Source organism: Perca flavescens, chromosome 10 (assembly GCF_004354835.1).
Source record: "Perca flavescens isolate YP-PL-M2 chromosome 10, PFLA_1.0, whole genome shotgun sequence".
Classification (NCBI taxonomy): domain Eukaryota; kingdom Metazoa; phylum Chordata; class Actinopteri; order Perciformes; family Percidae; genus Perca; species Perca flavescens.
In genome coordinates, this window is record NC_041340.1 from 17,025,116 (window position 1) to 17,313,473 (window position 288,358).

At 39.8% G+C, this 288,358-nt stretch overlaps 2 protein-coding genes and 3 long non-coding RNA genes across 8 annotated transcripts; 1 reads left to right on the top strand and 4 right to left on the bottom strand.

Annotated features, from left to right (window-relative positions):
- Nucleotides 1–38,986: 38,986 nt before the first annotated feature.
- mid2 (midline 2) lies at nt 38,987–214,391 on the bottom strand. Of its 3 annotated transcripts, XM_028588731.1 has the most exons (12): nt 213,960–214,391; nt 174,465–174,523; nt 130,464–131,344; nt 93,927–93,992; nt 92,122–92,217; nt 77,464–77,571; nt 71,953–72,101; nt 70,674–70,801; nt 70,195–70,338; nt 60,534–60,695; nt 43,280–43,487; nt 38,987–42,943 (listed from the first exon to the last, which is right to left on the bottom strand). In XM_028588731.1, the coding sequence occupies exons 3-12, from the start codon at nt 131,286–131,288 to the stop codon at nt 42,520–42,522; spliced, it is 2,310 nt and encodes a 769-aa protein (XP_028444532.1). In that variant the 5' UTR covers nt 131,289–131,344; nt 174,465–174,523; nt 213,960–214,391; the 3' UTR covers nt 38,987–42,519. The 3 variants fall into 3 exon arrangements, with proteins under 3 accessions (XP_028444532.1, XP_028444531.1, XP_028444533.1); XM_028588730.1 differs by lacking the exons at nt 174,465–174,523; nt 213,960–214,391 and adding an exon at nt 156,612–156,825; XM_028588732.1 differs by lacking the exons at nt 93,927–93,992; nt 174,465–174,523; nt 213,960–214,391 and adding an exon at nt 156,612–156,825.
- On the bottom strand, nt 112,665–113,739 carry LOC114562360 (uncharacterized). The gene is made up of 3 exons (XR_003693495.1): nt 113,688–113,739; nt 113,458–113,541; nt 112,665–112,747 (listed from the first exon to the last, which is right to left on the bottom strand). It is a non-coding gene; the product is annotated as an uncharacterized LOC114562360 (long non-coding RNA).
- LOC114562361 (uncharacterized) lies at nt 116,626–121,221 on the bottom strand. Its single transcript, XR_003693496.1, has 3 exons — nt 121,120–121,221; nt 119,070–119,102; nt 116,626–116,843 (listed from the first exon to the last, which is right to left on the bottom strand). It is a non-coding gene; the product is annotated as an uncharacterized LOC114562361 (long non-coding RNA).
- A 27,015-nt stretch (nt 214,392–241,406) lies between the features above and the next one.
- On the top strand, nt 241,407–275,027 carry tsc22d3 (TSC22 domain family, member 3). Of its 2 annotated transcripts, none has more exons than XM_028588843.1 (3): nt 241,407–242,191; nt 272,701–272,752; nt 273,316–275,027. In XM_028588843.1, exons 1-3 carry the CDS (start codon nt 241,851–241,853, stop codon nt 273,574–273,576), a joined length of 654 nt encoding a protein of 217 aa, XP_028444644.1. In that variant the 5' UTR covers nt 241,407–241,850; the 3' UTR covers nt 273,577–275,027. The 2 variants fall into 2 exon arrangements, with proteins under 2 accessions (XP_028444644.1, XP_028444645.1); XM_028588844.1 differs by lacking the exon at nt 241,407–242,191 and adding an exon at nt 271,830–272,151.
- LOC114562473 (uncharacterized) lies at nt 252,412–258,471 on the bottom strand. The gene is made up of 3 exons (XR_003693500.1): nt 258,370–258,471; nt 252,984–253,195; nt 252,412–252,861 (listed from the first exon to the last, which is right to left on the bottom strand). It is a non-coding gene; the product is annotated as an uncharacterized LOC114562473 (long non-coding RNA).
- Nucleotides 275,028–288,358: the final 13,331 nt, after the last annotated feature.

Consider the following 288,358-nt stretch of genomic DNA (forward strand, 5'->3'; position numbering starts at 1 on the left):
GACCAAATAACTAGAGAGTGACTGTCTGAAGAGGATGGCCTTGGTACGCTTCCAAACAGACTTTGGTGTAGGCCTAGTTTTATTTTAGCCAACACCAAGATGAGACATAAGAATGTATCGTTTCCTTTGGTGTGGACCAGAGGAGGAGTGAAAGGGACCCTATGGAGTTTTTGACCACCGAGTGCTATAAAGAAAAGTTGGTAACACTTTACATGAAGGTATCTACATAAGAGTGACATGACACTGTCATGACACATGAACCCTAACTCTAACCCTAACTTCTCATGACAAAAACCGATTGACACTTATTTTTAAAGGTCAGTTATTTCATGGATCCAGGATACTATGCATCCTGATAAAGTTCCCTTGGCCTTTGGAAAAAAATTGCCCCACATCATCACATACCCTTCACCATACCTAGATATTGGCATGGGGTACATTCCATAAAATCATCTCTCAATGCAAATCAAACCAGCTATTAGGCAACTGAAATAAAACCATGCCAATCTCTAGGTATGGTGAAGGATATGTGATGATGTGGGACTTTTTTAACTACAAAGGCCAAGAGAACTTTATCAAGATGCATAGTATCCGGGATTCATGACATAACTGGCCTTTAAAAATAAAAATCTGCCTGCCTCTATGGGAATTTAACATAGGGGTGTGTAATACTTATGCCCCCTGTATTTTAAGGAAGAACATTTATTTATTTACGATACATTATTAATTCATAAAGAAAATTGGTGTCCTTAAAAGGTTGGATTTTTACTTTAATTAAGGCATTAAGATCAATTTCCAAAAGAGAATTTTTTTATTCCTCTTTTTAGTTAACTTTAGCATAGGTTCATACGCTTATGAGCACCACAGTATGTTGAATTTGCTTTATGTAACCAAATCAACTGAAAATGTAAAAAACTAACTGACTAAGGCTTATTTGGTAAACTCGCTTTATGAAAAGGGCCTTTGTTCACGAGGAAGTACACGTTCATGAGATTTCATTATTAGCAATAATCAACGCCTCGAATATTGCCATTCAAGTTAAACTGTTGATGGAGCTTTTAATTGTTGCATAACACTTTGGTCAAACTCTACAATCAAAAATTAGACTAGCAAGAAAGTGCTTTTGGTGTTAGTATGTAAGCTGTGTGTCTGTCATTTTGTGCATAAGTGTGTGTGGGACTTGTTTGTGTTTGACTTTTTGCACAGTTCCAACATAACCATATCCAAAGGTCATAACCAGATTGCAGTGGTGAAATCAACATGTGGAAGGGGTTTTCTGAGACTTTATGGTATGGATAGTGGCTCAGAAAGTCCCAATACAGTATATTCTCATAAATAATCAAGGCAAGGCAAGGCAAGGCAGCTTTATTTGTATAGCACATTTCAGCAACAGGGCAATTCAAAGTGCTTTACATAAAACATTAAAGAGCAGTTAGAAGACAATTAAAAACAATTTAAAAACATTAATAAACAAATTAAAAACATTAAAAGACAAGAATAAAATTGATAGTGCAGTATAAGAATATACGTTACAGTGCAGTATAAGCTATTAAAATTAATAAAATAGATTATTTAAAGAAAAGCAACATCAAAAAGATAGGTCTTTAGCTTAGATTTAAAAGAACTGAGAGTTGCAGCGGACCTACAAGTTTCTGGGAGTTTGTTCCAAAGATGTGGAGCATAAAAACTGAACGCTGCTGATCAACATCAATTAAAAGTATGTGTTTAAGGTATGTTAATGCAAATACAGATACACATATCCGACCAAAGGCAGGTGTCACCAAGTCATGTATGTAGCCTTTTACAGTAGCTAATACATGCAACTCAAATTAAATTCATTTTGACTGAGGTTCATTTTAACTTTAATAAGTTTGGTGATTATGTGTGTTTATACTTATTGTCCATTTTACTTTGTTTGTGGTGGGTATTTCCTCAGCTATGTTATTGCTGTATGAATCAGAGCCCAATTTGTGAAGAATTGAGACATGCTATTCATGAAATATAGCAGGTTTAAGATCTATTTATTTATGGAAAAAAAATAAGTTAATGAGCCTGAGTGCTATCTGAGAAAGATAATGCACTTTCAGAAGCTATCGGAGACCAATCGCTGGTTTGAACAAACCGAGTTGGAGGAGGTGGGAACAATTTTGGAAGAGCATTTCCAAGAGTCAGAATCTTCTAGTGAAGAGCCTGTAAATCATTAGCTTACTCACAGTGGTAATATTGACACAGTTGTTGCGAAAGATTAATTTCTAAACTTTAATATGTCACCATGTTTTGGAAGCAAAATATAAAGCAAAAATAACACTCAAGAGCGATCGTTTGTCAGATTTGTACTCCTGGTGTGTGTTTGTAGCTGTTCGGGTATGACCTTGGCCTGGCCTGGAAGTTTAAGTGTGCAGGAAGAGTGGCTCGTGAAAGCTAGAGCAGATATTTTGACGATTGTCACTGGTGTGGGATAAACCTTTAGACTAGGACTTTGTCAACATTAATCCTGCTCAGTACATTACAGCAATAATTGAAAAATTGAACAGTAAAATGTACACAAATCAAAATGATTAAGAAAAGAGAAGCCAAGTTTGTTTTGGAATCCCAAAGAGAATTTAAATAGGAAATTTGGGATTTCAATTTGGTAAAATGAATGACAAAATTAGAGAATTGAATTGAATCTGAAAATATTTAAAAAAGTGAATCAATAGAAAGTCTTTTCATGTATTTATAAATGTAATTTGTAAACGAGCATTTAGGTCTGTAACAATTATTACATAATTGTCTAATTGTCAATTTTTTACATAATCACGGTTTCTTTGTTTAACCTCAATTCATTGTTAACATTAGCGTAGGACTGGTAATTGTTGATTTTGTTTAGATATGCCAAATTGTAATTACAGTATATAAGTGATTATTGGTCGGACTATATATTTTTATTATTATTTCAATTATTTGTTGTCAAAAATGACGAGGGGGGATACAGTTAGAAAAAATGTTTTAGGATAATAAAGAGGCGTGGTTTACTTCATAGTGATTTATCGTGGGATTCATTCAAAACTTGAATTTGTTTAAAAAAGTAATACATAAATAAATTTTTAAATTTGATTGAAAAAGACAATTATATTGTTAATCTCAATTATTACTGAGACAATTAATTGTACAGCAAAATTTGGAATTGTTACAGCTCTATGAACATATTCACAGAGGACACTGCAAATGTTGGTAAAAATTATTAATCAGACCTTCCCCCTCGTTAATGAAATAGTTTCTTACATTATTGAAACATTACAAAATATGAATCCTATCTTTAAGACTTAAGCGCATATTTTATATACGTTTATGTATAATTAAACTTTTTTTTCTATGGTTACAACTAGGGCCGGGACTCGATTAAAAAATCAATCTAATTAATTACAGGCTTTGTAATTAATTAATCGCAATTAATCGCATTTTAATTCCATAAATATTTGACCTGAGAACAGTGAGAAGTAATTTTTTTCACATGGATTTTTAGTATACCATTGAATAATGACTGAATACATAAGTTTAAGCAACACAATATTGTTTATTTTTGTTCAACCAAGTCCAGCAGACCAGTACAATTTTTGCCATTAAGTGTAGCAATAGCATAGAAATATCGTACATTTCAGAAATTCAGGTAGCCTATAGGTAGGTAGACCTTCTGTAAACTATGTTTTTTTAAGTAAAACACAATACTTTCAAGTACATTTAGACTTAGTTACCCTGGTCCTTAAACCAGTCATCTGGTGGAGTGTAGGTTGGGTGTGGGTCCTTGTACTCGGAGTCGGGCTAACGTCCACGCTAGCTGCTAAATGTTTTGCATTGAGGTGATACTTGAGGCTCGAGGTGCTGCGGTGATATACGAATTCCTTGTTGCATAGCTTGCACACAACCATGCTCTAATCGACGCTTCCATCCGTTCGTTTTTTATAACAAAATTTCCCATCCATGGAGCCAACCAAAGCGGTCTCGTCAGCTTCTTTGTTCATGTTCACTAAGTTTTGTTGTTGTCTGAAGCATTGACATATATAAAAGGTCTGAAGTCATGAACGCTAGTTGATGCTCCAGTATAATCGGTCCGCCGAAACTCATCCAGTGAGAAACGTCCCGCGGTGCAAAAATAAGTGTGATTAAAATGCGTAAAACATTTTTAACGTGTTATTTTTTGTGTAATTAATTAACGCATTAAAGTCTGTAATTAATTAATCTTAATTAACGCGTTAAAGTCCCGGCTCTAGTTACAACACATTCTGAGGGTGGCAAGATTTAAGAGCTGAAATAAATTGTGTTACTTTTGACAAGCGACACTAACATAGCCAGATTTGAGCAAGATATGACTGTTTCGGACATTCTGTACAAATGGGCATCAGAAAAGTGGATTATGGTGCTGGTACAGGAGTAGTTATGCATTTAAATGCACATGAATACTTTTTAACTGTCATGAATTCACATTCAAAAGTACATTCACTTTTTAAGCCTCGGGTGACTTTTAATACTCAAAAGTTTCCCTCTGACAAGTCTGTGCTTTCAGCAGTAAATCATATTTATTGCAAGACAAAAATTTTGTTGAAAGTTTCCACTTGAAAATATCAAAGTAAAAAAAAAGTACACTTTCACCCTTGTCCACTAGATGTCAGGAAAGGCCCACAAAAATACCTACATTACAAGTTGTCGGTTAAGGGTGTATGGAAAGTTCATGTACTGTCAAACTTTAGCAGCAAAGTTAATGAAGGAGCAAATTTATACACATATCGTCTTTTAGAGAACATCACAATTTCATAACAAAAGAGAGCAGAACTGGCAGCCAAGACAGATTTTAAACATCCAAAGTTTGGCAAGCAGCAGGGCGCTCATATCATACGTTCATATTAGCAGAAAAAAAAGCTTCATCAAAGCTTACATAATACCAAAGAAACCATCTCTGTATCTGCAAATTTATAGTGCTCAATTTAGGTCTGTAGCATAGGGAATAGGCCTAATGGAATTACACTATGTTCCTTTTTTTCAACAATGACATACTATTTAAAAGTTTGAAATATTTCGTAGCCCACATCACATTCAACTCTCTGCTTTCAGGACATTTCTCAAAATTCTCATTTTGAAGTTGCAAAACGAGGATCAATTATGCTGCAAAACAGTCGGATTCTTCTTATTTATGGAGTATAAAAAAATAAAATCATATTTACCTAAAATAAATGAAATCAAGGATGAGGTTTAATAAATCTTTTGTTTGGAGCTCTGCATATGTGCAAGCTTTACAATTCTTGCATGAAAATGAGGTGTAATGATAATAATAGTCCACTGTGATCACCACTTATAAATATTCATTAGGTCTTTCATGTGGGAGATGGTTTTGCTTTGTTTTTTGTTCTACTCTCTAAAATTAGCAACCTCCCCTGGGACAGAAGATTATCTTTGTCCAACAGGTTCTCCTAACAAAAGGAAGACCAGGAGAATATATTTACTGTTTAAGTGCTGTTGCTGTTATATAGTTAACCCTCTGAGGATGAAAGATGCTACGGCGCCTCCAAACGATGTTTGACAAAACTCCTACTCAAAAAGCAATATTACAAAATTTCTTTTCAGACATTCATTTACTATTTTAATCATATACGTATAACCTAAGACTTTGGTGAAATCATTTCAAGCATCGAAACAATTTGTACAACACATCATAAGTTAACGCTTGTTTTCAAAAAGAGATTTGAGGAATTTCAAATAGCCAACGTCAACATTTCAGCTTTAGCGCCAAATTATCTCTTTAATTTAACATTGCTCTAGAAACATTTGGGCGTCACTATACGGAAAGCTGAGTTTGTTCTGAACATTTTGATATGAAACACATGTGGATCAGTTATATGCAAAACCTTAAAAAGGTAAATTTAAGAAGATATGTGAAAATGCTCTTAGACCTCAGGGGGTTAAGTGGAGACAAAAAAAAGTGTTTATGCCAATCTGAAATTAACGAAGACGTATTATATGCGTGCTTGGTCCCAGGGAGAAAAAAAAGTAAGTGCACTTCACTTGAACTTGAGTGCAGATGAGTTGTCACTGCAGGGGAAAAAAAAAACATCTTTGCACATGAAAGATTCATTGGAAATCTCCCAAACCGCATTTCAGTTATTCCAGGTTTTCTTACTCCCATGAGATAAGGTGAAAGGTGGAAGGAAACATCAGCGGAGGGAGCAATCATGATGTATGTAAAATGTATTTATTTATTGATTTTACTACTGGGGATGCATTTGTGAATTATAGAATACCACAGACACAACAATGCTCTTAAAAATAGCATTCTTCTCTGTTCTGTATGCTACTGTGCTAGTCTGTCTTCATCCATCCACACACCCGTGTATCCCCTGCTCGCCACTTTTATATGAACCCCACTCAGGCCTAAGTTCACTGTGATATCGATTGGTCTCTGTGGGGACGCTCGGTGCTGTCCATCCTTCTTTAAACGCCCCGTTTCTCTCATCTGTCAAGGACAAATGGAGGCACAAAAACGTGGTCCTTATGTGCTTCCACAATGCCCTCTCAGTAAAAAAAATCCACACAGTTCACTTCAAGATATTGTCCACATTTTCTTGAAAGTAAAAATGAAGAACTGATCTTTAGTCTTGTTTATTTTTTAAAACTTTTCTCTAGTTTATCATGGAGACTAAGTAGACTATGGCTCCATCCCGCCAATCCACATGGGATTTGATTTCTCATTGACATTGATATGAAATCGACAACAGCAGGCAGAACATTAGGGCTGTGCTCAATTGAAGAAATTCTTAGTCGACTAACACTCATTCAGTTGTATCGACTAATCGATTAGTTGATTTAATCGACAGATCTGTAAATCTGAGTTTCTCCGCAAAGAGTCATGAAAAGCACCACTTTAATTCTTGTGTTTACCAGAGATGCGCTCGTACGTTTCTTGGAAATAAGTCATTCAGCATGAAAAAAACATAGAACATGACTAACAGGGCTCCCTTGTAAAAGAGATTTGACTATCTCAATGGGACATCACCTGGTAAAATAAAGGATAAATAAAAAAATAAAAAATAAAATTGACTAAAGAAATCTAAGTTGACTAAGACCAAAACGACCGATTAGTCAACTAATTGACTAAGAGGGAGCAGCCCTACAGAACATGGCAAAGACTCCTGGCTCAAGGCAAACGCATTAGAAGTGCAGTGGTGTCATTGGACTCAACTTTGAACCATGGTTTGTTATCGTAGGATCAAGAGGTTTCCATGGTACATCTGCTGCTGTTGGCCAAAGGGGCTACAGATGGAGAGATGCCATGATCAGTGGGTTATCCACCGACTTTTCACGGGAGCTACTTATATTTACAAAACAGTTATCATGTAATACAAAGTCAGGTGGCAGAGGCAGGCGCGTCAAATTATAAACTCAAACTGTGACCCATAAAGTCATGCACACTGTCACTTTATGACGTGTCAGTGCCTAAGAGGGTAAAATGTTTACAGGCAAACAGCACTGGTACTGTAAACACAAAAGGTGAAAAACCCACCAATCAAAGGGCACCAGCAGCACCTCCTAGCATCCACACAAACCAAGGTCAAGGTACAAATATGGTACTAAGCTCTTCCAAGTGTAAGCAAGAATAATACATTTACAAATGTGAAAACATAGACTATATATCCTATTTTACAAGGCTGAAGTACCATAGAAAATACAGTTTCAAATACAGGCGTAGATTTCCAGATACTTTAATTACTATCCCTCCACTGCAGCTCAGCTAAGGAAAAACATGTCTAAAGACAAAGAGAATTCTGTACGTAAAAGAACCGCAACTTGGGAAGATTCTCACTTAATTGGCTGTCTCAGACTGCTGAAGCCTTGTATTAGCTTCTTTGACTGAACTTGAGAATGCCAGTTTGCAGAGAACAAAGAGTGAGGATTTTGTCCCCCCATCTCTGACATCAGAGAGAAGGGATCACCTCACCACTAGTAGGAACAATAAATAACTCTTTCAAGTATACATGTACAAGTATTGCAATAATATAGACTCAAAATATAAACCTATCTGCAAATGTTTCATCACAATTTTTGTCTTGGTGTTTTGTGCTGGTGACATCTGAAATATGAATGATGTGAGGGCAGCAGAGAGGTTTTATCAGTGTGTGATGTCTGAAGGGAGTAACAGTGACACGAGGTGTGAGTTTCCCAGCCGAATAAACTGGCAGGACTGTGTAACATCTCTCAGAATGTCGGCATGCTTTGTGAACATGATTTGATGCATGGAGTAAGTCTACCTGTCAAATCCTCACCTGGCAAATCCTCACCTGACTAATCCTCCGCTGAGGGACTTAAACCAGAGACAGTGCCGGGCTGTGACTGGAGCATTGATGAGGAACAGTGGAATGAACAGCAAATAGGTAATGCTTATTCATCCCTCAACAACAACAAATGGCAAGGTCCCCTTGAAAAAGCGAGTTTACCACAAAAAAAGTCTTGACATTTAATATATACAGTACCCGGTAGCTCCCAGGTGTAAAACCATAGCTTGCAAATGGAGACTGTTCTCCTTTGGAAAACGCTCCAATAAATTGTTTGTTCAAGCAGCAATTAACAACTCATATTATTACATTTATAGTGGCAGTGCCCTCTAGCTGTGTGTCCTATTTGAACATAAAAGTAAACGGCGAGTTTGTTTTTAGCTTTACGGAACAAACAGAACGTTATGCGTCACGTAAGTAACTGGAAGTCAAGTAACGCAACAGATAAATTTGAACCCAAATGTGGTCTTTCTCTAAACATAACCAAGTAGTTTTGGGACTAAACGTAACCAAACCGCATACTGGAACATGATTGACTTCTAAAATATTTGTGATGTCACAATATCCTGTTTGTACTTCCACATCTAAAACTCAGATTTAAAAAGGTGAACATATAGAAACATTCATCCTTCAACAGATGTGAAAACAGTCTGACAGTGTCAAACTCTGCACAGTGAAGCTCAAACATCTAAGTTAAAGGTCCAATATGTAATATTTGTACTGTAATAAATCCAAAAATGACACCAGTGCCTCATCAGATATTAAGGAAACATGTTAAACTGAAATACTATCTTTTCTGACAACAATGCTAATGTCAGTATTTTTTCTTTTTGAAATTTACATTCCGTGACGGAATTTATGTTGATGAATTTATGTTTTGATCTGTGTGTTGTTATCAACGGCCGCGTTTGACAGGCAGGCCGGGTTGCCAGATATACCTGTAAAAACGTAAACCCAGCACGCTACAGCTGTAACGGTAGTACAGCCATGAAAGCAGCACACAAACGAACAGGATCAACGGAGATAGATTCTACATGACATAAAAAAAGAAAACAGCATGTTTCTAACAGTTGCGTGACCAGAGACGTAACAACCCCCTGGTAAATATTGGAGATGTATTTGAAAGATGGAGACAGCTTAGAGCCCAAAAGGACGCAGAGTTGGCTTATTTTCTCCTGAACAGGTAAGCATTAGCTTCAGGCTAATTTATCACAGCTACTTGGGACGGGCATTTTTTGTCATTTCAACATTTGTGTACTCACATTGAATTATATAGCTAGAGTAACCAAGTTGGTTACTCGCAAAAACAATTGAGACATAGCCAGTAAAGTGATCCCGACTGGTCCTGGCTAACGGCACCATGCTAACCCTGCTAACGTTACCGGAGGAAGCAGCCCATGGCTGTTTACAACGTGTAGTTCAGCGACTGCAGCCGACAACGGTGAGTTATTTTAAACCATGAGAGGGGGGCTGTAAATCGGAAAGAGGGGACTATGAGTTTGCAGTGTGTTTAGCGATTGTTGCCGTAATTCTAAGCCAATGAAGTGTGTTCCGTCGGCAAGTTAGTGGTATTTTTAGCGTTTCGTATTGTAATTCTAAGCCGAGGAAGTGTGCCTGACTGGCGTGTGGAGAGGACAGTGAGGTTGTTGTGTTTTTAGCGGTTCATACTGTAATTTTAAGCCGAAAAAGTGTGTCTGTCAGTTGGTTACAGAGCTCTGCGTGAGCACGGGCTTTTATGACTGTCAATATAGCCAGCATCTACCGTTAGCTACTCTGCTGTGCTGTGGAGTAATGTCTGGCTATGTGAGACTAGCATCTACCGTTAGCTACTCCGCTGTGCTGTGGAGTAATGTCTGGCTATGTGAGAAAAACGTCTAGCAACATTGTTGTGAATGCTGCGGTCTCAGCCTGGCAACCCCCGTGAAGGTTATTTATCAAAAATCTCATTGGGTAAATAGTTTGTGAAGGCACCAACAGTCAACACTACAATACCGTTGCGGTATCGATATCGAGGTATTTGGTCAAAAATATCTTGATATTTGATTTTCTTCATATCACCCAGCCCTACTGACAATAATCATTAACTCATGTCTTTGGGGAAAACTTCAGTGTATCAAACTGCAGAGGCTAATTCCGATTTTAGATTTACCATCATACATGTTTTAACTTGTCTCTTGCAGACAGGCTAGGATTTTTACAGAATGAGAATGGTACCAACGTTACCAAAATGAGTCAGTACAATTGTTCTTACACTGATGTGTATTTCCATTTTGTGATTATAATTTGACATATTCAACATATAAGCTCATGAAATATTTCATTGCATTAGTGTGGTTTACCAACACAACTGTATAAACAAAACGTCAAAAACACAGGTACCAGTTACAACATTAAAATACTACCTACATGTCAATTTTTTTTTTAAACATTCTTTCTACAGTAATACTGCTGTACTTTTACTAAAATACAATTTGAATGGAGGACTTATACCTTAAATGGACTTATTATTGAATATTATTTGAATACTTTAAAGTTTAACATGATAAACATGATGTACAGTAGGCGGCAGTATGCACCTGAATGTTGCAACTGTAGGCAAACAGAGGAAAACAGTCTGCTGCTTTCTTACACCGATTGACTAACCGGTGATCAATTTGCCCTGTTTAGTATGAACCGGTTTGTCTCTCTCCCTTTCTCATTTCTCTCCTCAGGTGTGAGTGTGCCACCAATACCATCTGCTTACTCTGAGGATACCACAGCACCGATCTTTTATTTAAACCTCTGAAAGAAGGTTCATCTTTGCTTCAATGGGGGAGTTTCACACTTAAATTAAATTCCTGTTGTTGAAAAGATACTTCAGATTATTATTATTGTTGACTCTGAGCCAAATTTATTTTGTACAAGTGAGTCATTGTCATCACTATGAGGGCCAGTACGAAGTCTGAACTCACATTTAAAGGTGCGAGTTGATGAATATAGGCAATATAGGCATAAATATATATAAATATAGACTGAGGCATGATGAAACATTATAAATTATAAATATGATACAGAGGATACGCTTAGCCCACAGTTCACCACTTGTGGTGTCATTACTCCGACTCAGCTCACCTGGAGTCCTGATTGTCCAGTCAGTAGCAGTGAAATGATTAACTGTGTATGCCAGAGGAGTCATTGTTCATCTTCTCTGTAACTACAGTTGAACACTAATTAAAAAGGAGCCTGCCTGTTGTGTAAAAAGCCTAATGTCCACAGTTAAATACAAAAAGACAACATCATGAGCCATTTTTTTTACCTGGTCTGTCCTTTACTGCTTTCCTTTCCCTTCTCTTCTATTCAGCAGGCGAGTACAAAACACGGTACTCTTGTCCCGAGGTGCCTGAAGGAACAATAAATGAGCAAATTTATTTAAACATGTCGAGATGAATAAAGACCACCAGCCACCATAGTGTCCAATACCTCCCTGATGGTCCGTTTACAGGCCGAGTTCACCACCTTGACAGTGCTCTGCAGTTTACATTTAGCAGGGCATGCTGTTTAACATGAAGTCCAGCGAGAAAACAAAGATGACCTTTGCCTGCCGGCTTTCGGTGAAACACTGGTCACAATGAGAGTACAGACTACGCTCGCTTCTCCAATGTCAACTACAATCTTTAACCATGTCAGGGCCCCCCTTTCCTCTGGACTCGTCTTTTGTTGTCGTGGAAGCTGAACTTGAACTTGCATGTACATGGCACCACATCATAAATGCCAGCTGCATCCAAACACTAAAATTCTGGATTGGCAATAACCTGCTTTAGGACTTGGAAATCTCTGTTGCAGGCCAGGGCCACCAGGGCAAAAGTAATTACACAATCTGTTTAGGTATCATCAGCACATCATTTCTGTGGTCGCTCAAACATGAAGGAGACCTTGAGGTGCTTATTTGTGGGAGTGTGGGAGCGTGTGAGTGTGTGTGTGCACGCGCCTCTCATCAGGCCTGGCCGAGTTCTGTCAAGGTGTGGAAATGTGATAAGTAATAAGAGAGGCTGTTCTAACGGTTATTGATTTCAGATGCCCTTGCAAACAATCTGAGTCAATAACATTTTTTATTGGTAGAAAATGATGGTGGAGGGTGAAAGGTGACACTTTACTAAAGCTTTTCTTAAGGACTAAAGAAGTCTCTACATATGGTAAAAAGGTTGGGGAATTATAAGAAATGCACCCTTTTGTCTCATTTGCTGGAGGGACGTATGTGCTCATGTTTGATTGACACTCCAGAAGGGGAACGAGACAAAGTAAACAAACTCAAGCTTACAAGCCATGGGCTGACTGTGTTGTAAAATGTGTATTAAAGAGTAAGCACCACACAGGTATCAAAGACACTAAAGTGACAATCGCAGGTAAATTAACTACGTTTAATGTTCTGCAGCTGCGCAGCTAATTAGCTTTCTAGCCTGCAAACTGATTTTAGCGGTGCACTTTGCCCTCAGTGAATGTTTGTTTGGTGTCTCGTTCAACAAGCTAAGGTGCACACATGTTTACGGAGACTTAAGATAATGTAGGTTGTTTGAAGTCTGTAGCTCTTGTGTTGTGTAGCTGCTGTCTGGCTGTTCAGAAAAAAAGAAAGCAGAAAGTAGCAGAAAAAACACGAAATTTCATTTGGAGTTAAAAAAGAAAAAGAAAACTGGGAAAGGTTGGTCCCAAGTTGACAGCTTGACAAAAATAAGAAATAACAAAGATACATTGACCATATATATTAGTTTCCATTGCATAGGATTCTGTCAATTGCGTTTATTATTAATGGGAATACTTTATTTCGATAGATTTATATTTTGAAAGTTGTGTAGGTTAAGACTTTGTTTAATTAGTTTGGTGTATGCTGGTTAGATAACTCACATTTCAGAAAGAGCAGAGCAGAAGATATGATAAATTAGTGAAAAGAAATTTGGTTAAATAAGTTAATAATGGAACAAAAAGGTTTTCACTGGACAGCAAGGAAATGGTCAGAGGAGTTTACCTCCTAGATGGAAACTGAAAAAGGGCTATAACCAACTCAGTATTTGCCTAAACGACTCATCAAGATTAATCTATCTGCATACAGATAATAAAAATGTACAGGTTTTCTTTAATGATATGACTGGTTAGTGTCCTACCAGTTTAAGCCTTTTGAAGGACGAACCTACTATGAAGTATGTGATTTCATGTCAGGAACGACGAATGTCACAAAGATTTGCAAATTTAAATTACAAATTACAAATGTAAAAAGCATGACGTAAATTTTATCAAGTACAAGCAGAAAAAAGTTACAAAATGTGGTGGTGAATGATTTGATTGATTTCCCACCTTTGGATCAGCAGCGGACCACAAGCAATCACCTCTTTTATGTGGAAATCAATTTTTAGAGTGAGTGTATGAAATCGTTGGTGATTTATTAGACTGCAATTTTTTAATCACATTTCCTCCCATCTGCTCATGAATTACTGGATTTTATGACAATATATCGCTGAGAAACTTCTGTCCCAACAAACAGTAGCTGCTGCAGACTCACTCGGTGGTGTCGACTTGTCATTGATGCAGAACTTTACAATCATTACAAACAGCAAATAGTGGATTGAAAAATGAAATGCTGGCTCTCTCTTCTGCTCCCTGACACGTATACTTACACAATTTAATAGCTGCTATCATAATTTAAATGGAAGTAGACAGTATTGTGGTCAGTATTTTTTATGTAACATAAAGGGATCATTGGACTTAGGACTGAAACAGAAACCACAAACATCTCGATACTACAAACCAAAGACAGTTTCAATGCTGAGCCACTGGACTGCGACGCCTCATTAAACTCAGACTAAAGAGGCAGGCTTGGGTCAAACTGAGGCCGTTTACACGAATACGCTCGCGGGTGAAAACGACAAAATATTTTATCAGATGTGCCTTTCATTTAGACGGCGACGGCGTTTATGGGGCTTAAAAACGCAAAAAAGTGAAACCACCCTCCAGAGTGGAAATCTTAAAACCGCTCCACCGTCGCATTCCCGTCGAAAGGGTAAAAACACACTGTGTGTGTGTGTGTGTGCCGCGCGTGTGTGTGTGCCACGTGTGTGCATTGTTAGGAGCAATAACTCCACCTCCTCGTCTGTCCAGACAAAATTGTCAGCATTTGTTGTTCGCTTCGCCATGTTTTGGTTTTGCGCTACTAGGGAGAGAAGTAGAAGGAATGTTCTACGCAGGCGCGCAGACTTGGTGGTGCTTCACACTACCACCTAGCCGCTTGTTGTGCATACTACATTGATTTTCACACACTTTTGCGTCACCATATGCATGTAGATTTTCCCCCCAAAACGCTCGTCTAAACACAGAATAAAAAGTGAGAACGCAACGCCACTTTTGCGTTTTCTCTTCAGATCGTTTCCGTCTAAACATAGCCTGAATTTCCATGTATCTTACCATTAAAACAAAAGGGGAGGATTGCAGTTATGCTACTAAAGTAACCTTATGTTGGCCAACACACTGGTTCAGCAGTTCGGAACTCTGATATTTCTACGTAACCTTTTTATGATTCATTTTGGATTGAAACGGAAAGCCTGAGGATGAAGGTCTGACATTTAAAAGCCGTTTCCGATTTCCAGTGCCTGGAGGGCAGCTGCCTCTCATGGGCATGGGTCTACTCCATGGGTCTCTCTCTTAACCACACAAGGTAGAGCTTTTCCTCATACTTAAACTGACACCTGCAGACTCAGGCTGAGGGAAGTAATTACTTTCATTTCTCCATCAGCTCAGGGATCAGTACCCTTGAGGTGGTTTGCTGTCCGCCACCCCTCACATCCAGCCTCCTAACCCTGACAGTTCACGCATCTAATCCCATCGGAGGTTGGTGGAGATGGCTGCTTTCTGTAAATCTGAAAAAAAGATATGACAGCAGGAGAGAGACAGACAGAAAGAAAAGATGGTAAATGAGTGAGAAAGAGAGAAAAGAAGGGAAACAAAATCATGTCAACATCAGTGGGAAAGCCTTCACTAGGATGAAACTCCTGTTGACTCGACACTAAGTTCAATAAATTGGCTTAGGAGGGATTTGAGCGCTGGGTGATCTTAGAGCATCTTAGAAAGTTTAGGAGAACAGCTGCACAGTACTCTTGTGTGTATGTAAGGTTGAGTATCTGTGGGTGCCCTTGTGAGTAGGGTTTGTATACTTGTGTGTGGCAGGTTTCCTGAAACCATGCACACTACTCTTTGTGTATTTGACTAAACAAAAAGAAATGGGATAAAGAAATGAAGCAACATAAAGTCTGTTTAATCTTTTGAGGGATGTTCCCATTGGCTTACGGTAGCAGTTCAACAAGAAACAGCATTCAAGTAAACAGGATGGATAGAAAAGGCATTCTGTGGTCTACCATAAGGTTGTTTCACAAGCCTTCGTGGCTGCTGCCCAGGTGCTAAATTTACTGTTCCTTCTATCTTAAGCCCAACTTGAGCTTTTTGCGCAGTGTCGCAACATTACTTTCTTATGGGAAACATCAGAGTTTACCTGGCAATGTAAGTTCACGTTACTAAACACTAGACATATTGAATAACCATGTGTTCATAAGATATACTTTATTGTACCTGTTTCACATACCGTTACTCTAAGGTACCGTCTATGTGCTGGATTTTTCCTAAGGTTAGCTAGCAAATAAGCCCACTGACGGGACGTTATTGTTGATATTTTGGCACAATGTTTAGTAATGACAGTAGTAGTGGTCATAGTGAGTGAACATGTGATGTGAGATGCACATTGTGTTATGTCTGTGGAACTGTTCATTAGCTGTGTAACGTTATGTGTGATATCTGTAAAGCTGAACCGACTCACAGTAGTAAAACAGATTTTATTCTAATCCAAAGACTCTTTCTGTGAGATAAAGGACACTAAGAGATTATAATATATTGATTTCAATATTGACCAAAATAATCGTGATTATTATTTTTTCCATAATCGAGCAGCCCTAGCCAGGCTGAAGTAATTCGGATAGATTCACGTTCGGCTTTCCTTAACAGACTGCGAGGTCGATAACAGATTTACTGATGCTGAAATGGAGAATATGCATTGTTCATACTTTATACAGAGTGAGCAGCAGCTTCTTGTGGAAGTATGATAACGTGAAACACATTATTTGTAAAAAAAGAAAAAGAAACATGGCTGCTGTAACGAAACAGCGAGAGAAAGCGTGGCAGACGACCGACTGAATGTGTAAGTAGCCTAAAAATATACATTAACTGACCACTGCTCTGAATTGAAACCGTCATAATCCTACCATTCAAGGATTAGGCTCCTAATCATTTGCACAAATTAACCGTTGTACTCTTTGCCTTAAAAGTAAGCAGAAGATAATGTTACTCAGGAAATTTACCATGAAGATCCATTTTCTACAATGCTAGAATATGATCTCTCTCTCTCTCTCTCTCTCTCTCTCTCTCTCTCTAAATATGAATTTCCTAAGTCATATTAACTTCCACTGCTTGCTTTTAATGCAAAGCGGACAACTGTTTGTTTTTGCAAATGACAAATGACTCATTGAATGGTTTCAGTTAAGAGCAGTAGTTCGTAAATGTATATTTTTAGACTAGCATTCAGTCGGTCCGCTGTTTTTTTTTTTTTTTTTTTTAGAGGACGAGTTTCCTTCTTTACATATTATATGCCTTTCTCCCTGGTATATATGGACATAGAAAATAAAGACACTGAAGAAATTGGACTCTAAAATTTAGAAACTATAAAGATAATTAAGTGATAAATATGTGAATAAGTGTTGATTGATTGATTTTTATTTAAAAGTTACTGTCTCCAGACAAGTACAAATCAGAAAACAGAGTGACTGAAAGAGGATGGGATAATGGACAACAACTTAGAGTTTAGGCAAGAGTGCAGAAAAAGAGAAGGTGACTTTCACAAACATGTTTAATGCTTACGCATGGAATGACTACAAAATAAAAACCTCAGTAGACAAAACATTTCATTAAAACTTGTGTGTGACAAATATGTCAAAATCTAAGCTTTGTCTATGAAGTGATTAGGAAACTGAGTAGCAAACTCAGATTTATATGTATATTTTTTTGTGCTGTCAAACGATTAAAATATTAATCGCGATAAATCGCATTAATGTCATAGTTAATCGCACATTTATATATTCTAAATGTCCCTTGATTTCTTTTTGTCCCATTATTTTTTTCTCATTTTAATGCTCTTATCAACATGGAAAAGTGGATCGGCTTGCTTTGTGCATTTGTCGCCTGGCTTTGACGAGGGGGCGGAGAATTCCCATCAGCTGTGTGCTTGGCCATCAAGTGGTATTTCAGACTGGTCTTGCTGCGATGATAGCTCAGTTCACAACGACAAAACACACAGATCACTTTGGTATGTCAATGGCACCATTTGGCAACTTTTTAAAAGCAAACTTTCCATTCAGAATCTTATTGGCATCCATTTCGGCGTCTCATGCTCGCCATCCACTCAAAACAAGTGTGTGTGGCGTGCCTGTTGTTTTTTCCAATACTAGCTAGATCCGGTGTGGTGTTATAGTTTTTCTAACATTACTATCTGTTGCAACAGCATGTGAAAAAAACTACAAAGTTTGCTAATACATTTTTTTTTACACTGTTAAAATGGGTTTGCAGTAACGCCGTTAATAACGCGTTTAACTGAAAGAACTAATATTTTTTAAAATCAGGTGCCAATCGATTCCCACCCCTAGTGATTAAGGAGGATTGTACAATTATTATAGATTTTTTTAGAACTGTACAATCCTCCCAAATTATAGTCCCACAATTCCGAGTCCAACAAGGCAGAACCCAGACGAGTGCAAGACTTACAAAAAGTGGACTTAAGACCGGATTCAAGAATGGGTCTGGTAATTTTAATCTAGTAATCTTTGCTTCATGAAGCACAACATACTATATATATATATATATAGATAGATAGAAAGTAGAGATGACAACACAGAGCCATATTCAAACCCTAAATGTTGCCTTGGCAGACTGAGCTACAGTATGTGTCACTTTATCATTATTTTTCTGCCTCTCCCCGTCTCTAAGCCCTGGAAACAGTTTGCATCTCTCTCTTACTCAGTATTTCCCAACCGACACATGCTGGTCAGAAGCAACTAGAACAACACCATACCACGTACACACACTAACTGTTTGTGGAGGAAATACTTTAGAAATGGTCTCATAAAATATACAAATAACATTGGTAAATGCTCAGAACAATGAATAATTGTAGCTTATTACAAGGTATGATAACCGCCTGACTGCATGACAAAGAATCCCCATTAAAATAAGAAACATATTTCTTTCTAAATCAGTGTTATCCCCGATCTTCAGCCATGCTTGCAGACATCTACAGAGCATTTCAATAAATCATTATTTGAAGCTTTTGGAGCAAAGTAAACAGTTATGCTCCATGCTAATGTTGCGTGGTATCTCTGTTTGCCAGACTCATTTATCAGTCACAGAATTTTTTTCATTTTGCATACAGGTAGGACAAGAAAGAAGTTTTGGGACAGAGTTTGTCCCATTTTGGTGAAGTTACTGACCATCCACATGTCAATGTAGGTGAAAGTAATTTGATTGCAGTTTCACACAGGTGTTCTCATCAACCAGGTATGGGGGTTTGATATACTAGTGGGCAGGTAAACAGGTCATTTCTTCTTCATTTTTCTCTTTAAATTTTGTTTCGAGTCTTTTCCTGCAGAGCTTGTTTACTGCCCTCAACAGTGTCCTCCGACAGCCGAAAACACTACAACTTCTCGAAGTGTGGAAAGCGTGGGGTTATCTAGAGTACTATCAGCCTAAACTGATCTAAAGAAAATGATGAAAATCACTGGGAGTTAAAGCACCTTAATTACCTCCATGAGCTGTGTGTTGCAGCCACTGCTGCAGCTGCAAATGTTGACCGTGTTGGCGAGCGGGACAAATCAGCGAGACAAAGTACAATAACCAAGTTGTTTTTAGAACACTGGCATGCACCTGTCCTTTTCACCTCACACAGTATCTTTGCCTTATGTCTTTCACGTCGCAGGGTTCAGTTGTTGCCAACTGAGTTTTGTCTCTGTCAGGTCACAACTGAAGGAATAGATTTAAAAATGGATGACTTTATCATCCTTTAAGAAAGTTCAAGTGGTAAAGGATGATTGATTGCTAAATAAAAACGTAATAGTGTTAACTTATTGACCCTTTTCTCCACCCGTAAAAAGCACCAAGTAGGAAATTAAGCTTCAGAAAATAAATCTACTAAATAATAAAATCAATCTGGACAATTATAAATTGTTATTATTACAAATATTCTTATTTAATGCTACTTGGCTTTTACATTTTTGCATTCATATATTTGATCATATACTTATTTTTGTGATATAGTTTTTATTGGTACAACAACATTGGTACAAGTTTAAAATTTGTACAAATCACAGTTTTTCATTTTTTTTTCTCCCCATTTTCCAATCGATACACCCACCCAGCCCAAATGCCCAACAACTCCCCCCATGAGTATTGTATACTTATTTAATCCATTTATATACTGTATATGCACCCAAATGTTTTTCTATTCTTTAATGTATGCTTTGCATTTCTCTATTTTGTACATTAAGGTTATTTTACTGAACCTTTGCATCAAAAGATGTTTTTTTTTACTTTTTTCTTTGTGCTTTTTTATCTTTCATTCCACATGACATGTTGATGATGGAGGCCTTTCTTGGCTCTTGATTGACCTCTCTATGGATGCTATTTCTACGTCCATGTCGATTGTCCTGTGAGCTCACTGATTTGAATCACATGGCTTCTTTCTACACTATATTTGTCACTCAGATGATTACGAGCCTCTACCCCATGCTTATCGTGAAGCAGACAAGATGTGCTGGAATCTTGACTCATTCTTTCACTAAGGTCTGCCTGACAAATGTTACCTCATTTGCGGTTAGGCTTGCAACTAAACAATAATTTTCATTGTCAGTTAATCTGTCGATCATTTTCTTGATTATTGGATTAGTTTTTTGGTCTATAAAATGTCAGAAAATGGTGAAAAATGTCAATCAGTGTTTCCCAAAGCCCAAGATGATGTCCTCAAATGTCTTGTTTTGTCCACAACTCAAAGATATTCAGTTTACGGTAATAGAAAAGTGAAGAAACTAGAATATATTTGCATTTAAGAAGCTGTAATAGAGAATTTCTACTTTTCATAATAAATGACTCAAACCGATTAATCAATATGCAAAACAGTTCGATTGATTTCATAGTTGACAACTTATCGATTGATAGATAATTCACAGATAGATAGATAGATAGATAGATAGATAGATAGATAGATATTTATAAAATAAGAGCGTGGTAAAAGAAAAGAATTTTCACGATATGTGATATACTAAGGAAAGTAAGGTAGAGGAGATGGGAGATCATTTGGATTCAGACAGAATTCAGTATAAGGAGCTCTCCTCACAGTGGAGGTGAAAGTCATTCCACCTTCGATTGACTTGCCACAGAGAACTAAACCCAAAGGAGCAGCTGAGTGCAGGGCATGAGCTAGACATGTAGGACTGGACCATAAGTTCGAGACATCCGGTTGTGAATCCTTTTACAGCCTTGTATTGCATTTTGAATGTGATGCATGCAGGAGCAGGAGGAGGGAATATGTATTCATCTAACCTACAGTGCGTTTACCAGCACAGCAGTAACCGGTGTATGGTCTTACCCCGGCTAAGTTAATAACAGGGTTATACCAGTTCTCCCCGTATACATAAGCCGGGAAGAATGGGAAGAATTACGGGAGTAACTCTACATCCGGTACAGTAGGTGGCGCTCTGCCAACGTACAACTGGTCAGAATCAGAATTTTTCTGGCCACTAAATTAGTCAAATTTAACCACTTAATGTTTCATTCCCACACTCTTATAACAGCGTAGAATGCACAGTGCCCTCACCAGATGACTGACAACGTTGTTTGGCTTATTGTCTGTAACTTCAACCAGTGTCCTGATAGAATGAGCAAGCGAACATTAGCTAACTAACATAACGTTAGACAGCAGACTGCTTGTTCCCTGCACTTCTTTGCCGAGACACCGCGTTGAAGCCCTGGAGATGGACAATCTGTTTAGCCATCAGCCAGTGTCCGCTGCTCGGCGGGGATTGGAGCAGGTGGACCGTAGGCTGACGCTGTTGTATCATAGCAATTGTCACAGTGCTGACGGACTCGGGGTAAAAAAAACAAAAAACAAACAAACAATCCAGGCGGAGTTGGGAGGGGCAGGTATAACCTACGAAGCATGTGCAGACGCTTACCCTCTAGGTCTGTTAACCGGGTAAAATGGGTAAGGTGTATACATGGCTTTTGAGAAACCGGGGTGTTGCCTTAACCCAAATATAAAAAGTCTTTTTAAACTGCATGTAAATGCACTGAATAACTTTAAAATGGGGCTTCATCCTCAGGCTGCTACAGGCTAACATCTTGTTAGATTATTAGATTGTTACATGAAAAGGTACATGCACACATGACTACATGAGTATACACAATAACAGCACTAAACAAACCTGACCTATATTAGTATGGCCTGGGAGTAAGTGCATCAAAAATGACCTCACCCCGAGCTGTTTTCTCTGCAGCACTAACAGCACACGTTGCCCTCATAAATGCAATAATAGAGCTAATGTTCTTCGACTGGTCTGGAATTGCATTACATTCATGTAAATTATAGTCTGCAAAAAGGATTCATTTTTTCAGCTATGTTCCTGAATTTTACATTTGTTACAAGCTAGAATACTGTGCTATTAGCATCACTTCTCTCTATTCCTTTTGAGAAATTTAAATTTGATATGGTTCCAATGGTTGGCTGAAACTGAGGTTGAAAAATACAACAAGGATCGTCTTTTCTCCACCACGTGTACAGGAAGCATCACTTTCTCATGCAAAGTTTATTTCACCCTCTCTTCGGCTTTCATGTATGCGTGATCTTCCCATATCCCTACATGAAATTTGTGGCCTTGGGGACTCGCCTTTAACCTGACTTCTCTCTCAAAATAGCCTCCGCATCCTGTGGGAATTGTTTGATGCACACGCCATCCAGCAAGCGGCATAAAAAAACTGTTATGCTCTGCTGTGTAGAAGCCGTATGGAAAAAAAAAAAATTCAGTTTGCATTATGTCTTGTGCAAATCGGCATAGTGAAAGCTGTGAAAAATGTATTAATGTCACTTTTCCTTAAGTAGTGCATAAGTAAAAGTGGCACAGAGAGTCCTATTCATGCACACATGAATGCACTTACAGGACATGAACATGGAAACAGGCATACTGACAAGCTTAGTCACTCACTCATCATCCACGGACTCACTAAAGCCAATTTGCACAATGCTGAAGTAAAGGGACTGAAATCAAAGTTGTATAGGTTACAATGTACTTCTGTCCCAAAACAAGTCCCAATCATTTACTTTTTACTCCAGATGATATATAATATTTATAATTACTAAATATCCTTTTAGATAACTTTTACTAAATGCAAAGGAATGATGTTGAGTTTTCGGCCCTTTTACAGATTTCGCTCCGATTTGCCAACTGACACACTATAATAGTCATCTCATCCAACGATAATCCCACAGGATTAGCAATCAATGTCAGCCTCTATTATGCCACATACAAACATCTGTATCAAAACTAATACCATACCAAACCCATCCAAACACAATACAAGTTTCCTTGTGCTGCTCTTACAACTTGTTATTGGTCCACTTGTAAATCAAACCAGTTCTGATGCACATAGGTTGATAACTGAGGTAAAACACATATTACATGATTTCTAAAAACTAAGATGAAGATAAAATTATATGTATAAAGTACAGTTGGTGTTTAATGTGATCTCTTTGATCAAGTATCTGATGTACTGCACTGGGGTTCTTTGGTTTTCACAGTGCATCTACAGTGTGCGAACATGTGGATGCCTGCAGTTTAAAAAAGGAAGCAAGTCTTTGTTTTGCTGCATGCTGTGTTCTACTATATTTCTTTCTGCAGCTGTCTAGCACCTCTTCTGCCAGCTGCTGTGGACAATCAGACTAAACCGGCTATAGAATTTTCAATCACCCGTCTGCAGTTCAGTTGGAGAAGGAGAATGTAAGAGCTCCAGAGTGCTGAGCAAAAGAGGGAGAAGCGCAGCAAACTGATGGTAGGCAGCTGGGGATTAACAACCCAGAGTTGGTAGAACAAACTGCTAAACCTTGGGGCCACTCGAGGAAAGTGAGAATCAGACGGAGCATTATCTAAAAAGTACAGAGGCAAGTGCCCATTTTAAAGTGGTTTGACTAGCGACATGAGGTAGTGCTGTGAGATGACTAGTTTTCTTCATGTAGAAAAAAGGACAGAAACAGAGTGTACGTGGTCAAAGTTACCTTAATTTAAAAAAATTAAAAGATTGATGAATGATTAGAAAATGAATCATTCAAGAACAAAAGACCAAAACTACTTTGCTACTCCAAATGTATTCACTTTGAGACCTTCAACTCAACAAAGAGACAAAGAACCTTCAATGTCCTTGGTTTCTAGTTTAGTTTAGCATCCAGATTTCTTTATTTTTTAATAATTGGACCTACAGTATACTGACACACTGAGTCCTTTCTTGAACTCTCTCAAACACTCTGATGTTGAACATATTCAGTCCCTCTGAACATTGTAACATTAGACCCTGAAAATATAATTCACACATAACAGTGGTTTGATCAAAGATCTGGCTGTCACTAATTAGAATAAAGAAACAAAATGCAACCCTCTCTTCCCTTTGTCCATTTAATATCTAATAGACCCTGTTCGCCCTTGGTTTTAACATGTTTCGGTGATCACACGTGGACAGCGGAGACACATCGCAGTTGACATCTGTGTGTCATACGTCTCCAGCTAACCAATTGTGTTCAGATTTTGTTACTGCCTACGTCATTTCTGCTAGACGATAAAAGGGCCCTGCACACAGTTATTATGTCCACACTCTTGGAAGTCACCTTAGCGGTTGAGTTGGTACAGCTGGAGATATCGCTGTGAGCAGAACCCAACACATCCCCATACAGAGGGCAAAACGATGGACAGTCATGCAACACTTTGTCCAACTCAAGTTATAGAGTGTTGGCATGCTGTCACCAAAACAACCACCACATCCTGCATTGATGATGTATTTTCCTGCAAAATCCTTGTTGGTGACGCATCAAGCATATTAGCATTTACTGCACACTACAAAATATATGATCAAATGTGTCCCAGACCACCTCAACAAGTGGTTGGAGTGATTGGATCACAATGCCCCTTGGTGGTTGTTTACACTTTTATTTTGCACTGTCCACATGTGATCCGATCGCCCAACTGCATTTTTAAACTAAGCGTAAACAGGGTCAGAGAAATCTTATAGTGTATAGGTTTTGCCAGACCAACAGCGTTAGGAGATACATGACATTTTAATGTTGGCTGTGGTGAAATGTCATCTTACAGATGAAAGTGGCCAGTTCTCCACCCTGTGGATGTCTTTGCAAGTGGAACGGGCAGAAGATTTAGAACTGGTTCAAAGCCAACTGGCCTTTTTCTCAACACCCAGTGTACATTAGGCTGTGATATTATATCATCATAGTGGTATTATGTGTGGAACTGGAGAGGTGATAGTAGCTGTCCACAAGTTACTGTATGCTGCTGTGAGAAATCTCTATTCAGCCCTACTTAGAATCAATAGAGTCAAAATGCAGCAGGCAGAAATAATCTTCAAGACCAGGTTCATTATGATCAAAATCAGAAGCTTTGCAATTTATAGGACATCAGGTAGATGTGAGTGGTAGTGGTGGGGTATTAATGTGAAGCTGTGTGGGGCCTGAGGATAACATCATTATCTCCTCCTCTCCAAGAAATCCTGCTGTTCATGTCTTAGAAAAGAGGAAAACAGTGAAAGCATCCTATTAATACAAAGAAAATGATTAATGTTTGTCCATTTATTTTATGACTGATTCATATTCGACTATAACTTTGCCTGCACTAGCAGACTATGTATGTATGAAAGTTAATGCCATATGTTTGCATTTGTTCAAGTCCATAAATGAACCTTCAATGGAAATCCACATTGTGTATAAGCAGCTGGTCAAACATAACTTCTGCTGAAATGCCTATCCTCTGTAAACATGAAAAAGATGTACATTGTACACAAAGATGGCACTTTAACCATTAGTGGTGTAACAGACCGTGATCCGTGGTCTGTATGGATCAGTGGCAGACGGTTGTACGTCCTGGTGTTTGAATCCTCTACAGTGAAATACAGTCACACTTTTACACTGTTTAGCTGTCAGCATTTTAACCCTGTTTAATCCAGTTTCTACTGTAGTTAATGGTAGGCTAACGTTACCTGCTGCCAAGTGTAACCTGTTATTAGTGTTTACTAGCGTAACATGCAGTGATGCTTCTGTTGCCTTTAACATCTATTTTGGAGCATCAGAAAGCAGCACAGACATTTAAGTGGTACCGTAATGAGGCTCCGAAATCCACATAGCTATTTCGTCCGGTAGATACCGGCACCGGTGCCATATTAGCACCGGATTTTAACATGCACTGTTAACATGAACAGAAACTGCGTTGCCTGTATGTTTTCACGGCAAATGCGTGTGTGGAAAGCGCTCGCACAACAGCTGAAATGTTGTGTTGCGCACACACGTAGTGTTTAAACTTTACGGAGACAACCAAATAACATATTGACTTCTTTTGCTTTTGATTTGTTTTTATATATACATTTTTTTTTTAACAATGTACTTAATCTACTACTAATAATTTAATCTTAATGCATCAATGGGTAAGTAACGGTTGAATCTCCCATTTTGAGCACACAATACCCAATTCTATATTCCTAAATACATTTTCATCTCTGTATCACACAATTTTTGTATTTAAATTTTGAGTGCATGTGCTGATTATCACATGTGCATGAAGAATGGTACTGGGACATAGCAGAAAATAGTTTTTGGCCATAAAACAAGCTGAAAATAACATTGACATATCAGTTGATATGATGAATGTGTTTGCAAACCATTGCCTTCACACATTGAGGAGACACGGAGAAATATCACTATCAGCTTTAACATAACAGTGTTTTGATACATTGTTTTGCAAAATATTGATTACATGTAGAGCAATTTTAGAAGAGGTGTGTCAGAAGAGTGATTTAGTTGCATGGTGAGTTGTTATCAAAGGTTTCAAAATCTGGATACTAGATGTAAGTAAAGGAAAAACATTTCAAAAGGCAAATGCCATATGATGAAATTATGAGGATCTGAGGTCTGTTAATATTGTATTCTGGTGGCATCACTCTAGGTCTGTAGTGGTTTATCATTATATCTCTGCCGTCACAGCAAATCCCTAGTTAGTAAACATCTCTGACCAAGAAAAGGTACGCACGTGGGTCAAGGTCAGTTATTTATATCATGAGCTGTATCCAATGTTCCATGTTAACTACATGTCAACCTTAAACCATCTGCAGCTAATGGGCTTACATCAGCATGAAAGATAGCTTGATAAATATCAAAGGTGAGGACAGACAAGAGAGGAGACAGCTTGATATTAATGATAATACATGGAATCATTTAGATGGAGATGGCGGTTTTGGTGCACGGATCAGATATGCATAGATCAAAGTGTCAACATGGTTCACTTGACAAAATCATCAAGCTGTGTTTACTTTTGATTATGATCTTTCCCCAGAGAATGGATTAGGTTGAGAGTTTAGATAATCAATCATAGTGGAGTCACTTACATTGTGTTTATGAGCTTGTAAGCCTCATAGGCCCAACAAAAAGGGGCCTGCTTCTCATTGCTTATAATTAAACTACTGTAAAAAACTAGGGGTGCAACGGATCACAAAACACACGGTTTGGATAAACTTTTGGATCAGCACAAAAAAGGAGGGGATTTAAAAAGGTCCCATGGCATGAAAATGTTACTTTATGAGGTTTTTTAACATTAATATGAGTTCCCCCAGCCTGCCTATGGTCCCCCAGTGCCTAGAAATGGCAATAGGTGTAAACTGAGCCCTGGGTATCCTGCTCTACCTTTGAGAAAATGAAAGCTCAGATGGACCGATCTGGAATCTTGCTCCTTATGAGGTCATAAGGAGGAAGGTTACCTCCCCTTTCTCTTCTTTGCCCGCCCAGAGAATTTGGCCTGCCCATTAGAAAGAGAGACATCATGGCTTTCAAACGAGCAAAGTGGCAGTTGGTCAAGGCCACACCCCCACACTCCACCTTGCCCCCCCCTCTCCCCTCCTCAATAGCTACAGACACAGATATGGCACATTCTAAGGAAAGCTCATTGTGGGACTGGCCCTAGTGGCTGTAATTCTGCACCAAGACTGAATTTCGGGAAAGAGACTTCAGATACAGTATTAGGGGACCACTAAGGCCTATATAAAAACATCCAAAGAGCACAATGTCATGGGACCTTTAAATGATTTATTAAAAAAAATTAATAACAATTACTTATAAAAATAACTTATTTCACAAGTAAATTGCTGTTGAAAACGACAAAAAGACAAGAAAAAGGTATTTTACAATAACTTTGAATGCACCACAAGGTTTACCAGTTTCAAGTAAATGCACCATTTATTCCCGTCTGTGTTGTTTTTCCGACAACAGCAGTGACCAAGTGCTAGTTTTTATCTTTAGCTGCAGACTGTTGTATGTCCCGGTGTTGGAATCCATACAGTGAAATACAGACACTTTTCACTGTTAAACTGTCGGCATTTTAACATTGTTTAATCCAGCTACTAGCTAAACTTTGCAATTAATAGGCGGTTCACATGCATTCTGAACCGTGTTGATCATACGGATCACGGATCAACTATGGTCCGTTACACAACTAGTAAAAACAAAGTGGGTTACAAAGCCCACTTTCCTGCACTAAACCTCTGATGTCAGTCCACATTTACTCTCTGCACCATGGTGGCTCAAGGTGGGGAATTTATTCTTTATAAAAAAAGGGATTGTTCACCACCGTCTGTGAAGTAGGGCTGCTCCCTCTTAGTCGATTAGTCGACTAATTGGTCGTTTTAGTCTTAGTCAACTTAGATTTCTTTAGTCGATTAGTCATGTTCTATGCTTTTTTCATGCTGAATGACTTATTTCCAAGAAACATACGAGCACATCTCTGGTAAACACAAGAATTAAAGTGATGCTTTTCATGACTCTTTGCGGAGAAACTCAGGTTTACAGATCTGTCGATTAAATCAACTAATCAATTAGTCGATACAACTGAATGAGTGTTAGTCGACCAAGAATTTCATCATTTTGCGTTTTTTTGTATCAGCTATTTCAATAAGGTTATTCCATTTTCTGTCCGTCTGCAATGATGTACAGAAATATATGCCAAAAATACTGGCCTCACCAATCTCTATCTAGAACCATCAATTGCACATCAACAGAGTGCGCTGTAAATCACAACCTCCAACTCCTCAGTGAGAAAGTGTATTTACTTAATCCATTAACCTGTGAAAGTGGCTGTAGGGGATGATAAAGAGCTCCTCCAAGACACTCTCCCCTCTGGCTAAACCAAAACCGTTTCATCTAAATAGAAGCACTCAATCTTACGGACAGCTTGGTCAAAAGTGATGCAGCACACCTACTGTAAGTGCGGGTCATCCATTAGTGCTTTAGACACAGTTTTACAGAACAGAGTTGTCAAAATGGTGTGGAACTGATACCTCAATCATTTTTACCTTCTACAGACATCTCATATAAACCTAAAGAGCCCCCAAAAAAATATCAGTAAGGTGTACGATAGCTCCAGAATTTTATGTCAATTCTTGCACATCTCTTAATGCAATTTACAATCATAAGTGCCAGATTTACTGTCAAAATAGGTAAAAAAAAATGTAACGCAATGGGTCCTTATTACAGACCATTTTAGACAAAAGTAGGCTTCTTGGTTAGCCAGCGTCCACTGATTTTGTCACAGATTTTGTCACTTAATTAGCTAGCTAATTAAGCTAGCTCCATGAGTTGGATGAAAATGCTGTCTCCCGCAAACTTTTAATGTTTCCAGGAAGCTAAGTCTTTGAATCTTGTAAAAGGTGTCTTGATATCAACTTAAGTTGCATACACAATATCATGCTAAAACACTGAGTTTAAATCTACATGTCACAGGTAAAAAAAAAAAAAAAAAAAAAAAATCACTATCCTCACCAGTTTATGATCCACAGTAATTGGACATGCTAACACTTCCTCGCACTTTTTCTCTTGTGTATTTGGTTTTGGAAAGACTATGAGAAGAAGATGCACAGACACCACTCTCAAAACTGTGAAGTTTGGAGCTATGATGTTTAGCTCACGGTCAAGAGGATAGAGAATGACCCTGCTAACACCCAATCCTGCCCACATTAGTCCTCCGGTTTTCTCCCAAAACTGTTCATCAATATGTCAGTGACAGCAACAATATCTCAATGAAACCAACCCCCTGTCACATCCATAGGGAAAGATGGAAAGGTAGAGATTTTCTGCTGAGATCTCTCTAAAAGCACCTGGACATATCACTCTCTTTCAGCAGCACTGTCAAGCCTCCAGGGATGTCTGAGACACCACCGTTCTGGTTGATTGATTCCACCCTCAGAGATTAATCTAGATATTGAATGTGTGGTGTGAGTGTTAGTGTGTGTCTGGTTGTTTGAGTTGGAGAAGGAGAGACAGTGTCTGATAGAGCCAGAGGGCTTGGTAATCTACAGCCTGTTTAGATCCTCATTTCCCAGAGTTCATAGCTCTCTTCCATCAACCCGCAGGCAGGGAGCCAAGCTTTTGCGCTCTCCGCCACGGTGGTCTAATTCATCCTCACTTAGGAAAGGTAAAGGCTACCTCTGTCTGCCTCAACAGGTCCAAAGGGAACTCATTTTTATCACTTCACTTTGATCTGCATTTGCTGTATTTATCTTTGAATCATTGTGTGGATTGTGTGATGTTGCTCTTTTTGTTTTTATGCTGCATGCACTTAGTGGAAATGGAAAAAGGAGCCTCAGTCTTTGAATAATTTACCTAAAGTAAAAGGTTAAATAGATGAAAATGTAGTCAGGGGAAGAAAACAACCTTACAAGACATGTACCCACTCACACAAAATGCACAATGCAAGCAGGCATAAATACACACAGAAAACACATGCAGGTTTGTGCACACTTGCACTACACATTGTCAAACTCCTATTTGAAAGCAAACTACCCTCTAATTAAGCCAGATTTAAATAACATCCTCCAAAGCAGATGGTAATAAAATTAGGCTTTTCTTGTATATTACTCCTGGGCAGGTATAGTGCAGCTGGAGCAGGTGTATGTTAGTGAAAACAAGGCCAGGGGCTTGATGCAGATTTGCAGTTCATTATATCCAGCGGTGCATTGTGTAGCTCTGACAGACCTTCACTGTAGACACCTCACTGGCACACACAGATGGCCATCCACAGCTGATGACAAATCTGGCTAGATTTAGTGAAGAGGGCAGAATTACTGTGATGGGAATAGTAATGACATTTAAATGTTGGCAACAATGATTAACCTGGTTGAGGCTGGGTGGACTGGTTATAACCAGTCCACCCAGCCCCTCAGTCCCAGTATAACCAGTCCACCCCTCTATCTGTCGCTCCATCTGCGCTTGTCAAAGTTGTCAAAAATGTCGAGCTGAATGAGGCTCTGCACTCACATCAGGGGTTCCTGTCACAAACAGCAGAAAGGCCTCACCCACCTAATTACTGAAGGTAAAAAGCCACAGCTGGAGGATCCACCAATTTAGAATTTAGCATGTTAGCTAGACACAGCCTGTGCACTTGTCGGTGGTTAGCTTGTAGGCTAACTTTACCATCTGGGTGTGTTCATTTGGGCTCGCCAGGTGGTGCATTAAATCATTGATTAATTAAGTTGGATGCAACTTTAGAATGCCATTTTTTTCAAACCATAACCACATCCCATAATGATGTGATCCGTAATTGTATTGCATTGTGCATTTTTGTACTGTTCACTAACTGAAAGCCCCAGCCCAGGTGCAACGTCCATCCGCTCCATCCTACACTTTCTTTAACTGTCTATGATCCTACACATAGACAGTATATAAGAAGATCCTACATCTATGGATCACATCAAAGAATTTCTAATGATCACGCCGTTAGGCCATTACCAATTATTCTGCTTCTTTGTGGTTTATTGGCGGATGGCAAACAATGATTTGGTGCAATACCGCCACCAACTGGTATGGAGTGTGGAGGATATCTAATGCGTATAATACTCAAAAACTAAAATAAAATAATGACAAAAAAAAAATGATGAGAGAAAATACATAACTAAACTCATACCTTCTCAATCATATTAATTTGTCTAAGATACTGAAATAATACTTGATAACCACTTGCATTACGGCCACTGACTGGACTGGAGTGTGGAGCAGTAGCGGCAGAAAATATAAATAAATTCACATTCACAAAAAGACCCTAGGTTGCATTTTGGCAAGAGTTACGCTTTAAGTCCCAGTATTCCTACCACGTTTTGTGTGAGTAGTCCTTAATGATTGGATTAATGAAGTATTAAAGGGGTGATAGAATGATTATATAGGGTATTTCACACTGTTCCTTAAGGTCTCCTAATAGGGTATGTAACATTGGTTGGGCTGAAAATTGCCCAAATGCTATTTTATGGGCCCATAACTACCCTGTGAATATGGCCCTATTTGTAACAAGAGCTTTTCTTCCAAATATGGTAATATTTAGATGAGCTGCGCGCTGATTGGTTTGAGTGAACCACATAGAAACACAATGGAGACTAGACAGCAGGTCTCATATTTCAGACACTGCAATGTTTCGTTACCAAATTCACTTCTGAGACTTTTTTATGCGAGAAATCAACTATATAAAGCTCAAATATGGGCCGTTTTATGTATGTATGACTAATTGCAAATTTGGTAAGACGTGTGTCGGATTTCAGGAGGTCCACACAGTCTGAGACAGCGGCAGCCCCGCTGCGCTCCATACCCAGGAGAAAGTCACCGTTTCTGGGTTAGCTACTGGACAACTACCCTAAGGTCATATAAAGCTAACGCTTGTGTCAGATTTCAATGTAATGCATTTTTGTGAATAGGAGGGGTTTCGTCAGCTGCTAGTGTCCATTCGATCCTATGGGTAGCTAAAGATCGAGGCTAGCTAGCTAGCTAGCTACACTGTTCGGTATAACAATATTATATTTACAGTTTGAATTTTGTCACGTCACTTATATAACAGCTACCATAAGGTCTTACAAAGCTAACGCTTGTGTCAGATTTAAATTTAATGCATTTTTGTGAATAGGATGGTTTTCGTTAGCTGCTACTGTCCATTCAATCCTATGGGTAGCTAAAGATCGAGGCTAGCTAGCTAGCTACACTTTCAGCATAACTATAATATATTTACAATTTGAATTTCGTCACGCCACTTATAGAACAGCTACCCTAAGGTCTTACAAAGCTAAAGCTTGTGTCCAATTTCAATGTAATGCATTTTTGTGAATAGGACGGGTTTCGTTAGCTGCTAGTGTCCATTCAATCCTATTGGTAGCTAAAGATCGAGGCTAGCTAGCTAGCTACACTTCCGGCATAACTATAATATATTTACAGTTTGAATTTTGTCAAGCCACTTATATAACATCTACCCTAAGGTCTTACAAAGCTAACGCTTGTGTCCAATTTCAATGTAATGCATTTTTGTGAATAGGAGGGCTTTCGTTAGCTGCTAGTGTCCATTCAATCCTATTGGTAGCTAAAGATTGAGGCTAGCTAGCTAGCTAGCTACACTTTCTGGAGCTCCGTCAGGGCCTCTGCATTTAGTAGTCCAGTAACCCAGAAACGGTGACTTTGCGCGGGTATGGAGCGCCGTGGGCTTCTGGTCGTGACGGAGATCCATTTAGCTCACAGCGAGCTGGGGTCTATGAATGAGGACACGCCTGGTGGCGAGGTAGCACCGGCCGCTGTCACATTAGCCTGCTGAGCTCCTGCTGAACTGCGACAAAATTTGCAATTAGCCATCAATTTTCGTAAAATGGCCCATATTTGACCTCTACATAGTTGATTTCTCGCATAAAAAAGTCTCAGAAGTGAATTTAGTAATTAAATAGCAGACCTGTGGAGATCTGTGTGACATAGCTAGATTCAGAAGACTAAGCTGACCTCAGGTCAGTGGTGTAGCCTATGCAAATGTTGGGGCGTGACAAAGACTAGGAGTTGAGAAGTTTACGTCAACTTTTAGCTTTGTTGAGATTTGCACATTTTCAGCAGCAGTTTAAAATTGTGAGATTTGCAGAGGAAAGGGGTGTAAATGCTATTTTGAGGTTCTATGTATGTCCTATTTACCATTCTATCACCCCTTTAACCCCTGCTTTACCACCCGACACTCTGCCAGCTGAATCTGACTATCACCTTCTTCTTCTTTCCTGCACCAGCTGCTGATTGGCTCCTTTCTTTCTTCTCAAATCGGAACAGGAAGTCATGTGCCAAACCATAAAACAGAAAACATGCAACATGCAACGAAGCAAATAGTTACTTGGTTTTTATTTATTAATTTTAACTAAAGTCTCTGGGTGGTAAAAAGAGTCATCAGAGGACCTGATCACTAATGTGTCTATGAAGCATTTTCTGAACATGTTCATATAGTGAGGAGATTTAAAAAAATGTTTTGCTAAAACAGCATTCTGAGTTGTAGAGTTTTTGCTTTGTCTTTTTTTTTGGGAGACCAGAGGGGAGTACATTACAGTAATCTATGGCCTGCTGGTGATGAAAGCGTACATTATAGTCTTTCACTGTTTTTTTAAAAATTACCTGACCTTGCTATATTTCATAGGTGAGAGAAAGCAGTTCGTCCACATCTTTAATGCTATTATGCCGAGACCACACACACACACACACACACACACACACACACACACACACACAGTATTTTGTGATTAGAAAATTTAAACTTAGGTGCTAGACAAAGTAATGGCCCATTTAGTAAGGAACAAATATCAATAATAACAAACAAAAACTCAAGGAATGGAAGAAATATGCTTTTTCAGGCAAAACTAAAGCCACAGGTAGTGATGAAATGCTCCCCCCCATGTAGACTTTTCATTCGATGTAATTAGAGAGTTGTTGTACGCCACATTAGAGGCTTCGGTGACAAATGACTTAACGAGCTACGCAGGGAGTCCTAATTATTCTGCAATTAGAAATGTAATTATGGGTTGCTCCAACGGCTTGCTTGCTAGTTGGCTAGCAGTGTGAGGGAGCAGAGACAGAGTGAGCACCACATTTAAATGCCAGCTAATCTGTCACACATGGAAAGGTGCATAGGCCTCAAATCACAGCCCTTTTTGGACTGTATGGGACACGAGTTTAGGCACTAAGGTTTGTAATTTATCACTGCGAACCCACACTGGGTTAAAATACTGCTTCAAATGTACCTAAAACAAGTAACAACCAGTTACCAGTTACAATTTCTGTTCTAACGTACCAGATAGAGTTGTCAAGTGTTGATCCAGAGGCAGGCAGGTAATGGGTTGTAATTTGATTTCCCTCAGCCTCTCAGGGTTATGTTAGTAGTTATTAGGTTGCTAAGCAAATTTACAGCTCTATGTGATCATCTCATGGAGGTCAGAAAGTTAAGAACAAGACGATACTATAGGCTTTTGTTAAAGCTCAAACCAATATTACCATATCAGAGACCTAATGGTCAGAGTCTGATGTTGTGTGTGTTCTGCAGCAACAATCTATCCATTTAAGCTAAATGTTTTGGCTTGATTGAAATAAAGTAAGATGTCTGCCAACAGAGCAAACAAGTCTGAAGTCATTTATCAATATGCTGTTTGTACCCGGACAGGAAGCTGAACAGGGAAGATATTTATGTAGCAGTTTCAGCCAATCAAATGATTTATAATGGATTTTATTTTACAGGTCTGTTATTTGCTAATCATTTCATGGTTTCTTAGAAAGAGCTGTAATTTGGTGCAAATGACAGAAAAAAAGAGACACAAAGTTCTGAGGATTGCATTAGGTTGTTGTGTTGAGTTTAAAAGCAGTTGTTGATTTCCAAACGAATTTCTGCTACATTTGTACCTCAAGTACATATTAATTCCTCATTAATTAGGTCTAATTCTATGTTTATCTGTAGACAATTTTCATATTTTGCATGTTCAGCTGACCTGTGCACTGACTCTTTTCTAAAAAAGACTAGGATATTTTAATTTATTGGAATTGATGAGTTGGAAAAGTACCTGAACTATCCATCTCTTGAGTTTCAAGTTTTTAATGGATTTTAAGTCTACACAAAAATCTACACAAGGGCATTGGAGCTGAACTACACACTTTGACCTTTCCTCCAAAAAAACTCTGGAAACTTCGACTTTGCCTCCAGCAGTAACAACACTACTGAGGAGCAGTGTTGGGAGCAATGCGTTACAAAGGTAACGCAATTACGGTAATGTATTCCTTTTTGCTGTAACACAGTAATATAACGCATTACTAATTAAATTTCGGTAATATTATTACCCGTTACAATCTCAGTAACGCGAGTTACAACGCATTTTAACGCAAATTTTTTTAAGAATTTCCCAACACCGCTAAGCATTTATTCACAGGAAAAAAAAGCCTTGAGTATTTGCCTATTTCATAACATCTGTGTCCCAACAGGTGACAGTACGTCAGCTCGGACAGCAGTGTGTCCGAGCCGCTGACAGATTTAAAGGAACACGCCAATTTATTGGGAATTTAGCTTATTCACCGTAACCCCCAGAGTTAGACAAGTCGATACATATCCTTCTCATCTCCGTGCGTGCTGTAATGCTGTCTGACGGCTCCAGCGGCATCAGGCCAGCACAGAACAGGCAGGTGAATGGTTCCAGTAATCCTACTGCTCCGAATAAGTGACAAAATAACGCCAACATGTTCCTATTTACATGTTGTGATTTATAGAGTCACAGCATGTACAAAAAACAATGTAACATGAGACACAGCCATCTTTTAACCCTAAACAAACCGGGAACTATATTCTCAGGCAGAAGAATATAGTACTTGGGCGGAGTGATATGCTCACAGCAAGCCTGTCTGAGAGTATAGTTCCCGGTTTGTTTACTGTTAGAAGATGGCTGTGTCTCATGTTACATTGTTTTTTGTACACGCTGTGACTCTACAAATCACAACATGTAAATAGGAACATGTTGGCGTTATTTTGTCACTTTTGTCACAATTGGGAGCAGTAGGCTAGTTGGAACCAGTTACCTGCAGGATCTGTGCTGGGCTAAGCTAATGCTGGAACCGTCAGACAGCTTTACAGCACGCACGGAGATGAGAAGGGTATGTATTGACTTGTCTTACTCTGGGGGTTACAGTGAAAAAGCTAAATTCCCGATAAGTCGGCGTGTTCCTTTAAACATGTCGGGAATTAATGTTTAGGCTTGCTTACACGTAAATCATTGCAGTTTATCAGCCATGGAGAGTAACTCTGTAGTGGAATGGCTTGGCGACCAAAAACGCTTGTCTTTTACTGTGACCATTTACTGTTCAATATGTTTCCGTCATGAACGGTAATAATTATTACAGTTGCAGTTTTACAAACAAGAAAGTGAGCAACTTAGCTTGACGGACATGTTGCATCCATAGGTTGCATCCATAGACAGTATTTGTTGCATCAACAACATGCATAACAGTTACATCTCAGTAAGCTTGCAAGAGTACAAAAGGTACACAACAGACAACTTCCGTGTAGGCTACTTCAAAATAAAAGCACTTCCTGTGACGGTTCGAAGTAAAACTAAATTACTGTGAAACAAATAAGGTTGTGTACCTTTTCACATATCAGCTGTATATAAAGTACTGTAAATAATGTAACTAGTGAGTTTTAATCACACTATAATTGACAATTTCCTTTAGACTGTTTTAAACTAAACAACATGAATTTCTTATTCAAGTGCTTTAAACAAACATTTTACAACAATGCCGTACTTCAATACAACTGTATGGTACTTTTAATTGAGTATTTTCATTTTCTCCTACTTGCCTATTGTACATTTTACTTATCTATTTTCTATAGCTTTAGTTACTTTTCATATTCATATTAATTATACAAAATATTATGAATAATCTGTGATGTATTAAAGTGGATAAAGATGAGACTTTATTGATCCAGTGGTGAAATTCACAAGCTAGCTGCCAAGTCAAACTTCCGCTTTTATTTTGGTGAAAGTAACTCAAAAGTAATGCAAAAGTAGTGTAACGCATTACAATTCAGAGACAGTGATATTGTAATATAACTAATTACTCTCAAATGACAGTAACTAGTAATCTATAATGTATTACATTGTGGAAGTAACTTGCCCAACACTGCTGAGGAGTTGGGTGTCTTCAAAATAGGTATAATAGAATAATTTTGTAAATAATTTGTAAAGGTTACAAAATTCAAGAACAAAAACACATTACTATATTGTATGTTATGTCTGTGTCTTCTGAATGGACCTTGAGTCTGGCAATAAAGTTTATGATTGATGATGATTACAGTTACAACACTGCTGGGCTAAATAATATCATTCAGTGTCACAGTGCACAGTGGACGTCAGGGTAACAATGGCAATGCTTTCACTTACAGGTGTTAATTCCAAATAATTTCCAAGTAGTTTCTTGGAAAGAACTATGTTATTATGATCTAATGATGGCTATTCCAGGGTCCTGGACTGTTTTTGGACTAACAATTTGTTATAGCACATTTTCTAGCTTTAGGTTAGACATTTGCACAGATTTGGTCCAAACCATCCAAGGTCATGGATATAATGTATGTGTGATGCCATATTGATCCCCGAGGGAGATAATTCATTTTTTTCAGCAGGGGTAGCAGTGTAGAGTCAGATGCACAACAGTAACCTTGCACCTGATGTTATTTCAGTGCCTTGCTCCAGGGCAGACAAAGGATGACATGGCCAAATAATTTGCATGATATTATTTGTATGTTTCTATATTAACATACTTTTTTTAAATAATTGAATATGGTGATCAATATATGCTTTCAATGGTTTTAGTGACTGATATTCCTTTGGCTCCTTCATGACATTGTCTCCTCACAGGAAAACAAGCTACAAAATATATGAGCATATTGTTCATCGTTTCAGGGTCAGTGTGAGTGTGTGTGCGTGCCATGCTTGCAGGCAGTGTTGGGACCCATGCCTTACAGTACTATCTTGTAGTAATGAGGCATTTGTGCAAGAGGGTATAGTCCTACTAACCCTATCCTGAGCTCTGGATGACCTGCCAGCCTGGCAGCCTCACTCTGCCTTTAACCATTCCAAGGCCCAGCTCTTTTGGAAGCTTTGGGCTACATTTTAAATTGGTGTCCAAACTACACACAATAGTTCAGAAGCACTATTTATGTATGGCATGCCTCTCAAAAGTATATGTATTACAATTCTTTATATATTCATGAGCCACGTTGCAGGTTTAGATGCATTAAACATCAATAACTTGAAAGAGCTTTTTGCTTTTGAACGATGATGCATTCGCTTACCGTTGTTGTACGTATTTAAGTGAGTATAGGTCTAAGTGTGTCTGTTTATGTGAATATATAATCACATCCTTTGGTTAGTTGTATTTTTTTATGTGCTAACAAACAAAATAAAAATATGAGTATCAAGGCAACTGCTGTGAAAAAGAATTGTGACACCAACACATTTGGGATCAGACTTTTAATTGGACTTAAATTCACATAAATAACATTGGTTCATATATATTTTGTATATTATACAACTTTATATAATATATATTTCCCCCTATGATATACATTCCTCTCTGGCTAAAATTATCTCTCATATCTACGGAAACAGAAAGCCTTGCATGAATGCAAGGCAGCTCTTTTGTGCTGTTTATCAAGGTACAAATGCCAAAATGAGAGGAGCATTTCTCATGAGTTGTAAAAAATAATTTCCCAAGTTACACAAACAGAAAAGCAAAAAAGGAGAGTCTATTGCATTGTCTCTAGGGTATTACACTGCACTACAAGGAGTGGGTAGCTATTGAAAATCATTCACTGTATATATTCTACTGTATTGACTTGTGACACAAAGAAAGAAAGAGCACTGCAAACTGTTTGATATGCATGGCAATATCTACGTGTTCATGGTTCCTTTTTGTTGCAAAAAAAAGAGGATATGCTTGACTCAAGATAAGAAACTGCATCATAAAGATAAGGAAATAATTATGAACCTGTAGCAAGGTCACGTAATCATGCAGTGACCCAGCCAAGCACGCTTGCACAGATGAGTTGAGCTTGTCAGTCTGGATCACAAATCAACACATGGCCGTTTCGAGCCTGTGACCGACATTATTCAACAAGATGGGTGGATATCTGGAAGTCAGGAAACATTCATTAATCTCCCTGACAGAAAAAACATAACCCTCCCCTCTTATACTGGAGCGCCTCCTGTGTTGCCTTTGACCAGTGGATTATCTTTTGTTGTCTGTAGCGCTCATGCAATCAATACCTCCATCCTCCTCCTTAGTTGCATTAAGTAAACACTGCAGGTTGAAAGGTGCACTGGGAGGTCATCACATATCATATTTTCACTACCTTTCCATAGCTGAGAGTTTAACATCACTAAAACTTTGCTTTAATTCATGATTAAGTAACCAAGTTACTAGCAAATTATTGAAATCAGTTTGTCTGTATTTTTTATGTCAAGGAAATCATATCTTGTCAATACAAATGTTACATGACATTCAACATTATAAGTACATACCTGGTGATGTGTTAAAAGATTGAAAATGGCCATGAGGTGACAAATCTAACAAGACGGTATGTAAAACATCAGCTTTTTTATCACAATCCCTCCCTACTGCTTCCTGCCACACACACTCTCTTAAATCTGCATAAACTATGATACACATTTGATTGTCTGAATCAGAGCCGCTACCTGAATATCAAACCAGAGAGAAACTGTCACTGTCACCCACACCAGGCCTTCAAATCCAAATAAAAAGCAAATAATGGATCCGGCTACAGCTGCTATGTGAATAGTGATGGGTGACAAACAGAGGTCAGGTCTGTTGTAAGCAAAGGTGAGTCAGTATCTGATGAAAAACAAGATTTAGTGAACTTGAAAAAGCTACTTAAAATACCCAGTAAACTGGTGTGGGATCCTACAATGTTGCATTGCAACATGCATTTATCATGTCAAGGCCAACTTAAACGAAACATGACGTGTGTTGGTTTGTGTGTATATGTGCCTGTGTGTGTGTGTGTGTGTGTGTGTGTTAACAAATCACAGAGAAAAACACAATCATGCCATGACATTGCGACAGACAGCAAGTTAAAGTGTTAACCCCCTCCTTCTCTGAATAGTCGACAACAGAGCAAAGTTTTTTTTTAAAACTGCTATTAGTTTATCATAATTTCATCATGATAAAAATCGCATAAACATCATCATAATCATATCCCTTTTCTAAACAAGATAAAGTTACTAGGTGCTGTTGAAAAGAGCCATGGGGAGGGAAAGTCACTTGTGTTCAAAGCACAGTGCAAAAACCTTTTAACTTTACAGCAGGGGCTTCTGTTTCATTACACTAGATTAGGTGTTAGCACATTTGTTTTTAAATGACAGTGTTTTATTGCAATACTTTATTATGGTTAATATCCTGTAACCATTATTAATTTTAGACTATAAATCAATTTTGAAATATAAGTAGGAAAATAAGGTGATTATATATATATATATTTCAAAGGAGTCTTTTACAGCCAGCAGTAGTGCTAGTTGTCACTTTGCCTGCCCATTACATCCCTGCCTCTCAGCTCCATCTACTTTAATACTCATAGAGGGGAAATAGTGTTAATCAAAAAGTGCATCATGAATATGTTGAGATTAATAATAAAAGTAAACGATCTTTTTTGTCATAAATAACACTTTTTTCCTATAATATTCATTAAACCTCTTATTATACATGTCCAGTAGTCACATGAACATCTTGTTCATATCTGGGAGCAAAGTTAACACTTCCTGATACTCGGAAGCTACAACAAGCCAACACAAACAGGACCGCTGTGTCAAAACTAGCAGGAAGATCAAGGAAAAGACTTTAGCAACGACCACTTACAGCTACTGAGGCTACAACACATGAACAGTGATGTGAAGCAACACAAAATGTCCACAGCTAGCATGTATTTGCGTTAGCAAGATGGTAGCATGTAGTTCACACATTAAAGTGGATTCAAAGAAGGCACATCCTCATTTAAAGGAAGATATGTTTTGGGACACATGCTTATTCCCTTTCTTGTCAAGAGTTAGATTAGAAGAATGTTTGCACGCTAATAAAGCTAGCAGTTAGCTTAGTTTATAAGAAAGGCGGGAAACACAGGGAAACCGCTAGTCTGGCTCAGTCCAAAAGGTAAAAAAGCATCTCAAAAGCTCACCATTGTACACATAATATCTCATTTGTTTACTGAGAAATGTAAAATTGACACTTTTTTACAAGTTACGTGCTGGAACTAGACTGGAGGCCGCCCAGTCTTTATGCTATGCTAAACTAACCTGGCTGCTGGCTCTAGCTTCATGTACAAATATGAGAGTGGTATTGATCTTCTCATATAACTCTTGCCAAGAAAACAGATAATGTTAGTGTATTTTTCATAAAGGCAAACTATTATTTTAGCTGCTAATTAAAAATATAGTTTTTGTCAAATTGAGTTCACTTGACATATCAGTTAAAATGTCTGTAGTCTTCATTGGATTTTTTTTTACTGCCTCTGCATTGTTTTGTTTTTTTAATCTACCACAGCTGAGAAGTAATCTCACTGTTCAAATGTTGTAACTTCAAACTCTAAATGGCAGATGAGAACATTCCTTCCTTGGTCTTCAGCCTAGGGTCAATTCAGGAGGAAGATAAATCAAAAAGGAAGACCTTAAATGGTCATTAAAACCAGATGCCCAGCCCTGCCCTGAGTGACGCTAGGACATCAGATGATTTTAGGTCTACTGATGTTTGTGGTCAAGAGACCTTGTTCCCAGTGATGGATTAGCAAAGCATTGGATTGCTACAAACTAACAGGACTGACATTATTCCAGACTGGTGTGCATATCTTCAACACTTTCTAAATCCATAAGAAAGTAACTGGTCCTCGCTAAATGCAGAGAATAGAACTCAGTTGCACTGTCAACGTCTTTCAGCTCCCAATCAACCAGTCACTGGGCACGAGTGGACTCTGCTAGGCCCTTGGTGGGCCTTTTCTCAGTGGCAGGTCTTCATCCCGGTCAAGTATGGAGACTCTTGTCGGCACAGGCCCATCTGCTGCTGTTGCTGCTCTTGAAGATCTGAGGCCAAACCATCGACAAAGTCGGGGACGGGTAGCCCTGAGAGTATCATGACCGACTTGTTCCAGATCATGAAAGTGGGTACAACGGGCAGGAGGAAGGAGATTTCAAAGGTGTGAATGTGCTGGGAGTTCATGGCATCATAGAAGGACAGTGAATTGTTGTCGTAGTCCAGCAGGACACCCAGCCGCCTCAGCTGCAGGCTTGCCTCCACCAGCATCTCCTTGCCGTCATGGCGCACCATAAAGTTGTTGTTGCAGCGCGAGAACACCCATGAGGACGAGTTCTTGCCGCTCCATTCGTTTTTCGGGGCTGATTTGTAAGCAACGCCAATGGCATACCTGCAGGGAAGGAACATTTTAGAATGCATTAGTGATTTGAAATGAGTGTCCTCCTTAATGACTTTACTTGCACAGTCAAGCAACCTCATGCTGAGGACACACAAGATAGGCTCAGGCCCTTTGGGTCTTTCCTGCATGAAAAGGTCTACTTCAGAGCCAATTAGTGAAAAGAATATAAAAAGGATAAGAGTATACACTGTGTGTGGTGAGAGTGTCTGTTGTGTATGTGGGTTTGCATAACAGCCTAGATTTAAATTCCCTAAAGAAAGACATTACAGTTTATCGGGCCTCCTTGCAGGCTTATATAATGCACTCTTCTGCATGTGTGTTTCTTACCATGTGGATGCTCCCAGCAGAACCTCCCAGTAGTGACACCCGCTGTCAATGAAGACGTTACCGGCTGCGCCATAAGAGCCCGTGCCGCTGAAGCGCTCCGGGGTGTGGCTCTTCTTCAGCGAGCTCTCGTCTTTCTCCATGGTCAGACAGTCGTTGGACAGACGCAGCTTCTTGTGGGCCGTCTTTGGGTCTAACTTAAAGGGTTGACCTGTGAAGAGATAGCATTTTGTGCTTTAAAGGGTCTTTTACTGTGTTGGCAGCTAATGATGATAATGATGACATAATCATCATTATCACCAACATCATCATCATAATCATCATCATCATCATGTTTTCTTTGGCAAAATGGCACCTGTATCTAAAATCAGAGTTCACAAAGTGTCTTTCTGAAAGGTATAAAACTGTAACATGATGCATACATGGAGACAAAAATAACTACATTAAGAATAATATATCAAATTAAAATGAGTTACATAAAAGCAAGGCTAATAAAATCCTTGCATTCCCTTAATGTAATCACTGTAGATCCCAGATCCCAGTCTTTTTATCATGTTATAAGATATTTTCCTATTTATGTACATGAGATGGCAGCAACTGGAAGCCAAGTCATCATGTGTATGTTTTAGCTTTAACTTTGCCTTGTGTAGATGTTCTTGTTGAACATAACTAAGCTCTGGCTACAGAGTTTCTTTCTTTATCATAAACTCAATGCAAAAAACAATTTCCAATTTAAATGTTTTGTTTGTGATCCCTCGATATTGTCAAGTGGAAAAAGGCAGAAGATACCACAAGATCAGAAGGCGAAAGAGCTGAGAGTAAGAATAAAACTTAGAGCAAGATTTTAAGTCAGAGCGGCAGCAAAAGATGAAAATAAATAGAAAGTGGGGTGAGAAGTGCTCGCAGAGAACTCAGAGAGAGACAGAAGAGGAGAATGTTTGAAATATAAGGGCAAGAGTCTAAACTTCAAAGCCTCTTGCAGCCTTTAGTGAAAACATTTCATAACAGTGGAGGAAGCCGCCCGGCATTCTCCTCTGTGCCTACCATCACACAGACTTGGAAAGTAGCTGAAGGAAATAGCCTTCACTTCCACTGCAGTAGGTAGCTGTCGAGGCTATCCAGTGGAAATGCTGCTATCCGGTTGCAACAATTCAATTTGCAATGACACCAGTAATTTGGGTGTAATGGGTGGAAAATTGAGAGGGTGAAAGTAAGTGAGTGGCAGAGAGAGAGAGAGAGAGAGAGAGAGAGAGAGAGAGAGAGAGGTTAGGGAGTGAGGAGGAGAGGAGAAGTTAAGGGGATAATATGAGGCTGAAGATTCAGCAGAGGATCCCCTCTCTATGTCTGTAATGTGTGTGTGTGTGTGTAGGCTTCATGGAGGTCAGCCACGTCCCTTCCAGACCTGACATTTAACTCTGACACCTCTCATTTCATCTCTCAGCCTCCCTGAGCCTCCCACGGCTTAATGAGCGACACAATGAGGACCCCGACTCCTCTTCCCCTCCCACTATCTGTCCTTCCCTTCATCTTTCTTCCCCCTTTCTCTCATTCTCATCCTCTCTCCTCTCTCACACACTCCCCTCCAATAATCCGCGTGGTGAGTGTGTGTTACCACGTGTGGATATGAGACGACAAGGCCAATGTGCTGCTGGCAGCCAATTACATTAATGCGCTCTCTTCTTTGAACTGCTTATCGCTGCCAGCGCAGCCATTTCCAAACACTGGGGCTCTGTCATGCCTTTCCAGGGGATGACTCCTGAGAGCCCGGGCTGGGCCCGAGGTTGGGGAAGGGGAGACACACGTGACGGTAGAGGACAAGCAGACACACACAAAGCATCAACTCCAGCCTACACACAAGCAGACATACAGTAAGTGGCCAAGTGGAAATGTTTTGAACCAACGCCAGCAGGATTCTTGTAAATGGAAAAAGTCATGGATAATAAGCTTGGGTTTAAATGGTGAATTCTTTGTATGTGAGAATAAATGTGTATATCCTATATACATAGGGCTGGAAGAATTCTCCAAATTAAACTGAACTCGGGGGTTTGCAAAGACAAAATGGCAGGTGCACCACTAAAAGGACTCTTGTGCTCGGTTTTAATTGCCATAGTATTGCCAGGCTGGCAAAGCGAACTGTTCCCAATTTTCACACAACTTCAATGAATCATTGTCTGCAACTACTCAACGCTGTCGTGTGATGTTGGGGACCCTTTGGGCTTACATTGCCACACCTATTGCTACAGCATTGTCAAGTATAAATTTTACTTGTGTACTGTTTTGTGCATACCATGTCCACAACCAAAATGAGTCACAAGCTCATCAGTAGTGGAAAGTACATTTACTTACGTAATGTCCTTCAATAATATTTTTAGGTACTTGCACTTTACCTCTGTATTTTCATTTTATGCTTCTTTATACTTCTACTTCACTACACTTCAGAGGGAAATATTGTACTTTTTATTCCATTACATTTAAGCTGCACCGACTAATTACTTTGCTGATTAAGATTTTACAAAAACTAACATATAACATTTTTGAAAAGTTACACATTGTACTAAATCAGCTGTGACACGAGGCTTTAAGCTAAATCGCAATATGATTTACGTAAACATATAAAAGTTCAAAAGAAGTCATTCTGCATTACTTTTGATACTTCAGTACTTTTTGCTGCAAATTATTCTAAACATTTACATTCTACAATGATTACGTCTTTCACCACTGAAGACCATTTGTGTTGCAGAGTCGCCATGCAACGAATAGACCTGAAGCCACAGTGAGTATAGTGGTATTTGCTCGCAGTCCTCAGAGAATATGCCCAATTTAATTTCTTCTGGAGTGCTGCACTGCCGGCATTAATGCGTAAAGAACCAGTGTACGGTGCAATATATCAGCAAGAAGACCAATTTAAAAGAAAGTAGAAGTACAGTGTATGTCTAAGAAAGTTGTGAATGGTTTTACGTCAGCACCATGAAGAGACAACAAACTTACATATTAAATCTACAAAGATGACACTGATTCTTATCATCTTGTCACGCACACGCGCACACACGCACACGCACACACACACACACACACACACACACACACACACACACACTCCCATGCTGTAAGATTGTATATTATAGAAAATAAAGACATGACAAGATAATGGCACATTATATCCCAAAGACTGGATTTCTTAGCAGTGTCTGTAATACAGTAACAATTAGAGATGTTTTCAACTGTCTGCAGACGTGATAAGTGTTTTCTGTTTGAGTGCCTGGAAGCTGTGCTTTGTTACAAACTGGGAAGTCTTTAATGGAAACTTGTAAAACACAAAAAAGAATGGAAAAAAGGGGAGCGAAATAAAAGGGACTACTGTTGGGGGAGCATTTATAAAAAGCAATTTAATTCTGACTTCATTTCACCGGGTCCTTGTTGGAATACTTGCAGTGGGATAGCATCTGGGTAATCGACTTTATTTCAATTCAGTCAATTTCACTCACTTCTTTTTTTCCTGGCTCACATTTTTGCTGAGGGATAGATTGAGCTGCCTCTGTAATGAGGTAGATAGAAAAAAAGATCCATTTTACTGCATAACTAAACAATTACTGCAGTAGAAACAGCATTATGAGGGACATAGAGAGCTCTCTAGAGTTCCAACCTTATATCTTTTCACATTTGCACATCTCTGTTGAACTTGCAAATCATTCCATGTCATTAAAATGCATGGCTGTGTGCCACTTGGCTTCTAATGACTGATCCAAATGTAATGTCGTATGTAATCCAACAGTGCTGACTACTAAAACACAGATTTACACTGGCAAGATTAAAAATGCATAAATCATGTAACATGGTTATAGCACAGCAGGCGTATGAGGTGCATAGCAGGGATTCCTGGCAATGTGTATTACATCTTGTTTTCTCGCCCCTCACTGGGCAATTCTTGGCTCTTTCTCCTCAACTTCTCCAAAAACTGCAAATGTCTTTGTTTAGCAAAGAGCAAAGACAAACAGTAATCCCTGATCTTCTCCAACTTCACCCTTTAATGAACTCGAAAATCTTCAGAGACCAGTGCTAGAAAAATCTTTTTCAGTAAGGCAAGTAAGAATTTCACTGTGATTAAGGAGCCGTTTTTGGAAGGAAAGTTTCTGTGATTCCCCCCAAGTTTCTGTGATTCCCCCCAACAAGTCACTGTCAGTACTATTGGTTGTGTGTGTAAAAATGTAATCATTCATTAAAACTCAGGCCCTTTCTTAATGATACTGATAATGATTAACTGTTCTTTAGTCCTGTATCAATGCACGTAGGCCTATTGCAGAATAAAGGACTTGAAAGCATTATCAATTATTATCAAGAGTGTGGTGAGGTGCTATGCTCAGAGCTCAAATTCAGTCTGTCTATCTTTGAGAAAAGAAATTAGCAAATAAGCAAACAAAAAATAAAAACAACTTCCCAGCCAACTGCCATTTTAACACACTCCCAATCTCCCTTCCACCTGATGGCATTTTCACCTGCTCAGTGAATGAAGGAAGGTGCTTTGAGCTGGCAAACACATCACACAACTCTTTGTTGTTAAGCCCCAAAAGCCAAATGACAAAACATTGTGATTTAATGCTGTTTAATGTTAATCTCAGTTCTAATAAGCTTGCTCTCGGCAGTCCACAGTGAAAAGGTGACTTGTATCAATGACAGCCAAGCTGAAATATGTAATTTTTTAAAGGAGGAGGGTGACGACATGTGGAAAAAGTTAAAGATTAAAGATTCAATCTGTTCTCTGCACTCAGCCCCAAGCCCATTGGTTCTTAAGTCAATCTATGAAAATGAGTCACAAATATGTAGTTTCATTTTTAAACACTCATAACAACTTTCTAAAACAGCTGAGCGCTGTAGTTTTTTTTAACAATGTTACTCAAACAGGAGTAAATAGTGCATTTGTTGGGGACTATTTTCAGCCGCAGTGCAGTGAGTAGTAAGTAAATTGATTGTAGTTTTTAGTAGATCCAGACCGATATATCGGCGGGCCGATATTATTGGCCGATATTAGGCATTTTCCAAACTATCGGTATCGGCATTTATAATGACTGATAAATGAATATTTAAAAAATAAAATAAAAACGCATGAAACACCCTTCAACCACGTTATGCGTTGGCGTGTCATAGTTTGTCCACCAGAGGGCACTCTACAACGTCCCTGTTGACGACACTCTTTGATTTTTGTTGTTGTTATTGTGTTTTTGTTCAAAGGACTTTAAGTTTCATATCTTTATTTTTATTTTAAGTTTATTTTTAAACTGCATTATCGTATTATTTTAGTGAGGATTCATCAATAATAACTACAAATAACTAACTGGATTTGTTTTTTAAATATATATCGGCCAATATATCAGATTTTTAAATCACCAAATATATGGATCACTATCGGCCTTAAAAATCCTTTATCGGTCTGGCTCTAGTTTTTACTGTACGTACACACGTTTCTCAGGAATCAGCCAGCGCGAAGGATGTCTATATTCCAATTGGTTGCTGGCGTTTGCCGCTGAACCGCGTCATAGCTCATTACCATAAAGTTGACATACTTTCAACTTTCTAATTGCCGCTCTGGTAGCTCAAAACGCTCAAAACGCCCAAAATGCGACGCCGACAGATTTGCCGCTCATTGCAGCTAAGAGAAGCAGCTTCCATTGAAAATGAATGACTTCCAGTATCTTTAGAAGCTCAAGTCAGCGGCGGTGTGTACGTACAGTTAGTCGTTTCATGGGATTTGTTGAAAAAAAGGAAAAACATACAAATATCACCAGCCTTATCCTTTAAGCAGGGCTAGGAACATGATTTCCATTTTACTGCAGTTCCTACTGCTTGCTGAGTGAGCTGGAGAGAAGTTCCTACATTATTAAGATTCTGATACCAAAAGGGTGCTGCTCTACCCCTTTTTATGTTAATCTATTTTAAAGTGGGACCTTTCTATCCTCGACAAGAAAATATGTCAGAACCAGTTTGTCTTCGCTTCTCCTCTCCTGTTCTTTTTTTGTAGATACTTTGTCAGCATTTTTTGCCTTTGTTTGACATTTCACAGTAGAGATAGACAGGAAACATGGGGAGAAAGCCCAAACAGGTTACTAATAATCCTAAACGGAGTTGAAGTAAAGAGAGCAGGACGTCGCCCATTAGTTTGTGGTCTTCCATTTTGAAGCCAGCAGTCATGTAACAAAGGTCTCCCACCAGAATCAAACCAGGGACATTGTAATCACAGAATACATGTATGCATAACATACCACTATTCCATGGGGACACCTCTGTCCTCTCATTTTCTATCCTCCTTTTCAGATCTTTCTCTTCTTCTTCTCCCAACACCCCTCTCTCCTCTTCCCTCGCTATCACTTCACCTCCTACTGTTTACTTTAGGGGCTGTGTGGTGGCTTGAGGCCTGTCATCAGAGATGCATGCAGGTCCTTTAACAGGAAGTTTACAGGTACCCTGGGGCACCTTGACATGTGATATTTTCAGACTGGATTTTAGCTACTTATACTCAACACAGGGACTGGGATCTGAGAAATACACACATAATGTACATGCACTCACACGTACACACACACACACACACACACACACACACACACACACACACACACACACACACACACACACACACACACACACACACACACACACACACACACACACACACATATACACACACACTCTGGGGTGTTTGCTGAATCCCTGCTTCATAACATGGATGCCAAGAATAGTTTACCAACAGGATGGCTGCCATTATAAAGTCAACAGTCCAGTGTTTGACTGTCAGCACTGTAATGCATTCAGATTAGCTTTTGTTTTGACACAAACAATATGCTCACTCAAAATAGAGCTCAGTCTTCACTTGTAAACAATAGAGCTGCTAAATAAAGACATATTTGAGAGTGAATTTATGCTGTTGGTACTCCTACAGTACTCCACACCATCCTGCAGCTTTGGACTACAAAATGACAAAAGTGAATGTTGATGTTTGTTGGCTTTCCACTGTGGGACAGGTGCTACCAGGATGCCGGGATCTCAACTCGATTGTGTGCTTACAATAAAAGCACACAACCGTACGCTGAGCAGGATTTAACCAGAGTTGGCCCCTTTTCAAATGCACCATTCACATTTACAAAATCAGGTAAATAAATCATGGTTTTACCTTCCTGTAAAATGACATTTAAAAACCTGTGAGGAAAGCAAATATCAGTGCGCACGGAAATGCAAAAAAATATTCCACATCAACAGCCTTCACAGAACCTTCAAAACATCTTTAAAAACAGATGTTCTGGCCTGGGTACATGTGCTGGATTTATAGCTGAGAAAATCATATCTTGTTGTTGACTTCCACCTGCACACAAAATAAACACTATGAACGTTACAGATGTTTCTGACCGGACCTGATAGTCACTGCCCACAGTATGGAATAGTAAGCTCAGAGAAGAGACAACACAGATACAGACACATCCTGCATAATAATACTGTAAGACCACCTAAAAATCTATAAGCTGCTGATACTACTCAGTCTAAATTTGAACACATTCCTCCATCGTTAATTAATAAACTGCTTTCCTCTCCTACTGCAACTTTGTTTCTTGTTGGTATGAATTCATCACTGAGAGAGACAGCCAATTAAAAAGCATAAACAGAGCACAGTCTAATAAAAGCTGTCCTGATTAACATGGCTTCTTGTTCTGTCAGATGCCACTCTAATAAGTTGTGACCAAACTCGGATGCAACCTTAATTCAATTTCATGCTTATGAATGCCTGATTGGAATACAGTGCTATGAACACAAATATAATGATTATTATGTAGCCAACCAGAAGATGCGGCTTTGCCTTTTTAATGTTAAAATGGCAGGTCACATGCTTGGATTTTTAATTAATTGGATAGGCTTGATTATTTATTTTTTTTGATACAAAATGAATGTATATATATATATATATATATATATATATATATATATATATATATATATATATATATATATATATATATATATATATATTTAAAAAAAACTGTGCAAAACCTGAGCCTTATGAACAGAAAACAAGTGCTTTTATTTTGTGTTTTAATAATATTACAGTTTGATTGTTGACTTCAGATTTAGAAATTGTTGCTAGACTGGCACAGTGTAATCTTGCTATATGCATTGCTCAGGCATGGACTGTATTAAGGGGTAAAAAGCAGTGGATTGAGGGCACTCATGTCCGCGGACACTCATCCCTGCAAAGTGCTATTTGGTGTCTTCTATTCGTTCAACGCTCTCCTTCTCTCACTCTCAATCTGTCACTTTTCATCCACTTTCATACTCTCTCTGTCTCTTTGTAGGTTCCTCCCTTCACTTTAGAGGACAGTTGTGTAGAAACCTGGTCACAGTTCGCTCTGAGGTAATAGCAGAAGTATGGTCATAGCAATAAAAGGTCACACACACACACACACACACATGGATGAACACACTCTCTTCTTAACTGCCTTCTTCATCATACTATATTCATACGCATTTCAAGAAGCCGTGGGTTTCTTCACGTTAGCTATGAGAATGTAACAGCACAGTGACACTTCTACGGCATATACTAACTACAGCTGTGAGCCACTCAGGGTTCGATGAGTGGTTTCATTGGAGTGACAGTGGAGTGACCTAAAAAGCCTTCGAAAGCTTTAAGACTTCACAACAGGATTTTAAATGTTGTCTCCATCAAGCTGACTGAATTGCACGAGACAGGACTGCAGCAGAGGCGTGAAGCCAGTAAAGAAGTACTTCACCGATTTCACATTGCAGTCCTATAACATTGTTGGACTCATGGTGGAATTAAAACAAAAAGGGATCAACATGCGGCAAAGCCAGAGATATAATCTTTTTACAAAGTCTTCTTCCTTGTCGCCTACATTATCCACAATGCAACACGACCAGTGACAGTTCAGTCAGAGATTTGTGTGTTATGCTAGTAGCATCTAATGTCGCCTTCAAGCCGCTAGCCTTAAGCAGAGATGGAGGAGCGTGCTACAGAGGTCTCACTTCTTTCTAGTTCCACATCCGCAGATTTTATTCATTTGTCAAACAGTAGCTTGTAGTTTTCAGTTCCCAATGACACTGACTCAAGTGACATCACTTGAGGAAATTTATCAGACTTTGGCCATCATTTATGAAACGTGCGTACAACCTAAAACAGGTGTAGGATGGGCGTACGCCGATTCCTACGCAAAGCTCGGCATTTATCAATTTGAATGTGAGCGTAGGCTGCGATAAAATCTCACGTCTGGTCTGAACTCGTGTACGCAAGTTTTGGAGTCAGCGTGGACTTGCGGTGCAGCATATAATCAGTTTAACAGGAGAATGAGAAGTCATCAGTTGATCACTTATCAGCAATGGCAGATCTGGCTCTTTTAGAAGACCTTTATGCGCCAGTACAACATTGCACACGTATGCACACGTGCCACGGTGGGGGGGTCCAGCACAGCCCCAACTGGCTATACAAAGGAGACAAGATATTATTCCTTGCTTTTAAAAGGTATAGTGTTATGTTTGGCAATGATACTCAATACAGGAAACATGACGATGCACAACATTTTTATTTATTTTTCAGGTTTTTGTTTCTCTTTTAAAGTGTTGTTAATGGCCACAAGTGAACGATTTATTTCTGCCATTGACCGAGTTATTTCGGCTTGTTTTTCCAGCCCCTCTGCTGTCAGGAGACAGGGTTGAGGTGGTGGTCCAGCACGGGGCATGGAGGACACGCGCTCTTCCTCTCAGCTGTTGGCTTGTTCTGACTCATGAAAAAAACACAAGTAAAATAAAAGACACTACATAAACTCCGCTACTGTGTGTTTATTTAAATATAGGTACACTATGTAGGCCTAAGATATTGCAATATAAGCCTGTATATTACTATTAGGACTATAGCATACACATGTCAAGGGTGTATAAATTAAATAAAGGAGTCCGATTTACTACGGCAACAGTGTTGATTGCATCAGTGATCTCTTTCCATTCTGCATTCTTTCTACAGCCTTTAATAATAGTTTTCAGGCTGCCAAAAAGTACACACGTTGGTGCAAATGAACCTGAGATATCAGGGTTTCAATCTCCACCTCTGAAAAGTGCCGCTTCTCAGCCGGATTACGTCTCGCCATGTCGTAAATTTCAGGGGCGAGGCCTCAAAATCTAGAATATATTGGGGCGTGATATTTAAATTACGATCGTTTCCAGCCGCTGCATTTATCAATGTACGACCATTCTTACGCTGTGATTGGTGTGATACGAACGTTTCATGAATCACACGTGAAGCCTGTCGTAAGAGGATTTCTGCGCTCATATCTGCGCTGGTTTCTACGCTAGGTTGATAAATGAGGGCCATTGTGTAGCTCCCTCTGAAGCCACCAAAGGCCTTTCATATGCAGTAGTGCTCACCAGGTCTTGGTAAGTAAACTTGTAACATTGGTGCAGTTCCCCTTTCTGTTCCTGGGTACAATGATGATGATATTATACCTTCATCATATACCTTCATTTTTTCATAATTTTCTTAAATAGACAGTATGTTGTTTGGACACTATTTGACAAGCAGAACATTTTTAAACCAATGCTTAAGGTCTTTGGGGCTAATTTGGCTGTCTCTGCTGCTGTAACATTTAATCAACTCCACATAAGTTGCTGCATTTGACCTTTCTCGTACAACTGCACAAATAGCTACAAGCAAAAGTTATTCCAGGTGTCTTCATAGCGATGCTGAGTAGGGTCCTTGAAGGCAGACGCAGTAGTAGCAAAATATTGTCTTGTTTCTCCTTTCCCTCTACCAGACAAACACACACATTTACATAGCCACAAAGGTGTATACAAACTGAGTTTGTGTTTACATCTGTGTGGGATTACAGTACACATCTGGGCTGTCCTTGCAATGAGACCAAAAGTTGTGGCATCTTGAGGTGAAAAGATTTACCTCTCAGGTGAATTGTCAGATAGAGATTGAAGAAAGGGAACCAGAAGAGGAGATCATATGCCATAGCCAGGGGTAACAGAGGACAGCAGGCCAAGAGAGGGGTTAGAGAGGGACATAATGTAGGAACATGCAAAGATTGAGGCCAAGACATTGCATAAGAGAACAGACTTTAACAATGCCTCTTGAAGTCCAGGACAAAAAAAAAAAAAAAAAAAGGCCTGTATCAAATTCTTTCATTTCTTGCCAACATGAGCAGTTCCCATGAACTGTGTTTCAGTTGTTAACAATCAGTTGGTTGTTAAGAGAGATGAGGACACGTGTTGTGATGCAAAACTTCAGGTGTGTGAATGAGCTTTTCCTTAACATCGTATGTCCTTGTTGTTATGCCCTCTGAGGTACTGTTAAACTAGAGCAATTTATTCTCTTGCAACATCTGTGATTGCAGAGAAAACTGTTCAGATGTACTGTATACTGTAATATACTGTAATTGACATTATACAGTTGAAATATTGACACCGTTTCATTCAAATTTGTGTTACACATATACATACATACAGTGCAGCATTTATGGGTGTACTTGAACAGACGTGGCTGTGATGCACTACTTTCCAGTATCTGCACTACTGCCTTCTTTGCTTTGCAAGCATCTGCCTGAAATATATGATGAGCTTAGGCTAAAAGCCTCCAGAGCCTCTCATCTTAAAAAATGTGACAGCAGTAAACCCTCCAATCTAGCCACAGACAGAAAGAGAGACTTCAAGTGCAAGGAAAAGAACTTGTGGTTCTCAGCTCAAAAGCTTGCTACTAGAGCTCGAACACGAGCGGAGTCTCGAGAGAAACCCTAATAAGCCTGTCCAAGTGAGATATTTGTGATCAGTTTTGTTGCGACCCATTTTAATCCAAAAACACTGCATGGCTTCACCAGAGCAGATGAGCGAGGCACTTTAATCTGAATACCGATCCCTCTGAGAAGAAGAGGGACGAGGGAAGAGAGGGAGTGGGAGATAAGAGAACAAATGAGAGACAAGGACGTATGAACAGACTGACACATGCACAAACACACATGATGTGGTGACATGATGCCAAACCACAATACCTCAATCATGGATAGAAATATTGAATATTTTATGTTTTTGATGGCTTGTCTAAACCAGCACAGCAGAGAGAAATGCCGGTGTTAGAAAAATTGTGATTTACATTATTCTGTCTCGTTAATATTAAGAATAAGAATACAATATCATACTGATTACTCTTTTCTCTCTCTGTTAAATTAAACTGTTTGCATAGTAAGAAACCAAAACACTGCTTGCTCTCGCAAGATACCATGGAACCATTGGCTATCTTGTCTGAGCACGGTATGATACTGAGGAGAGAACATGCACTCCCTGACCAGATAAGGGAGACGTCATCAACTCTGACCAGATAACAACTGACGACATCAACTCTGTATTATGATTGTATTTCACTCTTCCATTTCGGCTTCCAGTTAGACATTTTTTGTACTAGTCTGTAGTGTGTTAACTGGCTCCTTGTTGTTCGCAAGTAAAAATGAACTTTGAGAGACTCTTCAGTGTTTCTGTCTATTCTTGATAATGTAATTATTCTAACAGCCAGTTGCCAATCACAGGCTCAAAATCTCAACCCAACTTAGCCGTGGGTGAACAAGCTTTCCCCCCTGATAGCACCAGCTGCCAGAGAAGAAGATGACAGACAGTGGGAGTGGAAAAGGAGAGAGGAGGAAATTCTCTTTTAGCATTGTACTGTACACTGACACTGGGCATTATATACTGCACTATATTGTACTGACTAACACGGATGGTAATGGGAACAGAGAGGACAGAGATTTGTTTTTTAATTTCAGGTTGCTGTGGATTTAAATAGATTCTGCTTTTCTAGAAATTACATTTATATAATGTTAATTTTTGTCATTGCATGCATACATTGCTTCCTAGATTATGTTAACAGACAGTGTTTTTCTGACATTTTTTGCACTGCGGCACGTCATAGAGAGGATCGTGGATCGTGGGCTTACAGAGTGCCGTGGTCTACATCCAGAGAACCAAACCTGAGAACTAAACAAAGATCGTTTTCTATCCTCTACCTAGTGCTTTCAGTGCCTAAACATAACCATAAAAAGTTCAATACCGCTTTAGTTGCTTTGAGCAGATATTGTAGGGAAAACAAATTAACATTTTGTGTGACTTGCCAGAAACTTTAATTAAAAACATTTCCTCATTACCTTGATAAAAAAAAAAACCTGGTGGCATTACACTTCCTTCAAATGTGTTAGCTGTTGCAAATTAGTACATGCATGTCATTTCTAGAGTTGCTGTGAGTACAGGAACAGTATAAGCTTTGGAAAGATGATATCTATATGTCATTTCCAAAATAAGACCTTATTGTGATCCTCTCTGGTGAAACCGTAATGTGGCAAAACTGTCAGAAGAATAATATACCTGCTTTTCATTAAGTAAGCTTTTGTGTTGATTAGTGTTATTACTAATTAGTTGTTTAATTTCATATAGTTCACAAAACAATATTTATGTATTCATTGTATGTAGTATTATTGAAAGGATTGAAAGGGATCGGAAGTATCTTGGCATGTTGCTCGACGACATTTACATTTAAATAACCACATCAGGAACCTTGTTTGCAAATTACGACAAAAGATTGGCTTTTATTCAGAAATAAACCAACTTTCCCTTAAACTGTAGGAAGAGGGTAGTTGAATCAACTGACCTACCAATTTTGGATTATATGGATGTAATGTACAGACACGCTGCTGTGGCCCTGAGATTGTGTTTAACACTCAATCCTGAGATGTATTACCGGTGATGGTGAGAGCTACAGTACTCGTATGTTTGGTCCTCTCTGACTAAGAGAGGTAATAATCACTGGTATCTGTTTATCTTTAAAGCCCTAGTCAGAAACTCACCATCATATATTACATCTATATTGCGTTGGAACCCTGGTCCCCTTTTAACTCGATCCAGTGACTGGCTGGTTCTTCAGGTACCTCGTGCCAGGACTGAACATGGAGAGAGTATTAGTGCACTTGCATCTCTTGCAACATGACCTAAAACTACATACTTTTATATTGCTTGGACGCTACTTATGTAGTCCACTATCAGCCTCTAACTCTTATTGTTACTGAACTGATATGGTTTGTATGATTGTATTTCTTTTAAGATTATTTTTGGGGCATTTTTCCACCTTTAATGATAGGAAAGCAATGAAAGGGGGAGAGAGAGGGGGAAGACATGCAGGAAATCGTCCCAGGTTGGACTCAAACCCTGGACCTTCTGCGTCGAGGCATGAACCTCTGTATATGTGCACCTACTCTACCGACTGAGCTATACAGGCCACCGTATGATTGTATTTCTATTTTTAATTGGTCTGTTATTGATTGTTTGCTGTCTTTGTTCACGCTCAATCAAAAATGAAGATCTCCCTCAACTGATTCCCTGAGTCTTAAACAAAGGTTTTAAATGAAACGATTCACTTTAATCTGTTTATGTATATTGGCAACATATTTTTTTTAAATGTAAATGCAAGGCAATAAATCTTCATTAACTGAACTGAGAGACAGAGACATAACGGATGTGAGATTAACGATGAAAAATAACCTAAACACGCTCATTCCATTTATCTGTGTTAAGGGAGTATATTATAAATCAAACTGCTACTTAGTGTTATTTATATTGTGCCCGGTAAGAGTCATGAGCATCAGTGACAGCGAGCTGACTGCCAACTCCAGATACCCTGCACCTCACCTCGAAATGCTCCCCGGCTACATGCCGTGCCCACATCACACGGAGGCAGTAATCCACTGTAATGCCATAAGAAAAGAGTTTAAGTACTGACATGCTCCATGTTCCACAGGCAGGGTGGGTCTAGAAGATTTTGACTTGGGGGGGGGGCAGAGATTCAGATGGGAGGGCCCGCTGATATTGGATGGATAAAGGGTTCACTTAAAAGTGCCAGATGGCAGTATCAAATACAGGACAGGTGAAGTGGTGGAAACAGGGTAGAACTCTCTTTAGAGGCCACTCACTCTTAACTATAAAGTATATTTAATGGGTAATATGAACATAAAAAGGGAACAAGATGTCAAGCATGCCCATTTGCCCTATAAGCTTGGCACCAACATTCTGCTACCAAAGGTATTTAAAGAGAGAACATTCCCACCAGTAATGGCACTTTTAAGAACAACTTATATACAATATGCTACATCTTGCTGTTAACTCAATGCAAAAATCAGATTGATTGCACACACATTAGAACATGAAAAATACAAGTTGTGATTATAGTAGTCTTGCTTTGCCAGACCTTCCTCCACAGCACTGCACAGGAGGGTCTGGCTAGCCCACACAGCATTCCGGGATGGGAGAAAAACGTGCTCTGGTTTATTAGCATTTCTTTAAACCAATCACAATCGTCATGGGTGGCACTAAGCTCCGCATGGAGCTGCTGCAAAATAGCCTCGGAAAGGATCTTATTTTGGTGCAACGTGTACGTTCAAAAGTTGTTTTAGTCATGCAACAGAAAACTCAGATTGGACAGATAATCTAGCTAGTTGTCTTGATTTACCCTGCAGAGATCTGAGGAGCAGTTAACCATAGTGCTCATAAATTCACCGGAGTTTAAAATTCCAACACAAAGAAAACGGAAGGAAATGGAAATCTGCGAAAAGACATACACACGGCGAAATATCCTGTGGAACCGGAATAATCCTGGAAGTGGAATGTCAAGGATATAGACTATGATTGCAGTAACAGCACTTCAATAGAGTGCAGGCTACACTGTAGAGTCCCTATATAGAAGTCCAGCATATAAACTCTTGGTGTTTATAGTTGTATTTCTTTATGCCTGTGCTTGGTCATTAGTCTTATAGATGGAGCTGACAGGTTTAGATTAAGTGTCACCCCTGGATCTTTCCCTGCTCAGATCCATTTAGAGGTCAAGCGAGAGTAACAGTAAAGTGAGAGAGAGGGTGTGTGCTTGTGTCAGTGACTGCGATCCCCTGACTACTGTGGTTTCCCACACACCTATTTAAATTTAACAGAGTGTATCCAGATTACAGTTAATCCTAAATGTCACAGCCAGACTCCAGACAGCAGCTAAGAGGAGGAGTTGGCATATCAACTCCATTTTAGCTTCACTGCACTACTGCTGTAAATTTTTAAATGTTATTGAGCACCCTTGAGGCAAATCCTAATTAGCTTTATAGCAGAGGTTTTAACCCTTTATATGCTACAGTTGAGCCTGAAACATTGCTGAGGAATATTTACATACAGACAGACATATATTGTCCCTCTTTACTGTTTTAAAAAGGTACATTAAAAATGCCCACCTTTTACTTGAACTAGGATTTATTTGTTATGCTGTATAGTGTGTAGTATGTTTTCCTTGTTAATATGTATATTGGGTTAACTATAACCTAACATGCCCCAACTTAAATACTTATGATACTTTACACATTTTCTACGTTTACTTAATCACAAGTTTATGGGTACTGTTACAGGGACAGAGACATTTCAGGTCCGGGACAAGATTCTGCAGCAGAGAATAAAAACAAAAAACAAAAATAGGTAGATGTGTCAATGAAACACATTATTTTCAAAGTGAAAAATATTGCTTCCTCCCAGTTAGAGAAACGGAATTGGTTAAAAAAACGTTTCTGATAGCTTGAACAACCTTTTGAACCTCTGTTAAAAAAAGTCACAGAAAGTGCGTTCATATCCAGATTCTCTGTTCTCATAGTGGATACTACAACTGTAAAACCGGCAACTTCCTGATTTAACACATCATGTGATAGACAACGACACTTAACTTTCACATCTCAAAAGAAGTGTTTCAATATGATACATTTCTAAAAGAAACACTTATTTGACACCTTGCATTTACACAATCCATTTTGTATCCAGAGATTGCCAGCAGATTTTGCATTCTGCATTGTATTTACTTATAAACGAAAATCATTCATGGAAGCGCTCGTGGAACATGAAAGGAAATGGTTGTGACATAAATCTGTCAAGCACTAAAGGCGCTGTTCCAGGGTCCTCCTATCATACATACCTTGTTGCCTTTTGGACAGAAAATATTTTTCTACTAATCAAATTAGTTCTAATTCTACTACTTATCCTTCACTTATTTATAAATCAAAAATACCTTTGAGAGGTTTGATAAGTTATGTTGCACACATGATACAGACAGAAGAAAACTTTGTATTAAATATCAAAAAACTAAATTAGCAAGGCTTGTAAATATTCATAAAAAAGCAGGCAGAGGTGTCACATGACATGAGCCTTCACTTACTGTTGGTTTTGAGGCGGGCTGGCTCGCTGTTGCGGCTTCCTGCCTGGTTGATAGCCTTGACAAAGAAGATATAACGGGTGCCACTCTGCAAGCCGTGCACTGTGTAGTGGTTCTGCTTGATGTTGGGTACGATCATCCAGCTGTCTGCCGAGTTGTACAAACCTGGCCGATACACAGAAACACACGTACACACACGTACACACACACACACACACACACACACACACACACACACACACACACACAGACATCCACACACACGCACACACATACACATACAGCATGAGTAACTGTTACTGTTTTCAGGGTAAGCACAGTGAGTCCTGCTAAGAATCTTTTTGGATATGTTCGAAAGAGCAAGAAAACAGTTCTCCACAAAAATCTGACCCCAGCAGTATGTTATTTTTTCTCCAAACATCACACATCAATAAGAAGCTCAGAGACCATACAGCCCGCGATGTCATGCAGTGTGTACATACTGATCCACCTCATTACCTTAGCGAGCTCCCCTGAGGCGATATTGTTGTTCACTAAGCTGAATCTATAACCCATTAAGAACAAGGTACTTCAACAATATGACAGAATGTCTATAGTAAGCCCCGGAGGGCAAAAGAGTGTGATACCTTTAACGTTCAAATGTATGGCAATGTGAGAAATACCAACATGAGCACAGTTGTTGGCACTTTGATTCAAAGTGGCTTGTAGTAGAGGGTTAGTAATGGCTGGGTTAGCTCTGCAGTCACCTGCTTCTAAACACAGTCTTTTCAGCGTCTCAGCTTCAGCCGACTGTGAAGGATAAGGAAATAGGAGCTCAGGGCTGAGGCTCGTTTACAATGGTTGCTCTTTTTGGCCTCTAGTCTTGTGTGTAATAATGTGGATGAATTTAAACACTAACATTACTGCTACCTTCCCCTTAACTAACCCACCGCATATCATTTTATGAAGTTGTGTTTGTCTGATTTTAAAGGTCCCATATGATGCCCATTTTCAGGTTCACACTTGTATTTTGTGTTTCTACTACAAAATGTTTACATGCTTTAATATTAAAAAAAAAAAGCACAGTCTGCTCTGATTGGTCAGCATTTCCGGGTCTTTCACATCGTCGCTCTGCACCGTCACTGCAACCAGGGAATGACTGTAACAGCACTGTAGCGGCACTTTCTAGTATAGTTGTGACATGACTACTGTACGGAAGTCCTGACGTTTAAAGGCACCGTTTCTAAATACAGGCTGTGTGCATTTTTCCTTGGATTGGACGTTGTGATGCTTTTACAGTTTATGTACACCTCGAATAAAAAATGACAAGGTCTCACTTTTTACAATATGGGACCTTTAAAGCTTTAAAACGTTCAACACAAGGTGAGAGCTGTGTATTTAAGATAGCAGATTGTAGTTGTTGTTGTTGACTATTTATTTGAATCAGATATTGCAAAACTTTGAAAATGTGACAAAATCTGACAGACTGCGGCACTTGTGCTTCTAGTGGATGTGTGAAAAAACAAACATGGTGTGAAATGTGCCAGTCAGTGCACTGGCTGTGTCTGGCATAGATTTTACTGACATTGACTGTGGGGAATCTCTTACCACGTTCAATGTGCTATGTTCAATGTTTGTGTAACAACACATGAATATTGATGAGTAATTAAATACACTGCTAACTTCTCCACCCGTCTGAGTATTACTGCCATGATCAGTCCCTCCAGAAAAACGCAATTATGCGATCGCATAATTCAATGAATAATCAGCCAAAGTCTGCATATTTGTTTTCGCATAAATTGCCGATTTCCGTGCAAAATATGCGGGGCTTGCATGATTTCATAATCCCCGCATTTTTGTTGCAAAAAAGTCACATATATCTTAGCAGAAAGTTGAAAAATGTTGCGTTTACTTCACACAAGAGCAGCCATTTTCCCCTGTTGCCTTCATCGACTTCATCGAAAAGCAGGGTGTTGGAAGTTGAATTTGACATGTACTTTAAGTCTCTTAAGTTGCTATCCAATAAGAAAGCTATCTTAATATCTGACATTATCTGAAATTTCTTTGTTTAAGTGCTCCTGCTGTCTATATTATTAACGATTTTTGAAAGTCTGTCTCTTTTGTATCTTTTATTTCCCTCCATTTAGACTATTACTTTTATTTTTACTTTCATATTATATTATTTGTATATATTTTTGTATGTTATTTGTTTACGTATTGCGATGACTGACTATCTGTAAACTATTTTTTTAAATAAAGTAAAAAAAAAAGCAGGGTGTTGGGGGAATCACTTTTTTTATCTTTTTTATCAAACCGCAATTTTTGCAAGTTCCCGCAATTTCATCGCATTCTTTAAGAAAACGTGCCGCATAATCAAGGATTTTTGCCCGCAACAATCACAAAGAAATCATGTTTTATGAGCAAACACTGACTGCCAGCCTTAACATCTCTTTCACCCACCGAAAGAATTCTGAACACATTCAAATATACCCTTGCCAAAACAAACAAAGCATCTTATTTAGTAGCACTACAACTGAAGTTAATGTTTGTAGATGATGGTAGAATAACAATCATTTTCATTGTCCCATCATTCCTCCACCCTGCAGATTTGCAGGAAAATAAAAATCCTTAAAGGGAGAGAGCTTTCAGGACCATGCCTTGTCCCTTCTGGTGAGTAGGCCTTGTGAATTATTAAACAAGATGGCAACAGCATGCATAAGTAATAGTGGAGAGTCTGCTTGTAAATATAAATACTTCACAGGACGCAAATAAGGCCTTTAAAATTGAGGCGGCTTTAAGAATGAATGAAGGGAGGTGACTGTTAAAGTAAAAGTGAAGGCTGCGTCTTTACATATCTGCCAACTTCTACGAGCTTTACTCAGACAAAGAATACACCGCAGAGGGCTTTCATCTTCCTTTAAGATGAGAGAGAAAGAAAACGTGAGGGAGTGTAAGAGAGGCTTCTTTACACTTTGCATGTACATGATTCATTTGGCCAGCAAATTCATGTGCATTTTATCTCAGCTTGCTCTTACAAATACACACCTACTATCAACAATGTAATCCTTACAAAAAACAAGTATGTTGTTTCGCTGGGACAGCTGTCCCTTGTTTTGGAAATTATGCCTCCCACCTGTCTTTTTCGATGCTTCTTGTAGAAGTTTAGGGAGGCTACAATGTTATGTGAGCTTTCAAAAAGAGATACAGGGTAAAGACGAGGGAGAAGGACTTCACGCTGCTTTCCATTTTTAAAGCTTTTGATCTCCATAGCACCTCTCCCTTTTTTGCTAAATCAAATTAGGTCAGTACACAGCAATACTGCTATTGCTACTTTTACCACTGAAAAGGAGCTTTCTGCTGCTGCTATTGGGAGCATTGTGACTTCAAAGTGTAGGGGAGCAACAACTGAACATGCCATTGTAAAAAGGGGAAAAAAAAAGGGGGAGAAATAGATTTTAGGTCTTACATCCAGACATCAAGCGAGTGTGTGTGTGTATGTGTGTGTGGGTGTGTGTGTCTGTCTGTTTGTGTCTGTGGACAGATGAGGAGGGAACAGAAACACAAAGTATCCTGGGACGACAGGAGGGATTGTCGTTTATGATGCAATATCAAGTTAATGTTGACTGTGTGTATGTGGGAGCCTGCATGTTTCTGAGTTGCATGTGTGTATAAGTGCTACTCATTTTTTTCTGGAGGAACAGACTGTGCATCTGTGTGTGTGTGTGTGTGTGTGTGTGTGTGTGAGCGCAGGTGTGCATCATTAAAAACAATACTATGTATCACCTGCATCTACCTCTTGGTGCCTCCACATAACTTTGATAAACGTACTCTAGTCTGGTTTTCCAGCAAAGACTGAACCCTTATCAACATTTCATCAAACTCTGCTACGAACATTGATCCTGCTGATACTCCTGATATACCTGCTGAAAGATGCCCTGTTGAGACACAGAGTTTTACTAAACTCTGGGCTTTCCTAATGCCCACTGGAATAATGCTTTTCACTTTTGATAATTATATTAATTCTTCACCACAGACCAGTGCTTATGAATACACATATTGCTTGTGTGGCTAACATGCAGGCCGCCCAGAAAACAAAAAGTGTCATGCAGAGGTTGGAGCAGGAGTATGGACCTTTATCAGTCCAGACAGATACAGTACAAATCAGATGAGCAGTCCAGGAAAACTGATGAGTATGGAACTAGTGAGGCTATTTGGCTGCTAAACCTTGTTCGTTAATACTGTAGGGCAATAGTTATTAATATGACAGCCATGAGGAGAGGCATTAAAAGAAACAAAGTGGCTGTAGAGCCTACAATGGTGCTACAGATATAAAGTGGGAAGACTTATTACTGGAGGCCATCATGATGATGCTGTTACATTAGTCTCTTGTTTTTACAAAACAGTTTCAGAACAGATTTCCTCTTAAGGTGGTCAAAATATCTAATATTCATTAACAACAGTTTGACATTTTGAGAAATGTGCTTATTTGCTTTCTCACAGAGTTAGATGAGAATAATGATACAACTCTCATGTGTGTATGCTAAATAAGAAGCTAGAACATAGAGGTGGTTAGCTTAGGTCACATGTGTCAAACTCAAGGCCCACGGGCCAATCCGGCCCCTCGTAGATTATGATCCGGCCCGCATATCAATTTAGGTTCACAATACATTTTGACCCACCTAGTTTTTGTCGCTTTTTCTGATGTTGTTGTAATTTTTTTTGATGATTTGTAACTTTTTCCATAATTTTTTTTCACTTTTTCCGACGCATTTGTCACTTTTTCCAACGGTTTTGGCCGATTTCTTTCTATGATGGCTGAGGAACTTTTTCCTGACTACTTTAGGACTTTATTTCGACCAAACTGTAAGTGAGAAGACTATATGACACACACAATAATACAGTCAAAGATATTTGACTTTTTTGATTGAATTAAAGCATATCAATAAACTAAACATGGCTGGCCCTTGATGTGATTCTTATTTTCCAGTGTGGCCCTTAGTGAAGTTGAGTTTGACACACCTGTCTTAGGTGTAGCCTTGAGTGTTTAGATCAGCGTCACTGTCTAACATAAAATAACAACATCAAGAGAGTGTGAATCAACACTGAAGGCCCAAAAGGAAATCATATATTCTATTTCTAGATCAATTAATCAGTAATTACACCGTCTTGATGCCTGCCATCTTTCTTGATCTTCATCGCAGCAATCAACATCATAAAATATAAGTCAACTGACTATAATGATGAGTTTTTAAGCATGAGAATGAGATTACAAAGTAAAAAGAAAAACAAATATTTTCAGTGGCGTGGATGTACAGTATAAGTAGATACTTGGGGATGTCAGCTGGCAGATAAACAAATAGGTCAACAACACTTGACATTGCAACTTGCAAAAGGCCACAGGTAGCAGCTACACTATTACAGACATCTTTACTTGGAGTCATATTTGGCTTTTTCACACTGCTTACTTTTCTCCATGGTTTTTGGTTTCCCTTGCTGATTCTATTTTCTGCTGTCGTGCTTGGATGATCCTGCAGAGGCAGGGTTCACAAGACCTCAGTCCTCATGGGAGGGCCAAGGCTGAGGATGAGGCCAGGGAAATAGAGAGAGAGAAACGATGGCGCTCAAGTGGGAGCATTTAGCCACTTGGAAAGTTGGAGAAAAATGCTATGGTAAAAACTCAAGTGGCATGGCAGGCTAAATGGGTTTCTCTCTTTCTCAGTTTCTCCTGTGAATCTCTGAGGACTCTGTGGCAGCACACTGCTGAATATCTGAGTCACTCAGCCTATCACAGCTGAAATGTATCCTGATGTTTCAAATGGCTGGGGCACTTGAGTTGCATGGTTAGATGGAGAAATGTCAGGCTGCACAGACAGGAGGAGAGGAGAAGAGATGATATGATGAGGGGATTCAAGAGTGGAGGGAAAGTGGAGAGGCACAGGTGTGTGTGCACGTGCACAGTTATGTACATCAATCATATCCTCCTCATTTATGTAAGTGGTAAGTCTCACCTCCCCTATGTAACCATTATCCACTCTGATTCTCACCCGTTTCTCCAGTTCCTCTCCTCCTCCGCCGTGGTCTTTCTTTCCCTTCAATTATGTAGTGATAGACAATCAGCTGTAATGCTGATTAGCTAACAGGGGCCAGGCTTTTGGTAAATATCTAAATCTTGTCCAGGAATATTACAACTTGTACAAATGTACAGTGTCATAACGCCATTGCCTCAACCTTTGGCAAAATGTCATCACATTTTGCAGGTTTGTTCAGATATATTATGTGCATGTGTCATATAATGCTACACAAAAATAACTGCACACAAATACGGCTCATTCTGACATAGCATGCAACATATGGGGAGGATTGGATAATATATATAAGGAGTGATCCAAATCAAAAACCATTTTGTGACCATGGTGGTGGGTTTCACTTTAAAGAAGGAACTTAGAACATGTTCTGAGCATCGCGCTCTGGAGTTATGAGCCACAACATGAAGGGCTGCATAGACAGCCACATGGTGGTGATAACCTTGTATCTCCATATTTTGTCTTTTTTTTTATAAATCAATGCTATTGCTCACCCTTTATGTATGTCTGTGGGTTTTACAAATATTTAAACAGTGACGAGGCAATTTCTTCTGACTATGTAAATAGGTAAATAGCTCAATCAAATATTTTCAAATTAGCGTGTCTTTTTTAATTTCCTGAAAACAGCGGTTTTGTACATGCAAGGTTTTCACCCAACAGAGACGATATGTAACAAAACAAGCACCGATAGAAAGACCTGTAGCATGACAGGGTTAGAGATGGATTTATGAGGCAAATCAGAAAACGTAAGATTTGAGAGACTTTAACTCTGCTGCCAGATCCAAAATGCTTGCAAAATATCCCAAATATAAATTCTGATATCCTGACAAGGCTGAAACAAAGGTAAACTTTGGTATAGGGAGAAACAGAAGAGATCAAAAGAGGGCAGCAGTGATTTTACATTCTCATCTCGTTTTTCTGCAATCGTTTCACACAGCTTAAATGAAAACCAGATACTAAATAGTGAATCTCTTCAAAGCATCCCCTTGTGATGTACTGTATGTCCTATTTTTATAACAAGAAGTCTTGATAACTCAGCTCCATCTCTCTATAAATGTAAGCACGGAGGACAACAAAGACTAAAGCTGGACAAAAAATCTAGGTTATGGAACACAGTTGGTATTAAATATTGAACATATGAAAATAAGACTGAGCAATGTTGAAAGTATTGTGGTGCCCCAGATTTAGTCTCTTTGTGACTGCAGAGAGGTCAGATTTCTTTTGAGCTTGTGCATGGGTGTGTGTGTGTAGGTGCAGATAGGTATTTGTGCATAGTGTTGGGAGTAACGCGTTACAAAAGTAACGCAATTACAGTAATGTATTCCTTTTTGCTGTAACGCAGTAATATAACGCATTACTAATTAAATTTCGGTAATATTACCCATTACAATCTCAGTAACGCGAGTTACAACGCATTTTAATGCAACATTTTTTAAGAATTTCCCAACACCGCGAAGCATTTGTTCACAGGAGAAAAAAAAGCCGTGCGTATTATTTCATAACATCTGTGTCCCAACAGGTGACGGTACGTCAGCTCGGACAGCTGTGTGTCCGAGCCGCTGACAGATTTAAACATGTCGGGAATTAATGTTTAGGTTGTTACACGTAAATCATTGCAGTTTATCAGCCGTGGAGAGTAACTATGCCTGTAGTGGAACTGCTTCGAATGACGATCAAAAACGTTTTTCTTTTACTGTGACCATTTACTGTTCAATATGTTGCTGTCATGAACGGTAATAATTATTACAGTTGCAGTTTTACAAACAAGAAAGTCAGCAACTTAGCTTGACGGACATGTTGCATCTCAGTAAGCTAGCAAGAGTACACAACAGACAACTTCCGTGTAGGCTACTTCAAAATAAAAGCACTTCCTGTGACGGTTCGCAGTAAAACTAAATTATTGTTAAACAAATAAGGTTGTGGACCTTTTCACATATCAGCTGTAAATCAAGTACTGTAAATAATGTAACTAGTGAGTTTTAATCACACTATAATTGACCATTTCCTTTAGACTGTTTTAAACTAAACAACATGAATTTCTTATTCAAGTGCTTTAAACAAACATTTTACAACAATGCTGTACTTCAATACAACCATAAGATACTTTTAATTGAGTATTTTCATTTTCTCCTACTTGTATATTGTACGTTTTACTTATCTATTTTTTATAGCTTTAGTTACTTTGCATATCCATATTAATTATACAAAATATTATGAATAATCTATAATGTATCAAAGTGGATAAAGAGGAGACTTTATTGATCCGGTGGTGAAATTCACAAGCTAGCTGCCAAGTCAAACTTCCGCTATTATTTTGGTGAAAGTAACTCAAAAGTAATGCAAAAGTAGTGTAACGCATTACAATTCAGAGACAGTAATATTGTAATATAACTAATTACTCTCAAATGACAGTAACTATATCTATAATGTATTACATTTTGAAAGTAACTTGCCCAACACTGTTTGTGAATTATGATGGCTGGGGACTCTTATTATGGTGAATGCTACTAATAAATCTGCCGTCTCTCATATTTGTGCTCATGTGTGTATATTGTGTTTGTGTGCATGAGTCAAAAGAACCCACTTTCAACAGACTTAAAGTGAGATTATGTCACTTTTGCTAAACAGCAGCACAATTACAGGATACTGGTGAATAAAATGTAGTATAACAGTTAGCACAAGCTGGGAAGTTGGGTAGTTACCAAAAGCTACTGGCCTTACCAGACCATGTGAAGCTTTAGCAGCAAAACCCCTGAGTAAGATAGTGTTTTATGCTTATGAATTCAACTTTTCATTTGTAAGAGTAAGATGTTATCTCTTCTTTAAAAAGTTACATAATCTCACTTTAAAAGCTCTTTGAATTGGCAGCGTTTGATAAAAACCCTCTTGATGATTAAAACACTATTAATGCCAGAGAGATGCACCGATCTTGAGTCTTTGAAGTTACCATGCAGGTATTTTGATCTAATAATATAGCAGGAGGGTTCATGTTATATCAAGAGTGTAGTTAGAATCATGTATTACGGGCGCGTAGATATCTCAGTTGGTAGAGCGGGCGCCCACATAGAGAGGTTTACTCCTCGATGCAGCGGCCACTGGTTCGACTCCGACCTGCGGCCCTTTGCTGCATGTCATTCCCCCTCTCATGTCTTCTGCTGTCCTATATAAATAAAGGCTGAAAATGCCCAAAAAATAAAATAAAAATGCATTACCAGTGTTACTCAGTTGTTTCTATTGGGTACTGGATGGGAATGCTTCTTTGAAAGCTCTATATAGCCAGTTTGATATTTAAAGGAATTACTTCCTCAGTGAATCATATCAGAAACAAATCAAATATGTCTGTCAGTTTCCCAATTCTATATTACATTGAACTTTTACGGCATTTAAACAAAGGTCAACAAAGTATTTGGTCCCTCTTGGCCAAACCTTGATTAAAAAAAATCATATGAAAATCCCCTAGCTATTGCTGAAGTGCAACTGAATATGAACTTCCTTCTAGGCTCAGATATTGAGTGCATGTGATCTACAGTACGGATGTAATTACTAAACTTGTGTGTGTGTGTGTGTGTGTGTGTGTGTGTGTGTGTATACACAAGACTCACTGATGAAATTTGTTTGGCCGGTGTAGATGGTGTACTGCAGCTCGTAGGAGGTGACGCTGAACTCGTCCTCTGACGTCCAGTGAACAGTGATGGTGTCATGGGAGGCGGTGCACAGCTCGTCTCTTATGGATGGCGGGCTGGGAGCTACAGGTGTAGGAATCAACATCAACATGATTGATAGTAAAAACAAAAGTTATAAATGGTCATAATTAACTTGTTTGAACTAATATATAAGTAATTCTAAGAGAGATAATGTGTCACCTCAAGATTAACATGAGGTAAAGTACATCTTTAAATGCAGCGGAGCAGAAACCACTGTCAAATATAGTAGTTTTGCACACATGTAAATGCTATATATATGTGTATATATATATATATATATATATATATATATATATATATATATATATATAGATAGATAGATAGATAGATAGATAGATAGATAAATACTGTAGGTGTTCATCGTGGACCAGACAGACCTGTTAGGTAATCTAGTCCTTCCAGAATCTTCTTCTCCCGGGAAAAGTCCAAGGCAAAGTTGTCAAACGCCTCATTCAGGTTGACGTCAGGGATGAGTACCTGGGAGGAGGCCGTCGCCATGGCAACCCTTTAGAGCGGTCAGGACATGGGAGCGAGGAAAGGAAATGTCAGAGGAATGGCGGAGAGGTGAGGGAGCAGAGAAGGGCCGAGACATCAGATGAAGCAATGAGAGGAAGAGAGGGGAGGAAAAGACGAAAGGTGATGAAGAGGTAGACAAATGTGAGGAGAGAGAGGAAGGAAGTGAGGTGACAAGAGGGGAGAGGTGGCAGAAAAGTAGTTTGTGAGAAAAAGATGAGAGAGAGAAGGAAGGGTGGAGGGAAAGAAAATATAGGGTAAAATATAAAATAAAATAAAAATACAATATAAAAATATTTACAGCATCAAATAGAACAGTGTCTGCAGCCTGCTCCAACATAAACTACCACTAACTCACAGTTGTATGTTAACCCAGAGAGCCATCAAAACACAGACAAACCAGACACACACTGACACACTGACTCCATAGTCTGTGCAGCTTTGTGGAAACTTGTGCCTACTTCTGCTTTGAGCATCAGTGATCCGTCTGTGGCAGGAGCCGAGCAGTGCAGAGCTAGTCCTTGAGACTTGTGTTCCTCAGTGAAGAGAAACGAGTCGGCCAATAAAACGCCTGGCCAGGTGCTAGAAAAAATTAGAGTCCGTGCCAAATAAAAAGATGCTACGTTAGCTGCAGATTTTGCACAGACCTCTGTGTGAGAGAAAGAGAGAGACAGTTGTCGGCTGCCTGTGGTGGGAGGAAGGGATGAAGGTATTAAAGAAGGAAGGTGGAAAGAGAAACGGCAGAGCTGGCCTTAACAGATAGATGATTTTCACCAGAGGCCTGGCATTGATCACAAGAGCTAAAAAGGTTTTGATATAATGCTGATTTCACCAGCAGCCTTACAAGAACAAAATCATTCTCATTGTAACGTAGGGCAGGGGTTTTAAGATTTTTGTGTCTTACCAGTGATAGTCAAAGGACATTTATTTCTGTGTGTCTCTTTTTAGGACCATTTCTAAGCAGCCTGTTGATGTGCATATGTTCAGGTCGCTTACTGGGGATGTAGTGTAAACAACTGAAAACTACTATTACCTTCTAAACATCCACGGATGTAAGCAAAGTTTACCGTCCACTACGTCACTTTTTCTCCCTCACTGTGTGTGTGCATGTGTGTGTGCGTGTCTCTGCATTACATCACCCACCTTTCTGCTACATTTCGAGCGGTCTGGAGGAAGCGGGCGTGGTCGTTCTCCTTCAGGCTCTGTTCGGCTTGTGTGATGAGGGCACTAGAGCGCTCCAGACACTGGCGACAGTTTGCGATCTGCTGAGCCAACTTACGCAGTTTCATCACCTGGAACAAACACAAATACAGTACACGTCGCTATGTTGCAACACATCAATTTATATTCATCGCTCAATCTGAGCCTTGAAGGAATACATTGCTGTTTGGGTGACTGGACTGTTCAATTTTTCTCTTGGTCTCTCGTTATGAGGCATTTATCATTGTGACAGTCACTAATCCGCAAATATGTTCAACCCTTCCTGAAAATATTATTCCATTTTCCTGCCAAATTGCTCTAAAAGACTAACAGAAGTCAGCACTGGTAGCACTCCCTGAGATGATTCCTGCTAGGTGAATCCAACAAGTTGCCATATTGCACACTATCGACAAAGCTGAAGTTGTATTACAACACTAAAAATAACACAAACCCTCTGCGGGAGTCTTGGATAGATATTGAATGTGTTGGACACTGAGTAAATATTATCTTGTCAAAGGAATCTTTGAATTATGTGCAATTAATTTAGCTTTATTTAACTGATGGAAGGAGTAAAAACCTGAAAATCTGTTTTACACTCAGCCGAGCCAGTGATGTAACCCATGTTTCAGATAAACTTCTCACAAATCCGCCTTTTTTATAACCTTGTGACAGTAGGCTGTCATACATTCAATAATAAACCTTCCATGTATAAGCACGCTCATAGACACAGTGATGCAGATACATGCACAGACATAAGACAGGAAAACACAGAGACAGAAAGACACCAAGAATGCAGCAGAGAGGACAGAGGTGAGAGTTGAAGCGAGGCCATTGGCTCTTTTCTTTCACATTGACCTTTAATGAACATGTAGCATAATAAAAGGGCAGAGATGAATAGCATAATGCATTGTTATACGATATAATAACCGTCAGAGCAGGGGTTACAGCATGCTAATCCTAATGTGTCCTTGTTTATTAATTAATGAGCGTAGCATAATGTACTTAGAAAAATATTTGCAAAATGGGCTAGAAACCACTATGGATGTACTTGTCTTGCCCCTAACCAACCAAACCACAGTTACATTGCTTCTGCCTTCTAAACACTTATTTATCTCCATGCACTTGGTGTGCATGTTTCCAATGTACCAGGCAGCTGGAGGAATTTCATGCCCTGAAAAATAAGCAAGAAATGGATGATTTTGGCCTACAAATGCCCTTATTGACTTGCTTCATCTTCATCACAAAAAAAACATGTTGTGCACGTCAAGAGGCAGGTCAATCAGTCAGGTCAGATTATACACAAACACACATAGGGTTTGTTTGGTCTGTTTTGACTGTAATTAGTCAATGGCTGTACTGTAATATTATTTCCGACTGAGCATAAGGAAGCCATTCTATGCTCATTTGAAATTAAAGTAATCAATTTATCTTCGTTACGGCTCATATCCTGATTCCCCAAATAAACTTAGTTTGATGAAACTCACCACAGGAAATAACACAGGCTGCTTGTGAGCCTCGAGACTGTCAACGAAAGGTGAGCTGTAGAATTAAATAGCAGCTTTAGTATGGAACGCCTCTCGGCAATGATGATTAAATGAAACCTTGGTGAACCTTTAAATGGCAAATGGTTGCTTCGTTGTCTGAAAAAGCATACTTTCAGTGACAGCTAATAACTTGAATATCTAAACACTAAAATAAAACAAAAAAGAGAGCAGATTTAACATTTAAAATCACGAGTGCCATTAAAGGCAACATAAGTTTTGCTTGCAGGGCTTTGATTATGCAAATAAGAATTCAGAAAAAAAACACACTGGGTGACGATCGGTTAAGAGCTCGTCATCAAAAGCTCTCAAACAAACAAAACAGTATCTAATGTGTACTCCCTTTCAACTGCTGGGGAAGCTGGTGCTGCTTAGAAGCCTCTCTTAGCTGACTTCTTAATAGAGTTTTCAATTGAGTTCTTGACTACTGACCATAATCTTTTGTCACTAAAAATAACATTCAAGCAGGTTGTTGACTGCACTGAGAGGAAAGACACGATGGGTTTAATGGATGGGTTATTATTCGGCAACATGTTCACCAAACAACAATTTTAAAGATGATTACTCCCTCTCTTTCTGAATAATGGACAATATGGCAGGGCCTGTGTTTGTGTGTGAGCATCTCACCTCGTGTAAAGACACCCTCATCTAATGCTAAATATAACTTTTGAGCAAAGAAAAACATACTTTGCACATTAATTATATATTTTGTAGGATGTAATCATTATCACGCAAAGGAATAATTTTATCTGGGCAAATCATTGTGCTCACTACATTTATTTGTGTGTTTGCTATCATCCACATAAGCGCACAATAATACATATCTTACTAAATTTTACTCATTTGCTCTCTCTTAAAGGAGAACTCCAGGCAATTTTTACATTAATCTTGATCCATCTGGCATTGGTGAGCAGGAGTAGAGCTAGTTAGCTAATTGGTTAGCCATTTCTGCAGTTTCTAACAAGGGGGTAAGCGAGCCTCTGCGTTACCTCCTAGGAGCCATTTTGGTGCTAATAAGCCATCACCTGCCGCATTCCATTGACTTCCATTCATTTTGGCATCAATTTGACAGCGAATAACTTTACATCTGAAGCATTTAAAGACTTTATTTGTCCATTGTTTATTTCTAAAGAAACACGACAATGTATAAAAGGCTCCATTACCTTGTATCTCACGTTATGGCTCCTAACCACGCAACTTTTTTTTAACCATATAGTCAGGAGAAGCTTGCAGGCAGTTTCGACTTACATTAGCTGTTTAAGTTTAATTACAACGGTTAACTAGCAATTTAGTTAGCAATAACTAGCCTGTGCCTATGTTATCTCCTTATATATACCTACGCTCTCCGTCTCTGCAAGATTCGGAATGATTGAGATTTCTCTTGGCACAGCTACCAGAAGACTTAAAACTTTCAGACAGGTTGCACACGTCACATCTATGTCGTCAAGCTCAGTTTGAGGCTGCGAAGTAACGCGCAGCCATCACCGGAAAAGTGCTTCAAATATCCTTCACTGGTCTCCATGGGAAGTCCATTAATTTTTTTTTATTTCAAACTATTCCTTAAAGTCATTTTCAGGAGATATTTTGGTCATGTATAATCGAAACCAACTTTGACACTAAGCAGGAAAGTGGATGTGAACAGAGCTGTCAAATTCCCATGCTTTGTACCAACCATCTACCCCGATCCCTACCCTAAGCATAACAATAACAATGTCATGCTACTTCTGCCCTTCCTTTTAATACACAGCAGTCATAATTGGCATAGCCCAAAGAGGTCATTGTCAGGTAAACGTACACAGACTGTTTTACATATTTAACAAATACTGTTGTTTTTCTACTCTACCAGCCATTGTACACTGAAGGTAAAAGTGGTGTCTGTTTAAAGAAATCAAGTGATTTTAAAAAAAACATTTGAGTTGTTAATCCTTAAGGCTCTAAAGGAGTTGAAATGGTTTTCCGCAGGAGAAAGAGATGCAGAGAATGGTGGAGGACAAGCAGACACACACCAGAACATGGGAATAGTGTGTGTTTTGTTTGGGCAGGGAGAGATTAGACATGACTGCCGAGTCTCCTTAGAGAGAGAATGGGAGCACCTTGCAAGGCTCTGCTCACCATGATCACGCCTGCATAATCCGGTTATTCTGTTGCAGAGTCACCTCTGAACACCTCCCTTGCTGACACTGTCCTTAACAGAATTCTTTTTTTTTTGTTTGCTGAAATGCCTTAAACGACCTACGTTATTTCTGGTGGTCTTCTCTTTTCTCATCTCAGACAAACATCCATTTTAACACATCCCTGATTATTTGAATTACTCAAGGTGCATTTCATTCATATTTCTTGACCGTTAAACAGTCAAATATTAACAAATCACCTGCAGGTTGACATCAATCAAGCGGTTCTCTGGTGTTTTATGTGTACTTCCCTCTATTCTCCATCTCCTGCATTTCACTCCTCTACCCTCTGCTAGACAGCCTTTTACAGACCCAGACTCTCAGGAGAACAAGCATTGCTCTTTGTCTACAATCGCTTCTGGACACACTCTGACACGCTTGCACTCTCACACTCACACCCACACACTTCAGTCCTTGTGTACGGTGTTTGGAAATCTTTCATCTCTCGACAAAGCTCTTTTTGCTCCCTCAGAGGATCTTCCACAAGCACTTAAAACTTCACCTCTGGGAGGGTGAGATTTAGAGTTTGCCTCTGTCCAAAATCCTTGGCACTCATAGGGCAACAAACCACCCACACACACACACACACTTCTGTACAGTAAGTCCTGCAACAAGTTTACAACCGTCTTTCTGCCATTTCAAATTCTTTCCACACACATTCAGGTTGGCTGCCTACATGTGGAAGAGGCAGTTGCTGCTCTCTTTATCCTCACATTTTCCATTTCTCCTAAAGCGTCCATGTGATGTATGTTTGGGTAAACAAGCGAGCAACTACAGAGGCAGCATTAAAAAACAACAACAGTGAAAGACCTGGATGAATATATTCTGTCTACAGTGCTCCTGCTCTCATATTCATTCTTAAACCCTGTTTCTCCACCAATGGACTTTGCTGAGCTGAGCTGAGTTTCTTAAATATGTATTTGGCTGTTTCAAATGGCAGTTAGGCGTACCAGTTTAAATTGATGTAGTGAATGAAACAATGTGAAATCAATAAACATAAAACTGCAATACAGAGAATTATCCTTAAACTCTGTATCTCTATGGAGCTGGCTACTTTTAGCTCTCTGTTTTAGTTTCAAGGCACAGCTAAACAAAGATGTACTATATGGTTTAGTCTCACCACTCCCATCAACACCATTTCCAGCAGCAAACTGAATGTACGCTACCTGACCGCCACCAAATGACACACAATGTTAGTGACGAGCTGGTGAAGAAAGTCAAACATCTACGTATCTTTATCAGGGGTTAGTGGAGACCAAACCAGAACTAAAACGGTAAACGGACTGCATTTAAATAGTGCTTTTTTAGGCTATCGAGCACTCACAGCGCTTTACAACACAACATTTACCCATTCACACACATTAATACACTGATGGTAGAGGCTACCATGCAAGGTGCCAACCTACTCATCAGGAGCGGTTAGCGGTTCAGTGTCTTGCTTAAGGACACTTCAGGTACTCTCTCTGGAGGAGCCGGAAATCAAACCAGCATCATTCCGCCCCTATGGCTCAGAGGGCGGCATGTACACTTTAGCTTTAGTAATTCACCAAACGGTCAGCGAAATGATTTGATTTATTTGTTTACATTTAGTTTTTATGCCCTTTAATGGCCAAAAATCAGTCAATGTAGCTTTAACTTGCTGAAACCAGCCATCTTCATATTTCCAGCTGCATTTGAATAATCTTGTAGTAAAATCTCTCTCTAGCCGAAAACTGAAAAAAGTCATCCTGGGAATACTTTACCTTGGATTCTTTGATCTTCACAGCGATGACCTGTTTTCTCTGGCGGATTATCTCGACTAGTTCATCACACTCCTCCACCAGCTTGGCTTCATGCATGGCTGTGTTCACCTGGAGACAGAAGCAGGTACACACGAGAATATGAGGCTTGCTTACACACAGACACACTCACAAATCACACCAACCTGGCCATATGTTACATTTTGAAACAAAAACAATATATGCCACTTTTTCATCCTTTTTGTTTGCAGGGAGCTTTGTAAGATGTCTGGATTGGCAGCCATGACGATTCATATCATCACTTACATGCAGAGCACGTCATTTTTTTCTTCTTCATTTCAAGATGCATTCAACATACAAGGAAAAGATGTCTCTAACAAGATGTGCTCCTGGATAAGAATTTATTTTAAGATTAACTGAGATTAGTGATTTCCAACACTTTAACTTTAACTGAAAGACAATAAATCATTTTACATTACAGATAATGTATTGCTCCTTGGAATGCATACAGTAGATATGTCACAACTTTTAATAATGGGTACATTGCTGCTGGATTCAAACCACCTCTTGTTCTTCTATGTAACAAGAATATCTTATATTACAGTGAAACCCACAATATGCAGAGAAAATACTGCATGAAATGCATAGAGTTGCAAATTTTTTCTAACAACACGTTTATTTCACTCATTATATACAAGAAATATGGTCTTCATTAAAAAAGCTCCCAAAAAGTGCCTGTGTAGACACTCATTAATTCACTGACAGAAGTTTGCTTTCACAACGTTGATTTAATAGATTCTGTGATTATTTTAGGACCAAAGTTGCCAAGGCAACCCATCATCAGTTTACCATCTCAGGCTAACACTAAATGAAGAGCCAGCAACTTTAAACTTGTGTGGGTGTGTGGATGTTACTCAGACACTAAGGGTGTCTGTTGAATTGAAATTCTACCAACAGTTTGCCAATTGTAAAATGCAATTATAACTTTACCAAAATGGGGCGGGGGGTTCAAATGAAAAAAGTTCAGATGTACTGCTCCAGCTTCTCTGCTGAGGGACATTTGACCCCTCAATATGCAGGGACTGACGGTTTGCTGTTTCATCTAAAGGACTGCAAACGTGTGAGTTAGAAACCGCAGTGCTCCTCTCAACGAGTCAAAAACTTCACTGTGTGTTATGCCACCGCATAGCCTACAAATCTAGACGCAGCCTAGCGGCAGCAAATTTAATTTGCAGCCAGGGGATTCTAGGCACTCTCCGTTGGCTTGCGAGCTGGAAAAAACAAATTCTGGTCAGGCCAATCACATCGTGTATAGAGTCAGTGGGCGGGCTTATGGCTGCTGCTGCTGGGAACAGCGGTCTTCTGGAAGACTTGAAATTAAGCTTTTCTTTGAGAAAAGGACAAAGAACACTACAGAAATCATTCTTAAAAAAGGAAGATGTGTTCGGAGTTTTGCCAACCGGATACGGCAAAAGTTTAATCTATCAACTAGCTTCGCTACCTTCTTTGTTGCTCTGCCTGGTTGTAGCGCTATCCTATTACGTGCAGAGGGAATTTGAAAGACAAGCGTTTATCATGCCCCTCAAATTGAGCTCCATCAATGGTGAGTTCCCAGACCCAACATCTTGATGTGGGTCTGGCTGGTCATGCTAGCCACCGCACATCACACAGAGGGAAACCATATCGCTGCGTTGTTGGCTCCAAGCGCTGTACTTTATCATCCACATACTAACTGTACACTAAAGTTGCCACAAAGCTGTACTCACAAAGAGTTGTACTGTGAGTGGAGTAAGGCTGTTCATTTTGGATTTGGAAAAGCTTCTTAATAACTAATTGTGAGAATGAAAAACAAGAGATCAGGTCTACATGAAAGAAAAAGGTTTTCTTTAAACTTACAAATAAAATAGTTTATTTCAGTTTTGTGACTCTTCATCTGTTACAGTTTCTCCCTGATTGTCTCTAATGACTTCTTTTCATATCAATATAAATAGATTTACCACCTGTGATTTTTATCTCTATATTTTTTACCAATTAATAATTTATTTTAGTGCATTCTCATACTGAGCACAGTATGAAACTATACGTCCACATACAGTAGAGATTAATCTCTTTGTCCCTAAATCTAACAAAGTTGTGACTTTCTGTCATGCTGCAGACTATCAAACTACTTACCGCAACAACCAATTTCTACTCATCACTCTACAAAGCTCATTACAAGGCACTGATCCACTTAAGCCTCATTATTCACACACACACACACACACTTAATTCTGCAAAAAGCAATCTTATGACTGCAGGTTAGTAATTAAGCAGGATAAATGCAGCCGTCTAGGATCACTGTGAATTACAACTGAGCTACTTGGCAGCTTAGAGTTACGGAAACAATCTTCATCTCCGTCCTCCTCCTCTTTCACCTCACTCAAAACCTCCACCTTCCTGTGCCAGCTCCTGACATTATTATCTACTCCTTGCTACACAAACACTGTCACCTACTGTGCATCTCCCTATTCATCAGGCTCCTCTGCAGGTGCACTGAAATCACAGTGCAAACTCCACGCTTAAGGTCTTATTGGAAAATGTGAAGAACAACATTGAAAACACTTTTAGTGCCAAAGACTTTCCAGATGCTCCTGCTTTCAAGAAGGTTGTGCAAATCAGTGAAACAGGGTCTGAGATGGACTGAAAAAAAAAAAAACTACAGTCTGTGCTAATTTAATATGCCAGAAAGTATAATAAAGGGATCTTAGTTAGATATAGATATTTATGATTATGATATTTCATTATTGTACACACATTTAGCACACAATGTGTCATATCTTATTCATTCATCCTGTTAATGCATATCTATTCTCACTTGACTACGCATTCATCTTTACGGTAATGCAGCTGACATTTGAGTGCACCGCATTCAGTATCATCCAGCCAAAACAAATTATAAAAAATAAATCACAGCTACATGTTAGCATAAGCAGCCATAATTTCATTCTATTAGGTAAGGAGATGCAGACTTAATTAGCAACTGAATAGTATTAAATAAGCCCATCTAGACCAGTATAATCACAATGTAGCCCACAGAGTGCGATCTGACAGCAGAATCAATAATGAAAAGAGTTGTCCATTATAAACCTTATAACTTCACCACATCCTCCACCTCTGGTTCTCTTACAGGAGGGTTACACTGAGTGCATATGCTCCCATACATCATTAGGTTGAGTTCAGCTCCCGCATTATGTCAAGATTACATTTATCACCCTTATTTTCATACCATGGAAACTGTATTACAAGCTTACAAGCTAAAATGAAATAAAATGAGCTCTGCAGCTACATTTTTGACTGACAGTCACCATTCACCACCCACTCTGTGCTGTTTCAGCAAATAAAGACATGACTGATGTGTGTGGCCAAGCAGAGTCATTCAGATGCTGTCGATCACACAGAGGTGGGCTGGGGTCCAAATAGGGAGGCAAGCCCTAAATTCCTCTTTTGTGATTCAACATTGTAATCTCTCTCTATTGTGTGATTTTGAGGAAATCTGTTGACTCCAGATAGATGAACTGACTTGTGTGTGAGAGTTTTAATGATGTTGCAATTCTCATTAGTCTTGATAAAGCTATGTGAATTTGTCACAAGACCTTGTCACAGCTGCAACACCACAATAACATCACAAACCCCGGTAAACAATGCTAAATTATCCGCCCAATCTGACATAACAAATCCTAATTTATTTTCTTAAACTCATGTTGTCTTATCAAGCATTGTTCAAACTCACAACTTTATTGTGTGGAGATCCCAAATGTACCATAGTGTACATACCAACTATGGCAGGTGCATACAATGTTTAACAAGTTGTCTACACTGTGTATGATGTATGCATTATGTAGAGCCAAGGAAGTGTTGGAATGAGAAGATACAGAATAAAACAGTATTAAATATTTAGATTTTCTAAAGTTTAAATTTTAGGGGAAAAGAAAGAGTTTGAGCCTCAAGTTCTAAGTCAGTTTTAAAACGTCTGTGAAAGTCTGAATATCATCTAGGACGATGGCAACTCTGAGACGAGCACACATGAAGTGACATCATTTCAGTTGTGGTTTCAACAAAATCAGACGAGTCAGTTTCCCCCAAATTTTGGACATTTGCATTAGTACAAATAAGACCAGTGATATATAACCAAAGATAATATACTGTATTATCATAATTATATAATTATTTTGGGGCATTTAATGCTTTTATAGAGAGAAAACGAAACGAAAATGAGTGAATGTCACACAACAAAGGTCCCAGTTGGACTTGAATCAGGGATGTTAGGGTTCATGGTTGGCACCTTAACCCTAAGGCCACTTGTGCGCCCCCAACATAGATAATTTTAATTAACTGGCACAGTCTATAGTCCCGCTGGGGCTGGAAGATAATTTAAGTTTAGCTGCTACTGACTTTCAGTGGAATCGTGTCATAATAACCAATCATATAGTGATTTACACAGTTACACTGTAAGTTAATGATTCTAAGCAAACTGTAATTAAAAACTACAGTTAAAACACATTATAACACATTTGAATGCACTCAACATGATTTATTCAGATGTTATTTTGCATGCATTTGCCATATTGTGGTATATCAATATTGCAAACAAGTTGCCCTGCCCTACAGCACACCAACTGACTTTAGCATGTGGACACCCGGGGTTCCAAATGCAGACAACAAGCACGACAATTGAACAATGTATGGCTCCCAAAACAATCTACTCTAGCCAAAGTGGCCTCCATTCAAACTGAGTGGGGACTGGTCCAGGTTTGGAACAGCTGTTAACCTCTTGCTGACACCAAGACCTTCACATCTTAAATCAATTCTGTGCTCATTCCACTCCTATCAATCCTGTACTGTGCTCCTCACTGACCACTTCAATACCCCCCTGCCCCGACATACTGGTCTTGATCTTGTTCTTCTCAAACAGATGGAACAGCTGATTACAGACTCTCTTCCCAGCTTATGACACCAAGACCTTCTAAAACAAAGTCTTTAAATCAATCTTGGATGTTATGTCAGAAAGCTCATTCCACTGGCAATGAATTTGAAGTATGGCTTTTTAAGCCCACAAATGTTCATGTAAACTTTTATATGCTAACTAGATTTACTAAAATAACATTAATCCATTACCATGATATTATATAACATTTTCCACCAGTTCTTTTAAATTCTAAATTATTTTTTAGCCACCTGTGGTCTTGTTCCCCTATTAGATGGATTGCTGTCCCCTGACATTCTAGCGTCATCTTTGACCACTTTTTCATAACCCTAACCCCCTGCCCATCTACTACATTCAGACATTCATACGTAGCTCCCAGACAATGTAATCAAAGACTTAGATGATCCTTTGACTTTTCATCTAGTGTTCCAAATTTCAACCTGTCCATTACTTTGGTTTTGCCAAATACCTGCAAAACGAATAACATCAGCCGTACTTCATGTTTAGTGCTAAATATAAGATGTTAGAATGCCAAAATGCTAAATTAAGATGGTGAACATGGTAAACAGTATAGACACTAAACTTGAGCATGTTAGCATTTGGCTTAAAGTATTGGTGCCCTTTCACTAAAATTAATGGACTAGACAGATAAAAGGAGGAGCATTGACATAAAAACTTTACATAAAAACTGAGAAATATATAGATTTACACACATAAACATGGTGTGGCCCTCTGTTAAAAGCACAGGCAAGAATTTAATTTCATTATATGCCATTATCCCACTGCATTGATGTCCTCATCTTTGGCTAAAAATGGAGCCGCAAATGGATTTAGAAATATAGCAAAGACAAACAACAGCAGTGGACTCTTCAATCTCACTGATGCTCTGGTATAAAAAGGTAAAGAGAGGCGGGAGAGACCTGGTACAAAGGATTAGGCAGCATTACAGCCATCTCAGGATCAGCTTCAGTGTACATAAACCTAGACAAGTCTGGCTAACGACTTCCAGCTCAATGTTTATACATGTCTGAGCATTAAACCCACTGGACTTCTATTTGATGCAATACTTTCCTTTTTCCATCAGTCCTATTACGCATACTCTTACAACCCTATCACTGAGCTAATTTACTTTCCTCCAAGCTGGCAACACAATTCTTGGGGTTGTAAAATCTGGCTGCTGCTTTGACTACTTCCTCAAACAATTCTTATGAGTTCCCTACCCTGAGACACAGAGGGCCCTATCTTGCACCCGGCGCAGCCCATGTCGTTTAAATAGCAAATGCACCTGCGCCCATCTTTGCGCCCATGGACGTGCTGGTCTTACAGGGAATGTCCAGGTGAATTCTTGGCGTATTGCTATCTGGAGGAAGCAGGAAGTGATCGCGCCATTAACCAACAAAAACCTTGTCTAAAGTCAATGCGCAGCATTTCATTGTTATTTTAACAGCGACTTAGTAGCACAGCACAGCGCGCGCACACTATGCTTGTTACACACACAGGGATGCACAGCAGCACACAAACATGCAAAAGATTACATATAAAAATATTACGGTGCAAATCCGCCATCATAATAGCAATGCTCCAAGATACAAACATGCCTGGCTTTTAAAGGGAATGGGAGATGACACTCTGATTGGTTTATTGCCTGTTATGCCCAAAACACACCTATGAATTAATGACGACACTAAGTACAACCCTTTTGAACCATGCGCATGGCGCACGGACCCTTTTTTCCGCCGTTAAACTAAAGTGGATTTAGACTAGAGTGCGGATCGGGCCGCATTTTTCTGTCCGAGCCCGGCCCGCGTCCGACAGAGCAGTAACCGAACCCGGCCAGAGCCCGACAGGCATTAAGATATTTATGTCCGGGCCCGATTTTTTTCTCATACTAATGACACATGTATGTTTGTTTGTGTGGAAAGCCCGTTTTTATTAAGCAACTGAAGGAAGGCATTCGGAAATGTCAACAGATGAGTGCATCAGCGCACACAGGGCAACAAGCGCATGTTAACACAGGCACGCACCTACATAATAAGCTTTTTTAAATTTAAAATGTTCAATGCCTTATCGTGCTGATGTGACCGAGCCCAACCCCAACCCGAACATCATTTCTAAATACTGTATCTGTTCGAACCCGGTATCCATCCTCTAATTTGGACACGCCCCGAAAGCACCTGCCCCAGGCGCTTCACGCCGTGCGCTTAGATCGTTAAAATAGGGCCCAGTATATGAGTTAGGCATTGTACGCTTATTAGAGAGAAAGCTACCAAAGAACACCTCATCACAACAAAACACAATCTGTGTTTCAGGACATAGAGAGTAAGAGTTAGAGAAAGTGGGACAGAGCCAGATGTAAAGACAGAAAATCGGATCAACTGTAAAGTTGCAAGAAAAATTCAAAGGAAAGAGATGTTAAATGCAAAATCCTGAACTTCACAACACTTACAAATTTCCAAGTCTCAAGTGCACAAGCCTTTAAGGAGGAATTAAATGAAAATCTGCTCAAACCTGTGCAATTACAAAAACAAACAAACTTTGTGCATGCTTTGAGATGTCCATTTGAACAAGAGGAAAAAACCCAAGCTGCTACAAAAAATTTGGCTGGCATGAAATTGGACAAAATATAAAACTTTGCAAAACATAGCTGGGTTTTTGCTCATAAGGTGGTAACACATACTTTGGAAAATATAAGCAATAAGGCAGTGAATACGAAACAACACATGCACACAAATGAAGGCTAACTTATGCAAAGGTTACATCAAGTTAGCACAAACAATTTTAACATAGTATTGGTATAATACAAATTGTAATTGATACAAACAACATGCAGGTAACATGGATCATAATTGCATGACCGTGAGTATTATCTCATATTTTACTTTGGCTCTACATTAGTTTCAGTTGCCATTGTATCAACATCTATTCAAAATCAAAGTGCTTTTGCAGGGAAATGCTCTTTACCGAACAGCCTCATTGATTGTCTCTTCTCTGCTGCCTATTAATATCCAGCCAGCTACCTGGCAGATAACAGTGAGTGTTAGCTCAACAATAATCATTTCAAATGCTCAAGAGTCATGGCATTCGCTTAATGTTTTCAAGAATGCAGAACATTATTCTGAATGGTATATAGCGCAGCGCCAGATTTAACAATCCTACCCCAAATATTTTAATAAGAAGAGAGGCCTCCCATCAAAAACACTTTCTACACATCATCAAGTCATCTCAACTTTCCTATAACTGAAGAGAAGATAACTCCCCAGACAGAAGCCCAGGAGAACAGGGCTGCATCGGTGCTGTGCACTGACACACTGAAAGCTGACTCACACTGTGTTTGATCATATCTTCAGCATAAATACAATATGATGCAAACAAGGAGGAGAGGAAACCAGGTCATGCTCAAAGCCCTTCAGAGATTTCTTACTTTGTGCACACACTTCACTCACTCCACCAAACCGCTCTTTTCTTTAAATTCCCTGTCTGTGTTGTATTGCATTATTGCTGAGCGTATTGTTCCACACAGTGCCTATACTGTAACTGTTTCAGTCAGAGAGATCTATGGTTGTCACGTTAACACTCACAGCCTCTTTTCCTCTTCCTCTTGCCTGCCCTCTTAACCCTGCTCTTCATCTTCTCCTTTCATTTTCCGGTCTTCCTCTACTTTCCTAACATTTCCATCTTCCTCAATCTTTTTCTCATTTGTCCTCCTTTCCCCTCTCCTCTCCTTTACTCTAAAGACCCACATTCATGTGAACTCACCTGTAAAACATTGTACTCCCTCATTGCTCATGTCAATAATTAAAAAAACCTCTTGTCATTGACATCACACAGGAGAATAGTTCTGAATGGGTACAAGCATGGCTGGAAAACATAGTTTCTTTTCCTGATTTGCTTAAGAGTCAATGGAGCATGTTTCCCTCCATGCTATCGCTCCTCATTTATTTTTGATGAATAAGTGATGAGATTCTGCGGTTGTTGTTGGCGGCGGCACAACTTGGTATGCAGGCCAAGACAATATGCAGACAGACTTTTCTTTCTCTCTCCATGCGTTGTTGATGAACAGTTTGTCTGTACTTAATGAATCACTCAGCGATCATTTAATTTTGATTGGGTGAGCGGCTGCATGAGTTGTTGTTCATGGACCTCAGAGTGACTAGGAGAAAATGGAGTCAGGCCCGTCTAATAAGAAATGAACCGCACACAGAGTGATGGCGGCACCAAAGTGCATTTGTCCTCTATGGTCATTACTGTCAACTCTCACAGAGAAATTAAGGCGTTTATTAAGAGCGAATGCGTTAAGACAGAAAGTATGCGCTTGCGGCTGTTTGTGTATGCACACGTTAGCATTAGTATTCTCTGGCTGGATTCACACAGTGCCTCCATTTAATCACAGCACAAGCCCAAATGGAAGAGGTCAACAGTGACAAGACTGTCTGAGGTATAATGTTCTGCAGACAGGTATGGGTTCATGCTAACTATATATAACTAAATCCAAACCGGGTGAGCTGTGAAACATTGCCGCCTTGTGACAAGTCAAATATAGTTTCTACTTGGAAGATACATGCCATTTGACACATAATCTTTTCTGCTTTGACTTGGGAGTATACATTTCTTGTATGAGTGACTCCAGCGGGACTTAAACTGTTGAGTGTTGAAACAGTAATTCATCCTAAAAATCATATTCAACAGAGTAAGATGCATGAGAACCAAAGCTCATAGTATAACAAGACACAGATGAGACAATGACCTTAAAGAGGCACACAGTAAAGGTCTCACATTAAGCTGTTAGCACCTTGGAAGTAGGGAATATTGCACAAGTGTTTTGGTAGTAGCTTTGCTTTTCATTAAAGTGGTCATTCCAAAGTTTGAAGTTGTCTGAATTACATAACTGCCCCCTTTAGAGAGTGGATGGTTGCTATAACAGAGCTACTCCAGCTCATCCTTTGTTCTTGAGTCATGGTTTGAGTCAGATCGTCTGGAGAGCCACCATCGGCAAAGTACAAGAGGTCATTGAGAGCCTAACTGGTATCTGGTGTTTTCATTTTCATGGCAGTGCATTGCATCAGTCACTGGATCAAACAAAAGATAACAAGATCATTCTGCACAAATACATTTCGGTGCATGTCTGCATTTGTCTGTGTTATGCGCTTTATGTCTGTGTATGTATTGTTATGTGGCAGCCTTTATGTCCAAGACAAATTTCCTGAGGGACATATAAAGTATTGTAATCCTGAATCTTGATTGTAAAGATAAAGAGATGAAAGATATAATAGAATTTAAAGACACATTTAAGTCATTGTTAATGTATCTCATCTTTTTATTTGGTATGGTTTCCTCTCGTTTTTGGCTTCCAAGTAATAATACTTCAATATAAATTGTCTGAAAACAGTGCTGCAATGCTGACCTGTGATGAACCCACAATTGGTCTTTTTGGTCTGAAATTCACTTTTAGTTTTGAGACGAATCAATATTTGATCAGTAGCAAGTGAAGGGAACTGAAAGAATGGAGTGCAGATTTTATTGCTGGCACAACCGTGATCCAGGAGGAGTGAGAGAAAAAAAAAGGAAAGCGAGAAATAAAGAAATTAAAGTTCCATTTCTACCACTGTGCTTTTTCTATCAGAAATGTTCCAGAGTCAGAGACAAAGTGTAAGGAGCGTGGCATCAGAGCAGTCACCAATAGCAGAGGCAATAAACTGTACACAATCAATAACAGGCTTTGGGGTGATTACGGTTTATCTATTCGTGAAAGAGAGAAATTTCATGCAGGTTGAGGCCTCAATCCTCAAAACTTTCTCTCTAATGCCTCACATTGGTCAGCGACAAAAAAACTTAAAACTTTCTCATAGTTTTTTAAGCTTGACACCAGGGGCCCGTTTCAGAAAGCAGGTTTAGTGAAAACTCTAGAGTTTGTTAACCCTGAGATGAGGGAAACTCTGGGTTTTCCGTTTCATAAAGGGAGGTTATTTAAACCTGAGAAAGAAGGGTTACTCCAGGCGGTTTCAGAAAGAGAGTTAACCTCATAGTCCGTTACTATGGTAATTGATGCTTTTACATGCTAGCAGATTCTTTGTGTCGCATTAGGTTTTTTGCAAATGCAGAGCCATCAGAAAAGTGTGCCTTTTTTAACGTTTTTGTAGTGTTCCCTGGACACACCCAGTGAGAGCCATTAAAAAGAATTAAATGATTATACATTTTAATTCTGTTAATGACGTGGTGCTGCAACCTCCGAATGGGATTAGTAGTAGCTTACTTTTTCGCCCGCAGGATTGCACCTAAATGAAATTATAGGTGTACTACCATTCCAGTTTTCACCAGTAATATTATAGGTTACCTGTGATTAAATATGAAATGAATACACAATATTAGAGCTTATGCATTGACTGGAGCAGCAATTTTCTCCCACACCAATACCGCTGTTTTGCAGCAGCGGCCGCGTTGCTTTTTTAAAACAAAATATATATTCAAATTCACTGTATGTGCGCATGAGTAGTTCCAGTTCCAGTGGGATAAACTATGCCGACCGATTTGTTTGTGCTTGTTGCCATGGTGAATTGTAGTATCATTGCTCCATTCATGCTTCCTTTTTATTGTGGTGGTGCACGCGCTTAACTCTGAGTCAACCTACTCTGAGTCAACCTACTCTGAGTTGATTGAACCAACTCAAATCAGCTGTTCTGGACCCAAAAACTCAGAGTTTCCCATCTCAGGGTAAATCAACTCAGAGTTCAGGGTTAGACTCAGAGTTTGTTAAACCTCCTTCCTGAAACGGGCCCCAGGGGTGATGCATAGGCTGTGTAAGTGAAGCCAAAACATGTCAATTGCCCCATGGTGGCTGGCTGCAATATAGGTCATAAATCCTGCCCTGTTCATGTTAGCGGATGGGACGTTGACCAAACTAAATATACACGTCAAATAATTTCCCCCCAAAGATGGTTTCTGTTTTTAGGTAGTTCTGATTACACTGATGTTCAAGTGTTAATTTTTCTGATAAGTTTGGTTTTTATTAGTTATTTGATGTGAGCGCTGAGCAGGTACGAGTAGTGAGCTGTCATCTATGGAAAAAGATGGATAAAGTCGGGAGCTAAAAATAGAAAAAGAAAGAGGGAAAAGGAGATGGCATGTCAAGGAATGTGACAGCAGTTAAATAAGTGGATGGTGAAAGGTAACAGGTAGGATTTAAAGTGTGACGTCTGTGCTTGTGCTTGGAGGCTTACAAATATTCATGTTAACAGACTAGCTAGCGTTTGCTAACACTGGGAATGTAGCAGCCAAATGGGGGTTTATGGCTATCTTAGGATATGCAAAACTGAGGTTGCTGAGGTTAAAACTGGAAAATATAAGGTAGCATGTACAATAAATGACAAGAATCTGGAAAACATAACTAATGCAATAACTCTGGTTTACCATGGAATCATGCATAGACTGTTCTCAGACTAGCTAGTGTTTGCTAACACTAGCAGCTACAGTGGAGTTTACAGCTATCTTAATGCAAACCAATGTTGCTGATAGCTACATTTACATTTTGGTTAAACCCTATGGTACCAATCCCATGCATGACATATCTCAATTTTATTCATGTAAAATAACAACTGGTAAATATAAGGTAGCATGCACAATAAATTACAAGAAACTGGAAAACATAACTTATGCAATAACTCTGGTTTACCATGGAATCATTAAAATATTTTGTTTTACCATTAGCTGTTCATGTTAGCTGTGCCGTCAGACATACAGGCTATATCTGTTGGGTGACATGGAAGCTGTAATTACAGGGTCACATCTCTCTCTCTTTAAAGGTCTGTGTCTTTTTAAAATCCAAAATGTGAATGTAATTTCAACAGCAGCACAACCTTACTGCATAATAGTTGTCTTATCTGATGCCATCACTAGGCTGATTTAAGAATTGAATTTAGGCTGCTATATTTAACAGTGAGTTCATTTCATTCAGGTGTGAGGATAGTGGACCAGGAAAGATAGGGGAAGGCAACAGGTAGGTCTAACATAAGGTGGAAGTATACTAGGACTACGGTGGAAAATTAGCTGACTGGCTAACACTGGCGCATTTACAGAAATGTTGATTAATGTGCATTGTCCTAATATAAATAAATACATCTTAAGTGTAGGGGGAGCCACTTGATACCAACAGATGAATTTCTTAATATTATTAATATGGAAAAACTAATATGGAAAATCTATTACATAATGTTTGTTTGACAATATGTCTTAGTGGAGAAGAACACAGGCAAGGAAAGAATGAGACAGACATGAGGTCGGCGATGGCATCAAGTAGAGACCATGAGACCAGTGATGACAGGTAGGAGTTCTATTAGTTAGACCACACACACATATATACATACATACATACATACATACATACATACATACATACATATATATATATATATATATATATATATATATACATATACAAACATATATATATATACACACTCACTTAAAGGATTATTAAGAACACCTAATTTCACGTTAATGAAATTATCTAATCAACCAATCACATGGCAACCGCTTCAATGCAGTTAGGGGTGTGGTACAGGTCTAGACAATCTCCTGAACTCCAAACTGAATGTCAGAATGGGAAAGAAAGGTGATCTAAGCAACTTTGAGCATGGTGGTTGGTGCCAGACGGGCTGGTCTGAGTATTTCCCAATCTGCTCAGTTACTGGGATTTTCACACACAACCATTTCTAGGGTTTACAAAGAATGGTCTGAAAAAGGAAAAACATCAAGTATGCTGCAGTCCTGGGGGGCAAAAATGCCTTGTTGATGCTAGAGGTCAGAGAAGAATGGGCCGAGTGATTCAAGCTGATAGAAGATCAACTTTGACTCAAATAACCACTCGTTACAACCAAGGTATGCAGTAAAGCATTTGTGAAGCCACAACACGAACAACCTTGAGGCGGATGGGCTACACCAGCAGAAGACCTCACCGGGTACCACTCATCTCCACTAAAAATAGGAAAATGAGGCTACAATTTGCACGAGAGCACCAACATTGGACAGTTGAAGACTGGAAAAATGTTGCCTGGTCCGATTTCTGTTGAGACATTCAGATGGTAGAGTCAGAATTTGGTGTAGTTGCGCCTCTGGTTACGTACATACAGTATGTTAAGTACGTTACATAGGTTAAATACGTTACATAAACAAGTTAACATTTACTTTTGTTTTCACACGGAACAGGAACAGCAGTCTCCCGTGTGAAAGTCCTGTTTGTTTGACCGATCCATCCACCCCAACCTCCTCCCTACGCTGACTTTCGCAGACTTTAATTAGGAAAGTTTTTGTGAATGTAAACCTGGGACAACATTTTTTTCCCTTGGACATAATTGAGAATGCAGTTTTGTTGGTCTATGGGAACATATTTTTTAAGAGACAGGGCTGGTCTTTGAACACATACTCCTAATCCAGGGAAGCTCTTGTGGAGTTGCAGGGCGGTAATTGATTTTAACTGATCCACTTTCATTTGATCAACTAGGGTTCTAGTCTTGCACCAACATGGAATATGGAAGCTTCATGGCTGCCATCATCATCCCGACCAAAACCTGCCCTGAAAACTATGGGGATCAATTGAGAATCTCACTGTGGTTTTAATTACTGTCACAGTGACAATTAAGCATGACTACTTGAACCTTTTCTTCTGCGAACAACTAAAGACACGAATATATAGACATGTTGCATACCTCAACCTGTTGACAGATCTGGATGAGCTTTGCCATTTGGTTCTCCAGTTCGCTGTTTCTCTTCACCAGGTTGGTCAGGTTGTTCTCCAGGGTTTGCTGTTAGGGAGGAGGAGGAGGAAGGAGCAGGGAGACAAGGCTGAACATTAGCACATATCGAGTGTGCAAAATGTGCATTCACAGGACAAGGTTATGGATGCAATTGTGTATTTTAATTTCAAACATTAAGTTTAAGACACTGGCCAAAAACCTGATAGATTAATTATTATAATTTCTAACATGCAAAAAACATGTTAAATGATAAATCGTTCTCTATTACATGAATCTGGCGGCAGCATGCCATAGTATATGATGTTTTTGGTGAAGTCTGTAATATCAGTAGCCTATAATGAACCTCATACATACTAAGTACTAATTCACATGTTCAAATTCATACATTTTACAGTTATACTGAAAAGCTGAAGTAAATGTTAAAGTCCTACACTGTAAGCTTGTGTTGTAACCTATAGTGCGATTCTAATACTGCATTGAAAATCAAAGGACATTAAAAGGAACTGACAGATATAGATTGTTATTACAGATTATCAATTTATGTAGTGTGATACTAAATAAATGGCCATTATTAAGATATGATTTCTGTGATTTCAACGGGACATATTTACAACACTGTACACTTTTGCCATCTGCTGTTCCATATTATGTCCTGAGGGTTACTTTTTAACATATGAGATCCATGCATAAATGTTTCTTTACAAATGTTTTACTGCTGTTGTTTGGCAACCAGTCATGGGTACAAATGCTATGAAAGCCTATGAGACATAATACAGGTTGCTATGCATTGATAAAATGTTAAAATGATCCCTATGGCTGAGTAAATATTGGGGACTGACAAGTCAATACCTTGAAACCAGCATTTGAAGTAAAACATACTATTCAATGCTGCAGGTAAGAAAACAAAATTAATCCCAATTCCATCCCAATTAATTGCTTTTTAACTGCTACAAATGCTCATATAGCATATATATTTTAATATATTGTCTGTAATATGGAAACTGTCTGACCTTGTCATACTTTAAAGTCACAAAAATTCACAAATTGGCCCCTGAACAATTACACCAATCAACCTCCACTGGCAATTTTAATGATCAAACTCAATTACTATCCCTTAACTGTTTGTCAAATGCAACAAAAATAACACACACACACACACACACACACACACACACACACACACACACACACACACACACACACACACACACACACACACACACACACACACACACACACACACACACACACACACACACACACACACACACACACACACACACAGTACAAAAGATGAAAATGGAAACAACAAGCAAATAGCCAGAAATGGAAATGCCGATCAAAAGGAAGCAAATCAGTGATGGCGGCGACGGCGATGGGCATCAAAACAACAACAACAAGCACAGCTGCAAAGAGAACAGTAGAACAAAGCAGCAGACAAGCGGAGGTGTTTGAAGTATCTCTACTCATGCAAGTGAAAGGGAGGTGGGCTGGGCAAGCACCTGGCCACCACTGTGACTGTCTGACTGTACCTCTCTGCTTTCCAATATCTCCTCTGCGTGTCGCTCAGACTGATTTACTCTTTCTGCCTGTTGTCTGTTTGACTTTGCACCCACTTAATTGTTTATCTGCCTGCTTAACTCCCTCATTGCATCCCTTCCTTATCCATCCAGGTGTCTACCTGTGTGTGCTTGTCTACCTATATACAGGGATAGGGGAAGAGGGTGGGGTTGGAAAAAGGCAGCCAGGGAACTCACCGCAGCGCTTGTTTTTGAAGCCTCCATTACCGCATCTGACACTCTGCCCGGGCTCACCTGATAAGCCTACGAACACACACACATACACCTACATGAGTGCACGTAAACACACACGCAGACGAGCCTGAGCCCACGGCGTCTGCCACCTAAACGCAACTGAAGAGGAGAACTCCTCCCAGAACAAGTTTTCACAAGCACTCTTCTTATGGCCTTCTACATGAATGCAGACAAGAGTGTGGCTCACAGTGTCTGCTAATATTTCCCTGAAACTGGAGTTACATCACTGGCTCTTGCATTTGGTTGTTGTGTCGCAGCCCTGTGCGGAAGTGTTTGTGTAAGAGGGAGTTTGAAGTGGAACATCAGTGAGCGGGGACAGATGGGTCATTAATTAGCAAGCTGGAGACGAAGATGATTAATACATCAGAACACAGCTGCCTCCCATGGGACTGCAGTGAAACAAACTCCTCTGTCCTCTACATACATAGTCCTACATGCATGTGTGTGTGTGTGTATTTTTGTGTGACTCAGTAGGTGTATCTGCATTTATACATTTAAGACACACGCCGTGTGTACGTCTCTGTGTATAATGATGACATCTGCCTGTACTTGTATATGTACTGTTGGTGAATAGAGGCACTAAACTTTAAATTGTGTGTATCTTCTCTATGAGTGACCACAAAACGTCTGTTGTGTGTGTGTGTGTGTGTGTGTGTGTGTGTGTGTGTGTGTGTGTGTGTGTGTGTGTGTAAATAGGTTTCTGCCTGACTTGTGTTGGCACTCCTGTGGCTTCCGCCCAGAAGGCAGGACAAGTGGCAGGGGAGGGAGGGAGAGAGAGAGAGACAGAGAGAGGCACACGGGGGAGGCCGAGCAACCATCAACAACAAACTCATTAAAACACACAACAGACATCAAAGACGGCAAAAACCACTCAGAGATAGAGAGGGGGAGCAGAGAAGAACATGGATAAAGGGAGAAATGGAGGCAGAAAAAGGGTGAGATGGGTGGGAGAAAGTGCCAGCAAGTGTTGAATGGATGGTGACTTGCAGGAGGTGGCAAAAATGATATGTCAAGGCAAACAAGGATAACATTTTTATAATATAACGTGATGTCTTGCTATTCTGTCAAAACCATTATTAGAGCAGCCTCCTTAGTTCTACTACTAGCTAGTTCCAAAACAAGTTGCACCATTAAAACTTAATGTCTTAACTAGTAAAGACTAGTATTGGTGCTATTAATGTGTAAATAGGTTGCTAGGAAATACCTGGTTTGGATTGGATTCCTGATCCAATCAAAAACTACAGTATATAAACAGAAAGTCATTGTAGCATCATGACCTGTAACATAACTTCCAAAAATAAAATTTCTATCATGACAAACAATAAATTAAATCTTCACTTAGTAAACACGTAGTTTATAACCAGGCTTGGTTTAAACTTTAGCACTATATTTTCTTAGTCTATCAACTATACCTACATGTTTACTAGCATTGAAAGTAAAAAGGTGATAAATACAATAACGCACACAATTACAGAAAGAGAGAGAGATAAACGAGATGGAGGGAGGAGTGACAGAAGAGTGGAATGAGAGAAGGGAAAACAGAGAAAGACATGAATGTAGGGAGGAGGAAAATAAACGGCACGCAGAAAAGACAAATTGCATTTCAGTTGTTTGACACACATGATGGGGCTTGCTGGGGTAGGCAGGGCTCTTAACATAGGGTTATATCATTCATTCACTGATTCAGCTTTGGACACGGCATGTCATGAGAGTGAACAGAGAGAGAGAGATGGAGGGGGTTGATGGGATGGAAATAAGCATGAGTCCCGTGCTGAGAGGGGCAGCTTGGCAGAGTAGTTTCAGTCTGGCCTGCCCTCTAATTCAGTCGTTGGTCTCTTCTGCTGCTGTCTTTTCTCTCGTTATCTGTCTTCCTGTCACTCTCTAGCTTTGTCTCTTTTCTATAGTACGTCTCCTCTCCCTCTAACCTGGCTTTCTCTGTGTCTCGCTACTTCAGTCCTTATTCTGTCCGTCTCGGCACAGTTACAACTACAGCTGCTGACAGCCCATCATCTTGGGTTAGATCACCACCCCCTCATATGACTGCATTGTGTTGAGGGGCTCCAGGGTTTCATTGCTTTACAGATGATCCCATTTCTCTTTGAAACAAAAAAGGACAGCTCCCTATTTATATTACAGTAGCTACAGAGACTTGAGTAAGGGATTGTGGGAGAAATAAAACGATACCTCTGTCTTACAGGAGACTTGCGAATGATGGAAGGTTTACTGAACACACATTTGTCTCAAAGTTGAGACTGCTGTGACAGTTTAATCTTCACTGTTTAAACAGTCTGTAGATCAAATCACATTACTGCTAAACCATGAAATTACACAGAATTACATCACAAAGTACCAAAAAACAAATACAGTTACAATAATTGTGTTTTTAAAGTGGCAAACCAAATACTCACGTTTCTGGGAAATCCAACAAGCCAATGACTGATTTCTGAAAACATGTCTGTGCTTCAGTAGTAACTGTGACAAATAAGCAGTTGGCAATTTCTGAAATCATATTACGGTAATCCAATTGCACTGCAGCGTAATGTGTTACTCCCCAACCTGAGGTGTGGGCTGAGCTCATTGTTAATCTGCTACAGGAACATTAAAAGACAGTCAAGTGGAGGTCAAGAATGTAATCACAAAGAAAATTAGGCAGTAAGAGAAATGGACACAAGTGTTATGAGAAGTCTTCCAGAAATTAGTGCTTGGCCATAGGAAAAAAAAAAATGCTGTGTTTTTATGTTGCCTGCATCACATGCCTAATTAAGATGTCATTGTCCAGTGGCTGAATCTCCGGGTAGTTACCACAATATTACAACAAAAATGAAACCACCGCCACAACAAAAATGGAACTAAATGCCCTGAGGCCAAGTATCCAACTTCAAAGTCTTTTTTTCTTTTAATTAATTCAGGATCCTCCCAATGAGACAGTAAGAGAAACAGAAATGAAAGTGAGAGAAAGAGGGAGAGATTAAACTGGAGAAAGAGCAATAGAATAGAACAAGCTCACTTTACAGCTGTTGTTAACAAGAGGCTTTTCAGAGTCTGGATGTGTCAGTAACACAAGCCTTCTGGGAAACAGGGTTTTTGTCTGAGGATAATATTCCATAGGGCAGAGCTTTTGAGACCAACCAATTGTAACAGGGTATAACAAACAGGGAGTCACGCTTGTCTCGTAACCCGCTGGCTGAAGACCAATTAATGAGAGATGCTTAAAACTAAAATGTTCACACTTTTTTTGTTTGTATCTTACAACCGAAAACAGTCCATTTGTGCATTTTTGCTTAGCCTGTTGTGCAAGGTAGAAGAGTTACGTTTAACAATGACTTTAAGGTATTCCCTTTCATACGAATAAAATGCTTCACATGTTTGAACTCCGAATGAACTCCTGTGACCTTCAAGCTATCAGCGAAAAATGGGAGCAGACAGCGAGAAGATGCTTGCTTTCATTTACACGTCTGGTTAGGGAATTTAAATAAAGTTGCTGGGAAGGGTACAGAAGGACAAGTCCACTGTCATAGTCAATTTCTCTTCTTTACAAATCCCAATTGTTTCTTCCCCCCAAAACCATTAATATGAGAAAAATACATATTAAATGAAAACAAATCCAATAGTAATTCAATGTTTTAGACATGTGAGGGGATTAGGATCAAGAAATGTCTCTCTGTAGGTTTGAAAGGGAATAATAGATCGTCATGACTACTGAACAGCAACGAGGAGGCCAGACACAAGCTGGCATTTGATTTTGTTTATAAGACTCTGGGATATCTCATGGGTGCGTGTGTGCTTTTAGCTTCCCAATTATTTGTTTGGGTCAGGGGCAGACTGACCCAGGACTGCTAAAAACAAGAAGAAAGGATGGAAAGAATAAGGGTGAAAAAGAAAAAGACAGAAATAGATGCCGCATGAGGCAAAGCCATATCCCTGACCATTTCCCAATGGCCTTTATTAGACAATTTCATATCATTTTACAGGCTGAGGATGCTGTGATATTCGAATGTAAAGAGATGGGAACTTAATGCTGTGGATTAGCGGGGGTCTGGACTGAGATGAAGTGGGGTTAGTAGAAAACAGTGATATGGTTGGATGAGCTTAAAGGATCTTTCTGTTTCATTTCAATCGGCCTACATTGGATTCTTGTTGGACAGTGCAATTCTTTGTCATGGATTATAACTGAGAAAGGAAAATACCATATATATATGGCTTGGCTTTAGTTCAATATGATCAATATCTCTGCTTAAGAGAGAGAGAACATGTTTTTTCACGTGTTTTTTTGAGCCAACAGTGATACTACCTAACTGTGTTGTGTGTACACCACAAGGTAGTGTCTTGTCACCACTGCTATATATATTGTACACTGACTGTTGTCGCAGTAGTCATCCTGGACGTCATATAATTCAATTTGCAGATGATACTGCTGTGACTAGTTTACTGGAGCGAGATGAAACTGAACATGGTCCAGTGTTGCATGAATTTGCTGACTGGTGTGAAACCTCCAAGTTGCATTTGAATACGTCCAAGACCAAAGAGTTGGTCTTGGATTTTAGACGTTGGGTTCCCTCACCCACTCAGACTCTGATAAAAGGAGAGGAGCAGAGTTGTCAAGTAACAAAGTACAAATACTTTGTCACCTTGGTTGGATGAGAAGTATAAACATATACCATTCCGACACCCTATTGATTTGTATGCGATCCATCGCACCTGCACGCAAAATTACGAATCCCACGCCAAGACCCGCCCTACTAAGCAGCTCGATTGGTTGGGTTTAGGCATTTGACCTCTAGTGGTTGAGGTTAGGTTTGGGTTAAAACGTGGAGAGGAGATAGAGCTGGTGACGGAGTACAAATATCTCGCTCTCATCATTGACCATAAATTATCCTGGGATCAGTGTGCTGATGCCATTTTTAAAAAGGGCCAACAACGTTTGTATTTTCTTAGGAAACTTAATTATTTTAATGTTGATAACAACAGTTTGACTCTTTTTTACAAGTCCTTTATCGAGAGTATTCTCTCCTATTGTATTGTATGCTGGTATGGACATTCAAAAATTAAAACCTGTGGAAAAATCATTGGTAGGCAACAGGTAGACCTGTACTAGCTATATCTGACCAGATTGGCACAGAAGGCAGACAAGGTTTGTATGGATACAATCCATCCACTTTCAAAGGAGTTCAAGCCGTTCCCTTCTGGTCATAGATATAGATATCCTAACGTTAGAACCAACCGAGCAAAAAACTCATTCATTCCCATGGCAATAACTCAAATAAATAAGATGTAGGGAGGGGTATGACTGAAGGAATAGATGTGAAGTAGGCTAATGTGCAGTAGTTTTATTTTATTTATTTATGATATTGTGCAATATACTCCTTTTACTGTTTTTATTTATTGATGTGTGTATGTTATGTGTTAGATAAATAGTGCTGTAGATGTCTGGTTCAATGCTTGTGTCAATATGCCTGTACAACAAATTGCCTTTCGAAAGAAACAAAATTGGGCTGATTAAATTCCTTAAAACATAAAATAATTAGTACTTCTCTAAGAAACACCAGTTCTGCAAATGTCACTTCTGTTAACATCAATATACAGCACTTATAGCATATAGAGTAGATACTACTCATATTTGTATCGATACTCAAAGGCAACACCTCGGTACTCTTGATAATATCTGGACTGTGACAGATGTAAACAAAACACAAGAAGAAGGATCTAATCTTCTAACTCTAGGGTAAAACGGCAAATGATTAAGTTTCAAATGTTGGATAATTCCTTTAAGGGCCTAAAAGGGCTACAGTATGTTTCACATCTTAAAATGTAGGCTTCAATAGGCAACAGAGTGTCCTCATCAGCAGAGAGGCTTGATTCTCCAATCAGAAAATCCAAGTTAAATGTCCTTCAGCAACACACTGAATTCCTGCTGCCTCTGAAAACACGGTCCGGTAGCTGACCTAAACCTCTAACCTCTCTGTAAAACAGGAAACGCGAATGTCCTATGGAGTTTTTTGCTTTTTCTTTCTTTCTTTCTTTCTTTCTTTCTTTCTTTCTTTAAAAAACTAAATAAAAATCGACAGTCTTGGCATCATTTGCACACAGCATTATCTACATAAAGCTGGCTTGTTATTTTTGCAATGTCAGGCAAATTGGTTCTACAATATACAACAGGACTTTGTTATGCTTTCTCATATAATCTCATATAACCCACATAATTCAGATATTTCCTCAGCAGTCTTTTCCTTTGGGTTTTTTTATTAGGTATGGAAAAAACCTTTTGGCAAACTTTTGCAAATTTTAAACATTTTTTATTAATGTGCATAGTCACAATATAATAAACAAATAAATATATGAGCCATCCACTGTAGATATTTTGGTATTTGGAGTTGGGATATATGCCGTGTGTGACAGTAAGGGCAAGGACCAGCTCGTTAGGTAGAATTTCCATGGCTTGTTAACAGCCGCCTGTCCTCTACGTTCACCTCCCACGGCACCAGCTCTAAGTGGCAGCCTGCAGCATGATGGGCTCCACTGTCTTCGCCTCCTGATTGATTGCCATTGCAAATGGATTGTATATTCACCAATTCTTTTAGCCAAAATGCCTGCTTAACTTGGCATGAAAAACCTGACTAGGTAGAGAAATTGACAACGAGACTGAGAAATAAAAAAAGAGAGAGAGAAAGAGCACCTAACAGCAAGAGAGAGTCACACTGACAGACAGGCAGCACACAACATTTTATTGGCTGTAATGCAATTATCCAGCTGCCGGCTCTTTGGTATATTCATATGACACGGTTATTCATTTTGCCTTATTTTCTAAAATTCAATAACAGAGAAAGCAGTGTTTTGGGTCTGAGTCATTCTAACTGATAGGAACCCAGAGGATGTTGCTTAGCTCTGTGTCTCTAAACCCTCTCATTGCTTCAATGAAAAATTATCAACAAAATACCTACTTTTTTGCAAAGCACTGCTATGAATTTCCACCAATTTTGCCCTCAGAAGCCAAAACAATGAGTCATACTTTCATTTAGTTCAGTCCAAGGTTCTTGTAGACAATATTTATGGAGTGTTTCTCAGACACATGTTGAACTGTGCCCACACAGTAACAAAATCAACAATGACAGTAACTAAAATCAAATGAGATGTGTGATGGACAAAAATTACCAACTAGCAAAACATGGTGTGGAATTAAGTAGAGAGGAGGAATGTATTTAATTTGACTGTGAAATGAATCGCGATTAACTGTGTGACTGGTCAAAAAGTAAAAAAAGATTATATTTCAATGAAAGCGCAGATCTGCAAAGCCAGTACCCACAGGAGATCACAGAGACGTGCCGTGTACACCCTCAAATATATAACAGCGTAATGAGAACCGCAGCTGACACAAAAACAAGCGGCTGCTGCAGAAGATGTTTGCCAAGAGAAAAAAACAAACAGGCAACCTGATTGGTTATCTGGGTGCAGAGAGTGCAGAAAATCCTAAAATGAGGCAGGAAAGATTTGTATATTTTGTATTAGTAAATATTACGGATGCGTGCACAAGCATAAAACAACCTCATGTTGGTTTTTGCTCAGTGGAGCCAGAGATTTCAGAGGCAATTTTATAGCAGCTTTGCAATTTTACATTGGCTCCATGAATCTCATACCGACATCTTTTACTTGAATAACTAAATCAGGATGGGCTTCTGATGAAGCACTATAATCCTACGTGATTTAAATTAATTAAACGCAGCGTTGTTCAAAAAGTTACCACAGAAGTGAGATAAGCACGGCAGTCAGTTGCACCCAGTTTGTTAGTTAGTTCACAAAACCTCCCCTTAAGCCTTTAAGCACCGAGACATCATGCAGAGTGAGGAGGAGAGACAGAGATGTGGTGATATCAAAGAAGACACATTTATGTGGAGGTGACAAATGTCTTGTTTGTCTAGTTACAAAGCGGATACAAATCTATGGCACATGTTAAAAAGTGTAACCTGGGTATAGTGACGATCTTTACACTCTCAGACTCAGATTAATTGGCCCTCTCTGGTTTGTCACCTCCACATTACGTTTGCTCTCTCTCATTATATTTTATTACTAAAGAAAACATTATTGAAAGCCGTTAGGAAAGACAGATAGAGAACAGCTGGCGCTGTATTCCCATAAGATACTGAGATTCAGAGCTGTTTGCCTGTGAAAACACAATGAATAACTGAAATGACAGTGGTGAAGTTTTCATCACGGTCCCACAGTTTTGAGAGTCCTTGACAGGGTTTTACTATATCACTAAATAACACACAAAGTGACATTGACCCAAAGCACATTTGCGCTTGTGGAAAATTCATGTGCACTTCACAAACACTGGATATGCACAGCTTTCTGGTCGAGAGGGTACATGCACCTCAAATCCATTTTCCCCTTCTGAGACGAGGGTGCATGGTAGAGGAAAAAAATTCAGGCAGAAGATGAGATTTTCTCAGAATGGTATCACCATCACCATCATAATCATCTTTTTCTATTGCATCATTGTAATCTCTCTTTCTGTGCACAACATGTACACTGGGAATGTCAGCTCCTCTCTCTGTGAACACAGAAATACCATAGAAGAGCTGATTGAATTTCTACAGACTTGTTGACTTATTTACGTTCTCACAGAGAGTTATTTAAGAAGGTCTATACCACTCTCATGTCTGTACAATAAATATGTAGCTGGAGCCAGGAGCCTTTTAGCTTAGCTCAGCATAAAGAATGGAAGCAGGAGGAAACAGCTAGCCTGGCTCTTTCCAAACATAACATAATTTGCCAAACAGCATCTCTTAAACTCATTAATTAGCACATTAATTAACACATGACAGATTGTTTGTTTAATACCTACAAAAGCTGTAGTGTAAAAACGACAATTCACCACTTTATGGGAGGTTTAGTGCCAGACTATTTCTTGGCCGTCACTTTTACCTTTCAGTTTTTGTATGGATAAACAAGCAAAATATAACATGGTAATTAGTGAGCTTTAGAGGAGCAGATTTTGTTACTTTTGGACAGAGCTAGACTTGATGCTTCCAATATTTATGCTGAGCTAAGCTAACTGGCTCCAGCTAAATATTTATTGTTCAGATGTGAGAGTAGTATTGATCTTCTCATCTAACTCTTAGTGAGAAAGCCAATAAGCACATTTCCCTAAATTGTCAAACTACTGCTTTAAACAGCATTTCTGCACTATCTTAAAGGAGAAATCTGGTGCAAAATGAACCTAGGGGTTAATAACACATGGGTTCCGAGACGATCGTTCTCTGGGATATGTTTTCATGCTAATCGAATGTGACCAGTTTTAGCGCAAACCGCTAATTAGCTTATAACACTAGTCATCGGGGCACGCAAAAGTAAAAAAGAAATCGCTATTTCTATACCACTACCTGCCTGTATAGTGAACGATAGTCTTTATAAACTATCTTTTTAATAAACTTACAAAGTTCTCAATGCTTCGGTTTACATGTAGAGACCCTCATTATGCTACCATGGAAGTGTGGTGCTATTTTGAGCCTTGTTAGTGCTATAGAAATAGCGATTTCTTTTTACTTTCGCGTGCCCCGACGACTAGTGTTATAAGCTAATTAGCGGTTTGCGCTAAAACTGGTCACATATCCCAGAGAACGGTCGACTCGGTACCCATTGTGTTATTAACCCCTAGGTTCATTTTGCGCTGGATTTCTCCTTTAAGTTAATCTATTTCCTATTTTCCTTGTTGACAGCTGAAGCCTCACCTGTGGGTCAGCTGGAGGCAAGTTGGCTAGACGCGAGGTCTTGTCATTTAAATCTAAAGTGATGATTAAACATTGAACATCATGGAATCCCTATAGCTTCTCTTTCCCTTCGCTTCTTGTTTCCCTGCCACTTCTGATCTCTCATCCCCGCTCTTCTATAATGTCAGCTGTCGCCCTCTCCTAATTTCTTCCTCAACCCCCATCTTCTTCTTCACTTCTTCATTCGGCTTTTTTAATAACCTGTAAAAACTAAATAACTGTGACAATAAGAATCCTGTCTCTAAGGCGTTGTGCTATCTCTACTTCTCAGTTTAAATTTTAACATGTTTTATTAGGCCGGTTACCTAAAGATAGCAGGCGTCACAACTTTGGCTGCCATAGCAAATAGCAGTCCAACTTGAAAGGACACGTTTATTATCGATCTTGAAGTTCTACTAAATCAATCTACTCTCTCTTTGGACTTCTTTTCGCTGTACATGTCATCTTTTTAAACGTTCAGTAACAGGGATAATAATCTGGTGTGACTAACACTTTCCAAGCTAGACACTTGTCAGCTTCTACTAAAACCTCCAGAGGAGTTCATCTGAGCTCATAGACTACAGAAATGGGGGTTGGTTCTGCAAGTGTGTGATAACGTTATGAGCAACACAGTTAGTCAATTTCTTTTGAGGTGAGAAGGTTCAGAGGCAGCGAACGCCTCGTTTCTGAAAGCATATGACATTAATGCAACCAGTAGGAGGGTTAACACACCCATATATGCAACATGCACTTAAAACACACAGAGGAGCACATGTCGAAATTAAACCTGAGGTGCTGCCGCATGCTCAATGACATCTTAATGCAAAATGTGTATCATTACTGACATTATTTTTGGGGAAAAGGAGACACAGAAGGCTCTGACTTAAAGCAACTGGGATTCTAAGCTACTTTTAGTGCAGTCTCAAATATAGCTTCCAAAAAAAAAACGTCCTCTCTAAGACTTTTGCTTATCTTGACAGATCTCAGTGCGGTTTTAACTCAATCTGCCACAAATATACTTCCCCGCCTCTCGGATTAAAAACGTGCTTTTGCACCAACCACATTTTTCAGCAGTTAATAACCAAGTGACTTATTGAATGGATTCCCTGAGCTCTGTATTTCAGGGAATACATGTTTGAAATTGACTTGCAGTACATAAAGGGCAAGTGGAAAAAAGCACAATTGGAGTTATTAAGGGAAACAGCAGCTTTATGTTTACTGCTGTTTCAGCGGTATTGAATGTGACAGTAGATAATGCCAAACAGAGACCTGTTTGAGAGAAACGGTGAGATTTCCACCCTGAAGCGTTTTATCTTGCCCACCACAGTGTGACCCCCTACTGAGCCCGGCAGGTATTCAAATGTAGAACAGATAAAGACCCTGACTCTCATCTTCTCAGTCTGCAGCAGGCAATGTGCAACAATATAAGAAGTCAGAGCCTGCACACACTCCTCTCCTCCATTTCACACAGTGGCAGTGGTCAGTGACAAGACAGAGCAACTCTATTAGTATCAAAGTGGATCTGTCCACCCTAACAGATGGGTTTGCTTCCTCCAAGGTGGGCAAAGTGATTTACTCTCTATCTCTTCTATACTTTACCTTATCTAATTGGACTGACCGTGCCCAGGAAGCAGGCCAGTAAATCATGTCACTATCATGTATTTATAGATGAGGTCATGTAACTCTAGTGCTGATGGCAGCTACATAACATCTATATGTGACACCTGTTACCGTGTGACCGGCTGCTGGCAGGGTGCCAGGGTGCTCCCCGCGGAGCTGAACTTCCTTTGCGTAACCCGAGCTAAATAGAAACTTCCAGGGATGTTCTTGCAGATCAGTGACATCAGACTTAAAAGGATGAAGTTCAGTATTTGTTTGTTTTTACATTAAAAACTAACATCACATCTACACCTATCAATATAATACCTAATCAAAAACAAGCAGCCACCTGCAGAATTGAATGAATAAAACCAAACAGATATTTCTCTTCTATCTTCTCACTGAGGTTGGGTTATAGGACAATGCAGCCAGTGCTATCAGACACAAAGAAGGCATGTTCGCAATCTCTCTGTCACATGACAAGCTCCAGGTGACTCAAGTTTTCCAAAAGTTAATTCACAAGTCATATTGTCCTGCTGCTCCTCCTCTCTTTTGTTGCTCCTGTGGCAGAATATTGTCCAAAATCTTGTAAACTTAAATAACCTGTAAATCTTGGCCTAACACTGCCAGATGTCTGGTGTCCCTCACAGACGCGGGTTAACTTGCGGTCAAGAGTTCATGCTGTGGAGAAATGCAGCCTTGAACGGCTGAATACAAGCAAGCAGATACTATATTTTAAATGTTTAATCTAAACACACATTTTGTATTTTGTGCCAAAAAAAATTGTTGCATTTTCTGGACAGATTGACTTTTATTTTCTGGTTCAGCTCTGATATGGACGGTTTTGGAACATAATATTTACAGTGGATGAGTAATTAGAATTGGAAAGATGTTCATGTTTTTCTCCTTTTTCTTAAATGAATGCTTAGTGATACAAGCAATACATATGTAACTGCTTAAAATACAAATCAATTCAGAATATATTAAAAATTTTAACTTACAATGCCACATACATCCCATCATAAAAAAATGTATCTGCAGTAACAGTATGTTACACGGCTTACAAGCGGCGACTTTTAGATCTTATATGCTGCACTTTCTAGCTTCCCACACTATGTGTGTCACTGTGTTAGATAATGGTGCTCACCGTTTTTTGGGCGTGTTTGTGTGTGTGTGTGTGTGTGTGCGTGTGCGCGCGCAAGTGTGTGTTTTGAAAGTAAATGTGCATGTTTCAGGAAGCAAAAGATTCATGGGAATGGAATGAAGAACATTTGTGTCCAAGACAGCTGTGTCTAGGAAAAAACAAGATGCTTGAGAACAGTGTGGGAGACTGAAATTCTCCTCAGCCAGCCAAAACAACACACACATGCTTAGAAATCCATTTCAAGAACTTTGCGCCAAAGAAAAAGTATGGATGGGAATAACTTTATGTAAGAGAGATATGTAACAATACAAAGATGGGACAAGGCAACTTTAAAGACGTGTATCCCCAAAATTTCAACAAATTCAAACATCTTAAACATTCTTGCATATTGCTCAAACTATGCAACCACTTGGGTTTCCCCATGTATCTTTCCATTTTACAATCCTACAGACACTTATACAAAACAACAAAAGGATTTTAATCCAATCTGAATAACCCATGTTGAATTTGGAAACTGTAGAAAAACTGTCAACATCAGTCTTTTCTCCCATATTTCACTTTTCTCTCTCTTAACTCTTGATTTTCTGTGATTTTGAACTAAGCCAACTGATTCCTGACTGACCAGGCCTTTACAGGGATGCAATTATTCACTGTTACTGTAATATGATTGCCTAAGCTGTCTTGTTGCAGCTTAAATGACATGAAAGCCTAAAACATAACTCAATTTGTGAGATGATGATGATGATATTCAACATGGTGTAACTGTAAGCAGATAGGCAATATTGGTTTCTCAGCTTACTCAAGTGCATACTATGGCCTTCATCCAGTTTTGGTCATTTGCTGCTCTTAACACCCTGGGCCAGATGAACTAACGCTTTTGCACCCACTTCAGGCGTATTTAATTCACAACGTGTGCATAAAAGTATGGCGAGGTATGTACAAACAGGCCGCACTGAGGTAAAAGTGCAGACTGCCTGTCGCGGGAACTGAAAATGGCAAATTGCGCTTTTCCGTGTCATACATATGCATTCATGGGAGGGTCAAGGGGAAAGTTGGAGTTTCCCATAAAGAGATGGGAGGGGAAGCGTAAAGTGCGCCTAAAACCGCCCGTGAAAGCGAACCTCTATTTTGTGGTGAAAATGATCTGCCTCTTAAAAGCAGGTGTAAACCAGCCGCAAGCGGGTTTCCTCACATATGCCCCTAGTCTTGCAGTAATCCGAGCAAGACGGAGACATAGGCCAAGGAGACGAGCTGAAAAGATTTTTGCCACAAGGATCACACTTTTTTGGGTTGAGTGAACACAAAATCATTAAGCGTTACAGATTAAGCAGCCATGCAATATTACAGTTACTGGAAGAAATCAAAGATGACATAGAATCTCAGACTCAGCGTTCACATTCCATTCCAGCAGTTGTTAAACTCCTCGCTACATTACAAATATACTGGCATCAGGATCATTTCAAACAGTCATAGCATCAGCAGTGGGAATATCGCAGTCTGCACTCAGTCGTATCATAGCACCAGTACTTAACGCTTTGCTACAGCGCAATTTACGGTATAGTGGGCGGAGAATGGCGCTGATTACCCAATGAACAGCAGGTTTGGTAAATACAACGTGAGCTGAAGTATCACAGTGTGCGCTTTCTGCGGGTTGGCCATAGCTGATAACACTACATTCACAAATGTACGTACATCTGGCCCCCAGTGTCATTGAGTTCTTTAGCTCCCTGCTGAATGGAAAATTATGTGTTTTACATTACAAGCAGTTGCAACAGTAAAGCTGCTAAAAAGGAAACCAGCTGTCTTAGAGACAAAACTGAAGTGGACAAAGCCACTGCCTTCAAAAAGGAAAAGCACTCCATAATGAGAATGTACGATGAGAAGCAACTATCACTAAGTAGTTTCCGAGGTTCAGAGGGAACGGAGCAAATGAGGCTCGTTTGGCTTCCAGTTATCAGTCTAGTTGAGTCAGTACTGTACAGTACATTGAATTCAAAACACCACGAAAATCAAAAAATATTTGATAATATAATTTGACACCACAATGTAGAGTTCCCATCAAGAGATGATCAAGGCAAAATACCTAATGGGTGCTTTAATTTTCAATCCTTCAGCTGCCAGTTCCATCAATGAAGATTTTTTTACAGGTTTAGCTAGTAATGTAGAGTCAGCTACAGTCACTTCTAGTGCTACCATTTTCTGGTGTGACCAAATCTTTGAACCTGCATTTATTAATGCTAAAAACTATAACCACCTTATAACGTTATGGTGGACATGTGGCATATACTGTGGTTGCCTATTTATGCATCGAGGAGACACGGAGCAACATTAGCAATTTGAAATGCTTTTAGCTCTGTTTTGGTATCCACCAACTCCACTATGTTCACCAGGTAGGTGCTAGCTTTGCATGTCTGCTGTCTTGTGCTGGGCATGTAGGCAGGTACTATGGCTGAAAGCGACACTGATGAGAGCGGTGAGAGTGAACCAGAACAGTATATCCATAGAGCTGAAGGGAACTGCAGAGTCAGGTGTGCCATGGTGCCATTATTAATATAACATATTTATAAAGCAACTTTAAAGGCACACTTTAAAGATCAAGAAGTGCATATTTAATTTCAGAAAAAAAGCAGGAAAGCAGGAAATGACATGATAAGAATACATTATTATTTTATTAAACTGAGTTGTTATAGGCTGAATATGCATTGTAAATGCTTGAAATTCACCCTTCAACATTAAGATAATAGATAATACCCAGGTGCAGCTCAGAGAACCAACAGGCCATTTTAAGTACGGGATGAATCCCTGTTGTCCTAAGGCCAGTGAAGACGTGCTGTTCATCTCACACTGGTGTCGTTGGTTTAAAGTCTCTTCCCAGCCACAACACACTGTTCCTGCCTGGCAGCCTCACAACAGGACGCAGAACTCATCACGTACACATCAGCACACATACATATACTGTGTATGTGTGTGTGTGTGTGTGTATGGGATAAAGAAATTCAGAAGTTGGATGCTGACTGACGTTCCAGACCCAGTATAAATATTCCTGTTATGCTTCATTGTCTTGTCCACTGTCCCCCAAGCCACAAACCAAAACAGCTTCTGCGAGACTCAGGCTGTAATTTATCCGTTTGACTGGAAAATCTCTAGTATGATTAAAATTAGTTGAATTTTATCAAGCCTTTACAAATTCCCCATAGCCACTAAAAAAATTTAATTTCTAAATCAAGTAATGTTCATAGACTGCATCTGTCATCAGTTTCCTCAAACAGAGCCCCTCCCTTCCCCTCATATAAATGTGATCTGAGGCAGGGATTGTTGCAGATTAATACTAGGGACTGCTTACTCATCAGATATTACAGGCAAATAATTTGGCAATATATGAAGGGTTGGAACCAAAATGCTTAGAAGCCAGTGGAAAATAACATCAGCATAGCAAGATGAGTTTCCACTGTTAATTAATGTGTAAATCCTCTTATGTTGTGGTGTGTAGCTGCCAGCCATCTAACGAAAAGACATATACAGAGTTTATGATCTGCAGTGCATTATGACAAACCATGTACATGAATACAGCTACTGTAAAAAAAAAAAAAAAAAAAAAAAAGAGGTATTCTACACATTTTAAGACCAGAAACAACATAAACATGAACTAATTCTGGCACACTTGAAAGCATTGTAAATAAACATATAAATGTTTGTATGGTAGACATCACAGGAATACAAAAGTTGTATTTATCAGCTGCTTAGACAAAATTATTTTCCTTGTCTGTCAACAGTCAGAGGCTCAGCTAAGCTTTGCTATGTTGTCAACTTATTACAGCTTTACACTAAAATACACACAGCACAAGCCTTCGAGTGCCTGAATTTCAGTTTTAAGCCTTGTAAAAAAAAAAAAAAAAAAAAAAAAAAAAAATTGGTGACAAAATAGGAAATAAAAAAGAAAGACAGGAAGGAAGGAAAATCTAGCAGGGTTCAACCAGCATGGATTCAGAGGGCAGACACTGGTATACAGTATGAGGCTGATGGTCTTAAATATTTTGTACAGATTTTCAGTATTTTTGAAGTTGGCTACTTTCATGCTAAAACAAAATCCAGTTTACTCAGGAATTTTATCCTTGGGAGTGTGAAAAATCCCTTAAAACAAGATTTAGTACATGGGACACTAAAACGATAAGGATATTATTTAAGACTAAGCACACATAGTAGGAAAGACTGTGGGATAAAATGGACTTTTAAATAACCAAGTTGTTTAAAATGAATGCTATTGAGTGAGTAGATTATTAAGTATAAGATGCAGAGTTTCTAAATCATGAGAACATCACTGATTTACAGATACAACTCTTGGGAGTAACCCTTTGAGTGTAGCTAATCAGTTCCAATATAGATCACATAGCAGTGAATCAGTATCACAGTGTTTACGGTAGCTGCCTAACCTGAACATAACAAGGATCCAGCTACACAAGGAAACGCTGCTCACATTTTATGGAAAAAAAGTGATTGGATGTATAATGGATAAATGGGAATGGAAAAATTTGTACATCGCTCCCAAGCATACAGTACACACAAAACTCAAAGATAAGTAATGTCGGTTATATCCCTATTCTTGCATTGTATCACTGCTGACACCAAAGCTCTTAAAAGCTTTCCACTTTCTTTCTGCATAAATTGTGCATATGCATGATGCAAAGCCTGGGAGTGATTTGATACGTTTTTTTTTTCATGACCCACTAAATGTGATGGGCTGGTGTGTCATATTTTCACAGCACATGCATGATGCATTGACAGTAGTGAAGTATAGCCAGTTGCACGCACGCACACACACACATTCTTGTATGGGCTTAAGAGTGAGGACCGGGTATATTTGCTATTGAAGTGAGGACCACCCTTTCTGCTACACTTACAGACAAACTAATGCTATATTTAAACACTAGATGTCTCCCTGACCCAGTTTTCCACCTCAGATTATTTTTAAAACCAAGTATAAGAACAGTCATTGTACCATTGAAGTGAGGACCATTTCTAGGGGGCGCTATTGGGTTCAGTTCTGGCTAGACTATTTTAACTACCTTTTTTCTTTTGCTTGCAGTTATTCTTTGCTACCATTTTAGGTTTTATAACTGACATATAATGTAATAATATATTAATTGGAGAGTCTCTGAAGAGTTGCAGTTTGAGGTTCATATACAGAAGCAGAATATACACTATATATACACACACAATATACAATTAATGATGTGACCATTGATTAGACTACTGCACAAAAGCACAGATGTATTTGTGAACTAAATTAAAGCAATAAAAAAACTTAAGTGTTAACTTTTAGTTATCAGAACATTTATTTCAGTTACAGTAACATCAAATTTGAGAATGTGCTGCTTTATTTTTCCCTTGTGATAAACTTGTCACAACTTTCATTTGAAAAAAATAAACCTGAAGACATTACGCTTTGTTTTAGTTTTTTTTCAAAATGTTCTGACATTTTATAAAAACTATTAAGAAAATATTAGTGCAATTAAGAGATTATTAAAATAAATGTTACTTGCAAATGTGCCTTATTTCTAGGGTTGGGCATCGAGAACAGATTCCTACTTGGAATCGTTTCAAAAATACGATTCCATCGTTTATTGGAATTGTTTGGAGGATTTGGTTTCAAATCTGATCATGGGTTCCAAATTTAACACATGCAAGTTCTGGTTTCCGTGGCGGCCAGGCGCTTGTGTTGCAACCATGGAGCACAGTAAGTAGTGCTCTAGTGTGGCTTTATTTTACATTGAAAAAGCCCTGTTAAAAAAAACAACTTTCCTCTGCCTCTGCATTTGTGAAATAAGCATGTGACCCGTTTCAACTCCACCCCTCAAAGAATTGGAATCGAGAATCGATGAGAACCGAATCAGAAGAAAGAATCGAATTGGAATCAGAATCATTAATATCCAAACGATGCCCAACCCTTATTTCTAGGTTTTGAAACACCACTTGAACACTACTGCACAAAGCATCAAAAGAACTGCAGCAGACATCAACTAGAACATAACATTACATTGCACAATAAAGATTGTCAAAAGTGAAGCTGACTTGTAGCACTCCTCCGGTTTAATGTGACATTTGTGTTGTACACAAAGTTCTTTACATCCTTCCATGATCAGGCTTCCTCCTCTTTTATGCATCACATGCAGTGTTCTTTACCTGGAACGCAGCGCCAGCAATAAACTTTGCCATGTGTTTGTTTACCGCACTCCTCTCTGCTTCACTCCATGGTCTCTTCACCTTTACTATGGGTGGCACTAAAAATGACAGAAAAGACAATGTAGATTGTGTAACCTTAAATACATACTGTACATCTCAGTGTAGATTCATTGACTCTGCTCATGCACAGCTTGCAAACTGTCACAGAAAGCATCTAATCGGACTTTGAAGTTAAGTCTAGACTGTAAGTATTTGGACATATATACAATTTTGTTCAATTTTAAATAGAAAAATGGATAGTACAATAAAATGCTTATTTCAGGTTTATTTAGAGTAGGGTTACAAGCTGGTACACCGGGGCAAACATCTTTTATTGACTGGAAAATCATTCATATGGTTATGAAAACCCCCTTTATGACTACAGCAAGTTCAGAATGCTCCCCAGGATGAAAGCGTACACGTTTCATTGTCAATGATCAAGATACGACTTCATGACCATAACCTGTAGTCTGCTGATGTCTATGGGTTGAAGACTTCAGACAGTCATTGACTACAAATATTAAATATGATGAATTTGTTAGACTTGATGTTCATCGGTCCAATTACTTTTGGACCTCGAACCTTGGTCATTATGTGTTACAAGGGCTACGTCTAGCACACAGTTCTTTATATTGATGCAAACCTATTTAAATAAAAACTGAGACTTAGCACTTTATTTGTGTCGAAGAACACAAAAAGTCCAACTGTCCAAATACTTGTTGTCTGGACTGTATATACACCTTTTTTTGTCCAGTTTTAAAGCACTTACCCATTGCTTCCACTGTTTTGGACTTTTTACATCTTTTCTTCTTCTGTGAGGGCCTCAGCACCAGGCTTTTTCCTGGACTCTGATCTACAACAGTAACAGACAAACATTGGCACCCGTTAGTTAGTGAAATCTCAGGTATAATGGATATTCAGGGTTCATTACTATCATACTATAATTTGTCAAAACGCAGGAGTTTTTGTAAATTTCATAATTAACACCATTTAACTCACCATCTACACCTGTACTCCCATCCTCACTGAGGGGCTCCAGTCTCCTTTTGGGGAGAAGAGGTCAGAATCTCCATCTGAAAAACAAGAGCAAGCTAAAAGTGACACCTTATCCTATGCAGTGTATGAAAGAAGGACCCAGTAAAAGCATTTTAAAGCACTTACCCATTGCTTCCACTGTCTTGGACTTTTTACATCTTTTCTTCTTCTGTGAGGGCCTCAGCACCAGGCTTTTTCCTGGACTCTGATCTACAACAGTAACAGACAAACATTGGCACCCGTTAGTTAGTGAAATCTCAGGTATAATGGATATTCAGGGTTCATTACTATCATACTATAATTTGTCAAAACGCAGGAGTTTTTATAAATTTCATAATTAACACCATTTAACTCACCATCTACACCTGAACTCCCATCTTTACTGAGGGGCTCCAGTCTCCTTTTGGGGGAGAAGAAGTCAGAACCTCCATCTGAAAAACAAGAGCAAGCTAAAAGTGACACCTTATCCTATGCAGTGTATGAAAGAAAGACCCAGTAAAAGCATTTAGCTGTATCTGTGTTTATACACACACACACACATATAATCAAATTCAACCGTTCTTTCCTGTAAAGTCTATTATGATGCCTGTAATATTCGGTTTTTGTTGACACTGTCATGGAGGTGTTAATTCAATCCTGTGTAGCACTGCGGTCATAGTTAGAGATAATGTACTGAACTGAGTTACATTTAGAGGTATTCCTAACATTCTGACCACCTCATGTATGTAAATATGGAGGACAAAAAATAGAAACACCTTTTTGATATAATGGAGTCCACTACAACACCACCTTTGATTATAATTTCAATAATAAGCATGTGAATTGACATATTTATGACTGTCAAAAATAAATTAGGGCAGGGCTGTTGTGTTGGACTGCTGTAGATTGTACAGGTGCAAGTAATAAAGGTGGATACTGAGTGTAGACTACGGCTGCAACCAACAATTATTTTCAATATTGATTCATCTGTCCCTTATTGTCAGAAAATAGTCAAAGACTTGAATTATAACACAAAGATATTCATTTTAAAATTATATAAAAGAGTAATTCTCACATTTGAGAATGTAGAACTAAGATAGGTAGAACTAACAAATCCATTGTTGGTTAGAAATTAAAGATTAATTAGTTTAATTGAAATAATAGTACAAATAAACAATTATTGCAGCTCTAATATAAACCGGTTTAAAATGCACTGCGCTTTTTACTTTTAAAAACATACCTTCATCCACCTCGTTAACTTGTTTCCTTTCTCTCTGTGGGACACTCTCAGAAGTCGACGTGGGACATTTACCTATGAAAGATAACCACGGTCAGATATTAGTGCTCAGTATTCAACAATCTTAGTACGACTTATGTTAATTAAAAGAGTTTGTACAAATACTACTCTAGATCTACTCATGTGTCTGAACTGATAACCTTACACTTTTTTCACTATACCATGCAATCCCACAACCAGAGAAGTTACAAACCAAAGCTTTCAAAACATTTAAAAAAAAAAAAAAAAAAAATCCATTTAGTAATATATAACACAGTGACACTTTGCTAATTTTGTTTGGTCTTTTTAAACACTGACTGCATATATAAACATCACTGAAAAATTTAGTTCTAACGGACAATTAGTCAGAAAGTTACACACTAATGGTAGCAGTGAACGTAACCTGCACATAAGGTATAGCTATGAGTCTGTGGTTTTCCTGAAAATGTTTCTATTAATTATGATATCTGTAACCGTGCATACATACCACAGACAGAAGGATCAATTGTATCAAGGTTCTTTCCCTTGAAGGTGGAGGCGCCTTGTTCCATTGCAAATAGAAGCTTGCTTATCTTGGCAATTTGAAATGTTTTGTCTGTCTGTCTGTAAAAGTCACGGTGGACTCTGAGGTCATGCCCCATGAACCTTGCAACTTGTTCTAGCTCTTGTTCACTCAGATCCAGCAGTTGGCAGAGTGTGGCAACCTGTTTTCTTAATTTAGTTGACCTCAGGAGATCAGGGTTTTCTGCTCCGCTTTTCTCTGCATATTTTTGCAGACAGTCACACCCTCGTATAAAAGGCCATCACACCGGTCTTGCAAAGAGATAGGGATTTTCAGCAAGAACACCAGCTTCATCTCTCCTTTTAATCAACAAGTCTATGGACTCCCTCATTTTGTCGGTCAAGAAAACAGGTACCTTTCTCCCTCTTTTTCCGCGTACTTCTATGAGAGTTAAACGCTTGCTCAGCTCTTTCTCCAGTGGTGACAGGGTTACATAAATGGCCTCGTTTATGGGATTTGTGCTTCCTTTCTTGTAGGCTTCAAGTGTCAAGCGTGATGCTTCCCCTTCACGTCGCTTGTTGAAGACGATGACCTGTGCTAGTACGGTCTCATTTAGTGTCTTGTATGCTGTTAAACTCAGCTGTTGCCTCAATTCCCCTCTTGCTTTGTCTTCTACCATCCTGAGATGATCCCTCAGCACAATCACATTTTTGGTGAGGGGGATGTCCTCTTTTTTATTCCATCTCTTTTCTTGGATAGTTTGGTGAGCACTGATAGAAACATTGTTTCTCCAGTTTTGTTCCAAAGGTTCCAAGAACTTTTTTGCCTTCTTCTCTGCCTGATCATCATCATGCATAAGAGCCTGGCCAATCTGTACCTCTGCAGCTCCTTTAAGACAGAATCCAATTTTAACAGCTGTTGAAAGTTTCCCATACTCATTTTTGCATGGACTAAACTCGGTAAGCCGGTTTACTGCACTGACAACAAGCTGAAATTTTGATGGTGCACGTTTGTTGTCTTCTCTTTTTGTACAAGTTTTTACAGTCCCGGTTACAGTCACTTTATCTTTTTTGGTCCTCTTTTGTTCTTTATTTTGTATTTTCGCATACGTTTTTGTGTTCTTTTTTTTTTTTTTTTTGATTTTGCCTACTTGCGGATCTCCATCTTCACTTGAACTTGTGTCTGTACCTTTGAACTCTTCTTTACGGGACAATTTCTTAGCTTTGCCTGGGCTTTTCAAATCTTCATCATCACTGGATGATGATGCATTCAGAGGTAGCTTGTAATCTGGGTCCAATCCGGTGTGGCTGCATAATTCAGACCCAGAGGAATCACTTCCTGACTCCTCAAAGACACAGTCCAACTGTAAGTAAAAAGCATAATCATGAGAAAGACATCACATTCACTTTCAAGTCCAACTTTACAGAGCCATGCTACCATTATCTTGAAAATGGACTGTACCACTGAAATCATATTTAACACTTGAGAAAAAAAAATTCTGCCTTTTCCAAGTATTTGTTTGGAAAAGGCAGATGTCAAGCATACTGTTTTTGTTTAAAATCAGGATTTTTACTCGTGTTGAAAAAAAGGCTTGTCACAGTTAGGGCTGGGGCGGTATGTATTTTTTTCTACCGCGGTTGAAAAGCAAGAAATTCCCGCGTTAGCGCGGTATACCCCATTACAAGAGTAGCGCAAGTTAGAGCGAGAATGGCAGGGTGCCTTAAGTCAGTGCCTGTGTGGTCGCACAAGGAGAGCAAGCGGTAACAGAGAGTAGAGTACCGCTGTGAGGAAAAGAGAGGAAAGATGATATAAAGTGAGTTAAAAGTGAACAATAAAACAACAAGCTAGTGCTTCACAAGACACGGTGGCTTTATCTGTTGTCAATACTGCCGGTAAAGTGAATGGAGTTACCCCCAAAAAAAACATTGGCTTTTAACTTACATGTTGCAGCCCAAGTGCAGCCCGTCTAGCAGCTGAGCAGACAGAGAGCCCAGAGGGCGACTCGGTCACTCGGCAGTTTGCTCTCTCTACCGATATAAGCCGCTCTGTTTTAGGCTACGAAACGTGCATGCAGGCTGAAATTCAACGTCTCTACCTCAGCTCAGAATGGAGAAATGGCTTTACCTTTCATACCATAATACATGGTATGGAACATTGTGCTCCGCAACTCGTGAAAGGTCGGATTTTCTCCATCTTTTGATGATAACTTTTGTTTAGAAAACCTTGAATCCATGTAACACACAATGTTATCAGATACAATCCATGTCATTAGACACAATGTGCAGTAGGGGTCGGGGAAAAAAAAAACATCGATACAGTATAGTATCGCAATATTTTCCATGGCAATACTGTATCAATACAGAGACGCCAAGTATCGATCTTTTATGATAAATGTGTTGGTCGGTTTGTCAGCTTGACTTTCTCATTTTGCAGCAATAAAATTGAAGTGAGATGAACAAACAGAGAAATTTATCTTTTTAGATAAAACGTTGACAAAGTTTCCTTTTGGGGACATAATTTAAAATTGGGAAAAATCTGAAGTTGGAAAAAAGGTCATAAATTGCAATATATCACAGAATATTGCAGTATGTTTAATAATATCGTATCGTGACACAAGTATCGTGAGGATATCGTATCGTGAGGCCTCTGGGGATTCCCACCCCTAACGTGCAGGCCAATGTTTGTTTTTGCGGTGATGACGGTGACGAGCTCAGACCCGCGGTAGGCGTCACGCAACCGCGGTAATGCGGTAACCGTCCCAGCCCTAGACACAGTCAGAAGACGTAAGAAAATATCATGCCAAAACATCAGCTACGAGTGTACGACTAACTTCCTTCAACCACAGTCAGAAGACAAACCTCACTAAACACCATCAACACTTAAACAATGGGTTTTCAGAACTGTAAATAAGCTACATAAAAATATAATAAGCCTGCTATTTTTATTTAGTATTAATTCATCTAGCACAGTGAAACTGCTCTATAATTGAATTCATTTGGCTGTACGAATAAGTGCCATAAAACTATCCCCTCAAATATTACCATGAAATTGACTTATGACCTCTATTGTTTAAAACTTGAGCTGACATTTTCACAAATCCCCACCATAATGTATCTGAAAATCTCCAGAGAAGACATGACATTGATCCTTTCACCTTGCAGTTTTGTGATCCAGTGTTAGGGTTACTTGGACATTACAGTCATTTATGATGTTGTATATAAATGGTGATGGGTGCTGAGGGTTTTCCAGAAAATAGTAATACTAGCGTAAATAATAATAGGGCTAAGAAACTTAAGTATATTGCAATTCAATGTGCTACAATTAGATAAGAAAACCATTCTCAGTGCATATTTGTGCATATTAATCTTTTATTTCTATACTTTTACTTTATGTACCACATTTATAATATCACAAATACCCACAAATTAAAATATTAACTGCCTTCATTCATACGTCTGTGAGTACAGAATGAGCAGCCTAACCCTAATCTACGATTCCAGAGTCTTTTAACATTGAATTAAACTATTACCAACTGTTCTATTGAAAAGTCTACATCAGGATAGAATAAAGATTTTATAAATGCACATACCTGTGTTTTTCTCACAGCCATCAACTTCTGGACCTAAAACCAAAAAGAAGATTGAAAACTTTACAAACAAGCCATGAGAGCACAGCTACAGCTACTTTGGATTCAAAATAAAAACAGACTGTTAAGCATTAACTGCAGTGTAGTTTCTAAAGTGTACCTCTCTGCTGTAGTGTCTTACAACTACATTTGAACTCAAGTATTTTACAATTGAGACTAAACTTTGCTGCCACAATAGTTGCATTACACTCCCCCCCCCCACAAATATCAGTGACATCCCCAAAATCTCATTAAGATATTAAAGTTTGGAGGAAAGTCAGAGGTATGGAACGGTTTTGAACAAGTTGTGGACAGTGACAACATATGTGTCGGCTTTGTCGAGTGCATTAAGGCCGGTTACACACTGGATGTGTTGCGTGAGCTTGACAGCTGCGTGGCGTGTCCATTTATATTTCGGCTCCCACGTTAACAAGTTAGAGCTTACACACTGCCTGCGTGAGACGCACATCTCGGGTGCGGCTTGAGCTCGCGGCTCAAGCAGCATGCTAGAAATAGAACCAACGCCTATTTTTCACGCAAGCGTGTTGGAAGCATTTCCAGCAACATAGAATAGGAAAATATGTTTTATGTAATTTAGACACAAATACATATTAATAAATGACATGATGATTGAAAGCCTCTAGGTTTTGATATAAATGCAAATATATAAATGTAATTTAAAAAAAATATATATTTTCTAATATTGCATCTGTTAATACAGAACGAAGAATTCTGTAGCCTTTTTGCCGTCAATACTGCAGACGTTGTCTTTGCTGTAATCGGATCAGAATATATTTATGTTTATGGAAAACACCCATGTGTCCGGCGTGAGCGTGGCGTCTGCGTGGCGTTTTCTACGTCTTTTCACAACAGAAACGTGTCTGACGCGGCGCTGCTGCTGCTGCTGGCCTTGTCTGGACACATGGATGTTTCCCATTGATAGGATGAAATACCATGTTAAACACAAATATATACTGATGTGATTATTGACGGCAAAATAAACTACAGAATATTTTGTTCTGTATTAACAGGTTCAATATTAGAAAATCGATTTTTTTATTACATTTATATATATATATATATATATATATATATTTAAATCAAAACCTAGAGGCTTTCAAACATCAACATGTCATTTATTAATATGCATTAGTGTCTAAATGACATACAAACATCTTTCCTATTCTATTTGGCCTGGAAACGCTTCCAACACCCTGGCGTCTCACGTGAAAAATAGGCGTCGGTTCTATTTCTAGCATGCACGGCTCGAGCCGCATCTGAGCAGTGTCACTTCGGCAGTGTGTAAGCTCTAACCTGTTAACATGGGAGCTGAAATATAAACGGACACGCCACGCAGCTGACACGCTCACGCCACGCAGACAGTGTGTAACCGGCCTAAGTGCAGCGCGCTGCTCGCATATGGCAGCAAATAAAATGGGGAATTGGACAATGAACAGACACATGAAGCAGGCTGCAGAAAAGACGATAGTCAGCCTTCAATGCTCACTTTTGTTACTTCTCCAAGCCTGAGGGAGAAGCCCTCACAGAGAAATGAGTTTTTTTTTTTTTCATTTCTTCATTCGGATCCATTTGCGATCCATTCAAACAAACAACGCAGTTTACATGCTTCACTCTTGTTGCATTATTCATTAAGATCATTCTAAACAGATTTCTGTAGTTCAAACAACTCTGAATTGTAGTAGACAACGTCAGTTATAACGACCCACGTATTAAAAAAAAAAAGTCGGCTTTAAATCGGCTCGGCGGTGCTCGTACACAACGTGCACGGGCTCACTGCAATGTTGTTAAAAAAAAAACTAATAAAACTCAAAACTAATATATGTTCACATAGTTATACAAAAAGTCACTGCCTGACGATTAAGTTAGTAGTTACAATTTACTACAACTGGCAACTCCATTCTGCAATAAAAAGTCTAAATGTGCCGAAATAATTTTGCACAAACCACATTAACTGACGTGTGGAAGCTAAAAATAAGAGTTCATAAAATCTTACCTGCACAGAAACAGTTTAAAAGTAGTCTTTTCTTTAGTTGAGTCGCTCCAATCTTTTAAAAGGTAGCTTCTGCTGTATCTTCTCGTTCAGCTCTGAGATTCAACTGCACGCTGCAGGGTGGGGAAGGGCAGCTGCCTGTGAGAGCAGGTCACCTGCAGGTCACCTGCTCTCTGCAGTGTGTATGGCAGAGAGCGGGGGGCGGCCCCTCCCTCTGATGGGCCATTAATTAAGTGAGCAGCAGCAGTCAAGAGAACCTCACAATATTCACCTCTGACTCTCAGGCCTGTTTTATAGTCTGCAGGGTTGGAAATCACACAAGATTCACAACTATCACTGCAAAATAAGAACTTTAACATTAAAGTTTTGCTCTTAAAAGTAAATTTTAACCATATCATTGTATGTATATCAGTGGTTGAAGAAGTACTCAGACATTTTACTTAAGTAATAAAGTAATATCTCATTATACAATGAGATATTACTTTATAATATCTTACTTTTAAATATAATCATATTATAATGACTTCCCGTCTAATGCTCCTCCTGTCTCATGCCTGAGCTCTGAGCTTCAGCTCTAGTCTGCAGGTGGGGGGAAGGGCAGATTTCTGCAGAGAGCTCTCTGCAGTGTGTGGCAAAGAGCAATATTCTGCTGTTCACCTCTGACTCAGGCCTGTTTTACAGGTTGCAGGGTTGGAAATCACACAAGATTCACAACTATCACTACAGTTCTACTGTAGTACTACTGCAAAATAAGAAATGTAACATTAAAATTTCGCTCTTAAAAGTAAAGTTTAACCATATATATTATTGTATGTACCAAATATCAGTGGTTGAAGAAGTACTCAGACCTTTTACTTAAGTAAAAGAGTAATATCTCATTGTATAAATAGTTACAAGTAAATATATATTCAGAATTTTACCTCAGTAAAAAAAAAAGTATTAGCACTGAATATGCTTACAGTCTGAAAAGTATTCACAATGCAACATGGCAAATTTTTGAATAATTATGTTATTGTATTATAATTATTGAAGGATCAATTTGTTCATCTCTATAATGTTGCAACTGGTAAAGGTGGACTTAATTTTATATACTTTACATGGGGTTGAGCTTAATTGTCCCTTGGCCTAATCTATACTAGTATATCATCATTTATTCACTGATTATAGTAAATAAAGGTTGATCCCTTATAATTGTTGTAGAGTTTAAGCACAAAGTACCGGAATGGTAATTACCTCAAAACTGTACTTAAGTAGAATACATGAGTAAATGTATGGTTATTTTCCATCGCTGAACACACAGGGGCCGAACCTTAGAAGTTTAGTTAAAATGAAATAAGAATGAATGAACAGCTTGTAGTTTGTATGTCTAACCCATTTTTCATCCTTTTAATTTAAATTTCTCTCCGTTCAATGTCTATTTATCAATTTATTCATTTTTATAGTATACAATCCCAAGAACAAGCTGCAGGTGCCATCAGGGTATAATGAGATGCAATGAGGCCAGAGCCTCTACACTTATGTTAACACTTTACCCTTAAAGTGTCCAACATTAAGGCCGGTTACACACTGGCTGCGTGGCGTGAGCGTGTCTGTTCCGAGGTGTGTCAGTTTATATTTCGGCTCCCATGGTAACAGGTTAGAGTGTGTACACTGCCTGCATGACACGCGAGGCTCGAGCTGCGCCGAAAACGCGTGCCTGCTAGAAATAAAACCGACGCCTATTTTTCACGCAAGCGTGTTGGAAGAGTTTCCAGACAAAATAGAATAGGAAAAGATGTTTATATTTCGTTTAGACACGAATGCATATTAATAAATGACATATTCATGGTTGAAAGTCTCGAGGTTTGGACATAAATGCACATATATAAATGTCATTTAAAAAAAAAATCAATTTTGTAATATTGCACTTGTCAATACAGAACAAAATATTCTGGAGCCTATTTTGCCGAAAATACTGCCGACGTTGTCTTTGCTGTAATCAGATCAGTATATATTTATATTTATGGGAAACATCCACGTGTCCAGACAAGGCTAGCAGCAGCAGCGCTGCGTCAGACACCTTTCTGGTGTGGAAAGACATAGAAAACGCCACGCAACTAACACACAACTGAAACGCCATGCTCACGCCAAGCAGTCAGTGTGTAACCGGCCTATTGTACCAGGCAGAAAGTGGCCAAGCTCTCTGAGTGCAGGTCACCTGCTCTCTGCAGTGTGTATGGCAGAGAGCGGGGGGCAGCCCCTCCTCCTGATGGGCCATTAATTAAGTGGGAGCTGCAGCAGAGGAGAGAACCTCACAATATTTTGCTGTTCACCTCCGACTCTCAGGCCTGTTTTACAAGTTGCAGGGTTGGAAATCACACAAGATTCACAACTATGGCTACAGTTCTACTGTAGTACTACTGCAAAATAAACAGCAACACTGAATGATAAAGCTGTGGAGGAGGCTCAGTGTCTGCACAGGATGTGAGAGGGAGGCCTGCTAGTCTGTCCCACTCAGTTAACTCACCAGGAACACCATATAGGACACTGATAATTCTCTGTGGAGGCAAACATGTCAGCCACTGGCTGTCCAAAGTGATGCCACAATTAACTGTCCAAATACTGGAGCTGCCACTTGCTTCAGTAGCCCCTAACCATCAGACCTATTGCCTGTGCGACAGTGCTGTCTCCATGCATTCATTTAATGTGAGCAGGGACAGCAAACAGTTTGGGGACAACTGAGGCGAAGGTAGTCATTTTCTGTAAGGATAAATAATATGTCTATTCTTATACTTTTGTCGCTGTATCCTACAGGAGGGTGCATCATTCATATCTCAAATTATATTAACTTAAGTTGTGCAAGTGTAGAAGAACAATAGCTAATTGAACTATGGAAGAAAATGAGATGCACTTCAAATCTGTACTCTGCAGATATAAGGCCGTATACTTTTGATTAAAGCATTTAGTACCAGATAAACCAGACTAAGAGTCTACAGCAGCTCTAAGAGGCTGTACTATGAGAGGTAGAGCAAGGTAACATCTGTACCTGTACAGATGAAAATCAGCCTCTTGGCTAACTCTTGTGCATTTATACCAGTGTTTATTAATCACCACTGTTCCTGTTAAATAAACCAATAAATACACATACATTCTAACATCAGCATGCTAAAATGCTCACAATGACAAGGATAACATGCTGATGTTTACCAGGTTTAATGTTTACGGTTTTAGCTCTCTTAGTTTAGCATGTTAGCATGCTAATTAGCACTACCAGCAGCAAATACAACTGAGGCTGATGGGAATGTAATTTTGAAAATACTTTGTCATAAACCAACAAAAGTATTGGACAAATCAAAACCATGAAACGTATGTCATTAGATGAAGAGTCTGATAATTACAATAGTTACTACAGTTCATCCTCTATAATCTCTAAACTAGCTCACATTAAGTGGTGTTGTGATGAAATATAATTTTCTAGTTTTTTAGTTGTAGTTTGATTCCCAGTAAGTCAAAGGCCTAAAGAAATGTTTAGGCCTTCATTTGAAACTAAGTCTCTAGGATTTAATATATTCATGTCAATAGATATTACTATTATTTAAATATGATGGAAATAGTTTAACACAGTTTGCATTATTTATGTCTCACAGCATGCATATACCCCAGAATAGTTAAATCAGCAATAAAAAAATATGTCTGTATTAATATTTAGAAAATCATACGCTTCCTCTTGAAATAAATATTCTCTTATTAGATATTACACATGTGGATATAGTTTAACAGATATAAATAAAATGTTTTTGATAACCTTGGCAAATAGCCACTACATTCAAATTCAGCCAATCAAATGCTTCTATATGCGCACAGTTTGTTTTTGTTTGTTACTTACTTACTAATTTAATCTGTGGATATATCTACATTGTAACTTGTACTTTGAGTCCCACTTGCTTATTACCTGGTTTACTGTTACATGCAGACAAATCAACAGCAGTGTCATGTGTTTTTGTTTCACTTTGGTCATCCTTGGGCTCCCTGTGGTCCTAAATTCTTCTAATCCTGGTCCAATCCTTACAGTTACCTTTAATATTAATTTCTTACACTGTATTTAGTATAATAAACACTTCTGTTGGTCATTGGCCAAATGTAGATTAGTAAAACAAGGCCTGAAACCAGAGTAGTTTAGGTGCAATAAATGTGTGTTTGGCAGAGTAGCTTGGGTGCAGTAACTGTGTGAAGCTGTGGGGGGCGCCTGTGCCAGAGTAGCTTGGGTGCAGTAACTGTGTGAAGCTGTGGGGGCGCCTGTGCCAGAGTAGCTCGGGTGCAGTAACTGTGTGAAGCTGAAGGGGGCGCCTGACTGAAAAAAATGCTCAGATGCAGTACACGTGTGTGTAACATAGGGGGTGACAGAGCAAAAGTGTGTGTATGAAGAAAATGTACACACACCAATTTCTACTTGAAATTTCTCATTTTACTATTTTTCTGAGGACCTCTCTGAAACTTTGAGAAAAGCATAAAAACAGCCTCTGGAGGCCATTACAGTGAAAATAAAGTGAGGACCGGCCTAAATGTCCTCACTTTGTAAAAAGGTCCTCACTCCAAAGGTCTAAAACTCATGCTTGGCCTCACAAAGATAGCAATGCAAACACACACACACACACACACACACACACACACACACACACACACACACACACACACACACACTACCTGAAAGGCATGTTAATACACATACTGTAGGCACAGAAGTGGCGCACACAGTCTCTAAAAGCTTTCTACTACATCCTTGGTGGTTCCGTCAGCATGACTAAGTGTGCTCCATCTCACCCTGGTCTCCAGATACAGCCATAATTTCCCCTGGCATCCAACACTCAGCTCCCAATCACTCCACACATGTCAGAGCTAATAGCATCTGCCTCGACACACATGCACACCCACATGTGCTTGCAGGCACACCTGTAGATACTGCACACAGGTTCACACATTTAAAGGCAATCATATACCCTCCTACACACAAACACACTGGAGGGCTGTGAGCCTCCCTCTCACCAGCAATCTGCTGCTGCAGCAGCAGCGTATGTGGGTTTGTGGGCGACTGCAGGCGGAGGAGTGGTGTTACCTAAAACAAGATAGACTGGCCAGGGGCAAAATGAGGGAGAGGGAGGAGAGAGAGAAACAGAGAGCAGGTGGGAAGGATGATGTTTATGTGGCTGCATTCAAAAGTGAGAGAAATATAGTGAGCAGCAGGAGAGGCTGTGCATGACAGGAAAAGAATGAAAGAATTGTAGGAGACAGAAAGAGTTGGGTGTGCATGAAGAATTCTGCTTGGTTAAATACTTGGCATTGCTGTCTTTTCATTTCTGTCTGTGTTTAGCGTAGATCAGATAGCTGAGCTGAATTCTATTTTTGCACATGTGCTTGCAACTGTGTGTGTAAACAGTCAGGAAGTACAAGTAAGTTTGTGTGTGTGGATGGGATTGAATGCAAATTAATGTGTGTGTCTGTGCGTGCTCATGCACAAGCTCGCCTCTGGATTTAGCAAAGCAAATAGGTGTAAATACAGAGGGACTGGAGTCAGCAGCAGGAGCTGGGGTGATGCACACATGGCAAAGAAAAATAGTTAGACAGTGCCTTAAGGAGCTTAGATGGGGGAAAAGTACAAGATATGAGGGGGGGGGGGGGGGGGAAGGATAAAAACGGCGGGGATAAAGGGAAAGAAGCAGGGCTGGAGGGACTGAAGGAAATGTAGAGAGGGGAGAGTTAGAGAGCAAAAGGGTGGAGAGGAGAGGGGAGTGGGGGTGGTGTCAGTATGCTATGACTTGCCTCTTCCGAAACAGGAATTAATCCAATAATCGCTTGGAAATGTTTTGCATATTTTTTCATTCTCCTCATGTACATAACAGACTAGTATCTGCTACAAGTATGCGTGAGACCTGTCAAGACCTTGGAGACACACACACATGCGACAACAAATTCCATTCCATCCATTCAGTGCTCATGTGACGCCACAGAGAGTTGACGATCCAGAGTCTAAGTTTATCTGCCGCTTATTTCAAGTGTTGCTCACAAATGTCAGCAGCCCTGCTAAAGGCTTTGTTGCCATGTCTCATGTCTCTTGTCTGTGCCGCTCAGCACACTTGATGCCCACATACTTCAAACCCCCAAAAGCCTGATAGTCAGTAAATTAACTGCCAGTAATGGAGAAGAGAAAGACTTCTTAGGCTTGCGATGTGATCCATTTATCGCCGTTTCTCCATTTCCTTCAGTCTTTGTCCAGTTTATTCCTCATCTTGCTGTCTCTCTCCTTGTCTTTCGGCTTCTCCCTTTATTCAGGTGTCTCTCCATTAATCAAACAATGACTACTGCTCTTTAGGTGCTGAGAGAAAGTGAGTGAAACATGTAGACAGAAAAACGTACGTGGCTTAAAGAACACTGTCACACACATTTAACACATACAACAAAATTAAGTAAAATTACACCAATTACATGGAAATAAATGAATGAGTCAGTGAACAAATCACTGAAAGCCTGGGATAGCATCCCACAGGACTAAAATCCTGTGCTGAGGACACACAACACACTGTGTGTGTTGTGTGCTGAGGACACACACACACACTTCAGCTTCTTCATTTTTTTCTAACCAGCCTCTGAGAGGGGATGTTAGGTTGCCACAAAATGACACTCTAATGAACCACATACACTTCCAAAGCAGCAGGTGATGAGACATTCACTGCTACAGCAGAATGTATCTTAGCTGGAAGTGGTTTCAGAAGATCCGATTTTGTGAAAACAAATACAAATCTAAAGTATACCGCCTTTAAGCTGGAGTCTTTTAAGAATATCAAAGTGAAACACTATTACCAAGGTCTGCTAATTATAAGACACAAATGTCTTTGCTTCTCAGCAAAGAGCTCTGCTTAGCAGCTGCCTGGGGAATTGACTTACTTCCATGCAGTTTCAGCTGTGTCTTTTACAGCACTGGCACTTGTTGTGATTTTCTCTACTGAAATAGCCACCCTCCTTGCCTGAGGGAAGCTTACCTTTCCCTTAATGTGTGAGAAATCATTTCATGACAGAGTAGCCCCTAGCGTGCACAGCAGACAGAAGAAATAAAGTGAAGGGTAATCCAGAGGTCAAAGATCAAATTGAGTGAGGCAGGGGTCAAACCAAGGCTACGGAGTGTAATTATTTAGCAGAATTGACAAGTGGCCAATAACAAGACTTGATTGGGGCAGTGCAGAACACCAATCAATAGTTACATATGACTGAAGAGACAACCAGCAGTGTTTCAATGAATAGTGTCAAAAAGACACAGATGAAAAGGAGAATGCAGTAGAAGAACATACACCTTTTTGAGCTACATCTTCCATGATTAGCTTTGCAGAAATAGGACTTCCTTTCCTCTGCCTTGCCACGAGTGAGAAGAAGATTATAAGTTAGCTGCCAATGCCACTAGTGAGCTGAGTTGGGACTGGGGCTGGTCTCCTCCCAGATTTGGGGTAGATTGGGGATTTCAAAGTCAAGCAAGTTCAAAGCCTGGGCTGGGGAACGTTCAAAAGAACCACAGCCAGCCATGAAGTGGAGAGGAAAGGAGGGGGAGAGCAAGCTACTTACAGTAAACTCTCCCACAGTCTGTAGAGAGTGTGGTGACAGAAGGGAGGTTGGGGTTGTAGTAAAAAAGGGTGAATGCTAGTGAAAATAAACTCCACGCTCTGGTGGGTTGAGTCGATGTGAGGTGCTGAGCAGGTGGAATTTTGCCGACATGTTGGTGCAAAACTGAAAGTGTGAGCCAAAGTTTTGGTAGCGGAAATCATCAATAATACAGAATGTGGGATTGCATTTTTACTGAATCCCACAATGAGATGGCTTTTTGTTGTACATGGAATGTTAACAATGTCTCTGGAAACATTGTTAACATATTCTCACACCCACACTTTTTTAAGGTAGAGTGACATAAAAGCCCAAATGTGAGACCATTAAAATGTACTTTTGTTGTGAAAAAGAACATCAACCTACAAACATGCACTGTTCTACAGATAAGGCCCTAACACTGCCATGTAGTGCTTTCTCCAGCCTCGCACCCTGGTACAAAAGACCATGTCTTCAATTAGGAGATTTACTTTTTATAAAGTAGATCATCTTCATAATGATACACTACATCAACTAGCCTATAGTGCTTTTATTTAATTTTTTTACAAAATGTAGTGTCAGAGAAAACTCAAAAAACTTTCAGCTATTATACCGTTTTTTAAGTTGTCTCTACACTACAGGATACAAATTCCAGAGCCTGGGTCTCTACATCTAAAAATCATCTCTGGGCAATATCTGAATTTCACTATCTACATTCACACGTTCAGATTTTACAGCTTTTATTGTTGCTGTCTGTGCATACATACACTTCTATAGAAAACAAAGATACTCAAGAGGCATTTGCAATTAACATGGACCCTTATTCTGTTAACTGGTTTATTGTAACAATAGGGATGTGCATTAGCAGGGTCATTACCGTCATAAGACCTTAACTGAGTTCTTCTTTGCCAGTGTACAATGAGTAAGGGGTAACACACTGAACACATTCCCTTCCTTAGCAGTATGATGCTATGGGAGTTGAAGATTACTTACACTGCAAGTGTCGGTGATAATGTTTCATTTTGGAAAAAGGGTGCATAAAGAGGTATGTAAACACACCAAAGACGACTTGTGGTAAAGGTTTTTAGGCCAGCTGATGCGACCGGCTGCTTTAGGTCTTTAGTGGTGGAATTAGCTCCAGCTAGTGCCTCTCTCTGTTGTTTTTCACCCTGATTCAGCAGTCCTGGACTTTACGCAGAGCCTCTGAAAGCTCAGTGGCCACAGGGAATGCCAGCTCATCGACTATTATAATGACGGCCTCCCTATTGCTCTCCGTCTCTCTCTGCCCTTCTCACCAGCACACCAGCCCAATTGTCTCTCTCATTCTTTCTGTTTGCCATCTGTCTTTCTGCCCTTCTTGCTGAACAAAGGCTGGTGTGAGTGTGTATGATGCAATTGTGGCACTGCTGAAAGTTCACAGTCAACAGAAATGCACAGAATGAACATCCCCAAGGTAGGAATGGATGGATTAAAGATTTTGCTGTTTGGCAAACTGCAAACAAAGATATTATAATGAATGTTGCAGGCTATAAATTAGAACCTCTTTGTGAGGATGGGAATAAGCTTCAAAGATCAACTGTAAATCATCCGTCTTTTTCAATCAAATCTGGATCCAGATGGTGACTTACCTTGCTTTAGTAACACGGAAGTCAAACAACAGAAAATAGGAGCAGTACACAGAAATAGTTGCTGATATGACATTATCGCATGCTTTGTAAACTGAAAAGAACACGCTAAGGACTAACCTTGAGCTTATCAAAGCGTTCAGTGAGTGAGGACACCTGGTGATCCCGGTGACGCCCCACCAGCTTGCAGAGGGCACAGATGAGCTGGTCATCCACCAAGCAGTACATGTTGACCTTCTCATTCTCGTGCTCCAAGCAGGTCAGACCGCGGATGTGAGTGTCTGGCACCGGCTCCACAAGGCGGTGGCTTGTGAACGGCTTCTTGTTAGGGTGTGTTGCGCGGAGGCAGCGGTCGCAGTACGATACCTCACACGTGACACACGTTTTGACAGCCTCACGCGGCGGATCCTGCTCACAGAACTGGCAGCTGATGCGTGGATCCATTTTAGCAACAACAGCTGGGCTGTGGTTTGCGTTGGTGTGGTTGGTGTGATTGGTGTGGTTGGCGTGCGGGTGGGAGTGGCTGGAAGTGGCCGGGCTGCCGCGGGCGCTGCTTCCACTTGTGCCACCACCACCGCCGCCGATTGTCCCAGCTATTGTACCGCTAATGGTGGCGGTGTAGGGCCGCTGCGGCTGCAGGCGCCGGCTCTCGGTGGGGGAATTAGGGCCGCTAAGGGAGGCCTTTTGAAAGCGGTCAATGATGTTCTGCAGCGTCACATTGCGCTTAAGGCCCTCCAGGCCGCGGTGATTCAGCGTGATGACGTAACGACAGGTGGGGCACTGAAAGGCCGATATGGACTCAAGGGGCTTGCTGGTGGAGCAGTGAGACACCAGGATGCGGTGAGCACAGTTAAAACACAGGCTGTGGGCGCAGGGCAAAAGCAGAGGATCTTCAAACAACTCCAGGCAGATCGGGCAGGTCAGCTCAGACTCCAGTGTTTCCATCTTCAGTTGAACCAATCTAGAGGTGACATCAAATCCCACAAAAGCTGGCCAATTACCTGCATGAAGAAGAAAAAGAAATGTATCAGTATTTACAGTACAGTTACACATTAAATGGGAACTTCAGCTTTACTGTACATTTTTCCTGGGCTATGTTTTACTGAATTGAACAGCTGAAACTCTGCACGAGCCATCAATTTGCCCATTCACCCATTTTTGATTTTAACTCAATCAGTCATGAGATACTAGCTTCAGGTAAGACAGACTGGCTTGTGCAGATTCAGCAGAAACATCACTAACACACACATCTTCTTGTACTATTCTATATCAGCCGCTCAGCTTGCACAACTCCACAGACTGGGCTTCCATGTTGCAGCCTTTAACACACGAAAAAAGATAAAGGTAAGTTGAATGGTAGGAAAGAAGTAAAAATCAATGGAGTGAAGAGAATAGTGAGGAAGGGAGAGACAGATGTATACAAACTTGTAAAACAGTAGTACCATTTCTGTTAAACTGACAGACTCTTAAAGTTGCTGTAGGTAGGATTGTGAAGATCCAGGATTTAGCCAAAGAATTTGAACATCGATAACTTCTCAGTTCCTCCCCCCCTTTCTGCTAGAGCCCAAACGGTCTCCTAAGCCCCTCCCCCCACAAGGGAGAATGAATGTGTGTGCATGAGCAGTGATTGACACGCAATTAGACACCCCCCCCCGGCCCTGATTGGTGTAAATGAACAGGGAGCTGTGGATTTTTGGAAATCGCACTACAGGCTGGAGGTGGTGCCAGAGGAGCTGGATTTTTTTTTTTTTTTTTAAATGAACTGCTTTATGTAGTTCTACTGGAACATAGGGTCAGTTTCAGCAAATATGACAGAAAGTTAGTTTTATAAGTCCTACCTACAGCATCTTTAACCTTACATTTTTCAACTCTTCATTCTTCCTCATATATTTTACTTCCATATTTCTCCAGCTCACCACTGACTGTCTATTTTTCATGGCTTTGGTGGTAAGATCAGCTTGAGTTATCTAGCAATAAACACTAAACTCCAAGGACATTTCATCTTTTAAAACATGATCCCAAACAACCATTTCAAGTGGGGCAGTGAAAACAGGGTCTGAGCTAAACAAGAAGATTGATTTCAGATCCTCCGCCTATTTCTCCAAGCCCTCCGAATCTCAGCACCTTGTGGCCTGCATATCAAGCTGTCTCCCCTGGGTGGCCTTAAAACCACTGATATGAGAAATCACCAATAAGCCCCCCACCCCCACACTCGCTGATTCAGTGGCATAGCAGCGCAGCTTGCAGTGGCTCTTTATTCTTTTAAAGAAACAAAGCAGGCACTGTGAAACTACAGTATTAAACTAAACGACCCCAGATAGCTGACAGTGACAATTTCCTTAGTTGAGGTTGTTCTGAAAGACTGCCCTCGTCTCCCTCTGCGCCAGTCATACAGCATTTACTGATGACTGGGTTTTACCGGTTATGACTAATCAAAAAGTAGGCTACTTAAGTTTAGTACAGGGTTTAAAATCCTGTGAGTGACCTCTCCATAGCTTAGGTCATTGTGTACATAAAGATGACTATGTTCAGACACTTAAAATAACTTTTAACTCGGGTGCAAACATGTTATTAAGAAAAAGGCTGCAGATACAAAGGACACTAACGTTATTGAGATAGTTTTTATTGAGTTTAAAGACACTTGAGCCAAGATTTAAAAGTACAATTTCAAAGTGAGCTGTATAGTAACGAAGTAGAACTACTTCACTACTGTACTTAAAGGAACACGCCGACTTATTGGGAATTTAGCTTATTCACCGTAACCCCCAGAGTTAGACAAGTCGATACATACCCTTCTCATCTCCGTGCGTGCTGTAATGCTGTCTGACGGCTCCAGCGGCATCAGGCCAGCACAGAACAGGCAGGTGAATGGTTCCAGTAATCCTACTGCTCCGAATAAGTGACAAAATAACGCCAACATGTTCCTATTTACATGTTGTGATTTATAGAGTCACAGCGTGTACAAAAAACAACGTAACATGAGACATAGCCATCTTCTAACAGTAAACAAACCGGGAACTATATTCTCAGGTGGAAGAATATAGTACTTGGGCGGAGTGATATGCTCGCAGCAAGCCTGTCTGAGAATATAGTTCCCGGTTTGTTTACTGTTAGAAGATGGCTGTGTCTCATGTTACGTTGTTTTTGGTACACGCTGTGACTATACAAATCACAACATGTAAATAGGAACATGTTGGCGTTATTTTGTCACTTTTGTCACAATTCTGAGCAGTAGGCTAGTTGGAACCAGTTACCTGCAGGATCTGTGCTAGGCTAAGCTAATGCTGGAACCGTCAGACAGCATTACAGCACGCACGGAGATGAGAAGGGTATGTATCGACTTGTCTTACTCTGGGGGTTACGGTGAATAAGCTAAATTCCCAATAAGTCGGCGTGTTCCTTTAAGTACTAAAAGGCTGTATCTGTACTCTACTGGAGTATTATTTTTTTCCCCTATTTCCACTTTTACTTCAGTACATATTTTCGATGAGTTTAATACTTTTACTCCGATACATTGTTTATGTGCTACATCGTTACTCGTTACAATTATAAAAATGTTATGAATCATTCCAAACCCACATTATCGCTGCCAGAGCGGTAGATGGCTCTGTCACCAGGTTTGATGAAGCTGGCTCATCATTGAGCAAATCAAGCGATAAAGCTGTCTTATAAGAAGTTCTTATAGTTCTGTCTTTCGCTCTGCTGCCTGCCTGCATTGAGAACACTTGAGCTTTGTTAGTTCATTTTGAGATGGAAGAACCAGAAACACCACCTTCAACTTCGAGTGATTGTGGCGGTGAGGGTGAGGAAAGAGACCAGCCCTAAGTAAGTTACAAATATAATACACAAATGGCACACCAGCTTGAGCTATCAGTAAGCGCTAGCTAACTAGCTAACTAGCTACCCGTGGTTCATGACATGCTGTGGTGTTGTACATTCCTGTCCTTGTACTGCTGCTACAGCCAAAGGAATTGTGATTGTTAGGCTAAACATTTTAAATAATATAAATAATTTGATATTCAAACTTTTGACTGCTTTCCTTAATAACTACATAACACAATACTTGTACTTTTACTTTCAGTAATTGAGTAGTACATTTTAAAATAAACTACTTGCAATACTTAAGTACAAAAAATGTTGAATACTTTAGTACTTCCACATAAGTGTGGTGCTGAAAGAGCACTTCAACTCCTACTCAAGTCACTTTTTTGACTTTTTTGAGCACTTGTACTTTATACATGTCTGGAAATGAGTAAGCTTGAGTGTCCACACAACGTGTTGATCCACAATTCCTGCTTATCAGTAGGTCTATCCAGCCTCCTGGGTTTCCAACTGGATTTTAGTCTTAACACCTATTACTCAAAATAAAGCAACTTTATAAACAATCACAGTCTGGCATTTCATTTTTGTCCCAGTATTTTGGCTCTTTTTCCATACAGACACTGATATGTCCAATAGAGGGAAAGATCTTTTGAAAACCCCAAAGATTGTGTTTAGTCTATCCTAATCTGCTGATTATTTTCTTAATTAAGTTTAGTCAATAAAATGTTGAAAAAAATTGCAAAAACATTTTATTCATGATTCTCAGAGCCCACAGTGATGTCTTCAATTTGCTTGTATTGTCTGACCAACAGTCCAAAAGCCTAAGATTTTAGATTTACTGTCTCATTTGACAAAGAAAAGTTGCAAATCTTCACATTTTCAAAGGCTAAAACAAATGAAACGATTAGTCGATTATTAAAATACTTGCCAATCAGTTTTCTGTCGATCTACTAATCACATATTTTACCAATCGCTGCAGCTCTACTAACAACATGTATTGTGCATTTTGCAGCGAAAAGGTGTTGGAGTTATGACATTAATCAGTTAAACCTGACTCCAGATGGATAATTAAATTCACCACTTGTTGTCAAAAACATCATGCTGAAGTGTGGCATTGTTTTGAATCAATGCAATTTCTCACATTACGATATATTGAGTTAGCTCTGCCATCCATAGCCCATTTGTAATAACTACATTGTGTAGTGACACTATCCTCACTCGGTAGTGTGAATTCACTTACATTGAGAACTACACAACTTCCCATAATCTCTGGGAGCAACAAAGTACAAGCTGAAGACAGCACTATATAAAGACAGAAGCAGAGCTCAAAGGCTCAAACTCATTTGCACTCACAAAAGTCTCCTCCCTTTTGCTGCACCAGAAACCAAGCTTCGACACTGAGCTGTGTTCAAAGCAAACATGATTTGAGCAGCAGCTAAGTGCTTGGGAAAGCCACTCAACTAAAGAAAGTAGTTATATGCATGCAGCGAGTTCTTTACAAAGTTCATTATCTGGAAAGAAAACAAATAACTTCTCACAGCCAATCCTGCTGATTTTAGGCTGTTTAAAGGCAATGGGCATTGTGTGTGTGTGTGTGTGTGTGTGTGTGTGTGTGTGTGTGTGTGTGTGTGTGCGTGTGTGTGAGGCTGTATATGAGTATTACATGCAGAGGTATTTGTTTCTGAGAAAGCTGTGTGTATGTGTGCACATAATGTCCTCCAATATTCACCTTGGCTGCTATTTATCAGATGCTTTATATGGTTGTTATCGCACAGCCTGGCTGTGTAAGGGATACAAGAGAGAGAGAGAGAGAGAGAGAGAGAGAGAGAGAGAGAGAGAGAGAGAGAGAGAGAGAGAGAGAGAGAGAGAGTTCAGAGGCAAGATACCACAGAGCGAGCAAGCATGAGGTTCTGCTTCATCACGCCAACAATAGGTCTAATTTATCTCCACTGTATCAGCTAGTTGATAACCATGGGCAGACGAATGGAGAAAAAAACCCAGAGAAACAGGAAGTGGGGGGGGAGGTGACGAGGCCATGCAAGGACAATCTTTGAGACCATTTGATGACAAGCAAGGCCACTGGCCCTTCAGATTGTCGACTCAAGGTACAAATATGGCGTCATTCTGCACATAAACCTCAAGCCTTTACACCTTTTGAACATTAGCCTGTAATGTTCAAATCTGCAGCCCATTATTTAGTGGATTCTTTTTTAATCAGCAAGACAGACTACTTACTACTACACAATTAAACAAGGAAATTATGTTAAAATATTCAAAGTCAGTGAGATTAAATATTTTCACAAGGAATTAAGTTATCTGTCACTGAGAGCAGCTTAAGGATGAACAACTGGTCGGCCCCATATGACTGCTGTGAAATATGTCAACAACAGGAAACATGGCACACATTCATTAAGCCTCTCAGGATACACATTGGTTCAAGATTGTCAGGTCATTGTACGACCATGTGAACTTTACTTGAGTAAAACTGAAAAGGAGAACAATTTCTTTTCATCACAGTACTGTCAAAGATCCCCAAGAAGACACTTCAAGTCAATCAATACTTTTTGTTTTTGCACTTCAGAAAAGGATTTTCTTCAAATTCCTGCCTCTCTGTTCCTCAGTGTTTGACAAATAAAGCAAAGGACGTCACACAAATCCCTCAGTTCTCATCTTACTCACAGAAAATAAAAAAGTCATCACAGCAAATATGCTGTGGGATTGTGCATCTGTCAAGACAGCAGAATCATAACAGGAAAACAATCAACAATATATATACACAGAGAACGAAACAGAATCAAAACCCTCAATTGTTAAGCCGATCATATGAATAGAGATGAGTGTATGACCCTTATCCTGAATTTGTACAAATGTTGATTGAATCAGCAGTCTTACTTTATTCCCGAGGACAGAATTAAACAGTGCTGCCAATGCTGATGTTAATGTGACTGTGTTTAACGGAGCATGGTGTTATAATTAACACCAAACTTTAACACACCATCACCAGGCCCATTAAGCTTTAGCTATGTCACTCTGGGGAGACAATGCCAGCTTCAATAGGAGCCACTTGGGGATTGAAACACTAGCTTCATGGTAAAGGCGTTTCTTCTGCACGCACACACACACACACACACACACACACACACACACACACACACACACACACACACACACACACACACACACACACACACACACACACACACACACACACACACACACACACACACACACACACACACACACACACACGCACATGCACAGCTGCACATTTACAAGCACAAACTCTTTCTGTCTCATTGTCTCTCTTCATCTGCCATTCTTGTTCAGGTGAATTGTCCCATCTGGAAGGAGAACAGCTTGAGCCGGTGTTTGAGGAATGCGACTATAGGTTGTTATTTAACCTGTCTGGTCAGAGTGCATCCACCGTCACTCTCTCTCTCTGTCGCTTGGCCACACTCTCGCTACGCACACACTACATTACTCTTGTGCATCTACCTGTGTTAACAACCTAAAAACATAGTATTGAAACACCATGTTTGAAACACGTATACTGTCAAATATGAAAAAAGTAGCACCACAAATTGCAATGTTTCAGAGCTCCCCCTAAATTTGTTAAATAAGGGCTTTCTGGGTCATTTAAGGATGTATTGAGGAAGTGGATCAGATGATTGATCGCGTGCAGAAACATTGTTGCGCCTATTCATTTCACTCATCTTTCATGTTCATAGTGCTAGCTCCTGCTTTGCTGTGGTCCAGCCAAACACACACAAACACACACAAACACACACACAAAGCTGTGTGGCACTCACTCTGATCTATTGTTATGCTGATTAATGTAGCATTAATGTGATTTTTAGGTCTCACTCAGAGCTTATTTGAAAAACAGATAAAAAAATAAAAAACACCATTGATGATACATTAGTCTGTCTGGAGAAGCGGGTCTAGATAAACACTTTTCTTTAGTACACACAGACTGTGAATTCTAATCAGATATCCTTTGTACCTATGCTTCTGACATTCTTTTAACAGGTTCACATCCATAAACAGAAAGCCATTTCAGTCAATGGATTTGATGATTTAGACATTCAAATCTGACACCCCAAAAGTAGCACACTGATGTTGTGGTTTGTCATACACAATATGCTCCTTAATTTGAATAGTCAAAATCCCTTTTTGTGTTTGCTTTGCCAACAGGGACCTGTATGAGCTTTTCTTAAACACAATGGCAATCAAACAGCTACCTTGCTACTGTGGAGCGCTAAAGTTTAATGGCCATAAAGGATGGTGACAAATTGCTGTCATTGCTGAATTCGTATCTATTGATATACGTTTTTGATGCTTCAATTAGATTCAATAAGTCTGGCGGCAGTAATTAATTCCTCTACAATTTTAAGAGACATGACCTTGGGTAATGCCTCAAAATAGAAAAGACTGATGTCACGGTTTCTGTCATTTCATAATCTTGCAAACCTGAAAGAAGAAACGTTTGTTTATTTAAAAGCACAGCAACCTGGTCCCCTGGGTTTATACTTGCATGTGTATGAATTAACTTTGTTGGCGCATGCATCATTATAAAGAAAAGGCATTTGTGAAACAAAGATGATTATCCTTGAATAAACAATCCCCTTGTAAAAACTGAACTGCTCCCCACTGAATTGTAATCGCACAGCTGCAGAGCCAAAACAGCAGTTTAATGGACACTTGATAATGCTGGGATGAAGGGGCAAGAGTCAAAACAAATCAAACTGCCAGTTTGGGATTGTGGTTCACAGGTTCTTAGTGAGCTTATGTGAGTTTATATGCTAAAGTAGGCCAAATTTCAGCCATAGCTACATTGTTAGTTTCTAGCAAAAAGTCAGGCACTGCTAGGCCCTGTAGGCAAGGACACTAGTGGTGCATCTCAGCATAGCCATCTAGCAGTAGGGGGTTTAAACACAACATAAACGCGAACCACTGTCTTACATAAAAAATTTTGAACGTAAAAAAAATATATATTTGTTTTTTTTACTTAAAAAAAAAAAATCGATATTTCCTTTTTGAAAATCAATACAGTATTGCAAAATAAAATATTGCGATATTCAAGTGTATCGATTTATCGACACACACACACAAACTCACTCACACACACACAGCTGTACTTTGAGCCCTTGGTCACTACTCTAGTACCAGTATCTATCAGCTTCATCTCAACATTGAGAATCTGTTTGGTGAATCACCAGTTTTCATTTTCAGATTAACAGTGTATCTGCTACAACTCATCCCCCCCAGATCCCCACTCAATCCTTCCATCTGCACTCCTACTACTCTATCTTCCCTAAGGGTAACTGGAATCTATCCATCTCACTGGAGGCTGTCAATCACAGGCTTATAAAGGAATAGGAGCAGAAAATCACATAGTTGAGGTTTAAAGGCTTCAGAGAGAGCAAGATGACAGTAAACAACAGCAGCAGGGGGAGGGGGGGGCAGCAGTCTTCCTTTTGCAGGGGCTTTGGAAAACACACCCTGTGACATTGTCTTATTTATACCTGTGGTACAAAGCTGGAGAAAAAAACAACTAAACAGTGCTTTTTGTAGTGGGTGAAAAAAAAAAATTGACATTACTTGTGAAATAAATACAGTAGCTTAAACAAACAGTTTAAAGAGGAGTTAACTGAAGCCATAGGCAGTGAGGTAATTTACCATTCTCAGTGTCTCTAACGTAGGCTACTACAGGTAATGGAAAAAATAAAAATGAGTGCAAAACTTCCCTTAAGATTAAAGGACAAGTTGAACAACAATTTGTCAAACCAGTGTTGCCAGGGTTAGGGTTAGGGTTAACCCTCTCAGCGACTTTATTTCTAAAAAGCGACTAGCGACAAATTTAGGGAAATCAGGGGAAAAGCGAGATATATTATATTTGAATAGATTTCCATGCATGCTGCTCAGAGTAATCACAATCCACAGCTCTCCTCCCAATGGCACAGGTTCTCTCTCTCCCTCTACTCTTGCGCCGTGCAGCAGGCAGTCAGCCTAGCTATTTCATTGGAAAAGAGTTGGCATCACTTTATCAAACACTTATATTGTTCTGAAGAAAGCTGAGAAAGGGGAGTTTTAGCTTTGTGCATGTTACGGCACACAAACTGCATTGATGTTTCAGCTTACGCACATAGATGGATGGATAGATGGAGGATTACTTTATTGAAAGAATGGTTGGACATTTTGGGAACTACAGTACGTTTTATCTATACCACTCTATTGAAAGTAAAATAAAGAACCCGCTAATCAGCAGAGGTGCTCTATAATTAACACGTTATATGATGTGGTTTCATTTTGTTCAAAAATGAAAACCGAAGTTGTGGTTTTATGTGCTGGAGTAGTTTTTGGCTGTGCACATTTCCTGAAGTTTACCTAGTTGTCTGGCAACTTCACAGTTATGACAAGACTCCACAACTTGTTTGTTTTTTTACGGATAAAACAAAAGAGATACAACATGCTAAGAAGTGAGCTCTAGAGGTGCTGGTAGGTGAATTTTGTTACGTTTTGACAGAGCCAGGCTAGCTGTTTTCCCGTTTCAAGTTTTTTATGCTAAGTGACTGCTGGCTGTAGATGCTTGGCTTCACATTTACAGTACAGACATGAGAGTGGTATCAATCTTCTCATCCAACTCTCGGCAGGAAAGCAAAGAAGTGTATTTCCCAAAAAAGTCAAACCATTCCTTTAAACGAATACTGTAAAGAATGCTGAAATTAAGCAGTGATAGTTTAACTTCATCTGTGTTTCAATAGACAGTAGGGCGACAACATAAAATGTGTTGGTTAAATGTTTTAGCCCCAGTGTGCAATAGCACATTAGTTCTTTTCTAGGGGTCTGCCAGAGGCCAGTTGCATTCATGGTAGCCATCAGGTTGATTCTCCACAGTAGTTCGGGGCTGAACAAAGACAGATGCTATTCAACTGACAAGCCCAGCCTGTAGTCTATGACCTCAATCTGCTGTGGACCTGTTGTTATGCAGTGAGCATTACACAAACATCTCTAAACAAGCAAAAGGTTAAAGATGCTTATAACAAATTAAAGGCTGTGTCTGCCAGCTTGCTCCAGTGAAACAACAACACATTACTAATTCAAAAGCTGCCTGGAAGAAAACAAAAAAATTAAGCTTGAAATTTAAATGGAGCAGGAAAAATGTTCAAACATAGCATGACAAGATGGCGGCTTGATTTCTCCCTCTGTGCCTTGCACTCTGTTTCTAAAACAAGGAGCTTTCATTCATTACTTTATGAGGTTTCAAAATACCATACCTGGAGCCAACACAAGTCTCTCCACAGAGAATGGCTGGCCTGTTTGTGCAATGTTGGTAAATCAAAGACCCTTTCACATTATGGCGAGGTACATATTAAAATGACTAACAAAAACACCCTAATGCAGCGCTGCTATATGTATACTTCCGTTAGTTAGTTAGCAAGCATAGCTTTCAAGCTCTGGCCCTAAACATGGCATTTACCCTAATCACGTCAGCTGAGCATTTAAACCAGAAAGAAACGGGACATTGTTTAAGTGGATTTAGTGGCATTCAGTCACACTAGTGGCCTGAAATGCTGGCATTTCATTGGAGGGCAATTCATTTTAGCATTTTAGCAATTAGAATTAAAAATACCAACAAGCATAAGACACGTCAGGACTAGGCACTGCTGACTTTTGCTAGACACCAAGAGACTACATTTATTTCACTGAAATGGTTTAGGAAAAAGGAAATGGGGCAACCCCAAAAATGAAACAACCTCTAGTTGACCAGAACACACAAACTGTGCATACAGTATGATTATATAATTGGGATCAAGCTGCACATTAAACTTGTTGAGTTACATTTCCGTGCAGTCTTTGACAGGAGCCATGTGTCTCAATGCAGCCGCTTGATGGGATAAAAAGGAAGGCTCTCATATATGATTAACTGTCCAGGTTTCCTTTGGCCACCCCCTTTCATTCTCACTGTCTCTCTTCATCTTTTACTCTCTTCTTCCCGCCTACATTTGCCCAACCTTTTCTCTCTCTATCAAATTTAGTTTTCCTCATTGGCAAGAAAAAAACAAAAAAACATGTTCCCAATGGAGTTTACAGAAAATGCATGTACATATGACTATTGCTGTCAGTTAAACGTGTTATTAATGGCGTTAACGCAAACCCATTATAACGGCGTAAATTTTCTTATCGTGAGATTAATGTTCTTTTTGGCCTAGCAAACTTTGTAGTTTTTTTCACATGCTGTTGCAACAACTAGTAAAGTTAGAAAAACCACAACACCACACCAGATCTAGCTAGACCGGAAACAAAACAACAGGCACGCCGCACACACTTGTTTGGGCTTGTGAGCCGGGCAAAGAGTAGTAGACTAACGCTACGTTTTGAGTGGATGGCAATCGCGAGACATCCAAAATGGATGCCAATAAGATTCTGAATGTAAAGTTTACTTTTAAAAAGTTGCTAAATGGTTCCATTGACAAGACCAAAGTGATCTGTGTGTTTTGTCGTTGTGAACTGAGCTATCATCGCAGCAAGACCAGTCTGAAATACCACTTGATGGCCAAGCACACAGCTGATGGGAATTCTCCGCCCCCTCGTCAAAGCCAGGCGACAAATGCACAAAGCAAGCCGATCCACTTTTCCATGTTGATAGGAGCATTAAAATGAGAAAAAAATAATGGGACAAAAGGAAATCAAGGGACATTTAGAATATATAAAAATGTGCGATTAATTGCGAATTAGCTATGACATTAATGCGATTAAATATTTTAATCATTTGACAGCACTACATATGACATATTAGATACTGTACTGATCGCTATACAATACACTACTATACAAGACAATTACATTACACAATATGATACATTACAATTTTGTATAATTTATATAATTACCATACAATAATATGCAATATACAAATCTGTAATTTTAGCATCCGTGGCAGGCGGATCCATATTTAGCTGCCAAAGAAGCTGCTGTCCCTTCTCCTAGGAGAACTGCCAGCTTAGCTCTCTTCTGGGGTTAACATTGGGAAGTTTGGTATTTTTCCGAAGCGTAAATCTTTACCTAACCACCACCCCCCCCTCTCTCCCTCCCTCTCTCTCTCTTTCTGCAGCAGCCCTCAGAGCGGGGCTGGGTTCATCAACATGTGATTCCTATTCATAGAATGTAAACAGTAATACAGCCAAGCCGGTGTTTCCATTTCACATTCAGTCCAGTTGAGCAGGCTGGCTTAAGCTTAACCCTCTCACAGCTACACAGAGAGGGCTCCTATTACAAAACCAATTTCAAAATAAATCTTGAATGATATATTGCATTTTGACACATCTTGAGTTGCTATGTTGCTTACATATTATCCATTTAGGATTGGTGTTTAAAGGAAACAACAACACATCTGCAAACACTGCACTGCAAATTGATTACACAATTTAGTCTCAAGCTGCCTGCAAGAGTCCTTATAAGGGGAACATCTCACTTTTTTTAAAGATTTTCAACAAAAGCCACTTTTTCAATTGCCTAGCACGCATCAGACAGGCTTTAAGGTCAGCCTGCTCTCTTCCACCCCATAGTATGAAAACAAGGCAGCAGGCAGAGCTGTGACTCACTGTACCAGTTAACTTTCCCAGTGTTAGCTCTTGATGGGGAAAATATGGGGTGGGACTCCGGGAACAAGTTACTGTATCTCAGTTCACCTCACTGGTCCTCAATGGATCTCATGGAAACTCCCGTTATTATGTGACAAATAACGTCACAAGAAAATTCTGCATGAACGATATTTGCATAGGAAGGGAATTGATCGGTTGGTCCAGTTAATGACGTATTGGATGTCATCCGAAGTCAAATTTAGCATTGACATGATTTATTGTTTGTAAATATAATCATTTAGCGATGACATACTGATATTTAATTTTTTACTTTATAAACCATGAACACAGTACATGTCTTATATATGTCGTATAAATGAAGGAATGTTTTCCAAATGTGTCTTACAGTTTATGTCATTATACACTAGGGCTGGGACGATTCATCGATGTCATCGATTACAAAAATACGTCAATTTGCATACCGTGTGTCGATGCGTCGGAATAGAGGAAGGTGGCAGTCTGAAGAATCTGCAGCTTAAAAAACATCGCCAATGGTCAGCATGATTTATGGTCCTGCAGAGGCTCCACGCAGAGCTTTCGCCGTAGCCTACGTAAGTGGTCTGAAGTTTATACTTGTGCGTTTGTGCGTCAATGTCGTTAGGAGAATAGTAGGACCGATGTGTGTGTGTGGGGGGGTGTGCCAGTTTGCCAGTTTCATTGATTATAGTGGAAGCGTAGTGTTGGACCATCCGCGCCGCATACGTTACGTGTGCAATGTAGCCGGAACGGTTAGTGTCAATATGTGAACAGTGCTATGTGCTTCTGTGTGTGTGTTTTTTGTTTTGTTTCTTACACATGACTAGTGTTTGTTTTGTTTACAATTCATGTTCACATGCAGGTGTTTCTCACAGTATTACAGACCCACGTGACTCTGCAGTCTTGTCATTAGGTGTGGCTGAGTGTGCGGTTGCATTACACCCACACTCATTTTCACAGCTGTATTTGTTCCCTATGTTCTTTTCCTTGCCTGTCAGCAGTGCTGATGAGGGATGTGTGAAGGACATTTACTGATGCAAGACACTGAAAATGAAATAAACAATCAATTTTTGTCAAGGCCCAGCCAGACTTGCTTGGTTTAAAACATTTATACATGAAAGTGGAATAAAATAAGATTTTCACAGAGTTGTGACAGTGAGTACAACACACCTCCTCTCTTTCACCCTCCGCTTAATGCTTCTGTCTGTTACAGCTTGGCAGCCTGTGGGTAATGAAGTTAATACTGTCAGAAGCCATCTCATCAGCTCTCCGAGGCTCTTTTGCTGCGGTGGGGAGCCTTATCAGGTCTCAACACAACACTGAGTGGCAACCATGCCCCTGCCTCACTTCATGCCGCTTCCATTATTTATGTGCATTTGCCCAGGTGAGAACAAACCCGGGATCAGAATATGGCAGAACAGCTTATTAGATATTAAGACTCGGCTGAGCATGCTGGAGGGAGGAACGGATGAAGAGTGAGGGTGAACAGAGTTCCCGCTAACTGTCAACAAAGGCAAAAAATGTAATCGGTACGCAGGCTTCAAGCCCAATGGCTAATATTTTTCTTATAGGACCTTGATACACTGTCCATATGTTTGTTCCTAAATACAATATAAATGTCTTCATTTGTATTACTCTGCCTCTCTGTCTCTCTTGCTTTGATACCTGCAGTTTAAAACTTTTAAATATACTTTCGTATTAAGCCTCAATTTGGCTGCTGGAGCCTATTAAAACTATGTTTGCTCATATACACAAAACATATTGACTAACATTTTCAAAGCTAGTTCACCTTGAATATTGTCCAAGAGCTACAACATTGATTCTGTTTTCTATGACTAAGCACCACAGAACTCCTCAATAACTAATATTTTGGAAGAAAATGATTCCCCTACGTGTATTGACGAAAAACAACATCAAATCGGATGATAGAGAGAAAAAGCACAAGCTGCAGAACTTGAGAAATCTATTGTCTTGCCTTGCAGAAAACAAACTTGCTTGTGTTTACAGTTGACTCCAATTCAGCTTCAATGTTTCTATATTTATATCTGTGTGTATGTACGTGTACAAGAGCATGGAAACAAGTTAATGGCTTACCTTTAACTGGTATTTTCTATATACTGTATATGCAAATTTACTCCACATAGTGTGAAAAAGCAATCTACGCACCACATAAACGGCACTTTCAGCTTCCGAAAAGAGGTTCTTTTCATTGGGAAATTGCATCCTGTACACCTATATTAGACTGAAATGACTGTCAAGAAAACAATAGCCTTCTGTATGAAGATTGACGATATATTCCTGAAAAGTTTTCCCATTGTGAAAAACCGCTGACGTCATTCAATGCATCGTATTTTTGCTCTAAAAGAGCTAACTGATCCATAAGACGCCAGCCACTTTACCAGTATCGTGCCAAACTGTATTAGCAAATGATGTTGTCCAAGCTGGCGTTATTGATTCTAGACGACAGAGGCAGACACACAGGTCAATACTAACGTCTCAAAGGTATCAACTATCCCGACAGCTCATATGACAAATGTCGTTATTAAGAAACATCTCTGAGCAAAAATAGCTTGCTGTGCTACTACAATGGATTTTGGACATTTTTCTTCTTCACTGTAAGATAAAAACCAAAATGTTTCAGGGGGAGGAAAACCTATACTCTTGCAGCTACAGATTCAACTAGTGTTTGCGGTGATAAGATTGAGATAAAGGGAGACAAAGAGTCAAAGGCAGAATGCCTTGGTGGCGAATGTGTGCGTCCTTGTTTATATGTGTGTGTGCTACCCTAGTGTGCATGCTGTTTCCTAAATCTGCCTGCACCGGCAGCAGGGGCTCAATCTTCCAAGCCGTCTGCACAGCCTGCCAGCCGGGAAATACATTTATGCGCCTGATACAAAAGATAGCACAGATGAAAGACTTGTTGGAGTTGAATCATCCGTAACCTCATTACACACAGTCGGAGTAACGAACCTCGTTTTGGGGACAACTCTGTCTCCCTCCCTCCTTTTCTCAAAAGAGGTGCAAGGGGAGGAAAAAAAACAGTGTGAAATGACGAAATGAAATCAACATTTCAATATTTTAAACCCTAGATGGATTTTCCATTTCAGCTCTGGTGGCCTCAGTGGGAAAGGCCTTACTGCTACACCTCAAGCTGCATATACATACAGACCATGTATGTCTGCATTGGCTGCATTTATCGAAATGCTAAAGGAAAATTTCTCATAACCGTTAGATTAAACGGAACTGTATTGGGCCGTCAGCAGCGAGAAAAGGCTGCTTGAGCAAAACCATTAAACACAAGCTTTTCTGGGCCCCCGGATAGCTCGGTTGGTAGGGCAGGCGCCCATGTGTGGAGGTTTGCTCCTCGGCGCAGCGGTCGCAGGTTTGATTCCGACCTGCGGCCCTTTGCTGCATGTCATTCCCCCTCTCTCTCCCCTTTCATGTCTTCATCTCTCCTGTCAAATAAAGGTCTAAAAATGCCCTAAAAATTATAAAAAAAAAAAAAAAAAAAAAAAAGCTTTTCTGCTCTAAGTACAGCATTCACCTTGGATCGAAGTCTGTTCACTCGGCCCCAAAAATAATACATCCAGGAAAGCCATTTGCCACTTTAACTGTAGATGTAGATGGTGCCATTAATAAAGCAGGACGTGTTTGTGATGTGTTACTAGGCTTTTTTAGTTATTCATTATGACCGGGTGTCAGGGAAAGAGAGAGAGAGAGAGAGAGAGAGAGAGAGAGAGAGAGAGAGAGAGAGAGAGAGAGAAATACAGTAAACAAAAGTAGATGGAAAAAACACAAGAAGGTCAAAAGAAATCAGCTCAAAAATAGATCACCCACCCAGAGAGAGAAAAACAATAAGAGCAATAAAGTTACGAGAGAGTGGCGAGGTGGGAGACCTTGCCATCCGTGTGACCCCAGGGAGGGGGTTCCTGTCCTCTATCTCGCCCTCTCACTCTACAAAGTCAGAGCCTTCTATTTATACAGCACTGTAATGTTTGGCATTTCCTTCAAGGGGGGAAGAGTATGAGCCATTGTTTTCCTTGGCTGCTGTTCGATTGGCTCAGCAGGCTCCATGCGTCGAAATGTCAGAGGCTTGTAGCTCTATATGTTTGATTAGTTTTATTTATCACAGATAAACAATCATTTGTCCCTTCTCGAGATGGGAAATCTTGTTGATCTGCAACTCAGACAGCCCTTTCATGGATTGAGGTTGTATTTTTCTCTCTCTCTTCCCTTTGTGAAATATTGATATGAGACATGTTGTAGGTTGCTGATGTGTACATGCTGGGAGAGGTAACACAATCACAACACAACTGTCCAAAGGCAGATCAGAGCTTGCAGCTGTTGCCGCAACAATGATGTTGCAATGATATGCAACACATAGTCATTGGAAACTCATCTGCAGTGGTGAGCAGTCATTCTAAACTTAAGGAGCAGACAACTCCACTGACAAAGAGGCAGGTAGTTTAATATCACAGAAATATGTAAAAATATGCAGCCAGAATTCTAATGTGAAAGCTTTTTGAAAAAGAAAAAATGCTTCTTCTTTTTTTTTTTTTACTTGGGGCAAGATGGCGTTAGCTCTTACATACTCTCTAAAACATTTTGAAAAATGTGTTTGTGAATTGAGAAAACAAAAACCAATCCCCCCTCCAAATAGCCCTGCAACTGAAGCTGACACAAATCAATAGGTTGTTAGTTAAACAATAGCTGCCCAACACTGCCGGCATTTTAAAAATAGCCATTCCCCACGGCACTGCAAAACCAAAGAGAATAATTGTGAAGGTTAACAATGCCTGCTGCTATATCAAAATTGAACTAAACCGATGGCCTGGAAAGAGCTCAGTCCAAGGTTTTTTTGCTGGAGGCAGGTTTACAAGAACTCCCACTAATAGTAATGACGGGTCTGGATAAAATGGTCAACTTCAGTGAAGCAAGTTTATATTTTATGGAACTGACAGTGTTTATAACCTCCTGTGGGTACTGACAGATGATCTAGGTTTAGCAGAGACTCTTAGGAGGATATCAGAGATTCCTAGAGATCGCTGTAACTGTAATCAACCAGCAAGAGAGGAACAGAGCTGCTTTTAGAGAGAAGGTGTTCCTTAAAAATGCCTGCTGGGTGGATGAGTGTGTATGATGAAAGTATGTATGTGCGAGCATGAGAAAGTCGAAGAAAGAGCCAGGTTTTTTTCCCCTCCTCTACCCGCATGACTTCTTGTCTTTGCACTCTGCTCTATGTAGCTATTAACCCTCCCCAGAATCCTCCAAACATCCTTGAAGCTCAAAAATCTTTTTTCACACCTCCTCCTGTTTACACCTACACTCTCTCAAACTAGTTATTTTATCTCTCTCAGCCACCGTTCTCCATGCCCAATCCCACTACTTTTTAACACAACTGTGCTGGCATTATAGAGTTGTTCATTATAGCTCTGTTAAATGGCCCAGAAATAAAGAGAGTGAAAGTTAGTAACAGGTTTTTCACTATAATCTTAATAAAAACTATCTTCTAATGCAGTGACGTGCGAAGCAAGTTGAGAATATTCTTAGATACTTTTTGTATGTTAGGCATTTTGTAGAATCTTCCATAATTCCATCCTCAGATGAAAAAAACACCTCAACACTATGCTCACATGTCAAGTACACATGTACAGTATTTACCCCTGGGTCACACCACCATTCCCTGGGCAGAGCTCCCCACCCGCCAACACCTCAATGGCTCCTGCATCCCAGAAAGAGGAGGTGTGGTACACTCTACCCAACAGAGAGGCTTCTGGGATGGGCAGCCTAACCCCAAGCTCCCGGTGCCAGCAGGTGAGATCATGGGAAACACGTGTGTCTCTGTGGGAATATACACAGGCAGCTGGCTGTTAACTAGCATGGTGGGAGGTTGGATGCCTCCTCAGCTCAGCTGCTGCTGTTAGGCTGGGGTGGAAAGAAAAGCCCCCTCTCTTCTCCTGTCCTATTAGACCCTAGAGTTTTGAGTTTTTTTGGGGGGTTTGCACACATCAGAGCAAGCTAAGGCTGCGATTCACACCTACAGTTATTTTGGATCAAACCACAACCCAAATATTACTTTGACTACATTTTTGTATTTGGTTGTTTGGGTTCAAGCTGTCAAGTTGCTTGATCATTAGACACAGTATTGGCAGTCAGGATGTCAAAATAAATCTCTACATTTAGATAACATTTTTACTTCAGCTTAACAAGAAAGATTTATTTCTTCATGTTCACAGTTTGTAATATTCTACAGAAAAAAAGTAATTTGTTCCCCCATCTGTCAAGCTTTCAACAGTTGCTTCCCCACACTCTTAAAGCTACTCTCATTCACACATTTCTATTTACATCACCAAACAGTATCAATCCAACACCAACAACTGAACAGAGCTATCAGCTGTTAATGGAGTCTAACTCATTGTAGATATCAATATACACTTCAAATTCACTCTCTTTATTAAACTGAGCACCTGCCCTCTTTTCCAAAATCTAGCCTCCTGCTAATTAACTGAGACTCTCTTTCTGAGGCATCTGCGTACATCTGTTCAAAGTCATCCGAGTTCAAATTACATTTTTCACACCTCCCAAATCAAACTAAATGACATGTAAACTGAAAGTGGAAGAAAGACCTCAGAATCCTCAAATGATCTTGGAGTGAATGCCGCTCAAAAATAAGAGATTGTTAATGTGGCCAATGTAACTGTCCGAGGTGCAATCTAGCGAGCTCCCTTGCTGATTACGTTTGCAAAGGCACCACTCGCAAGGAGCAATGGCAGACAATTCGATTTCAGCCTCGTGGGATTCCAATCCACACTGAGGCTGTGTAATGTTATCAAACTCTCTGGACATCCAGCCTTTACCCCGGGTGAACACAGCCAATAAACATTTTGTCTAATGTAGTAAACGTGTAAACAATTCACCTGTTACTGTGACAGATCTTTGAAGTAAAGCTTATAATCTGTCGCACACATGCTCCACGAGATAATTTATTTATGACACTAGAACTGTGTACGTAATCCATTATCCATGTGCACCACACTTGTGTACAATACAGTGTAGAGCTGGGCAATATATCAATATTATATCGATATCATGACATGACTAGATTTCGTCTTAGATTTTGGATATCGTGATATGACATAAGTGTTGTCTTTTCCTGGTTTTAAAGGCTGCATTACAGTAAAGTGATGTCATTTTCTGAACTTACCAGACTGTAACTGTTGTATTATTGCCTTTATCCACTTAGTTATTATATCCACATTACAGATGATTATTTATCTAAAATCTAAGTGTGAAGATATTTTGATAAAGCACCAATTGTCAACCCTAGGATATTGCCGCAATATCGATATCGAGGTATTTGGTCAAGAATATCATGATATCTGATTTTATATATCGCCCAGCCCTAGTACAGTGTATATCACACTGCCATTAATGTCAACTGAAAAGGCTTGCACTTGTCTCAGATGACACTGGGACACAGAGATGGAAGAAGAAATGCAAAGACAGGAGTAAAATAAGTTATAGCGGTATTCGCCTCGTTCATTCTTTAAGTGTATTTTGGTCTTCATGTGTTTCAGATTATTGGTTTCCAAACTTCTATTTTCTAGGTCAGTGGGTTGTTGAAGCTGGAATCGGTTCAGCCTGTAGCCCCGAGCTAAAGCCTGGGCCTCTGTCTAAAGCTTAATGGCTTTCACTGGTTTACCTTCAGAGAGCATGACATGCTGCCAGTTTGTCGTCTGAGCTACCCCCGGCTCCACACATGTAAAGTTATTACCTAATGAGCAATGTTTATTAGGAAATAACAGTGCAGTTTTTGTATTAAAAGCAACCTGAGGTCTTTATCCTCTACGTAGTCAAGAGTGGTACTGCAGTGAGTCTGTTAACATCCCAAATGTCCTTCCTAAATAATCCAGTTTTGTTCCGGACATATACTGTAGTTTAGATGCCCTTCAGAAGACAAAATCTCGCAAAATCTGGGCAACATCCACTAAGGATTGATTGAGAGAAACAGCTGGAGGCCGGATCAATCAGCAAACTATGGGATGTGGATTAGATGATGATGATCACCACATTTGGCTTGTGGCTCTGATTGGTTAAATACTGACCAAATTAAATGCAAAGTAATTTAGATCTTGCCAAAGTAAATGTCTGTTGATCCTTGCTAGACCTCAGTAAGCAAAGTGAACCTCATAGGCTAGCTTTAGGAGGCTAATAATTTAGTATACAAGCCTTTAAATTTAGGGACAACTATAAAAGTGTCGAGAAATCCCAAAACATTCAACTAGTCTTTGGTTTTGGAGCAGAAAACATCTTTTCTTCAGCATTTTCCCCAAATATTCCTTATTATACGTATGTGTGTTCTGCTCAGATAGTGTCGCATGCCAGCTGAACAACTGAATGCAACTGCTCATTCAAAAGTCTGAACTTTTCAGTTAAAAAAGCAGTGAGGTAGATGTTTAACGCCAAACCAGAATCACCATAAAATCACATTAATGCTGTTTTTGTCCCGAAGGAGAAAGTTAAGCAATGTGGCGCTATGCTCTTTGCTAAACTACATGCAGTATGAAATGTATCCGGGAGAGAGGCTATGCCTTCACTCAGTGCAATGAAGAGATCAAAGGAGTCTGGAAACAAAAACAGGAGGCAATCTGTCACACCATACATCCATCCATGCTATGTCTGCCTCGACTCCCACATTCATTCCCTTGATCCATTCTATATCACTTAGAAACCATTCCCACTGCTAATGAATACTCCCCAGTAAAGACTTAGCAATCTGTTAGTTGCAATCAGTTTTTGTACATTCCACAACTAATCACTACAGCTTTCACATACGCATTTCACGCATAATTTCACCTACATCATGCTACTCATAACTGTGGCTATAAAAGTGAGTATTTTTTTCACTGAAAACAAGACTTATATTGTCTTTGTTAATATGAATAATATGAAGGCATTTACTTATCTCAACTGCTGTCTGCTACTCAGGCGAAACTGGGTTGCCAGTTATTGCAAAACTATTTGTGTTGCACCTCAGTCTACTGCAAGAAGTAAGTTTAATCTTAGAGTAGAAGAAGGGAGGATTTTTTTTTTTATAATATAATGTATGATTTTCGATAGGATGAGGGATATGATGAGTCTCTTCTAAAACAGTGCCTGGTTAAGGCCCAAGGAACGAAACTGCTCTTCCATCTGTTTTGACACTTCCCATTTAAAGTGCTCATATTATGCTTTTTGGCATGCTTTTTTCCTTTATTGTGTTATATATCTTTTTGTGCACGTTATAGGTTTACAAAGTGAAAAAGCCCAAAATCCAGCCCAAAAGGACTTACCATCTTCCAGAGAAAACACAGTTCACAAACTGCTCCAAACAGCTCTATTGTAGTCCAGCCTTTACTTCCGTGACGAACGTGCGTCACTTTGTAACACGTTATAATGCTCACCTAGCTGCTAGCATGGCACTCCCTCGTGCTCTGCAACTGACTAGCTAGCAGTACTTACTGTGCATGTGCGACTCCCAACAAAGATGGAACAGAAGTGAGATGTCTCACTCTGTAGCTAAAAGAGAGAGCTCAACACACAGGGTGAAAAGAGGAGCTGCAGCAATGTGCAGTACAACAAATATATGTTGTTTTCTGAAAATGAAACTACATAAAACTATTCTGGTACAACCTCTAAATACAATAATGAACCAGAAAATGATCATAATATGAGCACTTCAACACAGGTAGAGCCACGCTTCCTTCTTTCTGTTCCAACTACTGTGGTTAATATGAAGCCTGTTACATATCCCTGTTGCACGTATTATGGAGCTATATTTTGAAAAAGAGCTTTCTGTCACAACACACGTATTGGCATATACAGTACAACTAACAACATCGTGAAGATCATTCAATACTATGATTATGCTTACTTCAATGCTCCCAACACAATACTTTTATACCTAGCATAAAAGTATGTCCTCCTGGGTATTGCTGCTATTGTATAAAAGTTATTTCTTTACCACAATAACACAAACACTGAAAACTAACAGCATATTTAAACCAAAGCCAGACAATGAGTCAGATGATGTTATTTATCAATAGTAATATATTTCTATATAAAATAGAAATATAACTGGCAGCAGTACCAACTTTAGACTGTTTCAAAGTTTCATCAAGGTAAATGGAAGACTTTCAAGACCTTTTAATGCCACTTAGAACTTAGATGTACGACTTATGTCACCTCTGAAATGAAGATGAAAAAATGTTCTGCCTAACTGGACTTATTTCTAAGCTGCTGAACACTAGACTTTATTTAAAAGTTGTCAAGGACTTTTGAGGACCTTGAGTAAAGGTGAGAAACACCATATAATTTATGATCTAATAAGTACCTGCAGACCCCTAGATAAATCAGATAAATGTCACAAGTCACTAAATGTAAAAAATGGCCAAAGGGCAATCAGAGGTATTATTTAGATATTTTTTTTCTAGTGTTCAGTGACCTGCTGTGCTGTGTTTTTAACACCCTATTATGGTCTGATTGTTGCAGTCACTGCACACAAAGTCAAAGGATTGAAAGCATTAATTATCATCAGTATTATATTCCAGTTCATTTGTACAATTCTGCATTAAAGGGAAACATGCCTTTTACAATCCAAACCATGACTGTTACAAGCCATTGGGCATTAAAGCTTTATGTTAATGACCAATAAACAAATAAATGTATCTCCCTTGATCCATTAAATTCAGTTTGACACCATATAGGACAACAATGGTTCTTTAAAGCTACAACTTAACCTTAATCTCCTTGCTGTCTTTGGTTAATAGTGAATTTAGGCCCAAAAGACCAAATAAAATAGGTTAACAGCAGGTGAAGCAGACACAGAATAGTGAGTTTTGCAATATGCCTTGGAGCACTGACAGGGAACAGCACCCACCTTTCCTCAGAGCAGGAGAGGAGAGAGACTCAGGGAGTTGGATGGAAGGAGACAGACGATTGATCACTTACTAGAATGAGAGGGGGGAAGGGAGGATAAGAGAGACCACAGGAAAACAACACTAAAGATAGACAGTCAGTCAGGAAAGGGAATGTATGGCTTTTGAAGGTATAAGTGGCAGCCTAGAGCATTGACTCTTGTTTATTGAGATGGAAGCAGACATGAGTGTGCCGATGTGTAATCGGCCTTACGAGCTACATTGTGTAATGGTAAGAGACAGGGCAGCTCTGAGGCTCTATGGCAAAAAAAAACAGAACCGGGTAAACTACTACTACAGTGCACGACATGCACAGGGTTGATTGGGTTTGTGCTCTAAGTCCAACTTATCATGCTTTCGCTTTGCACAGAGAGAGAAAGAGAGGGGCAGAGTATCAATCTGTGAAAAAGGATTTAAGATTTAGCAATGAGCCACTGATTTAAGTTAATGTTACAGCCCAATAAAAAGAAGCTCACTACTCAAGATGTACTCTGTTCATCTTCTAACAACAATGACCTTCCCTGTTAAAGCTACCCTAACACCTTAGCACACAGAGGCATTCAAAGCAGCCCAACAACAGCCACATTCCCTCATACTGTCAGCTGAGCTCAGCGGGATCATCAGCACATAGTTCAGCACTGCATGAGCTGAATTATGTGCAGTGACACTTCAACACTCTCCTGACAACTTTGTGCATTTCAACACAATTTGACAGGGTATTAATTCTGGGGCACCGGCTTACTTCGTTACTCTGTGACAGATTTGTTTTTGATTCTAAAGTCATTGCTCCAGATCAGCTAAAATCAGAAAGGAAAGATTTGGGCTTCATCTGTGTACAAACTATATGTGCATTTCTGTCAAACTATTATTATTCAGTGAGACTGACGCATCTTCGGGAATCTTAAAATGTGAAAAAAGATTCAATTTACATTAGATATTGCACAACAATCACATCTAAACTCTTAAGACCAGTATTACAGGGGTATTACAGTGATACTTAAGAAAACAATAAAGGTAATTTCACTATTGATTATTGAAGACACGCCTCGAATTCTACAGTACAAAAATATAGAAGAACAGTTCAGGTCACTGCTTTTCTGTTGGAAGAATGAGAATGCCAAGAGGACCCATACATCCCTAACAAAAACTACAGATCAAATGTAAATAACCCAAAGTGTCTGTTTCATGGCACAGAAAGCGTGCAGCTCCCCAACTGAGGCTGGAAACTAACATAAGAGCCCTAACATACGCAGAGGGACACATGTGCTTGTTAAAACTGTTTCACATTTTGCAGACAGCAACACATGAATCTCACTGCTGAATCATTCTAATAAGAGTATGCATCCTCTGTGCAGCAGGGGTACCCAAAGTATGGTACGGGCCACTTTATGGTCCGATGGGAGTTACAGGCGACTTCCAAGCAAAATGTAGAAATCATGTCATTTTACCATTCCCAGAAAAACCTGTTAATCTTATATTTAGTCTCAGCACACATATCTACACAGAATACTGTCCAATTTGGTAGCTTGTTAAACCAACTGTCCATATCATATGGCAAAACCTCACCGCGTCTTTAGACATGAAAACACACAATAAACCCTGTCCATACAGCACCAATGTGTCTAAGTTTGAGCATTATACCAGCAGTCTATTTCTGACAAGTTTGTTTGAATCTGGTCCATTCAACAGAAAGCTAACGGAGAACACAACAACACAATGTCAGTGGATGGTGGAAAAAATAACCACCGGTTCCCGTCACTATCCCCGGGCGCCTTTCTCACCCCGGCGTGTGCCACAAAGCTGAAGCCCACACAGCGCCAGAGCCGGCCAGACACCTCTCTGCGCGGAGGGGAGGGGTTACAGACACCTACCAGCTTTACATGCCGAACTCTCTTTTCTTCTGTCATCTTGAACGTAGCCCGAAATGAAGTTAGAAGAAACAGAGGAGAAATGGACAGATCCGAGCCGGGATACTGTAGAGGACTCCTTCTCCCAAAGTCTGTTCCACACGGCGCAGCGCAAAATACCAGCCCGGTGCGTTCAGTCAGTGGTGCTGCACCGCTCCGCTGGCGACAGCACACGGGCAAGCGGAATATTCAACTTTGGCAAAATGAGAGAGGGAAGGAGACACACCGAGAGCGAGAGCGAGAGAGAGAGAGAGAGAGAGAGAGAGAGAGAGAGAGAGAGAGAGAGCAGCCACAATCACAGGAAAGCGGCTCCTCCTACCCATACAATACAAAAAGCAAAAGCCAGCAGATAGAGAAGCATTTGGGCATGTTACTGCAAACTGTAACGCGCTGTCACTGTAGCCTAATAACTCATTTATTGTGTAGCAGCAGACTACACGTCACACTTATTCATACAGTTTATTTGATAATCCAATTTAAATCTAAGTGCAAAGTGGATGATGAAAACTATCGACTTAATGGAATGAAGTTGAACTATAGCGTTCTGCTCAGTAACAGGGTCACACAATGAGGTCACCAACGGTAACAGAGGCAGTTAGAGGAGATGACAGCAGTTTTCCAGCCTGCATGACGAATAAATTAATAACCACAATTGCCCTTCGTTTTCTTTTCTGGAAAATGATGCAACCCCGGGTAATAAAGCAGGCTTCAGATATTAAACGTCCTGCGTTCTTCTTTACTATCAATAAGTAAAACAGGGAGGTAATTCCATGTTCAACTGCGCACTAAAAAAGGCCCAAAGGTGGTAATTAGAATATTCATAGATTTCAACATGGGCAAAAGTGGTTTATAATAATTTCCTGGATTAATTACATGATTGTGTGTGTGTGTGTGTGTGTCTCAAGTAATGCCTATGTTTTAGTGTGCGTGTAATACTCCTACACAGTCTGTCTGTTACTTGATGGTATGTCCCACGTTTACTGTATTGCAGTGTGTGTGTGTGTGTGTGTGTGTGTGTGTGTGTGTGTGTGTGTGTGCTTGGAAACAAAGGTTTTGCAGAGCCTTTCAGTAGACTGCTGTAGCATTCTGTTGCTGCTCTCTGCCAGCCTGTCCTGCACCTGTCGGACCCAACACTGCTTGTAATGCAATTTATTCCCTAAGCATTGCTCTTTGCATTAGGGGCACATGTACACTGGTTAAACTGTGGGTGCCTCATAATCAGGGCTCGACATTAAGGCTTGTCCGCTTGTCCGGGACAAGTGGATTTTTTGTAGGACAAGTGGAAGAGAAATTTACTTGCCCCACTGGACAAGTTAAAACTCAAACAAATCAAAATGCCACTCATTTCGTCAGTGTTACAGAATTGAAACAAATACATATTTTACCCCACAATCCCGGGCAGCGGGTCGGCGGGCCGCTAATGTTAGACCCAGCCCGCTGTTCAGCGCATTCTCCGAAAGCGAAGCAGCATGAAAGCACGGCGAGCTAGCCGGTGTTAGCTTGCTAACTCCACCTTATCGTTACCTCCTCGCCACATCGTTCACAGAAAACAAGCTGAAAACAGAAGTCACTCGTGGCGATAGCAATGTGCTTTGTGTGGATGAAGCATTATATACGTTATTATGTGCCACTCATTCCGTTTATGTTACAGATTTTACTTTACCGATTTGAAACAAATACATTAACTAACGTTAGACCCAGCAGCAGCGGGAGAGCGGACCGCTGACGTTAGACCCAGCCCACTGTTCAGCTCCTTCTCTGTAAGAGATACAGCATGAAAGCACCGCGGAACCAGCAAGCCAGGCAGCCGGTGTTAGTTAGCTAACGTTAGCATGCTAACTACGCTTTAACGTTACCCCGTCCCCACATCGTTCACAGAAAACGAGCCGAATAAAGCGGTCACTCGTGGCGATAGAAGTGTGCTTTGTGCGGATGAAGCATGAAGTTAATTTGACTCTTGACGGCTGGCTCTCTGCCTCGTAACGTTACTAGCTGCTCCGCTACTCGTTTGAAGCGGATTATATATCAGGTAGTAATCAACTGTAAAGTAGCTACACCTTTTTAAAGGATCCCTTGGTAAGTGAAATTGTAGAAAGAAAAAACAACACCAACATTTAGTGGCAAAATCCATTGTTATGTCTACAAAATTATTTTAGATATAGTATAAGTTCAAGTCACCACTACCTCTGGTCAAAATATTGAATTAGTATCTCAATATATTGACTCAGTATCTCAGAATATAAACAAAGAATATCAAAGTAATGAGAAACTATAAAATATTGACTTAATCTCAATATATTGGCTTAGTTAGTAACTCAACATATTGGTTCAGTATCTCAATATATTGACTTAGTAACTCAGAATATTGACTAAGAATCTCAAAGCAATGAGAACATTCAAAATATTGACTTACAATATCAATATATTGACTCAATATCTCAAAATATCTCAATATATTGACATAGTAACTTAGAATATTGACTAGGAATCTGAAAGTAATGAGAAACTTTAAAATATTCACTTAGAATCTCAATATATTAACTTGTGCACACTAGCATTAGCAAAACACAAAAAAAATTATAAAATGATTAATCTTTACCCAGACAAGTGACTTTTGTTCATGGACAAGTGAAACGTAAATGTACTTGTCCGAAGGACAAGTGCCTCAAAAAGTTAATGTCAAGCCCTGCTCATAATAACAGATGCAAAAAATAGCCAGATTCATGTAATATTGATGTAAATGCTACTCAAAACTGATCACATACTGCTTTAGGCTCCTACAGAGTTTAAAAAGGTGTATTTGACATTTTGACAAACTGTATAAAAAGTATTTAAAAGCCAAGTTCAAAGGGTGCTTTGAAGACTTATTTCTGACTCCAAAAATTTCTCATCACTGGTCATGTCAAATACCAAAACCTTTTTCCTCTTTTATCAAAGGCAGTAGCCTATATACAAAGCTCCAATAAAACTTTACTGAAGTCACTTTTAAGGCATCACTGCTAGCTATAAGAGATCAAAAGTAGTATTATCTGTTACTGAAGACATACATTTAGATTTCTGAAATGTGAAGAACTTACTACAGTAAGTAGGCTGGTGTAGGTAGCCAGACAAGGTGTGGCCGGACAAGCAGGTGTGCTCTATGACTGTCAACAATAGCCACCGCAAATGTTCTGAGAGCCTGTCTGTTTCTTTGAGCTTTCTGTTTACTATATTTCCCGTCTGTTAATAGATTCAATATATCTACAAACACAGATGTCATGCCTTTTCTTGTCTTGATAACGGTTTGTGGACCCGCCTCTTTGCTCTTCCTGTCTGTAATGTCGGCCTCCCAGTGTGCAAATCTGTTCTGCACTGTACACGGTACAGTATATCTGCTGTGATTGTTTTTCCACCAAGATACTGGAAAATCTTGTTACTGTTAAAACCAAGGTGGTGTTTCCAGACAAACTGGTAGAATATTTGTTTTTTTTGTCTCATTTACACGCTCCATGCTAAATTCTCACACAGTTTCTGTATGTGATAAGAATTTCTTAAAGGAACACCTTTTCTTGAGTACATGGTTTGAGCAAGCCACATGTAAATATTAAACTTTAATTCTCACAGGCGAGAATCTGACAAAATAGTTGGTTGATTGACTGCACAGATTTTAGCCTGGATCCAGCCCCAGGCATCCATCAGTGCATCTTCACTCAGATATTCTCACTGACCACGTGGACATCTGATTTTTGGGACTGGGAGTCGTCTCATCTGAAGGCAGCTCCAGCGGCACTCTAAATGAACTCAGCAATTTGCGGTGCTGGACAGTGCTGTTGTGTGTTTACTCGTTTGTGCAGAGCAACCGCTTGCTGCAGGGCTGATTGGTCAGATGATTGCTACTGAACATTTGTTTCAAGACTGGCTTGAGCTACTAGGACTAACTTGCTTCTGCACTAACTGTTGTTACACCATACGCCCATGTGCTTACACCAAATATACCAATAAAAATGTATTATAGTAGTAGCATTTCATTTAAAGAATCTAGTTCAGGTAGTCAACTCAAGTCTGCCGTTAAACTCACATGAGATACTCTCTTTACTGCAAACATGTATCTAATGTTTCAGTGCTTTGTTAGCTCTTTTGCTGCCATACTGCTCTTTGAAATGCTGTCACTTGTGGCTGCTACTGCCGCTGCCTTTGCTGCTCCTCGTCATATAGCATTTTAAAAGGCCCACATCCATCCCAGCAACCTGATAAGTCCATGTTTCCCCTGGGGGTAAAGGTATTATCCTCACTCCCTACTCCCTGCGGTGATGAGTTTGGTGCTTCTTTGGGAGGAGTGACGAGGTCATAGCCTAGATGACAAATATCAATGCTATATGTAGTCTACATTTACATAAAAAAATCAATTCCTTGTGAGTTGGCTGACTAATATATTATTTTACTGTTTTAATGAACTCTTGATTCAAGTTGGGAAATGATTCTTAAATAAAAAGTTACTTGGGAAAAGATTAATTTACTTTGCCAGATGTTGCTGGGACTCTGATATTACTGCATTACTGTATGGTAAAATTGTATTGAAGCAGCATTTATTTGACTGTATTTAAATGGAAAGTTTACATCAGAAAACAAAAGACATGATAAAAAGTGTGATAATTACTTATCAAAGATGGCAGAATGAGGACAGGCTGGAGGACTGAGGCTGCTGTCCACAGTAAACACACTGGCCACTGGAGACTTGGCCTCACTATTGTACTGCTGTGGCCCAGGCATGGGGCATATTACATATCAAATTACCATCAGTGCCAGTAACAGTGTATATGTGTGTGTGTGTGTGTGTGTGTATGCGCACGCACATTTAGAAGTGCATGATAAATCACCAACACCACCACATAGTGTGTCCAGAGGAAATGCATCAGCTCCTCTCTTCCTCTTTCCTCTCCCAGCCCACAGATCATCAGGGACTTATTGTACAGCACCAGGCTGTCGGTGTACTGCAGCAACATGAAGTGATGGGGAAAAACGCTCACAACAGGGACATAAAAAAACCTTTGTTCCCTTCGGAACATAGGAATTCTTTGGCCTAGTGCAGAAACCTCAAGAGAGTGATCTGGTATTCTGTGCCTGCCTGTGTTTCTTACTATTGTGGTGCACTAATATGTACACTGCTGGGGAGTGCTGATCATTTCATTTCACTCCAATTTTACTGAATTGTGATTCTTTAATTACAATCTCACTCATCCTTAACCTGGTGAGATAGCTGGGAGACGTTAGATAGTACTGTGAAAACCTTTAGCCGCCTCACTTTCATTTTCAACAAATGTTTCCAGTAATCTAACTGCACTTCACAAAGCAGAACAATGACAGCCTTGTAACTCAAACAACCAACTAATATTTATTTCTCCATTATTTTAGTGTGATAAAATGCCCCAGGATGGTAGTAACACTTTCATTGTAGATAAAGTTCACATCCTCTAGGCCATGCTTCTTCATTTCAAATGAATGCCCTCATAAACAGATCAATGAAATAATCAGACAAGTTGCTGGGTGTGTCATCACTCAATCAGCTTTCCATTAGTCTCGCAACCTCAAATCTGATATTTTTCACCAATAAAGTCAGACTGCAGACATTATGTTTTCACTTTCACCTACAGAGGCAAAAACTCAATTTGTATGTGACACAGCAACAAGCTGTGCTTCTCCAAGTGAAGAATTGAAGGCACTGTGTTTTTTAAATGTTGGCATTTTGAATTTTATAGAACGGAGATGGACTCCCTCTGGAGTCCTTAAAGTTACTGTTAAACATTGTGTGCAATTCTAACTTCTCACTTAGACTGATGTAAATGTGCCCAAAGTGCCAGCTCTGCTACTGCACACATACCACCTTAAGTAGAATCTATAATCTATCCATCTGCTTCCTCCAGGATGTAATTTGACATATTGAAGGGATTCCTAACTGTGAAGTGGTGCATACATTTAGAAGGCAACAGGTCAGATCTGTGTCACCATAGTGACAGGATCAGATCTAAAGATGGTATGAGAAAACTAGATTGGTGCTGGCAGTGTAAACCAAACTGAATACAGTATTTAAATAGCCAAGTTCAAAGGATGCTTTGAAGACTTATTTCTGACTGTTGCCTCCAAAAATGTCTCATCACTGGTCATGTCAAACACCAAAACCGTTTTCCATGGGACATAGTGTTGAAATAACACCATGTCCTTTAAACAGCAACTTGTGTGTGTGTGTGCGTGTGTGTGTGTGTGTGTGTGTGTGTGTGTGTGTGTGTGTGTGTGGGTGGGTGTGTGTGTGCGCGGGCTCAGCAGAGGGAATGCCCAGACTTTCTTATCATAGTCACATTGCCTTCTTCACCCTCTGGCTCCACACCAAGACAGGCTGGAGCCAAACTCAGACTGTCCACAAACACAGAGCCAAATCCAAGGAGTGACTACTACTGTGTTTGTACAAAAAAAACATACAAAAAAATGATGAAAACAAAATGTCCACTTTCCACCATTCCATTATTTATAAGGGCATTTGGATAGACGTAGCACTGATCTATGTGCTGCCATATTTGTGAAATAAGAGAGACAGGACATCAGATTATCCTTCTAACTGTATTTGACCTTTGCAGCTGAACTGCGAGCCTGGACTTTATACTACACATTGGCAAGTATAAACAGAGATTTTAATAGTTTGTATAGCCCCTTAACACTTTTTGTGTTTGCTTATCTAGCCAGTAATGTTCCTAGATCATAATTTATATTAGATAATATTGGGACATTATAGAAGTCAGATGCATTAAGGGGCTTTGCGCTACCTCATTAGGATTAGCAGACAAAAAAACATGCACAACCAATTTGTCAAAAATAGGTGGATGTCTGATGGAGACTAGAGCTTGAAACAGTCATTCGTACATTTTGAGAGGACCGTAATGTACAGCACATGTATTTTATGGTTAACTATTGAAGTATGCTGCACAACCTAGAAACATGCAATTATCTTTCCTTTCAGAAAATGTACTAAATGCATCAAAATATAATTACGACCACATTGCATATAAAAAAAGAAAAAAGGTCACCAGACCAGAGAAGAGAAAATCTAAAATGGAAATGGAAAAGATCATAGACCTTATTAGTAAAAATAACCGAAAACACTCAACACATTTAGAAAACAGAAAGCAGAAAACATTACAGCAACACTACCCAACACCAAGCGTTCCATGACAACACTGTAATACTCGTGTAACTTCATCTGATAGGCTTTCATTATAGCAGGGCTGTCTGTAACCTTTAAAGACAATCTGGAGTCAAATTCAGCTTTAAAAACTTGTTTTCATAATGTCACGTTCGTGTTTTCTGCTTGAGAAGCTGCCCAGCTTGGGAACACGCAGCTTGCTGTCAGCTGTCAGAATCTTTAGAATCACGGGAGCTGCTTTTTCTTTTCTTTTTTTCTAAAGCTGCAACACGTTGGTGCTTGGTAGCACCAGACTGTATCACAGTTAGCAGAGTGGTTTGTTTCCAGAGGCCAGAGGATGACTTGTTTTTGTGTGTGTGTTGCAGTTAGTTTCAAATACAGCCCAACTGGGACACATTGAGCTGCTCTCATTAACAGTTAGTGGGTCCCCCCACACTGCTGCTTCATTACTGGTGTCTGTCACAAAGCCATTTTTATGTATTTTACTTTATGATGACCTAATGAACTGCAGGGGCGGATTTTAAACGGCTCATAAAAACAGTAGTGTGAAGAAAACAATGTACAGAAAACATCCCGTTTACCGTTAACCAGATTTCACAGACGAGGCAGAGGGCAAGACATGGGAGTTTACGAGTACAGCGCCAGATTATTTGATGGCAGCCCTAAAACTTCACTATATTGTTGTTACTTCAAATTCATTCTTTTGTCTAAAATCCAAAACTCCAAACCCAATTACAGAATTGATTTGTTGAACAAGTACTGACCTGTCACTCAAGGAAATTGAACCGACAAAGAAAACATAAGACTGAAATACAAATGATTGATACTAAACTGTATAATGACTACTTCTCTCTAACAGACTTTCTTCATAGGACAGCCTTTATTGTCTACATTGCAGATATATTTACGATTGAAGAATTACATTTCTAAATAAATGGAAAATCTCATTTTTTGTTATTCCACTGATCACAGTTTTAGCTGACAAATGTTACTGATAAAAAACAAGATTGCATGAGAAAACTGAAAAATGTATTAAAAGTCCAGTCAATATGAGAGCAATAGCAGGTTATTCGATGTGCCACACTTTTGATTAAATTTGGATCACAGATCCAGCCTTTAAAATACATTCCAAATTAGAGTGCTGCTTAGTATTGGTCAATTATGCAGATATGGTCAATTATGTAAAATGCATATCTCACATCCCCTGGGTACCATGGAAGTCGTTTAGAATTACAGACATTTAGAATTGGCTCACTCACCTTATCTCTGTCACAGTGGACCAATAGGGACCCCCCTGCTAAGCACTTATAATTTCATTTCCCTTTTTGCAAAGACCTTTTGCTTCCTCCCAAGGGTAGCCTGCTAAAACCTGGGACTCTGCACACTGCATTAGTTGTAGCCTCAATAACTTTCCCCCCTCTGTTTGGATAGCTTTACTGTGTAATGATTGAGAGTGAGGAGAGTTTCGCTAGTCTCGCTTTGCCAGACCTTCCTCCACGGCGCTGTGGAGGAGGGTCTGGCTAGTCCACATAGCATTCTGGGATGAGAGAAAAACGTGCTCTGATTTATTGGCATTTCTTTAAACCAATCACAATCGTCATGGGCGGCGCTAAGCTTCGCACAGAGCCGCTGCAAAATAACCTCGGGAAGGAACTTGTTTTGGTGGAACATGTGTACGTTCAAAATTAGTTTTAGTCGTGCAACAGAAAACTCAGATTGGACAGATAGTCTAGCTGTCTGGATTTACCCTGCAGAGATCTGAGGAGCAGTTAACCATAGTCCTCATAAATCCACCAGAGTTTAAAATTCCAACAGAAAGAAAGCTGACAGTAACGGACATCAGCAAAAAATACATGCTTCTGGCGGAATTTCCTGCGGCACCGGAGCAATCCCAGAAGTGGAAGGTTGTGGATATAGACTACAGTTTTGCTGACAAATGATTGGAAAAGTGCTCAACATGATCAGTCACTGTATGTGTGTGTGTGCGCGCGTGTGTGTACTATACAGTATATACTAGGGCTGTGCAATTAATCAAAATTTAATCGTGATTATGATTTTGGCTCCCAACGATCACAAAAACAGAATAATTGAGAAAAACAATTATTTAGCTCATTACATTAGCAAGTAAACTCTTATTTTCTCTTTGTTCTGAATGAAAAAATAAAGTTTAAATAGGAAAAGTATTAAGGCAAATTTCACATTTGTGTTTTTTTTTACTGTTGATTTATTTAACTTTTTCCCACTGTTTTTTAAGTTCAATAATTGCAACATCTTTCCAGAAGTTAACGAGTAATCATGTCAAATTATCATGATTTCAATATTGACCGAAATAATCGTGCTTATGTTTTTTTCCATAATCGAGCAGCCCTAGTATATACTATTCAAGCACAACAGTGAAAGTGACTTACTACATATAGATCATGTATGAGACCGTCAACTGAACCAAAATAATCAGATCTGACACTGCATTGTTGGAATTAAATCGTCACTGGTGTACAATAAATAACTGAACTGGTTATTGGCGAACAAAGCAAGAGTGTACTGTACACGCTGCTACTGAAGCAGAAGTAAAAAAGACAGCGAGCCTGTGAGGGAGACTGGAGACATAAAAAGCAAAAACACGGAGGAGGCAGATAGAGAAAATATGGGTCAGACAGAGAAAGACAGGAAAAGCTAATGTAAATCAGAATGTGTAAACATGTACAGGCCTAATCTCATTATCCCTCATCCTCCTGGGTATGTGATGCTTGATTAAAGTAGGAGATGAAAGAAAAGAGGTAGAGGACATAGACGGAGGTAGGAGGGAGGAAGGTGATTAAGTAACCGAAAAAGAAAGAAATAGAGATTGAGGGATTGTATGGAGCAGGCCATGGTAAAGACTCTGCCGCATATTGTATGCTAGGAGCTGTGCAGCACTCATGAACATATGAGGGATGTATTTGCAGCATATTAAAACAAATGGAGAGCTTATGTCAAATTGCATGAAATATGAAGATAATCTCATCTGAAAACATGTTCTTTTGTGAAACCATTCAAAGTACATGGGGACTATATGGATGTGAGTATTTATGTGACGATGTGCAAGATTGTAGGTTTTGTAATTATGATTTTTTCTCTAACAAATGGCCCTTCCAAATATCTCTGTTAACATTGTGAACATGATTTCTCTAAAATGGCACTGTGACCATTAGGAACAACAGTTAGAAGTCAATTTAAGCAAACTCTAACCAACTGTAAGTGTAAGTCTCTTATTTGCTACAGAGCATATGCCAAGAATACAGTGGTTGCATTCAAATCAGAGTGGGTTAATATTTGCACTTCATACTCTAATTAAGTGTGAAAACTGCTTAGTATAATTTCTGTAACCAAGGTCAAGATGAGTTTAGCCTTCATTAAAATAAGGCCATATTTTCCATTACACTTGTCTGTTTTTGTCACAAAGGATATGTTACTGTTTGAGCTCTATTTTCATATGAATGTAGCAGGCAAAGAGGCATTTTCCTGAGATGGAGTAATTTCCTTACGTACACCGTACACAGTATTTGGGTGACTTGCCATGCAAAACAGCTGTAGAAGAGGGACAGTAGGGGGAACGTCACTTCATCCATGTGTGTTTCATCCATCCCCTCTCATTTCTGCCTTTCCTGTCCTTTCAACTAGGGAGTAGTCTTGCATTGCCAGACCTATCTCCACAGTGCTGTGTCAGCGCCGGAGTATGACCTGGCTAAACCGCTCATCTAGTCTGGGATAGGGGAAAAAAACACTCTGGCTTGTTGGTATTTTTTTTAACCAATCACAACTGTCCTGGGCGGTGCTAAGCCCCAGATGCAATGACGGTGCCCTTGAAAAATAGATAGGGGAAGGGGAGGGATATCTGGCGCTGTCAGGCTTTATCCAAGCACTGTACATTTGGTGAGCCAGACTAACGTGGGAGGGACTATCCAGTAAATTATAATCAATATTACACATTAAGGTCAAAATGAGGCTAATCAGCACATTTATTTATGTAAGAAGATAACTGTCAAGTATCAACTGTAAAATACAGTAGCAGTAGTAGCAGTAGTAGCAGTCATAGTGGCAAAGGGATGATTTATGTATACTTCAGACCAAAGGGATGAGCAACTGAAAACCCCTACAATGTTTTCGTTGATTAATTATTCATATTCAGTACTGATTGCATGTACTACTCGCATCCTTTACATTGCTTAATTCTTGGTTCAGCAGCAAATGACCTCTTAACTGTTTAAAAGGCAACTCTGGGTTTGAGGCATATCTGTGCGGTGTGTTCATGCGTATTGTGTGAGAACACTTATTCTGCTTGACCTGATATTCTCCCCTTTGGCTGCACCTGCCAGGTTGGGGTGTGGTCCCACCTATTCACTTTTGCTTAAGGATCTTTGAAAGGAGGGCATGCTGAGGTGACTGGAGGCTCATTGGAAGATAGTATGTGTTAACAAAGACTGTTGTCATGACAGCTTTTTTGAGTAGTGAGCATAGGGAAATACTGACAAGTGACATGAGGGGGGGCGTGTTTGTGAAAACCGATTCAACCTCGTCTACGTGACGAGATTTAGATGGAGATTGTTTGAGGAAGCGAGAGGGAGACAGCCTCGAGTGAACGGACACGCTGCAGAAGCATATTGAGAAAAAGACTGTTTTCTGAGGGAAAATACTGTTTTTCCCTCCATGAGTTGGGGCTGCCCACGCCTAGAGAGAGACAACGCTAAAACAGGTCAAGTGCGGGCTGTTCGCGACCGACAGTGGACACCGGAGCAAGCGGGCTGTCTTCAGAGGCGAAACCATGCAGTGTTCTGGGTGAGTCAGTTTGACACAGCACAAAACCCCTCCAGAAGTAGGAAGGATATGCATTCATTCAGACCAGTTTAGTCTCATTCCCACGTTGAACGCAACAACTGTCTTCTTGCGAGAGAAGACGGGGATTCATGTTACCGGCTAGGCTAACTTTTGTTACTGTGTGTCTAACGAGCAAGGTTAGCTTAGCTGCCCGTAACACTGTCAAAATCAATAATTCTGCACATTAACTGATTATCAGAGAGCCTGGGCAGGCATGGAGACAGCTTTGAAGAATGCAGGAAAAGAAGCTGTAATGGTTTTTCAGCTGTGCAGGAGTAGCAAGGCTTGTCATTTTGTGTTCGACCTCGACAGCTTAAACACTAATCTAAAGCTTGTTTGTTCATATGTTGTCTGATGGCCTTGCTGTGGAAGACTTAGGCTGACACTGATGCGCTGGATAAGTACTCTCTTAGTGCTCTGTAAACATGTTTACCCATTTGCCATAGGATTGTCGCTTGCCACAACAATTTATTCCCCTCCATTTGCTGCAGTCTCATAACCTGATGCGCCAGATGGTTTGTTACACAGAACCATCTGAGACGCAGTCATTGGAAACTGATGGAAAAGTGCAGGCACTTAAAAAAAAAATTAAAAAAACTGGCAGGTCATTGGATAAACCATCTGTATCAGGTCCGCCATTGTTGTTTTGAAACGTCACACACCTAAACCACGCCCACAGCTGCCAGTAGCGCCTTACCAAACGTGAGCTGGTAGTTCAGACACAAACGCATCACCTGAAGCCTGACAAGATGGAGTGTCGTGTGATATGCGATCTTGCGATTCTCGCGAAAAAGAAGGGGTCCCACACAGATACAAGCACAACAATGCATGTGCCCTACCAATTGTTGGCCTTTTATTTCAAGCATAAGCCATGTTGCGCAGACTAAGCTGCATGTATGACATAAATGAAATGAAATAAATGTCTTTTGATTCAAGTTATTTCGCTAAAACTGAAATGAATCTGATTGGACTTTTAAAAGTGCATGTACAACCCTGACGTTATCTTGGAGTAGAAAATTCCACCTTGATATACACATTTGTCAAATGAGAAGAAAATTGACAAAAAAAAAAATGTTATTAAAGTGCTCCCAGTTATTGAGTCTGGGAAAATAACGCAGTGGCATTTCCGACCTGAGATATTTTCTCATACAGTTGGGCAGACACCATGAAATAGCCTATAAAGGTGTTGTCAAAACATGCACGTCGACCTGTTCTAAAACCTGCACGCAGTGCTGTTAAAGTGCTGGTAACCGTAGACACATCAAATGACAGCTTGACTTGAGGTGTTGGCAAAAATGTCTTGAGCCTTGTTCTCCTGCTCTACCCTTCCTTATCCTTTCTTCCTCTTTTGTCTTGATTTCCTTTTCCCCTTTACTCTATGAAATGCTGACCTCTTCCTCTTTCCTTAACTTTCCCCCCAGATCTACTCATTAACATATACAGTACCTCAACCCTTTTGCTACTTTCCTGCTGATTCCCTGATTCAGTGGTTCGTTATTGTCTTCACACATCCTCCTCCATGGCTCTTGCTTATCCTCCAGCTCATCCTAATTCCCTCCTTATTCTTTCCCATTTCATTGCCCTCTTCTCCTCCTCATCACTCAGAGGAACAGCAGAGCTCTTCATCAAGCAGACGTCAGGCATCTGTCAGAGTCCAGGCCAGTCTCAGTGTGATTGATTTTTGGCCCACCTGCGTCTTTCGTAATGACCAACTGTCAGTTGTTTTACTGCCCGCATTGCATCCCCTCAGTATCACCTGTCACTGCAGCATCCAGAAGTCAAATCTTTCAGCTTAGACCTGCAGTGCATTATCCAGCTTGTCTTCGGTTAAGATATATGTAGGTATACCACAGAACCCGCTTGTCTTTCCTCCAATCACTGAAGAGAAAGCCATCACTGATGGTTATTTTAAAGAAACTGTGTATACCATCATCTGTACCACTACCCTTTCATGAATTATGGGCCCCCACCTATAAGCTTTCCTAACTTCTTTGGGGGACCCATTCACACTACCCAATTGATATTGTACCCCAACTGTATTATTGTAATGTTTTAAGTGGTATTGTAAATAAAAATGAACTCAAACTCAAACAAATCAATTACATTCTGACGGCAAACACAATATCTCTTTTATGCTCACATTTTTTTCAATTATTCCCAGGCAATGACTTTTCTGAATGAAGCTAATAAATGTGGGTTTGGACTTGAAAGCACACCGCTGTGTTTTGATTTGGTCTAGTAGCGGTTTGTGAAATAGTTTGAAAGCTGAGGCAGCAGACTATTTTTACTATAATTAAATGGTAACCCTAGAGAACTGCCACATACTGGAGCACAAGCAGGACATATTTTCTGTGTGGCAAGCCAATATCATTTCAAGTGGGGACATCCTATTGATTGGTTTGAATAGAATGAATTTAAAAGTTATCCCAAAACAAGATCTTATAACAAATGAATGTCATCTTCTTGTGTTATTTTCTTGAAAGAACGTGTTTTTCATAGAGACAAACATGTTACTTGTTCTGCTTTTTGATCAATATATTTAAATATAAGAGAGAGCAGCTTGCTTCCATTGTAGCAAACTGATAAAACAAATCCAAAATATGTGAGGACATCAGTCCTGAGTTGATTTGGCGCTGAAGATGAACAAGACATTTCAATTTCACCTTTAGGGATAAAGTTCATTGGATTATGTTGAAGGCAAAATATGTAACATCTTCAACTGAACCCAGACCTCAGTGTGACTCCAAGACATCAGATGATGAAAACATATCAGGAACACTTTCAAAAACTCCTTCATGTCCCGTGGCGACCTCCAGACGGGGGTATGAGATGAGTTTCAAACTGGAAGTGGAGTGAAAGCAGGAGCATATCACTTCCCCTAGCTGCACTCACCTGGAAGCCAAGATTCTTTGATCACCTACAGAGGCCAGGTGCAACTTCCGTATCTGGAGCAAGGCAAACTTTCAAGATCTCATTCTCTCTTTCTCTACTTTCTGTCGCCGTTTCTCGTAATCTTTCCTTCACTCTTTTTCCCTTACTTCCTTACTCCCTCTCCTTTCCTGCCCTCTTTCTCTCCATCTGCCTGGCAGGGACAACTGAGTGCCCATGGAGAGCAGGAATGCAGCAGAAGGCATCTTTGAAAGGGAACTCTGGCTGCAAACCTTTCATCTAGTGCTATACCTGGCCAATGCCGGCTGCAGGGTACCTTGGCTGTCAGAAGGCTTACACCAGAGGAGGGAGGAGGGATGAGACAAGTGGAGAGGAAGGGAAATGAAATGCAATCAACGGGAAAGACAAAAGGGCAAACAAAACAAATAAAACTAGCCTCTCTGGTATTAATAATCTATTCTTGCTTTTTCCAGGCTAAAAAAAAGGGAGTAAATGAAGATGAGTAAGAAACAGACATCAGAGGAAAACGATGGAGAGTAGAGAAGGGGGAAGCAGAAGTGGAGCAGAAAGATGAGAGACAGAGAGACCCTTGTGGCTCATAGAGGAGAGCCAATTTACAAAGCCCCTGCTAATGGGTCTTCCTCCTGCTTTCGCCTAAAATATGTCCAAGACAGAATCAGTCAATCTTTGAAAGTGCTTAAGTTTCCTTTAAAGTGGCATTCCTACTTTACTGACCAATACGCATAAAGGAACATTAGGTAAAAGAGAGGGGGCTTGACATGCTACAGTCATCCTAGACTGGATCATAAGACATGCTCAAACTGAACAATTTTTAAAAAATTTGAAAGGGCTGTAAACACTATTTCAAAGTATGGAAGTGCTGTGAAATGACTGCTGTTCATTGAAAGTGTACACTCAGTGCTGCATGCAACATCACAACTTTGGCAGCGTGCCTGCGTGCATTATCTCAGCATGCCACTGCTTGGCCAATTGCATCTGCTGCAGAGTGTGCCTCCTTGACAGGCAAAAACTGAGTAATTGGAGAGTGTGTGATGTGCCACGACAGGAGGCAGCCAGAAAGTTAATGTGAGTGTGTGTATTGTTGAGTGCATGTGTGTGTAAAATCCTTCAGAAACCTCTCTAAAACAGGGTACATGCTTCTTTTGGTAAGGCAAATAATAACTCAAAAGCCTCCCATTGACAGCGGCTGTCTATAGCCGTGAAGGGCTGTGAGTTTGACGAATGGATTCTCTCATAGCCGTCAACCTGTGTAGGTTCTGCATGGGAAAATCTGTGAGGAATGCTGCAAGGCAGCTCTGTCCTTGTAGTCATTAATGGCACGTCTAGGAACACAGACGAGAATCATTACCGAGTCAGACTGTGTTGTTATGGCTAACAAAATGTTGCTTACCTCAGACGTGGCCAGCCCCTTCAATTGTCTGTATCAAACAACAGGAAATTTGTCTTTTAAGTCAGCAGGTATTTAAACAGTAATCTGTTTTTGAGAGGCCACCATTAAACCAAACAATGCCAGCCAATAGGCAAAAGCCTGGCTTCAATTACTTTTAAATGAGCCTCAATCTAGCCATTTTATACTCCTTTTCTCCCTCTGTCCCTCCTCCCTTTTGTATTAAAGACAACCTTGATCAAGTTCATATTAAATATAAATGCTTCACATCAAAGACAGTGTTACCATAGTAACCAAACCACAAGTTCACAAGAAAAATAGATTGTTGTTATTAGGGGACCCCCTCCGATGGGATAAGTCAAAACATCAGTGCCACCTGGAAAGCTATAGAGCTGCATCTGAAAGCTGCATCATCTTAATAAAGTGATCATCTATAATAAAGATGTTTAACTAATTTTTGCAAAAAAAAAATTGTTTTTACATTAATTGTGTAAAAAGGTCTCTACAATAGGATAATAAACATCACTGAGGAAAAGTCTAGCTACCAGGGCTATGCTAATGGTTCAATCCATTTCAACCTACTTTTTACCATCACAGGAGTGTAAATAACTTCAATTGTTTACATGCGAGAACTGCACAGCCACTCAACCTGTATATAATAAAGTCAACAAGCTTTTTCCACACAAACACAGAGAGCTTCGATAGCGTGGTACTCTTCCCCTGGAGGGGGTTATATGCTCTAAGGTCTTGTAAGGAGCACATGCACCGGGAAAAGCCAGTCGAGCGGTCTTAAAAGACAAGGGGCTGAGGAGGGGGAGCTGACGAGGCCCCAGACTCCAGCTACAGTATACAGTCCAACAAGTGCATTATGTTTCCACTCAATGCCAGGCTCCAAGCAAGGCAAGGTGGTAGCTTTACAAAGCACACCATTTTAGACATGAATGAACGAATCCACTGCTAATCCAGTCATTTAAGTCAGTGTGGCTCTCAGCAGGTTTTGGTGAATTACATGTGTGGGTTTGAATCCTAATCATGACCTTGGTTATATCCTCTTTCCACTTTTCTTTCCTCTACCTCAACTCACCCCACTAATTTCTCAACATTTTACACATGCTTCCTAACTAAAACACCTAATTTAAACCTATAATATGATGTAAAAAAAGAGGATAAGTCACCATCTGAAAAGCGCATCTAATGTTGTTATGGAAACATAACAAAGTCTAAAGACTAAAAAAGTCTGCACATTTATAGATGGTCAAAATGAAGTTGAGGCAGCGCTTCTTCAACCAAAAAATAGAAGAGCAAGCATTTGCATAAATAGGTATTGGTCCACAGGCTTCTACCACTTGGTTGGAATGGTAGATAGGTAGGTGTTGACAGAGATGTGAGTTGGGGTTGGAGAGGGAGAATCATGGGGAAGGATCCTGCAGAGTGGAGTTAAAAATAGAGCATGGAGTGGAGGAGGGAGAGGAAGAGGAGTGGGGAGGGGACGTACCTGTGGGCTTGGAGGCAGCCTAGTTAGCAATAAGCAGCACCACTGTGGACGACGCTGGGCTGGAGAGGGAGACAGAGAGAGATGGTGTGAGAAAAAGACACACAGAGAGGGAAGATAGAGACAAATGAGAGAAAAAGAATGAGGAAAAAGTGAGGTGAACACAAGACAACACATAATGAGCAGAAAGGGAGAGAAGGGGAGAGGTTGGTGGGAGGATAATGAGAAAACAAGTCAGATTAGCATGAAGCCCCATGTTTAAGTCAAATACAGACAATTATTTCACAGTAGGCTGTGGATGGCAGCAATGACTAGCAATAGTCCGCGACATACGGCATGCTGAATTTACAAATGTTTTACAAACATACAAACATACACACACTGGGTGCTCTATTCCATAAATAATCCTTCAAGTTGAGCCTATATAAAAAAAACAGCCATACTGTATATAGTAACATATTATGTCATGTCATGTTGCCTAATATCTAAAATAGTCATTCATAAATAAGATACCCCTACTACTTTCTAGTTTTGCTCCAATTTAATTTAAGATGAAAGAGTGATCCTGAACAATGCAATGTCACAGCCCATCTTCCTTGTCTGTACATTTTTTTTCTCTTGTAGTCTTTCGTATTAAGTATTTTTTTTAACGCCTTTTTTGTGTTCACTTGAGAGTCTACTTTGACTGTTAATCCAGGCTCTGGAAACACCTTTCATTTTCAAAAATAAAAGGAAATCATACACACACATTCAAACGCAGTAAACAAAAATCTTTTTATACAGCCCTACAAAGATTTGTTTACCACTTCTGGCGTGTTACACTTCATAGAATGCCTCAGATTTAATATAAGGAATTACAGAAATTAGAGCAGGATCTGTCCTCAGAGTGGCTACAGGTAAATATCAATACCAGCAGGCAGCCAAACAGAGGCAACAGGAGGCAGTCAACAGAAGAAGTCCCACCATGGACAATCAGTGCATTGTTTACTCCAGGGCCAGCAGGTGCGGTGTTACTTTTTTGTAAGAGTGAAATAATCTGAGAAAACAGAACACATGGCCCATCATTTGGGTCCTAATAAGCTATTGTTCCCAACCAGCTCAGGAGGGATTCCAGTGAGTCATCCACGACTGACAAGAGAGGAAGAGTTGGCAAGAGAGACCGTGCCGAGAAGCTGTGTTGAAAATACCTCTAGATTGTAAAGTATCATACCTGAATACTTGGGATTTTGTAGTATTTAGTATAGACTAAGAACATGTTGCTATGCTTGATCTTTTTGATGCTCCTGCACGTCAAATGTTTGGTTGCTTTGACATCACTTTGATCATGTGGAATTACACATGAAGATGTTAAACGCACAAAGAAATAGTCACCCCGTCAGGTTTATTGAAATGTGTCCGCAAATACTATTTACTCTTATTTATGACTCCCCATAATATGAATTCTATGCTGAGTTTTGAATTGATTTCATGGTCTCTTGTGGCACTAAAATAATGATAATCAGAGTTACAAGCTATTCTTACAATAAACTAAATACTTTTGTGTGATCACTCAATTCGTTTTATTTATTCTTTCCACTTTATTTTTCTACTTTTCAATTAGGTTTATTTGCTGCAATCTGGATAATTAATTATGCTTCAAATCACTCTGAAAGCATTAATTAATTTTCAATACAGCTCATTATTTAGCATATAAACTAATTCACATGAGGTGTGCTAACAAAACCATGGTTAATTGTGGGCGACGTGGCTGCATGCTGCTCCTCCTGTCGTCCACCATTACTGTCTCTTAATCATTGGTGTGCATCAATGTGCCACAATTCACCATAATGATTGATTAATAAGAGGGAATAAGCGGAGAACAGGCCTGTCAATTGATGACAAAGTGGTTCAACGTGTTTTAATCTCATCTGAATGCCAAATAAGTAGGTTGTCTCTTTATCACATACAAAAGAGATGACTAGAAAGAGAGAAAATACCTTTAAATGCATTCAAATATGCAGTTTGTACCAATTGGAAAAATGAGTTGATAGTAATAGGAATATGGGGGTCTGTATGTATGTACAGTTAATGACTTTTCTTCATTTTTTTTATTTTGTTTCCAGAATTCTAAGCTTTAGATAAACATAATTCTGATAAATAGTTATCGGTGGCACTGTACTAATTCTTACTCGCTCTGGATGTTAGTGTCAGTTAATGTCTAATATCTAAATGTAAATGTGAGATTAGTGTCTATATTAGACATATTACCCATCTGCTACTGCTACATTATGACAACTGAGAATGGTCTATTTAAGCTGTCATATCAATTAGCAGTTATAAACAGAATGCACAACAAATCTTACAGCTTTGCACAGATGACATGAATTAGAAAAATACAATATGTGTTTCTACCTTGCAAACACTTTTAGTATACAGGAGACAGCATTTAGAGTAGTTTTAGTTTTGTCTTTGAGAATTATGATAATGACTAGGTTCCAAGTTTTACTTTAACGTTCAACCTCTTATAAGAAACCCATAAAATGGTTTGTCAAATAATGCCCTGAAGTCAAGTGACATTCACCATTCACGTTCAAAATCATTTGGACCAGACATTAAACAGACTTTACCTGCCTGCTCCCTTGTGCAAAGTCTGTGTAATGTCCAATTGAGCCTGTGTGAATATAGCAGGTCACTGTCCAGAGAATTCACAATGAGCAAGTGGGCATGTTGATGACATTTCTATCATGATGCTGGAGCAAAACCAGAAGAAAACAAATATCCGAAGGTGGAGAAAAACACAAAGAGATTTGGGCCGATCGTCAGACAAATTCAAAGAGAGGCAAGAGACTCGGTTGTTATGACCAAATTACAAACCGGCTATATGACCGCTGTGTAATCCGCGTCATATCCTGCCTCCTACATGCTCTACTCAGGAGCCACCCTTCGCCCAAACCAAAAGTATAAAACTATGAGTTTTTCCAGTAAGTGACAACGCGTTTTACACGGACAATATTTCCTGTTGTGTTTTACATGTGTGAAAAGGAAATTTCAGACAATGTCTGGACCTGATTCTCCCGACACTGTCCTGAGTTCATATGAAAAAAACGGTTAAATATATGTGGCGAGCCCACATGTACCAATTTGATCAAAGATTGCCATCACTGCAATGTCAGAACTGGACCCAGGTTAAATGGGTTGATTCTGTGACATGTTCAAAATATTTATGAGAAACCCTTTCTACTTTACAATCTATATGGTAATTTAAAGCATTACAAAGTAACTCCTGGAATGCATTGCTGATTGATGTCTTCCATCCATCTGCTGTTTATCTGGGCCCACATGTCCCTCTCCCTAACAACGGCTTCAGGCTCCTCAAGGCAGATGAGATAAATAATTCCTCCATCGTTTTCTGGGTCTACCCTAGGATCCTCAACCAGTTGGACATGCCAGGAAAACCTCCAAAGCGCACCCAGGAGGCATCCTGATCAGAAGGCTGAACCACTTCAACTGGAAGCTGGCTGCAAACTGCCCCAGTGTGTGCTGGAGGTCACATCTGATAAAGCAGAACCACATCATCTGCAAAGAGCAGAGAAGTGATTCTGAGGTCCCCAAACCAGACACTCTCCTGCTCCTGGGTGCGCCTTGAGATCTTGTCCATGAAGATCTCAAAGCAAATTGGTGACAAAAGACAACCCTGGCTGAATGCAACACCCAATAACTTCTTGCTGAGGATACAGACACAGCTCTCACTCCGGTTATATAAGGACCCAATGGATCATATACCCCGGAGCCTCATACTCCCACAGCACCCCCCATAAGAAACCCCCAAAACACAACACAGACTGATGGATTTAGGGACATCTAACTAACAATGTAAAAAATAAATGCATCCTTTATTCTTAACACTATTTTTACAAAAGGAAACTCTTTACTCTGAGTGGAACATTTGGATCCTCGGAATAGAAACAGGTGTGGCAGTGAAAACCTGGGGTCAGCACATTCATACATCATTAGGGCTGGTGATGCCAAAGAGGTCCCTGTGACTTCATAGGAAAATACTGCGTGTAACTTGGAAACATGTTGTCATCAACTTGTGAACAACATAACAACAAGGCTTTCTCACACGTTTATCTCTCCCTACTTCCACTTTCTTTTCTCGCCCTCTTTTACTTTAGTTTGAAACTGCTACAAAAACGGTTTCCAACCCACAATTCTCTTCTTGTAGGAGTCAGAAAAGGAAGATATTCAGGAGGACACCCAGAGAAAAATATCCAACCTGTGAATATAAATAACTATGATATTATTTCCCTAACTCACAGGTCCTAAATATACTCTGTTTTTTACCAGACAGACTGTGATTTCACTTTGATGAGAGTACCCTGTACCATCAGACATCACAGTTCGGCTTTTTGATACATTTGCTTCTTTCCCTGCTGAGAAAAACCTTAGAGACAGAAGTGGATAAATGAGATAATTGGGAGCGTAGCCTTAGACACAAAGTGAAGAGATTGGTTAAAAGCTCAGATGTTAATAATTGAGGCGATAAAAATAATGCACATTTTCTTCTACATCTTGTCAAGGTAGTCTGGCAGATTCACTGCTTCAAAAATAAAACTCTAAATTGGTGTCAGAAAATTGTTTTTTTTTTTCACTTTAGCCGGTGATGATTGTGAGAAAAATAAAGTTAAAATGTGTTGAGCAGCAACAAGCCTTTGATGTGGACAAAAGGCCGTTCCGACCACAATCTGGTATGGCAAACAGATAAGACGTTACCATAAAATTTCAAGAGCGTGTTTGAGAATGAGATCTCTCTGATCCTGATACTGTGTGTATGTCAAAACTTTTTACCAAGTTAAAGGAACACGCCGACTTATTGGGAATTTAGCTTATTCACCGTAACCCCCAGAGTTAGACAAGTCGATACATACCCTTCTCATCTCCATGCATGCTGTAATGCTGTCTGACGGCTCCAGCAGCATCAGGCCAGCACAGAACATGCAGGTGAATGGTTCCAGCAATCCTACTTCTCCGAATAAGCTAAATTCCCAATAAGTCGGCGTGTTCCTTTAAGTCAGGTGTATTTATAGAGTCCATGGTGAAAGTATATAGCTTTAAGGACTAAGTACAGACAAGAATAACTCCATTTAGACTAGTCAACAGACACTTTATAGCACTGATTGTGTAATGTATATATATATATATATATATATATATATATATATATATATATATATATATATATAAAACTGTATATATTTTAATCATAACTTAATGAAAAGTCAGCTAAGCATTCTTTTTCTTCTCCAGTACTCACAACCACAATTTCCTGTTGTTGGCCACTGGGATCTGCCCAGTACAACAACAGTCCTCTACTGTTGGCTACTCTGCAGCAGCACAAATTGCATTAATGCACCGTGACATTAGCTGTCTGACGTTTTCCAAACCACGATCTTCTAGCTGCTGTAGGGGCTTGAGGTGACCACTCTCTGGTCTACTTAATACTTGACAAATACCATCCAATATTCCACTAACACCCAATCTGTCTTGATGAAATTAAAATGACTCTGTTCTCGAGGCCGTTACAAATCAACTATTAAAATGCCAAAAGGGAGTATCACGCACAGATAAATGTCAGTGGTGCAATGCACACAGGCTAATGAGTTTTGAACAGCGCTGACACAGTTTGGCTCAAATAAAAACACGAAAGACAAGAGTGATGACTAGTTCACTATATTCAATTATCCGGCCTGAACAAAGGCTGTCGCTGTGCTCAGTCAGCTCAACCTCCGGTGGGGCATCTTGCATTTTTGAGAGAGTAAATTAACTGTCAAAGCTTTGATGAAACAGAACTGACAAAAAGCTACAAACAGTATCAATATTCCTCAAAATAGGCACTTATGTGACTTTCTTGCTTCACCAGCCACCATGCTGGTCGCATCTTTGTTTTTAATGACACAATGTCAAAAGTTAGAAATAGTTTTGGTAAACAGAACTTTTCTGTCTTGGGGCGAGTGCTTTATGAGGAAGGGCGTTGGTTGCCTCTTCCAGAATTACAGTAGCTCAGCACACACTCTCTCACACGCACGCATGCACACGCACACACACGCACACGCACACACACACGCACACGCACACACACACACACACACATTTGTGCTCATTATCAGCTACACCAAAACACACAGGAGTCACTTTGTATTGCCAGGGAAACTCACACATCCTCGCCGCGTTTCCTGATATGACCTCACTTGCAGCAGAATACAAACATTGTACGTCAACCATCAGCATTTTTTCCCAGCGTGAGAAAAGTTTAAAAGCGTGAAAACCACTACAGTGTATTTTTTGTTTAATCGGGCCTGTAACACAAGGGCGGTGTACATTGTTCACTAAAGTAATGACCAACACTATAATGGACTATTATGTATTTATTCATTCATAGAGGACACCAGCGTTTTGCTGATTTACTGCATTCCGTTACAGTTTTATGGAATTACAAACTACATGTTCTATCTACAAATAACAGGTGGAATTCTCCTTCATTTCCCGCTGGCATAAATAGATTATTAGTGACATTAGGTTGGTCTCAATTTATCACAGAACTTAATGTTTATTTTGTAGAGAAAATGCTTAAATGCAATTACAAGACATCTCCTCCTGTCTTGTCTTGACACAAACAACGCTCTCATACATATTATCATGAACAATGGTGACGGAATTTATAGGCCTATATTAACGCAATGCAATGTTGTGAAGTGATTGTTGGGTGCTCATTCACACTGATGAATTACCTTAGAGAGTGATTCACAAGCCTCTAGAGCCTAATTTTCTTTGGAACCGAAGATTACAAAAAATTTAGCAAAAGTTATTTATATGTGTCTGGGCATGCATGAAAAAATATCTGTCTTATAGCTGTAGTAACACGCATTGCTGATGGTCAGCATCTCATCCTGTGCAATTTTGAAAATGTGGCACCGCACGTGAGTGAGCACATGGCAATTCAGTTTGACATTTGCACTAAATTACATAACAAGTTTAGCATTATGAAATTAATGAGATGGACTCAGTGATTTAATGAACTTGGACTGTGGTGTGCACTTGTGGCTCCTAACCAAGCTCTCTGTAACGGGGCGCCAGCTACGGCCGGGTCTCAGTCCCTATGTAGACTGTTCAATAAGGCTGAACCTCTCACCTTAATGACTGTCGACTTTTTTCCTCAGTTGGATGCACTTTTAATTATCAGCTCCAAAGCTCTCTGTAGCATCTGTACTCAGAGGAGAGGGCTTGCCTTTTAACTAAGAACCTCCAACTTTACAGAGTTGGCTCAAAGTCAGGCTCAAAATCTGTTAGCATTGCTGTATTCAGCCACACAGCAGCAGAACTGTAGTAACCCTTTCGTAGTGTTGTCATTTGCCTGGCTTTTATTTTATTAGCAGCAAGGTGCCCTGACAAAGTCAACAACTATGACATATGACAAGTAATGACAGCCTTGATCTAAATTTGTAGAGAATAATTCCCATTTTAGGTTTCTGTACACACACTATTAGTACTGATGAGAAAATCCTCTGCCGTATTTGTTATTCACTCTTAGAGCAGTACAGAATGACTTTGAGGAATCAGTTGGGAGAGCAGCTTCAACGCTAAATTGGATCTAAAAATGCTTCACAAACACACTACCTACACCACAGATTATCTTACTGCATAGGCACACTTCTGTACTGTACCTTTTTCAACAATCAGATAATAATACATGTGACAGATCCTATCAGGATCTGATGCTTCAGTCATGTGCAGAGGACCTCCTTGGAACAAACAGAAGCGTAATCAGGCAGCACAAACAAAGTGTTGTTTTTCACCCAACGCATTATATGCATATTCCGCCTATTTCTGTGGTTCATCCAAAAAGACAGCAACAGTGGCTTACTACCAAGCAGCTGTTCCTCTCTCCCTGCTGGATCTCTCACTGGGGCATCATTATTGCAGAGCACATTTTCTTCCATCAGCTTTTGAATCAAGCATCAGTGCTTTTCCAATGAGTCTAATTTCAACAGGCATATTACTCAATGCACAAAAAATACTTCTGTAAACAATTATAGTAATAACTTTATTTATAAAGCACCTTTGGAAACATATTTAACAAACTGCTTTGAAAGACAAAGCAAGGCAAAAGCAGGATATCCAGAGGTCAATATAACAACAGAGAGCTAAACAGTGGGGCCCAACAATAGCAAGATAACATTTTGGTAAATGGAAACAAGAAGACAAAGGACACAAAACATAGTAGAGTGAAGACAAATAAAAAAATAAAAACATTAAAAAACATAACAAATAAAAATATGCAAACAAAAAGTGTAAAAGCTATACAATTAATTTGAATAAATAAAATAAAAAGCCATAAAAAATGAAAAGATAAAAAGAGACAATCACATAAAAGCAGGTCTATAAAAATCTCCCCAGGCAGGTCGTTCCAAAGTCGAGGGGCCCTGATGGCAAAATCACGGTCACGTTTAGCTTTAAATCTTGACTCAACCGAAGATCTGAAGACCCATCTAAAGATCTACCTGAAGATCTAAGGCTGCCAACTGGCTCATACGGGGTCAATGTCTTATCTTAATATAGCTACTATAGCTTGGAGCCAGACACAGACCTGCTTTAAAAGTGATCAGTAAAATCTTAAAATCATTTCTAAATCAAACAGGGACCCAATGGAGAGAAGCCAGGAGTGGGGTGATGTGATGTTGTCGGTTAAAACCACTGAGAAGCCTACCAGCTGCGTTCTTAGCTAGTTTGAGGTGAGAGAGTGGTTCGGTTAATGCAAGTAAAGGAGGGAGTTACAGTAATTGAGTCTGAAGTAGATAAAAACATGACTTTACCAAGTCACAGTGTGAATTATAAATCCATATTCTTTAAGAAGATCATATAAAGATACATTGTGATACTTATTTTTCTGGCAATAACTGTTCAATGTATTCATGTTCTGTAAATGCTGGTGGCATGTTTTTTTTTTTTTTTCATTGTTTGTGGTGGGTTCCACCATTTCTGTGCAACATTGAAGTAGATGTCACAGAAATTTAAAGAAATGCTTATAAAAAGCAAGTTCCAGTGCAAATAGCTGCACACTAGCTGCTAGCAATTAGTTATGGTTGTACCAGTTGGTAATGTTTGATTATCTTAAGTATTTGTTTGTGATTGTATGTTATAAGGCTATTATTACTTCCCTGACTTTTGATTTGATTAAACAATTTCAGCATCTCATCTCAACTGTCTTCCTCTGTGCTTTGATCTTTCAAGCCTGTAAAATGCCATTTTAAACGACTTAAATACATCCATCCTTATAACAATCTGGTAGCTAAGTCACTTTTTGTCAGCAGCCTGTAAATTCTATTAAACCATCAGTCAGTAACATCAACTTCTTATACTTATATTACATTTTATATTTATATTACATACTTATTATACAATTTATCTTTACTCTCATATACCAAACTAAACCTAAATAAACAGACTGATCTCATGAAGTGGCGTATGTATGACACGCCAATTTGTATGCTGTCATACAAATGCACAGTCACTTTTCAGCATGTTTATCAATGCCGTTTGGCTTCCATTGACTTACATTACCTTGCGTTTGCGTGTGAGTTGACGCCTTAGCGAGTAGCATGAAAATCCGCGTAGAGGCGTAGAGAGGTTGGTCGGGGTGGTGGATGGGTAAAACACAGGACTTTCACCCAGGAGATCGCGTGTGTGGTTTACCACGTTTTTCGTTTCCTAAACCCAACCCAGTTGTTCTTTTCCTAAATCCAACCCAGTTCTTGTTTTCCTAATCCCAACCTTTTTTACTTTTCCCCCGCGTGTGATGTTAAAACCAACCGTAGCCTCGCGATAACACATAGCCTCGCGATAACACACCACGTGGCTTTAGAAAGTGGCGTGTATGTTTACGCTGTATACAGCATAGATATACACACGGATAGCTCAAAATGCGTACAGATAACACGCCACTTGGCTTTAGGAAAGTGGCGTGTATGTTTACGCGAAGTCACGATGTCACATTGAAAGAAATGATTCAGTGTCATTCTGAACCACTCATTCTGAACCTGCATGGTTAAACTGGCAGCACCACAAGTGTTAAGCAGATAATGTTGCTGGATCAGCCAATGTTTTATTTAGCAGGTAACCCAGCTGGATCTGCATCTTTGAGCCACTGGCTGTTCTTCCTCTACTGCTGTGTCGGATAATAATTGAGACGGAGCTGACATAGTCAGATACCACTCAGAGCTGAGCATTAAGCAACGGCCTTGATAACTGCTGGGCCGCAGAACTATAGCATGTTTTCATATAGTATCTCTCAGAAGAAAGGCCATTGGCTGATCTTCCACACATGTGACATGTCACCATATCAAAAACACTTTTGTATCACAATGTAATAATTATGACATGTAAATGTAGTGTGAAATGATTCATTGTTTATATTCCGCAGTAAGGGAGCAAACAGCTCTAGGGAACAGTATCTCATCACAGATGAAAGCATAGCCTGAATGCAACATGCTACCATTGGCTGGGTTCTATTACATTATTAATAAGCTTCATATTTGAAAAGGACAAATTTTGTGCAGCAAAATAAATCACCTCTTTCTGATCTTATGAAAAACTCCAATGTGTGCATGCGCTATTTATAAAAATAGCATAGGACACATTAGTGAGCCATCATCACACTGAGCATGAGAGTCATATTTGGGCAAGGATGACTTCTGGGATGGACAGTTGTCTAACATTAGTAAATGAGATGAAGAGTAACCCAGATTTTCCACCAGGCGCGTCTGTGCTGCATTTCGGCTGTGTTCTGGTTTTGTTCCGCCACGCGCCATACCACACCAGGAGCGTCTCAGAGTGTCTTGCTGCCCGACGCGCAGATTATATTGTCTCTTCAAGTACTTAGCAGAACAATCACGTGTTTATTAAACTAGAATCTACCTTTCACTTCAAGCACTCCTGTAATTAAACTATGCCTTCTCTTTTCTGGCGTTGTCCTTATTTTTTTTCTGTGTACGATATTTGGGGGTGTCTTTTGGTAAACTGACTTCATACTCTCGCTGTTTTACTTCCTGCCCTATTCGAACGGCCCGCAGCTTGTGTGAAAATAGACCTGGCACGTATCTTTAGCAGAGCGGAGAGCTGCTTCACGCACGCTTCTGGGACGCACCGTGGCTTGATTTAAATGGCTGCGGAATGCAGCCCAGACGCGCAGGGTGGAAAATAGGGGTTAGTATAGGAGGATGGAAATATTCTTAAAGGGAAACAGTAAAGGAAAAAGTGGAACGTAACAGACAGCAAATATCCCTATATATATATATATATATATATATATATATATATATATATATATATATATATATATATATATATATATATTATAACCCATGTATGAGCTGACGTCAAACACCCCACCAGAAGGAGAAGGTTGCTGAGTGGGAGTCATCTCATTCCTTCTGCAGTGCTTCCTGCAGCTTCTGTTTTGCTCTGTTCTTGCTCTACTGTCTTCCTCTGTGCCATCTAAATATTTAATATGTAGCCTGATGTTGTGTTAGGGATGTGTCCCACTCTTTGATCAGGCAGACGGTTATTGATTTGTTGCTGCAGCAGAGTAAAGCATTGACTGTGTCATCACAGAGGAAGAGGCGATGAAGACTCACTGAACAAAGACAAATCCATAAGTAAAGCCTCATTAGCTTGTCTTTAGCTGTTTTATCAATGATTAAAGACCCAATACAGTGCAGTCCCACTATTATATACTATTGCCACCAGTTAAATGAATGTTGCTTCGATTTGTGTGTACATGCCAATGTAATTGGTTTTCCAGTCTCAAACCAACGGTTATGGTAAATAGCTTCTTGTAGGTTTCTTGTGAGATGCACTGTTTATTTTACAGGTTATTTCAACATCATGTATTGTGCATCTTGAAAGTGCTCTTTGGAAATGTATAAATCTAATACCAAATACAGCAGTAATAACAGAAGGCCAGTTTTCTGAGTCAGGGAAGATGAGCTGTAAACTACAAAATTGTATCAGCTCTTGTTGCTAATACATTTTACTGAGCCAAAACTCAGTGTCGCTCTGGCTTTGATGTTCAAACTGTGGTCCTGCACAGCCAGGAAAAAAGTGTTCTAAATTGGGCCCTAAAATCTGGGAGTGAGAGGAAATGTTGCCGCTGCCATAATCCTATGGGTAATCATTTACATTTGATCACCAAGCATGAATATGAATGCTGTTCTGCGTGTCCTTGAAAAATTTACAGTCACTCGCTGGTGTAGGGGGGACTGAACATTTTCTGCACTTCTTTTGAAACACGACAGCTATTCAAGCAACTTACTCCAACCTCCAGCAAAACGGCACACAGCCACAAGTGGCACACATTTAAATGTACGGTGTGTTGTTGCGAAAAAAAAGCACAAGGGAGACAAAAAAAGAGAGATGAAAAAGAGAGGGCGCTACGGTGCCGAACAATACCAAGTAGAAGATTACAAATATCTGACTTTGTGGAGCGGCGCTTGAACATGTTTTCAGGCTCATTTCAATGTAATTTTCCCCCTTTATCCATGGGCACGCAGCCCGTGAAGGGTCAAGATGAAGCATGGAGTCTTGTGATGGATGAAAAGAAGAAGGCCAAGCAGTGTGGACATGTAGGCAGAAAGAAAACGTGACAGGGTTGTGAAAATGCTACTGTTAATCCCTGGCACAAGGAAAGAGAGAGACAGCGTGTTCGCACCCATGCATGTAGACAATGATGCACATCACAATGCTTTGGATAATTTGATCTAAATTGTAAAACACAACCTGAACTTCTGCAGTAGATTGAAAAGTATTGTTCTTTATTTTATTTTTAAAGATTTTTTTAGGGGGGGGCTTTTCCGCCTTTAATTGACAGGACAGCTAGGTGAGAAAGGGGAGAGAGAGAGGGAAGACATGCAGGAAATCGTCTCAGGTTGGACTCGAACCCTGGATCTCTGCGTCGAGGCATAAGCTTCTCAGTATATGTGCACCTGCTCTACCCACTGAACCAACCCAGCCACACAAAAAGTATTGTTCTTTCAATTAGTTTTTAAATTAGCTGTAATCGTGAGTCACGGTTTTGGGATATATGACATGAATTCAGAACAAGCTTAAATTTCAATTCTGCCATGACACTGATGAAGAGGGTTCTGGAGTGCCAAATACCAAAGAGCGTACCAAAATTTAATTTTTTAAAAAGAGGGGGATCCAGTAAATGGAACAGAAATGGAAAAGTGGTACTGAAATATTGCTTTCAGGATAGGCATAAATTGTGTGGAAAAGCTATTTTTAACTAGTGTCCCATTTCTTTAAATGCGTACAGAAGTTCAGTTGAAATTGGCCCAGTAGAGTTGGGATCCCAGCATGGTGGTATTAGGTTAGATAAAAGTTACAGATAATATTGTCCCTTTAAACAGATTTAATATTTACGGTATTTATATTTTAAATTTCAGGTTGTCTAGATTTTAGAACGTTTCTCAAGAGGCCACAAGTAGAGTTTAAGTTATTTCTTTTGTGAATATTGTGAATACTCCTATTGCTACTGTATTGAGAGTTTAGTGTTATTAGAAATGCTTCAATACTTACGTAGTGGTTTCAACAAAGGCATCAAAGTGGCCTGGGAGTAAGTGAGAGTATCGACTGAGTTGGAAGAGATTGACAGTTTCAGCTGAAGTGTCAGGACCAAGGTGCAAAATAAAAACCCCTTTGGGACATGAGACATTTAGAGACTGACGCTATAATGACCTGCAATGACTTAAAAGACATAAACGGTCTGTTCATAATGTGGGATTTAACACAATGACATGACTGACACCAGAAACATGAGACTCACAAGTCACAACAACGTGTACCTGGTTCCCATGAGTCAAACCAAGGACAAAAAGCCCCTAGCGAATCTATCACAATTCAACCCGTTACCCACCCAGTTGCATTTTTGATGAATAAGCTTCTAAAGGGCCAAGCATGAAATGGGTTCTTTGTGCAGAAAGTTTTACAGAAATCAATGGCATAATATCTGGTGGGTATTCCCTTTGAGTCAGGGGATGCCACATATGCACATGACAGACACAGGAACACATACACAAATGGACAAAAAGACGCTGACACACAAGGCCCATTCAAGTGGATGCATGCATGAGTGTCTCTACACTTCCAAGTTTAATGTCCTCTCACTCCCACACACTCCCCTCCGCTCTCTTGTGACAGAATATGCCCTTTGTTCATGTTCTTTGAGGGTGCGTTGGGAAGCTGGGCTGCCAGGGCTCTAGGAATGGACATGAAAAAATGGACTGTCCATTCCAGCATGAGGGGAGCAGCCAAACACCCCAAGCAGGAGATCTTACATCCATTATCAAAGGGCCTTTTATAAAAGGCTTCAGCTACAAGTACGACACATTTGAAGTGGTAGTTACTCACACGCATGTCCAAGCCCAATGTATTTGCACAAGCATCTGGTGAATGCATGCATGGAAAATGCACAGTCCGGTACTACACAAACACAAACACACACACACTCCTTTGTATATCAGCTTCAACAAAAAGTCTCTTCTGCCCATCCAAATTACCCTATGGACAGACCAAGAGAGTACCTAGAGATATTGAAGAGGTCTTTCAGAATAGGAAATGAATATTTCATTCAAACTCTGCTGCTTTTTAGAAAGTGCTGTCTTGTATGCCTAGAAATAAATATATCACTCGAACCGTCTGCCCACTTTGAGTTAAATGCTGAAAGTGAACGACTAAATTGTGTATAGGCTACAAAGTGGATAAAAGAATATTAGAACATGTTTTCATTCATTTCCTCAGAAGGCCTGTTCTTTTTTCACAGCAGTGGCTCAGAGTGGGCTGTTCATCTTAACATGCCAATGTGGCTGACTAGCATGTTGGAAATGTTACTTCCCATTAGTACAGATGTGTCTTTGCTTCTTAGAGCCTGACCAGGCGTCCACATCACGCAATGGGTCAGTTAATCTCCTCTGCAGGTACAATGGTTTTAGCTTACTTCAGATTTTAGCCATTTTTAGAAGATCTTCTATGAAACCATGATTACGTTACTGTAAATGAATTGTAACAACACTGAGTCCTACAGGCACCAACTAGGCTCAAAAACATCAACCCCTTTACTTAAAATCAATTTAAAACTATATGACGGTTAAAAAAAACGTCTTTCTCCTATAACTATGAATATGGAAACTACTAGCTAGGGTTACCTGATGGAATTTAATTCAAATACCTGTCTTCTAAAATAATCTAATTATTACTTGTGTGTGAATAGTGCTATCTCAAAGACAGAATGATGGGATCACAGGGTGTAATCTTGGTTCTCTAGGGTCTGGATTTGGGAGAGATTTGTTCATAATCAGAACTATTGATTGGACTAAAAGCTGAGTCAGGTAACGCAACACTTTGCAATTGATGCAGTAAACATTAAAAATCTATGAAATTTGAAATTTTGAAGGACTTCAGCCTGCACAATCCTACATTTATTCACCTTGCTTTCTGGAAAGGGTGAATATGAGAAAAGGGTTTAGCTGTTGCTGCTGTTTCAAATTCATGTTTAAGTTTCCATTAATCTAATCTATGGCTTTTCTATTAGGCGGGATTTAATTCAGTGTTTGCATTAAAAATCACACCTAGTGAAGCCTTACATTAGATGCTATTTCCAATCCTTGTTAGAAGGGGAGAAGTTGCAGTGTCATAGTTTTTCTCCAAGGCCTTTTTCCCAATATTCTCATCTTTAAAATATCGCTGGGCTGGCAACTTTACTCCAAGACACCTTGAAGAGTGCAGCTGCCTCAAGCACACTTCTAATAGCCATCTGTATGAGACTTTATAAATCACTTAACCAATAAGCCTCTCTGTTGCTAATCTAAGTATAAAGTTGTGAGTCATCGACTAAAATAAAAATCCATAACAGATTTTCCTTCTTTCTGTGGAGAGTGGATAAGCTGCCCCTCTGTTGTTCTAGTGGCCTTGTTGTGGGCTTAACGAGCATCATCGCCTACACACACATGCCGACACGGACACGCACACTGCCAGACAACTCTCTTGACTATGAAGTGCTCTAATTAGTGTGGATAAACATTGGAGTTGATAACAGTGTGCTTGTTTAAAGCTAATAGAGCTTCTTCTGTGATTGATCTGTTAGCTCTGTTTGAGAAAAAGTCACGAAAGGCCAAACCTGACAGTTCAGGCAAGTGGAGGATGGATGCCCAGTTTGTTGTACTATGGTGCTAAAACAGTCTCATAAGTATTTGCAACTTGTAAAACACAATGCACAAATGAATGCAGAGTGATTCGTATCTGTAAATCTGTGCCTCTAATTTGTGACTTGTGAAACAATGCAGAAATGAATGCAGAGTGATTTATATTCAGAAACTACTTGATGTTCCTCCGGATAAATTGATATTATTAGGACTTTGTCATCAAATAAATTACATTTATGTTTTCATCAAAATTGATGCAGTGCATTTACAATTTGCTTTATGTTGTTATAGCGGCAGTGAGTTTGCTACATTTTGGAGCGTGCTAACGTTCACCTTCTTGTACAGCTTGAACAGCGATGCTAGCGAGCTAGTGAATATATTCGGTATCATATGAAACTAGAAGATCTAAGGAATCCATTGATACCAACCATATCATGCTTGTCCATAACAGGGATATATAAAATAAGGTTCCAAAGTTAAGCCATTTCCAAAGAGTCCTTTGAATAAGTCCTTTATTCAAAACTAAATGTATGTGCAGTTGTACACCGTGAAAAAATTATAGTTTAATCACTGAATCTGCCATGTTTTACAGATGTGACCGATGCTTGATGAGGTTTACCTGGACCCACAAGACTCCTCAAGAAGGTATTGTGGGACAGGAGCCATACTTCTGCCAAGCGATGGTCTGAAGACAACAAAGCAGCATCAGAAAAGATTCAGTATCCACAGGATTACTTCTGTGACCTGAGAGCCTACATTACCAGCTGACACATCTTCAGTAGAAAATAAACCCTTTAGACTGGTGGAGGACATGATCTGGACAGTTAACATCTGCTCTGCCCTACTAAGGCAAAAGACCTTAACTCACCAGAGTGTGAAACTGAGAAAAATGACTTTAAAGTTATCTTAATGTCCTGACAATTGAGTCATATGTATAATATTGTAATTTTCACATGTTGTACTGTATACCTGTATTAATCTATCTACAAAAAAAATGTTAAACTCAAATTTGACCTTTGACCCTTTTTCGAAAGTTACTGTATTCTGCCTTAGCATTGCCCACAAAATGACAATCGGTCATACCAAGGCAAAATACCTTCTATTTTATAGCACAAAGTTATGATAACAATGATAACTTTTACTTAAAATGTAAGCAATATTAACTCTATTGGACTCACTATGATAAAAAGGACTTCACATTTATCAACATCATATGAAAATGATATGTCAATATGTTTTTTTCTGTATTTTATACTCATACTAGTACCACAGAGGCAGTCACATGATTGATTCACACTCTCTCTAACAGATGTCAGAATTAAGAATGAGAGTGTTTTGATGTTTTAATGCATATAAAGCATGTTCTTCTGTTTGGATATGAGGGACTAATTTAGACTCATTGCAACAATGAAGACGTGAACATAAAGATGCCGTCATTCACGTGCATATTAAGTAGCCATGTCGGTTTGTTTTGGTCTTATAATACATCCATAGATGCTCCGCAGAGAGGATGGTTAGGCTACTTTAGCCAGCAGTTTAGGGGCCATCCACACATCCATCCATCCATCCATCCATCTTCGTCCGCTTATCCGGTGTCGGGTCGCGGGGGGAGCAGCTCCAGCAGGGGACCCCAAACTTCCCTTTACCGAGCAACATTAACCAGCTCCGACTGGGGGATCCCGAGGCGTTCCCAGGCCAGGTTGGAGATATAATCCCTCCACCTAGTCCTGGGTCTTCCCCGAGGCCTCCTCCCAGCTGGACGTGCCTGGAACACCTCCCTAGGGAGGCGCCCAGGGGGCATCCTTACCAGATGCCCGGACCACCTCAAACTGGCTCCTTTCGACGCAAAGGAGCAGCGGCTCTACTCCGAGCTCCTCACGGATGACTGAGCTTCTCACCCTATCTCTAAGGGAGACGCCAGCCACCCTCCTGAGGAAACCCATTTCGGCCGCTTGTACCCTGGACCTCGTTCTTTCGGTCATGACCCAGCCTTCATGAACATAGGTGAGGGTAGGAACGAAAACTGACTGGTAGATCAAGAGCTTTGCCTTCTGGCTCAGCTCTCTTTTCGTCACAACGGTGCGATAGATTGAATGTAATACCGCACCCGCTGCGCCGATTCTCCGACCAATCTCCCGCTTACCTCGTCAGTTGAGGTCAACAGTGTCCCATCCTTACTGTACACAGCTTGGATGGTTCCCCGCTTCCCCCTCCTGAGGTGGCGAACAGTTTTCCAGAAGCACTTTGGTGCCGACCGAAAGTCCTTCTCCATGTCTTCTCCAAACTTCTCCCACACCCGCTGCTTTGCCTCTTTCACGGCAGAGGCTGCAGCCCTTCGGGCCCTTCGTGCCCTGCAACTGCCTCCGAGTCCTCCGGGATAACATATCCCGGAAAGACTCCTTCTTCAGTCGGACGGCTTCCCTGACCACCGGTGTCCACCACGGTGTTCGTGGGTTACCGCCCCTTGAGGCACCTAAGACCCTAAGACCACAGCTCCTCGCCGCAGCTTCAGCAATGGAAACTTTGAACATTGTCCACTCGTGTTCAATGCCCCCAGCCTCCACAGGGATGCACGAAAAGCTCCGCCAGAGGTGCGAGTTGAAAGTCTGTCGGACAGGGGCCTCCTCCAGATGTTCCCAATTTACCCGCACTACACGTTTGGGCTTACCAGGTCTGTCCAGAGTCTTCCCCCACCCCCTGACCCAACTCACCACCAGATGGTGATCGGTTGACAGGTCCGCCCCTCTCTTCACCCGAGAGTCCAAAACATACGGCCTCAGATCAGATGAAACAATTATGAAATCGATCATTGACCTTTGGCCTAGGGTGCTCTGGTACCAGGTACACTTATGAGCATCCCTATGTTCGAACATGGTGTTCGTTATAGACAATCCATGACTAGCACAGAAGTCCAACAACAAACAACCACTCTGGTTTAGATCAGGGAGGCCGTTCCTCCCAATCACGCCTCTCCAGGTGTCTCCATCATTGCCCACGTGTGTGTTGAAGTCCCCCAGCAGAACAATGGAGTCCCCCACTGGCGCCCCATGCAGGACTTCACTCAAGGTCTCCAAGAAGGCCGAATACTCCGAACTCCTGTTTGGTGCATATGCACAAACAACAGTCAGAGTTTTCCCCACAACCCGCAGGCGTGGGGAGGCGACCCTCTCGTCCACCGGGTAAACTCCAACGTGGCGGCGCTTAGCCGGGGCTTGTGAGTATCCCCACACCCGCCCGGGCGCCACACCCCTGGGCAACTCCGGAGAAGAAAAGAGTCCAACCCCTATCCAGGAGTACGGTTCCAGAACCGAGACTGTGCGTGAAGAGGTAAGCCCCACCAGATCTAACCGGTAGCGCTCCACCTCCCGCACCAGTTCCGGCTCCTTCCCCCACAGAGAGGTGACGTTCCACGTCCCCAGAGCCAGCGTCTGCTGCCCGGGTCTGGTCCGTCGAGGCCCCTGACCTTCACTGCCACCCATTTGGCAGCGCACCCAACCCCAGCGGTTCCTCCCACAGGTGGTGGGCCCATGGGCTGGAGAGATGGGAGCCACGTAGCTTGTTCGGGCTGTGCCCGGCCGGGCTTCGTGGCAAACCCGGCCACCAGGCGCTCGCAGACGAGCCCGCCGTCTGGGCCTGGCTCCAGACGGGGGCCCCGGGCTTCCTCCGGGCAGGGTCACTCCATCTCTACCTCGATCACTCATAGGGTTTTTGAACCATTCTTTGTCTGGCCCCTCACCTGAGACCACTTTGCCTTGGGAGACCCTACCAGGAGCACAAAGCTCCAGACAACACAGCCCTCAGGTTCACAGAGACACACAAACCTCTCCACCACGATAAGGTGATGGAACTATCTAAACTCTGCCATCCACACAGAGTTTTATTTAGTTTACAAGAATGTGTCATAATTTCAAGATTTGTGGCAAACTAAGAAACAGTTAAACTACAAACCAACAGCTTTTGTTTTAGCTGTATGTCAAAAGTCGCTATTTAGAGTAGATGCTGCGTTTGTGTAAACAGCGCGGTGGACGAGAGTGGACTGCGCCCAGACAGATTAGATTGAAATATATCGCTTCCTACATGTTTATGCCTGTAGACAGGTGAGTGGGTATTGATACGCATTTACTTTTAGCTTTTATTGTAGCCTACTTACAGTAACGAGCGTAGTGCTATCTTTCCCAGTAAGGTACATGTGCTGCATGTCAGCGTCGTGCTCTGCTGTGGCTGTGTGTGTGTCTGTGTGTGTGTGTGTGCAGCACGAGCATTGCATTTACAGAGTACCTTAACTCAATTTGAACATTCTGAAGCGCCATGAAACAAAGACAAAGAATGGTAACTGATGTTACGGTATTCTGCCTTGGCTTCTCTACGGCTTTTGAAGTTACGGCAAAGACAACACACAATTTTCTCCCAAAAACAATAAAATTGACTCAAGATATTTTTCCACATGATAAAGCAGATCTTTAATGTTCCAAAAATGACAATAACAAATTTTCGACCAAAATTGAGTTACGGTCTTTTTGCTTAGCACAGCAGTGCTACTCTGTGCATTATGTATACACACTTCTAATTTCCATTTCATTGAATATGAATAAAGTGCTTTATTTCTAAGCAGGGTTTGGTCATTTTTAAGTTTAGTAGCAAGGCTCCTTAAGTGTTATATAACATATTTTTCACAAAGACTGTAATTGCACTGTTTATGCAGGTGATATGTCTGATTTAATGCATGTAGAAGGGTCAAACACTAAGTCCATTTAACATCATGACTATACAAATGTAATCCTTAACGACAGGTAATAGTGACAGTAAGCAACACAAAACATTTGTTTAACAGTTAAACTTTATTGTTTTGACAGATGACAATATAAATAAAACTAAAGTATTTTTGAAAGGGTATTGCATCTAATCTGCAGCTTGAAAAACATTTCACAGCATAAATATGACAATAATGAACGAACTTAAAGTGAAAATCTCAGTTACTTTGTGAAACAAAAATCCCTTTCATACAGCCTGATCAATGTCTATGGACACAGTACAGTCCTCACAGTAGCTGTTGATACTTTAGTTTCTGAGCAGTTGAGAAGTATGACACCTATCAAGCAATAACTTCCTCCTGATGGTTTCTCATACTGTGAGAGGAGTTTGGTGGGTCCAAGTACAACTCATCAATGGTCAGTCAGATCTGTAAAACACGGCAGATTCAGTGTTAGATTTAAACTAGGCTATCATTTTTTATCACGGTGTACAACTGCACATACATTTAATCTTGAATAAAAGGAGCAGCATGTATTTAACCCGGTACAGGGCAATTACTGTACTAATAAACATGGTTACAATATGTCGAGCAAATGTCACATTTGTTTTCTTTATAGTTTAACTTGCAACATCATCTGAAATCTGTAGTTATGGCAACAGCTACAGTGTAAAACATAATAAATCCATTTTTATTCTGATATCTTGAGATAAGAGAGACTCCTTTGAAAATGGCTTAACTTTGGAACCTTATTTTATATATCCCTGTTATGGACAACCATGACATGGTTGGTATCAATGGATTCCTTAGATCTAGTCTAGTCTAGTTTCATATGATACCAAATATATTCACTAGCTCGCTAGCATCGCTGTTCAAGCTGTACAAGAAGGTGAACGTTAGCACGCTCCAAAATGTAGCAAACTCACGGCCACTATAACATAAAGCAAATTGCAAATGCACTGCAACAATGATGATGAAAACATAAATGTAATTTATTTGATGAAGTCCTAATAATATCAACTTACCCGGAGGAACGTCAAGTAGTTTCTGCCAACTGTCTCTGAAACAGCGGTTGGCATCCATAAGTGTTGCATTAGCGCCATCTACTGAAGAGTGCTGGGATCGTAACTTGAGACACGAATTGTGTTGACAACAACAGCGCGGAAAACCAGTCTCAGAAGTACCCACACATATAGAAGGAGATTTACAAATATATTCACATTGAAAAATACTAAGTTAATTTACAAATGATGAAATATGAGACGCACGGATACAGATACGCATTTGCGGATACAAATCACTCTGCATTCATTTCTGCATTGTGTTTCACAAGTCACAAATTAGAGGCACAGATACAACACAGATTTACAGATACGAATCACTCTGCATTCATTTGTGCATTGTGTTCTACAAGTTGCAAATACTTATGAGACTGTTTTAGCACACGATTACACAGTCAGTTCCCAGTTTTACTACACAGGTAAAACACACAGGTGTTATCCAACTTAGCACATGGTTAGTAATCACTGCTTATACTATATTGCATTGTGGAACACAACCCTGGTATATTTAAAGCTGGAATGAAATACATACATGGCAGTCCATGCAATAGTTGACAAAACACAAACTAAAAAGGTTAACCTCCATGTGGCCGAAGATACAAAGTCAGTATAGGCCCCCATCTTTTGCCAGCTGTTAAATTCAGCAACATTTTACATACAAGTGTTTCAAAAGGAATCCACTGACTAAATTGAACAGATGTGGCCCAGCCGTTGCCTGTTGGTTTGGCAGCGCGTAGCGAGGCTTGAGATGTCCAATTAAGAGTTCAAACACAACATTTTCAACCACGGAAAAGGGTTGGTCATCCATAATAAATTTCCCATTTCTCTCTGTAATCAGGTAGGTGTTATTGCTGTCTGGAGGACATTTCTCATCATACTTGTTGCTTAAACAAGTGTATCATATTCATTTGCATGATATTTATATTTTATCAAGTTTGTAGTGTTGAAGCTTCCAACACTCCCAAAAAGCAACTTTGCTTTATTACTTTTTTAACCGAAAATACACATGCACAGCTGGCAGATGTTGTGGTTATTGTTGTTATCACGTGTTGCCACTTATTTCAACAGGTCTCAAGTTTACACAACATTTCAATGTATATTTGTGAATAGTTCATATTTAATTTTAAACAAAGTGTCAGACATCTGATCCATATGTTTAGCTAGATTGATGTAGATACGAAGTATCAGACTGGAATATCCCTAGTTATCTGTATCGTAATGATCTCTTGGGGTGAAAAAACAAATAAGATCCTGCCAAAATAAGGTTATTGAAGGTTGTTGCAGACTATACCACACTACCCCTACTACATCGACCCTACTAAGCCATGGGTCTTCCTCTGTGAATGCAGTCCCCGCACATATCACAAGAGGATAAGCAATAGAATAGCAATTGGATATTTGGCAAAAGGATACCATGGTTTTTCCCAATCAATGTTTCCTTTAGTGTGCCTGCTTCACTTTTACTTTGTGAAGAAAAACGAATTGCTCTACATTTGCTCGAAATTTGAAAGAAACACTGTAGGTGGGTTTTAGATGCAATTTTAGTGCAATTTTCATGCAATCAAATCCTGTTAACTATCAAAATTTAAGCTTGCTGAGAAAATGCTTCTGACCACGAGTCAGTGTTTAGCACAAAAGATGCACATTTTCCATCATATAAGCCAGTGCAATTGTTCATCTGATAGATTCTTCAATGCAGTTAACATTTTGGCCAGGCACCGGGTTTTTTTTTCAAGCTCAAAATGCTTACAGCTTCATCACGGCAGGGCCTGCTAGATTGCATTGATTATTGCTGAGGGGAATCATATGGGGGAGAGAAGGGGGAAAAAAGAGAAGGGGGCAATGATTGAGGATAGCACTGGGAAAGAAAGTAAGATTTATATGTAAAAGAATGAGAAGAAAACACAGGAGAGATGGAAAAGAGATACATGGAGAGTAAAACAGAGATGAGATGTGGAGGTGAGAGCATCCTCTCTGTGGAAGGGAAGGCTAATTCCAAACATGGAGCAGATTAAGTGCATGACACAAAATGCATGTTTATAAGGCACAGCCCTGAGCTGAGGAACAATCTGCTTAAAAGGAATCACACACACACACACACACACACACACACACACACACACACACACACACACACACACACACACACACACACACACACACACACACACACACACACACACACACACACACACACACACACACACACACACACACACACACACACACACAATAATATCATACCCAGTTAAAACATAAAATTCCAAAAGGGCTTATTAGTACTGCTGAATTAAAACATTTAATACAAGTGTAGCTGTTTCTAGAGCACATTACAATGAAGGTATTACGTGATGACAGAACTAAACCAGAAACACTGTGATGTGGTTATGTTCATGACATTAGAGAAGAAATCAAATATAGACATCAGGTGTTAGATTGGAAACAAAAAAACAAAAAAACATACACCTGACCACACACTACACACACAAACACAGATAGATGGTTACAGATTCTAATTTCCCTCTATAAAACAAACAAACGTCTTTACATAATCCCAACAAAATCATGTTTGTCATTTTGTGTGTATGAGTGAGAGGCAGAGAGGGTGAGCGAGGCACTAAGATTTCCCAGGGATTCTATATCCATAGTGCCATCTAGTGTCTGGAAAAACACACACAAATACACAGGAGATACTGATTATGCCACAGAGTGTTTCTAATGTAAAGCCTTTACATGCAACACATTACAGAATCTGACATTAAATGAAGTCATTTTAAAAGTAACTATTCTCTTAATTTACCGTCGTAATTTACCTACACACTTTTTTTGTCAATTTACTGGACAACAAACTCTTGAGTATGGAGCAAGCGTACACAATATATGCTAAACTACAGGTACAAAAAATAAAAAATAAATAAATAGAAAGAATAGAGGTTCAAATCAAGGAGCAGAAAAACTGACTGTAGAACTGATATGGAGAGCAGCTGTAATGACTTCAAAGAGGGAGAGCCATCTGCAAGAAGTTAAGTACATAATGCAAATAATTAACATATTAGTGAAATGATTCATAACATAACTTATGAATCAATCACAAATGTACTCATTACAGTATGTCAGTAATTACATCTTATTTGATCTATGTGTGGTAATGATAATTTAACTGATCATTTATTCTGATTAGTTATGGCCGTTGTTTAAATATTTTAGAGCCGTCTGCCTTAAATGGAAAAGTAGAAAAATGTGTAATGAGTCTGACATCATTTAGTTGATAAATTTGTACTGCATCTCATAAAATACAGAAGCAAACGTAAAAACATTCATAAACGAGATGTATGTTGGATGATGGAATCAAAGTTGACTTCACTATTTTGTCTGGTGTTATAAAAATCATAAAATAAAATAATATAATAAAAACTCACTGTTTAAACACCTTCATAGGAACAGAAGAAGTACAGGTGAATAAAACACCGACAGAGGAACTATTTCTAGCTACACTTGGGACCATGGAAAATGTATTTCCAATTACATTTGGACACTTCCTCTGATGCCACACACACACACACACACACACACACACACACACACACACACACACACACACACACACACACACACACACACACACACACACACACACACACACACACACACACACACACACACTTTGTTGCAAACTACAGTGTGAATTAGACAAAAGATAAACATGTCACCTACAGCAGTACAAAGAAAATACATGGTCCTGATCACGCAGAGAGACCGACAACATGGACGACGTTCTGCTCTATTGTACTGCAGTACTGAACAGCAGTGACATAGGAGCTGTTGTTGCTGGTGCTAGTGAAATTCAATATACTCCGACTGGCAGGGGCCATGTCCTGCGAAATCCATTATGAAACAGGCCTCTACTTAGAGTACAAAGGCCCCAGCTTTGCATGTTTGTGAGTGTGTGTACAGTGTAATTGCTGAGAATATTGAGCTCATGGGATCACACACTGTGTACCAAACTGTCCCTTACTACCCCTCTGTCTTCCTATCAGTGTCGTCCCTGTTCGTCTGCTTCTCCCTCCATCTGTTTCATCTCTCTGCTGTCCTCCAGGCTGCATCACTCTCAAGTGTCTGATCCACTCTACTTCATCAGTCCCTCCAGGAATCAAATGACTTTAATGGCAAAACTGTTTTCAGCTAAATTAATTTGCACCTACTGTTTAAAGCGTAACTCTCGGCAAAATGCAACCTAGGGTTTAAAAGCATAATTAGGACGGAAACGCCACTTTTAAGATTTAACGTATTGAAAATGAGAATACAGTAAATCTTAAAAGTGGTGTTTCCATCCTAATTATGCTTTTAAATGAAAGTTTGACTCGGGTATATTCACAAAAAGACCCTAGGTTGCATTTTGGCGAGAGTTACGCTTTAAGTCCCGCATGAGATTATAGTTATCTCAAATTTTCCTGGTATAAAAACTCTCACTTCTTTATAGACTTGATTTTCATCACATTAATTACTATATTCACCCATGAATATATACTTAAAGATAAGGAAATATATGTCATGGAAAGGTAATTGACAAGTGGCTATTAATGGGCATCTTTACAGTAGGTTAGCCATAGGGCCAGAGTGGGACTCATTTTCAGCCCCGGAGATTCATGCCTTAGACCGGCCCACTCTACTTCACGCTTTGACTATATTAAAATAATGCAATAGTGCACTGTTCTCTATAGCTTTGTAATTCAGTGTATTTTTGTATACTATCACCATTTCCAATTACAGTAAGTGCAAATAAGTATTGCTTCACAATAGATTTATTAAAAAAAAGTTAACATCTTTACAACAAAACAATGTTTAAAAATATCAGAATCTAGTTTTTTTGCGCAAATATGTGTTCATACCCAAACCTTGAAATAAAATAAAATAAAAAGACAAAAAGAATTAAATAAATGTATTTCACTTTCTAATGACACCATCATCTATATTTTCCTTTGTATAATATTTTATATAACTTTCTTTTCCCTTTCAGTCATGGGCTTTGTATATTTACTAACTTACTTTTGATGATAAAAAGCATAATGGGTCACTATGGGCACAGAAAGTGGTTATATTGTAACTAATCTGATCATGTTTGCTTGTTCACATACTGTGGTACAACAGCTTAGATGTACCTTCCACACTGACAGCAGCTATGCCTTGCACACAACTGGCTCTGCTTCTGACACTAAATCACATTTAAAAAATTCTCAGCACAAATTTCCCTTTTTTACAAAGCTTTCTCAAGTCTCAAAGTGAAGTCAACTTTAACCAGACTCCACTCTGTAGTGGGCTGCAAGAAAAAAAATAGACCTAAATAAATAAAAAAAGAGTGCAGGCAGCCTATGGACAGCATCCATGATATACTGTATTTCAACTATGATTTTTTTTTCAACCCAGTACCATGGCTGATTCTCCCAGTGCTCCCGATTAACCAATCCGGGCCTGGTTAGCCATGTTAGGTAGACATTACCATTACTGATATTAGCCTCATAACCCTGCTAAAGCAAGGCTTCTTTAGATACAAAGCCCTTCTTTATGGTGTCTCTTCAATCATAAGCTGGAACCCAAAATGGGTCACAGAGATGTTTATTGGTGAATCTTATTTTTTTTTTAAACAACTTGATTATCTAGCTAAAAATTGGCTGAATTTTAGTTTTTGCTGTAAGCTCCATTTTCCATAAACCATTTTCATCCCCCCACCCCCGTGCAGTTTCCTAGAGCATCTTGAAAGAGATTTCAAAAAAAGTCATTAATTATTAGCATCTCCCTTGTCAGGACAGTTCTGTGTGAGATATAGATAATAGATCTACAGCTCTTGTGCTTTGGCAGTGATTGGTAAACACAAAAGAGCTACCCTAATTCAAGAATAAAAGTCATCATCAGGGATATTTCAAACCGTCACTGCAAGAAACTGAGGCAAAAACATGCTTCTGAAATATTACATCAACATTTCATATGCCCAGGGAGGCTGCGAACAACTGCCATCTATCAGAAAAAGGAGCAAATACTGGGAGGCAAATCTGTTTTGATCCAATCAGGTTGATTCCACTTGATAAGAATTGAAACTTCAAACTCTGTTAAGTCTTTTGTAACAAGCAACTCATATGATCAATATGTTCCTAAGAAAGACGTGTATTTTTAAAACACAGATAAACATTCAGCCTCTTGTAGAGTATACCATATAGGTTTTTTACACATTCTGTAAATTACCCTGATGAAGGCCCTGTGCTGAAATGTGTTAGGGAAAAAAAAGATTCTTCTTGCTGAGCAGTTTTTTTCATATTCTGTCTTTTGATACTTGAACACCTATAGTAGTGGCCTGGTGTAGTGGCAACACACTCCCCCTACAAGGTTATACACACAAAATAAGGAGCAAAATTAATTGAGCAATTTAAGTGTGGTTATATATTAGACTTGTGGAATGAGCTCCTCAACTTCTGGAGTAGAACAGCCATATATTCTCTCCAGCTGTTTTTTTCGGCAGCAGTGTTATTCCCATTGTTACCTAAGGTTAGCAAGCTAAGGCCGTTGGATCGTTGCCTAGCAAATGGAATTAACACTCCATGTGCTCTTTCAGGTTCTGTTCTCTTTGATGTGAGCAGTTTAAGTTAATTATCTTATCACAATTAATTCATTTAGGCAAATGTCAGGGCTAGACATGGTCACTGTGAAAAATCCTCCTCAGTCACTGATTAGTTTAAGCTTAATTCAAAATCCAAGTGTCTTCTCTACCCAGACAAAGCTTGATTTACTATAGATGGCCAATCCTCTTAATGGAATAACTTGACATTTTTGGTATATTTAACACTAAATATGATGCTGCAGCCAGGAGACTGCTCGCTTAGGTTAGCATAAAGAATGGAAACAGGGGGACAAAGCTAGCCTGACTCTGCCCAGACATAACAAAATCTACCTACCAGCACCTCTAAAGCTTGTAAAAAATGACTGCTCCAAGCCAAGAAACAGATAACCCCCCATAAAACTGCAACTCGTTGGTTTTACAAGTACATTTTTGTACAAATGAAACTGTGATGTAACATAATTGAGCTTTAGAAGCGCTGGCACGCAAAATTAGTTACCATTTGACAGAGCTAGCCTAGCTGTTTCCATTCTTTATGCTTAGCTAAGCTAACCAGCTGCTGACAATAGCTTCATAATTACCATAGAGATAAGAGTGGTATCGATCTTCTCATCTAACTCTCGGCATGAAAGAGATATATGACCAGTGGCGAAAGACTGGGAACATGTCTTTGAAGACAAAAGCTCAGTGAAGACTCATCATTCTGCGAGAAATGTACCACCAGTACTCTGTGAGGGGACAGAGAGACCACGCTGCCTCTGGGCCGCAGTTTAATGCAAAGCAGTGAGGATCTAATTACAAGGCAGAGCGGGGCCAGATACTGTATGCCTGGCTCTATTCGAAGATCCCTTGGGAAAGACAAGAGAAACTCAGGCTGGATATGCTGTCCACTTCTCTTTCAATTGCTGTCATTCTAAAGAGACTCCCTGTCCAGCAGAATTGATGGCTTGATACAGGGAAAGAAGAACCACCCGCAATAAACTGCAATTAAAATTCAAAATTCAGATGGGGTTCTTCACAAACTGAACCAAATATACGGGGAAGAATCCCACTGTGCACTACAGTTGTCCCTTTGTCAATTCTACAAAGGTGCAATGCACAGTTGAATAGGCTCCGTGGTTCCTGTATTTAAACACTTAGTAGATTAAGTGATTAGTCGATTGAGGAAACAAATTTGTTAACTGATTTATCATTAAAGTAAAAATGCCAAAATGCCCTGGTTCCAGCTACCCATATATAAGGATTTGCTGCTTTTTGGTATAATTGTAAATTGAATATTTTGGACAATTTTTCATCACTGTCAATTTATGTGAATCAAAAAAGTAATGAAATGATTCAATTAATTTGGCAATTAATCAACAGATTTATCAATAATGAAAACGATCACTTGTTGCGGCTATATTCCTAAAACAAAATTGTTAATGCAAATTACAAAGAACGGCTCCAGGCATACAGCATGTGACTACTGGCTTATAAGAGCAGTCAGTATAAAATCAATACCAGGAGGGAGAGAATAATTGACAGTCAATCAGTTCTGACTGACCGATCCAATATTCTGTGACTGTTTTTAGGATTTATATGGATTCACTACCATTTTATTTTATCTAATCTGAAATATACATATGGATACAGCCAACATTACCACCAACGATACCAAGATTAATATTAAGTACCAGAATAATGCGGCAATCAAAGAAGAACTAATGTGTCGGATGCTGATGCAATATTTTGTCTAAAATGTCCACAGAGTAAAACCCTGGATCCAGTCAGAACATTCACTACCATCCTTTATAAGCACATAAAAGGACCTTTTTTATCTCACTGCCTGCAGGAGAGGAGATGAACAGGAATGCGTAAAATCTATATGAATATCAAAGACTACTGTATCACAAGGAAAATAGCCTTTAACCAATCCACTCGGGTATCTCAACTCAAATGTGAATCTGTAAAGGGCGAGATTATGTAGTCACACAGGCCGCGGTGCTGTGATAAAACTTTAACATAAAGGCTCTGTTTCATTATCTCATCCCGTTCAATCACAATTGTCATCACCATAGTTTTATATTTCAGCACATATGAAAGACCCAGAAACATTTAGAGCGGTGTATGGCTTTTTTCTGATAACCAAACACACAAACATTGCAAGAATGAAAGTAGTTTTTATCTTAGATCACATCCTCAACTCAGCTGCAGAATGCCGGAGGGTGGTAGTGATGAGGTGGTGGGGTGTGGGCAGCATGCATTTTCCCAGGATACTTAGGTTGCGCGGGTTATGTGAGTTTGCTTTTGGTAGGGTTTTCTGAAGATAGGTTTCCTCTCTCATTGGTTGAAGAATTTAACCATGGGATCTGAAAATGATGCAACAGTATATTTATTTAGTAGTCATTATGTGTGTAAGAAACAAACCCCAGTAGAGGAGGAGGAGCAGCTGACCTGACCTGATCTTTGAGGATGGGCAGTGAGTCCACTCGATCCTCCAGAGCCTCTCTATATAAACTTTGGTTTTGGTTTGGTTTGTAACATTCAATCAAAGTTTTAAACACAGATCAAAAGGTTTATACCAAATATTGTATTTTTTTCCATCTACCCTTTTCACCTGTCTTACTGTAACTTATTTTTGATCTACCGGTCAACTCTTTAATTCCAGGTTCAGGGGATTCTTAAAATAGAAGTGTTATTCTCACAAGTGCAGCCCCTGGGTCCCATTGAGTTTAATGAAGTTACTGTATCTGACTTGATCATATGATCCTACAGCTTTCAGCACTCTCTGTGAAAAGATGTTGCATCAGGTTTGGGGAGGGAGACTCTCTTGTCCTCTATTTTTAAAGTAAAAGTTATACCTTTGTCAGTAAGTCACGCCATGCCAAATTGCTCCCCATACAAAGTCTACATGTGGTAATAATCCATTGAAACCCAATAATTAGATAATCACTTTTTTGTCCTGCAAATCATTTCTTGCCTTAAAATTCATGAAATGTGTAACAGTTTTTGAGCAACAATTTATGATGTTAATGACACAACTTCAGTACCCAAGCATTTTCACATCTAAAAATGAGGAAGGAAAGTACAAAGCGGTGAACATGGAATGGGAAATTAGAGTCCCTTCAAATACATGTATGCAACTATAATCGTGCAAGTATAATCATTTGAATATGTTAAATTCAGACGATACAGACAATAATGATATGGCACATAACAGCCCAGTATATCACCTTACCTATGGCTCCATATTCTGTGAAACCATAGGACACAAGCCATTATTCATTTGTGTAAATTAACAAGACATGCTGATTACCGCCTCCTCAGGGGATTCAGAAGAGTGTCAGTTAAACGGGCATGATTGGTCGCTCAGCTGTTCTGGCAGCTGAATTGGCTGACTATGAGGTTAAGCAATTAGCACGGGGTTGCTCAAAAATACGCATGTGACCTTCTTATTTAGCACCGTATGCTTGTGAAAAATTGTTTCTTCTCTCTATAAACCGAATATTTAACATTCCTATCAACACAGCAGTGGACACGTAACAGATCATCTGGCTGGAAACTGCCAGCAGTGCGTGGAGAACAGATAGGGCCTGCTAGGGAGATGATTAAAGGAAAGATTTAGATCATGTTTGTAGGCGGGGTGTGTTTTGAGTCGAATTAATCTGAATAAGAAAAGAGAAGTACACAATAAGTGGAAAAGGCGGAGGGGAGGAGGAGAGGAGAAAGAGAGAGAAGCGGGAAGGGGAATTGAGTATGCTCATGCATGTGTGTGGAAGTCTTTACATTGCAGTTTGACTGTGATTATGAGTAGAACAATTGTGACAGAAGACAACCAGAGGTTGCGGTCGTCTTCCATTTAGCTCTCACTCAAACTACTATGTTGCTAACACTCTCTACAGAAAGCCACAAGCTCAACAGTGACCACTCCATTGACGTTTCAGAAAATGCTTATACCAAGAGTTTTAAGCCAACTAGCTACGAGATGAATCCTGACCATAAAACATTTGATTTGGCGCAAAAATACATTTTGAAAATAGAAAATAAGGCAAAGACACAATACAGTGTACATAAATGATGATAGACCATGGTAACAGTGAGCTCCAGCAATCAGAGACGTCGCTGTAACGCTTAGGATTGTTGGTAGTGTAGTACTCTACTTTAACATTGCAAATAAAACATGTTTTTCTTAAAACAAAGTTGATTTCATAAAGACTTCTGGCTTCTACACGAGCATAAACCATAGTTTCACAATCTCGTAGCTCGTGGTTAGCATAGATATTTTTTATATGTTTCATATCTATGGTGGTAAGTCTACCATGGATGGTTTAGACATTATGGCAAAATCCTTATGGAGAAAATGAATGGGATTTTCACTTACGTAACCACACGGTTGAGCTCTATACAGTATGTGATAATTAGGTGCTTATATATCATTGCATAGCAGAGAAGAGAGGACTACTCTTATCATACATGGCTTAAAATATAATTATAATCATTTCTCCATGAATGCAGGACAAAATAAAAAAAAAAAACAGTCCAAGCCTTTTCCCTCCTTTAAATACATCATGTCATACAGAGGTGATGATTTAACAAACAAATGTAACTCAAGAAGAAGACAGGTTTAAGGAAAAGCAGGGTGTAAAAATTGGATTAAGCTTATTCCAATATTGGAGGTTTGTTCCAAATCTGTGTGCTGTCAGAAGAAAAATACAGAAACTCACTATGGAACATTTAAATCTAAAGCAATGAAAGGACATTTGCCCACAAAACCCTGCCTTTTCATAGGAGAGGATAAGCTGCGTTATTGTAGAATTAAGTAAAGCAATCATGAGGTACAGTAGCAGTTGGGAATGAAACCTTTTCATTTCTTAACATACAGTTGAAGGCCACAGGGTATTTATGGTAGCCGTTTTCCTCTCGTAAACACAACTGAGATAGTTTGGGAATATTTCAAGCAGCGCTGCGGTGAGCATCATAGCATTTGTCAACATCTCTGCCCCCTGTGTTTCAACGTCCCTGCTCTAAATGCAGGACGCCACCTCGGTCATGGAATCTGCCTCTAATAAAATTAGCCCGGGGGAGTCGGGCGATAACATCATGGGGCGTGACTTCGTGTCATTCAGCTGGTTCTGTGAATGCAGGAGACAATAGAAACCAAGATAATAAGGAAGGTACCCTTGTGAAATTACACATACTGACATATATTGTATACTAATACTAAAAATATATGTATGGAATTTTGTTTACACTTAAAGGCATATATGGCAAATATATGGAACGTGGTGATATTTTTGACAGTATATGAAAAGATGCAATACTAAGTTAATATTTTCGAAATAAGATATTTCATCTAAAATATTCCACTATGGACACAATCACAATGTTTGTTAACAACATCTTCCGGGTAGAAAACTCCTACGTACCGTACATACAATTTAACGGTACTGAGCAAACACGGTTGAGGAACAATTGGCTATACTATCAATTCCATCTCAAATTGATTTGTTGATTAATTAGTTGTGCCACAGACTAGCAGTCAGTCCGACCGGCGGTGAGATTTTGCCGTACGTAATACTAGATTTGCTTTATCAAAGATGCTAGCAAAGCAACACATTACAGAAAATGAGAACAGCAAGAACATCAGATAGTTCGGACCACCGTGTTTAAATATATAGCTTTAAACGGTACGGCTGAAAACGACAACAGAAATAACCAAGTTTGCCTACAAGACAGATTGTCCATCTGGAAGGGATTTTTGCACAACGTCGCAGTGATTTGGTCTATAAATTGGAGATCAATTTCTTTTTTTTCTTTACTTTATTTGATCAGGGACAATGCGCAAAAAACATTAGTCTATAAAAGAAGAGATGTCATGTGCCAGGTTATAGCAGAAAATGCTAATTTCCACCCGCAGTCCCTGGACAGGTTGATGTTATACTTACAAAAATTCATAAAATATATACACAATAATACATGAAAGCATTATTTCACTCACATCATAAAAACACTCTCCACTTCAGGAATCTATCACTCACTCACTCACAGTTTACATCATTTATATCACAGTCATTCAGTGCGTACAAATTTGCTTTGATAATAACCACTGTTTATAAAATGCATGTCAATACATCTGCAAAAATATGGAAATATATTTTATTGCATGGGGGTAGGAGAACACAAAAATATGTATTTTAATGATGAGTTAATTAACTGATTGGTCGATTGACTGAAAATAATTCTGATTAATAATTAGATTATTTAATTGAAGAAATTTGATATCACCTTGGGCTCTGGGAAATCATCAAGAAAGAAATCGACACATATATAGATTATAAAGAACACAGCAACACACTGGCTATACTCACCAACTGCAGTTAGAATCAGTGACCCATAAACATTGGATAGCCAACCGTTTGTCAGTGTTTTTGCTGTCCGTCTTTAGAAGAGGGGACAGGATGTGTGTGTGTGTGTGTGTGTGTGTGTGTGTGTGTGTGTGTGTGTGTGTGTATGTGTATGTGTATGTGTGTGTGTGTGTGTGTGTGTGTGTGTGTGTGTGTGTGTGTGTGTGTGTGTGTGTGTGTGTGTGTGTAAGGGTAAATGCATGCACATGTGCATGAAGGGCACAGAGGAGGCAGCAGTCTCCCGAAGGAGGAATTTATTTGAAAAGAGCCTCCCATGACCTGGCCTGATCTCGCCCCTTCATTCTTCAGTGGGGGTAGTGCATGCAAATGTGTGTGTCTGTGTGCGTGTATGTGTATGCTCAGTGTTGGGGATTTGCAGATCTGTCTAACGGCTGTCCCCCCCCAGGGACAGAACTGCACTCCCACCAATGGCTCATAGCGCTAATCTGACTGACAGCTTGGTCCAGCTTTCAGCCAAAACACAACCCAGCAGCAAGGTCTAAATACCTGACTGCTGAAGAATCTTATCTGCCATGAGATGACAGAGGGGAAGCTTCTCTCCCCACACTGTTCCCAAGCAAATGCTGAACCGCCTGTCTCACTCTCTGCCTCTTTATCTGTCTGCGTGTTGTTTGTTAGCCCAACACTGTAAGACCAACACTTATCCGGACTCAGCTGCATGTGACGGTTTGACAGGCTGTCACAGCAACAAACTAAAGGGCAGCGGGATGAAACTGTCATTGTACCCTTCTGCAAACACCTTCAAAATCTTCGCACTTGATGCTTCATTTTTGTATATAACCGTCTATATTGTTCATGCGTTTGGATGTATGCAGTTCTTGCATTACATCAAAGGGAACAACAAGGTTAGCGAACAAGATTCATGATTTCAGCAAAAGTCATATGATCATATAAATATAAAAGTCAGTATTGGTGAATTACACCTAATTTGACTCAAAGTTTGATCTAGCTGAACACTGATTCACTGTTGCACTCCTGTTAATGTTTCTACCACTAATCAGAGCAAAACTACAAGAAACTCCTGCCACGTCAGTAAAAACACCCCCACAAGCCATCTGCCTTGTTTCTTCCTCCTTCAGGGGCAAACTGTGAGCCTACTTAGCTAAGATGCCCACTCATCAATCAGCGGGGATGTTTCACAAGCCATCCAACACAGCTTGAACTAGATGACCCTCATAATTGAATATTAAACCCCTGATGAGTGGCAAGGCAAACCACCGTAATGCCGACTGGAGGCTGTGATTGCAGAGATACCTGCGGTGCTGTTCATGGCAGTGGCAGTTGCATCCTGCTTATACCCCGAGGTTATTCTGTCACACTGTCATAATTTCAATCTTTGGGACAAGAAACATATCTACAGACATGCACCCACGCTCACACCGGGGTCCACAGATGCAAGCAAGCATGAATGTACTTGGCACGCACTTTCATAAACACAGCCGGCTTTGAAATAGATAACAGCATTGCAGGAAGGCTGTAGAAATTGATGGAAGGCTTTAGAGTCAAGAAATGAATTTGAGTTTTTGTTATTTTTATGTTGGTCCCTGTTCAATGTAGTGAGCTGAATAACAAAGGAAGGAGGAATATGTAGAGAACAGCAGAACTGACAAAAGAAAAAAGTGTTCGAAACCGCTCCCTCATTCACTCACTATTCCCTATATAGTGTTTATTAAATAGTGAACTATATAGAAAACGACCAAACGAGATTTCGGACACTCACTGATAACACATCATTGTGTGACTTGCGTCAGGAGATGCGCCCATTTTTTGTGTGACGGAGGCGGGCGCGCCCAGCATCGTGTCAACAAACCGAAACTAGAATACTTCTAATACGTCCCTGAAACAAACACAGCACTCAGGAGAATAGTAAAAAGGTTGTATATATGTTGCATGTTACATTTACACTGTACAGAAATGAAAGTCTGCTCCATTTTTCCGTTTTAATTTTCGCTGCGATTTCTGCTTCTTCTTCTCCTCCGGGAAAACACGGCTGCATTGCATTGTGGTATACAGGAGTAAAATGTAGGGTACGTCATATGTACACTCAAATTAGCAGTGCATTGTGGGTATGTTATAGTGGACTATATAGTGAATGAAATTTACCGCAAAGAATTTCAAAACCACTACAAAATGGCGAACACACAATATAGTGCACTATTTCCGTGGAAGGGAACGGTTTCAAACCCAGCTTCTGCAACACCATTGTGATTAGGGCTGGGTGTCGTTCAAAAGTTTTCAATATCACTACAGATACCAATGCCACCCTTTCACAACACACAACGTCCAAGTTTCACAGGAAGCTGGAGTTTTATCCTTCCACCAACTTTAGCGAAGCTGAAACAACATGCCGAGCCCCCTGCTGCTTCAAGAGGCTCCCTGTGAAAGCACAGCCAAGAGGCTAACTCTTTGAGTAATGCCTCATTTAGACTCAAACTGGCACCAACAGTTGACAGACAGCCCAGAATACAAACATCCCTATGAAGGGTGTCCTTTCTGGCTAACTGATCTGTGAGGATAAAGCAATTCAAATGTACAGAGAACATCCCTGAGCAAACAAAGAACATGACCGATATCTAAAGATTATCAGTTGTGACGGGGCAGTCAAAACAAACCTGGGATAAACATAGTTCTCATCAGAGAGTAAATGATCTCTACAACGTGATAATCTCTCTTACTCATCAGTGTTCAATAGAGTGAATATAAAAAGGATGGAAAGTGATACTGTAATAGTATGACCAAGCTAACACATTTTAATCAAGAGAGCACTAATTATGCATGGCTGTTAAGTTTCACTATGTGGGTCAGTTACATCTCTAACATTTTAATGTTGCATGGTGGCTTTGCTACGGCATGGTAGTAGAGGGATTTACAATTTTTGATGGTTACAAATATGTGGTAAAAAATAGCAAAATATAAATGCATTTAAAAAAAATAGACCAGTCTTGAAATTGCTTCAAAGTAAAGTTCTCAGTTCCTTCTTAAAATCATTTGGTTGGCTTTTTTCTTTTTCTTTTTTTTTTTTTTAGGCACTTGATTTTTTTGTTTGCAGAGGCAGCTTCAAGCTTCAAGCTGCAAAGAGTCCACCAGGTACACCACTGTGCAGTAGGTGTTTGCATCTATTCTTGGATATCATTGCAGCTGCAGCATCAACACAGAATGCCAACCCTCTGTCACAGCTATAATCATCCCAGCATGTAGCTGACGCCCTGTCTTTCCCTTAGAAAAAGGCACTGGTCTTGTCATTATGTCTTAATAATTATCATTAAACGGAGGAAGAGAGAGAGAGAGAGGAAATAAATCATTTTTTTATAAGATATGAACCGCCAGTTTTTGAAAGTATAATAGCTGCCTGAATGCATTGAACATGCTCTCACTGCCGGGCAACATGGCTCTGACAGAATGTCACACTTTCGAGCACACCATGTGTTTTTTAGATTTATTTTAGTTTATTTTAACAAATAATTTGCTATTTAATAGTGTGAAACCACACATTTAGAGAAATGGACAGGCAAGGGCCAACACTGGAATCCACTTTCTTGCTCTCCATTGTTTGGGTTTCCTGCATTATTGATGTGGAGCTGACATTTTACACTGCTTTTCTGAAGCCAAAGCCACACTGTCACCTGCAGCACTGTCTCCACAATGACCATCTGACATACTGTCAGAGCACCAAAATGATGGCCTTACTGTAATCGTTAATGAGATCATTGTGATGTGCTTCACTCTATAGGCACTACTATATATTTTAAATACACAGAATAAAAAAAATAAAAAACATCCATTCATAAGTTAGACAACACCAACTGTCTGTATGATGACTGTTAGGTCTTTCTTGACCTCATGGTTTAGCAGCACCTACTGTATGTCTGACTGGCATCAAGGGCGTGGTTGGGAGTCAGCGCAGGTCAGTCCCTATGATCCTATAGTACTACACTATGATGGAACTGATGGTTGCAGGAAACGTGAAAATACTTTTAGCAAGCCTCAAAATCATGGCATAAAAAGATCTCACTCAGCAAAGCAACCTTACAGCAACATCACCCTGATACCACAGAGAAACTGTGAGTCCCATACTAAGTGTAGTTTCAGCTCATTAACAGTTCTCACCGTGCATTTGTAGGATCTTTTGAAATTAAAAATAAATACATAAATATTAAGTCCATGATGTAATGCTGACGCACCACATACGAGATTTGCGAGGGCACCTTTGCTCTCTCGCCATGTTTCCATTCACACACTCATTTGTTTTCATCTTGCATGTTTCTGCACAAGAGCAGCTTTTCATGCACTCGTAAACAGCTGATGTGGTTGATTATCATATTGCAATCCAGTATCCATTGAACAGCCTTGCACCGTGCGCAAACTAACAATGTTTTCATTTAGCCAGTGTGCAAGTTACTCTAGCTATTCCCTTAAAACCCCACAGAAAAGAATTACAGCCTACCTTGGTTCGGCGTGACAGCTCCGTAGGTCGACTTGTAGCAGTGGCTGGCAACAATGACACGCTCGCAGTAAAGATCACAGTTGGTACCGTAAGCGCAGAAGTTTTGACGAGTCGGTGACTGGAGGATCACACACGCTGTGTCGGTGCCTGACGGATCTGTGTATCACACACCACTGTGGAGTGTTTATGACAACGCCCAAAACAATACTGATCTGGTTGATTCGCCACCGGTCATTAGCGCGTGTTAAAGATGTTGCTGTCCAACTCGGCTGTGCGCAACGGTGCGCGCTACCTCTCTCTCCCGACGTGGTCACCAAACTAAACGCTCCCTAAGGACACGTGACCAACCCAAGGGGGACGGAATAGCTCAGATTCCCCCCACGGCAGCAGCTGGGATCTGTTACACCGCTGCTCCAGTGCCCGTGCAACAAACCCGAGCTGTGCGCACCCACACTCCTCCTCCACCCGCCCTCCCATCCCCTGTGGCCTCACGGTGTCGCTGTAATGTTTACCTTAAAATGCACTAAAGGCAGAATATATATGTGGAAATGCACCTGTCTCATCACCTGTCTCATCACCTTGCTAAAATAGTTGGTTTTGATGCAACTATGTTGGCCCTAACATTTGAGACAACTATTATGAATGTAATTTTAAACTTTGATCTTTTTCTCTATCTCTCTCTGATGTTTAAACTCTAAATAAAACCACAGTAACGTTGCTAGATAAAACCAGTAGGCGATAAAAACAGATAGGCCTAACTAGCAAAACAATCACACCTTTGAGTGTTTAAAGTCTTGCCCGGCTAGCACCCAGCATTTTTTTTGCTTGTGTTTTGTGCCCCACCTTTATTTGGCCACTTGTTGATAAAGCATCCTCATGGTCTAACTCTCCAACTGATAGTTCACAAAAGCTTAAAGGTCCCATGGCATGAAAATTTCACTTTATGAGTTTTTTTTTAACATTAATTTGAGTTCTCCCAGCCTGTCTATGGTCCCCCAGTGGCTAGAAATGGCGATAGGTGTAAACCGAGCCCTGGGTATCCTGCTCTTCCTTTGAGAAAATGAAAGCTCAGATGGGCAGATCTGGAATCTTGCTCCTTATGAGGTCATAAGGAGGAAGGTTACCTCTCCTTTCTCTGCTTTGCCCGCCCAGAGAATTTGGCCCACCCATGAGAAAGAGAGAGACATCATGGCTTTCAAACGAGCAAAGTGGCAGTTGGTCAAGGCCACACCCCCACCCTCCACCTTGCCCCCCCTCTCTCCTCCTCAATAGCATTTAAAGTTACAGACACAGAAATGGCACATACTAAGGAAAGCTCATTGTGGGACTGGCTCTAGTGGCTGTAATTCTGCACCAAGGCTAAATTTCGGGAAAGAGACTTCAGATACAGTATTAGGGGACCACTAAGGCCTTTATAAAAGCATCCAAAAAGCAGCATGTCATAGGACCTTTAATGATAATAGGCTACTGCAGTCCCAAAAATATGCAGTGAACACATAAGTTAAGAAGAAAACAAAACAAAAGATTAACATGTTTCAACTTTGGTTTGGTTTGGTTTGGTTTATTTATGGATATAGAAAGACAACAAGGGGAATCCAAGGGATAACATGTAAAAGCGAGAAACACTTTTTTCCAACATGGTCCCTGATGTAAGAGAACAGGACATACAACACATGCAAACACATACAGTCCTAAGGTTAAAACAATAAATATCAAAAAACCAGCTAAAACACCATGAACTACAAAACAATAAATTTCCCTGTCCCCAATCTAGATTTTATTTCCCCCTAATTATCTATTTTATTCCATAAGTAGGCCCTAACTTTATGTCTAAAATCCCTTTTCGTTACTGCCATTTTGATATGCAGTGGAAGACTATTCCATAAAATAATTCCTGTATAAAGAAAGCATTTTCTGGCTTCACTATTCACACATGGCACCTTAAATGAACGGACACTGGCCCTAGTCTCATGGGCATGTTGAGTATGTACCATTAAAATCTGAAATCCCAAATACTTTGGGGCTACACCATTAATAATACTGTACATATGATTGAGTTTAAGTTGTTCAACCCTAAGCTTAACAGGCAGGAACTCCACCCTCTTAAACTCATTTCTTCCCACATGATACCTAGAAGGTTTAGACAGTATAAAACGGATCATATTATTTTGCATAATCTGCATCTTGTTTTTAATTTTCATTGTTAGGCCACTATACCATGCTGAGCATGCATAGTCAAAATGGCATTGAATGAGTGCTGAGACAAGGAGTTTTTTCATTTTGGAGTCAAACTGTCTTGTATTACGGTATAAAGATTTCAATTTGCAGGCACTTTTATTCAGTAATTTCTCTGCAATGGAATATCCTGACAATGTTTGATCCAATATAATACCTAAAGAAGTAACAGAATTCTTTGCTTCAATTTCATTTTCGTTACATATAACTTTTAATGCAGATGCCTTTTGCAACTTACGTTTGGTGCCAAATAGGATGCACTCAGATTTCCGTAAGTGCAATGACAGTCTGTTGTCGATCAGCAACTCTCTTGCATTTTGCAGCTCACCACTAAGAGTGTCTTCAATTTGGGAGATGTCTTTTCCAGACACTAGTAGTGAGGAATCATCGGCATACAATAATAACTGACATTTGACTGCAGCTGGCATGTCATTTACATATATTAGGAATAACAAAGGGCCTAATATCGAGCCTTGGGGTACACCACAAGTTATGTTCATGGGTTTAGACAGGACTCCATCAAAATCACAAGTTTGATTTCTTTCTGATAAATATGATTTAAACCATTTTAAAGAAGCCTTCCCAAAACACATGCTTTGTAATTTGGATAAAAGAATAGAGTGATCCACTGTGTCAAATGCTTTTTGTAAATCCAGTAACACCATGCAAGTAAAGTTACCTTTTTCACTTTCTTGTCTGATGTAATCACAAAGATAAGTGAGGCATGTGTCAGTGGAGTAAGCAGATCTGAATCCAGATTGGTGGTCATATAACAGATTATTTTTGATCAAATGCCTCTCCACTTGATCAAAACCCACTCTCTCCAATATTTTGGATACACTTGGTAGTATTGACACTGGTCTATAGTTTTTCATATCTGTCCTACTGTTCTTCTTAAACAAGGGGAGTACCATGGCCCTTTTCATCTCAATTGGAACCTTACCTAGTTTTATGGACAAATTTATGATATGTGCAATAACCTCACCAATAGCATTAGCACTATCCTTTAAGAATCTGGCTGGAATATGGTCAATGCCAGTAGCTTTATTAGTAGATAAAGAAGCTAACATTTCTATAATCCTCTCCTTAGATACTAGACTCAGATTGAATGTATCTGATGACACATCTTGATAACAGAACGACAAGCTCTGATAGAGTACTACAGCATTTAAAAATGAAACGATTAGGCCTATTATTATTATTATTATTTTTTTTTAACTATAACGTTACTCAACAAAAAACATAAACAGTCAGTAACACACAAATGCTTTGCCCTAGGCCTATCGTTATATCTAACGCAGCATTTCTTTGAACAACGCATCCTTGCTGTACTGCTTACACACTTACCCAACTAAGCAAAACTACAAACGCAATGTCAATCAATATCCATCACATAGGAAAAGAAATGTTGACAAACCTTGTGCCATTTTCAGCCACAAAGGGCACATCTTACTGTGCATCTTTTTTTTCTACTGGCATTACGCTTTCAAAATAAAAGCACCAGCCTTTATCAGGTAATTAACGCCTATAGACCATTCAAGACCATTCTAATAATAGCCCTACACTTGCGTTTTACTGTGCCTGTATTCTGTTTACATTTTTGTTATTCTCTTCTGTTGTAATGCTATTCTATTTTCAGAGTAACTGTACAGTACACACTACAATTATGAAGTAAACAGGGTGTTGCTGTAAAAGAGTATGCATGCTTAACCCATCCTGCATAATATAAAACAAATACTGAACTGTTGTTATTGGGGCTGACTCTAACTGTCCATATTGTGATCTCCCATACAATATTGTATCATGAAAAGCAAAATGCAAACGACTGCAGCAGTCAGTGATAGAATATTGGATACCCAAATGCTTCCTCTTCCATTTGATGTCTTTTGACAAAAAGACAAAAAGCAGGTGACCAGAATCCGATGGTTTAATATCTCATACACTTGTTTAACAGTTGTCAGCATGCAGAAGTTGCTGTGCATCATGATGCATGACACAACCTGAAAGATATAAACGCTCTTGAGAAGGGATGCAAAGTTTAGGTATCTCAGTAAGCATGGCCTCCAGAGGAGCTAAAGTGGACAAAATCCCTGTGGTGCATCGCATCAAAGAAATGCTGATTGGTTTAGAGCATGTCGGGATACCAGTTGTGCTACAACTGGGCAAACACTAAACAAAAAATCCTCTGTGTACAACATCTTTGTGCCAGTTTGCAGACGCTGAAGGAACTTCCAGGCTTGAGTCATGACTTAGTGTTTAACTGGAGGATATTCCGTCTATTCTGATATGAAATATTCAGAAATAAAGTGCATGTAATAGTTAGGTCTAAATAATATAATTGTAATGTCAAAGTCAACTTTCATGAAAAACATTTATGAAAAACAAAAGCTAGTCTGCTCAGCATTGTGATAAGTTGTAACTATGTGTGAGCCTGCAAAGCAGCCTAAACACAACAACGTCAATGACATTGTCAATGTCAATTTTCTTATGAAAGATGCAAGTTAAGGCAAATGAAGTAGAGCAACAACTTGAGACCTTTGAAGCTAAACCCAGCTCCCCGGTGGTCATATTTTGAAGGTGGGCAGATGGAACATTGCTTGCGTTCATTAGCCTGCTGTGCACATGCAGGCAGGGGAATGTCACATCATTACTGCTGTCGGTCGGCCCTGCATGCACAATGGAAACAGTTTGCTTCTGCAATGGAAAACTTGGACCTGTGGTGTAATAAGATACTAATTGTCAGGTCCAACAAATATTGAAGGTGGAAGGCCTGGAATAGATGCTTGAAAGCAGGAGTCCAGACAAGTACTATTTAGCATTTCCATAATAACATGGTGTTTGCATGAAGATAAAGTGATTACTTTTTCAGTCAGCAGTGATCAGACAAATCAATGCTACAGTGCTGTGTGAGGTTAAAAGAAGGGGGCTGGAAAATGTGTATCTTAATTAATTAATTTTTCTGTCACTTGACTCAGTTCCCGCAGAAGCACTTTGGAAACAAGGTTATGGTCCTGAATATGAAGATGAGAGGAGCCATCTTTTCCGAACCCATAGGTAAGCTAACGTGGGTGTGCTGCTGCTGAGAAACAAGGATTTGTCTGCTAAATTGATGCCTTCAAACAGCTCTCAAATGCAAATGGGATAGATGTCAAATAGCAGAGCTGCACAGTCGTACGAGTTGCCATCTTAATAAGTTCCACTGTGACAAGGTGTTCATTCAGTGATGACAAGGACAGCCTAATGCTGGAAGGGAAACTAACAGGTGGTCTTTGTCTCTCTGTCTGTCTCTCTCTCTCTCTCACACAAACACACACACACACACACACACACACACACACACACACACACACACACACACACACACACACACACACACACACACACACACACATACTGCCAGTTACCATTTCCAAAACACAGATCATTATTGATTGGATTTTGATATACAGTGAATGTGCCATGATCAGCGCACAACACATTGTTTCAATTTGGCCTTTCCAAAGATCAGTCTCCATTTGCCCTTTAAAAGCACACCATAGAAGAACGATGGTATACAAAGGAACTCCCCAGTGGAGGGATGCACACTGGAGAAACAGCATTTAAAATGGGGCTAAAGGGAAACCCAGCAATCTTCCTCTCAGCATGCCTGGAGAGTGTATATGAATATTTGCATACAATCTGTGAAATGGGACCACTCTGCATGCTAAGGCAAATGATCAGTACATTGGGGTGCTGTGGCTCCCTGCCACCTTGCATTTATATTTATGCAGGGAGTTGATAAACTGGATCCCTAGGGTTCAGCATGTCCACAGGACTGAATATCAAAGGTGGCAGTTGGATCTTTGCACTGGCGTGTGAATACTGCAAAACTGGTTGTTCCCTAGCTAGGCAGGTTTCATCTTTGTCAAGGTCATGTCCAACACATCCTCATATCTACAGTAACATTGATTTCCAATGACTCCCAAAATGACAAATCTAAATGTGTAAAGCAACGAGCCTGCAAAGACAGAGAACAAGTAAATATGGCTGTGAACAATGCAGGATTTAATATTTTAAATTAGCTCTGCAAACACTGTATTAGGAAATAACTGCATTACACACATACACATAAGTCATTTCGGTGATGAACACTATATACACATAAGTGTTGTTTGCCCTGTGACAACATGTGCAGTTGAACATGTAGTGCCTTGCCCAAGGAAACCTGTGAGTATCTGGCTATCTCTGACTGACCACAATATCAACCTTTCTGTTGGTTTGTTTTGAGACTTCTTGATCTGATTTTAGAGGTAGATAGATAAAATACAAAATATTGGCAAATAGTAGTTCTCAGCATGTTAAAATGACACAGTTAGAGAACTACTGATGTGTTTGTGAATTTGGACCTTCTTTTTTACAGACTGTGATCTTGGTATCTTTATAGTTTTACACCTACCAGTGGAAAGAAAAACAGATAGTCCTCCAAACAAAACATGAACCCTCACCAACACTGATCCCTTGGAGGTCAATAAAGAGTATTTATAATGTGCACGACAAGTGGCAAATTGCGTTATCTCTTACAAAGCTCCCTTTATCGACATAGAGATTAGCCCAAAACATATTGTTAATCATTACAGGGTTTATGAATAGTTAATTGGAGAGGGATAACTGAGGCTGGGGAAAAGCAATAATTAATGAGGCTGGGTACAGATGGGACAGTATGGGATACTTAATTAAATTTTGACCCTGAGAATGACCTATTTTTTTTAAGTTGTTTGGAGTACGGGTAAGTTTAAAGTCAATTAAAAAAAAAAAAAAAAAATTCCCCATGATGTTGCATGGACATGCAGCATTTTGTAAGCTTTTTGATTAAAAGCTATTGAAAATACTGTATGTGATCTTCAACACTGACCAAATGGTTTTTGTGTATTTCTCTAAGTCTTTATTAGCTTGAAAATTAAAAAAACATAAAAAAATGTATTTTAAACAAGGATAGTTGTTAGCGTACAGTTTCAAAAGGAGTCAAAGCAAGAAAACAGTGGAAGCTTCCAAGGGATGCATAATACTGTATATTGTATATTATGTAAATATCTCAGTGGCTAAATCTCTTCTCTTCAACTGTGAATGTTTTAGCATCTGAAGTAAAAATGAAAATTCTTTGTTAAACAGCTGTGAGGATTTTGCTCTGTCTGTCTGTCTGTCTGTCTGTCTGTCGGGGGTTTCTGAGGACATTGTTGATGTAAGTAGCTGCCAGCTGCTGTCTTTCAGATCACCGTCCAGTTGCATCCCTCGGTAACTGAGCCAGCCACATATAAAATCCTGGAACCACGCCGGCTCATATAGGAACACCTCCAGTGATAAGGAGTCATAACGTGCTGATGAAATATGTGTGTAATTTATCAAATACACTGTTAACACAAAGTTCTTTTCTGTTAACAATGAAACGTTATATTACATACGTAAAATTGTACACTCTGATCAAGTTTTTTCACTTTTTTTGTCTACTATAAATAATAAAAAAAAAGGTTCTGTTTCAAATGCCATGCTCATACAATACACATGGTATCCATGTTTAAAAAAGTGCTGAAAAAAGCCATGGCATTAAAATAAAAGACTTGGGATTAAATTCCCTAAGAGTATTTCATGGTTTTTAAATAATCTGAGAGCTGCAGTTTGTATCTGGCATCTGTAGTGTTTTGATTAAAAACTTAAGAGGATCATATAGTCTGTTTATAAGGTATGTTAGTTTTAACTAATAAACACTACATTTCAACCAAATGTCATGTTTATTGTACATTTATTGTAAATTCTTTTTGTAAATAATTCTACTTTGAAGTTTATCATAGAGTTTTTTTTTTCTTCAACATTTTAGTGAATCCCGTGTCTGAAATTGTATCCCTGTGCCAGAAAGGTAAACAAGTTGTCTTTTCATCTGTAACTGTTGCAGATTTGGGTCAGATGTGGTCACTGATGTTATCACTGGCTGATCGTGTGCATTACTGGAGGGAATTCTCAATCACAAAATCTGAAATACAGCAAAGTTAGAAAAGTGGATTGTTTAGTAACAGATTGCAATCAGATTAGCCCAGGGGTTCCTCAACTGGGAGGAGGTTATGTTGCTTTCTGTAGACATCGACTACTCTCCCGCTGCATACTGATATAGAACATAAGACACAGACAGGAATTTGGATGTGTCTTACAGTTTAGAAAGATATGAAGGGAGGTAGATAAAGACAGTGCTCAGCAGGTGGCACCAAGCTCTAAAACTGTGAAAACCTTGGCATAGTTAGCATAGCTCAGGGGTTGAAAAATCAGTTGACTCACTATTGATGATGGGAAAAAAAAGAGAAAAAAAAGTGTGTGGGTTTGGATAGAGCAAGCTGGTGAAAGAGATCAACCCACTAGGTTTTGGTTCTGGGAAGATTTTGCATTTATTTCTCTGAACTTGGAAGCAAACAGAAAACTGTGAAATAATGTACTTTATAGAATGAATTGATTAATTCGCCATAGAAGAAAGGCATGAGCTGTGAAAGAATTTTAGCCTGATGTAAAGTCTTGTAATAAAACCAGTCACAAGTTTGAAATGTGTCCATGCTTATTAGATTTGAAAGATTCTCTTAGTTTTAAGCTCCTTTGAAACATACATGTTTTAGCTGCAGCAGTGGATTTCTCAATTTAACCTTGTGAAGATGGTAGATGTATTTCCAGGTATACATAACATATACTGAATGGGAAGATGTGATGCAGTGGTTCATTGAAATTTTATTTTCATATTATGGTAAAAACATCTAGGAAAATGGTGTTTATACATATTTGTTTACATTTTTTTGTGAGAATTATTGTAAGTATTTGATTATGGAGTGTGCCTTCTCTGCATGAGTACTTTCAAGTGGATTACGGTTACAGTTTATTTCAGGACTGCAGGGAGCCAAATCTTTTCATACCAAGCTCCAAAAGTAAGCAGTGAGGGTTTTGTTTACATCTGACGAATGAAAGCCAGCTGGGTGCAGCAGTAGGTATAGGCAAACGTGGTCCTATTTAATTCTCAAAATGATTGAATGTCCCAGTCCACTGCTCCATAACGGTACCTGACGGCAGCCTTGTATGTGCAGGATGAACCTTTTGCCGGCTGCAGAGGCCTGAGGGGTGGTCTCATGTCACAGCAGAGTTAAACAGAATATCCAACCATCTGCTCCTGCCTGACCAGGAAGCATAGCCAGATTAGGAAACCTTGAGGGGTCTGTGATTATCTTGGGGCCCTGTCTACGGCAAGAGTCCTGTTTGGAAGTGGCCCACAAGGCAGTGTCGCCATCCTGAAATTGAATTGGGGAGGATTTAATGGATTTAAAGGCTTTGGCTCTCAATGTGATAGAATCAGATAGGGGTGAAAATGCCAGGAAGTTGCGACAGGCAGAAAGGCACAAAGTGAGAGAGACAGAGCGATAGAGAGAAAGAACTGCAGTTAAGACCAACTGATGGGAAGAAGGTAATTTTCCTGATTAAGTAAAGTTCATTTTAGGTTAGTGTCTATGCGGCAAGTATTACACTTACGAACCACATTAACTGATAATAAAACATCTGCCATACTGCTGAAGGCATGCTGTTACACAGCGGATAGAAGAGACTGAAACCATTCATGCTGTCTCTTAAAGTGTAACTCTCGCCAAAATGCAACCTAGGGTCTTTTTGTGAATATACCCGAGTCAAACTTTCATTCAAGAACATAATTAGGATGGAAATGGGAGTGCTAAGGGCACTACTATGATCACATCAAAATAACTATTTTTAAAACACTATGAAGGCTCGATACAACAAGAAACTTTGCTCTAAGTATCACGAGGGGCTCTAAACATGAACTCCAATATTGAGAACATTGTTTGTGTACACAGAGTTTACTTAAAAGAAAGGTTTTGAACAACTCACTTTAGCAGTTGGTTTTTCCGGTCGCCGCCATCTTGAGTGGGTCGATCTCCGAATGCAACGTAACAGGAAGGAGACTAAAGATGGAAAGCTCCTAAAGCTTAGTTCCATATAAATGCATGGATAATTTGTTGTTTTGTCATTAGTGAAAAACAATATTGACCTTGTAGTTTACAAAGGAGCCTCATATAAGAATGACATTTCCTCCTATGAAGTCCGTTCATTCGCATTCGGAGATCAACTCTTTCTGACTGGCTAGATGGACGGCTAGAAACCTTTCGTTTTAGTAAACTCTGTGTACACAAACAATGTTCTAAATGTTGGATTTCATGTGTAGAGCCCCTGGTGATACTTTTGATGATGGTTTCATGTTGTGTTGAGTCTTCTTAGTGTTTTAAAAATAGCGATTTTGATGCTATCATAGTAGTGACCCTAGGACTCCCATTCAAAAGGCCATTCGACCAAAAATGAGAATACGGTAAATCTTAAAAGTGGCGTTTCCGTCCTAATGATGCTTTTAAATGAAATTTTGACTCGGGTATATTCACAAAAAGACCCAAGGTTGCATTTTGGCGAGAGTTATGCTTTAAGACTGTAAGAAGCTCCAGTGGCTCCAAACGCTGTTAATTGCTATCCTATCATTCTTTTAACGTGTATGCAATTAAACTTTTAATGCTGAATTTCAACATAAAGGCCAACTAATATTAAACAATTTTTTTATGCAATAAAACTCCAGAACGTTCAATCAATAATTATAATAATGACTAATTTCAACCACTGAAAAGGAGTTTTGCTATTTCTCCACACTTCTGACTCAGAGAAAAAGAATAGTTAACCTACAAGAAAACCTGCACCCACAGGAAAAAAGGAAAGTGAAAGCGCTTCTGTAAAAAATGACTCTAAGGGAAAGTGTGACTGAAGTATTGCCTTCAAATTAAGGGGAAAAGGAACCCAGCATAATGCATTAGTTCTGATGGAAAAAATTTGCAGCAAAAAGCAAAAAAATCAAGTTCCATGTGACTCCAAAATACGGACTGCATCTTAAATGGCTATACTTCCTAACCTAATCTGAAAAGAAAAGCATGTGTAGCAGTATTGGGTTGCTTGATTCATAATCAACTTTAACATCTACTGAATGTGTCTCTTTGATTCCGCTCTCTATTATCCAAAAAAAACTATATTTGTCTGAGGAAAAAGGTGAAAATACAATATAGCTTTTGATGTAGTGCAAAAAATGCCATTTCATACCCATATCAGGTTTCTGAGTGCATGGCAGCTCTGCAGGCATTGCACATTAGAGTGGTCATAAATGGAGAGAAAGCACTGGCCAATGTGTTATCTGTGCCTTTGTGCATCATGCCATCAAGCTGAAAGAGTGTGGGGAGAGGAAATGGAAGTGGCAAAATGGTCTCAATTGTGCTGCACACTTATTTCCAGTGAAGCATAGCGCTTATAGGATATCAATACATCCAGATGGTGCTGCTTGCGATACGGGGCTTGTGAAAAGAAGCAGTGTGTACGTGGACTGAAACAGCCACTGCTGCAGCAGGATGTTTAAGCTCAATGCTGGAAATGAGCCCTGCTTTTTAGTGTTCTGTTTGTGAGAGCCCAGAGAGGCAGGTACAAAGTGACAGGACGTTAACTTGAATTCCCTGGCATCTCTCCTCCTCTGCTCTTGACTGTCATCCTTTTATTTGCCACTTAATTCCCACTTTGCGGATCCATGGGCTCTTAATGAGGAAAGGAGACCGGCTCTCACTGCTCAAACCTAAGGGTCATGACCACTCGTCATGGTTCCCAGAAGATCTCCCAAAATGTCAGTCCTCCGGGAGGGACTGCCTGCATTCATCTGGCCTGGGAAGCATGGCTCAGATAGAGGGGAAAGGGAGAGGAAAAAGAGGTATATCTTTATCATGAGATTGATACTGTAAGTATAAACTTACTGTAACACATGAGAAAATAACAGAATCCACAGTCTTGCAAACAGATGAAAATTAATGAAAATATCCTCCTCAGCATTTCATGGAAGAATGCCGTTACATTTATTTGGAAAGATCGCTGGGCTTAAAAGAACAAAGTAAAAGAAGAAAAAGATGTTCAGCTTTTGTAGGTTTCTCATCAATTTACAGCAAATGAAGGGTGACTTAAATAAGCACTCTTCCTGAGTGCCAGCAAGTTACTGGCAGAGACAATGAAACAAAAAGAGCAGAAATCAGAACGAGCTTCAGTTTGAATGTGATGGGAAATAAGAGGGCTGCACACAATGTTGTTTGTGACCACACCACCAACAACCCAACAGCGCACAGAAGAAGATCATGCTGTGCTCTTGGACAGACATCAAAGGCAAAGGCCTCAAATAGTTTCTCTGTCACACTGGGTGACCCAGCAGCATTTCGCTTCCTCCATATGTATACACAAACAAGCCCATATCCATGAAACCCATGCATGCACTCTAAAACACATATTAACACTCAGACACTTACACATAACCCACTTGTGTGCACTAATCCAGGGATCTTCAAAAGGGGGTCCTTAGAGTCAATGCAGGGGGCCTCCAAATAATTGTTAATTTATTTAAGATTTTTTGAAAATTAAAAAGGTCTTAATATGAATCCATCATATTATTAGCAAATATAAATCGCCACTGATTACTGGCCTATAGGTAAAGTAGTCACTAAAATAGCCACTGACAGATAAAGTTAATCCTAAATATTCACTTTGTATGTTTAACATTAAAACATGATTTATAAAATAATGCCAACAATTATTAGGCTATTTTACTGTAATAGCTTAGTATTCTATGCAAAAAAAAGATAGGCCTATGTATAAAGGCTTTAGGCCACCCTACACATTATTATAGGCCCAGTTTAATATGCAACTTCATTTTAAGCAATATATGAAGTAGGGAGTCCCTGCTCAATCTCTCTTTCAGTTAAGGGGTCCTTGGCTTAAAAAACGTTGAAGACCCCTGCACTAATCATTTACCACCTAAACTGTCTGATATTGTCCTGCTGTCTAAGAAGTGGCAATTTATTTGCTTCTGCAGTCAACTAACTCAGCACCCAGATACAGTTGGGAATCTGTCACAGTTGTCTTGAACTCTGATCTCTAAGTCACCCAATCCCACCGGCACCGGCAACACCATACAGCTCCCTCCCAATGTGGCATTTGCGGAAATGCACACCAGTCTATTTTGTTACTGAAGTTAACATGATAGAGGTTGAGCCACACAGGGAGAGAAGTGAAGGGTCTTTGGTTCCTCTAAGGACCTGTAACATTTTAACTCACAGCATATAAATCACAGAATAATCTATAGTATTTGAGGGATAAAAAAACAACTACAAAGACAGGGTTGTTTTCAGATTGCCTGACTGGTCATAGATAAAAAAAAAAAAAAAATACATAATGCATTCCGTGCATTTAAATTCAAACCTCATCACACAGAAGTGTATAATTTGTTTCTGATACCTATCAGGATGCATATCGTATGCTGATATGATGATGCATGGCCTACTAAAAAACTCAAATTGAGCTGCTTATTGAAAATGAGGCTCATAAGTCTTGAATCTTTAAGGAATCTTATTAGACAATTTTAAACACACGTTTTGATGAATATAATAAATATGCTACATCAAATTGTTTGTTGCACTTAAGACACTAAATCCAAAAGGAACTATACAAACTAGGTTACCCCAGAGATCATGTTAAGACTGGGCTTTCCTATTACCATATTTCTTCTCCAAATTCACTTACTGTGTTACAAATTTAAGTAAATTATCCGGGGCAGGATTTGATTAAAGAAGCCACTCATTTTGGCAATCAGACTCAAGGGAGACCTACAGTGAACAGAAAAAGGCTGAAACACACAGACTCATGTTCAGTTGGGATTTATATATACACACTATATATAAATATAAACTATATATATATATATATATATATATATATATATATATATATATATATATATATATATATATATATATATATATATATCACAACAGGCCAAAAGGTTGGACACACCTTCTCATTCAACGCATTTTCTTTATTTTCATGACTATTTACATTGTAGATTCTCACTGAAGGCATCAAAACTATGAATGAACACATATGGAATTATGTACTTAACAAAAAAGTGTGAAATAACTGAAAACATGTCTTATATTTTAGATTCCTCAAAGTAGCCACCCTTTGTTTTTTTGATAGTGCTGCAAACCCTTGGTGTTCTCTCAATGAGCTTCATGAGGTAGTCACCTGAAATGGTTTTCACTTCACAGGTGTGCCTTGTCAGGGTTAATTAGTGGAATTATTTCCCTTATTAATGGGGTTGGGACCATCCGTTGTGTTGTGCAGAAGTCAGGTTGATACACAGCCGACAGCCCTATTGTACAACTGTTAGAATTCATATTATGGCAAGAACCAATCAGCTAAGTAAAGAGAAACGAGTGGCCATCATTACTTTAACAAATGAAGGTCAGTCAGTCCGGAAAATTGCGAAAACTTTGAATGTGTCCCCAAGTGCAGTCGCAAAAACCATCAAGCGCTACAACAAAACTGGCTCACATGAGGACCGCCCCAGGAAAGCAAGACCAAGAGTCACCTCTGCTGCTGAGGATAAGTTCATCCGAGTCACCAGCCTCAGAAATCGTAAGTTAACAGCAGCTCAGATTAGAGACCAGATGAATGCCACACAGAGTTCTAGCAGCAGACACATCTCTAGAACAACTGTTAAGAGGAGACTGCACGAATCAGGCCTTCATGGTCAAATAGCTGCTAGGAAACCACTGCTAAGGAGAGGCAACAAGCAGAAGAGATTTGTTTGGGCCAAGAAACACAAGGAATGGACATTAGACCAGTGGAAATCTGTGCTTTGGTCTGATGAGTCCAAATTTGAGATCTTTGGTTCCAACCGCCGTGTCTTTGTGCGACGCAGAAAAGGTGAATGGATGGATTCTACATGCCTGATTCCCACCGTGAAGCATGGAGGAGGAGGTGTGATGTGTGGGGGTGCTTTGCTGGTGACACTGTTGGGGATTTATTCAAAATTGAAGGCATACTGAACCAGCATGGCTACCACAGCATCCTGCAGCAACATGCCATCCCATCCGGTTTGCGTTTAGTTGGACCATCATTTATTTTTCAACAGGGCAATGACCCCAAAAACACCTCCAGGCTGTGTAAGGGCTATTTGACCAAGAAGGAGGGTGATGGAGTGCTGCGCCAGATGACCTGGCCTCCACAGTCGCCGGACCTGAACCCAATCAAGATGGTTTGGGGTGAGCTGGACCGCAGAGTGAAGGCAAAAGGGCCAACAAGTGCTAAGCATCTCAGGGAACTCCTTCAAGACTGTTGGAAAACCATTTCAGGTGACTACCTCTTGAAGCTCATCAAGAGAATGCCAAGAGTGTGCAAAGCAGTAATCAGAGCAAAGGGTGGCTACTTTGAGGAATCTAAAATATAAGACATGTTTTCAGTTATTTCACACTTTTTTGTTAAGTACATAATTCCATATGTGTTCATTCATAGTTTTGATGCCTTCAGTGAGAATCTACAATGTAAATAGTCATGAAAATAAAGAGAATGCATTGAATGAGAAGGTGTGTCCAAACTTTTGGCTTGTACTATATATGACCACAAACTTTATATATTTTTGTGGTCATAAATTTTTTTTAATATTTACGTGGTTTTCATATATATATATATATATATATATATATATATATATATATATATATATATATATATATATATATATATATATATATATATATATATATATATATGAAAACCACGTAAATATTTAAAATGTTCTCTCTTTCCTTTTCTCATGTTTGCAGTGCATCTTCATTATCTACAATCCCTGTACCTACATGTCTCTAATTTGCATTGCATTGCACCAAAACATACCAAACGTTGTAAACAAAAATGCTAAGGTTGGTTGAACATGATGATAGCCACAACTTGTTTGACCTGACAATGGGATGTATAGTAGAAAAACAAGATACTTTTCTTACTTATAGAAATAGCTGTAATGAAGCTGTAGCACCCCAAACCACACACACACACACACACACACACACACACACACACACACACACAGACAAAGAGAGTACAAAAGGATATTACAATTAATTTCATTTTCTCAATACTGTTTAAAATGCAGGGTAATTATACAAAACATTTTCTCTATTAAAAACCGCCTCAGGCAGGCTGCTTCTTTTTCCATGACCTGAGAATTCATTAGAGACAACAAAGCATTTCAGAAAATAATAATTCAAAGAAAATATTTCACTGTGAAGACTCTCTTTGAAAATGCAGTGGGACTGTACAAGTGGTAGGACTTCAGGCCACCTTGTGTTGCTTGTGTGCTTGGTCTAATGGTGTTTGTCCAAAAAAGATAAGGATCTTTCGATGAAACTACCGATGGGATTTAATTATAACAGTGAGTGACAGGGCCCGGTAGCTGTGGTGCTGTGGTGCTGTGTTCTCCAGCATTTTTTTTTTAATCCTGTCATGGAGGACCTCTGCTGCATAGCGCAGAAGGTTTCATTTTAGTTGTGGTCTTAGGGGATTTACTCTAGAGGCAAAATCATTTTCATAAGAAGGGAAACAGCCTAGTCTTACAGTAATTGCTCAAGTATTATTATGTCAGAGAATGTGGCCAAGTAGACATAGCTGCTAACCCTGGATTACTACATCACTGTGAGGGGCTAAGTCAGTATTTCAAATACTTAATGACTTAATTGCAATAAATGTAGATGCGTCAACATCTTACAGTAATGACCTAAAAAGTAAGAGTGAACTTGGTTTTGACTGTGCTGCAGACATGGAACTTCTGGCGTGCTCGCCCTCAACCTGCTGCTGAGGTCACACATCCTCTGTGACTGGTCAAACAAATGCTGAGTGCTACAACTAGCCTCAGGAGCAAACACAAAGCATTCATCAGCAGCGTCAGTCAGCCCGTAACTGTCACAACATGGAAGCTTTCAGGGGCTGTTTGTTTTTAAATCCATTTTTACCCACAGCTCCTTCGTCACTCACGTAGAAAACAAAAGACATTGGAAAGTTTTAAATAAACATATTCATTGTTCTAATGCTCGAGTAAGGGCTAGGCTGTAATCAACCAAGAGGAGGTGGACTTTAAAAGCCTGACAAGGCCAATCAATGCTGATCCACATGGAGGATTGTGAGCAGCTGAAGTCTCCTCTTAAACCCAGGTCACCAAGGCTGGTCAATCAGAGGGAGTGCTCTTGCTATTTCCAGTTTAAAAGCAGTTATATACATAAATGGGTGGGAGTGGATTTGTCCTTAACTCTGGTTTTAATTCCCCTAGATATCGTCTTCTGTGAGTGGGTGATTTTTTATGAACACACAAAACATTGTGTCTAATTTATGCTATTGTCCCATGATCCTATTCATAGGTAAGAAACACAATACAAGTATGTACGTAATTTATGTCCACAACTGTGTTTGAGAAGATGCTTTGAATTTGAATGTTTTTATGTCTCTTTAAGGGCTGTGTGTCTGGTGTGTGTGTGTGTATGCATGGGTAAGCAGCAGATGCTAAAACTGATAAAATGTCAGGTCTACACTACCTGACCCATGGTTTGGAACTGAACTCTCTTAACTGTGCAATTTTAAATGTGGCAGATTGTTATTGCATGCTTTTAGCTGTGGCTTTTTAATGTATTTTGCCTCTATTAAAGATAATCAATACTCTATTGATTGCTATTACCATTTTGTTCCATTTCGTGATATGGTCCTGCACCCGATCATACTGGCAGCAGAGGCACAGTTGGGGGATTATGTGCACATGTCGATATGAATGTGGTTAAACCGTTTTTCACATTAATCAACCTCAGATTTTATTTTCAGAAAGGCCTAAAGCCCTACAATCATGCATATTAATAAAAGGTTCATCATTGGAATTACAGGCAGTTTTAAGCGATGCTATTTATACGGAAAAGGTGAAAGCACTGCTTAGATTGTGTAGGTCTGACCTTAAGAAGCTCTAGCACAAATTATAAATTTAGTCAGAATCAGCAACAAGATTAGTCTTCTTTAATTTCTTTCTTCCCACGTATGTTGCGATGTTTAGAATACTTCTGAGCCCAAATATAATTTCCAAACCAAAATATCCATCCAGAGCTTAGACTGTAAGTATTAAAAAAAATCCTCTTTTTGTGTCAATTGCATTTCCAATCACATAAGCTGCACCCTGAATTTCTTATTTAGTTGTGATGTTTCCTTGAATATAGCAGACTATAATGAAAAAGTAATCTTAAAAGCAATATCTAAATGCTGCTGCTGAAAATGCATCAGCATAAATCTGTTTGAATTTCAAATAAGCTGGAGACAAATGTAGAGGAGAGATCAAGCATTAAAGTCAAAGTAGCAGCACCTGTGTCTTGGCCAAAAAGTTGCACTTGAACACACCGCAAAGACTACTGTGTGTGCATTCTTGACAGTCGTTTGCTTGCTATCCTCAATACTGTTTTTTGCTTAAGCTGAATAACCAATCAGAGGGATTCCTCTGACCGACAGCCCCGACAAGTAGTGACGGTGCGTGACACACTGAGAACACTAGGGTGCTGACGCTCAACTAGGACCAAGTGCCGATGATCTCATTGGGGTGTCAAGGCCATAACTCTGCTCCGGAACAGGGCAAGCCCTAGGATAATTCAGGGTTAGCCCACTTAAAATGTGCCAGGATTGTGCCAGTGGGAACACTTTATTCTAAGGAAGCTGTTGGCCTGGGGCTAGGCATGCTAAGAAAACAACTGAGGGCAAACAGTAAAAAAGAAGTGGATGTAGCCTCCGGGTCTCAAAAGTGAAACCAATGCGGAACGGCCTGCTTTCTTTTTAAAGGCCTGCAGGGGGCGACTCCACTGATTGCAAAAAGAGGTCTGGTTGTATAAAAGCCAAAGAGAAAATTACCCTACTTCTTACTTCATTTATTACCTAAGTTGTCCTAAAAGAGAGCAGTTTTTTTCCGGAAAGTACATTTTGTTTTTCAGTAGCCAAAATTGGCACCATAATTAATATCACAGTTAACAGATGCACCTTGCCAACCTAGCTAGCGCTAAAACTCGTCCAGTCACTTCTGGCTCCAAAAAAACAACATAGCGACGGCCAAAATGCCACACTCAAGGCTTCAAAGCAGTGGTTCCCAAAGCAATGGGTCACGTCATGGTGGCTACGCCCACTTCTTTTATACAGTCTATGATAGAGACCGACACTGAGTCAATACAGGTTTCCTTAGCCAGAAAGATAGACCTCGACAGAGCAGAAGATATGTTAGAAAAAGAAAAGGAGTTAAAATTTTAAAGCGAAAGAGATGGTACGGGAGAGCACTGGCTTGCGTGAGGCCGAGCCTTGACAGTCTGAGGAAGGAGAGTTCCATCGTGATATCATGACTTTGTGTAAACATACACGCCCACTTTCTGAAGCCAAGTGGTGTGTTATCTGTAGGCATTTTGAGCTATCCGTGTGTATGTCTATGCTGTATACAGTGGACGTAAACATACACGCCACTTTCTATAAGTGGCGTGTTATCGTGTAAACATACACGGCACTTTTCTAAAGCCATGTGGCGTATTATCTGTATGCATTCCGTATACGGGTTGGGTTTAGGAAAAGAAGAACCGGTTGGGTTTAGGAAAAGAACAACAGGGTTGGATTTAGTAAAAGAAGAAAGCAACGGTTGAGTTTAGGAAAAATGACATGCAGGTTGGGTTTAGGAAAAAAAGAACGGGGTTGGCTTTTGTAAAAGAAGAAAGCAACGGTTGACTTCAGGAAACCTGACACGCGGGACACGAAGGAAACGTGACACGCGGGACACAATCTCCGGTCTCCTGGGTGAAAGTCCTGTGTTTTACCCATCGTCCACCCCGACCAACCTCCCTACTCGGATTTTCGCCCTTTCATATGACTCGCTACGGCGTGAATTCACACGCAATCGCGCCAATAATGGCATACGAATTGGCGTGTCATACATATGCCACTTCATGAGATCAGTCTGAGAGTTCAGACCTCGGTTTCCTGACAACGGTAATTACTTCCCTGGCTTAACTCATGGCCTGAATCCTCTTCACAGCCAACTAATGCTCACCACTTGGGTTCAGTGCTGTATGTTCCTGTGATGAGAGATTGCCTGTAAAGAGTTTGTGCTTTACTTTTTCCACAATCCAAGCATAACCAGTGGGGCACACTTCTTAAAGATGACTGGACAGCAAATCCTCAGAAGGGTAAGAGAAATTTAGGATTATGTTCCCTTATCTCACCAGCCAATGGGAGGATTTGAGTCTGTCTGGCCCTGATGTCTCGGCCAATCACAGCCTGAGGTTGAGGATCAAATACACATGGGGGAAAGCAGTAGTGAAGAAATGATGCACTATGATAGCCATGGTGTAAAGTAGTTACTTTACTGTTCTGCAGAATACCAAAATGTACCTGAAGAAAAAATTATGTTAATTTTGTTTTTATGTTACTTTGACTGTCTCATTGCACCCCAGTAATGATGTTAATGTGGATGTTTATACCACAGACCACAGACTGTTCAACTGTAAACATTTAGTCAGTTTTCAAAGCTGTCAATATGAATTTTAATCAAATATTTATATCATATTGAGAACATTTTGTGCTTGTTTGGATTCACTTCATCAGCATGACAGCGTCAAATCAATGCTGGGCATAAATGCATAATGGCTTTCATCTGTTCATCTGTTGTAACACTTGAAAGACAAGTGTAACCAAATTAAATAAATTACATACTTTAGAATTCGATGACAACCACAAAACATTTTTCCTTTTCTTTTATTTCCTTTTTTCATGTTTGCAGTGCATCTTCTTTATCTACAATCCCTGTGGCTACATTGCTCTAATTTGCATTGCAGTGCACCAAAATAACCAAAAGTTGTAACAGAGCATATGTTAATGCCTGTGAATAAAAAGGGGGCCCTATCAACCTAACACTGTTAGGAATAGGAATATAGGAATTAGTCAGGCAGACTCTGGCCCCTCATGAAGCTGTAACTCTGTGCGTGTGTGCGTGTGTGTGTGTGTGTTGCACACTAAACACAAATTATATTGCAATGCAAGTATATTGTGTTTGCATGCAATGCCATCTAGTGGCAGTACATTAGTGTTTCTCAAACAAAGCAAAAATCCACTATACATGGATGTCACATTACATCAGTGTGCATGCATGTACCGATAGATACTGCACAATTTTCTGTCCATTTGTACTGAATTATGCCCCTGTTGCCCTTCCCATATATATGTTTATATATCAGTGTAAAAAAACAACAACTTTGCATATCTTTACTACATTCAAAAATGTTAAAGTCTGACCCACATACATGTAACTTACATGTATGGACAATGCTATCATTTTCCCCACAGAGATAATATTGTTGTTTCAATGGCTTTCCAAAGTAGGGCAATGTAAGAGAAATGTTAGAAATTTGGCTGGAAGATTGGTGTACAATCATAATTACTCTACAGCTGATCTGATATAGGAGATCACATTTATTTGTAATGCTTTGATAAGATAGCGCTAAAACAAACAAATGAAAGTAGTAGTTTTAGTTTTAGTAGTTTGAGGATACTCTGTTCTGTACACAGGTGGACTTCATCCTATTGACTGGGCCACCGTTCTGATTTCCAGCAGAGTAAACTTTAAGAAGTGTATATATTTTGCAGTTTCAGAAACGTATATAGGAATAGTGTATGCATATAAATATCTGCAGCACAGTGGCTCAGTGGTTAGCACTCTTGCCTCACAGCAAGAAGGCACTGGATTGGTTTAAAGATGACCCAGTTAGCAGTCCCATCAAGACATTCCTCCCTATTTAGACTCACACAACTTGTAGTGACAGATAGATATGATTGGTTCACACAACCATGTTAAGGGTATGCATCACAACAGTGTGTGATAATTTCAATCCCCCGTACTGCACCTAGCAGTGTACATCTGCTGCTGGGTTTGCTACCCTGCTGTTGATACCACCTTTGGCCTGTTATATTATGTAAAGTGGCTGGATTAGTATTTCATAATGAGCCATAAAAACTGCACCCCTTTTGTTGCCTGGACTTCATGACGTCCGAGGGGCTTACATTTGTATCACCTTAACAAGGATGCTACTTTCATGCCCTGGACCTTCCTTCACCCCAGACTGGTGAAATGAAATGAAATAAGAACATATTCTTTGCCTTGTCATCTGAAAGACAGTAGTTCTACTGCCTGGAAAGTGTTGCATGAAACAAAAGTCTATACTAATGCCCACATTACTATTCCTTAAAGTGTTGTTACAGCACATGTAGGAACACAGGTGGAAAACAATTATTAAAGTAAAGAAAATAGAGAATTCCATCATATTCAGCTAAAGTTATAGGGATGAACACTAGATGTACATTAACTCACCCTGATGCCAGACTGTATAACTGGCAGCTTATAAATCTTGTTACAATAAACAAGCCTATGATAATTCAACTTCTCATAAGTTACCGGGCACTGGGAAACAAATCAAATACAACTTTGTCCCAGTGCTGGAGGCAGAAGTTGTGAGTTCACCTGTCCTACTTCGGTGCCAACCCATACACACTCAAGTTGTCCTTTTCGAACTAAACACTCTGGCAGAGCTTAATGAGGTTCCTGTAACTGGTTTCAAGCAAGGGAAACAACACCTTGAAGTTTGGCATGGCAGTGTAAAAGGACTTTACCAAAACAAATATTTAAAGTTACAGTTAAAACCCCAATAGGTAATTTTCAGTGCACTCCAAAATGACCTACAGCATATGTGTTTCATAAACCGAATAGCAGTTTTTACAAACAATGCTGTTGTTTTTCTGGAGTGCCATTGTTAATGTTTAGATGCTTAAAAGGAACCCGCAATATCAATGTCAAGAATAAATATATAGGCCAAGGTATATTATATATAGGTAAATGTTTACTTAATTCATTGATTGATAGGATTCTTTTCAATGTTCAGTGTCAGAAAAAGTTATAAAAATGCAAGTAGGCCGTTAACAAACTCTCAGTCTTTAGTTTAATGTTAGCATTCATTGTGCTTTAGTTAAGCTTCAGTAAGAATACATTAGAGACTGCACATTTATTTTTATTATTAAAAAGTGAAATAGCAGTTATAGTGATAATATATTTATGACACTATGCTGCAGCCATTACTATTTTGTATTAATCATTCAGTTGTATAAATAAATTATTATTACAACACCAGCAATGCATGACCTTTAGCACTTGTTTGTCTGCAAACTGCACATGAGAGCAAAATGTGGTCATGTTTATTGTGTCCTGACTACACTTGTGTTATTTGGACAGATTTTAGTTACCACTGATAACAATGATCTTCCACTATCCTAGTTTCACTGACCTAGTTACAGTAAGACAGCTGTGGGAGTCTGTCTGTTAATGCCAATTTTCCTCTAATTAATAATTTAATCAAGCATTGCGTTAGTTCATGCAGGATATATATATATATATATACTGTATATAGTCAAAAGCCCACTAATTGAATTATCATTCTAGCCAGCCAGTCACAACCAATGACAGCTATTTTCACATCAGGCGGTCCATTTAAATGTCTCCCTATTCCCCTCTGCTTCCTGCTACTCCACTGCTGCCTCACACTGCTGCTGCTGGCAAAGCTTGCCTCCACCACCCCAGCCTCCACCTTCCCGGTTTTGGGTGTCATCATAACTCTGTCTAAAATTGTTTTGATGTCTTGCATTGGGCCTACTCTTGCGTACAGCGGGGTCTCAGCAGCATGCTCCCTGTGTCATCTTAGCATGCAGCTTGGCTGATCCAGGGAGCATAATCAGAACAGAGCCTTCATTGCCAAGTGTAACTGTATTTCCATTTGTTGCAATAATATACACTGAATATACACCGTCCACATAATTCAACTTAGTGCAGTCTGTATTTTTAGAGACAAGCTTATCACGCGAGATCACGCACAGAGCACAACATAACATCTATTGCCGGAAAAGACTACTGGAGAAGAAGATCTAAGAAGTGAGAACAGAAGCAGCTACCGCAGTGTGAGACAATAGGACAAGATGCCACACAGTTGTATATATCTCGGCTGCGGTTTAAAAGCAATAGATGTTGTGCTCTGTGCATAATCTCGCGCGATAGCGAGGTAGCAGCCAAGAGGAGTATCCATCAGGCAAGTGTTATTTAAATATACTTCTGGTGTAGTTACAAACTTTCCAATGCCTCGTTTTATAATTACAGAAACTATTTGTACTACTGTAGACGTTTGGTATCATTCTGGGCATTATTAGTGGGGTACTTTACGATATACAAACGTGGATCCATTAGTGCCTGCACTAAGCTAACCAGTTGATAACACTAACTTGACCAACGTTAAAACAAGGGAAAAAAGCTTATGGGGGGTTGTTTGGCTCGAGGTCAAGGTGCAAAGCAGCCTAGGGTGAAATTACTCCGAACCATCACTTTAATTGCAAAGATATTGGAAAACAGCAACATTGCCAGTGTGAAAGAAAACCGGCAGTCAGAAGGTGGTTGGAGTCATGGTTTTTCAGAAGTCAAATGTTGCCTATTTCAAAGAAGAAATTAAGGCAAACAGTTCAAATTATTTTCTGTACTGTCATTTGTGAACACCTATTCAATTATTTAAATTGAACTTTGAGGTACACCACAGTTTTGCATTCACACTGTGTTTCTATGCAATGGATGATTGCAGCTGACATTTCAGGAGCTAGTTTGTATAAGTGGTGAATATAATCTGTTAAATTAGCAATTTATTTCCAACCTGTGTGATAAGATGACTCATTTGTGTTGCTTACTCCAGTGGACTTGGCCCTAGTAATGTTGACGTATCCTCCGATCTGAGCAACTACTGTGACTGTCCTGCCACTGGCAGTTGGTTTCAGTTGAGTGTTCTGTTGCTGGCACAGTTCCAATGCAGTTGCAGTTTAACTGACATGGTTGCATCCAGTCTTTTGTCAAGAGTTTTTTACTTCCAAAATGCCCCAGTTGGACCCTTATAGGTACTCTTTTTATTCTTTTTGTGCTTGATGATTTATAATTTAGATTTTCTGCAAACGGCTTTTTGCCGACCAAGCTAGATGTTAGCTATCTGAAACTGACATTATAAGCGTTGAGCACACTGTTACTGTGTGCCTAAATACTAACACTGTTACTGTTAGTATTTTACTCTCTTTACCTTTACTCTTGTGGACTCAATGTTTGCTAGATGATTTACTGTGTTGTAGGCTACTTCTTAATGGCCAAACAGTGAATCCAGGTTAAATAGAAATTCTTAAATTCTTAATTAAAACATGATAAATCCATGTACAGTATTGCTTTTTAAATGGTTATACAGTAAGGATCCATAGTTCAATTGTTCCTCTTGCTTTTTGACTGCATAGACCATTTTCTTCCTCATCTCCACCAGAACACATTTTAACCACAGATATAGAAAACCCACATTAGTTTAGTTTATCTACCTTTATATTCTTTTTTTTTTTTGTAGAACGTGTTTGCCTTTTAATACTCACAGAATGGGGTCCTTGACTTCTACGTCAATGAAGATGTACTAACAGATTCCCACTAGAGGGCAGTCTCTACCCAAATCAGTCCTCTGTCCCATCCTTCCACCAACCAAAGTGTAGCAGCCACGCTGCCCTAGGACATCGTTACACACTCAATAAAGCAATAGTCAGTCATTTTCTCTGCTTAATTGATCCCACTGCTACCCAACAATGCGTGGTGTGACATGTTTTTATTGCAGCAGAAACAGCAGCATGCCTCAGAGTAAGACATGCAATTTGTAATTATCTTGTTGTTGTGTTCTTGCATGACTGGCCATCTGTAGACAGCCTGCAGGACACTTGTTGGTCAGCGGCCGAGGTCAGGGGCTCAGCATTGCATTCTTCCTGGAGCCGTCTGCAGTGCTGTATGACATTGTCCTGGTATTTACCAAGGCTTGTGAAACACTCGTCTCGAGAACAAAAACACAGCACGCTCTTACCCAATTTACCCAATCCAAATCTGTTTGGGAACAGATATGGAAATTGACAAAATCGTAAACAAACACAGGGGAGCCCTGAAAAGATAATGGTTACTGTGCAAGTTGAGAACACACATTGTCTCTCTCTCTCTCTCTCACACACACACACACACACACATGCGCACGCACACACACACACACACACACACACACACACACACACACACACACACACACACACACACAAACACACACATGCACATTCACTGCACAATGATCCAAATTACACTAATAATACTTGGTGGGAAAAAAAACACATTATTGTAAAACATAAAGCAAGCATTGTCATCTATATTGATTGCCATGCATTAACCTATGTAATATTATATATATAATCTAAACCTGTCAGGGTTGCAGGGGGCTGGAGCTTATCCTAGCTCACATCGGGAGAGAGGCGGCTACACCCAGGACAGGTCACCAGTTTATCACAGGGCTAAAACAGACAACCATTCACATCGACTCCTACAATTTAGAGTTTCCATTTTAACTAACCAGAGCACCTGAAGGAAACCCAAACAAATAAAGGGAGAACATGCAAGGCCCCATACACAGAAAAGCCACAACTTGGTTGGATTCAAACCCACAACCTTTTTTGCAGCTGTAAGGAAGCAGTGCCAACCAATGCACCACCAGAAATTAAGTCATTTAAAGCAAGTCTTTATATTCATGTATATTATATGCATTTATGTATTTATTGTGACTCTGTGAACCATCCACTAGTCCATTCCTGAGCAAAGGCATCTTGAACTATAATTAATTGCATAATTAAAAAAGCCTTTGCTACTATTGAATATTAAAAATTCCATTTAATCAAGGCCGGTAAAATGGATAAAACCACACAAGGTCACCAAAAAATAATTTCCCTTGAATTCAAAAGCATGTAATGCTGGCAATTCCTATCACACATTTTCACAAATTAGCAATTATGTTATTGTGTCTTTGTGTGTGTTCCTGCAGCCTCCCTCACTCAGCCACTCCTTGGGCTTTCAGCATGGTAGGATGGAACTGCACGTTTCAAGCACGCTCTTTTAGCTTCACTCCCTCTCTGTCTGTTTCCCTTCCCCTCAATGCTGCACAGCTAAGCTGCAAAAGAAAAATGGAGGGGCCAGTGGGTGTAACCAGCGATGCTTTTTTACCAATCACAGGGGTTTCCCCACCCTCTTTCCCTCCCTCGATCCCTTTTCGCTCCCTCCCTCTGTCTCTAGGCACATCAACCAAAAGAAAAAAAGTGCAGGAAAAAAAAGTGATAAGCTGCCAGCAGCTTCTGGGTTTTGCTTTCAAGCGCACTCCTGCTGAATCGTGTGAGTGAGTGTGTATGTGTGTGGGGCGTTCACTCCTTCTCCTGCCACAGTAGCAACACATTGCAGCAGCGCCGGCCCCGAACAAAAGGCTCAACGCAGCAGAGCCACAGGAGGAGAAACTCAGGGATAGATGCAGAAAGAGTGACCCAGCGTGACTGCACTTTTCAGGGAAGAACTCAACCTGCCATTTAGGCCTCCTGGTGCCGGGGTGGAGACAGGACTGTACACTAGACCAGCACAGGCACAGTCTGTCTGTCTCTCTGAGCTGAGGAAAACACCCTGTTTTGTCTTTCACTTTGTCTTCATTCATACACCTCAGTCTCTGTCAACCTTTACTGAGATTCCTACACCTGCCCTTCTTCACCTGGGCATCTTTCCTTTTCATCCACCTGTCCTCTGAGATGTCAGACGATGACTGCCGCTCGCCCATCGGCCTGGACTGTTGCAGTTGCTGCCTGGACCTGGCCAATGGCTGTGATGACTCCATGGCCAGCAGTCCGGCACAAGGTCTCGGTACTACTGGGGGCCTGCCAGGAAGCCCCACTAGCCCCAGTGTCAGTCACTTCCGTCAGCTCCGCAACCAGCTGATGTACCAGAACCTGAACACTGACAAGCTGAACAACATCATGAGGCAAGACTCCCTGGAATCGGTGGTGAGGGACCCCTGCTTCCTGCTCAATGAGGGGATCTGCAACAGCAACATTGACCAGACCATGCTGTCTATATTGCTCTTCTTTCACAGGTATGTCTGTTGTTTGCTTGTCTGACAGGTACACCCTTAGCTAATAAGGTTACGACTGAATATAAAGGCTCTGTCATAAGTAACCTACATAAAATTTGAAATTGAGCTGGAAGTTATCCTTTACCCCTCTTAGGGACTCAAACTTCTGGATCAGCATGTATCAAATCCCAATATGAGTGCTCCTCAAGTATCGTAACCAGATAGCTAACAGTGGCTAATCAGGTTTCTTGGAATAGCACTTTGTCTGAAAAGGATGACATAAGTGTTTACAGTCATGTAAAAAGTATAGGATAGGACAAGGGCGTTTATTTGGAATATGTTCCAGAAATGAGTTTCAGATAAGACGGTTCATGCACTTTAGTTTACTTTACATTACTTAAGCAAATGCAATATAGATTTAATATGTAAAATAATGTTGAAATATGTTTGCAGCTCAGTGTCTATTTACATTTACACAGTTCATGGCTTTCATGCAGCATGTTTGATATGTTACATAACATAACACTGACATACATAACGTATGCATGAGCTGTACAGTATTAACACGATAAAGTATTAATCTAAACACAAAGTTACTCTAAAGCAACAGTTTGTTGTCATACTGATTCAATTAAAATGATCTTTAATTGCTAGAGGTCAATTAAAACTGGCTTGACACCTTCTCCGTAAACAGTGTTTGGCAGCTCACCTCGCAGTGTTTGTGAGGAAGAGAATATCCTGCTACAAAGTTGCTGCCAGTTGGATAGTTTAATTGGCAGCGACTGTTCAATGACTTCAGCCTCAAATTAACAGTTACCATCTTTCCAGACGGCTGCAGTTTTGACCGTCACTGGACTCCTGAACCCGAGCCAGAAGTTACTGTACAGTCAGTGCTTACTTGGAAAAGATGTAATTATTTATGGTCTGTCTGGTTATCGGAGCAGTAAAATGCAGAGATCCATGGGGAAATAGCAGCAAACACTACAGTGTCAGTAAAATGAGATATGTGTTAGACGATCATGACATATGTATTCCATATAATAACATTAATCTGATCAATTGCCAATAAAAGAGTGGTTTAATTTTTTGTTTATGGTGTACAGAAGGAATCATCATAATTGACCTTTGCCCCCACTCTTACCACTTTTGTCTCAGGACTGTTTTCTTGAAGCCACTGTATATTAAAACGTACAAACTGACTTTTATACCCTGATGATGCTGTTCCAAGTCTTTTTTCCTCTAACCCAATTATGAAATACATACTAAGACAACTGAGTTATTGTTCCATTAAGATTTTATGGGCTAACATTCCATGTTTGTTTTGGATTTAGAACCAAATATTAGAGACAAAATGTCAAGTGGAAACATTTAATTACATTATAATGTTGGTATGTATTTAAAAAGCTTGTAAAAATAGCATCTAAAATAGTCCGTATATTACGTGCCATTAATTAATCCATGTCATGTAAAACCAGATTTTTTTTCCACGTTTAGTCAAATAGAATATCTTTGACAATGTTTATCCTGATAAGATGTGCCTGGACTGAACATGGCAATGGTATTTGTTATTATTAATTCAGGTATTTTCAGAGATTATCATATCAGCAAAGGTCTCTAGCCAAGAAGCATTATCAGTACTTAATCAAATTTCTCCAGGAGCTTAGCTGTTACTGTGTATCCAAATAAGTTAAACTTTAACCTGGCATAAGTTTGCTATATGCTGTTAGTACAGACTGTTCTTATCTCCTGTGATGATTGATACAACATTAGTACAGACAGTACAATGGAAGTACAGTAAAACCATTCACTGTGCACTGCAACTGATAGGCTGATGGCAGTGATGATTAGACTTTAAATAGGTGTAATTGTATTTTGTAACTTTTGACTGCAAATGCTCATCCGTGCCAAACTCTCCGGGAGTTGAAAAGAAGAAGAAATTAGCTTTTAATACATGGCACACTACCGTCTGTCTGAAAAAAAAAAACACATATAGACTACTGTATATGATATATAACTTTCACACACTTACTTTGTTTTTCCATCTGTTACATAACAGCTGTTCAAATTCTCATTAATTTGACAGTTTTTTAGGTGATATTGTTCTTGTGGAGTTGCATTATTCAATGAAAGAACAGTCTGTTCTTGATTTATTTATGATCGCAAGGGTGTGTCATTATGATACTGAGAATAAAGAACAAGGAGTGAAGAAACTTTAAATTTGGACTGCAGCTCCAGCCGGTACTCCCTTTTTTTGCCTAATGTCCTTAGACTTGAAGCTATACTTGGATATGCTCAGGGGTGTCATTATTATCTGCATTCAGTGTTTATATTATCATAACTGGAATAATGCCTGCTGGCAGGACTTTGATAAAAATGTTACACAACATTTTTTTTTCTTCTCTGCTATTTAGACTTACCCTTAATAACACAGTTATACTTTTGTGGCTTCATGCATTTTCTCATTAACCACAGAGTTACACTTTCATGGTTGTACAATTTATGAGAATATTCATAGTAGTCAAACTTTACTTACTATGCCGTTAACAAATGATTCAAATCTTGATCTCCTTATCTATACTGGCATCTCCTAGAAGGGGAGAAAAATCTGGTTATAAGTGTCAATATTATTTAGGCATTTCTGGCCCAGAGGCAATGTGTTCACTCGCACCATTGGTCAGTGTGAGTGTGCATCTGTCTGTGCCAGCTGAACTGTTTGCCTGACAAACAGTCTTTACCCAGAACAATTTGTTCTGAACCTTGCCTTCTGAGGAGGGAATCACAGACACGGATCATGTGGCTTTCATGGATATGCTTTTTTTCGCAGGATTATTACATTAATTTCAAATGTGTACCCTTTACAGTTTATCATGCAGAAACACAAACGTACTCATTCATTCACACATGTTCTCACATTATAATCCTGTCAGTTGAAACAAGCTAAGCTGAGGTTTGCAGAAGTTCATACATTGTTTCTGGTGCTTGTTTCAGGAGGGCCCGGCTTCTGGTGAAAGCCTGGCTGAGGTTTATACTGTGACCTCACCCTGGGTGGTCAATCGTCCAAGCGGCCATCATTCTTGTTGGCCACTTGTTAACAGAAGGAAGTGGTCTGCATAGCCTGAGAAAGAATGCCAGGACATCTTTTGGACTTGTTGAATATCAGTAAAGTAATAAGTAAATCTGTGGCAGTGCCCTGCACACTTGTTATGTAAATGATCTGAGGGTCACAGAATTGTGCAGAGAGTCCTGCTTGGTTTTTGAGGCAGAGCCAGTGAGCCCTAAGGGGGGGCAGGATCTGTGATTTCCACAGGATAAAAAACAGAGGAACTGTGTTGATTTACTTTGAGGCTTAGAAGCTACACTTGGCTGGAAGGAGAAAGGCACTCCTGCACACCTTTCATCCCAGGCAGTCAGTCAGTACTTAGCAGCCACTAAACACAATCACATGCCAGGGTGAAGAGGGGTGAAGAGCCTGCAGTGATGACACAACCGTTTATCACAGGACTTCGGGTCTGTGACCAGTCAGTCAGTGAGCAGTCAACATACAAAGGGGAAAATAACTTAGGGGCAGCACAAAAGATGTAACAGAGTGTCAAAGACATCCATAAAAGAGGTTCTCTCTGCAGCGGCCACTAATGTGAACACGACAGGGCTAAAGAGGAGTTTGTACCCTCTAGCCTACAGAGCTCCCCTCCAAGTTTACTGTATAGACAAGATAAAAAAAATGTTTTGAGTAATGCAGTGGTGCAGTTGTCCATGTCTTTGAGCGAAAGGTCTGTTGACTGTAAAAGAAGTTTCAAATCCTGGTTGGGAAAGACAGTGTTTTTCTTGTCAGACAAAAAGATGTCAAAGGGGACTGAGGACCCAGGGCCCTCATGTGAGGAGGGCCCAAAAAGATGCTTGAATGAATAGCTGTGGGGCCTATAGAGAATACATTTCGACAGGGCCCAGAATTTTGTGCTACGTCCCTGGTCGGAGGTGAGGTTCACTTCTTGTTCACAGACTCCAAGTTTGAGCTTTGTATGATAAACTGCGCAGAGTTACAACCTCTCACTAGGTTTGGATTTTCTGCTCTGACATAGCTATTTAACCTTCTAACACCATCCTCAGTATCATTACTGTGGTAAAACTTTGGCCTGAGACGGTCCAGTTGACTACTGAACATGACCTAGCCTTCCACCATGGAGTGGAGACAGGATCCAGCTGTGTCAGAGACCCTATTGTGCTTCAGATCTCCACTCTGTGATCAAAATATAAACCATGACATAGCTTTCAAGTCAAAAGCCTGCATTCAGTGATCCACTGTGGAAGTTATGGAAAGTGTCTCTGCCATGTGTAAGCCATCAAGGAATCCATACAAATGTATATTTAGCAATTATTATAATTCCCAAAAAAAAAACCTTGACTGTGAAACTACTGAAAAAGCGTTTGTACCCAGGAAAAAAAATCCGTCTCAGCCTGCATCATTGTGCAATAAGTCGGTTTCATATTTTTGTTTTGGTACATGACAGTGGATCAATTGTCTACAATATGAGTTAGATTGGATAAGAAGTAAATACCTTCTTTATCTTAGATGACTATAGAGTGACCTGTTGAGTTCATTTACATGCAGGTCACACCTGCAAATCTATCTCAGTCAAAGGCAAAGCTGAATACACAGGGCAGCTCTGCCTGCTCAGTCTTTGAACGCAAATCATTTGCATAGAAGACTCCACAAAAGTAATAAACACTCCTTTGAAGAAGTCGCAGGGATCATAGTGCACCCTGTGTCATCCCTGCTTCTGGTTGTTTTTATGTATTGTGTACCAACGCTTTACAGACTTTCTGCTTTACTATTGAAAAGTGAGTGTAAACAATGTCTAGGAGAGAGAGAGAGAGAGAGAGAGAGAGAGAGAGAGAGAGAGAGAGAGATTTGAGGTGCTGGAACAAATTTAAAACTTGTGACAGTGTGTTCAGGCTTGCTCTGCAGATAACATTGTGGCTGTATGAAAACACACAAATCAGTCAGGAATGAAAAGATTAGGTAAACAAAACACTGCTTCCTCTGTATTCTGACAAATGCTACATATAATGAAAAAAATATCTCCAGAGCATAGAGCACACTCATGACAAACATACAGCACAATTACAGCACTATTGTCTAAGAATTATCAAGATGCTAAAAACTTTACCAGCTGTAGGGATCAGAGTTTAACTGCACTAGTGTTGAAATTCAAATTTCACATCTTTTCTACTGCTACAAAGCATTCCCTGGATGAGAGAGAAGTGTGATCTGTGATTGCTAGAGGGAGAGTCAAAGTCCTGCAAACTATAGATATACCACACATTATGAGGGAGGCAAAACAGTTTGAAACTATTCTTCTTTTCTGCTGATGTCTCTCCCAGTTTTAGCCACATAAAAGGCGTATACATGTCAAACACATCCTGGCTGACGACAGAACCTGTATCCGATTACATTGTTTTTGATCCAAGCTCTTTTTTTGCAACAAAACTTAACAGTGTAACTTGGTGTAAAAAGAAAAACGACGTGTCCTACGAAAGTTTGGCGGGAGTTACGTAACTTTATTGGTTGCAGGTGGCACAGATGTAAACAAAAAACAGGGATTAGTGGCGAGAAGGCACAGGGAAGGATGTCTGGGTGGAAGAACAGATTCATGGCCAGGCAAGTCTTAAGAGCCAATCCCTAACAAACAAAGGCCACAAAGGCGAGGTCTGAGCAATGTCAGGGGAGAGAGAGGGAGAGCTACAGGGAGAGATTGCTAGAGGGAGAGTCAGAGGTAGACAGGAGGCCGGTGCAAAGACAAAACATAGACAGGATTTGCTAAAAATAGTGTGCTGTCAACGTTAGATGGGACACTAACATATTGGTAATCTGCAGACGTCTGAGGCAAAAGTCACAACCTTTTTCTAAAGCTAAAGGAAGTCATTCTTTAGTGGCAACAGGAAGTAAAAAGCCATAACAAGTGTTTTTTTTTACCGTTGTTTGTATGGGGTTCCTCAATAACACATGCTTTGGCCACTTTGTGTTGAAAAGACACATTCAGGGAGCAAGAGATTGGTTCACAATATGAGCAACAACTAGATGTTCAAACACATGTTGGTATATATTTGGTGTGTTTGCACCACGACTTAGCCCTGTGCTTCATTTTTATCACTGAGGGTGCAATTTAAAGAGGGATGTACAATAATGGCTTTTTAATGGACCTCTTGATTTACTGTGTTGTTGTGTTGGGACTGTGTGAATAGGCTGCTCTTGGTGCCGTGCCAGTAGATGCCTGGAACCACTGTTGGATGGGTTGTGTGCAAGTGTATGCGTATATGTCTGTTTGTGTGTATGTGAGTACTCTTCGGTCCTTTACTTGTGGACCACACTAGACAATGCCTTCTGCCTATGAACACAGTTTATCATGTATACATTTATCTCCCAAGCACACAAAGCATACACTTCAGCCAACAAAAATTGTCAACTTGGGAAATCCACAGAGACACATTAGGTTGATGCAACCTCCTGTGTATGGTCTTAACCAGCCATGCTAATCAGATTGCAAGTACATGTCTTTTTTTCTGTTCTTAGGTTCTTTGCACTAAATAATCTTTTATATGTTGTTTTTATGACTCAGAAAATGTAGAATTATGTTACTTTGTTATTATAATACATACAGACCCACACGTTCCTTAAACTGTTGGTGATAGAGCAATTTTTAGGCATGCTCTTAAGGTCTGCTTTTTTTTATAAAAAGATTTCTTCGACCTGAAGGTCTAATGATATTCAATATTTTTTTATTGCCAAAAAATCCCATTAAAAAAAAAGAAATCAAACAATGAACTGGTTCTTCTTACAAGTATTAGCTGTGTCTCTAAAACCTGATATAGCTAATCATTTGTGCCATAGGGTTCAATTGTTTTCCAGAAACTAATAAACACAACATTCCACACCGTTGGGGACTGTGGTTTATTTTGTGAAGATCACATACATCATCCTAATGTTGCAAATACTTGATAGCATGACTGAAACTAGGCCCCACAACACGACTAGACTAAACAGGTTTTACTCTTGTTTGAGAAACTTTGCTAAAAACTCAAGTGCCAACCTGTTTAAGAAATTATTTAGCCTTTCTTATTTATGACCTGCCTAAAGCCCTGTCTTGTTCATGACCGGCTTTTATGAATGTATTGTTTTCAGTAGGAACAAATGGGCGTGAGGCACAGACAGTTTGTGGAAGTCTGAACATATTGAAAGATGAACTATTGAAATTGTTGACAAAACAAATACAGCCAGCCTTAATATTTAAGGATTGGTTAGACAGACTCCATGATGACCTTGTTCGCAAATGTGTTTTTTACTTTTTATAAGTAAGCCCTGGAATCTTTTAATGAAACAATCCTGTCCTCAATGACAGCTGCAAGGATCAGGAATGAGTAATTTATCTGTCTGTCTGGAAGACATAAGGCACACTCCTTGGCAACACAAACACACACACACACACACACACACACATACAAATATGAACACATTTACAGTATACAGTACACAAAGGTGACCTAGAGCATTATGCTGCTGTCGACACGTCTCCACTGCACCATCCAGCTAAGCGTACAGTAAGGTGGATTACAAATCTATAAGTACCACATCAAGCTTGCTATCAAATCCTCAATCCTCAATCAGACTGTGCTGGAACATCTTTTTTGTAAGAAGGGATTCACCCCATCCATCTTCTAAATTCATTTGTCTAAACCTAATTATGAAAACAATTAGTCACAAAGTAAATTTTGACAGAAGTCATTATAAATGCATGAAAAAGAGATATTAAGTTTTTCATAAAAGTGCTTTGAACAGCCGGAATCTACTTATTTTACAATTACTCCTTACTGTATGCATGTGCTTTGATAAAGTACACTTGATATACACCTAGTAGATCGTGAAAACCTAATTCATTTGGCAGTTAAAAACAAACTTGAAACAAAACTAAATTAATGAAAGTGAAAATAAAAGGATACTTCTCTGATTGCTTAATGCCTGCTTTATGATTGTTATCATGCTGCGGTTCTAAATCATAAATATCCAACATCTAAGTGTCAAGCAAACACTGTGTTCTTTGTGTTGTGGTCATGGAGCACAATTTCTCCAGAATAATGTGGTGGTTTCTGTTGAAACTCTTTGTACCGAAGCCCATTAAGTCCAAGAAAAATAAGTATAAAGGCTAAATAAATACAAGGATCTCCTCTCTGCTACAGCACAGCTGAGCGTAGACACCTTTGGAAAGGGCAAATTTTAATTATTTCAGAACAACGAAAAGAAGTGAGAATTCTTACAAAACTGATTCCACAAATACTTCAAGAGAGGAAAGCAGTACCACCCATCTGTTGAAACCCTTTCTTTTTTCATGCTTCATGTTTGTGCAACTCTGTTTGCCCTTCCCACTTTTATTTTCCACATCTCTTCCCTCTCTCCTCCTCCATCTTTATGTCTTCTTTCTTTCTCCATCTCTCCATCTTAGTTGTTCTAGTTGCCAGCCATTGGAATTACATAAGTCTGAGGGAAGGCAAGACGTTGGAGTGACCATGGCTTGTGCTAGCTGCCTTATCTATTTGGACCATTGCTATGGCGCCTACTTAGATAATAAGGCAGCCTGTCAACACTTGCCATCAGACACACGCCCACACGCACACAGCCCTGTACTTGAGCGTGAGTAATAGTGTCAAACCATCAATATGTTATTATTACACTCTTTAAATAGGCATTTGACAGCACAGCTTGCATAACATTGATATTAGGGATTAGTAAACTTTGGTTTGCTTTTCATCAGACTGCATCTCACACACAACAACCTGCACGTTTAGTCAGGGAACTGAAAATATGTGAATTGTCTCCCATGTAGTTCATGGTGTAGATGCAGGGAAGCTGAAATAATGTTGAGTTATTAGAATTGCACTCTCCATAACACACAGGCTGAGTGTAGTGCCCCTTTCTCCAAATCCATAAGGAAGTAATTCAGCTGCCTGAATATGTAAAAACTTGACTGATGTTTGATATGCATCCAAAGTAAAAGAGTTAAAAACTCAACAACAACTTTCACTTTTTTGCAGCATTTCCTAAAAGGACTGATGCTCATTCCATCTTTTTCTCTTTGGATGCCTGTTTCATAATCCCAAGTGCTGTCCCACACTGAGTGACTTTTTTTCTTAGCACAATAGTCTGCTACACAAAGCAGCCAGACAGTGCTTTTGTAGAGAGGGCCCGAGCCAGGCCTATCATTAGCCTATCTTATTCTCCCTGGGCACTATTCACACGCAGGTTGGGTAAATAATGTACCTTGGGCACACACAAACACACACACACACACACACACACACACACACACACACACACGCACACACACATAGTGACACGTGCACAGTGCACTAAAATGCAGGAAAATTAGGATGCACATCGGAACTCATCTTTTCTCAGTTCAGAACACAGAAATCTGTACAGCCATATGAAATATCCATGAGTAAACACGCGCATACATGCGCGCACACACACACACTCACACACACACACACACACATTTTTATGATGTCTTTTCCCCTGCAGGGCAAGGAGCTAGTATTAGACATACTTTAGCAACGGTGTTGCCACATCCCATTACTGAGAAGTGCTCCTAGAGTCTCTGGGAAAGAAAACAATTACTTCTCTGAACCTCTGCAGGTCATGAAGACATGCTTTCCAAAACACAGGAAAGGTTACAGCACTAGGACCAATCGCATGTTTTATTTTTGTAGTTACTGGACATTTGCAGTTTGGCAACATGCTGTGTTTTTCTTTTCTGACTTTTACTTCTGTGTTCCCTGGTAAACAATTTTGAGCTCTTGGGGTGGATGTGTAATTTAAGAGCCAAAAGTTTCTGAAACATGACTCTCCTGTCATGAAATGAGCAAAATGGTAATTAGTTTGGTATTACAGTAAGACCCATGAAAGAACACAGGGAGCATAATGTCAAACTCAGTTAAGCAGCATTATGTTGACTTGGCCCTTTAAACAATTATCTAATGTAGGTGTTTAAGTAAATGTGTAATTAGATTGATACTGGAGACTCTGACATCTGCTTCCAATCACACAATCATATCCTTAATTTAATCTACAGCACCTGAGTAGTGCTTTAACATTTAGTTCAATTAAAGCTTTCTGAAGTGTTTAACTCATTTTGAAAGCACCCATCTGCCCCCCCCCCCACCCATCCCCCCCCCCCCTTTGTCTGGGAACTCCTGTGCTGTACTGTCATCCATAATTGCATCATTAAACTGAGCTTTTGCACAACATTGAGAGAATTAGAATAAAAAGAAACACGCAAGAGACTTGTCTAGCTGAGAGAACATCTTAGGCAACCTGCTCACGCCTTGGTGCAACAAGTTTGTTTCATCAGATGAATCCAAGTACGCAATACACTTCTTTGCTAAGTCAAGAAACAATTTTTTCTCTTCTGTCGGCAGAGGCAGAGCTTGGCAGAAATTGAATGTAATATAACTGCCACTCTGAATTACAGTTTACAGTATACATGCTCTAAAATAAGCCCAAATGACTGGCAAATCCCCATGAACCATAATCAAACTCTGACTTTAGTGTAATGAATATGGTTTCCTGTTTGTTACTGGTGTGTCCAAATTTCCAAACTCATTGGCTTCAAGTGCTCCTGCCCAGCTGAAGAGGGGCTCTGTGAGAAGAAAAGGGAAGAAAGAAACTGTAAAAAATACAAATAAAATAAAGGGCACAAACAAACAAATAAAGAAAAAGAGGAAAACAAAGAAATGTGATGCTGTAAACCTCCAAATGTACCATTTTCTTTCTGAGATGACCATGCAGTTATCACAGTGAGTCGCAGACCATGTAGAAATAAAGCTGTTTATATCAGCAATTTATTGTGTACAACCGTGGCTCTCATTTCTCTGGACTGAGGACCTGTTTGGTCCTGTTGGCAGACTAAAAAGGTGGAGCTGTTCTGCCAAGTTCTTTTTCTCTCTGTGGATGCCTTTCTGTCAGACAAGAGCCTGTGAGAGAGAAAAGAGAAAAATAACTCTTTCAGTGATTTTTTTTCTGGCCATTCCCCAGCAGGGAGAGAGGGAGAGACTAGCAGACTCAAATGAGTGAAAATAACAAGATGCATCCTGTCCAAGAGCTCACTTCTGTCTTTGTGTCACTGTATTTAAAAGAGGCAGTCGTACCATGGAACAGCCTGGGCCGGTCCTATCTGATGGGGCCTTATGCCTCAATCCCCTGCCATCTTAATGTGCAATCATACAGAGCATTAGCACCAGTGACATTACAGTATATGACCTCTTCCTGCATTCCTTCCAGTATGTTGTCATGGAGAAGAATGAGTCACAGATCATCATTATGTTTGCATGCTGTGGTGTTGGGTGTTTACACAGTCGGGGATTAGGCTAAACAACGAATCTCTGAAAGCATGTGGATGCTTCTGCAGTAAAGTAATAGATGCTGGGCTTAGGAACCAGCCAAGCAAACGCCAAGAAAGTGTGGGACTCTGGGAGGAATGTTGACGAATGCTGAAATGCTTTCCCTCCCTTCATGTATTCCACACAGATTCCATCCAGGCTGCCCTCCATGTCCCTGACACAAGTCTTTTAGAGGCCTGTAATGCACACAAAGGCCTATTTATTGCTAGTCTGTACAAGGTGTCATACAGTGGTGTAGTCTACGTGATACGCAGGTATACGCAGTATACCCACTAAGAAAGCTCCAGGGTTTCCATATACCCACTTAAAAATATGCTATGATACGCAACAACATATTTATGTGACAGAACTTTCACTTCAGATATTTGTATTCACAAATACGGTTTCACAGTAATGCGACAGCAAACTAAACTAACGCTGCACAACATGCAGAGAGACTCTCACCTTTCATCGACCAAATGCTCCGCCCACACTAACGCCAGTATCCTCCCTTCACCGCACATTTAAGACAAATATAAGTAGCCTATTTTGTCCTTGTTGCTTTGGGGTCAACTTTTGTGATCCAGGCTTAGGTGCCTGATGTGAAAGCCCCCTTAGTGCTTTATATTCCATTATATTTTTGATATATTTTGAATGTCATCTGTGTTTTCCTTCTCATAGGATAAATAAAGGTATTCCCACCATGAATTGGTGCATAAAAGTGTATCAGAATGCAGGATATTAGTCTTTGATGCTCAAAATAACCCTGGGGGAGGACACCCAGACCCGACACTTTGATATGCCCCCCCTCCCAAAAGATCCATTCTGAGCCAGGAAAAAAAAATGTGGTACAGTATACCCACTACAATACATTAGACTACACCACTGGTGTCATATAAGAGGAAGTAGAGCCTGCACAGCTCTGGCAGGGAGAGAGAAAAGAGAGAAACTTATGTAACACTCAAGTTCACAACCTTTTAGTACTTGTGAAACGATGGTGTGGAAGTGGGCTGGGGTCAGGAGGTTGTCTTGCTGTAGAAGAGTTCGAGCTGAGCAGGAAGGACTGACGGTCAGAAGACTGGCTTTTAATTTTGAGCACTATTTAATAGGGGTGTGACGAGACGCTTACTCCACGAGACGAGACACATCACGAGATTGGGTTCACGAGAACGAGACGAGATTTCTCGTCGAGGTGAAAAGTTGTCTCGTGAGGCGATGTGATGTCAGCGCGATGGAGCGTGGAATTACTATTGAAGATCCCCCTGCCACTTTTAAATCATTTGTGTGGCAACATTTTGGATTTCCTGCGGAAATAATAAACGGCGAAAGAGTGACAGACAAGACGAACACAATATGTAAACATTGTAAGAAAAAAATGCCGTATACCGCGGCTAACACGAGCACTATGCAAAAACACTTACAGCACCACCACAGCTCTCTACTAAAGTAGTTAGTAGTACGGCATTTTTTTCTTACAATGTTTACATATTGCGTTCGTCTTGTCTGTCACTCTTTCGCCGTTTATTATTTCCGCAGGAAAACCAAAATGTTGCCACACAAATGATTTAAAAGTGGCAGGGGGATCTTCAATAGTAATTTCACGCTCCATCACACTGACATCACATCGCCTCACGAGACAACTTTTCACCTCGACGAGAAATCTCGTCACGTTTTAATCTCGCGAGATCTCGTACAACGTCACACCCCTACTATTTAAGTAGCAGTTTACGATTAATCCTTTTCCATGCTGCTAAAGTATAGCTCTTATCTGCAGGAATTTGACAGGAAATCATAGTCATCTGTGTGGTGCATGACTCTTCTCTGTCCTTCCCGTCCACATTTCGATCTGTCTGTTCCACAAGCGCTGCCTGACCCTGATGTTTTAACGGATGCATCACCGTCAGGTTTCTCTCATATGACAGGTCACGATGCGTGGGGGGGAAACATACAGAATCAGGCTGTTACACAACTTAGCTTTTTTTTCTTTAAATGTTGTTGTAAGTATTGTTAAGCCAGAATGTAAAGTTAAGACAACTGATGTAGCTTATTTAGCATATAGAGGATTTGAGGTTCATTGTATGCATCTGATAAAATTGCTGAACTGCACGCAAGAAAGTCAAGAATGCCTTATATATATCTAAGTAAAGCAAATTTCCTGCAAACATAGGGCTTAGTTTTCAATTTTATTGAACTTACTTTCCTACAAATATAAAACAAACAGAAACTAAGACAATGTTTTCAAAGTATATCCCACATGATGCATGGATCAGAATGCCCACGCCGTCTCACACATACAGTATGCGTCTGAGGGTAAATCCTGTAACGTGTGGGTGATGAGAATCGTCTTTAGTTTGGAGTGGTCAATAGGTGAATGTTCTGATACTCCAAGCATGAATAATCTGTAGGTTTACAGTATTGTCTGAGAGCTCCTCCTGATTTCAAGGCAGAGTCCTGTTCTCACCAGAGGTTACATAACAAACAGACAGATGCAACAGTGGATATGTTGGCAAAACACTGGCAATCCTTCCGTGCTTTTTCCAGGATTTTATCGGTAGAATCATCACTTTGAATCAGAATGAATGTGCTGTTATCTGATCCCTTTAGTGGTTTGAGCGGGTGGTTTGGTGTATTTCTAGGGCTCTATTTGTTCATGGGCCCACTTCCTAGCCCTATAGAGGGAAAGGATGCTATTGTAGCTCATATCAGTGGGAAAATTCAGAGAAACACCCTGATAAAAAACAAAATCCCCTGCTGTTATTCTGTGACAGCCAGCAAGGGGTGGATATAAAAGAATACAAATGGAAAGACAAGAAGGAAACTTCCTCCTATTGAAATTCAAATATGCTTTTTAGAAAGAGATATCAGATTCAGACAAGGCAGTAGCCTACTAGTCCCTGTGAGTGAAATAATATCTAGGCTACTGCATTGAAAACAGCATCAATAAGCACTTCTCCTGGGACCTGTCTTTTTAGGTGAGTCTCTCATTTGCCCTCTCAGGTTGGCATCTTAAATGGAATTAGCATTTTATCAAAACAGATGGACACCAATGCAACGGTTCAACTTGGATGGGCACACAGCAAATATTTTGTGTAGTATCTTTTGGGAATCCACATTTTTAGGTTTGTGATTTGAAAAGAGCATCTCCAAAATGCTATTGCAGTTATCTTGAATAGATAATTATATTTCTTATTTTAAAGCATTACTGTGAGTGTGGAACTTAAACCAAGGCCTTAGCATCTCCATCACCTTTGTTCTGAAATAACTATTCTTTGTTCAAAACAGATTCATGTTTAAAACATGTTTTCCATATTGTCCAAGGCCGTAACAGTAACAACAATAGAGTGAATTAATTCTAACAAAACTGTTGCCCTGCAGTGATAGTCTAAACAGTCATAGGCACCTGCTGTCACCAACGCAATGAGACGTGCAGTGAGACAGATTAAAGATTTAGATTTAGCTTATCTTCTCAACCCCATGATAAGAGGCTAACACGTTTTGCAGATGTCTGCACTATTACTGCTGCACAACATCCCACTGAACAAGCTCTCAGATGTGTCATCGTGTAAACACAGATGGGGGTTTGATTATCTGGCCGACCTAACTGTTGTTCAGCTTTTCTACAGTTATAGTACAATGATTAATCATATTGTCCTATGTATTGTTGCTATCAAATAAAATGTTGAACTTTCAAAATTGATGTTTAAACGTGACAACAGTGTATCTTTGAAGTGGGCAGCATTTTCCTAACTCACTGGAGGAACCGGCCAAATACAGTGTTGGGTAAAACTTTTTGCTGATTGAATAAACCCAAAACCGACAGTGCTGAAAGATAGTATGTCATTTGAGCATTTACTGTAAATCTACTCTTTGCCATATTAAGACCCTATCGCTCTTTCTGTTTTACAAACACACCAGCACGGTCCCCCCTCATATCTCAAGGTAACCATGTTGTTTGAAAGTTTACCTAAAGAACTGGGAGTACAGCCAGCGTCCTATCAGAGGAAACACTGCCTAACAACAGCTGTGAAAGCCCTCTCCTCCCTCCCTCTTTCTCCTCCTCTCTCTTTCTCTTCCTCATTTTTGCATTTTCCTGTTTTGGTGTTTGGTAGCTCTTTGCTTAGTCTTTGATACAAAGCAAGGGGCTGTCCTCAGGCTGCGGAGCGCAGACACAATATCTGGTGAACTGAGGAAAGGCGACACCGTGGATTTTTGTTATTGGGTCAATTTGTATGTCTGAATCTTATTTTGTTCACACAGACAGACAGCTTTGATAGAAGAGCTAAGAGATGATCAAAATAACAAGAAACATTATACGTAATATTATCCGTAATATTCTGTAGTGTGTGTGTGTGTGTGTGTGTGTGTGTGTGTGTGTGTGTGACTGCCTATTTTGTCCTTTGCTTTCAGCACTGATGGACATATGGAAGATGTTCTGTCCCTAAATGTTTTGTGTTATTTTTATTAACAACAGGATGGAAGGCCATGATCCTGCTGCATCACTGCATGCTCACTGCTCACTCTTTATGCGGGAATACAGCTCAGACATGGTACACTTGCAAAGTAAACACCAGCATCTTAATTCATTGACTGATGTTGTTTCACTGTGACCCCTCTAACCTTGCATCCATATGCAGCACAGTCTCACACTCACTTGCCCCTCTCAGATGAAAATGCTTGGCACAACAGCCTCACCTTTGTCAAAAATAGGTGAACGTGTACCAGACAACAACTAGGAATATGACGAGACAGGTCAGAGACATGATAATTACCTGAAGTCAGGGTTAGGCTGTCCTGAAGCATTCCAATCAGATGAAATGTACTGCTCAGAGACTGTGTGAAAGGGCAGGAATAACAATGACTGTTAGAGGAGGAGGTGTGCAGCGCAGACAGAGAGTAAGAGAACCCAAACAAACAAGCCAGGATGACAGCAGGACGAATGACTATGCACAAGGTGGCAGGCAAGATACAAAAGTGACACAGCCACATCAAGACAGATAACAATATTTAAAAACGCAACTTAAAAACGTATTGTTACTATTATGATTTGTTGAGGGATGTCTACTATGTTGTAAAGCTAGCAACTACCTTTCTGGCGCCACACCGTGCTACTTCCTCTGCGGTCGGACTGTAATTACAGTCTTAACAAGAAAGCACACCATAGTCATTAAACTGGTGTGAAGAAGACAATCAGTCACATAGGCTGGAAAACAAAGATAATCACTTGCTCTTTTTGACTGTGTACATTTACTTGATGTGTATGTGTGTGTGTGTGTGTGTGTGTGTGTGTGTGTGTGTGTGTGTGTGTGGATCAGGAGTTATCCAGTGGGTGTGGGAACCTATGAAATACCCGATTTTGTTTCAGTTCTGCAAATCCTGAAATAGTTCCTCAAAATAGCTGGTATAGCTTAACTGACTTTAGTTTCATTTACGATTCACAGGTTAATCTATTGTAAGAACAAAGAAGATGCTTTTTTAAATGACTTTAAAAAAAAAGCAGTTATCTTTATGAGAATCTATAAAGATGACAATAAATCTTATTGAACCGATATACTGAAAGGCCGCAATATCTGTGCCTTATTTGTATGACGTGGATCACATGAAATGTGGAAATTTAAATGTAAGTGGCTACATACTTTGAATATGTTGTTAGAACACAGTTTGCTGGACTGAATGATGGATAGATGATTTGATTGCAGGCCGATAATACATTACGATCTAGTTCTAACTGATTCTGACAAACACCCTGGCACATACCTGCAACAACTTCTAAGTTTGACGTAGTTCTCCCATTTTATGATGCGCTGCAGAGTACTCTTGTGTTATGGTGGGGTTGAAGCCAAAGATTAGTACGCTGATCAGTGCCTCTCCCAGTCTCTTCCTCTTTAATATCTTCTCTGGGAAGTTTTAATTGCTTTCCAGGAAACACATTTGAACGCTTTGTACTTGTTTCTTCCTCACCTTGCCGTGCCGCCACAAAGCAGAGTCACGCACGACCAAGCTTGGTGGGAGTCTTGTCCCTCAATGCCTGAACTCTTTTGGTATGAAGATAAGGTGAAATCTTACTGGCTCCCTAACACTGCTTACGTGGGCAAATCTGGCGAAACTCCAAAACAATCAAGAGCTCTTGCGCACTCCTCTATGCCAATGAGCCAGATCTGATTAGAGATTTTATGTACTCAGCTTTCATTTCAAAAAATCTCAAGCATAGCAGTCCTCTTCTTCGTGTTCTTTATGAAACAGCTTTTTTGATTGATGCCCGACATTTTCAGAATTGAGTATGCCATTTTCCCTCAATTTGAGCTCCTAGCAATGTTAATCTTTAAATCTCCAAAAAAAATAAATTCTAAGGTGTATTTAATCCAGCGTAAAAAGAGCTCAACCCTACAAAAGGTGTCAAACTGGTAGAATTTCTTTATTTCAGTGTGTTAAGAATGTGAGCCTGCCAAGCACTGTAAATCTACACGTCAAGACAGAGACAAAAGCAGCGTGTATTTGTGCGTCCTTGCTGCATGTATGTATACTCATATGTATGTGTGTGTGTGGGTCTGTGCTTTGTCTGCATACGTCAATGATTTCAAATTTGTGTGCATGCATGTCCCTTTCTGTGTGTGTCTACATGTCTTGGCGCCGGTTTGTCCTTTTTGCATGCATACATGGATATGAATCTCAGTGTTGTTCGTCCATGCTTGAATGCACACCTTCACTTGCGTGAGAGTGTACGAGTGTACCTGTGTGGTGTGTGTGTGCGTGCAAAACAGATACAAGAGTGTTCTGTGGTTTTATAAGTGAACTTTGGACCTCTTGGGTACACGCTGGAGGTGGCAAATTTAGCGTACATTGTTTACCCAAGCCTTTATATAATGACTGGGATAGCAGATCATGTTTACTCTCTCTTCTGTGGAGCTTCGAATCCAGGAAAATTACATCTCAAAAAGACAATTTGTCTTGTGACTCTGACCAACTCCAAGTTCAAGAGTCACTTCAAGTGGAAGTATTTCCTGTTTGTTTCTCTGAGGAGAGCTTGAACCTTAACTTTGCTGTCAGCCAATCATCTGCTGCAAAATCCTCAAATTTAAAGAGAACGTTGAGGTGCAATGAATGCTGGCTTTAAGCTTATCCCTCACAGTTACATGTGTTTGTATTTAAAGCACATAAATTGTTCCCTATGAGACTTTTGCAATTGCAAAGTACTGACACCCTTAGTGTGATTATTCAGCAGCTACAGCATAACGTATATGCTTAGTTCAAACATTTGCATTTATTACAAAGCAGCATGCTCAATGAGCTGTGGCTGGGAAGTGTTTTCAAGGAGAATCCCATCAGAAAAAGACAAGCTCTCCTCATTTATAACAGCAACACAAAGTAGCCTAAATACCACACTGATGGAAGTGGCATCTCCAAACTCAGTGAATGCAACATTTTGTGATACTGTGGATACTTGTATATTTATCGCATGATTTTATTGTGCATGGGATGTAAGATGTTACCTCACTATGTATTTGTCAGATTTTCTGACTTCTGACAACAAGTCACCAAATATCCTGAAGTCAAGTTCCGATCTGTTCCCTTCTTATTGACCCTGCTGCACGTCTACAAACGGAGCATGACCAAGAAAAAACAACAACAACCTTCAAATGACCAATCAGCAAAGCTTATAAGACTTGCGTCTTTGTGTGAGAGGTAGCCTTTTTGAAGGCAGGATAGGCTGGGGTTCCTGTAAACTCCCAAACAACCATTCAGCTCAGCACTGCACATATCACTTTGTTCCCAGTTTATTTGGATCATGCACCAGCTTTTGATGTTGATCCTTCCCCTAACTGACTCACATCCTGAAATAGTGCTCTTGTGTTACACTATAAATCCTTCTGAACTGATATCAGTCACAAGGAAAAACAAGAGCGTTGAATATTTTGAGGCCTGGAGAACGTTTTATTCCCTTCAAAAAATAGGGAGAACCTGAATCATGATCAGGCTACATAACTGTAACTGCTAGCCCATGTTAGCTTCCTGTTTTTTATGTGGTAATAGATATAGATGCTACAGCCACAATAACCAATAATTTAATAATAAGTCATCATTAACTTTCCAAAATTTAGCAGTGAGAGTTATGATGTAATATGTGTGTTTATAGCGTTTTACAGTCTTCACATGGGTGGCCGACATCTGGCTACACATTTCAGTTCTTCTCCTGAAGAGATGTGGCTACCTTCTCATTAACTTTTCTTGAAGCTTTCTTCTATTAAACTCCAACATATTTTCTTTTAAGACTCTGTAGAACGGGGTCTGCACATCTGGCCCTGTCCTCATCCATCTCTGCCTGTCCTCTGTCGGTAGGGGATCCTCACCACGCAGACAGGCTGAGGAAACATTGCGTACATTGTGTTCTCTCACTCTTTGGCCCTCCTCTCTGTTTGCATGTGATCCACACTTTACCTCTGTGGGACTGCACAGCCCTATTGCCCCTGTGGCTTTTCAGACACCAGAGTTCAATGGTTTTAATTTGTGATGCTATTTGAAAGGGAGAATTATACGAGGTGCTGAATATACATGAGATCCCTGGTGCACCACTTCACAGCTGCACTTTGAGTTATATCTGGTTCCCTTTTCAGAGTGGCCTGTGAATGGTTTTAATTCAACAACAGTAATAGCTGGGCTAATTTTATGTGCATATTTACATAAATTTGCATTAGCTTGATGTCCGATTGTCCGATAGCGTACAATTTATAGATATCATATAAATGTTACCGTTTAAAAGCATTGCTTTTTTGAGGGCATTATGGTCCCCAGTATCTGTATACTACAACGTGGTTCTATAAATAAAGTTGTCATACATATACCACAAGTGGATCAATTATTATTCTATCATCATGAGCAACTTGGTAGAAACGCAGCCTGGTCACTGCTATCTCAAGTGACTTTACAAGGAAACAAGTAATATAGGCCTATAATATTTAAGTTTTTGTATGTATGACTTGTACTTCTACTGGAAGAATTGTTGGTAGTGGATAAAAAAAACACTTTGATTTTTGCATACTGGAGGTTTAGAATAACAGCAAATCATCACCCTATGTATACATCTCCAATACTGGACATGGATAATTTTAACATAAGAATACAAACATGGTAATCTTGTTTATCCACATGCAGGCCAAAACAACAAAACTGGAAAGAAATCTATATACATGCATACATATAAACCCTACTGGGAGAAATGGTTAAGAAATTGAAAGACATTATGAACACAAAGGAATATATGACTTTTCTTCAGCAGCAATGACCGCTAATGACTTGTCTCAAATTATCCGTGGGAAATTAGTTGTTGTTCCACCGTCATCTCGCAGGTGACAAAGGATTCGCTTTAATGCTCAGCGGAAGAGCCTGCTGGAGTCTGTGGGAACGATTCTGTGTTTGGATGACACCGACAGCGATAGTAAGCAGGGTGCCTATCATCCAGTTAAATCCAGATTGTGCAGACAAGGCCAGACGTGCATGAGAATCCACGCATGAAAGCGTGTGGGGAACCGCACGCAACGACATACACACGGGCATAACAAAAACACATGCAAGCACACAAACACACATCAGGGGACGGTCCATCGTGGGCCCAGCTCCCTCCAGTGTTGTCCCAGTTGCTGGTGACTTGGGTCACACAGCTGCAGGCTGAGCCAGACACACAGCTGGAAAAGGTTGAGGAAAGTTGGAAGATGAAGAGAGGGAGAGTTTGAGAGGTAGAAATGAACTGAAAGAAGGTGGGAATATTAAAATAAGGTATACTTTAGAGAAAAATAAAAAAAAAAGGTTAAACAAAAAAAAGAGAGGTACTCAGGATGTTACTGTATATGCGGGCGAGGGCGTTTAATCACCCTTTTTCTTTTATCTGTTTAACTTGAACCAAAGAGGAATGAATCCGTCAAATGACTAATTGTTGTCATCAAAATACTGTTACTTCTTGTCATCCCTCACTCTGTTGTTTTTCCCTAAAAGATAATCTCAAATTCAGTTTTTCAAACGTCATTGATTTTCTCTGTCATTTGCCCTCTTTACTGTTTTGTGATTTAAAGCAATTAAGTGGAAGGGCTATAAAGATACCCAGCCATCAATCAGCAGATCTATTCACTTATAGCACATATGTTGCCATATAAAGATGCTCAGCCTTCACTTAGCAGATATATTTATATACAGCACAGATGCCACAAACCTTCTTAGTGACATCCTTTTTGCTCATGATGAACATGCAGTCACAAAAACATTTTTGTAATGACTTATTGAAAATTGTAGCACACTGAAGCTCAGCAGATGACACTGTTTGCGATGAAAAATAAAACCTGCCAACTTAGAGCTGATAGTGCGGTATAACCCATTGCTCTGCCTTGGAGCAATTCTATGTGTATCAGTCAGACTTCACAGCAAATACAGTAGATTTCCTTTTCCCAGTGCCATGACAGTCTTGTGATGGATTTCGGTGCAGTATGTACCCATTAGTGGGATGTCAGCATTCCGCGGCTGAAAGTGACTCAGATTAGACATAGATACACACAACCACACCAACTACGACAGCTGAGGTATATAGTACACTAAAGTAACATAGGCAGATGAATATAGACAGATGGCAGTGAACTCTGTAACCTTTTGTTCTGGGACATGATCCAGCCAACAGTGTAAATATCACAGGTGCCACGCAAAGTGGAAGCCATTGCCACTCAGTATGTTTTGGATTCTTTTGAATATCACTTTTCATGCTTTGTACTGTATGTAAGTAAATAGCATGCATACATGCATACCCTGATTTTAATTCCAGAAATATACACTAATATATATTTTAGATTAGAAACTCAAATAGGTTGTAGCGGTATGTATCTAATTACACCAGACAGAAAAAAATAATGATCATTTCAACAGTTTTCTCATAAAAGTTTATGGTAATATAGGGGACCCGAACAGAGTCAAAGGGCTATGACATAGCTACTGTAATAACAGAGTCCACTGCTATTTAACACTGCATGGCCAATTGCGTCCACAACCTTTGACCTTTTGTAGAGCATCCACAGAGCCATTAGTGAGATCACTTAATTGCATCCTGAGGGTCTAATCCATGGTTTTCCATATCAGACAATCCTGTGTGTATACACCTGTTTGCACTAAAAAACACAGATGGGAATCCTATGGGCTATTGGCTGGAACATACTGTTATTTCTTTTTAGGGGGATGTCAGGTTGGGGGGATAATTGTGGCCTGACATGAGTTCACCATACTGTGATATTCCCCGGACACACTCCTCTTGGTCTATGTCAGTATTTCACAGTAAATTTAGTCAGGACATTCTCTTCGTTATAGCACAAGGTAAATCTTTACATTATGGCCTGAAGCTGTCTGCTGAATCACAGCCTGGTGCCAGATGCTGCCAAGTCCCCAAGCTTGTTAACTGCAATATATTGCACACAGCACCATTAGCTACAGTACTGTGTGCCCTGCTGTAAACTGCTATTAGTTTCAGTGAAGGCTACTGTATATGCACTTATAATCACTTTGTATGAACTGAAATTAAGTAGAAATGAAGCAATATAGTGGCCCTTTGTTTTGTCTTGAGGAATCAAATCAAGGCAAGTGAGTCTTTTGTGGTGGTAATGAACAAAGTTAATCATGTCACCTAGGCAGATAGTACGAGATCTTCCATCAAGGGACTAATGAGTTACAGTTCCGCACAGATGCTGAAAAGTACAAACGCATACGCACATACACACACACACACACACACACACACACACACACACACACGCTCACACACAAACACCTGCTCGCGGTGTCCTCTGATTTTCTAACAGCTGCCTTCAGGGATATACAGGGGGAAACAATGCGATGCTATGTTTCCTGCCATGCAAATCATAATTAAAGCCTTTCTGTAGCTAAGTACAGCCTGTTAAAAAGTTGCTCTTTTGCCGTCTGTAACCAACATTTAGCCACACTGCTTACAGTAACAGCAGTGCAGACTCATAGTAAATGCTGCATTCACAACATAGGCTACTGTTTTTAAACTCTTAAACTAATACAGTATATAATCAGGTTTAATACCTCGTTGTTTAGGCTGTGTGACATCACTGCCATCATGAAATGGTATGACAGCAAAAGTCACATTTATTTTTCTCTTTACCCCTCATTCTCCTTTTCTTCAGAGATTCAGGAAAATAAATTGCTGTCTCCTAACACAACACGATAACACGATTAAACGCCTTGTCAATCACTCTTGCTGTTCTCCTGGATGTGTGTGTGTGCCTTCTCATGTTTATACAGACAGTATTGGTCATATGTGTGAGAAGATAATTGTCTGGCCACATGTAATTACATGGCGCCACTTGTGTGGCAGAAAAATAAAAACAAGAAGCACCCTGTGGTTTACAATACTGTAAAGAAACATACAGTATCTACGATGTTACCCACTGGTTTTATTAGAGGGAAGGTCTCAGCTAACTGCCATCTTGTCTTTTGCTGGAAGCAAAAAAAAAAAAAAAAAAAAAAACATGTCGAAGACGAAGACATGTCTTTTCATGTAACACCCCAAGAAATTGGAGACAACGAAAAAGAAAAGGGAAAAAACATCCACCTGAGTGTGAATGACTAAGCTGAATACAAAAGGATTAAATGTTCTCGATTTTAAATGAACTGCCCCTGACATGATGGGTGTAAACATGCCCGGTGCAAGCCATCCATTCCCTCTGCTGATGCTGTGCATTCAGACGCAGCTGAACTGCTGTCCCCGGCAAATAACCCTGAGTAATGATTGTGATCAGTGATTGAGTGTTAGAAACTGAACTGAGTGAACCTGAAATAATATATATATTAATATAATATAATAATATATGTAACACAATATAATATATATAATATAAATTACATTTTGTTGACTTGAGAAGGTGTGTGGTACAATAATATTCACCTGACCAAATTATCTTTAACTATAGGCTGCAGTACATTGCTATTAATCTAGTTTTCTTGAATTAATAATCTTAAAGTATACTGTACACTCACATTTCTGAAGCTCCCTATTATTGCTTGACATTTAGTTCATTATACCTTTTTGCCTGCTGAATTTATAGCTTAATAATACAATATTTGACATTATATTGACAGTAAATCCTATCTAGTGATAGATGCCAATTAGCAAATGTTACAAAACAAAGAATTCACCTTTGACAACATGCAGAAACTGTTTTTACACGACACGTCTGTCATGTAACACCACACCTGCCTGTCATGTAACACCACACCTGCTGTGCATCAAAATACCATATCAGACTTCAAAACCTTTCATTTGCCAAAAAAGATGGGGAAAAAAATGTAGACAGAGGTTTCAGACATTGACACAGAACTGTCAAACTTGACAGCAGATGCAATTAATCATGGCGAGAGTAGCTTACGTTTGCTGTTGCACCTTTACCAGTGGCAATAGCTCTCCAAACATTCCAAAATAATTACACCCCTCAAGACAAAAGAGGCTTTCTGAAAGTGACAAACCCACTGAGCTTTAAAAGTGTTTAGGGGAAATGTTACATAACATACCACTGAGCTAAGTTATCTGCCTCAGCTTGGTTTTACACACCAAGTTCTGAGCAGTGTAACAATTTTTCTGAAGCGCTCCAAAACCTTTCCATATACAGTAAGTGGATGTGTGGCTGCTTTTAGAGTCCTGGAAAATCTGGTGCCCGATAAGGTCATTAGATGTCGAACAAGTTTATTTCACATCATGGAACAATGGCCCGACGATGTGTTTTATTACACTTATTACCACTGATTGAATGAGGTAAGGAGATAGGCATGATGATTGTTCAGGTACACTTAGAGAAAGATAATTTGCTTTGTCTGCCTGAAATAGAAGCTCCAGCAGCAAAGAGAAACAAAACAATTGGTGCCTTTTCATTGTGACTCTCGGGCATTGTGTTCCACTGGATTCGAGACGCATCATATGAGTGCCAGTCAGAGCATGGCGCGCACAGTTATGGCTGCATATCCAGAGGTATCGCCAGCACACCAGTCAATGGTCTCTTTGTGCTTTGAGAAAACAGTTGTTGAGAACAAACAACAGCAGAACAGGGAGCAAACAGTCAAAGGGCTCCTGCCTCTTGAGCCTCATTTGGAAGCCAAGATGGGACACTCTCAGACGCGTCCCACTGTTGGGGCTATGCCACCCTCTCCCAGGACGGTGTGCGCCCTCCGCCTGGCCGAACCGTCCCACAGATTCTGCTGCCACTACCAGCACTTCAGCTATCCTGAGAGAGCTATGAGCTACTCGCCCCCTTATTCACCGAGTCTGTTTAAGAGGCCAGAACGGCGGTAAGTAGGGAACAGCAGAGGACAGTCAGAGAGTTTGTTTTGTGTGTGAGAGGATATCTGGCATGATGGCGTGTCAGTGACAGATGTGCACATTAAAGACAGCTCAGGAGAAGACGGCTGGTAACGGCAGCGTGTCAGTGTCTAAATTATGTCGATTTTTAGATGCAGTATTGTCATGAAATGGCTTGGATTATAATTCACACATATGCCAAATAGAGAACGAAACAGGAAATGATGCTGCAACATCTTTTCTGTATCAGCTGTGTTTAATGAGATGTTGTGCCACTTTAAGGCATCTTTATTTCTCTGGCATAAACCTTGATGATCATGATGTTAAAAGTCATCTTTAGGATTTCCACTGATTGTTGGCCGCAGCATTTACTGGAGGCAGAAAGTGATTTCGCTACTAGTCCTTGGATAAAAAATGTCTTTCATCAGCTTCTGCATGTATTGCATGTTTGATACAAGCTATCACATGAAGTTTTACATGCATTCCAAGGGCAGAAATTGACAGCCTGTTAAATTCATTGGAAAACCTCATGAGCAAGACCAAGGTCATGTACCTCGTTTCTATTAATGGCAGCTTATAGGTGATGTGATAATAATGAGATGAGTGCCTGTGGGTGTCCCAGTGTATGTGGAGTGTTCAGTATTCATTGGTTGTAACCGCTCCTGTTACTCATGCTGACAGCTTCCACTGAGACAGCCTCTGGCTGCAGCCTAAGGCAGGGCTGTGTGTTCTCAGGCCACACTTTCATACACGCCACATTCCTAATTATAAAAATGCAGATGGGACAGGCGCAGTAAGAAGAAGAGAAAGGCGTCCTTTTGACCAAGAAGTTATCTCAAACTGATAGATTTTGTTTTCTCTGTGCATTTGACTACCTGTGTTTCTTATTGGGCTGTATTGAGTTCATCTCGAATTTGGTCAAAACCCAAAAATAACGCGTTTCAGCCTCACTCTTCTTCAGCCATTGGTGCAGATGAATCAGAATTATATAACATGGTTGGCTCTTGCACAAGGGACATCTGATGGAGACCGTGGCCCATCGCCTAGCTGAATAGTGACTCACTGGATATGGCACGCCCCAAACATGGTCAGGCAGTGAGAGTTCCACAGCAACATGAAGGGCTTAATATCTGTGGTACATAAACTGCTAAGGAACATGCCGATGCAATTCAAACTAGACTTGCTTAAGCTGCGTGTAAATGTCTTTCGTGTAAATGTCTTTCACTTGTTGAGATTTGTGTTGAAGCAGTTTTTAAACTGTGAATTAAGCAGGCAAAGCATAAGGTTATGAACATTCAGTTTACACTGTCATCTTTCTGCATATGGCTCATTAGGTATATTTTACTTCATCCATCCAGGAAGGCTCCCCACTGTCTGTTGTTTCTATCTGTGTATCTGAGGAGAGCTACAGGTAATCTCTGTGACTCCCCCCTCCTAAGTGAGACTATCACAGCGGGGCAAGGTAATTCACCAGCCCCTCATTGCCAGAACAGGGCCTGATATTAAACCTGGCAGCTGTACTGTCACAGCATGAAATCTGAGATGACAGGCACTATGGGTCCTAATACCCAGTCAATGTGCTTTCTGCTTAGCCTTGTTAGGCCTACCAAAAGTTTTTTTCTACAAAAAATGTGGCAGACCTTAGTTTGCTATAGTGAAGGCTCTAGGTCATTTAGTATTATTTAAGTTTCCTGTACAGTGCAACCTTTTAGGAAATCTGCATGGAAAACCATTTCATTTTTATACACATAAAATAAGACCCTCTCAGAAGAGAATTTAAATTCTAGCTAGTGATGTTCTCCATGTCATTAGTGCACTGGAAGAAAAACATTATACAACAGAGACTCTCTAATAGAAATTTAATTGGCTTATCAGTATTGGATCAGAAAATTGTAACAGCAAAAAGGAACATAATGTGACTGCTGAGAGGTGCGGAGCAATTACATTAAAACTATTAAAACCTGCATGAACGCCTCACTGAAAAGTCTATTGCTCAATAGACCTGCCAGTATGCAGTTGGAAATGCGGTGAAAAGAAAGATAACAGATAATAGCAGGTGTGTTTTTTCTCTGTCTTCTGTGTTCAGCTTCTACTAAAACTTGTTTATCACACTTTGCAGGATGCTCAGTACGGTTGTGTGACATGTTGTAATGTGCATGTTCAAAAGACAAAGTGCAAGAGGTCATAGCCTACACCATAGAGCAGTCTTCAGGTTTAAAGCCAGACAGATTCCTGTATGCCCTCCCAATGATTGGATATTTATACTAAATATAGCCTAAGTGGTGGTACACAGAACATGTGCCCTACAATCTGTGTTCCCCTAAAATACCTCTGCCTGCTTTGTTGTTTAGTCCACACATTAGAGAGAATTACAGTGTGATAAAAAAAAAAAAAACAAAAAAAAAAAAGTTGTATGCTATGGCATATGTGATCAGTATTAAATACATACATGAATGAATAAACGGATGGATGGATGAGTGAATGTATAAACAAATGGATGTAGATTGTCCTTTCCTAAGAAGAAAAAAACAACCTGGAGTTGTTGATTTATAGAGGCAGGAAAAGGTGTACGGACAATTCCGTGGTAAACACTGTGTCCGTGAACAGAGCCTTTGTTATTAATATTGTCCCCTACGGGCCGGTGTACTTTACATTTTTACCACTAGAGACCGATAGAGTTCAGACATAGACTGAGTGGAAATTGACATGGACAGAGGTTGTTGCAGGACACTCCATTATAGCATGCAGCCTACTAATTAAGGACAGTTTTTAAAAGTGTATACTTGGCAAATCAAGAACAAATTAATACTTTTAAATTACATATTTAAAGAAAACATACTCTACTCTTTTTTTTTGGACAATTCGGGGTTTTATTTATTGCCGATACTAGTGACTTATTTATGCAGACCTACTGTGACATTTGTTTCGGTGGTTGTTATGATGTTGTCGGTTGCATCGAGTACGGATTTGGGTCTGTGGGTTAACTGCAGAAGCCAGTGGCAGAGGAAAAGTTCACAATCAGGGCATATGTAATGCAGCATTCAAATGCTTCTTTAAAAACTCGTTTTTTCTAGGATCCCGTTTGTTTACTTATAGTAAGCTTTAGTGCAACCTAAAATTGATTTTTTTAATGCCATTTGTTTTGTTTTATAAAATAACTGGTTGAGAGGTGTACTTTGCACTTTGCTTTGCAGCATAACAATGACAAATGCATTGTTTTAATAATATAAAATAATTGATAACACTGAGTTGTTTTTGTCTTTGATTGTTTTTTATGAGATCCATCCAAAAAGAAATCTATCATACTATCAAGACGCATGGGATACTTTAAGAGAGCCCGTCTTAGAACTACATCACTTTTATATTTATAATCTCTGTAGTATGTGTATCATGAAAAATGCAAATATCAAGTAATTAGTTCTTTAAAATACAGTAGTTCCCTGAAATGAATGCATTAATCTAATATTAGGCATTTTATATATATTTTATAATTGCAGGTTGTATACACCATTGCATCATATTGTATGGTTTTATGTGTTACATTTCAACCTTCTGCACAATAGCATCAACAACAAGAAGAACCCCCCCACACACACACACACACACACACACACACACCCCTTACTAGTAGAATAAAAATCAAAGTCTCACAAAATAGCAATAGAGCAAAAGAGCCAGCCTCGTAAATACTTGAGTATTATTACGTGACGGATCGTACTTTGTTATCTCCCCATCAATGTTTATTGTGCAAAAGGTTGAGGTGGGATGCATTTATCAAAATCCAGTTTTTCCTATGGCGCGGAAAGGCACCATCAAAATCTGAGCCGCCACCTCATTTGACTGAACGCATGTGCGCGTCAGATGACGTCAGGAGGCAAGTCATTTAAATAGCAGCCGGTGGCAGAAATAGCATCAGACAGTCGCTTGTTTAAACCGGCGAAGCTCATATACCGACACAGCATTGCGCTCAGCTAGCTTCAGCGAGTTAGTGCATCGCTACGAAAGACGAAACAAATCCGGATATACAGTTAGGTGACCAACCAGTCGCAAACGTGGCGAGAAGCGTAATCCAAACGAGTCTGGTACTCAACATGAGCACAGAGATGTTCGGTAAAACACCCATGGAGGTGGCCGTCTACCAGCTGCATAACTTTTCAATCTCGTTTTTCTCCTCGTTACTCGGAGGAGACGTTGTATCTGTCAAACTTGACAACAGGTAAATATCCGACACAGTCGCCATATTTTAGAAATGCATTATTTCGTTAATAATGATTACTTATACATAGGAGCACGAGCCTGTTCTGAATAATCTCATTCTGACGTTGCTACAGGCCTCCAGCTAACGTTAACGTTACTGTATTTCCATATAGCGGTTTATAACAAATGCTCTCGTGTGCAATGTCTGATGTACTTTGTGATTTCACATTGCCTCCAAATGCTCTCTGCCCAACTACCTTTCTCTTTGCTGCTGTCTATTTGGACTTTGAACAGATATATGTGCGGCGGAGCTATGTACTGTATCAGTTCCTCATACTCTCACGCTATAACCTAAATAAAAGCCTGACCAGACACTCAAAGCAATATTTAAAATGACGGCAGAGTAAACCGCTTTTCCTTTCTCTTTTGCAAGCTTTCTGTTTCACTTTCCGATACCAACGAATTAATTAATCCGCAATAGGTTTGTTTTCCTAATAGTTTGGGGGTTGAAGTGAAGTAAATTACGTTGAACTGTTAAATAATGGCCTCTTTTCTTTGTCTTCTGCAGTGCCTCTGGTGCTAGCGTTGTGGCCATCGACAACAAGATTGAACAGGCGATGGTAAGCCGAGATGACAAACCCCACACAAAGACATATGAGAATCGGTTGCACTATAAAGTGCATGTATGTCTTTTATGTTCAAAATCCAGCTGATAGATTTCAATATGTCCTGAAGAAACTTTGTATATCAGCATGCACAGTATAAAACCGCTATAACCCGCTGACCTCCTCAAAATGCAGTTTCCAAAATGCATCCTGCACAAAAGCAGCTCTCTATGAATGTCCCCGTTATGTGAAGGCAGCATAGACTACTGTATGCTTTATTCATGTGATAAAGTAGAAAACAAGTGCAGAAGATGATGGCAGGAAGTACAAAATAAACAGACTGATAACATTTTGGCAGCTTACAAATATTGAAAACACCAATAGTCTGTTGTAACATGTATACATACTGTAGATCCATGCCAGTAAATAGACAAAGTGGTGTAGAAGATATACTGTGACAGCAAACACCATCATTTTTTTTTTAGCACATGCATCAGCTGTGCAGCCAAGCAGTTCAACCTTAACATTTCTCTGTTTCTATATCTAAACTGATCCATCTGTTCTTCTTATTATGACAGGATCTTGTCAAGAACCACCTGATGTATGCGGTGCGTGAGGAGGTGGAAGTCCTCAAAGAGCAGATCAAAGAGCTGGCAGAGAAGAACAACCAGCTCGAGAGGGAGAACTACTTGCTGAAAAACCTGGCCAGTCCAGAGCAGCTGGAGAAGTTCCAGTCTCGCATCCCGACGGACACGCTGTTACCCCTCGACAATGTGAGCTCCCAGGTGACCGTAGACCAGTATCAGCCCTGCAGCCTCAGCACTGGCTCTGCTGTATAAGTGGCTCTGCCTTGGGGCGGGCAGAGCCACTGTTTCTTTACAGTAATGGACCTCCATTTGAACGTAAGCGTTACAAAAATCGCCGCCGCCGAGAACCCTTCGTAACCGTGAAGGTGACGCATCGGGGCTGTAAATGATCGATGGGACACAAAAGAACTGTTGACGTTGATAAGCACAAAACAGAACTTAGGACGCTCTGACTGGTGCGGTGTCAGGCCCGTCCTCTGATACCGTCCAACTCTTTGTCGTAGTCTCTCTGCGTAGACCAAAGTGCTACGAATAGGGAGAGGGCCGGCTAGACACCGACGAGCGCTCGCTTTCAGACCGCAAGGGGGCTTTCCCTGCCCTCCAACAAACACCCTTTGCTCCAGAGAGTGGGGGGTGGTGAGGAGGTGTTGATTGGGCTGGCCCTGGCGCTGCTAACTTGGAAAGTGTTGGGGAGGGTGCTCCCCACTCACCCAGAGGAGACCCGTCTGAGGTGGTCCTCCATGTCTCAACGAGAAAAGCCCCATCGTGTGGATTTGTCCGACCTCAAAATACAAGTTTCAAGGACTCCCAGCCACACATTTCAGCCACATAATGAGGACTCTTCCTGTACCTATAATGTATGTGTTCATGTACATTTAAGCATAACAAGAATAATCAACAGAATAAGCTAAGGCAACAGGTGGAGGTTAATGCAGTATAGCCTATTAGAGCTGGTGGACCGCTGCCGTAGACTGATGAGTAAAGTGTAATGATTCATAAAATGTAATCTCATATTGCCTGCTGTTGGGGCTTGCTGCTTATGGGGGGGAATTAATCCAGCTGTCTTCTGTGTTGTTTTTTTTTTTTTTTTTTTTTTTTTTTGCGATTCTGAACAAATCTGTTTGTAAAATAGGAGCATTGAGTGGTCTTAAAGATTTTATTTTAAATAATCTTGGGACAGGCATATCTGCCTACCTTGTCTGCCTAGCTCTTCACAGTAAAGGATAACTACAATGTACATAAAGTTGAAACGTCCTGAAGTCAACATAGTGGACATGGTGAGCAAGCAGAAGCCAGCATTTGTTGCTGCAATGCACTCCTGATTTTAGCAGCGTCGTCCAATATCTGTCGGTTTCTTTCTCAGATGCCAACTTGATAACGATGGCATGACAACAGTGCCTGTCCTTTTTAGTAAGAGAGGAACACATTTCCACACAGAGCTCTGTTGTTGTTGTTTTCTAGCTACCAAAGACTTTTAGCTTTTTTTTTTTTTTTTTTTTTTTTTTCTCACGACAACAGAAGCTGAGAAAACCAGGACCATGTGTATAACTTCACAGGGAAAAGTCTTGTTTGTAGCTAGTGTGAAAGTTTTTGTGTGTTTTGTAAGGATAACGGTATTGTTGCTGTAACGTATCCTCAAAGTTGTTCACTATGGTGTTTGGATACAACTGCACATTTGCAATAAACCTTATGTTTACATAATACAATAAGTCTTCTTGTGTGTGACTGTGTGTGAGATCTTACAGGAGTAGTAATGCCAGACCATATTAGTATTATTTTTGGTAGTGTTTTGGAGGTTACATATTCTATGCAATGAAAACTGGAAATCCAGTCAGACAACACAGACAGATGAGGCTGCTGCAACAACACCCGGGATGGTTTAATTTTGTGGTGCTGAAATAAGAGAATTACTGTGAAATCTTGAATTAGAATTTCAGAGTAAACCACACATCTGTTCGCAAAACTAACCTCTTGAAAGTTTGAGCCACATCTTGACAACGACATCTTGTATAGGATGTTGATTTGTTCAGCTTTGTGAGCCTTGTTTGTGTTTACAAGGTCAGTCTTGATGAGCAGCATGTGATTTACAAATGTTGCAGTGAGCCACGAGGCTCATACTTTAGACAGAGGTACTTTTAATTTAGCATATTGTCTCCTCCAGACTTATGAAAGACTCATCCCATTGATACTTTTTAAGAAAAGGAAAAAGTAGTTTATTTTTTTCTTTTCTCCCAAAGTCAAAAGCTGTGTGACCACTAATAGTGAAGTAATAATAGCTGGTTGCCAGAGGACGGGAATCTGTCTGGGTGAAAAAACAGTTTGTCCTAGTAGCATTTCAGACTGTCAGCCAGTCAGTTCAGCCTGTGCGTAACTAGATCTGCTGCGGCATCCCTGGTGTGTAGACCTCACATCTATCTATCGCTAAGATCAGGAAGTCTCAGCTCGGGGCCCAGAATCACCACCACAGATCACATAGCATGAAAGTAAACCGTCTTCCCCATTGCTCACTGTTACCCATAAAACTGAGGTCCCTCCTGGTGTTTTGTGTCAAAACAACTGATTCTATGTGTGATCAATATGGCTGTTATGAAATCATTTCTGCATGGGATTAGTGGCAGTGGGATGTGCAGCATATTGACTTTGTTTAATGTGGCAAAGAGGAGAAGGTCAGGCGTTTATTGGCTCTTTTGCACAAGATAATTAGTCAGTCTTCTTACACAGATACCTGAACACTTTGTGCCTGTCAATTAAAAGAGGCTGAGGGGTCTGCTACAGCTTGAAGTGGCACTGCAGTTTAATCATACTTGCATTAATGGCTAATGCAGCCTTCAAGCGCAGTGGAAAAATCCATCTGGCTGCACAGCTAGCGTGTGTACATGCCACAGAGGCTCACAGAAAGTCTGAAGACAATTAGGGCCTGGGCTTGATTTACTACTTTGCTTTGACACTTATTCTGTCATTCTATTTTGGGAGTGGTTTAGGAACAGTGTGTTCAAGAATCACTTTAGTGCATGTGGCTTTTTTTATTTGAAACCGATTTGAACCGATTTTTCAGTCATGGTGCAGAACTGGAGCCGCATCAGGAAAATAGACCATGTTAGAAATGCCTATTTGTTTATTTGTTCCCTCCAGTTATCTTTGAAATACAAGTTGTTTTTTGAAGGCAAGGCAAGGCAAGGCAGCTTTATTTATATAGCACATTTCAGCAAAAGGGTAATTCAAAGTGCTTTACATAAAACATTAAATAGCAGTTAGAAAACAATTAAAAAACAATAATAAACAAATTAAAAACATTAAAAGACAAGAATAAAATTGATAGTGCAGTATAAGAATACAAGTTACAGTTCAGTATAAGAAATTAAAGTTAATAAAATAGATTATTTAAAGAAAAGCAACATCAAAAAGATAGGTCTTTAGCTTAGATTTAAAAGAACTGAGAGTTGCAGCGGACCTACAGGTTTCTGGGAGTTTGTTCCAGATATGTGGAAGGTAAAATAGTCTAAAAGTCATATAGGTGTACAGGATTTGATTGTATTATTCTTACCTCATTATAACACATCTGTGTGGCTGTAAAAACAAATATGAATGAAGCACTAAGTATGTAATTTCAACACTTCAAACCAAGATGTTCTAAATTACATAAGCCAATTTCAACATGTTTTTCTCTCTTAGAATCATCAATGAAACATTGATCTCAGCCCTGGTTATAGGCTCACTAGCTCACTACTCACAAGTACAGTTAAATATTAAAAGTGTGGGAAGAGCCTTCGGTGTGGAATTATACTTTAGATTGGAGCTTACTTGAAATCAGGCAGCCAAGGGAAGAGTTTGTGTTGGATTACTAGTGTTATGCAATCCAAAAAAAAGAACATCTGTTTCGGATGGAAATTCAGGGGTTTTGCTGGGATAAGTGAGCTCTGCCTCAATGTGGTTGGGATCGCATGCAGGGGAATCATTTGGTCTGACTGCTTTTCATGCAGACACACACAATTTGTGTGTCCTTTGAATGTCAGCGTATTCATCCTGTCAACATTAAAGCCAGAGCTGAATGAAACAAAATGTCAGATTTGAGCTGTATGCTATGCTGTAATGCAGTGCCATGCAATGCACTTTTCCTGTAATGTAAACAAGGAGTCACTCTGCTTTTCCAAACGAAGCCGTTCAAAAGAGTTTCAAATTGCTGACGACAGATGGTTAAATAATATGAAAAATGTCCCGTTATTGCTCTCTCACATAAGAAAGCTGATTACTAGCTTTAGGGACACAACACTTTTCAAAACTTAAAAACATAATTTCATTGACATCTTTCTCCACACCGCTTTTTAATCTGCTGACGTGACAGTTTTACATTGAACTCTGAAGGACAGAGAGTCAAAGAACAAAAAAACAATGCACAAGTCCATGTAGGGGGTGGTTATAACCTGTCAGAGCCAGATTTATTGATGTATTGCTGTCTGGTCATGACTGTGTATCAGTAACTGCTTCATGATGTTCAGTTCTTGCCTCTGTAACCTCGAATGTACAAAGTCCAGCCACACAGACACAGTTGTTGCACAACAGAAAGATGCTGGTTATGCCTTAAATTGTGTATAATCAAATTAATCCTTGGTTAAACCTTTGTACATCTGACGATGCTGCGTGACCTCTTACACATTTCATACTATTTTCGTCCACATTTTGGGCCAAACAACAATAATCCTCAAAGCTGTCAACATTAGAAATGAGGTCAGTGTTGACATGTATGGGTTCTTGGCTGAAAGACAGATATAGAAAAGTGCTTGTTCTGCCTAGTTTTTACAAAAAGTAATGTCTCTCTGTCTCTCTCTGGTCCAAAAATAATTGCGGCACAAACCTTCACAAAGCTCCTCAGTCTTCCTGCCATATTTGCTGAAATGTTGGGAAATAAACTGTTCAAATACAGTTGTTTTGGATTCAAAAGGTCACAACCGATTTTAAGATGTCCTGTCTGGATGTTAAATCAATAGCATTGCTTGTGCTATTCAGAGGATACATCTGATGAACCTTAAGACACAACAGAGTCTATGGGTCTGAAGTTTGTCATGCTTCTAGAAACAATATATGGATTTAAAAAATGTGTATTACACCCGAGGATGTTGGAGAGCCTGACCTTAATGAAAGCTGTTGGTTGGATTTATTATATTGTCTAAGTCCTTGTCTGTACAGTGATACACTAAAACATGAACAATGATGCTTTTGTTCTGAAAAGTTAATCTGTGATGAAAATGTATTTTATTTCAATCTTGGACTAAAACATTTAAACTCAAAATGTATTCTGTGGTGTAATTTTACCACGATCATATGAAAAAAAGCACATGTGGTTGTTTTTCAGTAAACTGAACATTAAAGACAGCAAAATTAAAACAGAACAGTTAGCATTTTAGTGGATTGGGGCTTGGCTATTGTGAGTGAGAAGCTCTTTTTTTTTCTTCTCAATGGTGAATGTGTTTGTATCCCAACTGATCAAAGCCGCTTTAGGAATGCGACCAGCTCAGGACATCTAATTCATGAAGAATAAAGGTCAGCAGCCAATGTTTTCGGATTTACGGTGATACCCCGGTTCATGGCACCACTGCACAGCAAGAGCCCGCACATCATTTAAAGCCCCGCTGACCTCACTAACATGTGACACATGCAGGGCCAAAGGGGAGATGGTTGCATAACCTGCATAATACTGAACATGTACATTTCCCAAGCTGTGTTCCTTCATAACAGTGCATGGGCAACAATCACAAGATTGTCGGGAACAGGGCTTCAGGGTTTTCTAGGTAGCAGTGACACATTATGGCATACAGCTCAAATCTGATGTTTGAAACAAGTTTAAAAACCAATAGTACAAGAATGTGTTCTGGACATGTACACAGATTATCCAAGACATGTTATAGCAAGAAATCAAGTTCACTTAAAACACAGAACCCATTGTAGTTTTACACACTACACTGCAGTGCGGTGCAGCTGTAATTCCAGATATACTGTAGGCAGTCTCTTGATCTATTTTTAACATATTTTATATGCGACACAAGCAATAACAATGCAAGTGAACAAAGTAACAAATGAAAGATGTTTTTTTGTGGCAATACTATAAAGATGAGGGTGGTTGCTAAGATTTCAGCAAACCTCTAGAAATGTAGACAGTGCTGAGTTTATGGAACAGTTTTCTGCAGCATGTTTATACTCATACTATTTTCTATCACAACAGTTATTTGGTATAGTTTTGGAGCCATTATGCAGTTCTCCCTACTTCATTGTTGTCTATTTGTGTGACTGTGCCCTTTGTGTAGTAAACATCCCTTATCCTCTGTATCAGTTTGGCCCATGCGAAATGAGCTGTCAGTGGGCTGCAGGAAGTTTGAGATGTAAACAGAGCAGGAAATGAACTCCAGACAACCTTGGGAATAAGTTTGTGTGGCGTGGGTTTCCCTTTGGGCCATTCTTACATACATACTTCAAGAGATAAACAACAAACTTCTTTGTCAATTAATGATTTCATAAAACGTTGAAAAATATTTGTTACATGTGAAAAGTGACATACATCACGATCCCTGGGGTAGACAGACTTTTAAATTATAAAATATGACAGCATCTATTGAGACATTTGCTACATCTTAATGTGCAGGCTTATGAGGCAGTAGGAGCTATTACTCCTTCTTGACATCAACACAATGTTCCCAAATCCAGGTTTAGTCTCTTTTATTATGTGCTGCTGGGTGGAGTTGGTTGGGTGGCCACAGAAGCAAGTCATAGCATGATAAGGCACGCATCGAAATAGGAAAACAGATGATAACAACTATCATACTGAGGCTGTCCTTTTTATGATTATTTAGAACGGGGGAAATACATTCCTTTGTTGTGACATGCATGGCAGGGGAAAACACAAGGAAGTAAAATAAATACAATTTCATGCAATACTAGCAGAGTAGCAGTTATTGCTGCCATGTAGCCTATTTAAACAATTACTCTCTTAAACATTGATTAAAACTGTTGTAGTTTATTTTCCCAATGTCAGGGCTAAACCTCTTATATACTGTAAATTGAATCAATGGAACATTCTGAGTAACAAATGTAAGTGTTAGAAGTAACATGCTTCTCTGTTACAAGCACTATATCCACTTTTTTTACATTTTGGTTTGCACAAAGTTTATGAAACAGAAATAAAAGATAAACAAATTAAACAAAAGTCTTATGTTGGCGTTCTGCAAGTCTGTCAATTATTGTTTTCAAATGCAACAGGCCTTTTCATGGAAGATGCCTACATGATTTCATACTGGGAAGAGCACAGTAACGGTTTTACTGATAACATTAACAATGGCTCTGTTTTACTCAAGTGGCCTGGTAGGTCATGACGTTGTGGCAGTGAGCCGGCACGCACAATACCAGGATCCTAAAAGCAAAGCAGCTAAATGGAATTTATAGATTTCCACCTGTGCTTTTCCCACTGTGACAAGTCAAAGTGTCCGTGAATAATATTCTAATATTATAATTATAACAACACATTTGGTAGCACAAACCATATTGTAACTACTTTGAAACAGTTGCAATGGTACAAATGAAATGACAAAGATATATAGAGCAGTTAACACTGACCTTTTGATACTTTGACTTGGCATAGCAGGATAAGCGTAGGTGTAACTAATACAGCTAACAATGGCTCAGGACTATTACGTGTTAAACACCAGGGCAGTGGCTTACCAAAATGCAATTAAGTTGTTACAGATGTCGTTAATTATACATGTGCTTTCCCTGCTATGACATGTCTGCCGTGGAAAATTAGGATAGGTTGACAGTGGAGGATTTTTAATGTCAAAATGGCAGCCGTTCATTAAATACAATACCAAAAAAATGTGCAAACTTCTTGTTTGCTACAGGACTCCTGCAGCCTACTATATGTATGGGGCTGAACAGAATTTACAATGATTGATAAGATTTCCATTCAGTCTTGTGAATGTTTACTTTATGTCTGGCTTTGTGTTTTTAAAAAATACAATAAACCATTGTGAAATTTGAGACAGGTTGGCATAGGAAAGTATTATTGCCATTACTCTTTGTCACAGTCACACATTGTCCCTGTTGGTTATAAAAACATCTATGGACTTCAGTTAAACAATTTTCTTATTTTTAGTAAGAAAACAGCTTGAAGGTATGTGCTTTGCGTGTCACTTGATCTGTAGGGGCCTTTGTTTTCATGGTGAGTTTGAAAATTTCCTTTTAGTCTTGTGAGCACTTCTAGTTAGCAGATAGATTTTTTGGAAATGCACAAGGGAATGTTGTGAAAAGAAGATCAGGCTGACTCAGCAGAAGATTTCTCAACTCATCTTGCGCAAATAAGTCTCAAAAACTACATAATGAAATTGAGTGACCTGTCATTTTATTTTACTTTCCACTTTCCAGTCCTTTTTTCAGGCGTGTCTGGCAAGTTGACATCCCAAAAGTGAACGCGAGGCAACTGTCATGTCAAACAGGTGATGCCAAAACCTTGCACAACATTTTGACACCTCTAAAAAAACAACATTGCAAAGGAAAGACTATACAGAATGATCTAGTTTAATCTTGTCCCAGGCCTCCCATGTGTGAACCAGACACAGGCTCACCACAGCACGCAATTCAATTTATTAATGTAATATTAGAATGATTGTGATTATAATAATTATTATTATTACCATTTTAATTTATTGAAAGGATGGCCCCTTGAGATGTTGCATCTCATTTTCAAGTGTCCTTCATACAATACAGTGGAAAATCACAATAATACATTTTAAGTTTTATTTAATATTTTATTCTTTTTAGTTTAAAACTATAAAAACTTTTATTTTTATTTTTTTGGGGCTTTTATTGCCTTTATTTATAGGACAGATTAAGTCAGTGAGAGAGAGGGGGATGACATGCAGCAAAGGGAACCCGCGGCCGCTGCGACAAGGACTGTGCCTCAACCAGATGAGCTAACCTGGCGTCCCCACACATCATATTTAAAACATTTAATTGAATGTATTTTGTATTCCCAAAGTAAGCTCATAGCTATAATATATACCACACTGCAAGAATCACTGTTTGTGTACACCCTGCCACACAGCTAGCTTTGAATCATAAAACTGGGTACATATATTTGAATCCCATAATCTAAGACATCAAATTAAATCATATAATTGCACACTGGGCAACTGAATGGAGAGAATCTGAGGCATCCTAAAAGTTCACACCTGTCCTGTTCTGCTTGTTTGGGAGGCCTCCTCCTTTGAGCTCCTCTTGGATAGCAGAACAACATGTTCTCTAATGTTTTATTGCCTTCCTGCGGTTTTCCGGGGTTGTGAACTTTATGAGGGTTGCTTTACAGCCATTTAACCTGTCTCCAGCTGCGTGGAGCTATTGTTGATCAGACAGGATTGTTTGCTAACGGTCCAAATCTTTATGTTCCCATATTGGCAGCTAGATGATTTTTTTCATTTAAATTTCAAGTCTGGCCACCCCTGTTTTTTTGGCTCGCTTTATACTGCTGCTGCATTACAGCGGTTATTCACCACGGTTACATTCGTTTGTATTACTGTTTACAATCCTCATAGAGGTGGTTGTTTCCATGTGCGTATATGTACGTATGTGTATGGATGTGTATATGTATAGCTTATATGCACTTTTTTTTATATTCAAACATATGTCTTATATCTATTGCAACTCCCTCCTGGCTGGTTTACCTGCTAGTGTCATACATTCAGGACATGGTTAAACCTTACACCCCAGCCTGTCCACTCTGCTCTGCATTGGCCAATCAGCTTGCTGCTCCCTAACTGCGAGGGACACCTAATCACTCATCGGCATCCCAACTGTTTGCTGTCCTGGCTCATAAATGGTGGAACGAGCTCTCAATAGACATTAGGACAGCTAAAAGTCTACACATCTTCCACGGCAGGCAATAAACACATCTCTTTGACTGCACTTTGGCTAAGAAGATGATGGTTATAATAAATTATGTATATATATATATATATGTACTTACATGTTGCACTTGCATGTGGCTCTTTGTAGTTTGACTTATTTGAAGCTAATATACTTGATTCTTGTTCTTCGGAGTTTGTACCTTTAGGTTGAATGCACTTATTGGAAGTCACTTTAGATAAAAGCAAAATGCGATGTAATGTCTGTAGATATTAATCAAATGTTTATATTTACCTTGTATAGCTTTGTTGATGCTTTCTCTGGAGGGAATTGTTGGATCTCTAAATTATAGAGTTAAACAAAAATCCAAATTAAAGATTTTCTTGATTTTCAGGATCATTGTCACGATCATTCTCTTTATTTTGCACCACACTTCAGAATAAACATCTACTGTAAGGAAAACAAACTGAACATGTGCAGATGTATCTAACTCATATATAAATGCCCATTAAAACAAAATAAAATAATAATAAAAAAAAGCAATTGCACCCATGAAATACAGATTAACCCTGATTAGTTCTATGTAGATGGTAAAACACTTTGTGAATGAATGTTATTGTAACATTGTAATTTCCCTTGCAGGATTAATAAAGTATAAATTATTATTAATTATTCTTATTATAATAATGCACCGCACAGAGTAAAGTGCACACTAGAAAAAATACTGGCATAAAGTCCTAATAAAGATGTTTCTATTATTTCCTAGCCTTTGTACAGTATTTACATTTTAAACACTTTCAATTATGGCTGGTAATCAATCATGGAAGCAAAACATGTTGACAGCTGTCTACGTGTGTCCTGAGGATGAATACCACGTATGTAACTCTATCGTTGAGCCTTTGAGCTGCCTTTGGGCTGCTTTTGAACTTTTCAGCAGTTCACACCTTGCGTTCATAACATAACATATTATATTGCCAGCCACACAAATTAACACACATTCTGAACATCAGCCCCAAGTGTAAAAAAACATGTAAACACACATTAGACTCCTTGACTCTGTTTCACATGATACTTCAGAGCAATTACACTGATATTTTACTGTCAAACATAACTCCTCCTGAGTGCTTACAAGCAAATTGAAAATTACATTATTAATATCAGTTGAAAAGGTGACAACCTCTGCAGTTTCAATGTTAGAGAATAAAAGAATATCAAAGAAACAGGTTTGCAATTTTTTCATGTGTACAATGCAGCACAAAAAGTACAATCACAATCAAATCTCTCAAACCACGCAGTTCAAAGTACGTATTACAGCTACGGTAGCCTTCACGCTTCAAAAAGCCGGTCTCTTGCTCTTTTCAATATCCTTTTTTCTTTTTCTGGGCGAAGAAGAAGACTCCTGTTCCTGAAATTTGGATTTTGAATACGTGTGGTCCTCCATGTTTCCTTCTTCAAAGTTGCCGGGGCCCGGGAAGCTACGATACCCATTAGCAGCATTAGCAGCACCTGTGAGTTTATCATGTGACAGCAAAAACGCGAAAGGCGGAGCAGTATGCCCTGTATGTCCCTTACCGGCTAACGTATTTCAAGATGGCGCATGAATATGGAGCATCTACCTCAGTTCATGCAAATGCAAATGTCAATTTCAAGCCAAAAGGAATACTTGGAATTGATGGTGGTGGTAAATATTCATGAAAAAGGACAAGTTTGTGAACGGGCAACAACAACTAAACACGTTACACACTGGACCTTAAAGTAGAATTTTCACATATCTGTACTTTACTTGGTTATTTATATTTCTGGAAACTTTTACTTTTACTCCACTACATTTCCTAAATAAAATGTATACTGTTACTCGTACTGGAAACTGGAAAGTACACTGGAAAAAAGCATGTTTTGGCTAATCAAATTGCCTAGATAATGCACCTTCCATTCCAGTTGGTGACCTTGTTGGCACGCCGCAAAAAAAAAACCATAGGCCCAAACTAAAGAAGAAGAGGAGGACACATAATGACTGATAGTGTCATGGAAGCACTTGCTGCAGGCTCTATTGCCATGGTAACAGATGATGACGGTGGTGAGGAAGATAACGTTATACACCTTTGGCCATAAAGTTCATAATCAAAGTTTTTTTTTACTTTTACTTTTACTTCTAATACTTAAGTACATTTAATATCAGAAAATTACTTTTGATACTTAAGTACAGTAAGACTTTTACTCAAGTAATATTCTAAAAGGAGACTTCAACTTCTACCAAAGTCATTTTCTGGTAAGATACTTCTACTTTCACTCAAGTATTGCTTTCAAGTACTTTATACAAGACTGCAAACACGTACATGTCCAAAGCGTCTTTGATCTGTAAATCATTTGTCATCAAGAGGTGTCAGTGAGCTTTTAGGCTACGAGGTGTCGACTTGCAGAGCAGGCACATCAGCAAACAGCATTCCCAGCTGCTCAGGTTCAAGTGACAGTAACAGTCTGATAGAAAGACAGATAACAAACCGTTACCAGAGAGGAGCGTGAGGTGCTCATAGCGCCGTTATGATGAGTTTGACAGGTTTCTAGGAAGCAAACATTCATCATCAAGAAGCACTTATTGTACATACCCCAAATATTAAAACACGCAGCCCTGCATATCAAAATGAAAACCTGTCACTGGATCAAAGATGAGTCAAAACTTAAAGCCACATTGTGTAAGAATTTCTCCCATCTAGCGGTGTCAATTTCCCAGGCGGAAGTCACTGATGTAGTAAAACAACTCCACAGTGGCAAAGCCCCTGGGATTGATGAGATCCGTCCAGAAATGCTCAACGCTCTGGGTGTGGAGGGGCTGTCTTGGTTGACCAGAGGGTGTCTGCCAATTACAGGGGTATCACACTTCTCAGCCTCCCTGGTAAAGTCTACTCCAAGGTGCTGGAAAGGAGAGGTTGGCCGATAGTCGAGCCTCAGATTGAAGTGGAACAATGTGGATTCCGTCCTGGTCGTGGAACAATGGACTAGATCTTCCCAGGATCCTGGAGGGAGCCTGGGAGTATGCCCATCCGGTCTACGTGTGTTTCATGGATTTGGAGAAGGCGTATGACCGGGTCCCCCAGGAGATACTGTGGGAGGTGCTGCGGGAGTATGGGGTGAGGGGGTCTCTTCTCAGGGCCATCCAATCTCTGTACGACCAAAGTGAGAGCTGTGTCCGGGTTCTCGGCAGTAAGTTGGACTCGTTTCAGGTGAGGGTTGGCCTCCGCCAGGGCTGCGCTTTGTCACCAATCCTGTTTGTAATATTTATGGACAGGATATCAAGGCATAGTCGGGGTGGGGAGGAGTTGCAGTTCAGTGCGCTGGGGATCTCATCGCTGCTCTTTGCAGATGATGTGGTCCTGATGGCATCATCGGCCGGTGACCTTCAGCACTCACTGGATCGGTTCGCCGCCAAGTGTGAAGCGGCTGGGATGAGGATCAGCACCTCTAAATCTGAGGCCATGGTTCTCAGCAGGAAACCGATGTGCCTACTCCAGGTAGGGAATGAGTTCTTACCCCAAGTGAAGGAGTTAAAATACCTTGGGGTTTTGTTTGCGTGTGAGGGGACAATGGAGCAGGAGATTGGTCGGAGAATTGGCTCAGCGGGTGCGGTATTACATTCAATTTATCGCACCGTTGTGATGAAAAGAGAGCTGAGCCAGAAGGCAAAGCTCTCGATCTACCGGTCAGTTTTCGTTCCTACCCTCACCTATGGTCATGAAGGCTGGGTCATGACCGAAAGAACGAGATCCAGGGTAAAAACGGCCGAAATGGGTTTCCTCAGGAGAGTGGCTGGCGTCTCCCTTAGAGATAGGGTAAGAAGCTCAGTCATCCGTGAGGAGCTCGGAGTAGAGCCGCTGCTTTTTCGCCTCGAAAGGAGCCAGTTGAGGTGGTTCGGGCATCTGGTAAGGATGCCCCTTGGACGCCTCCCTAGGGAGGTGTTCCAGGCACGTCCAGCTGGATGAGGCCTCGGGGAAGACCCAGGACTAGGTGGAGGGATTATATCTCCAACCTGGCCTGGGAACGCCTCGGGATCCCCCAGTCGGAGCTGGTTAATGTGGCTCGGGAAAGGGAAGTTTGGGGTGCCCTGCTGGAGCTGACCCGACACCAGATAAGCGGACGAAGATGGATGGATGGATAGCGGTGAAATTGTATATGACAACCAAGTGAATATTACTTTCTAAAATGTATACAGGTTGGCAGGACGGTCTGAAATGTTTTGCACGGTCTTTCGCTGTACGTTTTGTTGGTAAATGTGAGATGTTCGAGTCACACACACGTCTCGTCTTCATATTAGAAATTTGATCCATTCTCACTCCCGCTTGGTCAGTGGCTGCACGTGGGACTGCTGGAATTGTCGCGAGTAATGAAAATGCGGGCCCCAGCTGTCAATCAATATCTTCCAGTCATGCGGGCCCCTGATTGGTCCAGGCCCGTAAGCAACAGCGTACCCTGCTTACCGAAAGTTACCCATCTGTATTTTAAAGATGGAGGCGCAACATGGCAGAATACATACGAGCGAGTCGCTCGTATATATTTTGAATGATTCTGAATGGCAGATTCTACGCTTACAAGAATATTTTGATTAGTTGGTGGAAGTAATTACACATGAATGAGCACATATTTGTGAAAGAACAAAGTTTTTTTTTTCTAAGAATCAACTCAAAACATTACACAATGGAGCTTTAAGACCTCAGGAGGAAAAAATCCATTCACAATGACCTGCCACTAAAAGTTGGCGTGCAATGCATCACTTGTGGGACAAGAGGTTCTTTGAAGAAAGAATACCACAGGAAGAATGTGTGTTAAACATGCAGCTCTGTTTTTTAATATCAATAGTTGACCTTTAACCTCTGACATCTAACCTTAGTTTTGATCGTGAGAACTTTAAACACACACACACACGCACACACACACAGACACATGCACGCACACACACACACACACACATACAGGTGTTCAGCTTGCAGATGTGCACGTATTGTCTCGTCACATGATAACATTAGACAACATCAACATACATATTACCCAGCAATCATCATTGCATATCTATATACGACAAAAATACCAAAGAAAATAAGGAATTGTTCATTTCAGGGATCTGATGATGGCCTGAAATGATGCCCCCCTTACATTTGTA

Excerpts from the sequence above, each read along its gene's own strand:
- mid2 (XM_028588731.1), bottom strand. The coding sequence starts at position 131,288 with ATGGAAACACTGGAGTCTGAGCTGACCTGCCCGATCTGCCTGGAGTTG. Across the intron at positions 93,993-130,463 it reads AACGCTTTGATAAGCTCAAG|GCTTATCAGGTGAGCCCGGG; the intron begins GTTAGTCCTTAG and ends GTGTGTTCGTAG. Across the intron at positions 72,102-77,463 it reads TGAAGATCAAAGAATCCAAG|GTGATGAAACTGCGTAAGTT; the intron begins GTAAAGTATTCC and ends TGTTTGTTCCAG.
- tsc22d3 (XM_028588843.1), top strand. The coding sequence starts at position 241,851 with ATGTCAGACGATGACTGCCGCTCGCCCATCGGCCTGGACTGTTGCAGT. Across the intron at positions 242,192-272,700 it reads ATATTGCTCTTCTTTCACAG|TGCCTCTGGTGCTAGCGTTG; the intron begins GTATGTCTGTTG and ends TGTCTTCTGCAG. Across the intron at positions 272,753-273,315 it reads ACAAGATTGAACAGGCGATG|GATCTTGTCAAGAACCACCT; the intron begins GTAAGCCGAGAT and ends TTATTATGACAG.